Source organism: Vulpes vulpes, chromosome 1 (genome assembly GCF_048418805.1).
Source record: "Vulpes vulpes isolate BD-2025 chromosome 1, VulVul3, whole genome shotgun sequence".
NCBI classification, from domain to species: Eukaryota; Metazoa; Chordata; class Mammalia; order Carnivora; family Canidae; genus Vulpes; species Vulpes vulpes.
Window position 1 is genome coordinate 132,075,303 of NC_132780.1, and position 254,698 is coordinate 132,330,000.

At 53.4% G+C, this 254,698-nt stretch overlaps 1 protein-coding gene and 1 long non-coding RNA gene across 22 annotated transcripts; one reads left to right on the forward strand and one right to left on the reverse strand.

Annotated features, from left to right (window-relative positions):
* Positions 1-66,188: 66,188 nt before the first annotated feature.
* GRM4 (glutamate metabotropic receptor 4) lies at positions 66,189-243,585 on the reverse strand. 21 transcript variants are annotated; one of them, XM_072730282.1, is made up of 14 exons: positions 243,447-243,503; positions 240,978-241,103; positions 240,156-240,239; positions 232,462-232,626; positions 230,376-231,261; positions 187,516-187,732; positions 160,999-161,134; positions 157,972-158,126; positions 155,684-155,824; positions 144,713-144,913; positions 144,365-144,501; positions 140,785-141,720; positions 134,032-134,278; positions 126,960-127,947 (listed from the first exon to the last, which is right to left on the reverse strand). In XM_072730282.1, exons 5-14 carry the CDS (start codon positions 230,892-230,894, stop codon positions 127,898-127,900), a joined length of 2,739 nt encoding a protein of 912 aa, XP_072586383.1. In that variant the 5' UTR covers positions 230,895-231,261; positions 232,462-232,626; positions 240,156-240,239; positions 240,978-241,103; positions 243,447-243,503; the 3' UTR covers positions 126,960-127,897. The 21 variants fall into 21 exon arrangements, with proteins under 21 accessions (XP_072586407.1, XP_072586383.1, XP_072586321.1 ...); XM_072730220.1 differs by having other exon boundaries at positions 230,376-231,269; XM_072730214.1 differs by lacking the exons at positions 240,156-240,239; positions 240,978-241,103 and adding an exon at positions 231,642-231,851 and having other exon boundaries at positions 230,376-231,269; positions 243,447-243,585.
* On the forward strand, positions 110,253-116,312 carry LOC140594721 (uncharacterized). The gene is made up of 2 exons (XR_011995901.1): positions 110,253-110,517; positions 115,533-116,312. It is a non-coding gene; the product is annotated as an uncharacterized lncRNA (long non-coding RNA).
* Positions 243,586-254,698: the final 11,113 nt, after the last annotated feature.

Consider the following 254,698-nt stretch of genomic DNA (forward strand, 5'->3'; position numbering starts at 1 on the left):
CGTGTTCTGGCCTCTCCGGGTTTGTGGCTGATCCTCCATCCAGGCCACTCTTGGGCCAGAGGACAGCTCCACGAAGCATCGCGTGAAGCCCTGCCGCCTCCCCAGGCAGGATCGGCTCTTGTCCAGCTGATCCACCACATGACTTCCCACCTGGTCACTGCTGTCTGCTACCCTGTGCTCAGTTCAAGGCCTGGGCCTGTCTCCCTGGCCAGAGTGGATGCACTCTTTCCAGCCTCTTCTGATGCTCCTGCCCTTGCTGGGGCTCTCTGCTGAGGCTCCTGGACAGACCCCACCTTTTGTGAAGCCCGTCCATGAGGCCCACACTTGGTATCCCACCGCTCCTCTCAGCTCAAGCATCATCTTCCCACGTGCTCTTCCCCGAACCCACCGGCCTCTGTGTGGCTACAGAACACTCTGCTCCCCACCGAGAAATCCTACCACATTCTCTCATTTTTAATTGTTTACAGGTTTGTCCTCTGCAGAAGTCTTAGTACTGGTCACCTCTGTGCTGACATTGTTCATGTCCAAAAAGGGCTTGTCTTGCGGATGTGGGGTGGTGTTGGTGAGTCAGGGCTGGGGCACATGGGTCCAGGTGGGGCAGCCAGTGGGATGAAGAATGGGATGGCTGGCTTTCCTGCTGCCTTGCTGATGAGAGGCCCTTGGGCTCTTGAGCAGTTTTACCCACTAAGAACTTGAGTGTTCAGAGAAAATAAACACCTGGTTCTTGTGGCTTCAACATGTGCCATGTTCCATGTGGTTGGATCAGGTTATCCTGAGGACGTTTCACATGGAGAAGGGACAAGGGGACCACGTGTTACAATGTGCCCAATGGACGCCAGTGTGTGGAGGAAGCCCGGCTCGTTCTACAAGGCCAGGGATGGAGGCCACTAGGAAGCAGAGGGTGATCAGATGCGTCCGGCCTCAGACCTGGCTCTCAATCAGCTGCGTGCAGGTGATGGTGCAGGGCTCTAATGGAGAGGAAATGCAGGCTAGACAGACTCAGATTTCTTTCTGTCCCCTCCCCCCACTTGGGGGCCAGGTGGGGCCTCTGTGGGTGATTCTGACTACATAATTCTTCATGGAATTTACTCAAAACATGATGAATGTGTCCCCAGTGTTCTTAAATCTTAGAATATCTGAGCCAAAGAGGACTCTGGGAAAGTTCTAGAATGGAACCCAGAGGAAACCGAAGCTTGGATGCAACATGTAACTGCTCACCCACTCACAGCAGAGCTGGAACTGGGCCCTGGGCCTTGCCTTTTTCCCACTCCACTAAGACGAGAACATGCATTTCCTGACAAGCAATCTGCCAATATCTTGTCGGGTTGTGTGCATGAATGTTCCAGGATGCCAGAATTAATGTAATGTCTCATTACGTTACTCTTATCACCAAGGAGTGGCTCACAGCATCCCACTCAGGGCCAGCTGATTCCCCCTTGAGTGGAAAGACGATGGTGTTGAGGCAAGGACCATGTGGGCAGGTGGGAAAAAAAGGAGAGAGGAAACATTCCAGGGGACCAAAGACAAGTTAAAGATGAGGAAGTAGCTACCTTTTGCTCCCCCTCCTCCTCCCTACCCATCAGCTAGAATGTTGCCTTTGGTTAAATGCCTGTTTGGGGTATGTGCAAAAATCAAGAACTCTGCCAGGATGATTCCAAAGTCTGCCACATGGAGGCCAGGAGGGAATCCTGGCAGTTAGGAGGGAACTGTTATGGAGCTGCTTTGTGAACCATGAAGTGAGACAAGTGTCCCTTGTCTGGACACCCAAAGGGCCCACTTTGTGAGCCTGCAGCTACTTACTGGCCAGGTGCCAGAGAGAAGACTACCCTCTCAAGGCCATGCTTGGCTAGCTTCACTTCACAGGGCCTTGGGTGGTGGCAACAAGGAATCGTAACTTACATTCAGTCCTTCATCATTTTTTTTTTTTTACAGGTTTTAAAGGACATTCTTATATTATTTTAAGCCTCCTCTTAAGTATGGATAAAGAGCAAGGAGCAAAAAAGCCTTCCCTAGGCAAATGCAGACATGTGTTCCTTCAGTTCTGGAATGGGGTAGAAAGACTCTTAGGTCGATCTGCATCTCAGTACCACATGGTGACTCCTTTCCCCTTGGGGGACCACAGATTTGCTCACTTTCATCCCTCCAAATAGCTGTTTCTCGCTTTCCATCAAGATCTCCATCCCAACTCCAGAGAGGCTCCTCTGTGCCCGGGCTCGCACTCCAACTCACCGTCACTCTCCCCAGCACCCCCATCAGGCCTGCCCCTGGAGCCCTGGCACTTGAGAAGCTTCAGTCAGCTATGCCCTCTGGCCCCCAGAATGAGCAGTGAGCATGTTCAGCAGAAATGCTCCTCGGCTAGCAGAGATCAATACATCGATAGAAACGTCAAGCTGAACATAAACAGAGGGAGGATGAGAGAAGCAGGGGCAGGGGGCTAAGTAGGTTCTGGAAGGAAAAGAGCCAGACAGCCTTGTCTAGGGAACAGTTCCATTCAGTTAAGCACCTCACCTGCATTGTCAATGAAAAGAAAAAGACTCATTTATTCAGGCCCCACTAATTAGGAACCCACCATGACACCCCTCCGGCCTAGACTGAAGCCCATTTGTACCCTAGGTTCAATGAGAAGGGTTTTCAGGAGGGACAACCTGCTGCTGAGCTCAATCCCTGCAGGCAGGCTTTGCAGCTGGGCCTTGCAGGGGCATCCTGCACCATTTCTAGCCAGGTCTTTCTTAGGGATGTCTTAGTGTCTCATGTCCCACACCAGATTGTAAGCTCCATGAGGACAGCAATCGGGACCGGGGGGCCCCCCGAGCCAAGCATGCTGTGCGTCTGTGCCACAAGTACCCAGCAAACACCTGAGGACCTGCCTTGGCTAACTTAGAGCAACTGGGCCAGGCAGCAGTCTGGCACAGTCTGTCCTTTTCCTTGGGAGAGTTTGGAAAAATACACCCAAACCAATGAGAAATGGTTTAGGACAGGGCACCTCTGTGGAGGTGTGACTAAGTGGGTCTGGGTGGGTTCTCCGTCATGAGTCCTTGATCATGTTTTTGAAAAGGAAGTAGGAAGAAGCTAGCAGGCTGGGTTAAACATGGCAGAGCTTAGCCAAAGAGACCACCAGGTTTTTTTTTTTTTTTTAAATCCTTCTGGAGGTCCTTGCAGTGCTCAGATTCCTTGTGTAAATTAAAACTTGATTTCTTTGTACTGTTATGTAGCTCGGGTCAATGTACTCATGGAATGGAAGCCTTATGGGAGACGGGGGGTGTTATGGAGTGAGAGAGAAGAAAGAGGAGCACTTTTGGAAACTAGTAGGGTAGGGCTGGATGCTTAAGAGTGCAGCAGGAGGGGACTGGGGTGGCTGGAGAGCAAGGGCAAGTTATTGCTCAAGACCCTGGCAGTGGCAGCCGTACCCCTGAAAAGTCACTTTTGAGATTCTGCACTCTGGGTGACAAAGAATTGTCCTCTTGAACATCAACAGATTCAAGGGTTCACTGGGCTAAAGGGGACTAGTCATGTAGGAGAATCTGGAGTTCTTGAGGTGGCTCAGAAAAATTATCCCACTGGAGAGAGATTTGGGGCAGCTGCTGTCAAGCCTGGTAGTCAGACGGTCTTCAAGGATTCAGGGATGGGCCTCAGGCCAGCTGCTGGGCCGAGCAGCCTCAAGCAGAGACCCTTGTGGAGGATGCTGGGTGGTGGTGCAGACACCAGTTCTCGAAAGTGAGTGATCAGGACAGTTTGAACTCGAGGTGGATAAGCTGGGTGGAGTCCAGTGCTCTGAGTGGATGGCCCCCGCCTTCCCCTGTGGGATCATGGGAGGATGGATGAGTGAAAAGAAAAGATGCTGGTGGGGAATGGGGTCATTGTAGGGGGATATTCTGGATTAGTGACCCTCAGATTCTCCACCTTGGCCCGATATGGAGTTGCTTTGCTTTCCCTAATTTTAGGCTTGCCTTGGGTGGGGAGGTATATGAGAATGTTTTGGACCCTGGTGTGGTGGGGACATGGTGGCACCAATGGGCCTGGGGATAGGACCAGAAATGGCCTCGAGAGTGATGCCTGATGGCAACCTCTTTGCTCAGCCAGCAATAGTTACAGCCTGTCACAACTCAAGGATCTTGAATATTTATAAAGTCCTGTGGTATCCAGGTTCTCACTGGAGCTTTCCACGGCCACTTCAAGGTAGGAAAGCAGAGGCGACTGAGTTTCAGAGAGGTGACCTGTCTGAGGGTACACGGCGGCTTAGTGGTAGAACCAACACCAGACCCCAGCCCCAGAGTGCTCATCTCTGGCCCTTTGTATTTTTGCCCCCTTCCCCTCTATCAAGCTGGAAGGGGGTCCCCAAGTCACCCCAAGAATATAATCCCTGGAATGTGAGCATGTGCGGTGCTCTCTCGGCTTCCAGGAACCTCCTCATATTCAGCTTTCCAAACCCCCTTGGAAGGATGTGATAGGGACATTCTCACTATTTGCTACCTGCCTTGTCTTTGAACTTTGCAGATTGGGAGTGGGAGGGGGCATAGGACAGGAGGTGTTCCCCACCCAGCAGACCACTAAGAATGATTCACACCTGACAGTTAAGTGGGAAAGGGGCTGCCTTAGTCTCTTGGTGTACCTGACAAGTGCTGGTAGTAAGCCAACTGAGCCCCTCAGAGCAGGGGCAGCCCATGAGCTCCAGAAACCCAGGGACCAGCAGATGACCCCAATCAAGGGAGTGGGATGAAGCCTGGTATATCTGACATTGGGAGATTTGTCAGCTTCCCTCTGGGGCTGCCTCCTTCCACCGTGCAGCTCAAAGGCCCAGTTAAAGTGAGTCCCCTCTGGCCTAGGCCTGGGTTCCAGCCTCTGGGGCCTTCTGTGAGGGAGGAGGCTGGTAGTGGCGTAGAGCCCTCACTTATTCCTGGAATTTCAGAATCTTCTGCTCCCTGCAGCAGAAATGGGTCTGGGTTTGAGAAAGACTTTGATCTTGAAATAGATAGTCCTGCATCCAAGTCTTGGATTTGCCACTGACTAGCTGTGTGACCTTGAGCCAGTCATATCTCTGTAGAAGACCCTCACAGAGTTTCTGTAAGGATCAAATGAGATAATGGGTGGGAAAGTGCTTTACCGTGTATAAGAGGGTCTGTAGTGGAATCGGATTTTTACTGCCAGGGGTTTGAGGGCTCTGGGCCCTGGAAGGGTAGATGCCTTTGGAGGAAAGCATTGGTGCAGTGAGGGCTCTAGGGGGCCCAGAAGACAGCTGCCACTGACTTTCCTACCTTGATGTGGCTCTCCAAAATGCAAAGGGGCTGCCTGGGTGGGTGGGGCACTGCTCAGCATGGTTGAAGAGCCACCAAGCAGAAGGAAATGAAATCTCACTGGCTGCTCAGCTTCCCCAGATCTTTTTACTGTACATCATAAATTATCATCCTGTTTTATTCTCGTTTTATAGCCTCTTCCAGGCCATTTCTGGCATTTACTCTTTGCTCTGGGCCAACTGTGTTAGAAACGGTTTCCTGGTCTTTATCTTTCTCTGTCGACATCTCAAGAGTCCTGGCAACTGACCCAGCAACTGGGGGGCTTCTGTGACCACCTGTTGGGTGACGAAGCATAAAAGCTGGTGGCTGAGGGGGTGACACCAAAGCTGGGATGCCTGGTACCTGCCCTCAAGTAGCTTGATGAGCAGGAAGGAAGTTAACACATATTCCATGGGTGTGCATAGGCTTGTTGAGCCTGCTTCTGGAGAAGAGAGTCTCACGTCTGGGGACCTGGGCTTCTAATTCAGGCAGCTGTCAGGAGGTAATGACAAATGCTTCAGGGTAATTGGCTTTCTCTCCATGTGGGCAGTCCAACCCTTTTTGTATTTAGAAGTGTTAGGAAGACTTCCAAGATCCTTTCCACTGTCAACATCCCAGTTCTACCATCAGGACGTGTTGGGGGTGGGGTTGGGGAGGTGGGGGAGGGTCCCCACAGTGAGTCATGAGGCTTCCATTCTAGTCCCAGTTTTTTTTTTTTATTGGAGTTCAGTTTGCCAACATTTAGCATAACACCCAGTGCTCATCCCACCAAGTGCCCACCCCAGTGCCCGTCACCCAGTCACCCTAACCCCCCCGCCCACCTCCCCTTCCACCACCCCTTATTCTTTTCCCAGAGTTAGGTGTCTCTCATGTTTTGTCACCCTCACTGATATTTTCACTCATTTTCTCTCCTTTCCCCTTTATTCCCTTTCACTATTTTTATATTCCCCAAATGAATGAGACCATATAATGTTTGTCCTTCTCTGATGGACTTTAGTACTAGTTAGAGAGAATGTTTGTCCTTCTCTGATGGACTTTAGTACTAGTTAGTGGCCCTCCGCAAGTCCTTTCCCCTTGCTGGGTGTCCGCTTCCTCATTTGTAAAGTTAAGCCCTGAGCTCCTTCTAGACTGCCATGCTATAACCAGGGATTCAGGAAACATCCCAGGCATTGTTTGCAAAGTGACAGATTCACACGACAAATTAATGTACTGTCAAGTGTCACCCATAACAGTTCTGTTTTTAATGAAATGCTGGCTTTTCAAATGAAGGCGATGGATTAGGGAAGGTTTGAATGATGCTCATGCGCCTTTGATATACATTTTTCCTGAGTTTTTTTGTATCCTGATTAAGGGGCAAGCCAAACAGTGGCCAAGTTGTCTCGAATAGAAGAGGATCTTGCTCAATACAATTCTGTTGTAAATTGTCAATTATTTTCCCTGATCTATTTCTATAGCCTGACCCTGTTTCAGCCCATTTTGTGGATGCAAGATGATAAGAGATAGAGCTGACTATGCTGAGTTTGTGATGAATGGGAGGGCACAGACGGGGCCAATGTAACATACTCATAGTGTGGGGGGGGCGGTGGGGGGGTTGGGGGAGGGAAGAGATAAGTAATGAGAGGGTGACAGGCCATCCACTCAAAAATATTCTGAAGAGTAATGTAGGGCGTGGGGCCAGGGAGAGGCAAGGTTGGTGTCATTCATGCCAGAAAGCATCAGAAATGAAGGCAGGAGGACAAGGTGTAGGGGTTATAGGACTGGGTGAGAGTGGTCCCTCTCTGGGCCTCAGTTTTCTCATCTGTAAAATAAGGGAGTTGTACCAGATAGGCTGCGTACTTGATCTGCCTGTCACCCAGCCCAGTGGAGGCGGAGAGGAAATGAAGGATGGATGCATTGGAACGGGCTTTTCCTGGCTCAGCTGCATCTTGGTAACTCAGAAAGAGACCCCCACAAACGAAATTTTGGTACAATCTGCACCCAGCATTGCTGATAAACTGATAAATGTTGAAACATTGCTGTCTGGGTTTGCTTATAAAAAGTAACTGCCAAAAAAATGTAGTTTCCAGGCTGAGTCACAAGACTAGAGGGAACCCTGCACTTCACATTCTGGGGTACTGGTCAGATGAATGCCAGAGCAATTTTTTGCTGTGCAGTGTTAAGAATGTTCAAATAAATATATAATCCCATTTCAAGTGCAGACCACAAAATCACATCTTGTGTGTGTGTGCGTGTGTGAGCGCGTGTGTGCATGCGACATGTGTGCATGTGTGACATTAGGAAACATTGAGAAGCAATAGCTTTTCGTTTTTGTTTTTGTTTTTTATTCTTTGAAAGACTTCTATGCCAGAGGTTACAATGGCAGAAAGAAGGAGGGCCCGTGGGGGACAAGGACATGTGGGGGAGACATTTTCCAGTTTACCAAGGTAAGCGCACAGGTCCCTCTTTTTTGAAACCTGCAAAGCACTCTACTTTGAGCTTCTTAAATTAGGAAGCATCGTTCTTAATGGACCCCCTGAGGCAAAGCTATTGCTAAAAGAACAATCTGAATCAGTGAAACCAGGCTGGGTGGCTCCAATGTTGGCTGAGTCCAGGGTCAGCACCCAACTCAGGTGTTCAGCTTCGAGACAGCATGCCTTGGCTGAAGCATGGACTGGGAGAGAAATGGGTGCACCTTGGCAAAGCCTTGTCCCGTCAGCCCCAACTCAGAAGGTGAGTTTCCTGTTGCCATGCTAAGCGCCCAGTAGTAAACACCTAGTTAAAACTCTGGGTCTGTTGTTCGGACTTCCTCCCCTTTCAGCAACCTGCCTTGCTTTAGGCCTTCTGGGTTTGGCAGAGAATAATCTATTCTAATCAAAGATGTACAGAAAATGATCCATCTTCCATTTGTATAGCATTTCACCCACTCCGAGTTCATACACATATCTAATTAGATAACGTTAATTCTAAATAGAATGAACTAGCCCACTAAGCCAACAAGCTCCATTTCCTGAGAATTCTGGAAGGAAGCTTCAAGCACTGTGAGATCAGTTCCTTTAGCCTACAGAGGGTCTAAGAGAATCCCATTAGAATTACAGGAAAAAAAAATAAACTGAGATTTGGAAGATTTGAGTTTGCAAATATAACATCTAAGACAAATGGTTTTAAATAAAATTCAACTTAGGGTGCCAGGCCCTGAGCGAAGTACTATAAGGAACAGAAAGTAAGACAGAGCCCCAGCTCCTGAGGGGCAAACAGTCTAGCTGGCGTGGCCAGACAGTATATACACAAATTCATGGGACAAATCAAAGAAAGGAGAGATTAAACTACGCTCCCCCGTGATCCAGGTTCTCACTTGTCCACTTTTCTCCAGGCCCACTTTCTTTCCTTTGTCCCTCCTGGCACTGGCCAGATGTCTGTGCAAATTCTCTGTTCCCGGGTTTTTCTTATTGGGCCATGAGGTCTACCCCCAGGGATATCCCCAGGGACTTTCCGTACTTTAAAGCCCCAGACTACCCCATTTCTGCCGACACCCCTCTAAGCCACTACTTCTTTCTACAGCAAGCCCCAAGGGTTCAATCTTTCTCATTTCTCTGAAAGGGTTCTGGCTCTATTCAAGACTAATGCTTAAGAAGCACAGTCTTCTTGCTCCTCACTTTCTTGCTGTGTTTTAGGGGTTTAACTAAAAGAAAAAAAGAAAGTTGACCAAAATAGAAACATTCAGAAATGACGAGATACAGACTCTTCAAAAGATTCCATGAAGCCTGGCTCCTAGTTTATAGCTTCTGATTTCCTTCTGGAAGCACCACTGGAGTTTGGCTCTCTGCTTTTAATACGAAGGGTGTGCTATTAAAAAAACAAAAACAAAAACAAAGCTGTCCCTGTGCAGATGCTGCTCCTCCAGGAGGTTGGGTAGAGGGCTTCAGAGGGGAATCACAGTCAACTGCAAATGCTTCCGGCGTTCTGAAGTCCTCCCGGTATGACTGAGGTATTGCACATTCTATGGCCTCACCTCTGCACCATCCCAAGCTTGCTTACCCAGTACTGATGCCTGGTTAGCCCTCCCACCAGGCTTCAGTCCCTTTCCGAGAATTACCAAGGTTTTCAAGGACACTCTCATTTGGGATTTAACATAACCGAGCCCAGAGCCCATCTGTAGGTGATCTGAAATTGGTTTTCTGAGAGAAGAATCTGCGAGTATGTGAATATTCCCTTATCAAACCTCAGCCTCCCTCTCCAGCTACCCATGAAGCTTGGTTCACACACACACACACACACACACACACAGCCAGTGAAGGTGAAAGCACAGTACAGCTGGGAGCCCCTTCTAGATGCACTGCTATAACTACCACTTCCACCACCGAGACAAGCTGCACTTCCCTCTAGTCTGAAACTCCTCTTTGCTGTGGGGCAGAGCAGCTCTGGCATCCGCTGTGGATCACCTTAACCTATTTGTCATGGGCCACAGGGCAGAATTCTCCACCTTGTCTTCCTTTATATCCATGGATTCTTCAGTATCTCCCCCCTTCAGACCATCACAACACACATCTGCATTTTTAAGTCCCTCTAAGCTTTTGCTACTTTATAAAGTCCAAGCTCTAATTAAAAACAGATTTCCCTCCCATTTTGGGGGCACAGTGACTTGCAATTTACCATGACTTTCTTTGAGAATAATAGTCAGAGATGCATTGGGTGGGAGGGCCAGGAGGAGGTTACTGCAAAGTAGTTGGATTGGGGTCATCAATGACAATGAGAACAATTATAAACTTTCTATTTTAATGAACTTATATACTAACAAATGGTATAATTCTAGAGCCACCTTTTGTTTGCCTCAAGAAATAGCCAATTCACTTTACATTTTGTAAAAGTTCTTCAGGCATTTAAAAGCAATGATGGGGGACTGATGAGGTGGAAGCATGCAAGGGATTGGTGGCAAACCACTTTCAGTTTATTAATTCTACTTCCTCCAGGTTTCTCTTAGGACCTGTTAGACTGAAAGGAAATGACTTTTCACCCCCTCTCTTTTCAGTCACTGCTTTATCTCCTTACTAGAGTTGGAATCTCAGTGGGGAGGAAAGACGGGAGTGGGGAGGAAGGACCTGATTATCCAGGACTCTGTCTAAAATAGGGAGAGAGATGTAGTCTGCCTGCTCCTTCTGGCAAGAAGGTGCTTTGTGGAAACTGAGGCCTGAATTTTTCTTAAGAAGCTAAAAAAGATCCTTTGATTTGAGGGTGGATGGGGAGGAAGTAGGACTTGACGGCACCCCAAACCTGTGGGCAGGGCCTCAGTCTCACTGGGTAAGATGAGCCCACTCTACCCCCACCTCCGTCCTGCTCTCTCCAGCTCCCTCAAAGTCCTTGGCCTCGGCACTGCCCATTCCTCCTCAAGCCCAAAGACTTGGGAAGGCGATGTCTGCTGCCCCCCGCCCCGCAAACAGACATTCCGGACCCCAGGGACAATGTGGTGGATCAAGCCACCTGAGCATGGGAACCCTCCATCACTTCTATTCAGTTCAATCTGAGACCCTTTAGGAAGAGAGCGCATGGGCTATTCTCCAAAGCGCAGGAAAGGGGCTCCGTCTGACAACCGGACAGGATATTTGAAATCAGGGATGTCTCGGGAAACCCTCTAAGTTGGTCCTCGCCCCCCTCCCCCACGGAGGTTGGAACAGAAAACGGGGCTGTCGAGCGTCTGAGTTCGGAGGGGCGCAGGGCCACACGCGCGGACCGCCAGGAACCCCCGCGCCAGCGCCCCCGCCCCCGCCCGCGGGAGGAGCGCGGGGCGGGGCGGGGCGGGGCGGGGCGGGGCCGGGCCGGGCCGGGCCCTGCCGGCTCCGCCCACCCCGGCGAGCTTCTCCGCCGCTGGCCGTTGGCTGGGCGAGGCCCCGCCCCGAGGCTCCGCCCCCGCGAGCGCAGAGGCTCCCGGAAAACGGCAGTTCCCAACTGCTGCGCGAGTCCTGGCCGCGCGCAGAGCCTCGTGCGCTCTCGGGGCGGGGCGGGGCGGGACACCAGAAGGGTCCGAGGCGGGGTGCGCGGGAGGGAGCGGCGCAGGGGGCGCCGTCCCGGAGGCTGGGAGCTGCGGGAGAGGAGACGCGCTCCTGCGCCTGCAGCCCGCCTGAGCCCGGAGCCTCCGTAGTGGGTCGCTGCGGGTCCCAGACCGGCGGAAGGAGGAGGCTGGGACAAGAGATGGGGCCGCCGCGCATCTGAGTGTAGGGGAGGCATTGCAGGGGCATCAAGTGGGATAGAGGATGTTGGGCTGGAGGCCGCCCCGCCCAGGGGGCAAGATTTGGGCCCCAAATGGAAGGCAAGCAACTGTTCCCCACCCCCGCCCCAGGTCATAATATTGTCTGGGTATCTTAGGATCTGCCAAATCTCCCTTTTCAAGTTGCACTTCCAAGTCTAGATAGCATGGCCTACAACTTGGTTCCTGTGAAGTGAGCTTCACATGAAGTGCCTCTTTGGGGGCCACTGTGGGCCCTTTGAAGAAATTCTGGCCTGGAGGGTCTGGGGGGGCGGGGCGGTGCACAAAGGAGCAGGTGTGATTCGGGGAGTGGGCTGGAGCCTGCTCTTACAGAGGAGCAGAAGTCAGTGACAGCTCACAGCTCGTTGTACATAGGCCCTGGGCTGGGACCTGTGGAAAAGAATTTTTTTTTTTTAAGATTTAGTCATGAAAGACACACACACACACACACACACACACACACACACAGGCAGAGGGAGAAGCAGGCTCCATGCAGAGAGCCCAAGGTGGGACTCGATCCCCGGGTCTCCAGGATCACGCCCCGGGCCGAAGGCGGCACTAAACCACTGCGCCACCCGGGCTGCCCGGGACTTGTGGAAAATTAATGGACTTCATTCAGCAAACAAGACTGGGAACTCCAGGGGTGGGCAGGTGCCAGCCAGGGTTATTAAATGAGGACTAGGGTGTCCTAAAAGGGCTTGGAGGGGATGTAGGTGAGGTGCTCCCGGTTGCCCAGCATTAGCCTTTTGCTATCAGTCCTCAGCTACCTTTGGGAGACATCTCCTGATGGAATCTGTACAGTCGGTGCAGAAGGGATGGAGGAAGAGAAGTTTGGGACCTTAACTGGCTCCCCACTAAGATACTCAGAGAAATATCTTTCTTTCACAGACCTGGAGTCCAGGAAAATCTTTTGACTGATCCAAAGTTCCAAAGGTTCCGGGTATCCAGGCTTTGAATCCATCAGGCATGACTATTCATGCCTTAGTTGTTAAAAACATTATGCGCCTCTGGAAAGGAGCTCTTCCCACGGCAATATTCTCTTCTCCAGCTAGAACCCAGGGGTGATAAACTCTCATGACAGCCTCCCAGGAGGGAGAGAAGGGGGTTTGGCAATGGCCTCGGAGTCGGCTTCCATCCTTGGGTCTTTGGGAGGATCACAAGGCATCAGGTCAGGATTCAGGTTAGCGGTGGTTCAAGACTTGCCCAGGTGGCATAGGTGGATGAAGGCAAGTTCACCGGGGCACAATGCCCTTATATTCATCTGATTTTCCAACCTGAGGCAGGCTCGTAGGCAGGGAGTGCCTCATTCACTCTGGGCCCCTATGGCCTGGGTTTTGAACTGGCACAGAGTTGGCATCAGTGGTGCACATACAGGATCTTGAAGGCCCAAACCATAGGCACATTTAGAAGATCCACATCAGCAGTGGGATGGGGGAGGAGCTGGAGAATCAAGTAAAATCATGTAAAAGTATCTGAAGAAATAGATCAATTTAACTACCGGAGAATGGAACCTGAGCAGGCCCCACTTGCTCACACTCTGTAAGTTGGACGTGCCTTCTGAAAACAGAAAAGCCACTAGGAAGTTCCATTCTCACTGAAACATGAAGGATTTCTGGGTGCACACTGGGTTGTCTAAGGGCCATGGCAGTAAATACTCCCCTACCTCCAAGGTACCTTCCCGCTCCCTAAAAAAAGTATGGAGACTACATATCCTAGCCTGTCTGATCACCCTGGGCTAACTTCCTGAAGGAAAGGGGATCAAGGAAGCACTAGGCCTACCCACCTGCCTGGCCCAAAAAGGTTAGAGTTGAAAGGGAAACATCTTCGAGGTGGGTGGGACTCCGGTCCTGCCAGTGCATCGAGTCAGAGCTGGGAAGGAAGGAAAGGCCCATTACCCTGGCTGGTGATATGAGCTCTGACTTTGAGGAGCGACCACCACCCCATCAGTGCTCTCTGGCGCTCCTCTCTCCCCAGGGCTGGTGGGCCTCGATTGGCCTCCCAGGTCACATCCTCTGGATGCTGTACTGGTCTTGCTTGGTCTTGTTCTCATTGGCTGTGGCAGAATGTTTGGTCCCCAAAGCCCAGGAAGCTGAGTCCCCCTGCCCCCACAAGAACATCTCTGAGAGGACAGGAGTCAGCTAGCTGCTCCAGGACATGGGGACGCCTCTGTGTGTGAGGGCTTGAAAGGCCACGGAGTGTGAAATTCTCAGATGTGCATCATGGCTGCAGGCACTGATGTCACCATAAGTCACACCTAATGACCCTGTGAACACAAGTGCTTTCCAGACCGTCTTCTGAGGCAAACTCCCTTGCCTGCTCTGCAAAGTTTACTGCGGAGACACAAGGACTCAGGAGGCTTTCTGGACTTAGGGTACCCCCAGCCTACAGGGCCCAGGCCTCGCACTGAGGCTCCCTGCTTTGCTCAGACAGAAATCCCCCAAAAGATGAGCTGGAGCTGTCTGGCAAGAAGAGCAGATAAGAACAGCAGGATTGGGCCACAACACCCCCCACCCCCACACTCCAAAGAAAAACCACACACACACACACACACACACACACACACACATACACACACAAACCAGCTTGAGAGCTATCAGAATTCTGGACAGTGGTTCCTGTCAGGATCTGTGTTGGGAGCTGAGAGCAGGAGCTCATCTCACAGGGACGTCTGCAAATGGCAAGTGACCACTGTCAAATATTGAACAAGGCCAATGGGGACGGTCATGTCTGAGGTCCTATTCATGGTTACTTCAGCCAGAGGCAGAGCCCGCAGCCCAGCCTGGTTCCTGCCAAACTTTGCCTAGAGTGAAGCAGGGAAGCTTGGCTTCTCTCCTCTGCTCTGGGACCACCAACCCCCCTTTTGGGAGGCACAGTAAAGCATCGGGTCAAATGGAACCTAGGCATCCGCTACTTGAAATGGTTTACTCCTCTGTGTGGTCCTTGTATGTCCTCTGCTCCCAAGACACCAGTCCCTGCATGGAGCCCTTGCTGGCTGCGTCCTATGGCCAGTACACCCACATCTCCAGTATTGCAAAGTTTCCCTCCCTCCCTGGACATGTCTCTAATATTAATGGTGGGGCCCTCAGATGAGCTTTAGCCACAAATACAAGACAGTGAGGAATCCACCCAAAAAGTCCTGAGAGAGAGATCCCCCTGGGGGTCCAGGCAGAAGCAAAAGCAAACCTTCTCTTGGGCTTCCCCCTCCCCCAGGCCTCCTAAGTAAAAATGGGCAGGAGGAGAGACTCCCACCCTAAGGCGCTAGAACCTGAGGCTACAGAACCATCAGAGAAGTCTGGACCATGGCTCTGGATGGGAGTAAGGTTGGGGACTTGGAAAGATGAGTAGTGGGGCAGAGGCAGTTCACCAGCCATGACTTACCTGCCCTTGGGCCTGTGTCTGCCCTTTAGACCATCTCTCTACGGTGGCAGCCCCCCCGCACGCCCAGGGAGCAGCCGCTGGAGGACCAAACGGGGGGATTATGGTAGCCGTGGGAATCCCCGTGAACTTCAGAAACACCTCAGTTTCTCCCTGTGAAGGGCAGTTCCAGAACCCAGAGTGGCTCTGAGCTGGGGGGCAGGTGTAAGGGAAGACAGAAGAGTCACTCGGGGCAGAGCTTGCTTTCCCCCCTTCACTCTGATGGGGCAGAAAAACAAGACCATAAATTCTCTCAGAGAGCAGGGCCTTTCTTTGCCTGTTGGGAGCCCCTCACCCCAATATTTTAAGTTGCCCCCAGCATTTAGCAGGCCCGCCAAGGAGTTTGCTGTAAACTTCGGAGCCGAGAGGCAAGTCTGCCTTAACTTCCTCTGACTGCCCCAGTGAGAGGAGCCACGGAGCAGGGGGGCACAGATGGGGTTATTGAGTCCTGCAGCCCTTTTTCATTTAGAATTCCGGGATGACTTCTTGGTCCCGGGTATGTTGAATGGCATGACCTGGGAAAATTTGGCTTGATGCCTGGGGGAGGCATGCCCAGATCTCACTGAGTCACCATTCAGTCCAAAGCAAGAACTGATGCTTGTCTTTTCTGGTTGGAGGGAGAGTTGAGGGACGGATAACACTCTTTCTCCAGATCAAATCAAAATCCCAATAGGAGGAGATACCTTGGTCAGGATGGGGGTGGAGAGCAAAAGAGCAATCAGCAGGCTTGGGGCAGGCTAGAAATATTCATGACACAGAGCATAGGCTTCCCGTGGCCGAGAAATCTCCAATTTGGCTTGTAGTAAATATGTAAACCTGTTAAAATACATTGATTAGCAAAGGATCTCCACTCAACACTCTTTAAACACTAACATCTGTTCCCAATAAATAATTCACATAGTAGATATTAATTAGAAGGCACGGGAGGAGGGAATGGCAGCTTTAAAAGGACACTGAGATACCTCTTTGCCAAGAAAGGCAAAAACCCACACCCAGATGTGGAGGAAAAAGCACCGCGAGAGGCCCGCTTCCCTCTTCCTGTTTTGGACCACGCACATCACTCTACCCCTGCCCCCTGAAGGCAGGCAGTGCCACAGCTGCTTCCCACCCCCAGGACAACAGTGCCCCTGGAGACAGCTGTCCAAGCACAGCTGGCTGCTGCCCACAGCCATGAGAGGGGTGGCCCTGGATTCCTAGAGCTACAAGCGGTGGAGGGCAGCCCTCCTGACCCACCCCTCCACACATCCCCTCTGGCACCAGCAGGCAGAGGACTGGTTGCTCAGACATCCACTGAGGATGGGAGAAAGCATCATGTCCTGAAGGCAGCCTGGAGGCTCTGCTGAGGCCTCCTTAATTAAACCCAGGCCGTCAGAGACCCCCATCTCTGATAAGGAGCAGAAGTCAGGGGCCAGTGATCTTAAACCATCCCAGAGGATGCAGCTCCTACCTGGGGTTTTGGTGGGGGGGTGGGGGTGCGGGGCTTCCAAGCCCCTTGCCTCCTTTTCTCAGCAGTTTCCTTGGGAGTTTTGGCTTCTTTAGCAGATCATCATTGCTTTCAACTTTGGGAGGAGGAGGGCTTCTGGGTCCCCACCAAGGGGCCTTGTATTTACACTCCTGGACAGAGTGGGTGGTGGGGCTGACTTCTCTAGGCAGGATAACCCAGTTCATTTCCACGGAGCAGGAGGGAAGCTGGCCCCACCTGGGGCCAGATTCATCCAGTCTTCTCTGAATGAATAGTTTGTGCCAATCATTGAGACCACCTGGGTGGGAATTGAGACGGTGCATGGGGGGAAAGCACTTTATACCCTCTGACATCTACTCTCTATCAAGTATTTGAAGAGTCTGAGGCCTGAAGTTGAGAAGCTGCTAGAGGTGGCCTGGGCCCTACACCTGCCAGCAAGTGCTGCCCTTGTGGGGCTCTTCATTTGCACAGAAGAGGGTTCCCCAATTTGTGTTGGAGAGCCGAGGTCACTGAGTACTGTCTCTGCCAGCACTGTAGCCCACTGAGCCCCTAAGCTAGCATGTACCCTGGGCCGGGAAGCCATCACACCTGGCACAGGGACCAAACAGCAGGTGGGACAGCTCTGGTGGGAGCCACATAGCTGCCCAGGTGAAAGGAGTCCCAAAGTCACCCACATGTCTTTTGCTCCAGGAATGAACTGTGTTTAATTCCTGAAAGCTTTGTTCTTCTAAAGGGCTTGGCTTCATTCATTCTTTGTTCCAGAATCCCCTGGTGTTATTATTGCAATGACCATTTTCCTTCTGATTGGAGGAGGTCTTTGAAATGGAATGCAACTACACTGAGGTGTCTCAGGATGAGAAGGGAAAGAGCTGGGTTGAGAAGGGAGAGAGCCACACTTTCAGAACCAAAATCCAGAAAGAAAGGGAGGTGTCACCCTATGGAGAACCCCTCCCCACTCCACTACAAGTCCAAAAAGTCAGAGACCCGGCCCAGGGCAGGTGCCATGGCAACTCCTGAGGGTGAGGCTCAGTGGTTGGTAATCAGTGTGGACAGGCACCAGGGTGAACTCAAGTGAGGTCACAGTGGGACTGCCTCATGTTTGCAGGGCTGTTGTAGAAAGGGGGTGGCAGCTGGCTGGCCAGTTTCTTGGAGAACTTTTAAGTGTTCACACCATGGGCTGCAGGCTGCAGAGAAGAGGCTAGGATGGCCAGAAAAGTAAGCCAGACCTTAGCATTTCTTGTGTTAACCGAGGGGGTTTGAGGCATCAAGTACAGGATTGGCCAGGTGCTGTGAAAAGAACCACCACCTAACATATTTCAAACTTCAGTGGAGGTGGGGCAGCAGAGGGTAAATCTCCTGAGTGGTGGAAGCAGGGCATCCCTACTAGGGAGACAAATGGGAGTCCCTTTGCCTGGAGGTCAGTGTGGCCTTTCTGGGCAAAGAGTGGGTGGTTCTTGGCTGATAGGCTAAAGGGTGGGGCTCGAGACTCTGTCACCTTTCCTTTCATTTAGGATGGTGCCTGTGGAAGCCTCTGAGTGGTCAGATAGGGCAGCCAATGATCAGACCACTATCTGGAGGGATTTAAGTTAGATGGATGATGGGGCCACTGGCCAAGTTAAGTGGCTTTGTTTTATCCACAAGGATCAGCATTTCTTAGTCTTAACTCAGAGGTGCCCAGATTGCAAAAGCAGAAAATAACAGTGAATGAAAAAATAGAACACCGCGCCCCCTTCCCACCCCACCCCCAAGAGAAAGCATTGGCCGGCACAGATCCCCAGAGTTGCGAAAAGCATGCCTCTGGAAGCCAGAGGTGGTCTTCACAGAAGAGTAGATTGATCGGCCAAAAGCCAACCTCCCATTCTCCCCCCGCCGCCGCCCCCCCCCCCCCCCGCCGCCACCCTTGCTGTGGCTCAGATGCTAACATGCTTTTTCCAATGACTTGTAGGAAGCCTTTGAGTGTCCAGCCAAGGGGAAGGATTATATCAGCAAAGGCAGAGTATAGGGATAGAATAAAGACAATCAGTGAAAGACAGGGTGAAGATTTCTGCTTCCTGCTTCCTGCTTCTCTCCCATAAGTGCATCCTAAATCTGAGGTCCCGTGGTCTGGGAGGGGGCAAAGCAAGGGGAACAAGTGTTTTCTGCTATTTCCTTCTTTTCCTATTTCCTGAGAAATTCAGGCAAGGTCAAGAGCAGGAATCTCACAAAGCACACATCTTATTTACCCCACTGCCTGCCGCTCTGCCCTAAGTCTTCCAAAGCCCCCAGCCATATATCCAACTCTGTCCTCATTCCTTGAGGTCCCTGGAATGTGCCTTACTCCCCTCTGGCCAGGCCTTCTGTTCCAGTGTGGAGAGCTTTTCCCCCGACCTGTTTCATCTGCTCAAAGCCTGCTCATCATTCAGATCGCAGGTCTAATGTCATTCCTTGGGGAGCACCTTCCCAGGCCCCTTGGACCTGGCAGCTGTCCTATGAATCACTCCCTTGTGGCGTTTAGCACAGTTTGAACTCACACATTTATTTGTGTGATTATTTGACTCACGTCCTTCCCCCGTCCCACAAGGCTGACCTTCCTTGCCTGATTCAGCTCACCATTTCCCCCAGCTTCTCTTACAATGCCCCAGCATTTAATAGGTTCTCAATAAATATTTGTAGAATGCATGAATGAAAGGGGGTGATATGAGTTCTCCTTTTCCTCACACTCACCTGTGCAACCCTCATTCATTGGGCAGTTCACTTGAATCACTCGGCTTCCCAGCTCCTTGAGGCATAGGGAAAGAAGAGGTGTGGAGCTGCAGGGGCTGGTTAGAGACCCATGTGAGGCCCACTAGCATAAAGATGAGACAGGAGGCCATTCAAAAAGCAAACACAGGAAACTCAGGAGACAACATTCAAGGGGGATGGCAGGGAGGATGGCCAGTGTAGAGGGGTGGGGGAATAAGTATGAGGAGATGTCTCATAAGAAGAAATCCAACAGCAGAAGCATGGGGTAGAACCGTGCTACAGATGTCCTGAGGGAATGGTTATCAGGCACCAGCCAGGAAACAGGCAGGTGCACCCTCTGGTGTTGTGGGCAGGCAGGGGAGCTGGGACAGCCTCTTTGGAAGACCATTTTTTAACATAAAAAGCATTTTTATCTTTGGCAGTCTCTCCAACAGACATGCTTGAGTAACTCTGTGAGGATATGCATGCAAGGATAGTTGTGGTAACCTCGCCATGTTAAGCAAATTGGAAGCAAACCGAGCTATCGTTAATTGGGGAGTGGCCAATACATCTGCGTGCTGGGATATGATGCAGCCTCACCGAAAATGCGATGGGGATGTGGGCACTGATATGGAAACATATTGATGCATTAATTGAAATAAAGCAAGCAACAGATCGATATGTGTACTACGATTCCATTTAAGTTTTTATGACTATTTGTGTGCATAAAATTTTATATATGTTCATGCATAGAAAAATATCTGCCAAGGATACATACATATTCCACATTTAACACCAATTTCCTCTGGAGAATGGGACTCAGAGTAGGATATTTGGGGAGACCCACCCTATTTGACTTTCCCTGTGGTATGGTGCAGAAATGAACGTGTGTTTCTTCTGTGGAAAAAGATTGTAGGATGTGGCAATGAGGCGGGGATCCTGCCCCCTCAGAGCTCAGATTCATCAGACTGAGGGAAGCAGAGGCCAATCGCACTGGGTAGAGAAGTTTTCTGGTGAACAGCCGTTTTGAAGGATGGTCGCTTAAGGAAGAGGAATGGTGGAGGGAAGGTTTCTATCTGTTGGGAGATGTTGACACACTGGTAGGCTGTGGGGAGGAAAGCCAAGAGTGGAAGTAATTTCACTAATGCTAAGGAGAGAGGGATACTTGGCTGGAGAGCCAGCCTGGCGTGTGCAGAACGGTCAGTGGGATCCAAAGTCCGAGTGGAGGAATTATCCTTAAAGTGTGGGGAGCATGTTTGGGGGAGGGTATGGGAAGATAACAGGGGGTGAGAGGGCCAGGAAAGGAGTTCAGGTCGATGACCTGGTTTTGGCCTATGAACTGAGAGTGGATAAGTCACCGAAGGGAGTGGGCTAGGGATGGAGATGGCTGAAGGACATCTGTCGGTAACGGGGAAACTCTGGGAAAGGGAAAAAGGGGCTATTAGTAAACTGACTGCTCGTTGGCGGCAGAGGAGGGCCAGCTGAACTTAGCCATACCTTTGTAATAGAACAAGTTGGAAGTTCTGCATTTCTCTGTTAGCAGGGCTCAAGTGTAAGACTAGAGAAAAAGGTCATATTGTTCCAAGGCTGGGGACAGGCAGGGCCAGCCCAGCATAAAGGGAGATGTAAAGAAGCAACATGAGGTAGAGGAACATGATGTGGAACTAGGGACCCGCAAGCTGGGTCAAGCGCCACAGAAGCATTTTGAGAGAAGGGGCTTGAGGAGAGCCAGGTGGGAGCCTCTTAGGTGATGTCCAGGTTCAAGGTTTGGCTGTGGGGATGGTCGTCATGGGTTGCAGAGGTGGACAAGGTTGTCTCCACGTGGGAGCTGTTAAAACCGTCTAGGTGGCAGCAGCATTGAGGCAAAGATGAAACCTGGGAGCCTGAGGCCAGAGCTCTCAATTCATTCATTCGACAAATATTTATTGAGCACCTACTATGTGCCAGGCACTCTTCCCAGCCCTGGCAGGGAGGGTGGATCCCCTGGGCTGCTGATAGATGAAGATGGGAAGAAGAGGCTCACATGGCGCGGGGCTGTGGGGGCTCCAAGAGGAGAAAGCATCACTAAGGAAGGGGCTAGAATAGAATGGTCAGAAAGATGAGGCAGGAAGTCAGGAGGGCGCTGCTGGCCTGGGATGGATAGGAAGAGAAGCTGCTTCTCTAGAAGAGCCGGGAGAGGAGCCATCCGGGAAAGGCAGGCTTCAGATGGGCTGCAGGCAGGAAGCTAGCACATTTTACAGCTTCCTCCTGGAAGCCTGCCCTGCTTTCCTTGCACCTCACACCCTGGGTCTCAGAATGGCACAGGGCTGGTGGCAGAGGAGAGAGGCAAGTACTCAGGCACCACGAAGCTCCACCCAGGGACTGTGACACCCTTTTTTGTGACTTCAGCTCTGGATTCCGGCCCTCAGCCACTGTGCAATGGTGGAGAGAAACAAGAAGGGTGGGTGAGGCATGGTAAGGCCAGATGCAGTGGTAGGAGAGACAAGGGTGAAAATGGAGGAGGAGCCAGATGATCCTCCCACACAGAGGTGGTAGGAATGGCCTGGAGGAAGGCGGTAAAGCACAGAGCCAAATGGGACCAAAAGGAAGAGAGGGTGTTATGGGATGACCACCAGGCACATGTGGTTCTACTGTGTTCTCGGGAGCCAGCAAACGTCCTTCAGTGGCTTTTTTCTGTCCTTCAGGCCACCTTGAAGTCAGGAGAAGGAGAGGGCTGGGGGGCAGTGGTGAGGGCCAGGAGCGCAGGAAAAGGCCTGGAGAGAGGGGGACGGGGATGCCCCAAAGGCCTGGGTTGGCTCCCATCCTCAGGGAGGACGCCCTTCCTTCTATCTGCACCCTTCTACCTTCTACCTGGCCTTCTGCCATTACACCACCTTCCAGATGGAGCCCCACTTCCTAGGGTTGCCTGCTTTTATTCTGTCCCATTCTCTACACTACAGACCTTGTCATTTGACTTGAGCATCCTGGTCTTTATTCCCCCCTCTTGGGAAATGGGGCCTGCCCATTGGCAGGGCATGGACAATCGAGTTGGGCTCTCTCAGATTCCAGATAAAGCTGTGAGGTACGGTGATTTAGGGCTTTCGGCTTCCCCTAAAGGCCAAGGAGGCTTTGTGGAGGAGGAGGGCCATTCTGAGCCTGGAAGGGTCTGTCTGGAAGAGATGGAGGCAGAAACCATTAGAGGGAGGGAGGGAGGGAGGAAAGGGGAGGGGAGGGGGAAAAAGGGGAGGAGGAGAGCTGAATTCCTGAGGTCTTTTTCCTCCTTTTGCCATTGAAATCTGAAGTCTCACCCACAGGGGGTCAGATTGCTCTTTGGGCTCCTGGGCCCCATGTCAGCAACTGCTACTTCTAGAGAAAGAAAACAAAAAAGCATTTTGGGGAAGGGACAGCAGGAATTGTGGTGGGGAATCCACCCTTGCAATCCGCAGGGGCCACCTGAGAGTAGCAGCAGATAATTCTAGGGAAGAATAATAGGAGAGGTTGGAAAAAAAAACCAACAACAACTTGAAACTGCTTAAAAGAGGGGCCGAGGCAGAAGTGTGGCAAACAAAGTGCCACAAACAGAGCCCCCTCTGGGGTTGATGGGGTGGGAGGGGAAGAGGGCACACACTCACTTCCACCCACAGTGAAGCCCTATTCCTAGGGGTGGGGGAGGACGGGGCATGTAAGGCAGGCTCCTTCCCACAGAGGCTCCCAGGAGCATACCAGGGTCCCTTTGCCCTCTCACTTCCCAGAATGGCCTGCCAGCTAGTGCCAACATTTCCTCTGCTTCTGCCCTGGGGTCCCTACCTCGCCACCCCCCACCCCACCCCCATCTCTGTGGAGACCGTCAGGCTGATGACTGCTTGGAAACCACTCTGGTCCTTATAGACCAAACTTCCGCCCCCCCCCCCCCCTCCGCCTTTCTTTCACCATACACAGGAAGAGCTCACAGATGCCAATGCATGCAACTGCCACAGTGGCAGGGAATGTTAAGAGATGTCACCCTGGGCCCCCTGTCCAGAGCAGAGGTGCTTCAGGCTGACTTGTGGCAAGGAGCAGAACATGGGCCCCCTGGGACCTGGGGGCTGGGACCACTTTAGGGCTCCCAGAGCGCTCCCCCCATAACTTTGTGGGGCTCCCTCATGCTCTCCATGTGTTAAACTCTACTTTAAATGTATTTTCAGCTTAACAAACTCTCCTGAGAGCACCACGAAGCTACCTGCTTTGTTAAATGGGTCCTTACAGCTCCAAGGCAGGTCCTGCTCCGCGTAAGGCATGGTCTCATGAACTGATTCATGATCTCTGCCGACAAAATCCTTATGCACAGACCCTAAGGATTTGTAGACAGCCCTCTTCTTTATAGAACCCCTGGAGCTTCCTGGCTCCCTCCTTGGGACTAGAAGAAGCCTCGTATTGTCTTGCTTGAGGTAGAGTGAACAGGACTTCGAGTGGGTCCCAGGTGTGGAAGCCCCTTGTGTTAGGGTCAGATGAGCTTCTGTGCTTTCTGCTGGTGGTCTCACCCTTCCACTGGCTTCACATGAGCCTCGTCCTTATTGCAAGGCGGTCTTGGAAGCCACGCTTCCCCCACAGGCACTGTCATGGTCTCCCCTGAAGTTCAAGTCTGCCATTCTTCCTCCCCCCCCCAACGGAGGCTTCTGCACTCCTCCACGCTGTGGCCCAGATTCTCTTTAGAGTGCCCTGTTTCCCCAGGAAATAAACTGTCCCAGCGATCGATCCCAGCTCAGCTCCTCAGACCACCCTGGCGCTGACGGTTCTCAATTCAGAAACCTATATGTTCAGTTCTGCTTTTGAGCTTTGCTTTTGGTGATCCGTTTCTCTTCTCTATACACATGTTTGATGATACATCCTGTGTCTCAGATTTCTTCGTCCTTAAAATCCAGTCCCTAGGGGCACGCCTGTTTCATCTTTAACCAACTGCCTGCCTCCACCAGCTTTCTAACTTGGGTAGCACTTTCCAAAGAACCAAATCCTAGAGGCAGGATCCTGCCTTCCTCCCCATCCTTCCACGCTGGTGAAGGGTTTGGTTGGTAACTGTTCCAGGCAATACAAAAGGAGGACCTACAAGGTGGGGGGGGGGGGGCGAGGCTCTGGTGATGTCAATGCCTGCCCCCTCCCAGTTTTACTCCCACTCACATTCTTCTCTAGCGCACGCTCCAACCCTCCAACCCCCTAACCCCTGCTGAGGCCCCTCTGTTCTACTCTGGACTGCTAGAGGCTCCCTGAATGGACTGCAGCGATGTCTCCCAGGGGGAGCCGAGAGCAGGAGAATGAGGCTGGAGAGAAGACTGGCGATGTCCCTGGCGGCAGGCCACAGCTCCAGCAGGCTGCCCTCTGCACACAGCTGCCCTCTCTGGGTCTCCTAATGGTGTGATTCCCCTGCTCTAGGGTCCTCTACGTCTTACTGAGGCATGTTCTAAATCCTGTCATTGTAGAGAGTTGGATCACTGAGCTTTACTTAAGCTACCCGAGGTGGCGGGGCCTTCGTCCCTGCTGGCTCCCTGGCTGAGACAGCCCTTCTCTCCAGTGGTTTCTCAGCTTCTGTTTCCTTTCGGCGAGCACGCATCCGGCTCTCCACCAGGCATTCTGATGCACCTCTTGGGTGGGAAGCCCCCACCCCACACGATTAGGCACCATGGATGTTCAAGAGGGACAGACTGTTTGCTCCGCACCTCACATGCCAAGATTTTGCTGGGCTTCACGTGGTGTGGTTTGTGCTGCAAAAACACTTGATGGTTTGTTTTCCAATCTGAACGTGCTTTTATTTGAAAGGTATCTTTCTGAGGCTTCTGGGACCTTCAGATGGAATGACTGGGTAGGAAGCCTGAACTCTGGGTGGGTAGTGGGGAGGGTGGGACCAGGAATGATGGGGGGAAAGTGTGGAGGGGTCCCCATAGTTGGTGTTGCTGAGAGGAGGAGGCTGAAAACAGAGATTGTCCCAGATCTCTGGGTCAAGTTGACACTTCAGGGGGAGTTGCAGGAAGAGACCCAGGCAAGGAGGACTCTGAAGGGGTGGGGAGGTGGAGAGAAAGAGATTAGGAAAAATTGCTGTCCCAGAACTCAAGAGAAGCGTTTCAACAGAGAGAGCTCCGCCTGTTACCTATGTCAAACGTGGCCTAGAGGTTCCATTTTGAAGGTGCCAGCTGTATCCTGTGGACTTAGTAAGGCTGGTAGTGAGCTTGGCTCCTGTGGTGGAGTGGAGGGGCTATGTGTCCCCCACAGAGGAGGAAGGGACTGCCCTCTTAGCAGCTTGAAGGGGCAATGCCCTCTGAGTGGGGGAGGGAGAAGACTGAGGGCCAAGTCCTGGTGGGTTGGGGAGGGGCTCGGACCCGGAGGAGGGTGTCTGGATCTGAGAGACCCTGGGAGCCAGGCCAGAGCTGCTGGTGATCACACCGGAAGTTGAAAGCCTGCCAAGTGGGAGACGGTCAGGGTTCAAGGCCTCCAAGGAGGCTGAGGCAAACGGGCAAGAGCCCATGGGGCTGAGTATTGGTGAGACAGGGTCTAAGCAGTGTCTAAGCAGAAGGAAGAAAGTGAATCCTGGATGCTGAGACCCCCCCCGCCCACACACACACACAATGGGACTCCGGGACCTGGAGTTCTCCATGAGATTGAAAAATAGGAACATGTTTTAAGATGAATCCTTGTTTATCTTTGTAATCAGAAAAAAAAAAAAAAAGAGAGAAGTCAATTTAAAAAGCCATGTTGCAAAAAAAAAAAAAAAAAGCCATGTTGCCTGAATGCCCATTAACTGTATAATGGATAAATAAATTGTGGTGTATTTCTGCAGGGGAATACATTACAATTCCACGCGATAGCATAGATACACCCCAAAAACATATAACTGTTGAGCAAAAGAGGTCAGACATAAAAGACAGGTGCTATTTGCAATCCTTTCTGTAAAGTTCGACAAACAGCAAAAGTAAGCTGTGATGTTAGGTTTCAGGATAGTGATCACTCTTGGGGAAAGAGGTCCCTAGGAAGGGGTACCAGTCGCTCCCTGGGGGCTGCTACTGTTCTACCCGCCAATCTCGATGCCAGCTCCACGGGTCCATTCAGTTAGTGAAATGCGTTGCCTGTACATTGATGACCTGGGCATTTTTCTGTGTGTTTATTCTACTTCAATAAGAAGTTCACTTTAAAGAGAGACTACCTAACGTGAAGTATTTCCCTTGGGCTCCAAGGCCTGGCTGCTTCTAAGATGGTCTCCTGTAGAAGCTGGACATCTTCCTGGCCAGCTGAAACAAAAGTTATTAAAGTAGCAGTGATTCTTCCTCTCCAGTGCTCTGGGTGAAGAGCCCACCCTGTTCGTCTTCTCCCCCTGCCCTCGTCAGTTATGGTGAGAGACATTCCAGACGTCCAAACACATCATAAATACTAAAGGCCATTTCCCCTCTGGAATCCTCCCTGCCTTGCGTCCCGTGTCTCCTGCAGCAAGACCTACAACCATCGTATCATGGTTCCTTTGCCTGAAATTGAGGAGCTGTGAGGGCTGTGGTGGGGGGCCTCTCCCCCTGCTGGCATGTGCCAGCTTCCCCCAACAGGCTGGACAGGGTCCAGCTGCCCTGGATTCACCTGAGATGGGAGGGGGGAAGAGGGGATGCCTTTTTCTAATTTGTCCCAAAGGTGCCCAAGAGATCCTCAGTATCCCTGCTAGAAGTTGTTGGGCCAACACTGTCGAGGTCTTACAATGGCAGGGCCAGAAAGGAGGGAGTGTGAGGGTTGAACCGCGGCATTACACCAACAGTAGTGGTGGAGTATAGAATCTTTTATTCAGAGCACTCAAACGGGCGTTATCTGTGGCCAGGGCTTTGTTTGCCCAAGTCCTGGCAAGAAAGGTCGGAGCATCTCTCCCGGCCACAGTTGCTCTGGCTCCCTGGGAGCTGGCTGGGTGGCCATGGGACAGTGGGCACGGCAGGCTTTCTTAAACCTCTGTGTGTTGTGCGCAGACAAGGAGGACGCCTGGCCTTCATTTGTAAGACATGTGTCTGGGGTTCCCCATGTCCTGCTGTCATTCTATCGCTGATGGAATCCTCCTGCAACCTGATGGATGGTTCTCTAGTTCTCACTTTTGATGTGTGCTGGGGTCGGGGGTACATGAAGAGGCCAGGGCTGCCCTTCCCAGCGCCCTCCCCCAGGGGGCCTTCTGCTCGAGGCAGCTTTGTAGTAGGCATTCAGTGGCATCTGGTCACAGCCCAAGACATTTTGCTCTGCGAGACACCTTTTTTTTTCTTCTCCTGTTTTCAAGCATTCTCCAAGGCTTTCTATGGGGGTTTTTGCGCTTTAGACAGTTTCTTTGATGTTTTTTTTCCCCTTATTGATGGCCACATTTCATCCTAGGTCCTTTCCCGGAAATTGAGTACCTGTGGGGGCACAGCTAGGGCCGGCCCTCTGCCACCAGAGCGTGAAATATCACACGGGCATTAAGAGCCTCGCTGCCACCCTGAGGACGCCTCCCACTCCGGCTCTGTCCATTTGGAGAATGAACCCAGCCCTTTTCCTATCTTTATGGATGAGAAAACTCTGTATTTGAGGAAGCAGCCATTTATCTTCACTAAGAGCCTCACCTCCACGCCTCGTCCTGATGAGGCAGTCAGCAGCTGGAGCCAGGAGAAGGGAGTTTCATTCGGAGGAGTGAAATGACAACTGACTGATGGGAATCACATATGGAACTCATCATCCAGAAAAGTGGTGCAACTGGAAAAGATGAAAGTTCTAGAAAGCTTTGGGGACATCTCAGGGCAATTAGCAAAATGAGGTTTAGCTATGAAACCCAGTGCGATACAGCAACGTGACGACCGTTTGCTTATCTATGTACAGTGGAGTCGAGTGAGCAGCACCTGCCACCTTCTTCCTCCCTGTAGAATTTCTCGTCAGTCAGAGCCGCTGCCATCCATCCAGCTGCTTTCCACCAATTAATTCTCTTTCACTGGCTCCTGCACCAGCCACCCCATCTGATTCCTCACTTGTGATACGCATGTAGATACAGTTACACGTTTGTCTTTGCTTTTCCGCCACTCCCTGGGCCCACCAGTGGTCGGATTCTGTGGGTAAATGTCCTTACTATTTTCTTCCAACCCCTGAGCATTTCTTCGTGCCTACTGACTGGCCCTGGGTAGGTATCAACTGGAATCCCAGTAGAGTCTGATGCCAGTTGTCCTTTTTCTTAGTTGGGAAACCACCCTGACTCCATTTGAACCCCACTCCCAGCAACTTAGAGCCCTCCATCCAGCCCACACTTTTCGTCTTAGAGGCCCTGCCTGACTTGTTTCCTGCATTGGAACAAAACCCTCAGAGGAGAATTAGCGGAAGATGAATCCAGCAGACAGAGTGGGAGTGCTGGCACGAAATGGTGAACCAGCCTGCAATAGGCCGGGCCACACAGGGTGGCGGCAAGGAATCGCTATGTGCGGACTGACCTGGAGATCAGAGGTTCCAGAATCCAGGACAAGTTAAGCCATACATGGAGTATGAGGCCCGGGGAGATGAAGAGGATAAGGCAGAGAGGGTGGGTGAAGAAGACCCCCAAGGTATAAGGAGAAAGGGAGAGGTGTGAGGATTCATGCTGGGGCAGGATGCTCTGTGGAAATGGAGTGGCTGGGAGGACAGGCATTCTGGGCCTTGGGAGCAGGGAAGGGAGGAGGGGAAATAAATGATGGCCACCCTTTTGGACCACATCTAAGCAAATGATTGGCAATGTGATGGGAACCTCTCTTCTGCAGCCAGACTTGCGCTGCTTGGTGGGCTGCCTCACGCCTCCTTTGAAGGGCTTGTCTCTGGCAGTGGCCGCAGTGCCTGCCCCCTACCCCCAAACCCCTCAGACCCTCCACCTGTACCAACAACAGAGCCTGCTGTCAGTCCACTTTCAGCCAGGCTGAAAGGGCCTTTTTCCTGGGCATGGAGGTGGCTGCATCCTGCCTGTCTCCCCCTCCTGCATGCCCCCAAATCTAAAGTACTGAAGCACCCCACCCCTCACCCCAAGGCCTTTCCCTCTTTGCTTCCTCATCCCCAGCAAACTCTCCAGAACTACCCAGCCCTCAGCCAATGTGTCCTCTGGGACCCACCAAAGAAAGACAAGACCAGCCGCTCAGGCCTCCCCGCTGGGCCCCACATGCCTTCATGGAAACAACAGGGAAGCAGCAGGAAGCAGGCCTCCAAGGGCTTCTCCTCCTTCCTATTCTGGGGATTCATTCTGTAGTGTCACTAAAGAGTATCTGACTTTTTGGAGGAGGGCTGGAGGGGAGCGTATCTAAATACCTTCAGCTTCCCACCCCCTCCTCGCTTCTAGCACTCTCAGCCTGCTTTCCAAGGCCTGCCGGGGGCCCTTTCCCTCCACTCTAGACAACCACCATCGCCCCAGGCCTCTGATAACAGAGAGATTTTATTGTCTGCATCCCATATTTTATTTAGCATTTTATGATACTCCATGTATGGCTTAACTTGCTTTTAATCTCTAAGACTAAAGCAAGGTCTAGCTAGATAATATTGAAGACAGGCCTGACCCTGCACTTTTTGTAAAGCTTCCCCCACCCACCACCACTCCCTGGGAATAAATGAGGAGCTTCAGGGAAGCTGGGTGGCCCCGAGTAATGGTGGCTGATGGTCTAGTATGAAAAGGTATTGAGTACACCTGGGCACTGGCCATAGACAGCAATGACATTGGCTCTGACAACTGATGACATTTCAGTGGGGGTGGAAGAGAGGAGTTCAAGGACAATGAAGAATTAAACCTGGTGCTGGGGACATGCTCAGGAGCAAAGGAATGTAGGAAAAGCTCAGGTGGGTGCAGTAGAAGGGAGGTCATGGGGGTAAGGAGAGGGAGCAGGAAAGATCTGCTCAGGAAGGATGTGGACTCAGATGCTGGGCTGAGGGGACAGACCTTAGGAGCCAGCCCTTTGTCTAGTGGACAGGCTGGGCCCTGGGACCAAAGGGCTCCATAATCAGTCATGGCCCAGGCAGGGCAGCTCAGAGGGAGGGCAGTGGAGGGGACCTGCAGGGTTTGGGGCACAGGGGAGGGAAGGTAGGAGTTCCTTCCCAGGGCAGAGCTGGGGTCCCCAGCCAGGGTCCAGGATGGCTGCAGCAGAGCACAGCCCAGGTGGGCCACGAATGCAGGCCAACCTGAACTGAACAGTGGAAACGATAAACCACGCTTCAGATGTCCTTGCATTTTTGGGAGGGCCCAACAGAGTGGGGAGTGGGAGAGAGGGACTCTGATATGGTTTCATTCTTGGCTGTGGTTGCCCTTTCTCTTCAGTAACAGCTGGTTAGAAGTGAGGGGGCAGGGGAGGCTCCTGGTGGGGTGCCGGGAAAAGGGTTTACATCCCAGACAAGCACAGTAGACGCTAGGCAGAGGGACCCCCAGGGGAGGCCTGGACAGCCAGTGGCTTTTCTCCAGGGAGCAGATCTTGCTTTCCTCCATCCCCTGACTGGTTCCTGGAATTGAAACCTCCTGACTTCTCCTGAAACACTTTCTATTCTTCTGTGCATAGCTGGCTCATCTTCCCCCCTCTAGCTCAGCTAATGTCCTCTCAGAAAAGCCTTCTCTGATACCTCTCAGCTCCAGTGCCCACCCCACCCCTAAGACTGTCCTGTCACCCTGTTGGTCCTGGTTTTCTTGACATTATCTGGATTGATCTTGTCCATCTCTGTTTCCTTGTTGGTTCCTCCCTAGAGGGTAAATTCCATGAAGGTGGGGTTCTGGTCATTCTTGGCTGCAGCTATACCTTCAGCTTCTAGAATGGGGCCTGCCACAGATGGGCACTCAATGAGTATTTGTTGAATGGATGAATGGGTGGATGACAACACATTGACGAACACCAGGTCTCTGGGGTGGGAGTCCTATCAAATCTCCTTGATGCTCATCCCGTGGAGGCAGGGAAACACCCCACACCCCCAGATGCAGGAGTTCTAGATGGACACTGTAAACTGGGCTTCTTCTCAGCTTTAACATAGGCAGTTCCAGTCCTGTTCTCCTTCCTAGCTAATTGCACTGTCACCACTGCCTCTGAGACCCCAGGGTGGACAATGCAAGGAGAAGCAACAGAAGGCACCTTGAGATTTCCCCTTGCTCTGCAGGTTCTGACCACCTCAGAGTTCAGGGACTATCAGACAGTGGGATAGGGAAGCTCAGAGAGAAACTTCGAACTTCACTGAAGGTGGGTTCTAGAATAGGTTGATGATGCCTTTTTCTCTCTTCTCATGGGCTCCTTCCCTCTTTGGTATACTTGTGAGGGAATTCAAATCTTTTATTTTTAAGAGAGAAAATATCTGGGTTTGGAAAGAGGAACCCCAAACTGATACCAGTTTGGGTTGGGTATATTTGGGGCTGGACAAAACTATTCAAAGAGCAAGAATCAGGGGGAATATTGCCCTTAACCCCATCCATGTCCTCTTGGCCTGTTTGGCTTTGGCCAGGTCCCTCACCCCTATGGAAAGTCTGGAAGCATCCTATAGCCTCCCCGAAGAGTGTTCAAGCCTGAGCCTTGGAGACCCTCTAGGGCTCAGTGTCTGGGCCAAGGAGCCGTCGAGTGAGGCATGGCCTTGAACTCTCCACACTTGCCCATTGGGGACCAATCTGATGAGCCTCTGCAGCCTCCCCATGCTGCCGATCCCACAGAGCAAGGTGTCCCATTGGCATTTCCTCTGCAGGGACCCACCATCTCACACATCTGCTCCCCCCCCATGTCACCCTCACCTCCCAACCCTGCTCACTTCCCACTCCTTATCCCAATCCTCTGTAGCAGGGCTCTTGCTGTGAAAGCCCTGTCCTGCTCCCTGGTCTTGGGTCCGTCCCTGTGGGTCCCTCCGTTGCTTGAGCCGCAGGGTCTCAGGGCAGTATCCTCTTTCCTTCACAGCTGCAACCACCTGCCCTACCTTTGCAGGCTCTTCTTCCTGGTCTCAGCAGTGGCCTTGGAGCGGTGCTCCAGCTGCCTGGCCAGTCACCGAGTCCTGTCCATTTTATATGCTTCTCTTCCAGGAATGGTGAGGTTAACAGCTTAAATAAAGATGTCCAAGAAATCTCAGAAATGACACGAAGCATTTGTCCCTAACCAAACAGAAGTGCTGGTGGCTGGCGGAGCGGGTGCTCATCCTCTGGTTGGTTCTTTGTGGTCCCCACTTCACTTTCATACCTCTTTGGATTTTCTTGAGTCTCCCAAAGGTCAGCTGTGACCCGGCTTGTTATGGATATTGTATGTGCATTCACAGGCTGTAGGAAGTCAGGGGCAATGATGGGAGGCCAGAAACAGCCAGCTGGAGCAGCACAGGAAGATCCCATTGAAAGCAGGGCCACCATCCCAGATGGTGTAAGCTGAGACAGGCTGAGATCGATGGGGACCATGACAGATCCCTGCACCAGTCGCTAGGCCTTCCTGGCAGCACCTGGACTCCCGCTGGTCAGAGAAGACCAAGCAAAGGGTCTTATGCCATACTCGTACCGAAAGAAGGAATTTCTAGGCAGGACACCCACACTAAAGAACTTCAAAGAAAGTAGTCCTCTTTGGGACTGACCCTGCCTGATAGTCTGGTTCATAAGCCAAGGTAATGGAATCCAAGTTGGGACAACTTGTTGCAAAGGTTTTTGGGAATGTCACTTTTGTAAAGGATCAGGTATTAGAGTTTCTGGGGTTTGATCTCACTGCTGTTCTGATTTCAGGGGAAACACAGATTTAGGAGGTTAGAATAAATAAAGTTAAGGGGACAAAGGGCTAAGGGTTAGCCCCAAATAGCCACCAAAGCAGAAACCTGTGTGTAGCACTGGGGATCCTGCCAGTAGGGAAGGTGCAGGAGTGGCTGTGGAAGCTCTGAGGTGCCCTTACTAGCAGGAAGGGGCAGGTGAGAGAGTGGGAGGGAGGATTGCTTCCTAAGGGTCTGGGTGGGGACCAGGAAGTGCTTTAGTGCTTAAGCACGGTCCCTGGTTGAAGGGCTTGGAAGTGCAGAGGGGCTGGTGGCAGGGCCCTGTGTCAGTACTATCCTTGGGGCCAGGCCTCTCTGGCTGGTGGCCTGGCCTTGAACTTGGTCTGGATAGCCAGAGACTCTTCCTCTACGGGGGACTTGCATTCTACCAGCCTCAACTTTTCCGGAAGAGAATATATACAAGAACAGGGATGGGGGTGGTTTGGAGATGGGGATGGAGCTTTGGGCTCGTGATGGACTAGGGTGACACCAAGTCCCATGATGGACTGGCCAGTTTCCATGCCCCAAAAAACCATCCAGGAGCAAGGGAGCCAGGAATAAAGCCCAGATAGAGAAGCGGCCAGCATTACAGTGAAAGCTGGCATATGGGAGCATTCCAATAGGTTCTAGGAAGAACAAAAGAGGCTGTGGAAATAACCACCAGTGTCTGGTTCTATAGCAATACATTAGCTACAATACTGGGAGTTAGCAAACTAGGGTTTAGTTCTGAAAGAAGAGTGTCTAACTCTCCAGTCCCCTTCAGTAGTATGTTGAGGGCCAGGCTGAGTGAGTGAGCCAGACTATGGAATTTTTACTTACGTGAGGTTCAGCTAGAAAAGGAAGGGGCAAAGCCAACCCTGCCTACCCAGGAGATTCTGGGAAGGAGAAGAGAGAAGAGAAAGCCCTCTCTGGGGTTCGGCCCCAGAGCATCTGAAGGAGAGCATTCTTAGCTGAGTACTGCCAAAACAAAGGGCGAGTGTCCCACGGACCTGGCCCTGGGCAGACTGAGGGGTCACAGAGTCTGAGCTTTCTTGAGCTGTCCTGGTTCCCGTGTGCTTTAGGAAAGACCCAGAAGAGGCTGGCTATTCAGTCAGAGGTGCCTGGTATAGTGGCACCTCTAGTGCTGACACCATACCAGACCACATGGAGGCTGCAGCCGGTGCAGAGGGCCAGCAGGAGCACTGCTCAGACCACAGAAGGAGCCACAACGCTGCTCCTGGGGTGGGGTAGGGTTGGGGGAGAGGGGTGGGCAGAGAGCCTCACCCTGAAAACCGGAGCAGGCCACACACGGGGCCTCGGAGAGACTCTCCATTATTGAATGGGACTGAACTTTAAACCAGATTGAACATATGGGCAGGGTTTTTTGTTTTTGTTTTTGTTTTTTGTATTTTATTTTTTTGTTTTTCTTAAGCTATAGACCAAATAAAGAGATTTCATTTTCTCTGCCTAGTTGTCATGTTGGTTAAATGTCACAGCTGCGGGGAGGTGGGGGTGGGGTGGGGTGACTGGGTGATGGGCACTGAGGGGGGCACTTGGCGGGATGAGCATTGGGTGTTATGCTATATGTTGGCAAGTTGAACACCAATAAAAATATAAATTTAAAAAAATGTCACAGCTGCCCCATCAGCCCATTTTTGTCAGGGGATGTGGCCCTCCTGCCTTCAAGAGGGCTCCTTGGCTGTCAGCATCCTCTGGTCTTTCCCAAGGTGTTTACTGGGTCATTAGTGTGGAGAGCCAGAGAACAAAGTGCTCATACTGACTGATCCCATGTGTGGCCTTGGGCTAAACATCCTGTGTCCCACAGATCATTCTGTGTCCAGAGTCTGTGCTTGGATCCCAGAGACGTGGGCCTGGCTGCTTTACCTGATGATCCGTGGAGGCTGGGTCAGGGGAGTGCCTCCTGAGTGTCCCCTAATAGACCCTTCAGGAAGAGGGGACAGGCCTGCAGGGCCAGGGGTTTCTGGCAGCCACAATTAAGGTAGATGGGGGAGCCAGAGAGGCCAGAGTTAGAGACCAGGCTGTATGTTAGCCCTTCCTCCAGGGGCAAGGAGGACTAAGACCTCAGCTCAGATGGAGGATTAAAACATAGTATCATAAAAGCTTGTAAGCCTGGGAACATCCTCACTGGGTTCATGGGCCAGGAATATGCCTGGAGCAGGGTCTCTTGACCATGGGTGATGGTATGGTGGCAGGGAAAGGAGGTGCCTTCAGTCCCCAGTGGGCAGCCAGGACAACTGAGGAGGGCGGGAAGAGTCTCCCCAGGTCTTGGCCAGTGGCCCAGGCATAGCAACCACATAGCACCCACTATGCTATGAGAGGAAATGTGGAAGTTGTCCAGCTGGGGCTGGGGCCCAGGCCATCAGGACCTTGTCCATCTTTTTGCCATCCCCAGCATGTCCCCTCCACCCTCGTGCTCACAAGATGCTAGAGCTCCTCCGGATACCATGCCTAGAGGGAACGGACAGAGGCCTGATGGGGCAGATGGGGCCCTTTTGGGCCTATCACCTTCACTTACATCTCATCAGCCGGAACCACCTCACGCATCATCCCTAGGTGCAGTCACTGATGATGGCCACGGAGGAGGAAGGACCTTGGGGTGCACACCAGCACCCCAGTCAACTGTGTTCTGGCATAGCTACCTCCCTATCTCCTCCTCCATCCTGCCAAGGTCCCTCACATTGAGGGCAGAGTCCTGGCTTCACCAGCCTTCCTGCTGGCCCCTAAAGAGTAGATTAGGATTTTATGGCAATTCGGCAGAAAACAAGAATGGATATGGCCTCTGCACCACAGAATGGGCAGTGGTGCAAGAAGTGTAGGTTGGAGACAGCACAACAGGTTGGAAGGCATACAGAAGAAGTGTGACTCCCGGTCTAGAGGGAACAACGGGCACAGAGAGCGTCCAGGAGGTAGAGTTGTCCTGGCTAAAGCCTAAAGGATGGAAAGGAGCAAGCCAGGGGAAGGAAGGCGAGAGGGTGGCAAGATGACACAGCTAAGGAACAGGGAGGAATTCCGCTGGAGGGCCAGGAAGAACTGCGGCAGGAGAAGCAGCAGGCCCAGGCCAGAGCACATGGGGCCACATCGAGAGGAGTGAGCAGAGATGGCACCCAGTGCAGGCTGGAGAGAGGTCTTAGCTCACGCAGCCAGCAGCACAGGCCAGGCTGGGGGGTGGGGGCCAGTTAGGAGACCATGGCAGTTAGGCAGGCAGGGCCAATGCTCAGGGAGGGACAGAGGTATGGAGAAAGAGTGTGGAGACAGACCATACAAGGCTTACAGACTGACAAAGGGGTAGACGTGGCTGTTTGGAGAGAGAGTGGGAAACCAGGTGTGTGGAGGTGGCCTTCAGTGAGGGAGGGGACACAAGGGAGGGGCCACTGTAGACAGAAGGGACCATGTCCGGTTGGAGAGGCTGGGTTCAAGCACATGGGGGAGGAGATGGAAGATGTGGGTATCTAGTCTAGGTGCTCAGCAGAGTTCTGGCCTGGGATCCAGTTATACTACCTGCCGGGGGCCAACACCAGGGATGAAACTTTCCTGCTACTGGCAACCAGGGAAACAAAGGCAAGGGATGTACAAATGGGTCTTTGCTTTCCTTTGGGCCACCATCCAACATAGGCAGCTGGCCTTGGGTGGGCGCCTGGGAGAGTTCCCAGGGATCTCCCTCCCCTGCTCCCACTCATCCCACCCCATCCCATGCCATCTCATTGCATCCCCTAGACCCCAGCCTCCCTCCTGTCTCCTGGCACCCCAAGGGCTCCAGCTCCCCTGTAGGGAGACTCATATTGCAAGGTTTTGAGGGTAGCAGGGGGGCATACCTTTGGGCTTTCTGGACTGTTCCCAAGGGATGCCAAAGGGGCGCAGCCCTGCCTCCATCAGAGCGGACTTTGGTGCACACCACACTTTCCCATGCGGGGACCTATCACAGACGCCTTCCCCTCTAGGATGAGAATGGGGTTGTTTCCCTTGTTAGGAGTTCAGTGATCCCCATCATGAATCCAGAGACTTCTCATCATGGGCTCCTGGAGAGGTGGTGGAGGCAGTGACCTAGGCTTTTGTCACCAGATGTGCTGCTGTGAGGCTGCTTGGGAAGTTCCATCTTCCAGAAAATGAGGAGCCTTTGAGCTTATGGGAGACTGAGTAGGGCTTCTGGCATCCAGCCCTAGTGTCCCAGCTGCCAAGTGGGGAGAAAGGTGTGGTTAGCCAGCTCAGACGTAAGGTATGGCTGAGCGCTGCTTCTGGCTCAGTAGCACCTCATGGCCTGTCCTGAGACACTCTGCTGGCCTGGCCTGAGAGCATGTGAGCTACTGGGCATCCGTAGTAAATCCCCTCATCTCTTGAACCAACCCAAGGGGCTTTGGTGAAGAACCTCATACAAGAACGCGAGTGGGGGGAGGAAGAACCCCAGCTGGCCCCACAGAGAACGGGCTTGAGATGAGCCAGGCAGAGACAGAGGTAGGAAAGGATCCCAGGATGGAAAACGGGGTGCTGGGCCAAAGCTGGAAGACTTGGGGGGCCCCAGGAGGGGAGGAGCTGATTTAAGTTCCCCATTTGTAGAATTGGGATGAGAACAGTCATTCATTCATTCATTCATTGAACAAATATTTTCAGGCCACAATCACATGGCCAAGGCCTCAGGAATCCATCTATGAACAAGACAGACAAGTACCCCACCTTTCTGGAGCTAATGTTCCAGCTGAAAGGGTGGGAGGAACAAAAAAAAATGCCAAACAAATGAAGTCTGAGGGCTGTGGGGGTGGGGCAGGAAACAAACCCAAGGGTGGTACAACCCCACTGACCCGGCCTGGGAGCCACATGGGGAGCAGTCTCTTGGTGCCACGGGGTCCTCGAGAGGCTGGGTGAGATGACAGGCCTCGGCAGAGCACCTGCACTGAAGGCCTTAGGTGTTATGATGGCAAAGACAAGAAGGATGCTTAGCATTTCTTTAGTGCCTACTATATGCCCTCTCTTCCCTGGTTGGCAGCAACAGCCCCTTTCCACCCCCGCCCACCAAGTTCCCTGCCACCCCGAGTGAGACAGCTTGGTAGGCTCAGGGGAGAGCCTCTGAACATGCTCTTTGCCCAGAGGAATATCCTGCCTGTGCTAGAGCCAGGAATGGAGGCACAGCCCTGGGGGCCTCCCCCCTTCTGACAGCCTAGCCTCCCCCTTCTGACCACCTTCTGAGCCCTGAGTAGTGGGAGAAGGTAAAGTTTCATTTGCCAAGGAGGTAGGATGGCGGCGGGGGGAGGTCAGCGGGAGCCGGAGGGAGCCTGGGTGAAGCGATGCTGGAAGACAGAAGGGTGAGCACAGCCAGGAGAATTGAGGCTGAGTGGGGGGTAGGGCAGGGGGAGATAAGGCATAGCCCTTGGGGAGACGGTCCCAGGTTCTGCAGGGCTGTATGATACCCTACTTTCTGGGGTTACCCTCCATGGCACTTCCCCTTGGATTTCACAGCAAGGTCCCTTAGCCCCTGAGCTGGACATACCAGCAGGTGACTCGGCAGTGAATGAATAGCAGCCTCTTGCGTGGCTCACGGCCTCCCCAAATACCTAACCTCGCTGAGCCTTGGTAACCTCCCCAGGTAAAATGGGGCAGCATGTCTCTCATAGGATCTCTGGGAGGAAAAAAAAAACATGATAAAGCATTTCTGATTCTGAAAAGGATGTCTGACCCACAGCAAGTGCTTGGGGAAAAACTGAGCACTCACGGTAGGATTCAGGGGACCTGTGACATGGATGTGCTCTCCAGCCCAGCGCCGTGCCCAGCCCCAGCTTCTGGCCCCACCAAACCACCAACCTCTCTCCAAATGGCCCCTGGCCCCTTTGTGACCCCTGCTTTTTGTTCAGGTTCGTGTGTTGTGACACCCCTCTGATCCTTTCCAGAGGGCTGTGGGGTGTGGCAGCTGGCAGCTCCGGTCCATCCAGGATCAGGGATCCCCCCACCCTCACAGACCTGACCGTGCTGACTGTCCCCATGTGACGGAGGACTGTCCCTCCACATCCAGCCCTGCCTTTCTGATAGAGCCCTGCCTGTGACAGGAAATGAGGTGGTTGCATGACCTCACGGCCCTCCTTGGCAGCCCGGTGTGGCCCTGTGAACAGACACGCCAACAATCGCCACATGTGGGTTTTGGGAAGCCCCTCAAGGGGACTTGCCTGCTGCCCCTGTCTGGAAGGCATACAAGCAACGACTGCCACCACCGACCATGAGACAGAGGCCATGTTGTGAGGATGGAAGAGGAACGGCTAACCCTGGCGCCCCTGAGAACCAGCCCTGAATTGCCTCTGCTAAAGTGAGGGAGAGACGTCTGTCCTATTTGACACCCCTGTTTCGTGCAGGCAAGCCTGATCCCCATAGACAAAACTGTAGCTCCTCCCACCTTTTCTCCCTGCCTTGCCCTTTCTCTCCATGGGAGCTGATGAAGCATCTACTGCGGGGAGAGCAGAGGAGGAATAGGGAAGCAGCTAGAGGTGATTTAGGAAGGGTAGGATTCCAAGAAACAAGGCAATGGAGGTAGCGCCAGAAGAGGAGGACAGAGCCTGGGGAGGATTCGTCACCGCAGGGGTGGTGAGACAAACCTTCCAGAAGAGCAGGGGAAGGCAACAGGAACTTCCTACCCATCCATGCCTACCCCAGTTCTCCCCTGGGGGGCCCGGTGCACTGCCTCACCTCCCCACTGGCCCATGAAGACCCAGTGCCCCTTCCTGATGAGGCAGTAGGTAGGGGGGGTGGGGGTGCCAGTTGGGTGAGAGGGTGTTTAGTGAGGGCCTGGGGCTGGCAATAGAGAAGAAGGGTATCCCCAGACCTACACATTCCTCCCAAATCAAGACAATAGGTGTAGAGTTGACCACGGAGATCCCACCTCATGCCTGAGCCCCCCATGCTCTCTGTGTGGCTTGCTTCTCAGCCCCAGAGCGGGCTTCCTCTGGGTCCCTGCTGAGCTCCGTTCAGTAAACATATAGGGGTCCTACCGTGTACACTACATGTACATGGGGCCAAGCGCTGAGGACATCCCCTCGCAGAGGTCCCTGCCCCGCAGCCTCCAGCACACGCTGCCCTGACAGGCTGGCCCAGAATGGAAGTGTGCCGCTACCGATTAACAGCCGGTTCTCTGAGGAAATCACGTCCTGTTCTGTAGCCTTTGTAGACTTCTGTGGCCTGACTCCTCCAGCCTGGCAACTTCTGAGCTCTCAGCGTGAAGCACCAAAGGGATCAGCCCTCAGGAGTGGAGCTCACATGCCACAGCCAGGGGCTTCTCCTCCATCCCCTACTCCTGTGTCTGGGCCCCTGAGCCTCCCCACCGGCCTGTACCTTGTCTGGGGGCGGGGCAGGGGGGGCCTCTGGTAAGGAGACAGCCCCTGGAGCACCCTCTTGAGGTGCTCAACCTTCCTTGACATCTGCCCCTGCCCTCCCTCCCCGCCCCCACCAGGCCTTTTCTTTCTCTTTCCTGGCTTTGCCTCACCTCCAAGCTCTCCTCCTCCTCCTCAGAAGGGACTATTCCCCAGCATTTGGAGACCGGGTCTCCCCCAGCGCCCCCACCAAGCCCGCTCCCTAACCCAGGCTTGCCCTGCCCCCACACAGTGCTCACGCAGCTGTCTCCCTCCCGGCCTCATCCCCTCAGTCTGAGGCCCCGCTGCCAACCCCCTGCCTGTCCCAGAGAGGCCTCCATAGACACTTGCTGCGCCCGGAAGCCTGCGGTTCTATCAGCTCTCCAGTGGCTGCCACAAACTGCTGTCTTGGAGAAAGGGTGGCTCATCCCCCTCAGCCTCCCCGCCTGCACCCCCATCCCAGCCCCAAGCCTCCTGGCATCATCTGCTCCACCTCCAGGCAGCTCGGAGTCAGGCCCCCATCTGCCCTGGCAGCCTGGGGCACTGGGGCTTTAGGACCCCAGGGTAGGACAGAGATCCGGGCCCCCAGCCCCCAAGCCCCTGCAGGGGAGCTGCTTAATGACCTTGTGAGCAGTAATTACACCCCAGGACCCGCTCTTAATAACCACGTATTCTCCCTGTCAATGTGCCTTAATTGAAAATGAGTAGGCGATACAAGTTGCTGTGAAGTTGGCTGCCAAGCCCTTAACGTGATATTAATTGTAGTAATTAGTAGTCACTTTGTGTTGGAGTCATCTATAAATAGGGGGTCTATTAGTTTAGCAAAAGAGCGTGATTTAAAATGCAAATAAAAGCCCAATTAGACAGATAAATCATTCGTCTTTCCCAGCAAATTATCATCTTGGGGGAAGATGGGGGCAGCAGCCACTTTGAGGATGCATTGGTCAGTTCCCGGGCTCTGGATTGTTACACCATGTGAGTGGCCCACTTGGGACACTGTTCTTTAAACAAGTCTGTTCAGGGTCCCTCAGGAGGCTGTCACTCCAGGGGCTTTGACCAGGCTCTTTGTAGGCTTGACTCTTGGCCAGGCTCCCGAGTAGCTCCTCCTCCATCTGCTTGATTGGTTTCCTTTGGGGACACTGGAGCACTTTTTAAAGGCACAGTAGCAGAGCGTGCCTCTAGGTCCTGGGGGAATGGGCTGGGGTGTGGAGGAGTCCCATCTTTAAATGTAGCTCTTCACCTTCCTGAGGGAACCCACAGATGCCATATATTGTTCTGTGACCCTAAAGAGTTAAAAAAACAAATAGACCCACAACACTGTTCCTGGGGTAGACAACTTACTCTCCATTTCCTGCTCCCTTCTACAAAACCTATGGAGGTTATTGGAGTGGCGCATGTGCACGCGCGTGCACACACACACACACACACACACAGTATTTCTCACAGGCTTTGGGGGAACATTGGAGGTAGAAATGACTGGATGAAGAAGAGGCCAGTTAGGGACGTGTTAAGGCCAGAGGGACGTTTGATCATCTAGTTCAGCCTTCTCAAAACCTTCTCCCAGGCCTGTGTTTCCAATCTCACAACTAGGGAGGTGGTGAGATGTGTCTGGGCACGTGGATCCTTCCCTCTTGGTCAGTGCAGTTGCCAGAAACCTGATGCTCAGAGCCCAGATCAGAGCTCTTCCCACCCCCACATCTGCCTCCCACCATCCCCTCCGAGAGTCCATCACTCCCTTTTGGACAATCAAGCCTGACTTTTTCACCGTATCTGCATTTTAATGAGTCAAAGCTGTGAGATGAGGCAGCCAGGCCCAAGCCCAGGTAAGAACAGTCCATTCCAAGAGGACTTTCCCATCATTGTCCAAGAAATCAGGGGAGTGAAGGCAGTTTGAGAGTGTTATCCTTTATTTGATCTATCATCCTTTCTTTTATGACACAGTGCTTGCAACAGGTGGTAGTACTTGTGATTTTTAATGTCCTATTTGACAAAATAAATTGTTGGCAAGCCTATGTGGATCCCAAGAAATGTTTTAGAAAATGTTTCCAGGTATAAAATCCAAATGTCTGGTCTCCACAGTTGAGACTTGAGGCCAGATGAGTCAGCTGTTTTGGGGGCGGGGAGAGAGTGAAGGAAGGGGAATGTGTGTGTGTGTGTGTGTGTGTGTGTGTGTGTGTGTATGCGGGGTGGGGGGGATGAAATAAGGATGTGTATCAGCAAAGATATCCCTCTCTCTGAAATAGCATAAGAAGACTGCTATATCCTAGATAAGGAACTGGAAGGAGAGCCAGGCACTGTCCATCCCATCTCCCTGTATGACAGATGAGGAAATCAAGCCCCAGGGAAGGAGTGACTGGGCCAAGCCACACGGTGAGTCAGTGGTTCAGACCCTGGCTAGTACACACCTTCCCTGCCTGCCCCTTGTCCTTGTGTTGGCCCCAAAAGCAAGCTTGAGAGTTGATGTCATAGGATACACGGGCTCTGCCTTGGTTGGCTGTTGACACTCTAGTTCTGCATGGGGACTGCTTGTTGACTCCTAGAAAATAGAAAACAGCCCTGCTGACAGTCAGACCAAGAAGTTCTGCGAGGAATAAAGACCATGCTCAGAAGAGCACACAGATAAGGCCACTCCACCCCAGCCACTCTGAGGGTGCTTCTCCACCAGTGACAGCTCTGACCCTACTTTAATCCTCCCACCTCTTAGATATAAACAGAGATCCCCATCACTGAGTTGCCCCCACTTCTTGGTGGCACCCAATCCCAGCCTGCCTGTGCTTTGCCAATCTCTCCTCAAATCAGCACCAACCTCAACCCTTTAAGAGGACTTACTCTCAGAATCTTCCTTCTGAGATCCTCTGGAGATCCTGTAGGGTTTGTTCTCCTTTACCTGCAGCAAGCCAACTAAACTTAACTTTTTTGATTACAGGTGTGTTCCTGGTGGCATTTGGTGGTTGGGCTCTGAACATCCAACAGATAATGTCAACAGGCAGTGTTTCAGGCAATGTGGTGGTGACAAAAAGCAACAATTCACAACAGTGTATGGTGGGGACGCCTGGGTGGCTCAGTGGTTGAGCGTCTGCCTTTGGCCCAGGGCGTGATCCTGGAGTCCCGGGATCGAGTCCCGCATCGGGCTCCCTGCATGGAGCCTGCTTCTCCCTCTGCCTATGTCTCTGCCTCTCTCTCTCTCTCTCTGTGTCTCTCATGAATAAAGTCTAAAAAAAAAAACAAAAAACAAAAAACAAAACAGTGTGTGGTGATAGACTTACCGGTAACTAGACTTACCGTGGAGATCATTTTATAATATATAACAATATTGAATCACTATGACTTACACCTAAAGCTAGGAGGATATTGTATGCCAGTTATTCTTCAATTAAAAAAAATTCAGGATGCCTGGGTGGCTCAGTGGTTGGCCGTCTACCTTTGGCTCAGGTCCTGATCTCAGGGTCTTGGGATGGAGCCCCACATTGAGCTCCCTGCTCAGCAAGGAGTCTGCTCCCTCTCCCTCTGCTGCTCCCCCTGTTGTGCTGTCCCTCAATCTCAAATAAAATCTTTAAAAAAAAGAACAAAAATTATAAAATTCTTGAAAGAAAACATAGGGATAAATCTTTATACCCTCAGATTTGGCAATGCATTCTTAGATATGACACCAAAAGCATAAGCAACAAAAGGAAAAAGTAAATTGGACTTCTTGAAAATGAAAAACTTGTGTGTTTCAGAGAACACTATCAAGGAAGCAAAAAGACAACCTAAAGAATAGAAAATATTTGCAAATCGGATATCTGATAAGCGACTTGTCCCTAGAATAAAGAACCCTTACCACTCAATAGTAAAAAGACAACCTGATTTTTAAATGGGCAAAAGATCTGAATAGATATTTCCCTGAGGGAGATATACAAATGGTCAATAGGCACAGGAGAAGATACTTGACAGCCTTAGTCATACGGGAATGGAAATAAAAACCATGAGATGGGGGCGCCTGGGTGGCACAGTTGGTTAAGCACCTGACTTTTGGTTGGTCAGGTTGTAATATCAGGTCATGATTTCACAGTCATGAGATGGAGACTCATGTCAGGCTCTGCGCTCAGCTCAGAGTCTGCTTGAGTTTCTCTCTCTCCCTCTGCCCCTCCCTGCCTTGGTGTGCCACACACATGTGCATGTGCTCTCTCAAATAAATCTTAAAAAACAAAACAAAACAAAACTGTGAGACAGCACTTGACAGTAGGACACCCATGATCGAAGAATCAGATAAAAACTTTGGGGAGGGCATGGGGATAACTGACCCCTCAAACTCTTCTGGTGGCCATGTAAAATGGTACAGCCACATTGAAAGTAGTCTGGCATAAAAAGTTAAACATAGAGTTGCCGTATGACCTAGCTGTTCTACTCCTAGCTGTTCTACTCCTAAGAGAAATGAAAACCTATATCCACACAAAAATGTGTACATAAATATTTATAGCTGCATTATTCATAATGGCCAAAGGTGGAAACAACCCAACTGTCTTAACTGATGAATGAACGGATAAGCAAAATGTGATATAGCCATACAATGGAATATTATTCAGCCATAAAAAGGAATATACTGTTACAACATGGATGAACCTTGAAAATGTTATGCTAATAAGCAAAGGAATTCAACCCCTAAAGACTGCATATTATGTCCAGAATTGGCAAATCTGTAAAGACAAAGAAGATTAGTGGTTGCTTAGGTAGAGGGATGGTGGGGTGGAGAGGGTGAGTGATAGCTAATGGGTATGGTTCTTTTCGAAGTGATGAAAATGTTCTAAAATTGACTCTACAGTCGGGATGCCTGGGTGGCTCAGTGGTTGAGTGTCTGCCTTTGGCTCAGGGCGTGATCCCGCAGTCCCAGGATCAAGTCCCTCCTTGGGCTCCCTGCGAGGGGCTTGCTTCTCCCTCTATGTCTCTGCCTCTCTGTGTCTCTCATGAATCTTAATGTCTTTTTAGTGTCATATCTAAAATCTTAATGTCATATCTTAATGTCATATCTAAGAAATAAAATCTTAAAAATAATAATATTGATTGACTCCACAGTCAATGGAGTCAATGATAATTGTCTTTTTTTTTTTTTAAGATTTTATTTATTTACTAATGAGAAACACGGAGAGAGAGAGGCAGAGACACAGGCAGAGGGAGAAGCAGGCTCCACGCAGGGAGCCCGACGTGGGACGTGGGACTCAATCCCGGGTCTCCAGGACCACGCCGTGGGCTGCAGGCTGTGCTAAACCGTTGAGCTACCCAGGCTGCCTGAGTCAATGATGATTGTACTTATCCGTGAATATATTAATTATACTACTGAATTGTATACTTTAACTGGGTGAACATATGGTATGTAAATTATAGCTGCTTAAGAGAAAATAGACCCAGGCCCTTCCCCATGGAGGCTCCATTCTAGAGGAGAAAGTCGGCATGAAACTAATCACCTCACAAAGGTATAATTTCTCCCAACACAAGGGCTGTCATGGCAAAGCAAGGGACTATGAGACAGGGCGAGGACCACTGCATTTAGCAGGGAACAGGTATCCGGGAAAGCTACTCTGGGAAAGTAACTCTTTTTTTTTTTTTTAAGATTTATTTATTTATTCATGAGAGACACAGAGAGAGAGGCAGGGACATAGGCAGAGGGAGAAGCAGGCTCCTCACAGGGAGCCCGATGTAGGACTCGATCCTGAATCCCAGGATCATGACCTGAGCTGAAGGCAGGCGCCCAACCACTGGGCCACCCAGGTGTCCCAGAAAGTAACTCTTTAAAATATCTTTTTTATTTAATAGCTTTAATGAGTTACATTTTATATATCCAAAATTCATTCATTTGAAAGGGACAGTTCAATATTTAGTAAATTATGTTGTGCATCCATCACCATAATCCAGTTTTAGATCATTTTCATCACCCAATAAGATTCTTTAAATGCATATACAGTTAATCCAATCCCTGGCAACCACTAATCTACTCTCTGTTTCTGTAGATTTGCCTTCCATGGAAATTTCATATAAGTGGAATCATACAGTATGTGATGTCCCTCGTCTGGCTTCTTTCAACTAAGCATGTCTTGAAGATCCACGTTCACAAAACTTTTTACTACTGAACGGTACTGGACTGTATGAGTAGATCACATTTTGTTCCTCCATTCACCAGGTGATGGACAAGTAATTTGCTTCCAATTTTTGGCTTTTATGAACAAAGCTGCTCCGAACATTTCACAGCAAGCCTTGTGTGGATGGATGTCTTCGTGTCTCTAGGGTAGATTCCTAGGAGTGGAATTGCTGGGTCCTGTGGTAAATTTCACTTTTTAAAAAACTGCCACACTGTTTTCCAATGCCTCACCACCTTATATTCTGTGGGAAAGTGACATTTAAGCTGAGACCTAGCAGATGACAAGGAGCCAGCCATGCAGTGAGTAGAGGAGCGTCCTGGCATGGCAGACGGGACTGGTGTCCCCTGTGAAGGCCCTGGGGCCTGAGAAAGAGAAAGCCCATCTGGAGAGAGGAGCTGGATCCCTTGGGGGCATTGGGGAAGATTTTGTATACTGACTCACCTGCAAAAGTACAGAAAGGAGTCTGTCGGAGAGAACGAGGTAAGAGCAGGCTGACTGAGGAGGGACAAATCCTGAGGTGGCTGCAGTGATCCTGGCAAGGTGACAAGAGCCCAGTGGAGGCAGAGGGAGGAGAGGTTAGGAGGGTGGAGGGGCCGCCTGGTAACTGGACTGGGAGGGGTGTGATGGAGTCCAGCATGTCTCCAGGCATCTGACTGGCTGAACACACAGCAGAAGACCAAAGACTGGAGACAGCAGGCTTGGAGTGGGAACAAGGGGGAGTGAGCTTTACTGGACACTTGGGTGTGAGGGGCCTGTGGAGAGCACCAACTGGCCTCCTAGCAGATTTCCAGAAGAGAGGATCCTGCTTCTGGGAGACGTGGACTCGGGTGTCCTCGGGAGTGCTCCCTCAGATGCCTTGGCACCAACATGCCTGCTGCCACAGACCAAGAAGGGGCTGCTTTCCTTCCTCATCCATCTTGTTCCAAGCATGGGAAAAAGTTTTCCCTGATTCCCCACCTCTCTGGAGGGTCCCAGGTGTGGCTTTCAACAAGTCCCTGAAGATTTGGGGAATAATTCTATCGCATGATCACAGCAAAGGATCTCTTCCGAGGCCAGCTCCCCACGGTACTCCCGGCCTTGCCCTCTGCTTCCCTCCCAAGTGGCCACAGGCCTCTCACCCCCACCTCTCCAAACCTGGGGTCTGGGACAAAGTGATTCTGGTACCCAGAAAACAAGGATTCCCCTTACCACAGAGTCTGCTAGTGTCCCCAATATCCACTCTCCTCTATGAGCTTTTTTTTTTTTTTTTTTAAGATTTTATTTGAGATAGAAAGAGCCAGGGAGAGGGAAAGAGACAAGCAGACCCCCTGGTGAGAGGAAGCCCAGATGATGCAGGGCTGGGTCCCAGGATCCCGGATCGTGACCTGAGCTGAAGGCAGACACTTAACCGACTGAGCCAACCGTTCCTCCTCCCTGAGCTCCTGATTGAGCTAGGCACATTGCCATCCAGCATAGCCTTACTTCCTGTTGCATATGGTCATGTGATTAAGCCTGGCTAATGAGGTATAAGGAAAAGTGTCATTTTCAAGCAGGGAGGAGACGTGGCCTTCATCATTCTTCTCGACAGCTGGAATACAGATGTGTTATCTGGGGCTCCAGCAGTGACCTTGGATCATGAGGTGGGGTGACCCTGGGAATGGAAGCCTCACGCAATGGAACAAACAGTCTGGCATACCCTGCATGGCTTAACTCCAGGTGGCGGCACCCTTTACGTTGTGTTCTATGGCAAATAGATTACAGAATATAATGTGAAGGGCGTCCCTGGAGTTTGGAGCTTGGGCCCTTGACACCGGAGCACCACATCAGCCTCAACCGCTAAAGGATTCTGCACCCAATTTCAACATGGGGTGTGTGTTTTCCCCAACATTGCCAAGCAATTCTCCAACACCAGCGGGGTGGCCTACCCAGCTTAATTCTGGAATTGCCTACCTGGAGAGATCATCAGATTCCACAGGTGAGGGGCTCAGTCCCACAAAAGTTCTCCCACTTCAGATGCCAATCACAAATCCAGGCTATTACCTGTTCTTCCAACCAATTAAATCAGAGGTTCACATGACCCCCTCCGTGGGTTTTATTAAGTTGCTTCGGCAGCTCGTGAAACTCGGAGAAACATTTACTTACTAGATCACCAGTTTACTCTAAAAGGATACAATTCAGGAACTGGCAGATGGAAGAGATACATATGTCGAAGTATGGGAAGGGGGCTTCAAGCTGCCATACCCTCCAAGTGCGCCGTTCTCCCAGAAGCTCCGCATAGCCAGCAATCTAGAAGCTCTCTGGACCCCATCCTTTTGGTTTGTTTTTTTTTTTTTTTTTTTTTTTAAGATTTATTTATTTATTCATTCAGAGAGAGAGAGAGAGGCAGGCAGAGACACAGGCAGAGGGAGAAGCAGGCCCCATGCAGGGAGCCTGATGCGGGACTCGATCCTGGGTCTCCAGAATCACGCCCTGGGCTGCAGGCGGCGCTAAACCGCTGCGCCACTGGGGCTGCCCCCTTTTGGAGTTTTTATACAGAGGCTTCATGACCTAGCTGGGGTTGATTAAATCCTTGGCCATTTGGTGATTGAAGTCCAGCTCCCTCCTCCCCAGGGCTCGGGGCGGGGCGCTGGGTGGGGGTGGTGGGACAGAAAGTTCAACCCTTCCATCACATGGTAGGTTCTCCAGGCAACCAGCGCCCAAGCTGGGGGGATCCAAAAGTCACCTCAATTACCTAACAAAAGACACCGTTTGGAGCTTCACGCCAGGAACAGTGGACAAAGACAATATATATTTCTTATTCTAAATTACAACTAGCTACCTCCGGACATCATGTAAGAGAGAAACATACTTCCGTCATGACCACCTGCCATTTGAGAATTTTCTGTTATCTGCAGTTGGATCTACTCCTAATCCCATGTCTTCCTTTCCTCTGCCCAGATCCACTGTGCCTAGGACAAGTGACTGTCGGCTCCCCTCGGAGGAGAGCTCGCCCTACCCTAACAGTGGCCCTACAACATGACCCACAGAAATGCCACAGCCAGGATTCCTCAAAGTCCAGGCTATTCTACCTTAGGTCTCATCCAAATTCATCTTGGGTTTGATTATCGATTGCCAATTATTCCAAACAGTAGCTTCCTACACGATTTCTGTCTCATGGGTTTTCTGGGCTCACCAGGCATTTCTAGCTTAGGGTCCCACATGAGTTTACAATCAGGGAATGGTTAGGGCAAGAGTCATCTGTAGGCTCGACTAGGCTGGAGGTTCAAGATGACCTCCTTGCCCCGCTGGCAGGTGGCGCGGGCTGGGAGCTCAGCGAGGGCTGTGGGTTCCTCATGGCGTGGAGGCTGGATTCCAAGGAGTGTCCTGGCACTGAGGCTTCCAATGCCCCAGCCTTCTAAGCCATGCAGAGTCACTTCTGCCACCAACCGAGGTTCAAGAATAGGGGACTAGACAGGATGTGAATACCAGGAGGTGGTGCACTAGAGTCCACTCTATCACACAGCTAAGGGTCTGGAGCTTGGAGAGACACCAGACCAGACACAAGATTTCGGCATCAGCAGAATTTGCATGCTAATTCAAAGCCCAGGAATGGATGGGTGCTGTGTGCACTTGAGTGTGCCTGTGGCCTGTGTGGGTGGGTGTGTTGTGTGTTGTGTGTATATATGTGGGGGCGGTTAATGTAGCATGTGCTGTGTGGTAGGTGTAGTGAGGAGATGGTGTATGTGCCTGCACATGGTTGGGAGTTGGAGGCTGGCAGAGAAAAGATGGAAGTCAGGGGAGGGGTGTGTCCTTAAATTAGAGTCTTTATGGACTGGATTCCCTTTTCTGTTGCCTCCCACTCTCCTCCTTCAAAGCTCCTGCCTCCTTCGGACCCACCCCGGCCACTGCCAGGCAGGGAAGAAGTTTCCAGAGATCACTTTGAGGGAGGAGCCTGGTCCAGGGCCCCTGGGGCAGCACATCTGGTCCCATCGTGCCCACACTCCCACCCCACCCCCACCCCCTGAGTACAGCAGGTACAGGTGAAGGCCCTGTGGTGAGGTGGGCAGGACTTACTGATGTCCCTACCTTGCCAGCAGCTCCCAGAGGGCACCGTTATCATACCTCTGCCCCATGCCAGGAGGCCTCCAGGGAGGTATGGGGTGCCACCCACCTGCCCAGGCCCTAAGTCTGATACATGAAGGTAACGGAACCGAAATCAGGAGTCCTGGACTCCACCCCTACCATGTGACTGCAGGTAGGTCATTTGCATCTTTTGAGCCAAATAAAAAAGACTGAATTAAGATCCCTTTAGATTCCATCCGGAGTCCCAGGACTGAACACAGCCCCACACAGCCTCTCCAGGCTCTCCCATTCATGCTCTCCCACTTTCACAGGTGAAACCTGGAAGGGCCGGGAGAGGCAGGAAAACACCCAGGCTCCAGAGGTCATCTCAGGCAGCCCCCTGCTGGGTTCCAGGTGTCATCTCTGCCTGAGCCAGAGGCCCTCATCTGTCAGGCAGGGCCCAGTGGCTGCAGAGGAGGGAGCAGAGGGGGAGTTAATCTTCCCTGGAATATTAATGGCCCCGTCAGGAGTGCTGGGGACGAGCTGAGCAGCAATCTGCCTTTATTAACGAGGCGGGCGCCAGCTGGAGGGCAGGCGCCCCAGGAGACACAGGAGGGGAAGAGTGGAGGCGGCTGGGAGGAGCCAGCATCCTAGCCCGTGGGGTAGCAGGTAGGGGGGGGGGGGTTTTGCCCCTCCCACCTCAGCCATACCACCACCACCACCACCACCACCACCACCACCACCACCACCAACCACCACCGATGAGGTTCCCTAACCTCATCCCTCAGTTTTCCTGCCCCTCCCTCCAGAAAGCTTCCCTGCTCTGTGGGGACTCCCAGGAAGCCCCCATTGGGCTATGCGTGCCACCCACACCTGCTGCCCTCCCAGTAATTGTCTGACACGGTGGCTCTCAGCACTGCTGCACAGTACCATCACCCAGAGAGTCCCCTGGAGAGTTTTTAGCGATCCTAATGTCCTTCTGACACAAGGGGTCGGGAGAGGGCCTTGTCACCAATATCAATATGTCCTTGCCACCTCTCCCCAGTACCCAGCTGCTGCCATCAAGAATGCTAACCATGTGTGGGGCTCACCGAGGCCAGGCACGGTTCTCTGTGCTTTATACACTCATTGGACCCTCATGACAACCCCAAGACCCAACTGCGATGCTCTAGTTAATAGAGAAACTGAGGCACAGAGGGGTTCACATAGACGCAGGCAGTGGGGCTCCAGAGCTGAGCTCTTTGCCACTCTCATAGGTGCCTACGCCAGGCACCCGGTGAGGAGAGAGGCTCAAGCTGTGAGTCTCTTGGGACAAGACAAGGCCATGTGCAGCCAGCCCATCAGCGACCAGGTCCTTGTCTGAGACCAGATGCCACAGACTCAGGGCAGAGGCCAGAGAAGTCACCAGGAGACGGCAAGGGGTGCAAAAGAAATCCCAGGCAAGCCTTGATCAAAGGCCCAGGCAGTGACCAAGTTACCAGTTACCTCTTCCAGTGCCCACATTACTGATGGGGAAACTGAGGCTAGGAGTGGTGAGGAGCCAGGCCAACCTCTCAGGCCTAGGCACGTTGGGCTGGAGCTGCATGTGAGAATGTGCAGAGTGCTGCGGTAGGAGGTATTCCTTCCCGAATCATCCAGTGTGTGTGCTCACAGGTGTGTGAGAATGTATGCACCTGCACGGGTGTGTGTGCAGGGTACACATGCCTCTGTGTGTGTGTGTGTGTGTGTGCAGGGGTGTGCGCACAGGTCTGCAGGCATGAGGGATGCGCGCATGCCCTGAGCCCATCTGGGGGCCTGGCCCACACACCATCCCAGGTCCCCAAGGGCATCAGGGTACACTGGCCATTGGCTCCCCAGGAAAGCCATCCCTGAGAGGAGGGGTCATTTAGCCCGCCGGCACTTCGCTTCGTTATTTAAGCCACCACCGGGACAGGGTTAGGAAGCTGAGATTAACCACTGGCCCTGTGACTAGAAGCAATACATATTTCCCTCTCTTTTGCCTTTTTTGTTCACCAAATTGAATCAATTTATTAAAGTTGCTCACAATCAACTTGTTCTGAATCCCCCAACAGTAAAGAAGAGAAATGAGGCGTTGGGCCCCAGGGCCAAATTTCACTCATTGAAGTGAACTCCGGCTGGCCCTAGGGGGCGCAGCCAGCCTGTCACATGCCATTCCCACCCCACCCACTGAGCAGCCCCATCTCCCAAGCTGGAGGCCACTTTGGCCACCCTGCCCCCAAGATGGGGCACACCCACACCCAGGTGCTCGGCTCTCCGGCCTCAGACATCTCAAATTGAAACCAAATCCTGACCCCACCTGCCTCTGCGGAGCACGTCACACCCCTTGTAGCTCAGTGAGCCGTGCTTTCTGGGGCAGAACCCCACAGGATGTGGGAGCACAGAGTGCAATAGATGCCTCACCCCCAACATGCTGCCACAGTGCTTCAGATGCCACCATCAGAGTTATTGATCATCAGGGTAATAATACTGGCTGACATTTGTTGAGAGGTTTCCACCTACCAGGTGCTATGAACTCACCTAATGGTTTGGGCATTACAGTTATCCCCATTTCACCGATGGAGACATTGAGGCTGGGGCAGTTAAGTGACCTGCCCAAGGTTTCACCAGCAGCAAGTGGTTGCGGCCCACATAGTGAATGAGCCATCCAAAAGCTATCATCAAACTCACTTTCTCCATTTCAGAGTCTGCCTCATGGGAACCCAGCCCATGACATGAGAGCTGGAAAGATCTGAGACGTGTGGGCCGGAGAGGCCCCATCATCCATGAACAGAGATGAGGAGCAAGAACTTGGAACAGTGAGAGGCAGATGTGAGACCACACAGCCCATGGAGGAGTAAGATGAAGTCCGCGCCTGTGCTGATTCCTGACATTGCCCAACCCCTGAGGAAGCCCTCGGGTTCTGTGAGACACCCCCGGTTCCGCATAATACACCCTCCCTTTGTTGAGCTAGCTTGAGTGGATTTCTATTTCTTGCCATCAGAGTATCCCGGAATAAGACATGCTGTTATTCCGTGTTTCATGAATAAGAAACCCAAGTCCAGAGCAAAGGGGCCTTCCCTGAGGTCACAGCTGGTTAGTGAAAGAGCTGGCTCTTCACCATTTATTTATGTAATGAATAGCTATTGAGGTCCTACTGTGTGCCATGAATTTTGTCGATTTGAGGGTTATAACTTGTTGGGGTTTTTTAAAGATTTTATTTATTTATTTGAGAGAGAGAGGGAGCAAGAGCTGGGGAGGGGGGAGAAAGTAGAGGGGGACACACACACACACACACACACCGCTGAACTGGAAGCCTCACTAGGAGTTCCATCCCAGGACCCTGGGATCAGGACTTAATCCAAAGGCAGACGCTTAACCAACTGAGCCACCCAGGCACCTCTCCGGTTATAACTTGTAAGCAAGGCAAACATAATCCCCTTTATTGTTGACTCACAATCCCGTGAGAGAAAAAGACAAGTAAAGAAACAATGACAATGCAGGAAGACAAATGCTATGGAACCACTTAGGGGGTCACTTACCCTGGGTGTGGAACCTCACAGAAACTTCCTGAGGGTAGTGACATTTATGCCTAGGCCTGCAGGAGAGCGGAGCCCTATAGGAAGATGGGATAGAATGCCAAAAGGCTCAGAACTGAAAGGGAGCTTTGGAATCAGTCTGGTTTTATCTGCTCAGCATCTTCTGGGTGGTCAGGGGAGGTGGAGGCACAGCTTCCCTGGCTCTGCGTCGCTTCTGGGAGATGCCCAATCACATCTCTGTGTCCCTCACCATAGGGCTAGGTCCATGAGCCAGTCTAGTCCAATCAGCACCTCTCTCAAGAATCTGCATCTCTAATGGAGACACAAGGTTGGAAGGTGGTATGAGCTGAGGTACCTCGTGGCGGTACGCCAGAGAGACTACCTATGCTCCTCAGACCCCCAGAGCTGCCCCAGCTTCCATCCATCCCAAGACCCGTGGTCTAGCTTTTCCTTCTGCTCTGTGACCTGCTTTGCTGCCTTTTCAATAAATCACCTGCTCTTGTTTCTCATTTTCAGAGTCAACTTTTGATGCTTGCGACCAAATAATCCTGATTCAGAAATTAGTACCAGGAGTGAGATTCATGAAAACCCCTGGAGGATGTATGAGCTACTTAGAATTGGTTTTCATAACTCACCAAGGCCCAAATCAGGAAGCCTCGGGTTCAAATTATTGGACAGAAAAGAGGTTAACCCAGGGGACACAGTGGTGAACAGCTAATCATGTTCTACCCTCCAGTCACCCGGGACCATGTACCAACTGAACGTGAGAGAACTGGCAGCTGCCATGGCCAGTGCATAAAGGATGAGGAACGCTGGACTCATACGCTTGGTGCTTGTCCCTAACACTGGATAATTCAAAGCAAGAAAATGACAGGTTCAAATCAAAACATTTGCCCCAAGGCACAGAATAAAATTTAGGGCCATTAAGATGACTGTGCTGAAGGAATCTTTTATTGCGGATAGCCATGGAGTTGAAATTGCAGAAGACTAGCTTACGAACTGATTCTGAAGTCACTGAGTGACAGTTGAATTCCCAACCTTACCAGTCCCCCTCTGCAGGAGGGCGGGCATCGGTCAGGAAGCACTCGCATCCTATTGGAATGGTGATATCTGGGAGGATTATGAGGACTTGGAGGACCCTAAGCCCCCAGGTGGCTCACTGTCCAACCTGTGACTTCCCTCGTGATGTCCTTCAGTTTCTCCCAGAATACTGGGGATCTGGGCTCCCTGTGGTCCAGATGAAACAAAGCAGAATCAGGGGGCTGGAAAAGTTATATCCAAAATGATCTGCAGGAAGTCACTAGTTTGTGTTTCTAAGGTATGAGGGATACATGTGGGAATGAACTTTGAGGGTGCCTCCATCAAGCGGGGCAGGATGGAAGCGTGGATTTGACTACATTTATGGAGATGGGTGTAGTCACCAGAAATTCCGCATTCACGACGCTCGGGCAATTGGCACAAGTTCTGACATTTTGCAGAAGTCAGTAGTGCAAACCTGGGCCAAACGGTGATCCTCATGAATTGGGTAAAAAGATCTGAAAAATCCCCGGCATAATTAGAGGGATGGAGGCAAAACAAGACAAGAATGCTGACTAGATCTATCAATCCCCATCACTGCCGGGATGCTCCCTTCCTGCTTCCCAGGAGGATACTGCCAGTGAGAGGGGATCATAACCTTTCTTTTTTAATCAAAATCAGTAACATATTTCAGACAAAAGGTATAAAGAATAATGTAACAAACATCCATAAACCTCTTTATCCAACCTAACACATGAAACATGTGAATTTGAGTCCTCCAGGAAAGTAGACATGAGGATGGGACCTGGAAACATCTGTGAAGGAGAATGGGGAGGGCAACGGAGGGGTGGGCAGGGCCGGCAGGGCCAGCAGGTCACAGCACAGCTGGACGCCTGGGAAGGGCAGAGCAGAGGGAGGGAGGCTCGCTGGGAAGAATCCCAGATAGCAGTGCAGTTCTGATATAGTTCATCAAGGCCAGTGGGAGGTCCTGGAGCCAAAGTCACTCGCAAGAGGCACGAGCCCTGCATGTGGCACAGGACAGGGTATCCCTGCCAGGCATAGTTGGGCTGGGTACAGCCTGGTGATGTGCGACCTTAACACAAATCCAGTGGAGGACTCAGCGCAGTAACAAGGGCCACGGGTCATTATGAACCATGCAGTAGGCCATGTGCGGCGTTTTCATGGCCACACATGAAACGTGGCAGATACCAATCAAACTCCTTATCAACTGTTAACCTTCCAAGTCTAAAATGGGCTCAGCTACCTCCTCTCTGTAGTTGAGGAATTCTGGCAGAGGGGCTGCTTTTGCAAGGGGGTTTCTAATCTTAGAGTGGGTGGAAGGAAGGAGTTCTGGTGGCCCAGTCCAGTCAAATCATGGGAAGGTAGTAGGCATGGTCATCCCGAAGAGGCAGAGGGCTTCTGGGAGGCAGAGGTACTTGCTCGAGGGTCCCTTGGGAAGGGATGAGCAAGGAGACCACTGGGGCCTTCCTCACCTCTGGGTTTGCCAAGTAATGGGCTCCCTTGAGGGTAGGATTCCCAATCCAGGAGTGGGCCAGACCCAGGACCTCTCAAATGTAGGGGTGGGCAGTGCCTCTGAGCAAGGACCTTATGACAGCACACAGAGAACATGATGAATCTTGCATCCAGCTTCCCCCCACAGGAAATTACTGCCCTTTACCTGCACTGCTGGGCACAGAATGAGGGGCAGTAAGATGAACATCTGGCTAAGTCTCACCTCTGGGGACAGGAATACCACATGGTCTGGAGATCAGAGCTGCCCTTTCGGAGTTCAGGGGGCACTGTGTTCCCTGCTGAATTCACCCTATGCTAGGTCATTGGGGCCTCAACCCCCTTCACGGGTTATGTCTCCAGTTCCCGAGAGGAAATAAAGGTCCTGTGGGTGACAGTAAACCCACACCAGTGTCCTGCACAGAAGGCTGGGATCTCATAGGAAGAGGGCCCAGGAGGAAGCCACTGCACTCCCATTACCTACAGACACAGAGAACCCAAGCAACACCACGACCCTGAGGAGACAGCAGAGCTGAGTGCCACCCTCAAACACTGGAAAGACAGAGCTGTGATGATCCTGATCACACCCTCACTAGAGTGAGGCCACCCACCACCAGCCAGTGCGGAAACAGCTAGATCACGGCAAACCGCAACGGCTCACTGTAGTTATTCAGGTGGTGACTCCATTTGCAGCTGCTGGTTCCAGATGTGGTCTCCTTGGTAGAGCAAATTAATGTGGCTCCAGCACTTGGTATTCAGCTGCTGATTTGGAAAATGGAACACACTCTGTCTCGGAAACAGAGACACCCCCCCCCCCCCAAGAGCAGTCTGCTTGCCCCTGAGCGGGGCAGTAGGAGAATGTCACTGGCCTGCCCCAGGGATGCTGGCCTTCCAGCTCCTCCCTGGATGCCCCCCCCCTTCCGCGGGGCACCCCCTGCCCAAGGCCTTGTACTCTGAATGGAGAGCAACACACTGACGGCATCCAACACGAAGGAAGTCACAGGTGCCCTAGACCTCTCGGTAAGATGCATGTGACAGAGACGGGGACATAATTCAGGGCGCACCACCACAGTGAGGATCCTGCAGGTCCATGGTCTGGGATATGCTGGAATATGCTGGAATACTCTCTTCAAAGTGAAGGAGAATTTGCTGCAACTTGAACCCCGCTACCTCTGAAAAGGAGACACAATGCTTGGTGGACTTCTTTGGATCTTGGAAGCAGCCCTGAGGCCAAATCTGCTGACACAACTTGTAAGCAGGCTGGAAAGCATCCAGCTTTGAGTGGGGTCCCGAGCAAGTGGAGCAAGTGGGGTCTCGAGCAGCTTTGAGTGGGGTTCCGAGCAAGTGGGGTCCTCTGCAGGTGGCCTGGGCTGTGGCACAAGCCTCTGACCTTGGAGCTTGCCCAGCAGCGCTCAGAGTGTCCGGGGCAGGGCACAGTGCCTCGTGGAGCTTGTGGCAGGCAAAACTTCCCCAGTGGAGTCCGTAGAGCTTCTGAATAAGAAACTCTTCTCCTTTGAGGAAATGGGTTCTTGCCTCGGGCTCCAGAGAGATGAGAATACCTAACCCCAAGTCACTAAGCAGTTGACAGCCTGAACTCTCCATCTTGAAGCAGATAGCATTAATGCCTCCAGCCCTATGTGGGGTGTGCCCAGCAGAGCTCCATCTCCAGTAACCCCATGAGTAACCCTGTGTCAGGGCCTCTCCTTTTTGTCCCACATGGGAGTGACCCTCTATGCTCTCTTAAAAAGTAGGACTCACACAATTTTTAAAAATACAAAGTACTTAGCTGCTTCAGGTGAGGCTGGATCCAGCAGCCCAGTGATATCACTAAAGACCTTATTTCTGCCATGCCTCTTCTGCCTCCTGTGGTATTGACCTCATGCTAACATTACCCTCTCGGGACCCCACAGAATGGCTGTCAGCATTCTGCACACTCCCTTCAAGTCTGCTGGCAGAGAGCACAGCCCTGCTGGCCACTCTTAGGAAAGCAGAGAGTCTCCTTTCCTGGAATCCCCCAGCATCCTTGTGTCTCCTTGGCTTAAATTGGGTCATGTATCCCTTGTAGACCAATTGCTGTGGCTGGGGAGCTTCACTGATTTGCTGCAGACACCTAGGTCCACCCCCACTGCACCACCCACCCAGGGGGAGGTGGTCTGAGAGGAGCCAATCCTATCCAAGCAGCATGACCAAGGGTAGAGGGGGTGGTCCTCTAAAGGAAGTAAGAGGCCCTTATTGCCATCAAGTGGGGGGAATGGATGCTGGGCCTCAACATGGGGGTGGGGTGAAGAGAGGAATCGGGTTTGCCCCGCCCCACATGATTATAGAATCACAGCCCGGTGTTTTGGCTGGAATCTTAGAAGCTCAGACTCCAGCCATGTTCATGAGGGGGGACCCGTGTTCATGTGTCCTCAGCTAGCCGCTTGGAGGGGATGGAGCTGTGGTTCCCCCCCACCCCCTGGGGGGGGAGGGCGGAAGGGAAAACCCACGTGCTTCGGTCCTACCTCTGTTTCTCCTGAATTCCCAGATGGACCCCCTCCACTACCCCGAGGGCTGGCTTCTTCTCTCAAATCCCCCGTCTGGTGGGTGCCTGGGGGGCATAGGAGCCACCTACCAATAAGGTGGGGTCTCTGGGAGCCGAGTCCTGGGAAGATATAGCCCTTTGCCTCGGGTTCTACACTTGGAGACTGTGCCCTACTGGCTCTTAAACAAGGTACACAGCTTTTCAGACAACTCCTCCCTTTTGTCGTGATAAAAGCATTTCACCCCCAAACCCAATAATCAAATCAACTCTAAGAAAATGATAGTTCAAAAAAAAAAAAAGTGATAGTTCTGCATGCTGTTTTCAGACAAAGACACTGTCACCATCTGTTTAGTCATCCCTGCAGTCCCGAGGCAGAGGTCATCCTATGGAATAATACATCAGTCACCGGCCATGTCTACACGGACCGGACCGGTTCGTTTTGTGAGCGTGCACTGAGCAGAGCAGAGGCAGGAGGTGCCTTCCTCCGCTTCTCTGGCTGCTGCCCGCGCTGCCCTGTCCACCTGTTTGCAGGTGCTCTGGGGCAAGCCTTGACTTTGGCCTGAAGTTCACTTCCTCTAACTACTTTTCAGTGCAAGATAACCACGAGCCCCAAAAGGCACTGCCTGGAGGTGCTGCCTTCCTTCCCTCCCAGCGGGAAAGAGAAGCCTTGTCCCAGTACATTTTAGTTACAGACCAGTGTTTAATTTCAGGTCGCTGTTTATTCCTTCCATAAACATGTTTCCCCATGTACAATCGCTGTGTTTTTCTGTCTGTGAGAAATTGAGTGTCTTGGTATGGGATGGAACACAGTGTAATTTTTTCATTAAAATTAATGAAAACATTTTTTCATCTTTATGGCTTTGCAGCCGGGGGCAAGGCTTTTAGAAATTAATTAAAGTCACTGAGTGAGAGATAGGTGTGTTTGCCCTGGAGCTTTGCCTCCTCCCTGCACCTCTCTCCTGACCAAAAAGAAAAACCTCCACTGATGCTTACGAGGCCTCTTGGAGAGGCAGGGGCTGTCCCCAGTGGGGCCCCCAGGCCCCACATTTTCTCCTCCTGTCACGAGAGTGTTGGTCGTCCCCCACCTTCGTCCCCCCCTCACCCCTCCACCGTCACCCCCGACCCCGCACTCCCCGGCCTCGGGAGTAGGGAGGTAGGTGTGGGCCAACAAGGTTCAGCCAAATCTAGCCAGCACTGGGCAGAGTGGGATGTTCTGGACAGTTCCACCTTTCAGGGGATCCTTCCATCTCCCTCCGCCAGAGGCTCTATCCACGGCCTCTCCTGTCTCCCAGGCACTGGGAACCAGGCTCTTCCCAGAGTTTCCCCATCTCCCCTATCAGGGCCATTCCTGTCCAGCCCCAGCACCCCACCTGGACATTAGAGACCAAAGAGTCTGTCCCGAGCACACCTGTGCTCAGAACGAGGCGCTGGCAGGTACCAGGAATGGGTGGGAAGAGGGCAGACCTAGGTTGGGAGAGAGAACAAGCGGGTGCTAGCTCGGGAGCAGGTGGCAGCAGGAAGTGGAGGAAGCCAGAGCACAAGGGTAGGCCTTCCTGGGCGGGGGTGCTGGGCTGGGAGGGGCTGGGGGGTGCCCAGAGTGGCCAAGGAGACAGAGGGCTACAGGGGAGGCAGGCGCGGATGTACTGAATTTGGGATGTGTAGCAGGTGGGGTGGGTATGGGGCTGTTTAAGCAGGCTCGTCAGGGAAGCTATGGGGAGCGTGCAGCTCTGGAGCCCCGAGGGGGGGTCCAGGCAGAGGTAGAGTGGATCTGGGGCTCAGCAGTGAATCGGATGGAGGATGGAGCCAGCTGCCCAGGCTCACTGGAGAGGCCAGGCCCATTCTAAATATTCTAATATATTCCTTTCCTTAGCTTATTCCTTTAGGGTTTAAATACATCTCCACCTCCAGAGCTCTTTCTATTTAAATCCAAAGACCCATGGAGAGGTGACATCCTAAACCTTTGTAGTAATCAAGCTGTAAGTCATAGAAACTGTATTCATTTTGTTTAAAAGATTTTATTTATTTATTCATGAGAGACACAGAAATAGAGAGGCAGAGACACAGACAGAGGGAGAAGCAGGCTCCCTGCCGGGAGCCCGATGCAGAACTGGATTCCAGGACTCTGGGATCACGACCTGAGCCGAAGGCAGACGCTAAACCACCGAACCACCCAGGCATGTCCCAAAAACTTTTAGCTCAAGCAAAATAAAAAGGGAGGAGGTGGATTTATTTCCTTAAACCAATATAAAGTCTGGAATTTCAGGTAGAGCTGGATCCAGATGCTCAAGCAATGTCATCAGGATTGTCTTGACTCCTGTGAGCTGGCTTCACTCGTGGGCAGGCAGGGAAGGCTGGCAGCCCAGCTTTTCCTTCTACTAGAGAGAAAACCCCCACGGGAAGGGAACATGTCTTCAAAGTCCTGGTATCGATGGGTTTGGTGAGGCTGGGGTCATGTGGCCGCCTGAGCCAGGAGTGGGGTCCATTCAATCCACACAGACTAAAAAGAGGAGGGAGATCCCCGAGTAAAAGGTAGAAATTGGCAGCTGGAGCTGAGGCTGGAAGCAAGGCCCTTACCCTAGCACATAAGTTCTCAGAGGGCAGGAACTTTGTGTCTGTGTCTTCCTGGCCTAGAACACATTTGTTGGATGAATGAATGAATGAATCAATCAATCAATCAATCAGTCAGTCAGTCAATCAATCAACCAAGCTAAGCTATCAGACAAGGTCTGGAAACCTGGTCTGGAAACCTGGGAAAAAAACAGATTTTCCTTGAGGCCAGCCTCTGTGGGGCACTTAGTGTGAAAAATAAAGAAGGCAGAGATGTGACCTGTTGGGGGGTTGAGGAGCCACTGAAGATAAGCTTAGCTTTGAGGTCAGCCAGGTCGTGAGAGGAGAAGGTGGGATGTGGGGCCTCTGTGGGCAAGGTAGGAGGGGGGGTGACTAGCCCAGGGCCTTCAGGCCCAGGATCAGAGTCCCACTGAGTCCTCTATGTTCCCTGCAGTGACATGTGGACTCCTTCTCTAACTCACCAAGAGGCTCCTTAAGCTCCTTTGCACCCCCCAGCACCTGCCAGGTGCCAAGTACTTTGGAAATACTGACCACTCAAAAGAAAGACAGGTGGTGGCCCTGTCCTCACCAGAAGTTGCCCCCCTGGAGCTGAACACAGAGATATGGAGAGAGAGCCCACAAAGCCTGGAGGCTTCCCTCTGGCCGGTTGGCTCTTGGGCCCAGCAGGCCTTCCCAGCTCAGGCTGTCCCATCCCCACTCCCCGCTGCCCTGGACCAGGGGATGCCATGGCAGACAGACTAGCACTGCCTCCCTCTCAGGTTATGTCCACAGAGAGGCTAGACAAGGACACACTCCCAGCCTGTGTCCCCCTGAGGACTCAGCCAGGAACAGTGGAAAGAGAGAATGCACTGAATGCAGGAGCTGACCCCTGGGGAAAAATCTGCTACTGATGCCCCAATATCTCTTTACCCCGTCTTCGAGTTGGCCGTATGGAGTGTCAGGATGTTTTCCTTGCAGCTAGGAGTGGTCATCTGACTAAGTTCTGGCCAATGGGACATATGTGGAGCTTCCAGGAATTTTGCTTAAAGACAGTTGGCATATACACACTTTGCCTCTTCTTCTTCATCCCTTCTTTTCCGATGATGGAATGAAGATGAGATGGCTAGAGCTGTGGCAACTATGTTGGGTCATGAGGTGACCCTAGAGCGGAGATCATAGATAGCAAAACAATAAGAAAGAGCTCAGGTCTCCAAGGACTGTAGAGCAGAACTGCCATGTCATCCCTAGACTTTTACATGAGAGAGAAATGCACATTTATATTATATAATTTATTGATATTCTGTCCCTATTACTCCCTGTCAAACCTAATCCTATTGAATTCATGCTTCAGTCCTATGACTCTCCTAGTGGGCCCAGTATGAAAGCCTGGGGGGCAGTGGGTGCTGGGGCTACACTGAAGCTCCAGGAACTGAGGTCATTCCTCAAAGACACAGCTTCCCCCACCTCACCATCCCCTAACTACTGATTCTCACCTCCTCCCACATATACATGCCCACATCAGGATCCCATAGCCAGAGCAGACCTCAGGGAGCACCTTGTGCCACCTCACCCCCTTGGCAAATAGGTACTGTGCACGACTCCATGTAGGTCTTGGGGGTAGATAGCCAACATGGCATGGCTCCTCTGGAAGTTCTGTATCGTGGGGTGATGGCAGGCACGGAGTGCCAAGATGGGGCCGATGCACGGTTTCTAAAGAGAGGTTTCTAAAGAGAGGGCTGTCTAACTATGGACAGCCCTGAAGTCCAGTCACGTGTTTATCAGAGGTTCCCAGGACACATGAGCCCTAGATGTGCAGAGCTGCCCCCCACCATTGGCCAGCCCACCCTGCTCTCAGGGGGAGGGGCACATCGGAGGAATACAGCTCACTTCGTCCTTTGTCCTTACTCCCAGTTGCCTGCCCGACCTGGCCCAGGGACAGGTACACAGTGCTGCCCCTGCCTTGCTGGGCCACAGCAGGTTACCTGAGGAGCTGGAGCCAGGAAGGCCCAGAGGAAAACCACTGGGCCTCATGGAAGCCGTGCCATTTGGGAGAAGGGCCTGTCCAGGCCCCTAGGCCCAAGGGTCAGGGTTGGCTCCTGCTCTGATCAGGTACCAGAGTATCAGGCATGAGCTGTAGAACTGTCCCTGTCAGCTCTTCCATGGTGCCAGATCCTGGCCAGGGACATGGGGATAAGTAAAGCCCTGTCCCTGTCCTCAGGAGCTCACAGCCCAGAGGAGAAACTGGACCTGTAGACAACTGCAGATGGAGGCACTTCCTAGTACAAGAATGGTCACATCGACTGTTAGGCCTCTGCTTGTTGCCGGCCCTGCATCAGCTCAGTGAGTCTCTCAGCATCTCACGGAGGCCCCATCCCCAGGGAGACCCCACAGGGCTGGCCCATATAGGCTGCAGGCAGCACCTTCTCAAGTCCTGGCAACTTGGGACCGTGTTTTCTATGTGCACACTGTAGTGGCATCATCAACAAGACACACGTGTCCCCTGGGTAAAGGTGCAGAACAGTACCTCTCTGACCTGGCTTCTTCCACATGCAGATACTCTCATGTCCCTCACTGAAGCAGCTCCTTCACTATCTGGCACGACGGCTGAGCAAGGGCAGGCCCTGTCCTGTTTCCACTGTGGTCCCTACTGCCCCCTTGCCTCCCTCCCCCATGAAAAGAAACTAAACAGAGCCTCAAGGGGTGTATGGGAGGCGTTTGGGCAGAGGGGAGCAGCACAGAGCAGTTGATCTGTAAGCAAGGCCCCAGGGTGCTGAGGGTCCTGTGCCTGGAGCACAGGGTATGTTAGAGGAGGCCGCAGGAGGAGCCGGGCCCTGGGGGGGCGGGGTGGCAGGCAGAGAGCAGACCCTGCTCAGATATCGCCAGGGCTTAAATGTGAGCCCAAGACCCTGGTAATGCGGAGCCACTGCATACTATTCAGAACAGTGTGCGTGGGCCTCACACTGGCCCAGAGCCTCCCACTGCGGCCCCTCCCACCCAGGCAGCACCCCCTGCTCCAGCCCCCACCTGTTACAAAGCTGTCCTTGCTGCACTAGCCCAGTGGTAGAGACCTGGTAACCACAGGAGTGTGGGTGTAACAGAGCTTCCCCTAAGGACAAAGATAGGAGCTCCAGAGGCTCTAGCAGGTGGAGCGGGGCACACATGTGCACTTGTGTATGCGCCTGCAGGAGGGTGTGAGGCCATATGAACTATCGGCCCTTGTGCCCCAAGAACAGATTCCCTGGCCCTCTGGCCTCCCACAGCACCCCACAGCGACCTCTGTCCTTGTCCTAACGTTACTTTTTGGTCTGATCTCATCTGGTCTGCAATTTCCACCAGGGCAATGACAGATAACTATGGTATCTCAGGGAGTGTAGCACCTGGCATATAGTAGGTGCTCAAGAAATGCCCAGTGACTGAATGCATGTGCTCTGGGACAGCACAGGAGGTGTCTGTGGGTCTGTGTACACCTGTGGGGGGGGCACGTGGGTGTGCACGCGGGTGTGCAGTGCCCAATGTGGCCAGGTCTGCATCTCACCTCACCCACAGAACTTTCTGGCAGGGCCAGGAGGAGGGGCTGGTTTTCTTTCCCACTCCATTTGTGTGACAGGTGTTGGCAGTTTATCTAACTGTGATAATGAAGAGGATGGGGGGCTGCTAATTCCTTCTCACTTTATTGAATCCACCAATCCTTCACAGCCTCAGGGCCCTGAGAGGGGGTGATTAAAAGACACTTCAGTGCACTGCTTATTGCCAATTAACAGACTTCAATATAAACAATTAATAAAGCCACCGTGGGAGGCGAGAGGAAGGGATTCAATGCCCCAGCCTGGGCAAGCTCCACCTGTTCCCGAATACCCCCTCTCCCCGCAGGCTCCACCACTCAGAGGGCTCTGCCCTGGGAGTAGGTGGTTAGGGGTAAACACCTGGGAAGGGTAGGGGGATGCCGGGACGGGTGCTGCTGGCAGGGCTTCCCCAGTCTCAAAACTGGAGGGGGGGAGGCTGCAAGTTCACCCCAGTGATACCAATAGACCCCAGTCCCAGAAAGGACAGGGGCTCACCCAAAATTCCAGCGACCCCTCAGTGCTCTTTAAACCACACCCTTCTTCCCCTGCCTGCCCTTGGCAGGTGGTGGCCCACCCTGATGGGTCTCCTTTCCTATCCAAGGCCAGTTATTGAACCTCTGAGGAGAAGTGAGTTGACTGCCCCTGCTTATCAGGCTGGCACCGCCATGGTCCCACCATGGCCTCTGGTAGCCACTCTCTAGTATAAAATGGGCCCCACCTAGCTCTATTTTTTTTAAGATTGTATTTATTTATTTGAAGGAGAGAAGGAAGGGAGGGGTAGAAGGAGAAGCAAGACTCCCCAGGGAACCTGATGTGGGGCTCCATCCCAGAACCCCAGGATCATGACCTGAGCCGTAGGCAGACACCTAATCCACTGAGCCACCTGGGCGTCCTGCACACTTAGCCTCTTCAGGACAACTTTCAGGGGTTGCTTTGTGAGCTTCTGCTCTGTGCCCCTTAGTGGTAGATGCCACCCAAACCCATCTCATGAAATCCTCAAACAGACCTTAGCTGGAGGTATGGATTACATGGGAAAACACATGCCTCCAAGGGTGAGGGAGCTTGGTTACGTGACCCAAGCACTCTGTCAGCCAGCAGGTGGGGGGCAGGGGCAGGGGACTGGACGTGACCCCAGGTTCAGGCTCCACAGGCCACAGGCTCTAGGCCAGGGGTCTGCAGACTTGCTCTGTAGAGGGCCAGATATAAATATTTCAGGTTCACAGACCACATACCGTCTGTCACAGCCACCCAGCTCTGCAGACGTGGTACAAAAGCTGCCATAAACAGTATGTAAACAAAGGAACATGGCTGTGTGCCAACAAAACTTTATTTATGGACAGTGAAATTTTAATTCCATGTAATTTTCACACCACAATATATTATCTTTATTTTGATTCTTTTTCACATATTTAAATATGTAAAAACCATTCTTAGCTCACAGACCGTCCAAAAACAGGTGGTGAGCCAGACTGGGCCTACAGGCCATAGTTGGCCAACCCCTGATCTAGGCTTTAGGAACCTTCCAGATTCCCTGAGTATCCCAAAGGGCATGTTCCTGGGATATGATCCCTCCTGGGGCAGGGAGTTTGAAGTCCCACGATATGGTCTTATTGGAGGAGAGCTGGGAGGGCAAAAAATGAGGTGCCAGACCCTGTTTCACCAGAGAACCAAATGGTCACAAGCATGGCCACAATGAGGGACAGAAACGGGCTGATAGGCAGGATGTGATGCAGAGGCAGACAGAGGAAGGGGTGTAAGTGTAGAGAGACAGACAAGGAGTGGTACCACCGGTTCTTCCGCCATCCAGCTGACTTCAGGGCAAGGCATGGACAATCCACAATGGTGGCCAAGCTTCAGCACTGACGTTCTGGGACTTCAAGATAAACGAGAGAGAACAGACTCAGAAGGGGCTGAGAAGGTGGCTTTCTCTCCTCATCGTTCAGCTCTTTCATTCCATCAACAAGCATGTTCTGAGCATTACTAAGAGTGCCTTGTTTTTCAGTTTGGGACAAAGACTTGCAGCTGTCTTTGGAAATGACCCTGGCGGGTGTGTGTGTGTGTGTGTGTGTGTGAGGACGTTTCTGAGCTGCCTGGGAAATAAGAGTAAATAGAGGACATCCGTGTCAACAAAGCAGATAAGTAATCTCTTGAAGAAATCCCTGGGTGTTGGCAAAGCAAGTAATTTGGCAAAGCAAGTAATTTAACAAAGCCAGTACTAGGTAGAGGAAGCAGGAAGGTGTCCTCAAAGACTTCTGTAAAAGGCAATACTGATTGATGGGAGAGGGAGAACATTAGCTTTGGAACAGTGAAGTGAGTTTGCAATCTGGCCCCTGGTGGGGGCTCCCCCCTTGTCCCTGCCTCCTGCCTCAGCTTCCGCAGGAGGCTTTGAGGGGCGCGGGACAGGAGCTCCAATACCGCATCTTTGCAGCTGGGTGAAACAACCCAAGCCTCGGCTGTCCTGCCAGCCCTCCGGGTGGGGTCAGGGAGTAAGACCCAAGTGCCTCTCCTCTCACTCTGATCTGCAATCCTCAGAACTGCCAGCTCTGCCTGAAAAGTGTGCCCCCAAATCCAACCACTCCTCCCACCCTATGGGTGCCACACAGGACTGGAGGCTGGAGGAATGCAATAGGTTGCATGCAGCCAGAGCGCCCCTGTGAGAGCATTGGTCAGACTGCCTGCCTCCATGGTCTCACAGCCCTGTCATTCCTAGGGTGAATCCACATTTTTAGCATTTCCTAGGGTGAATCCACATTTTTAGCATGGCTCAAAATACCACAACCTCATGTCCGCTGCTCTCTACATACTCAGGCACCCCCAACCTCACTGGCCTCCTCCCTGTTCCCTCTGATCCCTCTTCCCCCAGATGCCCCCAGGCACCCCCCTCACTTCCAGCAGGGGTCCCCTGGCTACCTCCCTGACCTCTTCCTCACTGATTTTCCCTGCTTTTCACCCCCTGGCTAGTCTCCCTTTGCCCCCAGCAACTCGAGAGGGCCTCAGGTCTAGGGATTAACATGGCTCCCTGAGGATTCAGGGGGTCAGTGAAGGTGAATGGGAAAAAAAATCACATCTTTATTTTACTCATTTTGGGCTGAAATTTAACACTTGCTTCCATTGTGTCTGTTAGCAACAGACCATAGCAGTTGTCATGAAACCCTGTGGCTCTGTCACACATAGAAAGCACAGATAATTTCAAATCGTATTATAATTGCAGAACCAGTTTTGAAATACCATTTATGCTCAACCCTACTTCAAAGTGATGGTAGTTTTATTAGGCCCACTGCTCAATTGTATTATTTAGTGCATTAATAAAGAAGCTCATGTATTACTCCATCCCAATTTCTTAATATTTTGATAACTGCATTTTATATAATCAGTGTCCTCTGAATCCTATAACTTTTATTGTGTGGATGTATAAATGTTATTCCGAAAAGACGAAAAGACGTCCTTAGGCTTCTTCAGATGCCAGAGAGTCCACAGCATAGTGACAGTGAAGGGCCACCGTTCTAGAAGGTAAACTCTGTGCAGAGAGGGCCCAAAGCAAAGCAAGATATATGGATGGAAGGAAGGAAGGAAGTGAGGAGGAAGAAGGGAGGGAAGGAGGAAGGGTGGGAGGGAAGGAGGGAGTGAATACAGCACGAAAGTATAGCTTAGGGGCAGGAGCAGGGCCTGAGTCAAAGTGCCCTGGGTGAGCCCTGCTCACTAGCATGCTCAGCGCAGAGACTTGGTTTGTCATGAACCGGCCAGAGCCTCGATTTCTTCATCTGTAAGATGCACAGTCATACCTGCTTCATAGGGTCATTGTGGAGATAAAATAGTGTGCTTGGTACATGGCCTGGCACATGGTAAATGCTCAGTAAATTATAACATGGGCAGTTAGTTTAGTCAATGTTGTGGCTTCCCTAGTTCTAGGCTTTTGCCTGAGGGTCTGGCTCCTCAGCCAGGAAGGCAAAGGCATTCCACAGAGCTCTCCCCTCCACCCTGCAGATGTCCGAGAGCGGGCCAGGGCTGGGCCATGGGCAGGGTGTCCATTGAGGGTGGGCTGGGGGTCGTGCCTACACGGGTACTCTTGTCTGGGGGAGTGGGGTGGAATTCTAATCATGCTCCAAGGGGAAATCCTCCAAGACCCCAACTGGTGAGTCTGGAGGCAATTATGAGAGCAGCCAAGCCAGGAAGGCATCTGGGGCAAACCAGTAGGATAGGGGCTCCTGAGCTCCCTCCTCGCTGCCCTGCAGCCTGAGTTTCCATTTTACACTACAACGGTATCCTCTGAGAGGACAAAATCCTTGCCCTTCCTGCTCAGGGAGGCCTGGATTGGTCTCTCAGCTCCCTTGCCTGAGGCCCGAGGACCGAGGCCCTGCTTCCTGACCTTCTGCCCATTATAACACACAGGAAACGATAACCATGGGCAGAGTCCACTGTGGCGGACAGAGGTTACATTAGGACCCCACAAAGGGGGGCTGTGTGTATTCAGGGCTCTGCAGCAATGACAGATAATCTGCATTTATTGAGCTCCAACGTGGAGCCACATGTTTGACTCTGGACTTGTTAATCCTCACACATCTAGGAATAGGCGCAGCTGTCCCATGCAGAGAGGAGGAAGCCAGCGCCAGGAGTGAAGGCTGGTGTTCGTGATGTGGAAGTCTGTGCTCCCTCCCGAAGCACGAAGCACGCCTGGCAGAGAAGGGGAGGTGAGGACAGAGAGGAGGGCGTGAAGAGGAAAGAGAGTGCTGTCTTGAAGAAACTTGAAGTCTGGAGAGTCGGGCACACCGGAGGGGAGGCGGACTGGGGTGCTGATTCGGGAGACAGAGCTCTAGCCAGGAAAAGCAAGCTGGCAGCCACTCCGGAGCAACCCAGGAAGCCTCAGCTGGGCCGAGGAAGAAGGTAACTGCCAGCACATGCACATCTGCACTCTGGAGAGCCCAAGAGGCACTCAGCAAAGCCGGAGTGAGGAGGAGGCTCCTAGGGACACTGGGGAGATGCAGAGTCATGAACCCCACTACTCACCATCCTTGCTCCGCCAGGGATCTCAGCCCATCCTGACTCACACCATCCTCCCCTGAGTCCAGAGTTAAGACCCAGGGATAATCGGATGCATTAGAGTAGGCGTGAGGGTAGACAGGTAGGTGTAAGTTTCTGAGGGTTGGTTCCCTGATGTTGGGTAGCTGGAGAGCACAAGGCAAGAGGGTGCCTTGTCACTTTTGGTGGCTGGATGTGCGTGTGTATGTGTGCACAAGTGTGTGGTTCTGTGCATGTCTTCGTGCACGGGCCCCTTCCTGTGTTTGCATGTACATGTGCATGTGCTATGCGCATGTGTGTATGGGCATGAGCAAGTATTGAGTGTGGACAGTTGTGCAAATGTGCATGTACACGCGGTGGCAGGAGGGGTGTGGGCGCGTGTGCTGTGTCAATGCACGCGTATGCACGCATGTGTGCCCGTGCTAAAGAGCTCCACAGAGAGTACTCACAGAATGGCGAGAGGATCCCCGCTTTCCCATCATCCCCCACTGAAGCTGGCTGAGGAGGCTGAGCGGGGAAGGGAGGCCTGGGAAGCCATCTCCCAAAGGTGCCGCCATCAGCAGGGGAGGGAGGGAGGGAGGAAGCAGCACCTTATTTAAATGCAAATGACTGAAATACAACTTTCTGTATTAACATGCAAATTGCACTTCAGTCTCACACCTCCCAGTGCCAAAGCCACAGAACACTTTCAGGAATCAAAGCTGCAGGACCCCCAATCACCTGGGTTGGTGAGAGGCCCCACTTGCTGGATCTAGGAAGAAACAGGGGACAGAAGATGGGCCCTGGGTGGTCTTGAGATGCTGAGCCAGATGTTCATCCTGCCTCCAGGACTTCACGGGGAGGCCAGAAGTGGGGGGCCGGAGGTCTCGATTGCTGCCCCCATAGTAGACCAGGCTGGAGCTTGCTGTGGGTCGTCCACTGGCTCTCTGCCTGGCTGGGGCAACATGCTTTGTGGTTTCCTAATAAGCCGGGCTCCCGGTGATCCTGGAGCCCTCCTTTGGGAGATGGTAAGAATCGTTTGTCTACTTGCCAACCTGGTTCAACAGATCATGTCTTGGATGGTTGAATCCGGCTGCGGGGAACAGAGCGTCGCGGCCCACCCAGAGCCGCCTCCAGCCCTGAGCTCAGGCCCCAAGGCGGGCTTGACTCTCTCTTTGGCTCTGGAGCAGGCTGCCGGCACAGCTGCCCGGGTCACCAGGGGGGCTGCGATAGGGCCTGCTCCCCGAGCTGGGTCACCTGGCACCAGATCCTCTGGGAAGAAGGGCATCTTCCTCTTAACACGCAGACGCACTGGACTTACACCCTCTCCTAATCCAATCCTCCCACAGAGGGCGCCTTTTCCTAATTTGCACACAGTCGCGGTACAGGTGTGGGTTGGGGGGTGCCCTGAGACCTCGGCCTTCTCTCCAGCCCTTCTACACCTGCCTCTCAGGTCTTCCCTTCCCTCCCTGCTCCTTGGTTTCCCACCACCCCCATGTCTCTGCTCGGTTCCCTGCACCCCCTGCTTGCTCTGTGTCTTCCAGACATTATCCACCACCTCTCTGTACCCTCTCCCCGTGGGTCTCTTTTGTTTGTCTCCTGCCCTCCCTCATCGCCCCCCCCAGCCCGCCCGCCCCCCCAATCAGCATGACCTGGAGTCCTTACCTGCTGGGGCCTGGGCAGGTGCAGGCAGCCGAGGGAGGGCGGGCCAGGCCCTGGCTGGCTCAGGGCCCTCCTGGCACGTGCAGGGAGCCCAGGGCGTGGGGGAGGGTCCCGGCTGCTTCCATCTGCCAAGCTCCGCATTTAGGCAGTGGCAGCCGGGGCGCTGCGGGGGAAGCAGAAGACATCTTGGAGCTGCAGGGGGAGAGGGCTGCATTTCATCCACATAAATAGGCCTGTCTGTCTCCCTGGGGGCGGGTGACTTTCTGGGACACTTCTGATGTCCTGGGCTTCCCAGGAGAGCTCCACCCGTGGAGCAGGGGGCCTGTGATGAAACCCTCCACCCCCACCCCCCACCCCCACCCCACCCCAGGCCACGTGCCTCGGGGCCAATGCCTTGGGCAGTCCTGGCCTCTTTCAAGCATCCCCTTGGTTGCCAGAGACCCAGCACCACAGGCCCCGTGGGTCACAGCTGGGTCACGGCGTGAGCCCCTCTTCCTTGATGTCACCCCCAAATCACTCCCCCCTGATCTCACCAAGCCCAGGGTTCAGGAAGGCTACTCTTGGGGGACTTTGAGGACACTGCCGCCTCATGGAGATCCCCACCTCTCTGTGAGCTGGGGCCAGGCACAAGAAATGACAAAAGATTTTGGCGAGAGACACAGATGGCTCCTGGCTCTTGCCATGCTGGCCTCACCCTCCTCGGCATGGCTCTGCCTGGACCTGGCTCTGTCCACTCGGGGGGCGGGGGGAAGACCCTCATGCACATGCACACCACACTACGCCACCCCCCTTTTGCTGTCTACTATTTCTTTTTTTTTTTTCTGTCTACTATTTCTGAGTGTCAGTGCGGACTTTGTCAGACCCTGCTACCCTGTCAACACGGCAGAGGAAGGAGACCGCCTGGGAGCTCCCAGAGAACAGGGACTGCTCCTCCCATCAGGCTCGTGGAGGTTCCCTGCCTCTGTCCTGAGAGTGGAGTTGCCTTCATAGAAGGTGGTCCTGCTGGCCCGCTGATGGTGTCCCTTGGGATTCTGTCTCAAGAGCCTGATGTGTCCTTGAGAGTCCGGGGCTGGAGGGGGAGGGGCGTGGAGGGGACAGGACGCCTGGGTGGCTCAGTGGTTGAGTGTCTGCCTTCAGCTCAGGGAGTGATCCTGGGGTCCTGGGATAGAGTTCACATCGGGCTCCCAGCAGAGAGCCTGCTTCTCCCTCTGCCTGTGTCTCTGCCTCTCTCTCTTTCTCTCTTGGTGTCTCTCGTGAATAAATAAATAAAATCTGAAAGAAAGAAAAAGAAAGAGAAAGAAAGAAGAAGAAAGAAAGAAAGAAAGAAAGAAAGAAAGAAAGAAAGAAAGAAAGAAAGAAAGAAAGAAAGAAGAGAAAGGCTCTGGGGGGCCCTTGAGGGCTCTGGGGGCTGGTGGTGTTCACCCAGACCCTGAGACCTCAGGCCTAGAATGTTCTTAGGAGGGTTTTGCTTAGGAGAGAGGCACTGGGAGGCCAGAGCCTGTTCCCCACCCCCACTTCCAGCCACTGGCGTCAGTTGGGTGTGAAGGGAAGACCAGCCAGGCAGTGACCAGGGGCCCTCCCTCACCCTGGGGAAATAGGTTCAAACGTCCACAGAGGAGGAGGCGGGAAGTCTTGGGACAAGCTGACAAGAGGCTGAGGATCCCTCTGTGCCCGGTGGGTGTGGAACAGTGTGGATCATGTAGGACAGAGAGCTTGGGCTCTGGAGCCACTGGACTTTGCACTCACTAGCTCTGTGATGATGGAAAAGGCACTTAACCCCTCTGAGCCTCTCTTCCTCTGAGGGGACTCATAAGAGGACCTGCATCATGGGGATGACATCATACAGCAAGGACTGTCCCTAGGCAGAAGCCCCCGGGGCTCCTCTTTGGATGATTCTTGGGCTGGAAGAGGCCCCGCCGGCCTCGTAGGGTGCTCCTGCTAAGCAGCGAGAAGGTGCTTTGCTATGGGCTGACCATATGCCCCAGGCCCTTTCCACTCTGCACCTGCCCACTCCGTGTCAAGCCAGGGACCTCTGAGCACTATTGACAGGGCAGCGCCATCCTCCTACTTGGCCGCCCTGCGGCAGCCCGGCCAGCCAGGACTAGAAGCCCCTGGTGGGGCAACTGCGGGCTTGCTCAGCACCTCTCCCAGAGGCCCCTAGAGGGCTGGAGCCCTGACGGCCCACGGCACCACCTGCCAGCCTCCCAGCCTCCCAGCCTCTCCTGGGATCCCCTCTCAACTAAACTTGAGCGTAATTGGATTTGAATTCTTATCTCAGGGCCTGCCTCTGGGGGACCCCAAACTAAGAGTTTCACATGGTTGTGAGCCAGCTCTCCCTACAACCAAGTGACTCAGAGGTTGGAACTGGGACAGAGGGCTCCTCCTTCAGGGGCTCTGAGGGGCCCAGGCGAGGGCTTTAAGGAGATGCTTTGTGACCAGGCTCTGCAGACTTCTGCTGCCTTTGGTGCTGTGTCAAGAGCCATCTTCTCTCATGTTCTCGCTTCACATGTCAACATTCTTTTATCAGCCCTTGTAAAGGAGGCTGACAGCAGCATGCGGTAGCAGCGAAGTCATGCTCAGTTCTTGAGGAGGTAGAGTCAGAAAACTGGAGGATTACTAACATACACTAGGTGTGATGTCTTATTTACTCTCATGACAACCCTGGAAGCAAGGCTGCCACATACAGTTGGGCAGGTTGTTCACTGCACAAGAGCATCTGGCCAAGAGGACAGCAGATGCTCTTCCTATCAAGCAGCATACCTGGCCTATATCTGTGACCCTTCGGGTGGTGAGGGGAAGAAGAGGAAAGCTTTTCATAATTTGGAAACTGAGGCACAGAGCCCTTAAGTAATTTGCCCAAGATTCTCAGCATGTAAGAGGTCTAGTTAACTAAAGCTCTAATTCCAGGAATTCTGACTTCAGAGCCTCCACTCCTTACTATACTACTTCACACAGCCTTGGCAGGCTGAGCCAGTAAGGACAGCTGGAAAGTTGCGGGGAGGGGTTTGACTCTTGGGGGCCAAGTCAGTCCTGAGACATGGGGACTCCAAAGAACCAAGGAAAGACAGTCCTCTCCCCTCAGCTGACCAGGGCTCTGGGGGCCGAGCCTGAGCTCCCTGCCACGACGGATGAGGCCATAGCGAAAAGCAAGGAGACTGGACTTCTGTGGCTTTGTGATCCTGAGCAAGTCACCTCACCTCACACAGCCTCAATTTTCGCCTGTAAAATGGAGTCTAGATGTTCCATCCTGCCTGTCTTGCTGGCTAGGATTAAGCCAGATGTTTGAAGGATTTCAAAGGGAAGGAGGTATTCTCCAGGCCTAAAATCACACCGAGAATTGCCTAAGTTAAAGCTCAATACATATTTGCCATCTGCTTAATACAACCATTTTTCCCGGGTCTGTCTGTGGGGACCCCCCCAAATCCCTGCACTCACTGCCTGAGAGCCCGTCTTTCCACGGCCTGCCTTCTCCGACAGTAGCAGAGCCTGAATGCCAGGGTGCTCCTGGCTAATGACTCAGCCTCCGTAACGAGTCCAAACATCTGGCTGACAAAGGGCACGGCTGGCTCCCAAAGTGACTGCTTCTGCACAAATATGTTCTTAATATTCAATTAGTATTTATCCACCACGAACAACAATTATGCCACTGACTCTCAATGAAGTGCCTGGTTAATTAATTAACGGCGTCTTGAACGTGCTGGCAGTATTTCTCTGTGAGTGCAACAGTTAATAGCGCAGTGACGCCAGGAGGACCCGGGGGCTGGCGGGGGCGCCCTGGATTCCCCGGGCCCCGGATGTGAATCTGGAGTTGAGCATGTGTCACACAAGCCATCTTCTGGTGTTAACACACACACACACACACACACACACACACACACTGGGATGTGCTGCAAGCCACTTAAGCCCTTCCCACCCAGCCTGTCTCTTCAGTAGCAGGTGGGCCAGGGGGTCACCAAGGCTCCCTGGAGTCCTGAACGCATGGGTTCCATCTGTGCTGCTCAGATCTGCGTTGATCCTCGTATCTCCATCTCCACACACAAGGACCACCTCAGTCCACCCGGCCCCACCTGGGGGAGGGGAGGCACTGCTAACCACACCCCCTGCACCTCTTTCCTCTCCACCCATCCCCTGCCCCTGCTCCCTCCATGCGTGTTCCCCAGAGCTATGTCCCCCTTCTGCTTCTGTTTCTGTCCTCTGGTTTCTCCCAGCCTCCTGGTCCAGCCCCTCCGCTAGCAGTCTCCAGGTCCCTAATGCCTCCTCTCTGCCCCCACCTTCCTCAGAGTCTACTGAGGGCACAGAGTGTGCAGACCGAGCTGCCTGAATTCATCCTGGCACTCCACTTACTAGCTGTGTGACCCCAAGGCCCCGTGCCTCAGTTTCCCTACTTCCAGAAAGCAGATACTCACATGGGAATGAACATAGCTTCCACTGCATTAGTCGGGGGTGGGACTAAACTGCCATAATCAACCCAAAATGTAATGGGTGAAACTCCACAGCTGCTCCAGGATGCGGGATGTGTTCTTAAACTAACAGCTCTTGTGTTGGCCTTGGGACCCCCACCTGCTCCGTCATGCAGAGGAGCCGCTCTCCTGGGCTAGTTCTGCGGTGAGTGTGGGTGTCATTCCCACCAGCTCTTCCAAAGACGGGGTCAGCACCTGAAGGCCTGAGATAGGGGAGCCAGCAGGGGGGCTTCGGGAGTGCTCTAGGCAAGAGATGGCTAACAGCTTGAACCAGGGCTGTGGCTCAGGCTGCAGATTTGACAATAGATTTGGAAGACAATTCTGAAGAGTCCACTTGGCTCACTGATCTCCTGGTGGTAGATGAGGCGATTAAAAATGACCCTAAATATCCTAGTCTGCATGGCTGGGAGAAGACGGAGCAAGCCAGTGGTCAAGATAGGGAAGAAGGAAGGAAGAGCAGGAATAGGGAGGAAGGTAAAGATTTTGAGTTGGCCCACTGGCTTGAGGACCTGGGGGGCATTCAGATGGAGGTGTCACCAGTAGGCGGGTGCAGACTGGAGTCTGGAGTGTAGGGGGGAAGACTGGGAGGTGCTGGCCCAGAGGTGGGGATTCCAGCCTTGGGGCGGGGAGTAGGAGATGGATGGGAGGCTGTAGGCTGAGGGAAGAAGGAGGTCCCAGGGTAAACTGACAAACCCTGACATTTAAGGGGCAGACGGTGGGAAAGCAACTCAAGGAGAGGTCTGAGAAGACAGGAAGGGAATGGGCCAAAGATGTCACCTCACAGTGATGGCAGCAGGGTCATGGAAAGCCACCAGCAGTGTTAGACTGGGTCAGATGGTGTTAGACGCCTCTAGGAAGTCAAGGAAGTCACAGGCACCAGGACAAACCTTCCCATCCTATTAAGAGGCTACTTGTAGCCAGCAGCCTCCTGCATACAAGGCTGAAATGAAATGTTACCATTATCTCAGTTTCCTCAAGGGTTTACTTACAAATTTGGCTCCTCAGTGGGCTTCTTGAGAAAATTGTCAATATAAGATAGAAAGCAGAAGCTACATTGTGAGGGACTGAGGAGCGGGTGGGAGTCCTGGATTGGAGAGAAAGCTGCTCTTTCCTCAAGTGTGCAGGGTATCGGGAAGGGGAGAGAGTAGGAACAGGAGGCAGGGCCAAAAGCCAGGCACCACTTTCTCTTGGTGGGGAGGAGGATGAGAGCAGAACTGGAGACCAGGAGGAGGGGGAGATTGAGGAGGTGCTCCCTCCCCTCCACTCCTACCTTCACCCAGACTGGGAACAACCACGCTGGCCAGTCTCCCTCTCCCAGTGCACCCTGGAGGCAAATCAGAGTGAGCTCAAGCCCACCACACCACACCTCTCCCTGACTCCGAATCACTCACTGGCTCTCCATGGCCCAAAACAAGGTCCCTGACTCCTTGCACTCCCACTCAGAGCCCACCCCAATCTCCCCACTGCCTATCTTCCCAACCATTTGCCCTGCTCCTTCTAACTGAAAAGCACGCTGCTGCAGCCAAACCACTCTGGCTTGATTTCCTCCAGATAGGCCAGTCCCTCATGCCTGTGAAGAAGCTATTTTTGACTCCTGAACACTTGTTTGAGTTCCCCTGATAGTTTCAGGAATGTGGGGAAGCAAAAAGGTTTGACCCTTTGAGAAGCCGAACAGTTACACCCACCCAACAGCTATGGGGCACCCACCTTCTGCTGAGGGGGCTCAGGGAAGGAACCCTCTTCCCCTGAAGCCAAAGCCAATCACAGCTAGCCCATTGCTTCCCTTCGATTTAAAGGTGAGCATGTGACCCAGTTTAGGCCAATAAGTCATGAAGAGAAGTTTGTGGAGGGATTCTGGGAAAGCTTTGGCTCCCTGATGAAAAGAAAGCCCTGTGCTAGAAGAGGAACTCTGCTTTTCTGCTTTTGGATAGAGAGTTGTGAGCATGTGATGTGGCAGCCACTTTGTGACCATGAGGGGAAACATAGCTGACACACAGAGAGTAGCTGAATGGAACAATGAGCAGAAATGAGGGCCAAGATAATGTGCTGAGCCACTGTACTACCCTGGATCGATATGCTCAACCTCCTGATATCTTGTTAAGCAAGCTACTTTGGCCTCCTTTGTCAAATTCAGAAGAAAGAGAAGGAGAAGACCCATCTCATAGGGTTGCTATGCAGAGAAAAGCAAACCCTTAGCTATACATGACTGCAAATACACCTGGAAATATCGGTGTTAAATAAATAAAAATAGTAAAATAATGAGCCCCTTTGAATTGGCTTTTCTGACACTTGGATGGTGAAGAATGAGCTCCTTCAACAGAAGGCAGGGGCTAAAAAGCTGACACAGAGGAACCTATATGGGGTGGAGGGTAAATGTGCAGACTTGGAAGGATCTGGAGCCTCAGAGCCTCTGGCTTATCTAGGGGGATGGCTGGCATCTGCGTGGTCTGGTGGGGGGCACACCCCCTCATCTCTAGCAGTGCCATCACCCCACATACACAATCTTGGCTCGAAGGGCCAAATGTAAGTCCGTTACAGAGGGAATAGAGTGTGAACAGGGAGCAGAGCAGGATGTCCTGTCGCCGAGGAGCACCTGGAGGTGAGGCTCTGTGCACCACAACTCCCCTTGGGGACCATCTAAGGGCCAGTTCCCTAACTAGACATGCCCTCCCCAATCGTGCTGTGAAGATCCACACCTATCCCCTGGTAAAACTGTAGCGTTGGTGGTTGAAGTGTTGAGCACTTCAGTGTCTTGATACCAGCTGTCTGAAGGCCAGGTGGCATCCCTGACTCTCCTAGACTTTGAGTCTCCTGCCCTGATTCTGTGAGCCAAAGCTTACCCTTCCCAGGCTGGCTTTGCAGCCCTGTGACCTGGGCAGCCTCCCAGGCCCCACACACGGCCTAATGTCCTGCTGTTGCTGCCTTGAAATTACTGATTTTCCAATAAGGGACCCCATCAGGTCCTATAAATAATGGAGCCAGCCCTGCCCTTCATCCAAGCTGCCTGCACTGGGGTCTCTGTTCTTGCCGCCACGGACCCAAGTGCACAGACGTCCCTCCCCTGGTTCCAGCAGGTGCTGCCCTCAGTCGTGGCCACCTGAACACCTCCCCTCCCCCGCCCTGGCACAGCCTCGCAAGCACCCCTCCCCACCATCACCTCCTGGGTTCAGATTCAACGTCCTGGCCTGGAGCACTGGCTGTTATCGTCCCTAACCAGTCTCCTGGCTTCAGGCCTCTCCCTCCTCTGCACAGCAGCCACCAAGATCTTTCTAAATTACAAATCGGATCATGTCCCTCACCTGCTTATAGCATCTCAGGGGCTCCCAGCAGCTTAAGCTATAAATTCCAAGCCCCTGTGGCCTAAGGCACAAAGCATTTCCTGGTCCAGCCCCTGACTATGTATCGAGAAATCATCCCAAGCCATGCGCTCCCGGCTCCCGCAAGCCTCCCTCCACCCGTACTCGCAGCATCTCTTTTGATGCCCAGAAGGGGCCCTTCATGCCCTGTGTCTCTGCACACGCTGTTTCTGCTGCTGAGTGCTCTGTCTCCAGTTCTTCATCCAGCTAACTCCTGACACCTTCAGAACTCAAGTGCCACCTCCTCCAGAAAGCCTCCCCCTGTGCCCACAGCCCGGAGGGCCTCTCCGCATGGTGGCCTTAATGGTCCACTTGTCTCCTCCCCGTGTCCTTGGCATCCAGCACAAAGCCTCTGGGTGCAGCGGTGAGGGGGGGCAGCGCGAGGGAGGGCTAACCCCCGGGGCGCCAAAAGCCACTCCTCCTCTCTGGACCTCAGTCCTCCTGTTCCTTCCTTCAGCAACATGCCCTGAGCACCCTCTGTGCCAGGCGCTGAACAGGCACCTGCCCTGCAGCCGACATCCAACCAGACCCAAACCCCAGCCTCAGGGAGGGAGACAGGCAGGAGGGGTGACAAGCATGAATGATGCACAGTGAATGAACACCCATGACAACATCCCCTGGAAGCATGCAGAGAAGACAGTCCATGGTAGGTCAGAGAGGGATGGGGGTGCTGCCCCACAGCGGTGCCCAGGAGGGCCTCTCTAGCAAGGGGACTCTCCTGAAGGAAGTGAGGGGTGTAGAGGGTAGAGGGGTTCCAAATAGAAGGCCAGGGAGGGCAAAGGGTGAGTCCCAGCAGTGTGGCCAGGGCAGCACGAGTGAGGGGAAGGATGGAAGATGGATGAGGTCAAGGAGGAACATGGGGGTGGGTCAGGGGTCGATAGGCTGTAGCGGAAACCCCGCCCAAGCCCCCCCCCCACTTTGCCCTGAAGCCCACCCCCCACTCCCATCCACCTACTCTGGCTTCTCTCTCTCTCCTTCAATGAACAGCTTCATCCTTCCAGGCCTCCTGCCCCTTGCCCCTTGGCTTTTCCATCACCCCCAGACCCCCTCAACACAGCGTCTCCTTCCTTCCCCCTGGGGCAACCCCCAGTGATCCCCTCACTTCCCTGCCTGTTGACTGACCCCCTCCATCCCTGTAATGATGGTTTGAGCACCCTGCTCCATCGCCCACCGGCCCTCCTGGGATTCTAGCCGCAGCCAGCTCCACACTGAAGCATCCCACTGGAGCCCATCCACTCTCTGGGCCAGGGGGCAGGGGTGGGTCTCCGGCAGCCGGCAGACATAGCGCCCGAAGGGGTGGAGGTCAATACCCCAGAGGCAACCTTGTTCATGGGAGATGGGGGTAGAGGGATAATGTCCCTGCGAGGGACAGTACTGAGATACATTCTACGTGTTCCTCTGGGGTTCCCGAAGGAGCTACCTCCCATTGCCCACAGCTGGTGACCAGCTCAATAATCCTGTCCCACCTTAGCTCTCACTCCTTCCACTCCCTCATTCTTATTTATTTCCTGGGATCGCCTCACAGACAAACCAGTCTCCAAGCTAAACTTGGAGTTTAACTTGTACCAAGTCTTGTCTCGGGCTCTGCTTTCACGGAACACAAATGAAGCCAGTTTTTGTGGTTACATAATGGAGAAGGGGTCCTTCCTCCCGGCCAAGGGCACACGTGCCACCAGCCACCCGTGCAGTATAATTTCTCCCCTTTTCTGGAGACTCTCCACAATCCAGCTACCAGTCGCTCCCCTACGTTCACTTATTCTCTCTCTCCCATCATTTATGTTTAAACACAGCCGAGTTTCCTGTCCAAAGGAAAAATGAAACATTCTTCAACCCCATTTCCTTCTGGCTTCTAAGAACTCATCTTGCTCCACCTCTCAGGTGGGTTTGGCACCACTGCTCACTCCCTACACCTTGAGACACACTCTCTGCTGGCTTCCCTCCTTCAGATACCTCTTCTCAGCCTCCTCTGCCAGGTCCTGCTCCTAGAGGAGAGGTCCTGGTCCTCCTATCCTCACACTGTGCTCTCTGTCTGGGGGACCCCGCAGACATTTGCACCTGTGTGTGTCCAGCCCAGCTGCTCTCTCAGGCACACACCCAGAGATAGCCAAGCACCTGCCTTTTGCCCCCACTATCATGTCTCAAAGGTACAAAAAATCAGTACATCCCATACTGCCCACTGTATCTCAACCCACTCCTTCTAGGTTCCCCATCTTAGCGAGGGTGCTAATCTCCATCCAATGATGCACAGATCACATGCTGCCCTGGAGCCATCATGACTCCATTCTATCTCTCAATCAGGTCCCATTCATTACCACATCCTCTGGATTTCACCTCCTAAATCTTTATGGATCAGTCTACTTGCACGTGTTTCATCACTACCACCCTTCATCCTGGGCACCTTCACTAAAAATAACATCCTAACCAAGGTTACCAGATAAAATGCAGGATGCCCAATAAAATTTGAATTTCATATTTTTTAAAAAATATTTTTAAAGTATAAATATATCCCAATATTGCATGGGACATACTTAAAATGAACAATTTTTCATTGCTTATTTGAAATTCAAATGTATTTTTAAATGTTCTTTTTTAGTTAACATTCTATGAAATTCTCATAGTATTTCAAGGATCATCTTGTATTTTTATTTGCTAAATCTGGCAATCCTAATCTTCACTGATCTCCCTGCAACCCTACACTGTGGCCAGATGACCTTGTTCAAACAAAATTTGCTGAGTAGTCAAAATGTTAAGTATATGTATGTAATTGCTAGATCCACCACTTTAAAAAAAATATATATGTGGTATGTCTGGGTGGCTCCGTGGTTGAGGTCTGCCTTTGGCTTGGGTCATTATCCTGGGGTCCTGGGATCAAGTCCCACAGTGGACTCCTTACAGGGAGCCTGCTTCTCCCTCTGCCTACATTTCTGCCTGTCTCTCTGTGTCTCTCATGAGTAAATAAAGTCTAAAAATATATACGTAATGTACAACATAGTGACTATAGTTAATAATACTGGATTTTATATTTGAAGGTTACTAGAGAGTACATTTTAAAAATTCTCATCTCAAGAAAAAATTCGTGGGGATCCCTGGGTGGCTCAGAGGTTTAGTGCCTGCCTTCAGCCCAGCATGTGATCCTGGAGTCCAGGGATCGAGTCCCACGTCAGGCTCCCTGAATGGAGCCTGCTTCTCCCTCTTCCTGTGTCTCTGCCTCTCTCTCTTTCTCTCTCTGTCTCTCATGAATAAATAAATAAAATCTTTAAAAAAAAAAAACAAGAAAAAATTCGTGAGTATGCATAGTGACTATGCATGGTGACGGATGTTAACTAGATTTATTGTGGTGATCACTTCCCAATATATACAAATATTGAATCAATATGTTGTACACCTGATACTAATATTACATATAAATCATATTTCCATTTTTAAAAATAATAATTAAAATAAAATTTTCTTTTTGAGAAAAAATCTAAGTACAGAAAATTCTGTTAAAGAAGAAAATGTTATTAATGGCAACAACTTAAATTAGTTATTATTATATTGAGTGGGGGATCCCTGGGTGGCTCAGCAGTTTAGCCCCTGCCTTCAGCCCAGGGTGTGATCCTGGAGTCCCAGGATCGAGTCCCATATGAGGCTCCCTGAATGGAGCCTACTTCTCCCTCTGTCTATGCCTCTGCCTCTCTCTCTCTGTGTCTCTCATGAATAAATAAATAAAATCAATATAATGTATATTATATTGAGTGCCCATTGTGTGCCAGAAATGCCTGGAAAATGAAATGTTCTGTTTAACCAAATAGTCTGATTAGTCAAATTATCATATATAATATATATCTCTTGACATCACTATTTGCAAGGATATAACAATATAAGCAGCAGTAAGATTGAATTCAGCACTTTGAGACCATATGATGTTTCAGAGTTACCACCATAAAATATTTTAGGAGCACAAAAACATTAACATAGAATCTGGAAAGTACATATGACTGAATGCCAAGGACACAAGAGTCAGGTCCTGATCTCATTCTTACCTTGTTGTTGGATTTGAGCAAATCATTTTACTTCTCTCTGTTGCAGTTTCCTCCTCTATGAAATGAGGGGCTACACTAAATGAGCTCTAAAAGCTCTTCTGGCTCTGATTCAATCACCTTATAGTGTGATAGATTGAAGAAGTGCTGCCTCATGGTGTTTCTGTTGAGAAAATGCTGAATATACTAGTTTCTACTATAGTTCTATAAAAATGAAAAACCTGTAACTTCGTATCTTTGAGGGAAAAAGATTTATCATCATTGGACCTGAGAAAATACAGTCAATTTATTTTGATTCTGGAAGAATGGAAATGGATTAAGAGATTTTTATAGGGCCCAAGAAATCCAAGTATAGAGCAGATATTAGATGTCATTAATTCCAAGGGCATAGGTCCCTAAAAAAAAATCTTCAGGATCTACTGAAGCCAACATCTATGAGATGGGATGCCAGAGTCTGAAGAAGAAGTTTTAAGCAGAGCACCTTCTTCCTAGTTCAGAGAAATTCAGGTGGATCCAGTTCCTTGAAGGCATGCACATAGTAAAATATTACAATGTGTTTTCAGGTGGTAACTTCTGTTTCTCTCAAAAGTCTAAAAAAATGAGAATCTTGACAGATTATGTATTAGATTTAGTTTGAATTGTCTCAAGGAGTTGTGAAAACTTGAGAAAATAATTTAGAATCTACTCAGTCTTCCGAAGGTAAAAGGGAAAAAAAAGTATACCAGGAGATAACAGTAAAAAAATAAACATAACAAATCCTCAATAAATAAAATAGAATACAGAACAATAGTCAAATGATCCACTGAAAGCATAAAAGGGGAAATAGAGGAACTAATAACATAGGGAACAAATGGAAAGCAAATTATAAAATGGAAGTTCTAGGGGTACCTAGGGGTGGTGCAGTTGGTTGAATGGCTGACTCTTGGTTTCAACTCAGGTTGTGATCTCAGGGTCATTGGACCAAGCTCCTTGTTGGGTTCTGCACTCAGCAAGTAGTCTGCTTAAGATTTTCTCTCCCTCTCCCTTTGCCCCTCCCCATTGTGCTCACTCTCTCTCTCTTCTCTCTAAAATAAATAAATAAATAAATAAATCTTCTTTTAAAAAGGAAGTTCTAATCCAATTATATCAATAATTACATTAAATGCATACGATCTAAATATATCAATTAAAAATCAGAGATTATCAGAATGAATAAAAAACTAGCAAGAGTCAACAATATGTTGTCTCTAAAAAACCCACTTTATAATAGATAGTTAATAGTAAAAGGGTGGAAAAAGATATACCTTGTAAACAGTAAGCAAAAGAAAACTACAGTGGTTATTTTAATAACAGGCAAGATGGATTTCAGAGTAAGGAAAATTATCAGCAATAAAGAGAGGCATTTTATACTGATAAAATGGTCAATTCACCAAGAAGACATAACACTCCTAAATGTGTATGCACCTAACAACAAAGCTTTAAAATACACGAAGCAGGGAGATCCCTGGGTGGCTCAGTGGTTTAGCACCTGCCTTTGGCCCAGAGCGTGATCCTGGAGTCCCGGGATCAAGTCCCACATTGGGCTCCCTGAGTGGAGCCTGCTTCTCCCTCTGTCTATGTCTCTGCCTCTCTCTCTGTGTGTCTCTCATGAATAAATAAATAAAATCTTTAAAAAAAAAATACATGAAGCAAAAACTAACAGAATGGAACAAAAAAAATAGAAAAATTTGGGTGGAGATTTCAACAATTCTCACAGCATTTGATAGAAAAAGTATACAGATTAATAAGGATGTAGAACTGAACAACACCATCAACAAACTGGATCTAATTAACATTTTTAGGACCCAACCATCAACAGCTAAATATGCATTCTTTTCAAGTGCACATAGAACATTCACCAGTATAGACCATACCCTGGGTCACAAAACAAATGTTAACAAATTTTAAAAGTTGAAGTTATACAAAGTATATTTATTCTCCAGCCATAATGAAATTAAATTAAAGTCAATAACAAAAAGACAACTGGTAAATTTCCAAACACTGGAAATAAAACAACACACTTATAAATAATCTACAAGTCAAAAAGAATGTCTCAAGAACATTCTAACTGAACAAAAATTAAATTACAAGTCAAAATTTGTGACATGTGGCTAAAGCAGGGCATAGAGGGAAAGTCATAGCTTTAAAACTGTTTACATTAGAAGGGTCTCAAAACATCAATCCAGTTCCATCTTGAGAAACTACAAGACTGGGGGTGAGGGCAGCAGAGGGGAAAATATACCCAAAGCAAGCAGAAGGAAGGAATTAAGAACAGAAAGCCATGAAACTAAAAATAGAAAAAGCAATGGAAAAAATCAGTAAAACAAAAAGTTGATTATTTGAAAACATCAATAGAATTAAAAAATAACTAGCCAAACTGACAAAGAACAAAGGAGAGGGCACAAATTATCAATATCAGTAATGAAAGATAAATGTCACTACAGACTCTGACATTAGAAGGATAATGAAAAAAAAAAAAAAGAAGGATAATGAGATAATACTATTACCAACTCTATACACATTATTACATTCAACAGGGCAGATGAAATGACTGACTCCTCAAAAGACACAACTAACAAAACTCACTCAAGAAGAAACAGATCAGAGGAAGAAGAGAAGGAAGAGGGGGAGGAAAAAGGAGAAGAAGGAACAGATTATCCAGAGTATCTATTTTAAAAATTGAATTTGTAATTTAAAATCTTCCAAAAAAAAGTAAGTCTCCCAGCCCAGATAGCTCCATTAGCAAATTTAACCAAGCATTTAAAGAAGACATACCTATCTCTTCCAGAATATAGAACAGGGAACACTTCCCAACCTATTTCATGAAGCCAGCATTACCTTTACTATAGATAGTAAAGGAAAAGGAAACTACAGACCAATATCCCTCATGAACGCAGATTTTTAGAAATCCTCAGAAAAATATTTGCAAATAGAATCAGCAATAAATCAATTGAATAATGTACCATAACAAAGTGAGGTATCCCAGGAATGCAAGGCTGGTTCAGTATTTGAAAAATCAATGAATATAGTCCACCATATTAATAGACTAAAGAAGAAAAATCATATGATCATATTAATTGAAACAGAAAAAAAAAATCATTTGACCAACTTCATCAATCTATAGTAAAAAGCTCTTGGCAAATTAGGAATAAAAAGAGGGATCCCTGGGTGGCGTAGTGGTTTGGCGCCTGCCTTTGGCCCAGGGCGTGATCCTGGAGACCCGGGATCGAATCCCACTTCGGGCTCCTGGTGCATAGAGCCTGTTTCTCCCTCTGCCTGTGTCTCTGCCTCTCTCTCTCTCTCTCTCTCTGTGACTATCATAAATAAATTAAAAAAAAATAGGAATAGAAAGGAATTTTCTTAATCTGATAAGGGACATCTACAAAAAACTTATAATTAACATCATACCTAATAATGAAGAACAGAATGCTTTTTTTCAAAATCAAGAGCAAGGCAAGGGTGTCTACTCCCATCACTCTTATTCAACATCATGCTGGAAGTCCTAGCCCATGCAGTGAAGCAAGCAAAAAGAGATAAGAGGTTGGAAAGGAGGAAATAAAATGGTCCTCACTTCCCTCCTTAACAGGATTGTCTTTATAGAAAATATGGAATCTATCCCAAAACTCCTAGAACTAACAAATGAGTTGAGCAAGTTTGCAGAATATAAGATCAATTCACAAAAATCAATTATTTTTCCATATACTAGTAATGAACACTTGGAGACCAAAATTTTAGAAAAAAGTTATCATTTATAATAGTTCCCTAAAATGAAATACTCACGTGTTAATATAGCAAAACATAAGCAGCATCTGTAGGCTGAAAACTACAAACGCAGATGAAAGAAAGCAAAGAAGACCTAAATAAATGGAGTGACATACCATGTTCATGAATTAGAAGACTCAAGGCAGTTTAATGTCAATTCTCTCCTATCATAATCCTGGAAATTTTTTGGCAGATACATGCAAGCTGATTCTAAAATTCATATGGAAAGACAATGAAACTAGAATAGCCAAAACAATTTTGATAAAAGAAAAAGTCAGATGAATCACATCACCCAATTTTAAGACCTAATAAAGCTGCAATAATAAAGGTAAGGTGGTAAGCAAAGGATAAACAACAAGGGAAATGGAACAGAACAGAAAGTGCAGAAGTAGACCCACATAAATGCAGCCAATTGATTTTTGCAAATGTACAAAGGCAATTCAAGGAGAAAGGGTAGCCTTTTTTTTTTAAGATTTTATTTATTTATTCATGAGAGACAGAGAGAGAGAGGCAGAGACATAGGCAGAGGGAGAAGCAGGGCCCCCACAAGGAGCCCGATGCAGGACTTGATCCCAGACCCCAGGATCATGCCCTGAGCCAAAGGCAGACGCTCAACCACTGAGCCACCCAGGCTTCGGTGGGTCTGCAGCCCCAGCCGAAGCCCACAGAGTTACCATCCAGTCTATTAAATAATTCTGTCGGGGAAGAAGCCGGCTTACGAGGGGCTGTGCTGACGGGCCTCTAAAATGTAATTGCTGTACTAAAGGGGATCAGAAAGTGGGGAGGTGAGCCCAGGGCAAGCCCAGGGCGAGCCCAGGTGAAAGGACAGCGGGGTCTCGGATGGTGACTGACAGGCTGGCATCGCACACTCCCGAACAGACGGACCACGGCTGCCGGTGGGGTGCCGGACCTGAGCTCCCTCACCTCCCATGGCCTGGCCGAGCTCTGGCTCCCTTGCAGCCTGCCATTCCGCTCCTCCTTCCCACCCCACATGCTCCTCCAGGCCAGTCACACCAGTCTAGACACCTTTCCAGAAGGTGCTCTGCTCTTCCTAGTCTATGCTCAACTTTAACCAAGGGGCTGTTCTCCCTTCACCAAGCAAACTCCCCCCACCTCTCAAAAGCCCTCCCAGATCCCCCCAGGCAGAGCCAGTGGTCCTTCTTTTGAGGAGTGGGACCCCTGAGGGAAAGATGGGGCTCCACTATGGTTCTGAAAAATGCAAAACTGCCATGTCTGCTGCATCTGCTGGATAATGATGTGACTGGATATTATTTTGGTGTCTTAAAAGCTCTTTTTTCTGATGATCTGCCTCCTTGCGTTTCTCCTTCCACCTTTCTCTCAGCTAAGTAGCCAGCTCTGGGCCTCACTCCCCTAGAAAGTAGGGTCTAATGAGGGCCAGAAACAGGGCCCCTTCGTTGTGCCCCCTTGTCTCGGTGTCTTCCTCTCACATCATTTAGAGCCAGAACCTCCTGCCTTCTGGCTGGCTTTCCCCCCTAAGCAAGATTTAGCTCTTGCCACCCTCCAGAACTCCTGATGCCCCTCCATACCAAGGCTTCCCTGTCTACGCAGCCACTCTCTTCCCTCCTCTCTCCTGCTGCAAACCCCTCTCTCCATTTCCCCCATTGAAAGGTCCAAGTTTCTGTGCTGAAAAATGAAGTCCCCCATTTCTCAGGACATCATCTCTGAAAAGCAAGCACAGCTCCAAAGCTCTGAGCTCCTTGATGATACACACATCTGTCGAGTACCTACTGTGCGCCAGGCACAGTGCTGGGAGCAAGAGATGCAGCAGCGAATCAGGCAGACGGGGTCCCCCTGCCCTGTGGAGCAGTTGACATTCTAGTGTGGAGAAACAAAATGCTCAATGAAACAAGAAAGTAGGGATGCCTGGGTGGCTCAGTGGTTGAGTGTCTGCCTTTGGCTCAGGTCATGATCCCAGGGACCTGGGATTGAGTCCCATATTGGGCTTGCTGTGGGAGCTTGCTATTCCCTCTGCCTGTCTCTGCCTCTCTCATGAATAAGCAAAGAATTTTTTTAAAAGGGAAAAAAAAGAAACAGGTAAGTAAACAAGACAATTGTAGAAAACATGACATGTGCTATGAAGAAAAGAGAACCCAAGTGATGAAACGGGTGGTGATGGGGCAGGGGAGGCTACATTGGATGTGGTGGTTAGGGGAAGCTATCTGGAGAGGTGACACCTGAGCTGAGACCCAGACTGGGAAGCAGCCCACTGCGTAAAGCTTTGCAGGAAAGAACTACCAAGGAAAGGACAGCGAGTGAAAAGGTCCTGAGGTGGGAGCATGGCTAGAGGGGGTTGGAGAGGCAGACCAAAGACTGGAGTTGCTGAAAGGTAGGGAGAGAAGGAGTGAGTGATTAGAGGTGAGCTTGATATTTTGATTCCTAAACCTTCATTGAATCAAGGCCATATCCCGGGGGTGTTTGGAGAGGGGGACCTTGAGTCTTATTGGTCAGGCCAGATGGGCTCTTCCTTCTCTTCCAGAATTCCCTTCTGGGGCCTACCAGGCTTTAAGGCTATTTATGGGATCACATAGATGCCTATTGGCTTCATTTCTATGTTGTGTATCTATCTGTCCTACTTATTCTCTGACCTTGACACACAAAGTGTCAAGGGTGGAGACCGGCTCCCATCTACCCACCCCTCTTTTCCCAAAGCAAGTCATCACCATCTTTGTGTAATCTTCTCCTGCCCGTGGCCTCTTCTCCCACATTCTTTCTGCTCAACCACGGACCCTGCTTTGAAGCCTGCATACAACCTTCTCTGAAGGGCCAGAGCTTCCCCTTTTATCACCACTGACTCTCCTCCAGACACCACCACCACCCCCACCACCCCCACCACCCCCACCCCCGTCCCAGGGAAGAACCAGCCAGAATGCTCCAGCTGCCCTAGTTTTATCCCTGCAGCTGCAGCGAACACATCGAGCTCTTCCTCAGCCTCTGGCCAGGCTCACTGAGCCTGTGGCCTGCGTATCAGAAGAGGCAGGGGCTGTAAATCCGAATCCCAACTCCCTCACCTCACCTCACTGGGAAAGGGCCTGGGGGTGGCAGCCTAGGTCACTTTGCTATGGTGACATTCCAGCATTTTCAACAGCAGAGCTCTTTTCTGGAATGAAATCAAGGTAGAAGTATGATGGGAAAAACAGATCAAAGTATTTTGCTGGTATAAGTGCACTTGATATGCTCACACGTTTGCCATATTCTTATTGTAATAAGAGAGAACAATTATAACAAGATCAGATAAGATGAGAACAAGTTTGTTTTGTTGAATATAAAATAAAAGTAAGGGCTTATGGATGATGGTTTCTGTCCTTGCTTCCAACTTGTTTCACATTTAGTGTTGTACGCAATTTATTCACGCAGAGAAGTAATTGCAAGTTAAAAGAGGCTTTTCTGTTTCTTCTATCATCCCTTCCTGCAATAATCTTCAATTAAACACAGGTGCAGGGGAATCTGTAGCCCCACTCAAAGCAAACTTTCTGGTGATTTCTTTTTTTTTTTAATAAAGATTTTTATTTATTTATTCATTCATTCATGAGAGACAGAGACATAGGCAGAGGGAGAAGCAGACTCCATGCATGAATCTCAATGTGGGACTCGATCCTGGGTCTCCAGGATCAGGCCCTGGGCTGAAGGTGGCACTAAACCGCTGAGCCACCCGGGCTGCCCCCCTTTCTGGTGATTTCAAATGGGCTAAAAGTCATGTAATCTAATTGCCAGCTTCTATCTGTTTTTAAATACTGGTTTACCATAAAATGGTATCAGAAATGAACTTGAGTCAAACATTTCTAGACTCTTCAGTGCCTCCAGAGTACCCAAGGCTCCATGTGCACATGCTTTGGAAGCTGTAGCTTCACAGCCACATCTCACTCAGCAATCCCTCCACCTGGGGCTCTGGACCCTGCCCCCAAAATCCAGCTGATTCTGTTTCCCAAAGTCTAACACAGAAGGCTTTGAAGCAGGGGGCCCCAGTAGAGCCCATCTTCTGCAGGAATTCCTCCAGAGTCCCCCAAACAGCTACTCTTCCAGTCTCTGCCTGAATACCTGAAGTGATGGAGAGCTCGCCTCCTTCTGAAGCTGCCTGGCCTGGTCCATGATGGGGCTGCTCTACTTGTTAAACATTGCTTCCTCTCTGAGCCTGTTTCCTTATCTACAGGATGGACATAATATTTATCAAGCCGGGCTGCTGTGAAGACCAAATAAGATGACACAGAGCTGACATACCAAATGTGCAACAATGCTTGTGTCCTTCTCTCCTCCCAGAGTACCCCCATTTTAGAGGGACAGACAGTCTTAAGCCTGCAGGGATAAGTGGGCAGGGGTGGGGTGGGGTGGGGAGTGTGCATCCCCCTGGGAGGTCCCTAAAGGAGGACTGCCTGGAGAGTCTGCCCACAAAGAAGACTGTAGCAAAGGAGACTGTGCACCCCCACCACCACCACCACCACCACCCCCACCCCCGTGAGCTTCGCCAACTCCACCCCGTCCCTGCCCCCTGCCCCCTCCGCCCACCGACCTCAGAGTCTCATCTGTCTTCCCTCCTGTCACCAGAGCTGGAGGCTTGTCAGGGAGGCAAGGGGATTAAATCCCAGGGCCAGCCTCGCCCCCACCAAGAAGCTGGCCCTACATTACCCACCTGCCCAGCTGTCTGCGGCCATCGATCGGCCCTGGCCTAAGTGACCTCTGATTGATGGGCAGCATGTTATTTACTAGATTCTGTCCCAAGCCAGCTGGGAAGAGGGGAGAGGGACCTAGTCAGAGCCCCTGTGTTCCTGAGGCAGAAAGAATCCTGGGGTGGGAGGGTATAGAGAGCAGGTGGCTGGGAGTACTCCCCTGGGAGTGAGGGGTCTTGGCCCAGCACAGCAGCATGATCTTGGCTGAGGTCTCTGGCCTTCCCTGTCTCTGGGCCTCAGTGTCCTCTATAAAAGGATCAGGTGCTGCTGGCAAGGTTCACAAACTTAGCAGCCCTCAGGGCAGCAGGTAATGACAAAGTAAAGAAGCGAGTTGGGGCTGCCAAGCTGCCAAAGGGGGCACCTTGCTCCCCCCATCTTGCCTGTCTCCCCCCACTGTCCCTGACCTAACTATAGCTGGGGAAGCTTCTTTGCCCTCCGCAGGTAAGCTGGCCCACCCCTTCTCTCCTCCTTCCTGCCATGGGCCTTCTTTCCAAGCCAGCCCCTGTACCTGCAGCAGGAAACCGCAAGAAAGTTCACCTTCTTGGAGAGATTTATATTTGAGAAGGGCTTTGACAGAGTGGAGGAACTGGGGTCATGGGGACAGGATTGCTGAGGGTCACCCCCCCTGCCCCCACAGCTCCTCCCCAGCCTCTTTGGAAGGTGAGCCTGGTGAGGACCACATGATCGCATTCTAGGGCAGTTAATCACTTGTGATGGAGGCTGCCTTGACCTATGGCTTATGCTGTTATCTGCTCAGGATCTTGACCAAAATGCAGGAGACAGGGCAGTTCTCAGTGCAGGATGGGCAGAGGAAGTACGAGGAGAGGCCACGATGGGCCCCATGGACTCAAAACCAGAGGACAGCACATTCTATGAGTAATGGGTGAGCAGAAAACCTCCCGGGGGCACAAGGGGAGTGGACCCAGCACAGGCAGGGGGCCCCAGCCAGGACTGGAGACACTCGATGAGTAGGCTCTGGCCCCAGGCCACATATATCCTTCAACAAACCTTTGATTAAGGTAACTTGAGTTTCTCTTTTCTTTGAAGCCAAAATACCTGAACTAGGACTTGAGCGGGAAGGTCATTCCCAGCCCTGAGCACAGTGTAGGCAAAGATACAAAGGCAAGACAGTTAAAAGAGGTGTTCCCAGCATAAGGATGGTGGGTGGTCCACCCAAGCTAGAAGAGAGTGAGGTACGGGGGCCACACGTATATCCATGTGTGCACAAATGTGCACCTGTCCCTACAAGGCTCAGAGATGCAGAAGATCAGAATGTCAAATGGGGTCAGAGGCCAGAAGAGTGGGCTGGGGCCAGATAACGGGACGGGTGGGGGGAGGTGGGGGAGGCATCAGAGCATCAGGAAGTACTGTGAGCACGTGGATGTGTGTCCTAGACAGAGCTGGCCCGGTGGAGAGAGGCTGGACACAGCTATGGCATGGGGAGCTGGGGGGTGGGGGCAGTGGGAGAGTCAGGATGAGAGCTGGCCATGCTGGGAGGACATTGCCAGAAGCCTGGCATTGGATTCCTATTTCCAACTTGGACAACCAAGGCAACTATAGGGCTATTGACCCAGGAAGAGAGCTCATCTTGGGTGGTTGGATTTGGGACCTGTGTTTTTAAGGCAAAACCAGACCAGGCAACTGGAGTTACTGATCAAGAGCCCAGGAGAGAAGTCAGTGGTTTAAAGATTTTATTTTTTATTTATTCATGATAGACATAGAGAGAGAGAGAGAGAGAGGCAGAGACACAGGCAGAGGGAGAAGCAGGCTCCATGCAGGGAGCCCGACGCGGAACTCGATCCCAGGACTCCAGGATCGCACCCTGGGCCAAAGGCAGGCACCAAACAGTTGAGCCACCCAGGGATCCCCGAAGTCAGTGGTTTAAAACAATTTCAGAGGCATTGGCACGCAGGGGTCCATGGGAGAGGAGAAGAGTTCTCCAAGAATAGACATTTGTGCCCATTAGGGCTCGTTACCCAATCACCGTCCAGTCTGAACCTAATTCCAATGTTTAGGATATTCTGCACACCAAGCATTCTGTGACATCAGCTGGGTGTCCTACGTATGAGTCATCGCAATTGGGGCACTGTCTTCCTGGAAGCTCTCTGAACCCACATCCTTTTGGGGTTTTGTGGAGGCTTCATTACAGGGATAGGATTGATGAAATCATGAGCCATTTATTTGGCCATTGGCTCAATCTCCCGGCTCCCCACCCTGGAGGTCTGGGGGTGGGACTGGAAATTCTAACCTTCTAATCCCAGGGTTGGTGCTCCTGGCAACCAGCCTAACGGGTTTAGGTGTGGTCTCCAAATTGCCTCATTAACATAACAAAAGTCACTGTTGCCTTCCAAAGGGAAACTCCAGAGTTTTAGGAGCCCTGTGCCAGTAATGGGAAGAACACCAGTAAAACAAACCTTCCCAATCAACCTCCCTTGCAGCTGGTGCTGGCCACATAACATCTGCAGGCAGCTGGGTCAGCCCTCCAGACTTCTTGTTATGTGAGAAAAAACGAAAGGTGGCCGGCAGTCCAATCTTCCTTGCTTGCTGCTGCAGCTGCACACATTCCCGACAGATTCAGGGATGCAGGGAGGCCCCTGGGACATTAGGCAGGGGTGGGGGAGTGGGGGGGGGGTGGAAAGTTAGCAAAAGCCCTGGAGCTGTGGGGAGGCCAGCAGAGTGGATGGGTGCGGACCCCAGCTTGGAGGCCTGGCAGTGGGCGGGGTGTGGACAGGGTGTGGGCTTGCTGAATGGCCCAATCCTGGTCAGGGTATCCAGGAGCCCCTCTGCCTGGGGTCAGAGGGAGGGAACCACGCGGAGACGGGAGGGGGAGGTGGGAGGGTGGGGGGGTGTTCAGCTGCATCTGACCATGCAGTGTGCATGTGCACACAGCACCCTAGGAGGGAGGAGTCCCTAAAGGCTTGAGTGTGGTCTGGGGAAAACAGCTCAAATTGCTGGTCAGTTGCTTTGGTCTCGGTTAACCTCCCACGTGGTTTTCTGGGGCTCTTCTTGCTGTTTTGGAGATTCCTCAGGTCTGCAAGCCTTCTTGCTCCACTATAGATCCCAACAGTTAAAACCAGACATAGGTGGGACTCCTTAACTCATGCTCTAGCCCATTGTGTGTATGTCTGATGGTGCTTTCTTGAAGTGTTGATAAAGATGGTTTGTAATGCCTGGAACTTCCCAACAGCCAGATCAGGGAAGGCCAACAGAAAGCCTAGAAGAGCACATCCCACACGTCCCCTCCCCTGCCCAGGATCACATACTGAACACACACCAATCACACACCCTCTGCCTGCTGCTCTCTTGCACATACTCCCCTGAACCTCTCCTTTTAAACTCTAGGCATCCACCTGGGAGGTAGAGGGGTCAGTTGTTAATGCTTGGGCCTGCTACCACCCCCTGCTGTCAACACCCAAAATAAATTTCTCCCTTTCTCCCTTCCAAAGCCCCTTCTCTTGAGTTACTGGCTTCATTTACAACAAGTGAGTTTATCCAAGTTTGTTTGGCAATGGGGTTGGCAAACCCAGCCAGGAGCTTGCTTTCGATTTTTCCAGACCCCTCTGGATTCCCCAGGCCAGAGCAGTTGTCTGCAGCAGCACACAGGGGCTTACCTGTTTCTTTCCTGAGTCAGCGGCTATTATATATGGATTGGGAACATTCGTATCAGCCTCTGTTCTAGCAACCTGGACAGACTCCTGTCAGCCACAGGTAGTTGATTTTTAGGGTCACCTCCTTCTGGAAGCCCTCCTGGCTTGCCCTTCTACCTTACAGCAGTCAGTCCATCTGCCTCCCACATTAGCCCTCACCCTACTGGGTATAACTCTGCTTCTTCCCACCCCACATGTACTGGACCACTAGTTCTCAGACCTTTTGTCGTCAGGGCCCCTTTACACTCTTAAAAATTATTTAAGGCCCCCAAAGAGCTTTTGTTTATGTAGGTTTATCAATATTTTACTACATTTGAAATTAAAACTGAGAAAATTATAAATATTCATTTATTAACTCATTTCAAGATAAAAATGATAAACTCAGTACATGTTAATATAAGTAATACATTTTTGTGAAAGATGACTATTTGGGGGAAAGAGAGAACAAAATTGTTCACATTTTCGCAAATCTCTTTAAATGTCTGGCTTAATAGGGGTGCCTATTAACAGTGGTTCAGTCCATTAAGCGCCTGCCTTTGGCTTGGGTCATGATCGCAGGGTCCTGGGATGGAGCTCTGCATGGGGCTTTCTGCTCAGCAGGGAGCCTCTTCTCCCTCTGCCTTTGCCACTCCCCCTGCTAGTGCTCACTCACTCTCCTCAGATAAATAAATAAAATCTTTTTAAAAAAATAAAAATAAATGGCTAAATAGAAGACAGCTAGATCCTTGTATGTGCTTCTACATTCCATCTCCTGCCACATGCCGTTTTGGTTGAAGTAGATAAAGAAAGTCTGGTCTCACCCAGATAAGAAGCTGAGAAAGGGAGAATTCTAGTAGCTTCTTCCATTACTATGGATGGACATTCTTCTTTGATATTACACCAAACCTCAACATATTGTAGATTCTGGGTTTGGGGCATGTGTGTTGGGGGGTGCGGGGTGTGTGTGTGTTTAATTTAGTAGAATCCATGTCTAACATGGAACTTGAACTCATGACCTTAAGATCAAGAATTGCATGCTCTGGGAGCCTGGGTGGTTCAGTGTTGAGCATCTTTCTGCCTTTGGCTCAGGTCATGATCCCGGGGTCCTGGGATCGGGTCCCTCATCAGGCTCACCTCACTATGGGGACCTGCTTCTCCCTCTGCCTATGTCTCTGCCTCTCTCTCTGTGTCTCATGAATGAATAAATAAAATCTTAAAAAAAAAAAAAAAAGAGTTGCACACTCTACTGACTGAGCCAGCCAGGTGCCCCCACATGTTGTAGATTCTTTAGGGTGAGTTGAAGTCTGGAATCTGAAACCTTACCAACAAACTTTTCATACTCTGTTACATTAAAATCCATTGGTCTGTCTCATACTTTGAGTGGATCTTTTACTCATATAAGATTTTGTAACACCACGTATTGGTCATTCAGAAATAAGGTCTTTAGGTATTAGGAAGGTGTCCAGCTCCCGGTTGCAGACAAAAGTGGTCCAAAATTCAAACTTTTGCTTGAAAGCTCTGATTTTATCATTGGCAATAAATACTAACAGTTGTTTTCCTTGGGGCGGTATGCTCACTTCATTCATTTTCAAGAAAATGTATGTCAAAATCCAAGAAAAATGATGAGTTTTCCATAGTTGGGGTGTTTTGTTTTGTTTTGTTTTGGTCCCAAGTAAAAATGGTGCTTTGTGAGAAATGGCTGCTCTAGCTTACAACTCAAACCATCACAGAAGTGCGATTCTTTGAAACGATGTCTGTGCTTCAGGATGCTGTGGAAATGCTTTATATGTATTTCCCACATTATTACCAGAAAATGAAAAGGATGTGTACTCAAGAATAGAGTTTTAATAAAGCTAATGATTTTTATTGGCAAATCAAGGACTCTTCGTGAAACTGGTGATGGAGTTCAGGGCAGGCCACCCCCAAATATGCCGTTTTGACATATCGATTGTTTTGAATTACAGTTACTTGGGAAACAGCCTCACTGATCTCCACAATTCCCTCTGGCTTGCCAGCGCCGAGGTGGCTGGGCCGTCACCAAGGCTGCCCAGACCCGGCATGTATGCCAACGGCCTCCGGGAGGTACATCGTCCGCTGACAGAATCAGTTAACACACAGCCGCCTCTCCACTGTTTGCTGAGGCCCCTGGAGGCCCCCTGCTCATTTTCTCCCCCTCCCAGAATCCCAGAAAAGTAAATACCTACCCAGAGATGCTTCAGTGGGTAAACAAGCTAGAGTTTGCTCTCCAAATTGCACCTGACCCCACCTCCAAAGGCTACCCTGAGGGCTGACAGGTTTCTCTGTAATTCATTGCCCTGGTTTCTGTGTCACCCACTGCCTCCCCGCCCCCACCTGTGTGGCCTGCTGTCGGGGCAGGAGCAGGGCGGGGGTGCTCTGGGGTGGTGGGAAAGGCCTCCCTGAGGGGCCGGTTGCTGCACAAGCTCCTCAGGGCACTCAAGTCTGAATGGGGACATTCACAAACTCAAAAGGAGTGGGCAGGCCTGAGGGAGAGTGCAGGGGACAGATGTGACCTGCAGCCATCCACGACCAGGGACTCTCTGACAAAGAGTGCTTCACCCAGGAGCCAACCCCCAAGGTCCTGGCCCCCTGGATCTCTGCTGGTTCTCTCATGGTGTGCACCAGGGGTCATCTTCCCGAGGCTGCCCACATCCCTCTGCCCTGCTCTAAAATGCTCTTCACTCCGTCCCCAACTTTTTGTCATCCTGGCTTCTTCAGATCTCTGTCCCTTGCCATGCTCATGTCCACATCACTCCCTGCTCTTCCCTCCTCATCCCCACCCCACTCTAAGGAGCCCCCGTGGCTCCCCCTTTCCCCACCCCTGGGTCCCTCTGTGTCAGTCAACAGAAGCGCTGATTACTCGGGTCAGCATGGCAGCACTGAGTAAAGTCCTGGAGGGCCTGGCCCGAGGGGTCCCTGCCCTGGAGAGCCTCAGAGCCACACAAGAGGTCACACATAACATGTCTCTGTGCCCCATACACACTTTACAGGTTCAGAACCCATGTGGGTGAGGCTAAGTTTTGCCCATGGTGATGCTCCTTGGCAAGTGGCTGAGCTGGATGGACTCTAGGCCTGTCCCCTGACTTTGGAAAGGATATAACCACAGAGATACAGAACACCTTGGCCTGGAATCCAACCCTTGAAAGTGTCTGTTAACATCTCTGAGGCTCAGTTTCTTCATCTGTAAAAGGGAAATAAACAATCCCTGCCTCAGGAGATGTTAAGGACATCTGTCACCTACTAGGCATTGAGAAAGCACTAGCTCTAGGGGTGCCTGGGTGGCTCAGTTGGTTAACATCCAACTCTTGATGTTGGTTCAGGTCATGATCTCAGGCTCTTGAGATCAAGCCCCATGTCAGGCTCCAGGCTGGGTGTACAGTCTGCTTAAAATTCTCTCTCTCTCTCTCTGCACCCCTCACCCCCCTATCCACGCGCAGGGATGCACACTCTTTCTCTCAAAAAAAGCAGTAGCTGTAATTAGTACTACTACTGAGTTATTATTGCTGTCAGGCTAGCAATAGTCCCAAACCCAAGAGTGACTTTTAAGGAATAGTTGTGTCAGATAAACAGCCCCTGAGATGGCCACCTGCTATGACTCGGTTGCAGGAGTGGGCGGGGGTGTGGAACGGTGACAGCCGGGATCAGACGCCGAAGGCCGAGAGGGCAGCAGGCACAGAATCCAACAGCTGCGAGTGACGATGGCCTAAGAAGATTAAAATTTGGTGTGTGAACATCTCCTGGACCTCAGCAAGAGGGCAGGAGTCTGGCTGATAACCTGCTGCAGTGCCGGATAAGGAGAGCTCGCCTCCAAATCCCCAGGCCCGAAGAGGAGGGCCCTGGAGGCTGAGAGGCTGTCTGGGGATAGAAATGGTGACTCGGAGCCAGCCCACGAGCACAGGCTGGGAGCTGGTCCAGCCCCAAGATGTGGTGCTGGGAGGTCCCCTACATTGGGAAGGCTTTGCTGCAGGCTGGAGGGGCCCCTGCCCAGCGTATAGGCAGGTGTCAGAGGGTTCACCACAGCATGGGCCAGAGCGGTACCTACATCTCCTGAAAGGCACAATGTCCTGTGGTTACCACAAATGTGAGGCTCAATGGCCAGGCTTTGTGTTCAGAAACGGCGCTAACACAGAATGTTGGGAGGATGGGAGCTGGCTCACAGATCTGTGATGTTGGCTGGCTCCAGTTTTTACGTGCAGAGAAATACATTTCTATCTTGTTTTAAGCCCCTGGTAGTTCGGGTCTCTGCTGTGTGACACCAATCCGCAGTTGTCACTAATAGAACCAGCTGCAGCGCCACCATGGCTCTGTTGGGACGGGAAGGGCAGAGGACAGTCTCTACAGCAGAGTCTCTTTTTATTTGTTTTCTGTTTACTCTTATGTTACAATTTGCTTTTTTGGATGGGTAATATGTGCACATAATACCACATTTAAAAAGCACAAAAGTTTGTCATTAAGAATAGATTTGGGTGTAAAAGAGACTGTCGGTTGGTAGTGGCTGAAACCAGGTGGATGTTTCTCTCTCACCTGTAAGTCTGGAGCAAGCAATCCAGAGCATTTCTGCTTCCTGAAGAGCAAAAGGATCCAGGCTCCTTCCAGCCTACTGATCCTCCACCCCTGGGTGGGTCCCCTTCTCTGTGGTCCAACATGGTGGTCATGAGAGCGGTGTCCCATGCAACAGGAAAGAGGCCAGAGCGAGCCAAGGACACACTAGCTGTCTTTTAAGGATGATTTTTACAAGCAGCTGCATGATGCCTCTACTTACACTCCATAGATAAGAACTTAATCACATAACCACACCAAGCTGCTGGAAAGACCAGGCAATGTAGTCTTCTCCGGGCAGCCATGTGTGCAAGCGGAGAATGGATGCTGGTGAACATCAGTCATACAAAGAGGTGCAGTGAAGAGTCTCTGGCAGAGATTCTCTGGGAAGGGACACCAGGGAACTTTCTGGGGTGATGTCATGTTCTGTATCTTGATGGAAGTTGGATTACACAGGTGTATACATTCTTCAGAGCTCTAGAAATGCTTCACTCAAGATTTGTGCATTTTGTTTTATATAAATATCTCCAAACATTAAAAAAACAACAACTTGTAAACAAATACTGAACTCTAGTTAATGATGCACACCCGGCAGTGCTTAGGGGTGGAGTATACTGGTTCTTGCAACTACTTTGAAATGTACCAAAAAAATAAGATGGCTGGAGACATGTGGGATAAAGTAAATCTAGCAGAATGTTAATTGTAGAACACAGGTGGTAGATAGATGGGCGTTCTCTATTTGATTCTTTCAATCTTGCTGTATGCTTGAAAATTATGATAAAATATTGGGGGGAAAAGTCCCCCTTACACCCCTCTATCCTCAAGCCACCAAATCTTCCTACCACCTTCTCTTGGATCCCACTGGCAACAGCCTAGACAGGTGCTAATGTACCATCTACACAGCAGTCTGTCTTATCCAATTCCAGCCTGGTGTGTGGGCTGTTTGTTCCTGGGTGAAGAGAAACCCCTCCCGGGAGCTACTGACCACTGAGCTGGCCCAGGCAATCCAAAAAGGTGGCCCCCCTAGAGACTCCCCCTCATCCCCTCAAATCCCTGTGGCTTTCTGGCTGCCCTCCAGCCTCTGTCCCACCCCCGACCTGTTCCCAGGAGTCCTATCAGCTCTGGTCCTCTCCCTCTCTCAGCCCCCTCTCGGGTTATCACCACCTCCCTCTTCAAGAGCCTTCCTGCCACCACAAGGCCTTGTAAAATCTAGGTAATTCCTTCCCAGTACCACCAATAACCCCTCCTGCACCCTCCCCGCCCCCAACTTCCCCAACAAAAGAGGATGAATCCTCTTTTGCTTCCTGGGTCTCTTGGTCCAGATCTCTCCTTCAGCCTCTTGGCCCCTGGGGTTCCCTGCCCTGCTTTCTAGCTGGTCATCCCAGGGACCCACTGCACAGAGGAGAGCCTCTGCTTGGGGCTCTGGAAGGGTTCCTCAGTGATGAGGGAACAGAGGACTAGCTGAGGACAAAACACAGCCCGGGGCAGCACATTGACAAGTTCTTGAAACAGGCAGAGGGACCTTCCTCTACGGACTCAGCTGCCCCGATGTTCATACTTAGCTAAGGACTAAAGGCAATCTCAGCCCGACCCCCAGGATCCTGTAAGCCTACTTTAACATATAAAAATTCCTTTAGAAATTTCCTTTATCTCTAAACCCCATCTCTATACATGTTGGCAACCATCTCCCAAGCACATGGCCCACTCATACACATCTGAAGGGTCTCATGACTCAGGATTTATTAGACTAATAAGTGACCTTTTCCCAACAACAGCTGGCCCCCTCAAGGTCTTGGAAACCTTGCTTCCAAAATCCCTTAGGCACTTATCCTATCCCTAACCACCTCCCAACTCCCAGGACTATAATCAGTCACCTCTCATGGGCTCGGGGCAGCAGCTCTTCCTGCCCATTTCTGTCCCCCTGCTTTAATAAAACCACCATTTTGCACCAAAGACGTCTCAAGAATTCTTTCTTGGTCGTCGGCTCCAGACCTCACCTATATTGCAAAACTTCATCACTCAGGGAGGTGCCATTCAGGTGAGATCTTGAAAGAAGACCAGGCTGAGTGGATGGCACCAGTAAAGGCTGGAAGTGCAGGGAAGGGCAGGTTCAATCAGAGAACAGAGATGAGGCCAGCCCTGCCATGGTGATGCCTATAGGCCGAGGAGGGAGAAACAGAGGGACCCAAGGCCCCAGAGTGTGAGGCCAGGGCCTTGAGGCCATGCAAAGGAATGGGAGCTTGCTCAGGCAGGGAGGGCAGTTATGGGGTGGCATCTACCTCCTCAGAAGCTGAAGAGGACAGAGCCACCCCAGGGCCCCAGAGCCCCAGGCCTTCAGGGAGTGGTGGGACGTGGGGATAGGGGGGCGCAGAGGAAAAGGCACTTTGACTTCTGAAGGAAGGGCTTTGCCGAATTCCCCTCCATGGGGGGCGTGGCAACCTCAGGCTGCCTCCCTGTGAGGCTGGAAAGACCTGTTCTTCATGACTTTCCTAACAAGACCCTCAAGCCCTGGGCCTGGAGACCCAACCAGGTATTGATCCTCCCCCAGGGTTTGAAGAAAAGCCTCACTCCAGCTTGGGGTGGCTGAGGGCACTGCTGCGAAATCCCAGCCCCCTACCTCCCTTTCCCTCCTCCTCCCACCCCACCAGCTCCCCCTACCCTTACCCAGCTCCCAGCTCCAGCCTCTGCTCTTCACCCCGGAACCCCTCCCCCAGGAAGCCCTACCTGACCCTCCCCACACACACCACCACCGGGGAGTGGGAGTGGGAGCCCTTTCTCCATGTGCTGTTCTGTGTGAGCTTTGCTCCACCTCCACACCCACCTCTGTGTGTTGCAGCTCCTAGTTTAAGACAGGGCCCTGGGATCCCTGGGGGGCTCAGCGGGTTAGCATCTGCCTTCTGCCCAGGGCGTGATCCTGGAGTCCCAGGATCGAATCCCTGCAGGGAGCCTGCTTCTCCCTCTGCCTGTGTCTCTGCCTCTCTCTCTGCCTCTCTCTCTCTCTCTCTCTCTCTCTCTCTCTCCTGTGTGTGTGTCTCTCATGAATAAATAAATAAAATCTTAAAAAAAAAAAAAGGCAGGGCCCCATTAGCTGTTAGCAAGTTGGTGTGTGTGTGGCAGGTGTGGGGGGAGCGGTTTTTCCAGCTTCTGGGTGGCCATCTTTCCTACTGTGCCCTAAATTCACTGGTAGCTATTCAGCCATCAATTCAGGTTTGCACCCTGCTGGTAAAATGGTCTATCTCTATGCTTCCTTTAAAAGAGGACACAGCTGGGGTGCCTGGGTGGCTCAGTCGGTTAAGTGCCTGCCTTAGGCTCAGGTCATGATCCTGGGTCCTGGGGTGGAGAGTCCACATTGGGCTCCCTGGTCGGTGGGGAGTCTGCTTCCCCATCTCCCTCTGCTCCTCCCCCTGCTTGTGCTCTCTCTCTCTCTCTCAAATAAATAAAATCTTTTAAAAAATAAAATAAAAGAGGACACAGCTGTCACAAGTAGGATGTAAAGATATGGATGGGACAAGTGGTTGGAGTTCAGTTTCTCGGTGCTAGATTGGAGTGGGGGGCAAATCCTGGAACTCACAACCTACAGATATGACTGATCTAGAGAGACGATGGCGGCGTGTTACTACTCCACGTTTCCTTATAAGGAGAGGGGGAGAAACACAGCGGCATATTATGAGCAAGAGATAAGATAGTGGCAAGACTCAGGGAAGTTAGGGCTCAGCACCAAGGTTATGGGCGTGTTTGTTACTACAGCATGACTGCACCTATCCTGACAATTGTGGGATCAGATAGGAGAGCAGCCTCTGTCTCCCCTTTATACAAAGAGAGGTGGTCACAGAGACACAGGGCAGCGTCTTCAGCCTCACAGCACTCCCCAATCAATCATTCAATGAGTATTTACTGAGCATATACTGTGTCAGGCATGTTCTAGGCACTGAGAATGCTAAGTAACAAACAAGAGTTGAAAGTCCCTGCCCTCATGGAACTTACAGTCCAATAGGGAAGACATGGACAATTAAAAAAAAAAAAAAAAACAGATACATATCATGTTTTTATAGCACTCATGAAGGAAGAAAAAGCAACACCAGAAGATGGAGGCCTGGGGAGTGTGTGCTATTTTAGATGGAATAGTCAGGGGTGCCTTTCTGAGGAGACAACATGTGAGCAGAGGCTAGAAGGAAGTGGAAGAGTGTACTGCATGGTTATCTGGGGAAAGATGGGTCCAGGCAGCCATGATAGCAGGTACAAAGGTCCTGAGGTCTGCTTAGCACTTGGTATGCATCCTGGAAGCTGAAGCTGGGACCAAGACCTAGCTCATTCGCTCTCACGCTCAGTCTCCAGCAGCTAGGAAGGACAATATTGGACCAGGTTCAAGAGAAGCAAGTCAGGCAGGCTGCCCTGAGACCTCCTTCCTTTGAATCCCCCAAACCCCAGCTCTGGATGCCCCCTGCCAGCCCTGGCTGCCCTCCCTACGTAACAGGTAGCCACATAAGCTGCTTCATGCCAGGAATCCAGAGCATGCCTTATTTGCAAATGCCATAACGTCTGACTACCTATCATGACTCTCCCCAACCTGGATGCGATGAGCCGGGAACCAGACAGGGGCAAGTCCTATCCTTGCCCACCCTTACTTAGGCAGCCTCTTTAGTGTACAGGTGTGGGAGGAAGGAGGAAACCTTGTTGGTATATGTCCCACCCCCAACCCCTGAGAGCAACTAGCAAATGAGGGCCCTGCAGAGAGCTTGGAGCTTGTGGCTATAGGCCCAGTGGAAGGTTACAAGGTTATCTGGAATGCCCCAGGTGCTTCTAAATGATGCTACTTTGAGGCCAGTGAAGCTGTATTCCAAGCAGGCCATCAGGGCTGAGCCATGAGGTCATAGGGCCAGGCTGCCTGGGCTTGAGTCCCACCTTTGTCCCTCACTAGCTGTCCACCTTGGGTGGGTTAATTACCCTATAGGTACCTCTCCCCTATAAACTGGGGATGGTAACAACAGGGTTAGTGCAGAGCTAAATGAGATAATACGTAGCCCATGACAAGTGCTATGAAAATGTTTTTTAAATAAAAAGGAAAGTGCTTAGTAAAGTGTATTTTAAAATCAGTCTCTTCCATGTAATTGTATTTAAAATGTTGAGTAAGAAAAGAGTTTGCCCCCTTTAAGAATAATCTGGGGAGAAACTGCTTCTGTCAGCACAAAGTCAGTGATTAGGAACCAAAGCAAGAGTTGCCAGTGGTTTAATTAGTTCTTCTCAGCATTAAAGCCAAACCCTCAGGTCTGCACAGGTGGGTCTGCTGGAGTGGTGGCAGCTTGGGGAGAGCCAGCACTCCCCGGTTTGAGGGCACCTGCTGGCAGTGACCTGCCACCTGAGCCTCAGCCAGCAGGCAGAACTGAGCTGTTAGAGCCCAGGGCCTGTGGTCCAGAAGCTCAGCTATAGGCATCTGACCCTCAACAGCCAAGGAGGCCAAATGTGAGGGGGACTGTAGGTGTCCGGGCTTGGAAGCTGGGTGATAGAATAAAATATAAGTGTATCAAGAGAATGGAAAGTCTAGTGATAACAAGAGGAGTATGTCAACAAGCCACCAGGGCCTGGCCTGCATTATCTGTTCAAACTTTCTGGACAGATGTCATCTTTCTTTTTCCAGCTCTTTGATTACAAAGGCACTTTCAGTTTGCGCTTAATAGGAAAAAAAGCATGACTGGAGGGAGGTGGGCCTGAGCCTGGTCCTTTCTAGTTCTATGCCCACACTGGTGGCATCAGTCTTCCCTTGAGGCCAAAACAAGCACCAATATTATTTACTCAGCATCTACTGAGTGCCCTGCAATGTATATTTTTCACTCTTCACAACTGCTGCTCCACAGTCAGGCACACTCCCATTGCCATCTCACAGATAGAAAGACGCTGTAAATGGCTGCTCTGCAATATTGCCCACAGAGCAGGTTTTCCTCAAGAGTGGTGTTCAGAGGGGATCCCTGGGTGGCTCAGCAGTTTAGCGTCTGCCTTCGGCCCAGGGCGTGATCCTGGGGTCCCGGGATCGAGTCCCACATCGGGCTCCCTGCATGGAGCCTGCTTCTTCCTCTGCCTGTTTCTCTGCCCCCCAACCCCCTTTCTCTGTGTCTCTTATGAATAAATAAATAAAATCTTTTTAGAAAAAAAAAAAGAGTGGTGTTAGTGATCAGGACGGTAGCCAGGGTCCCGGCTGCCCATTTCTCTCCTTAGATCTCTCCACATATCCCTTTCCTTCTCTCAGGGCCTCATCCCTGGGTGTCCCTCGGAGGCACTGCAGCCAGGCACTGAACTTCCTTTGAGCAACAGCAGTCACAGGGATGGAAGCTAATTCCCACCAAGTGCCAGGATGCAGTGGAATTTAAGAGAAGTCAGGATGCTAGAAGAAATTAAGGAAGATATTCATAAATGGAGAGATACACCATGTTCCTGGACTGGAAGTCTCCATATGGGTACTGTCAATTCTTCCCAAAATGATTTGTAGATTCAGCACAAGCCGAGTCAAAGGCCCAGGAGGTTTCTATGGAAATCGACAAGCCTATTGTAAAATGTATATGAAAATGCAAAAGACCTAAGATAACCAAGAGAATCATGAAGAAGAGCAAAGATGAACAGCTTACACAACCCGGTTTTAAAGTTTTCTATAAAGCTATGGCTATTAAGACACTGTGATATTCGTTTAAGGGTAGACAAATAGACTAATATAATAGAGAGAATCCCAAAATAGATCCACTGATTTATAACAAGGGCACTGAGACATGACCCCAAAGTATGCCACTTTGGCATGAAGATTTTGGCATGAATCCAAAATTCATATATATATATATATATATATATATATATATATATATATATATGATTTTTTTTATTTATTTGAGAGAGAATGAACAAGAAAGAGAGCATGAGCAAGGGGAGAGGCAGAGGGAGAAACAGACTCCCCACTGAGCAGGGAGCCTGATATAGGACTCTGGGATTATGACCTGAGCCAAAGGCAGCCACCTAACCAACTGAGCCACCCAGGCATCCCTGGCATGTAGATTATATTGAATTGAAGGCAATTAAGACACAGCAGACTCAAGAAAAACTTTTACTTCTCCCTTAACTACTGGAAAGGATTTGATAGGGAGCGTGAGTCACAGAGCTATTACCAGAGATAACTTTTATCTGAAGGACCTACCTCTATGTCAGGGTAAACATCTAATCACCAAATATCTGCTTTCCTTATTACCCTGTGAATTAACCTTCTCCCCTTCAAAGCCCCGGGTTCCTAAACCATTCCTAAGCACAGGACAGAATCTTAACCTCAACTGCCCAACTTGCCCTTGGGTCTCATATTTTTATAGGCCTCCCACATGTACACATTTTTTAAAGATTTTATTTGTGTATTTATTTATTTGAGAGAGAGAGAGTGAAAGCATGAGTGGGGGTGGGAGGGGCAGAAGGAGAAGGAGAAGCAGACTCCCCACTGAGCAGGGAGCCAGATGTGGGGCTCAAACCCAGGACCCCAGGATCATGACCTGAGCTGAAGACAGGTGGTTAATTGACTAAGCCACCCAGACCTCCCAATTTGTTTTTCTCTTATTAATCTGTCTTACATCAATTTAATTACTAGACCAGCCAAAGAACTTACAAGGATAGAAGGAAAATTTTTCCTCCTCAATTACAATTCAGTGGAGAAAGGATTGTTTTCAATAAGTGGTGCTGGACCAGTTGGCTTATTTGGATCATATAGGGGGATAAAGGCTTGACTCCTACCTCATACTATAAACAATAATTAATCTGAAATGGATCAGAGATCTAAATGTGAATGGCGAAACAATAAAGCTTCTAGGTAAAAATATGAGAATATTTGCATGACCTTGGGATAGGCAAACATTTCTTACACATAACACAAAAAACAATGGGGTTCATTGAAATTTGAAACATCTGTTCATCAAAAGACAACCATTAGGGGGCCCCTGGGTGGCTCAGTTGGTTAAGCAATGAACTCTTGGTTTCAGCTCAGGTCATAATCTCATGGGTCAGACTCTGCATGCAGTGGGGAGTCTTCTTGAGATTTTCTCCTTCTGCCCCACTTGCTCCCTCTCACCTCTCTCTTTCTCTCTAAAATAAATAAATAAATCTCTCCACTTTACTGGTAGAAAAACTGAGACCCAGAGAAGGCAACTAGCTTACTCAAGAGTGAAGCCAGGACTCAAAGCCAGGACCTCAACTTCATCAGGACCTCAACTTCATCAATTAAATATCTATTTCACTCAGGCCAGCAACTCCCCAGTCCTCTACTGGAAACCGCTGAGAGCTTGAGACCCTTCTGCCCATCTCAACATCTTTGTCCCTCCAAATAGCCTCGTCCCATGATAGGCACCAGAGGGAAGAAAAGGGCTAGAGAGGGGGCAACTGGGGACAGAGGGGGGACTCACCTAGTTTTTGATGAGAGGGGCTGGGTGTATATGTGCCTGCTTGTGTGTGTGTTGGGGCTGATCTTCCTGTTGAGGCAAGGCCTGAAGGGCTCGCTTGCTGAGTGGAAAGCCTGGGGGTGCTCTGGCCAGCCTGGGGAGATCCTGAGACCTGAAAACCCTCCTAAAGCCTTCAAAGGCATTTTTTTTCCAAAAGGGAAACTGGGCTGTTGCCACGTCAGGCTGAGCCACACAAAATCAATGGTGCTTGCTAATGAGGAGCCACTGTCTGTACGAGTGTTGATCTGAGCACCCCAGATCCCTCCAGTTCCATATGTGTTTTGTCCAAAACCCAGGCCAGCCCCATTATCCTGCTTCCCAGTCCCACTCGTCCACTAAGGGTCCCTCTGGAGATCAGAGCAGAGGCAAGAGACGTCAGAGGCAGCAAGAGGGCTTGTAGGTGGAAATGAGGGAACACAGGAGCTGAGGGCTGGGGAGGCCAGAGGCCAGCGAGTGGCCATGGACTGGTAACAAGAGGTGACCTCCGTGCCCATACAGGTGTTCTAATCCCCAAAGACTAAACACAGAAGGAAATCATGAGAGACTTTCTTGCAGGAGGCTGGGTGGTGCGGGGCTGGGGCTGTTCTCAGAGGAGGGACAGGGCTGGGATCAGGGCCTTCCTCTCACATAAAAACATGGCCTAAGGTTTGAAGAACAAAAGCTGACACTTCTTGAAGACTCAGTGTGCCACCCCTCTTCTAAGACTTCCTATATCTAGATCAGTGAATCCCTACAGCAGCGCTATGAGATCAATACAATTATTCTCTTCCTTTCCCAGATGAGCTAACACTGGCACAGAGATGCTAACTAGCATTCCCAAGACCACACAGCAGTAAGTGGGGAAGACAGGAGTCAGACCCACGCAGCCAGGCTGGCCTGTTCTCCAATATCCACCGTGGTAGGATGTAGGGGTCCCTCTCTCAACACTGAGCAGCCCATGCCCATGCATATTAAAGTGCACACCACTGCCACTGTCGGGCAGGCATCCAGCCACAGTGTGCAGCACACAGAGCTCCTGCCATTACACAGATCCCAGTCTAGGGGGCTCCCCAATGCTGCTGTGGGGGGTCTCCCATCCGCATGTAAATATATGCCTAGGGTGTCTCACCAGAGCAGCTCAGGGTTGAAAATATATTTATCTGCTGTCACAAGCACGATTCCTTCTCATCCTCAGCCTCACCCCAATCTTGCAGGAGGAAATGAATGAGGACCAGAAGGGGAAGAGATCTGCCTAAAGTCTGGAAGCCAGAGGGGCAAGCAGAAATGTGAACCCCACACACAATGGATGCGGTCTCGCAGAGGCAAGGCTGTCGGCTTCCTCGGGCTAGGCAGTGATCACAGCTGGCTGAACAGGTGGTGGTGGGTTGAAAGCAAGTTTTGGGGTGCGGTTCAATCGGTGAACCAGCCGCCTCTCTCAGACACCCCCCCCCCCAAGGAAGAGCCTGCGTGGTGGGTGCAGGTGAGCTAGCCCAGGCGGGTGCGGGCGAAGGCCAGACAGCGGGGGTGGGGCTGGGGCGCTGGAAGGCTGTGGGGGAGCAGAGGTGCAGCTGGAGCCGAGCTGGGTGCGGCGGCTTCTGCGGTCTCCATGGCGATGCGGGGGCGGGGTGAGGGGAGAAGGAGGGAGGAGGGAGGCCTCTGCGCATTGATCTTGCTCCAGTCAGATTCAATCCCGAGTGAAAATGGATTTTTTAATGCGTCTATTAGCTGCTTTGAAAACGCAAATTGAGTTCAGGAGAGACGGAGGCCGCCAGCAGAAAACAATTTGGCGTCTGAGGCCCTCAGTGACAGGAACACCCCAGCATGGGTACCCGCAAGGCTGAGCTCAGCCTCGATGGGGGGGAGGTGATACACTGGGGCTTTTCCTCCTCTCCAGTCTCCAGGATTTAGTGGGAGCTGTGACTACCCAGCGCTTCTACAGAATTACCAAATTGTGGCCCTGGAGGAAAGCCAGTTCCAGGGAAGAGCACGACCCAGGAAGGCTTCCTGGATGAGGCAGGATTCTAAGAGGCCTTTGAAGACACACACTCCACCCATCCTGGGGTCAGGTAAAAAAATAATGCCCAGCAACCTTTGGCCCAGCACTCTACAACTTATAAAACGCTCCCTCACTTGCTCTTAGCATAGTCGTCTTAAGGACTGCAGAGGGCGGGTGTGCAAACTCATTTTGAAGTAAGGAAATCTGGGTTGGGGAAGAATGTTGTTGCCAAGATCACTCAGGTAGAGCCAAAATTAGACTTCCCCATCGCTGTTTTGTGAGCCTGGCCTCTCTGCGTGCCAAAGGAGCTGCAGGAGCTGGTGTGGGGCAACAGGCATGGAGAGCAGGGGTCCTGATTGGCGGCGCTGCTGGCTGGCAGCAGGGCTGGCATCTCAATCCCCTTTCTAGAGAGGTTTAGGAGGGGGCTGGAGGAAGCAGGATGTCGTGGGGAGAGATGGAGGTGCCGGTCAGATACACAATTACTTCTCTCCATTGTCATTTGCTGTGTAGGGAGACTTCTTTGCATATGCAAATGAGTTCATCCTCCTACAATTACACAGTAATCGGAAGCAAATTACCTTCTTGCTGTTTACTTTTAGCGTCCTTAATTAATCTGGTTATTAGACGATTAATGAAGCTTGTTTGGTGAGAAATTCATAGCAAGAAGAGAGAGTGTGTGTGTGTGTGTGTGTGAAGGGGTGGGTGACACTGCATTTATCCAGAAATAGAGGCGGTCCCTGGGCTTCCCCTCAACCTTCTGAGCCTCTCTACTGACCTCTCTCCTTTCCTGCACACACCCTGGGCCCACCTCTCCCCAGTCCTGCCATGCTCATGTTTCCTTCACCATACCTATGTGGATTGGAGAGATGACCCCAGGATCCTCCAGAGTCCCTTGAGGGCATGGGTCCCAAATAGGCCTGGAGGCAAGGCAGTGAATTCCCAGAGCCACTCCAGATCCCCTTAACTCACACTCCTTGTATTCACTGCCACCCCTGGGCTGTGCCCAGGCAGTGTTCCCAAGGTGGCCCTCTCTCCTCTCAAGGTACAAGCAACCTCCTGCAGCCTGTGAGCCAGGTTCTGCCCAGGTATTACTTAGTGTGCCCCAAACACCCACATACTAGGCTGTGCAACCACCAGGCCCTGGCTAAGGGGATACTAGGATTATATTTCTTTTTTTTTTTTTAAGATTTTATTTATTTATTCATGAGAGACACAGAGAGAGGGGCAGGGGCAGAGGGAGAAGCAGGCTCCATGCAGGGAGCCTGACGTGGGACTCCATCCCAGGACTCCAGGATCAGGCCCTGGACTGAAGGCAGAAGCTTAACCGCTGAGCCACCCAGGCTGCCCCTATTTCTTTTAATATTTGAACCATAAGGCCCTACCCACTCATGCTGGCAGCAGTTGGGCATTCCTCCCAAGGTATCCTTCCCTTGGTAGTCTTTGGGCATCCCAAGGCCAAGTGTTCATGTCCCATAATTCTATCCTGGACCCTTTGTGATCTGACTGTTCCTATCTGGCTACTTTTAAGGTCTTCTCTTCCCTTTGGAGTTCTGCACTTTTTTTTTTTTTTTTAAGATTTTTATTTATTTTTTCATGAGAGACAGAGAGAGAGAGAGAGAGAGAGAGATACAGAGAGGCAGAGACACAGGCAGAGGGAGAAGCAGGCTCCATGCAGGGATCCCGAGGTGGGACTCAATCCCGGGTCTCCAGGATCATGCCCCGGACCAAAGGTGGCACTAAACCACTGAGCCACCAGGGCTGGCCTAGTTCTGCACTTTCACATGATGTTTCTAGGTCTGGGTTTCTCCTTTTCGATCTGCTTGAATTCATGCTTCATTCCCAGCTTTTGTCTTTTTTTTTCTTTCATTTTTGGAAAATTCCTAATCAATATATTGTTAAATATCACCTCCCCAGTTCTCCCAATTGTTGCTGCAAGAATGCCTAGATGACATTTGTTAAATTTCCCATTCTATATCCCATGTCTTTTTCCCACTTGTTCATATTGTTCTTTGTGTGCCCCATAATAGCTAACAATTTCTTTATGTCTATTTTCCAGTTCACTAACTATATCTTCAACAGTATCTAATCTGTTGTTTAACCTGTCCATTGAATTTTAACTTTCAACATTATCACTTTCATTTCTGAGTCTTTGTTCATTTTCATGTTTGCCTGATTTTCCTGGAGGCATCTTTATTTCTCTAAACATTTTAAACAATTTTTAAAAATATTTTTTAAAATATTTTTTTAATATTCACCCTAATCACCCCAGTCACCCCAATATCTTAAGCCTTGAAGGCTAATTCTATCATTTGTTGTTTTCCACTGACTCACGTATGATTATTTCCTCATGTGCTTTGTAATTCTGTATTGTAAGGTCAAGTTTGGTTGAGTACTATCCATGGGAATCCTGTACAGCAGGAGTCAAGGGTATGTCCTTCTCAGGAGAATTTGCTTTTGCTTCTGCCAAATGCCCCAGGTACTACCAGCATCCTTCGGCTTAAATTCATCATTTGGAGTTTCCTAGAACACATGGGTAATGCAAATGCTTACCCTAAACCTTTGTGTGGGTAGGCATGTAGTTACAAATGGAAAAGCTTTTTTTAATTCCTGAAGCATGTGCTGAAATAGACAATTATCATTTCTCTTTGCCACTGGATGGATATTTTCCCTCTCTATCCTTTCACCCAAAGTGCAGCCTTTAGAAGCCCTGGCTTTTGGCAGAGGTCTCAATTACAACTTCCCACCATGAGTGCCCACAGACTGTTTCTTTCTTCCTCTAGACCTTTATTTCTGGACCTGGAAAACTTTGTTCCACAGGAGACATATCTGGTTGTCTCAGCTGGAGGAGGGAGTTGCTATTGGTATCTCCTGGGTAGAGGCCAAGATTTCTGCCAAACATTCTACAATGCACAGGACAGGCCTCACCCCAACAAAAAACAATCCAGCCCAAAATATCAATGGTGTTACTACTGAGAAACTCTGATATAGGTCATGGAGATGTATGTGCAAATAACCTGAGGTCTCCTTGCAGCTTTGGAGCTCCCTAACACCCAGGCTTCCAGCATCCTCTTTATGTTTGACATTCTAAAGGTTTTCCTTTCATTCATTCATTTGAAAGAATAGTTGTCGTTTTAGGGAGCACTTCTGGGTGTTCTGTAAACTACTTGTCACTCCTGCCTCATTCCATCTATCCACCTCTCTAACATTTGCTGCTCTGGCTCACCTCTCATTGTCTGGTAACCACCTTCTCTATTTCTCCCCCTCTCCCTGTACCTGTGTGCACCTGGAAGCCCCAAGAATGTTACTGAAGGCTTGGGAGACCATCAAGAGAGTCCTGAGAGGGTGTGACATGCCCACCAGCCCCAGTGACTCTTGGGGCTCAAGCCCCTAAATCCTACCCTCATGGCCCCTGCCTGATTCCATAATGCTGAGGCCTGATCCCCCAGACTTCCAGGTCTCTTCACCCCCCCTTACCCACAGAGAGTGCCCTTTCTTCCTCCCAGGCCAAGGCCCAAGCAGTTCCCATAGCAGGAATATTCATCTTGTCCTTGGAGTCTGTATTGGTCTTGTCCACTCTGGTGCCTGGTGCCTGGTGCCTGGCCCACAAAAGGCACTCAGTATGGACCTGTCAAATGGATGAATGAATGAATGAATGAGTGAGTGAATGAATGAATGAATGAATGGGGCCTAGTTTCTGGCCCAGGCAAGGTAGTCATAGTAACTGAGCATAGATTTCCCCTAGTCTGGATTATTCAATTTCTACATGACACTGTTGGGAAAGCCACAGTTTAGCTGAGTTCCCCAAACACACATTTAGGGAAAATGGTTCTCTAATGCTTTAGGGCACAACCAGGCTAGAAATGCTCCCAATTTACACAACTTAGCACACTTAACCTGATAAACTGCCACATCTGCACTCCAATTTGTGGTGACTTTATAGTTTCCTTCGAGAACAAATAGAGGTGGGCTCTGGCTTGTTTGTAACCACAGGGCCCAGCCTGGGATGAGGAGAAAGTAAATGAAGCCAGTTCCAAAGCCATTAGTTCACCACCTCCAAAAACCCAAACTGCACACAATGGCCTCTTCCTGGATGAAACAAAACAAGGTCTCTGTTGCCCTAGCAGTCCTTGGAATTCCAAGGTCATTCACGCCATTCATTCATTCAACAAATGAATAGAACATCTTCCGTGTGGGGGGTACTCTTTCTGGCATTCAAAGTTTCATAGAAAACAGTGTAGAGTCCCTGCCCACTCAGTGCTTTTGTCCGCCTCCCTGCCCCCAAGGGGAGAGACACAATCAGTGTACTGTGTGATGCCAGAGAGTGATGGTGTCTGTGAGGGAAAATGAAGTGGGGTGTCGAGGAGCGATGGGTGTGCTGTTGAGGGGCAATCTGGAAACACTTCTCTGTGAAGACAACTTAGTTGAGGGGAGCTCACCAGCATTAGGGAGAAGGTTCCATGGTGAAAGAGCAGTACTTAAAGCTGGATACTGAGACATCCTGAGCTAGCCAACAGGATTTGCTGACACACCGGATGAAGGGTAGGGATTAGGGGTCAAGGTTGAAGCCAAGGCTTCTTCTGACCACGAGGATGGTGGGGTCTTCTATTGAGAGGGCAGAGGAGGAAGGGGCAGGTTGACAGATGCTCAAAAGTCTGGATCTGCACACGCCGAGGTGGAGGTACTTGGTAATGGGGTTCAAGACATACTACCCCAAAATATGGCATATTGAATATTTTAAATTGAATCCCTTTGAGAAAACCGCTTTCTTCCCTGAAAGAGATCATAAAACTCTCATGTGAGAGGCACTTTCCCACCTGGAGGAAAGGAGCTTCCTTATCCCTGAAGACAAAGCAATGACAAGAAGAATCTTGTTACGTTCCCACAGTTTGCTATACTTCCCTCGCACTTTCTAACCCATCACATTTCTATAGGACTGCCCACTCTTCATCAAACCTAGCATAAAAATACTCCGGTCTGTCTCTCTGGGTCTTCATTTTTTATGAAGCCTCCTGTATCATGTAAGACTTACAGTAAATAAACGTGTATGCTTTTCTCCTGTTAATATGTCTTTGTTTTTATTTTCAGGCCCAGCCAGAGATCCTAAGAGGGCAGAGGGAAACTCTTCCCTTCTCTACACTGGCAGAGCTGAGGAGTGCCACAGGGGGCTACATGGGTCAAGCTCAGGTGCAAGAACAGGGATAAAGATGTGCATCTGGGAGTCAAAGCCGCAGGACTGGGGGATTGGACATTGGAGAAGCAAAGGAGGATGTGGTGGCCTGAGAGCACTGAAACATTTCAGAAGTCATTAAATGTACACATCAGGCCCATCCTGCTTCAAGCTTTCCAGAGGCCTTCTGGCTGCAATCTACCAAGTCCTGGGCCTCTCTGTCCTCACTTCCTTCATCACTGCCCCCAAATCACTCTGCACCAGACTCAGCCTCCTTGCCAGACCCCTTCCCACCCCAGTGCCTTTGCACACGTTGTTCCTTTTGCCTAAAAATTTCTTCCCCTGCACTCGTTCCCTGACTTCCTTTTTCTTGGAGTCTCCTCTCAAAGGCAGCCTCCTCAGAGAGGACTTCCCTGACTCTCCATGCTAATATAGACAGACAGACAGACACACACACACGCACACACACACGCACACACATGCACCATTATTCTCTTTCATAGGACCCTGTTCTTTGCTTTCAGAGTACTTATTACAAACTGTAATTATTTCTATATGAGTGTGATGATTTGAACAATGTCTGCTCCTCTTCCTCTTCTTGATCATAAACTCCATGAGACAAGGAACATTACCTGTCTTTCACCATTGTGTACAGTGAAATACACATTGAATGATAAATGGCTAAGGAGCAAAAACAAGCCCTGGTTGATCATTGCACTACATTCTCAATATCATACCAGACCTCTTACATAACTGACTGTGGCAGACGTCATCACTGCTAACCAACTCATCTAGTCCTCTTCTCCTTCTGGGCACACAGGATTACAAATCCTCATCTCCTTGGAGTTACATGGGGTTATGGAACCTGCTCTGGCCAATGCAATATGAGCAGAAAGGAATGTGTCACTTTCAGGTGGAAGCATTTAAGAGCTGTTATGCAAGTTCTGCATGTGCTCTTCTCCTGCCAAGAAACCCTTGTGTGGAGATGATAAGGGAGCCTCCATCATCTGTGGTCCCTGAGTAACTATGACAGGAGCACGGTCCTCTCCCCCCTTCCTGCAAGCAAGGTACAAAATCTTTGTGGTTTTAAGCCCCTGAGAATTTGGAGCCATTTGTTACACAGCATAACCTAGCCCACCTGACTAATACAGTGAGCTCACTGAATTCTCCTGACAGCCCTGTGATGTGCTTCCCACACCCACTTCTCAGAATCACTCAACCACCACATATTGAGTCCCCACTAAAAGCGGACATTGGCCACACAAAAAGAAATAAGGCATGGCCAGCCCCTGAGAAGCTTGTGGTCTTGGTTACAGAAATGGTCAAGAAAACTCAAGAAAGAGGAATGGAATGGAGGCACAGTAGGACTTGTCCCAGAGGAAGAAATACTAAGGTAGAATCTTGACCTGATGGTGCCCTTGTCCAAGCGAGTACAGGTGGAGGTGGTAGAAGGAATGGCATCCCTGGTACAGGGACCAACATAGGCAAAGGTGAAGACAAAGGTAAAAAAGTTAAACCAGCATGATGGAGAATCAGTGGAATATAGGTGCCTTAGTTCAAGGACATGCCAAGCTGCTGTTAGAGAGACTGCAAAATATAATGGCTTGAAGACAGAAGCTGAGTTCTTCCACACAAACAGTCCAGAGCTGGGTGCTCCTAGGCTTAAACTTGGCTCCAATCTCTGAGTTCAAGGCAGCTGCTCCAGCTCCTGCCATCACATCTATATCCCAGCCAGAGGGAAGGGGAAAGCATTAAGTGGGGTGCATACCCACTCCTCATAGAGATATAACCAAGAAACACAAGTTACCACTCTTCCCTTCTAGCAACTCCACCGCCCAGTTATCCAAGCCAACGTCAGCCCCACTTTTTCCCCTAAGCTACCCTCTGCAACCAACCAAGTCTCTCCTCCCCAGATCCTCACTTTTCTCCAGGTCCTCACCTCTCCAGAGGTGCAAAGCAGTGGCTGCCTCACAGGTCTCCCAGTCTCCAGGCCAGGCCCTTCCAAACCATCATCCATATAATGTCCATCCCACTTTGTAGTTCTGGCCAAATCACTCCCTGCAGGCCACTTGGCAGATCCTCCGAGGCCCTCCTCCCCTCACCCTTGCCCACCTCTCCAGATTCACTTCTCTCCTCTGGACTGCTCATCTCCATCTTCCTGATGCCCCTACTTGGCTCCTCCTCCCAAATATCATGTTATTTATCACCTCTGTCTCTTTGCTCATCCCTGAAATAATCTTTCCTGCTTCCAGCTTACAGACCTCTCATCCTCCTGGGACTGGCTCAGGTGCTACTCCTTTAGGAAATAGACTCAAAGATCCTGAGCTTTGGATGCATGGACCTACTTTCCCCCTTAGTTCATAATTATTTCTTCAAGCTAGTTGCTCCCCATCTCTGGTAACTAGCAGCGAACCTGGGCGCATGGCAGCGCTCAGGAAACAACTGAAGGGAGAAATGGATGGTGGGCAGAAGCCAGTGCAGATTGGAGGCTAAGAGCAAGCCCTGAAGCTGCACCATCTAGGTTCAAATCCCAGCTCCACCATCTCCTGGCTGTGTGCACCTGAGCAAGTTATTTTAACCTCTCTTAGCCTCAGTGCCTCCACCTGTAGAGTGACACCAAAACCAGTACTCCCTTTATACAGTCTTTGCAAAGATGAAACAATGGGCGTTGTACTTAGAGTAGTGCCTGGCACTGAGTTAGCCCTTCTTGTTATTATTAGGCCAACATCACTGAGGAACCTCTGATAAAAATGAATATGGAATAGCATGAGCATATCTGCATCTTAGAAAGATAGGAGGACACTTCCACTTCCAACCAAAATGAAGTAGCAGGGACCAGATTTACTTTACTGTCTGAAATAGCAACATAATGCATGAACTACATGGAACCCTGGTTCTTAAATATTGGATATTAAACAACAAATGACAGTGGTCCTTGAGACATGAGAACAACTGAGGTGAGCTCTGCAATTGTCCCCCATATGCCCAGAGATAGTTTCCAGACGCTGGCATGAGGAGAGGGGACCCAGGCAGACCCTGGAGTCTCCTGTGTTTGGGCAGACAGAGAGGCCAAGGTGGGTAGAGTTCACAGGTCAGAGGCCAGGGAGGAGACAGTTACGCAGAGAGAATCCCAAAGAGTCCTCCTTCAAGAGTTCAGCTGAATAGCAATCATGTTCCAGCAGGAAGCACTGCAGCTGTTTAGAGGGAACGATCACTAGGATTATAAATGCCCCACCAGCCAGAGCAGGAAGCTTAGAGGTTTTGCTTCATAGTGGGACAAAACGAGCCCTGACTAAATGCTGTTCTGGCCCTCCCTAACAAAGCTGGAAAGCAAGACCTGAAAGGACTGAATCATTTCCAAGTAACTTAACCATACTCTGTACAAAGCTCAAGCATATTTATATGTATACAAAAATAACCCGCACCCTATGAGATAAAATTCACAATATCTGACATCCAATATGGAGTGCCTGGGTGACTCAGTCGATTAAGCAGCCGACTCTTGATTTTGGCTCAGGCCATCATCTCAGAGTCCTGGGATTGAGCTCTGCATTTGGTAGGAAATCTGCTTAAGGATTCTCTCTTCCTCTCCCTCTGCCCCTCCCCATGCTCATTCTTTCTCTCTCTCTCTCAAATAAATAAATAAATCTTAAAAAAAAAATTATCTGTTACACAAAGAAGGATGAATATGCAGTCCATAATGAGAAGATCAACCAATCAATTGAAAACAACCCAGAAATGCCATGACATTGGTAGACAAGGATATTCAGTATTGTAACTGTATTCCACATGCTCAAGAAGCCAGAGGAAAACAAACACTTAACTGGAAGACATGGAAGATATGAAAAAAAAAAAAACCCACTCAAACCTCTGGAGATGAAAACTACGTACTGAGATGAAAAGTGCACTGAAAACAATTAACAGCAGCTGGACACCCCAAGAAAAAAAGGTTAGTGAACTTGAAGACATAGTAATAAAAATATAGAAAATGAAACACAAGGAGAAAAAAGACCCAAAATGAAAGAATAGAGCATCACTGCATTATTGGACAACTTTGAGGCCTACTGTATGCGTATAGAAGTCCCTGAAGGAGAGACGATAGATGGGAGGACACAAACAGTATTAAAGAAATAATGGCCAAAATCTCCCCAAATATGAAAGCCGCAAAGCCATAGATCCCAGAAGCTCCAGGAAACCCAAACACAAGAAACATGAAGAGATGCCACACCGAGGCACATCATAATCAAATTGCTTAAAACCAGTGATAAAGAAGAAACCTTAAAAGCAGCCAGAGGAAAGAGACATTGTATACAAAAGGACAAAGGTCAGGATGACGGCAGTTCTCCCGGAAGCACCGCCGCCAGAAGGCTGGAGCCCCGGGGGGCGCGCGGGCGGAGGGCTCGAAGTCCAGGGCGGCAGGGCCCGCGGAGCTCAGCACCCACCGGGGTGCAAGGGGTGCAGGCAGGCGCGGGGTTACCGGCCCGGGAGGCTGCGGATCCCCAAGCCGGGAACGTGGGGCAGGGACACACCTAGGAGAGGCTACGGCTTGGGCTTGCACCCGGATGGTTCTGGGTATCCAGCACGGTGCGCAGGCGGTGTGGTGGCTGGGCCGGGGGAGAAATTCGGCGGCTGCCAGATGATACATTAGTCAGAGCAGGAAAAGCCAGAACTTAGAAACAAACCCTGAAATCTCAGCATCTTAACAAAAAAGCTTATTTTCTATTCATGCGAAGTTCACAAGGGGCTGGCAGAGGATACGCTCCGACCACTGATTCAGAGACCCCGGCGCCCTCCACCTCAGAGCCGCCGTCTGAACCCACGAGGACGCGCGGCCACCGGCGAGAGGCCGGTCCGGGACCCCTGCGCCTGCACCCTCGCCTGCACCCCAGCCCGGAAGTGACGGGCGTGGTCGCGCCTCGCGGCTAGCTCATTGGCCAGAACTGTCACGTGGTCTCAGCCCGCCCGCAAGGGACGCTGGGAAATATGGGGGACGAAGGTGGAGTGTTGGGCAAGCGCTGAGGCTGCGCGGTCAGATGCGAGAGACCCCGGACTTTTGAGGAGAGGGGAAGAATGCGTGGAGGTGGCCTGGAGCCCCGGAGGGAGCCCCGGCGTTTGAGGACTGAGAGCGAGCGGGGTCCTGGAGGGTAAGGCAGCCACGGCTCCGCGCAGGCGCCAGGCCCCTCCTGACCTGCTGTGTGTCCACGTGGAGGCCGGAGAGCGTCTTGCGTGGATACTGATAACTGCGTTCCACGGGGTCGGGCGGCCCAGTGGCTGAGTCACGGTGACCCGGCGGAGACCAGAGCCAGGGTCTTCCCTCCCAGCTCCGCTCCCTGCTTTCCCAAGGGCCCCCGCAGAAGGGACAGTGTTTACCAGGGAGAGGTCTGCCACCCCCCCGCCCCCAGAACCGTGCCTCCCTGATTTCCCGGGTTGACCAGGACGGTGGTGAGGAGGGTCTTTCCCGGGTCTCCCAGATCCTGACGAACTTCTTGACCCCTGGGCCTCGGTTTCCTCCACTGCTGCTGTTTGATCTGCAGGCCCGGACACCACACTGTGGCAGAGTGCAGGGCTGGCAGGCTCCCCCGACTTGTCCTGCTCCCTGAGAACCCCCACCACTCTCCACCCTCTTCCCCTGCCCCACCATCTTAACAGAGCCTCCTCTGGTCAGAGACTACCCAGACTGGGAATGCCAAAGGCCCTGATTTGCATACACAAGCTCCTCCCCCACCTCTTGGTGTGTGCATAGTCGCCATAGCAACATGCCCCCAAGACTCTTTTTTGCAGTCACCTCCCCTTACTGTACTGCTGGAATGCTGGCTCCCTACCCAGGCTCCCAGGGCTCAGAGCTCAATCCCTCATTTTACGGATAAAGAAACTGAGGCCCAGAGAGGGAAAGCAAGTTGCCCGAGATTGCACTGTGAGTTAGCAGCAGAGCCTTATGCAGATTCCAGGTCTCCCCATTCCAACTCTAGGATGCCTGTCACCCTGAGCGGGTGGTGGGGGTCCCCTCCCCACCCAGTCACCAGTATGATATATTCAGGCTCACCTCAGGCCTCTGGAAAAGACCTTGGGCAGCTACAATGAAGAAATGATCACTGGACTTTGGGCAGAGACTCAGAGATAGAGCCAAGCACTGGGGATTGTGGAGGTGGGGGCGCAGCTAAGTAGGTCCCTCTGGGTCTCCAGCCCCTCTCTCCACCCCCTAACTCCTTCATTCCACAAATATTATATGCCTGTTATGTGTCAGGTACTGCGCTAGGCCCTGGGGTTCAACTGTGATCACGCTGACCAAAACTCCCTGCCCTGGTGGGCTGACACTCCTGGGGGAGGTTGGAGATGATGAACAAAGTACGTGAACATAATACAATGTTGGGTTAATGTGGGCTCAGAAAGTGGTGAAGGGATCACTTGCTGCTTGAGTTAAGGTAACCTGCATGTTCTTTCACAGCTTACCTGTCCCTTATTCTATGCCTCAGGGCAGCCGGTGTCCTGACACTTGACTCCAAGATGATTGCCAACCAACTGATGTGTTTTGGGCAAACACACCTTGGCCCATGAGTCTGAGACTTTACCAATAGAATTTTCAGTGGCATAGGGGGCAGTTGGGAAGATGTTTGGGGTGAGTGGGCTCCCCGATGTGGGCAACTGCCTTTCCTGTTCCTAGCATGGCCTGTAGATTCACAGTCAGATTTCAGAGGCCCCCAAAAGATTGCTTGCCTGCCACCACTCACCAACATCAAAATACTGACTTTAGCAGAGTTCCTGGTGTGGAAAAACAGCCCTTCACCTCATAGTGAGAAAGAACAGCAAGTCACAAGTGCCCCTGAGAGCAGATTCCAGATACCAGGCTCTGTTAGCAGACCCTTTCCTGGGAGGGAGTTTTATCTCACTTTCTGCAGAAATTTTCAAACATGTAACAGGAGAGTAGTACAAAGCACTCCCAGGTGCCTATGTGCAGCTCAGGAAACATCAACTCCTGGCCACTCTGGTTTTAGCCTGATCCCCTTCCTGCCCACTGGAATGCTCTGAAGCAAACTGGGGCTGCTATTATAAGGAAAGGAGGGGGAGATCAGGAAGGCCCTCCCAACCAAACTGGAAGAGGAGGACCCCAGAAGTGCAATCCAGGCAAGCCAACAAGGAGGCAGTCTTGGTGGGATGCCTGGGTGGCTCAGTGGTTGAGCGTCTGCCTTTGGCTCAGGGCGTGATCCTGGAGTCCCGGGATCGAGTCCCACATCAGGTTCCCTGCATGGAGCCTGCTTCTCCCTCTGCCTATGTCTGTCTCTCATGAATAAATAAATTAAATATTAAAAAAAAAAAAAAGGTGGCAGTCTTGGGCAGGGAGTACCAGGGTGGACCTTGAAGCTGAGGAAACCCAGGGGTAGCTGCATCCAGAACAGGGGCTCCTGGTTCTGCCAATGGGGTAAAGGAGCCTGGCTGCGAGCACCAAGCCCCATTTCCTGCCCCAGTTTCACCTCTTTGTTTTCTTTCCCTCTTCTTCCCCCTCCCTCGCCCCCCCCCCCGCAATAAAAACATAATTATGGGCTTTAAAAAAAAAAAAAGGCAAATTATGGTGACATGCTTTAATTATCTGCCGAGCAATGGTGGGCTGAATTACACAGGCAGGGCCTTGGAGGTTACCTAAAAATAAAGCAAGAAGCCTCATTAAATGCTAATTGCCACTTTTGCCAACTGAAGTGAGATTTGGGCACCATGTGCCATTCAGTGCCAGGCTGTCTGCAGCAAGGTCCAAGGCCTGGGAAGCTCAGAGTGCCAGGGCCAAGCCTGGCTGGGCACCCAGAGCAGTGCAGGGCAGGTACTAGGGGCAGAAAGAAGTTCTCGATGCCAGGGAGAGTGCCCCAATCTCCCCAGGATGTTGAGTGGGGAGATGGAAATCCAGGCTGGGAGGAGGAAGCCTCAGGCCTCAGAGCATCCAAGAGAAAGGGCCCATGGCCGGTCCTCTGCCTAGAGAGGAGCCACAGAGCCTCCTGGAAGTTGAGCATCTTCCTGTGGGCTCCTGACGACTGCTCCTCGGACCTGGAGGCCGAGATGGTGTGGGGGCACCTGGCATGGTGCTAACAGGCCACTTTCTGGTCCCCTTTGTCTCTGCCTCTGGGGCTTGAGAAAGCAGGATAGAAAAGCAGGTTTTGAGACATTGGAACCCCCCCCCATGAGCTGGAAGAGACCCAAGCTGGTATATCACCCCTCAAGTTAATACCCCAGGGAACTAGGAGTTCCATGAAGGTGTGTCCTGTGTGCCCCACTGACTCGGTAGCTTGGTGGCCTCCTGCCCGGGGCTGGTAGCAGCCCAGTCTTGGCTTTGGGCCCCATAAACTCTTTAGTGGGCATTGTTCCCTCTTGGCTGCAGAAACCCCAAAGTCTGGTACCACATCTGTTCCATTCAGTACTGTGTACCTGGGGCCTGGCCTGCAGTAGGTACTTAATACCTGTTGAATGGATGGCTAAACATGAGGTCTGACACGGTGGCCAATTTGTCTAGTTTTTCCAGGACTTTCCTGATTTTAGCACTGAAGGTCTGGCATCCCAGGAACTCTGCTACCCATCCCCAAACCCTAGTCCTTTGATGACCCTAGGCCTGAATGCCACCTCCTCCCACCCCCCAAACACACTTCCACCATACACGTTGGCCTTCTTACACTCAGTTTGAAGTAGTGGTCCTCAACCTTGGGCTTGCATCACAGGGACCTGGAAGGCCTATAAGATAGAGTGCAGACAGCGCCCCCAAAGCTTCCAATTCAGCAGGTCTGGGGCAGGGCCCATAATTTGCTTTTCTAACAAGTTCCCAGAGATGCTGATTCTGATTTAAAGAAAGAGTTCTGGTGTTAGAACAGCTTGAAAGTCACTGATTTACCTGGCCTGCTGCATGGCCCACACCTAGGGAGCTTGTAAAAGGTGTTGTCCCCAGCCCACCCCCAAAGGAGACTGCAGCCCTGGGTAGCCACCACAACTACCTCTGGGTCTCTCCCGGGGAGCCTGAGGAGACCGGATCATCCCTCATACAGAACAAAGGTCTCTGGGGGGCACCAGCCCTCTCTCCAAGGAGCCTGGAGCCCTGCAACCCCACCTCCCCACCCCCAGCTATCTCACTGAAGTATAAAATTCTGAAGGCCCTACTCATCTGTCTACCTCTCCTAGGTGTCCCGCATGAGCCCGGGGGATTAATAGCAGGGCATAGGAAGTAAAGGGGAGCAGCCATGGGTCTTCCCCACCCATGCATCAGAATAGGTCCCACCCAGGCCTCCCAGTGGGATCCCAGCCCTGGCTTCACTGGCCAGGCCTTCTGGGTGATGGGTGGCACCCACCCTCCCACACTGCTATAGCAGGTCTGACTCCCAGAAGTCCTGGGGAGACTGGTCCCTCCCCTCTCCCTACCTCAGACCCATGGAGCCTGCACACCTCTCTCTACCCCCCTGACATAGCCACTTAGGGTTCACACCCCACCCTCGGCTCCCCGCTTAACCCACCCTATTCCCATAATTATGTTACTTTGGGATAGTCAGCATTTCTGGGTGGTGGGAATATGCTGGGGGCCGTTGTCTCTCCCATCAGACTGGAAGCTCCGTGAGGGAGAGGCTGTGTTTCTCCCCTTAGGGCAGTCCTTGAAGGTGGGGCTGTGTCTGCTCCATCTGACTGGCACCCCCTTGAGGGCAGGGCCTGTGTGCTTCCTTCCCTCTCTTCCTACCCCTTTCTTATAGTCCCAGGCAGGCTGGATGAGGCCAAGGCTCAGGAATGCCTCTCCCAGCTCTAGGTGCTGAGGGGAGCAGAGGAAGCAGCACCCTCCCTGGAAAGAGGGTGATTCTCCCTGCCGGAGCCTAGAATAGGGGCTCCACGGATGTGGGGAGGGCCCCTAGGAAAGTCCTGGGCTGAGCAGCAAACCCTGCGCCTAGCTTTGGGCCTCAGCAGGGCAATCACCTTGAGGGGAAACAGACCAGAGGGGGGACAAGGTGCCCAGGCTGAGGATGCCACACTCCCCTTCTCCATCAGAGCCACCCCCCAGGGCGCACACGTGCTGCCCTGGGAGCTCCTGGCAAACACCCCTGGTCTGACAACCTAGTTTTGCCTGACTGGGCTGGAGCACCGGCTACAATATATTCTGGGGTGTAGTCTTAGGAACCGTCCTGCGAAAGCAAGACCAACAGTGAGAAACAGGCTCTTCCCCCCTCCTTCCCTTACAAATACTGACTGAGCGGAACGCAGCTGCTCTACACACACACACAGTCTCACAGACCCTCCAGGGGAACAGATTTCCTGAGCAGAGGTGCGTGCGACACCCATCCTCCCCCAGGAGTACGATGGGCTCAGCCAGGGGCACTACCAGAGGCACAATCCAGTGCACCAGCCTCACCTCTACACACTCCCCCACACCCAGTCCCAGCCTGGCTCCCACCCGGGGCGGGGGGGGGGGGGGGGGGTGTTCCCCCCCAACACACACACACCCGCACTTCAGTCAGCTGGCCTAGGAGGTGGGCAGGGTTGAGGGGCTGGGGGTGGGGGCGCCAGGAAGGGGCGGGCCAGGAAGCCTGGGCTTCAGCTGCTGCCTGTGGCCTCATTGTGTCACCGGCTCTGTAATTTACCCCTGGCAGGGCCCAGCCCCTCCACTGCTTCCCCTTCCCCACCTCCCAACCTGCCAAGGACGCCAGCTGCTGTGAATGCGCACTGGCACACTTGCCGCCGGCCAGTGACAGCCATCCTCACGATGTGGGTGCAGTGTGGACAAGCCCCCCTCCGTTGGGCCTAAACAGACATTCACGCTACACAGACAAGCACACCTATGGAGGTGCCAGGAGCAGACATGCAGCCAAAATAGACACCCACACCTGTGTCACACCCCTGGCTCACATGGACACACGCCACACTCCAGGCTTCAGGACAGACACACATTGTCTCAGCACCTGTAACCTGGGGACAGGACAGGCAGCAGGGGAGGGCTGTGGGTGCTGGGAGCCCTGGAAGCCAATTCCTCAAGAGGAGAGGCTCAGGTTAGAGGCTGGGGGTCCAAGTCCCGTTGTGAAGAGTGAGAGTCAGGGGAGAGGCAGGGCAGAAATGGTACCTTCCTCAAGGGCTGCAGGGCAGGGGACAGGAATAGAACACCCCCTTACTTAGGGAACCACCAGGGGCAGATTTCTGGAATCTGTTGCAAAGCCCTGGTCCCTCCCTGCCCGGGGCCTCTCCATGCTCCCACTCCCTGCCAGCCCCAGAGGCAGCCTCTACCATCCCAAAGCCCTAGGTCTCCATCACCCACTTTCTCCTTGCCTCCAATTCCAGGCTCTCCTGCTGAAGGTTGAGACAGGGGTCCCCCTGCAGCACCCCCAGTGGATGTGGAGCCAGGGTGCAAAACCATGTGTTTATTTTTATTAGAAATGTTCTTGGTATAAAAACAATCATGCGCTACACATTGTCATCAATAACCATCACCAGACACCCAGGCACTGAACTCCATGTCATCAGCAGGAGGGGCAGGCGGGCAGGCGGGCAGGACTCACGGCAGACAGGCGAGGGCAGGCGGGCAGGCTGCGGGCCACAGGGACATACACAAAGGCCACCGGGAGGACGCGGCACTTCGCAACACACTCGAGATTTTTGTTTTGGCTTTTTTGTGTTTTTAAATTTTTTTCCTTTTTTTTCTCTTTCGCCACAAGTAAGAGTTGGTGAATTGGAAGACAGTGGCAGGGGAGAGAGCAAAGGCTGGATGTAATGAAGGCGAGGAGGGGGCCGAGGACAGGAAAGAAAAATGCACGAGAGACCCAGGTAGAGCACAAGAGAAAAAACTGGAGAGGCCTGGAGACGGAGGATGCACAAGGGAGACGGGGCAGAGGCAGAAAGGAAAGAAGATAGGGAAAAGCAGAGCACACAAACAGGTGGAGACACAGAGAGGAAAGGCAGTGATAAAGACAGGGATGGAGACAGACTGGGACGGTCACCAGTGGAACAGGCAGAGACAAAGGGAGGGTGAGAAAACCAGCACTGGGGCCCACTCAGTCGGAGCCCCTGTGATCTGGGGCTGGGCGGGGCCGTGGTCCAAGATGCAGGCTCTTGGGGTGGCCTGAAGCTGCCCTGGCCCCTTGTCCTCCTCCTGTCACCTGACCAGCTTGCCCAGGCTGCCCAGCAGTGACCGCTGGGGGCTCTGCTGTCCTCAGCACCAAGCCACGTCCGTGGGCGCTCACGGGCAGGCAAGACATCAGCTGGGCCCCTGGGAGTGGCCCTGGCCCGACGTGTCAGCCACAAGGGTCGCGGGTCCTCCTCCTCTTGTTCGGCTCTGGCGGCCTAGCTAGATTGCATGGTTGGTGTAGGTGACGTAGGTCTGTTTGGTGGCCAGTGCTGGAAGGAGAGAGACCAGGGGTACCCAGGTATCAGGGGCTGGCTTCTTCAAACACCCCCTTCCACACGGGCACTGCCCTGCCCATGGCATCAAGTCCAGATCCCAAAAGCAAGCAGTTCACAGCCCCTCAAACTGCATGGTGGCCCCCCACCCATCCCATTGCTTCCCCCTGCTGCCCTCCTCCCACCCTGGGTCCCCACCCCCAGCACCAAGTTCCCCCATCCCTGGACTCACCCAGTCTCTGAACATCCTTCCCACCTCCACACCTTTGCTGGGGCTTTAGTTGAAACATCCCCCCTTTGAGGATTCCCTCTCAACCCCGCTGCAATGGTTGGGTCCCCCAAAACCCAACCCCCAGTGAAGCCCCAGCCACCTCCCAACTCCACCACACTCGAGGAGAATCATTTTTATTTGATATATATAGCCTTAAGGTATTATCAACAGAAGTTTTTCAGGTCAACAGCACACATTCTGGAAGAGCACATGCGAAGAACAGACATGATACGTGGCCTGGCAGCCTAGGGGAAGGGAGTGGCCAGCTGGGACAGAGGGAATGAATGATGGAACCAGAGTGGCGGGCCTTGCGAGGCTAGACACCAACTAGCTGACCAGCCGGGCCCTCTGACTAACTCAGCCTCCACCCCTCACTCAGGAAAGCGGAAGGCCTCCAGGTTCCATCAGGCCTCAGTGTGGCCACCCTTCCCATTTCTGAGTGCCCCTGTCTCCCCCCAGCCTTGAGTCTCCCCTCTCTGCAGCCATCGGCTCTGGCCCTCACTCAGCCACCACTGGGACCAGGGCTGCATGTCTGGGTACCCCTTGTTTCCCGGCCCCTGCCCCCTGGGGCCCTCCTCCTCCCACCCCCACAACTGGGTGACAATGTCAACTCTTCTGGGAAGCACGAGTCTCCTCTACCTCCATATGGCTGGGGCTCAGGCCTCACAGCAGCTTACTGACAAGGCCAGGTAAGTGCCACCCTCCTGTGACAAATGAGGCACTGAGAGGCCAGAGGGGTGAGGACCCTGGCCAGGTCCTTGGTTTTGTCCTGTCCACACCCAGAGTTTCCCTGCATGGCCCAGGACAGCTCAGTGGAGAGTGATGTGGGTCAGGATTGCTGCCTGGGGTGGAAGCTGGGAGCTGAGTGCCGGTGTGCAGAGGAGGCTGGGTGGGAGACACAGTCCTGGCGCAAAACTGCCCTGACACTCCATCAAGGGCCTGTCTGCTCAGAAAAGGAGTGCATCCACCAGGCTTGGCCAGGGACACCAAGGGGAACGGTAGGGCAGGCTCCGGTCCCCTTTACCCCATTTTTGCTGGACGCAGGACAGCAGTTAAGGCTGCATTTCCCACACTCCCCACTTGATGACATTCCTGCTAATGGCATGTGAGTGAAAGGGCTGTGTGCAACTAGCATGTCATTTGATAAAAACAACCTGTTTCTCCTATACTTCCTCTCTTCTGCCTTCTGTGAGCAGAACAGACACAGCGTGACCAGCCTCAGCACAACCCCCTGGGAGCTGATGGAGCAAGATGAAGAAACCCGGTTCCTGATCCTGCTCACCCACTGCACCAGTGTAGCTGGAAGCCCACCAACATAGGCAGGGTGCTGGGCCCAACTCCCAGAGTGCCCATCATGTGTGGCCAGAAGCAAACTTGTCAGGGTGGGGTGAGCAGAGGGGTACAACGTAGGGCCAATGGGGCAGCATAGGGGTGGCATGGAGTCCAGGTGCACTAAAGGAAGAACTTTCTCCTGCGTGGAGAGGGTGGCCCTGTGTGGTGGCTCAGTTCCCTACTTGAAATATTCAAGCAGAACATGAACAATCACTTGGCTGGGCAGCAGCCAGGAAGTTGCGAGTCTGCGGTGCCACCCGGATAGGTACAATGGGAGGAGACAGGCGCCGCGACTTCAGAAGAGGGTAAGAGCCCAGCACCTCACAGTGTGCCAAGACGTGCCCCCTTCGTTTCTAATATGACCCATGTGCCTCCAGGGTGCCAGCTGACCGGGAGGGAAGAAGGACCATGGACAGGGCCGTTTTTGAGAGGGGAGCACCCAGAAGGGGACTGGGCTGGCACACTTGGGCACAGGAGCCAGGCCACGAGGGTAGAGGTGCTGAAAGGGAGGCGGGAGAGTGCACAGATCAGCACTCTGGGGACAGAAGCCTCTAGCTCCCTCCGTGACCTCTGGCAGCTCCTGCCCTGCCAGGCCTCAGTTTCCCCACCCATGACATGAGAGCACCCTTTTTGCCCAGAGTTCTTTCCCCAAGGGGCTCCCCACAGCCCCACATCTCCACCCTGCTCTCTCCAGCACGGTCAGAAAAAGAGCCGGCTCTGTGAATCACGAGCTGCAGGCCAGGCCGGTGAGAATCAGTTCCCCAGGGCTCCATCACCCCCTGGGTGAACTGATAAAATGGAGTTTCCAAACCTGTAAAGCCGTCAGCAGCTGTGGCTCAGAGGTGAAGGAACGCTGCAGCAGAAGCAGCAAAACCTCCACCAGCTGCAGGGCAACGGGCACCCGAGGGCAGGGGCTTCGAGGCAGGCAGGAGGAGGAGACAAAGTGGTGAGGAGGTGTGGGACACTTGGGCCCTGCTGTCCCTCTAAGACCAGAGCTGTCTCCAACAGAAAATCCAGTCCTTGGGTTCCAGAACCTGGAAGCGCATTCGGCCCTCAGCTACAAGCCAGGGGCCCCAGAGTCCTTCAGCGGAGCTTCGGTCTCACCATCTGGAAAATGGGAGCAGTGAGTCTGCCCAGGCCCCCCGGGAGCTAACTGTGAGCCTCCAAAGGAAGCACTCTGGCCGGGAGTCAGGAGACTTCGGGTCCAGGCCTGCCTTCCCCAGTATAGGGGATCTCAGCACCTGCCAGGTGGCCCTTGCAATGAATTGAACCTCTCACAGCCTTGATTCCCTCATCTGTAAAATGGGGTCATAAACCTGGCTGGCTCTCAGCCACAGGGTGGACGGAGTTACTCTTCAAAGCTTGTGAAGTGGTGGGCAGAGGGGCAGGGCTGAAGTCACAGCAATGAGGACAGGGTGGGGAGAGCAACACTTCAGGGGCTTCCCCAGCCTGGAGGCTGTACGAGCCAAGAGCCCCGACCCACCCCTTGCCGGTGACAGGCCCCTGCTGGTCTGCAGTCCCTGCCGCCTCAGATAACAATTAGCCGGGTGGCAGCAAGCACAAGCGGACAGCCCCCATTTGTTGCCCTGTGTCTTTGTGCCCCCATCAGCCCACAATCGGGCCCGTGAATTATTTATTCTGTTGTTTGTTTAAAGATACATGGCCTGCCGGTGACAAGAGTGAAAAATGTCCCTGCTCCACAGGAGTGACATCTCCCCACTCTTCCTGCTTAAACCCCCCCAGTCTGGCATCCCCAGAATTAATCACCTGGCTCCCACCCAGCACCTCCACAGCCCCTGTTGTCGCCAAGCTAAGGGACGGGGGATGAATGAACCTGGCCTCTGGTTCCCACTGCAGGGTGGAAGGAGCAAACAGCTCTCATCCTTCCCTTGCAGGAAGTAGGGCCTGGAAGACTGCATCTCCCTTCGCTGTGCCTCCACTGCCCTCCTTGTCTGGTTAGGGGCGGGTGGAGTGGGAAGGGGCGTAATCCTACCCTGTACCCATGTGTCCATGAGGTGCCATCAGAGCTGCCAGGGAAGGACCTGCCCTCTGGTTTCCCCTGGCCAGTGACAGCACCATAAGTGTCACCCTTTGGGGTTAGGGCATTATGTCCAGTGAGACTCCCCACCATAGCCCCCAGAAGGCTAATGCCCCACTCTGATGGGCCCTGGAGCAGAGCTCATTTGACAGACCCACTGCCGCACCAGCAGAGTAAGGCATGACGGATGAATCCAGGAAGGATAAAGCTCCGTGGGAAAGAGGAAAACAGCAGTCAGGAGTGTGGGGTGGGGAGCAGTGAGGGATCCCTGCTTAGGACAGAAGGGTCTGCTTAGGGGCTGCATTTGGGGTCTCTGCAGATCTAGACACAAAAGGCCAGAAGAGGGGAGTCCTGGGAGGACCATGCCCCTTCCCATCTCAGAGTGCAAGGCCCAGGGGGCACCTGAAGGGAGTCCCAGGGCTGTAGGTTCCCAAGAAGCTGGTGGTCCGGGAGGAGGAGCAGGATTGAAGAGAACCAGAGGTCCTCTGGTAGAAGATGGGACAGGGAAAAACACCTTGTCATCAGGATGTCAAAGAAGGGGGCATGTCAAAGCCATGTATCCTACTCCACACAGAGCATGGGACCCCAGAGATAGGGAGGCCATGTGAAGTCAGGGTCAAAGGAAAGACAGTGTGCGGCCAGCCAGCCAACCACCGCCTTGCTGTGTGACCTCAGGAATGTCACTCATCCTCTCTGGGCCTCTGCCAGGGATCAAACCTCTAGCCCTACCCTGACCTCACAGGACAGCTGTGAAGATCACTCAACAAGGAGAGGCTTTGGGAGTGAAAAATTGTGTGTGGATGTAGGAAGGGACTTTCCTTCTTTCCACAGATGGCAGTCTCTCAACACGTGGGGGCCGTGCTAAGAAAGGAAGAGAAGATGCTTCCCTGGAGCCACAAGGCGGGGGAGCCCATGAGAGGTGCTGCCTCAGCCAACACACACCAGGGAGGCCTGTTCTCCTGACCTCCTGGCAGGTGACAGTGGGCCTCCTCTCTGGAGCCTGTGTTCCAGACCCTCCTGTAGTCTAGCCCATGTCCTCCTGCTGCCATCAACAATGTCCATTTCTGGCCTTCTCCCCAGGACAAGACGGAAGAAGCTGAGTGCTAACTCCCAGGTCCCGCTGATGGAAAGTCTGGGGCGAGGGGGTCTTCTCCTCCCTCCCCACCAATAAGAGCCCCCAGGACTTTCAGAGAGCCAAGGAGGCAGGAGAAGCTGCCACTCAAACTATCTGGACACTTGGAGGATGTCCAGGGAGGGAGCCATGGTCTCAGTGGGGCGGGGATGACCACAGCCACCCCTCCATCTCTCCCCCCACCAGAGCAGCTGGAAGTGAGGCCCATGGAGGTCCACCCTACAGGCAGGAGATCCCATGGCTCACCCCAGGGCAGAGGACTCCAACTCTTTGGAGGCGGTAGGGATACCACTGTGGCAGTCAAGTCCAGCCCCGCCACCTGCTGGCTGTACAACCCAGGTGAGTCCCTAACTTTGCTGAGCCTCCCTTTCCTCATCTGTGTTACACAGAGGATAAAAAATAACCTGCCTTCCAAGGTCGCTGTGAAGATGAACACTGGTACGTGGTAGTGTGGGACACAGTCAGGGTTCAAGAGACAGTCGCCATTATTACTGGTGCCCCCGAGGTCTGATCTGTCCTTCACACACCCTGCCCCTCTCTTTCTATCTCTTCTCCTCACACAGGAGAGGCTTCAGGGGGACCAGAGACGCTGGCAAAGATGGTAGTCTTGCTCCCTCCCATGCACATCCCTGCCCAGGCCTGGACCTTAGTTAGGCCTGCCCCTCAGATGCCGAGGACCCCCTCAAAGCATGACCCTCTACTACGGAGGTCTCCTTGGACAATCCCTTCAAACACCCTGCCACCTGAGAACTGAGGTGCCTGAAAGCCCTCCATCCAACCTACTCCTTCCCAGACCCATCCTGGGGACTGGCCTCCTGAGTCCCCATCTCTCAGGGCCCTGGTCAGGGGTGGCCAGGCTGGCACCGGGCCTCCATGCCCAGGAAGCAGAGACCCTCCAGACAACCCCTTTTCCCAGAGGGACTGAAAAGGCACAGGCCCAGATGTGGGTACCAGGGCAGAGAAATCCCAGAGTCCCCTTTTACCCTTCATGAACCAGTTTCCCTTCATGGCCTTGCCCTTGGCGGGCAGAGGTCCCTGGAGGGGTGCAGGGAGGGCTACGTGGGGTGGGACCCTGAGGTTCTCTCCGGGTTACCACGATGGGCAGGGCAGAGGGGCACTAACTTGGTACCTCAAGGTTCTCCTGTAACTCCCACTCACCTGTGGCCTTAGGGCTCTCCCGAGACCCCAGAGGACTAGGCTCAGGAAGGGCATGGCCACGTTCAGGTTGGAGGGGGAGGCTGGCCTTCTCCCAGAAGGAGGCGGGCCTGGGTGAGCCCTGAGGGGAAGGGGGCAGGGCCGGGCGCTCACCTGGCGTCTCGAGGTTCTCGCAGAGCTCAGACTTGGCCTCACCATTGGGCCGGAAGCTGCCCTTCTGCGTGAACTTGTTGGACATGGTGGCGGCGGTGACAACAGCTTTGAGGCTGCGCTTGCGCTTGGGCACATTCTGCTCCGGGTGGAAGAGGATGATGTAGACCTTGGGCATGTAGAGCATCCCCAGGGACACCGAGGCGCTCAGACTCACCGAGACCGTCAGCGTCGTGGTCTGGATGTACAGCTGGAGGCGGGCGGGGGTTGGTGTCAGAGAGGGCTCGGTCTAGGCCTCACCGCCCCCAGAGACAGGCACAGGGGGATGGACCCAGGAGCCCCGCGCTGGGTCCCACAGACTTGGGCAGAAGGGAGTCTGAAGGGAGTCATGGTGGAGCTGGGACTTCAGACCAGAATCTCTGGATTCAAAGCCTGGCCCCACCACTTCCAGCTGTGTGATCCTAGATGAGTCCCACCCTGTGCCTTCGTTTCCTCACCTGTCACCTGGGTGTGATGTTATAGTACTTACCTCATGACAGGACTTGGTAAATGGCGACCGTATGTACAAGGGCCGGCACATGGTAGGTGCCTGGGAATGCCGCTCACTGCTACATGCAGATACTGGGGGTAGCGCCCCTGGAAGGGCCCTCGGGGGATCACAGGGCCAGGAGTGAGATGAGCGTCTGCTGGTGCCCTGGAGTAACTCCCAGTGGCCGTGCCACAGCCCCTCCACCAGGTCCCCATTCAGTGACTGCGCCTCCCACCGCCACCCTGTGCAGAGCCGGCCACTGGCACAGGAGCCACAGCGCCCAACCAGATATGGCGATGGCAGTAGTCAAAGCTCATTTCACGCTCGCGAGCCAGCACTAACGGTGACAGATGTTTAGCAAAATGAAAGTCCATTAATCTGGGTGTCGGATAATCCATTCTTCAATAGTGGGGCCTTCCAGGCAGGGCCTGACAATTCCCACTGCCCCCCCCCCCGCCCCTCCCCGCCTCCTCCCTCCTTCCTAGTTCTCCAAGGCCTCTGCTGTCCCTTCAGCACTCCTCCCCACCAGCCTGTGGGAGGTCAGAGGTGGCCAGGCTGTGGCCCCCAGGTCCGGGCATGGAGAGGGCAGGAAATGCTCAGCTTCCTAAATCTGCTGTTTCTAGGCCTAGGCCCCCTCCCGTGGGGCCTGGCTGAGGTGCCACCTCCTATAGGACACTCTCCCCGACCCGCAGCTCTATCCAACCCTCTATGACCCCCATTCTCATATTCCACCCATCTCCTGCCCTTCTCCAGAAATGCTTCATGACCTGGATCTGAAGGCTATCATTCTGGCTACCCTTTGGGAGAGAGGCTGGAGAAGTTCTAGGGTCTGAAAGGAGGGAGGGGTGTGATCCTGAGCAAGTCTCAAGCCCTCTCTAGCCCTCAGTTTTCTCATCAATACAATGGGATGATAGCTGCTACCTCTCCCAACCCACAAGGTCACCCAAACCCAGACTGTGAAGCTCTGTGAACTTGCACAGCACCGTGGGGAAGGAGGCTGGGACTGTGGAGAGGCTATTTCATTTGTCACCATTCAGAAAATGTCATGGGCCCAGGGAAATGACAGCCTGGTCCCCAGGCCGGAGGAGTAGGCAGGGGGACAGTTTCCACACCACTGGGGAAAATAATGAAGGTCTGGGCTAATCAAGATGAGGCTTGTTTTCTGGATCTTCACCACTGGATGGGGAGCTCCCTGGGTGAGGGTGTATGTCTCCCTCATTAGATTGGGGGTTCCCTAAGGGCAAGGGCAATCTCTCCTGTTACACATGGGGGTTCTTGGGTACAGGAGTTGCATTTCCAAGTCAGATATCCAGTTTAGGCTCTCTGTCCCCACCTTGTTGATTGGGGGATGGGGCGTGCAGTTGGGCCCATATGGAGTTGATAGAACCAGGGATAGAGGCCCCCTCTCTGGACAGAGTGAGCCCTGCAGTGGACACAGCCCTGTGCTGGGCACCAGATTCTACTCTGCCCTGACCCACTGCGGGACGTTAGGCCCCTCCACTAACACAGGCAGAGTCAGCACCATGGGTACACACACTTGGTTTCATGCCCTGCTGCCACCGTCTTGAATCCTGAATCAATCATTTTTGAACAAGGGGCCTTTACTTGCTTTTTGCACAGTGCCCTGAGAACTATGGAGCCAGCCCTGAGCATGGAAAAGAGGACAATCTTTGGTGTTCTTTTTTGCTTTTTCAGCCTAGGACCCTTTCTGCAAATAAAATAAAAGATGGGGTGTCAACAGATCAAACCCAAGCAAAGCTGCCCCCATCTTCTGGGGGGCAGAAGCCCTTCCAGCATGAGCCTCGGGGGCTCTTCTAGCCATCACACATGCATATACATGGATGTGGGGGTCTCTCCTTGCTCTGAGCACTGGAAGTCCCACCACACCACCGGCTCAGGCATTAGAGCCCCTGTGTGAATGTGCATGTTGTCACCAGGAGGTAGTAGCGTGCCAATTCTATCAAAGAAGCAGTGGTCCTCTAGAGCCACTAGAACCCGGCAGGTACCTCCTCCCCCCTAGGAATGGGGCCCAGGCACACGCAGCTCTGCAAGGCAGGTGGGGTGAGAGGCGACCTCCAGGATGTGATTTCATCTTGTTTCCCAACCACCCATCTTCCAGACAGAGGTGTCTGAACTCCTGCTCCCATCTCTGATCAGGCCAGGCCTGCCTGCTACACTGTCCTCTGCAAGAAATCCTGTCTTAGCCTCACCAGTGAGTGCTCCTCAAAGTGAAAAAGGTTGTCAGAGCTAGGTCTGATGGGTGTGGATAGAGGTCACCGTAGGTGGGGCAAAGGGCAGAGTCCGAGGGGCCCTGTTGGGGGCACAGAGGAGTCCTGACGGCTCCATGCTTCTGTCCAGGTGGACCCGAGTGGCTACTAAGATCCCCAGAATCTCCACAAACCGGATGAATGAACTTCCCCACAAGCTGGTCAGCCTGTGGCCAGGTCCCGCTCAAGTCCAGCTGAGCCATAACCCCACGCGGTAGAGAAAGGACGCTCCAGACGGCTCAGAGTAATGCCTCGCGGCAGCAGCGATAACCCCTGAAAATCCGGACTAAGGCAGGGAAATCCATCCTCCTGCTCACCAGAGCGGGCTTCACTCTGCGCCACCATCTGCACGCTTGGGGAAACGGGTGCAGCTGAGCCCCTGCAAGTGCATGTGCGCACACACCTGGGCATACCCACATGCCCACAAACACACACACCCGTCTACGCATGCATCTCTGCATTCACACACACACCTGAACTCACAGCTATACACTCATACCTAACTCAGAATCATACTTGGGCATGTGCGTGCACACACACACACAACACATTCTCCTTCACACACACTCACGTGCCTACACACAGATACATTCACCCACATCTCCACACATTACTGAATATGCATGTACAAGCGCATACACACATCTGCAGACACCGCTGGGCACACACAACTCATCTGCACACCCACACCAGCAGCCATGAACCTCTCAGCATACACACCTGCCCATCCCCACTCAATGTGCACACATGCGCCCACCTGCACACAGATCCACATACCACCCAGCCATGTGCACCCCTGAACATGCACAAAAAGGCACACACACCTCTCTGTAAGCCTACCACAACTCCACACAGCAACCGCACCCACTCTATCTATACACACACACACACACACACACACACACACACACACACACACACACACACACCAGCCAGGCCTACAGCTTCCAATGCTCACAGCATTTTATAGTGCTACAGAACATGCACAGATACACCCCTAGGGCTGCCTTTGCCTCCTCACTCAGAAGCCCGGGAGGCAGGTCCATGTCCTCCCACCCCAATGGGGGGCAGAGCAGGGCCTTATGGCCACACATTGCTGTGAGGCTGGCCTGCTGTGTGACCCCAGGCAAGTAAGCCTCTGCCCCTTTCTGAGCTTCAGAGGAGATCATTTCAGAGGCTCCCTTTCAGAATCAATACTGAGCGGAGCCTCCTAAAAAGGGAGAAGGCCTGGGCGCCAGGAGAGATCTGGGGGCTGGGAGGGAGGGAGGGCCCAGCAGCTGGAGTAGGCGGGTGTGACACCCTGGCGGGGGGCGGGGGCCCAGGGCAGCGGGATGCTGGCGGGTAGCCCGAGGAAACTACCAGAAGCAGTATAAAGGGCTGCTACCAAGCCATGGGCCTTCCAGCCAGGTACCTTTCCGCCCTGAGGAACCAAGGGAAGGGGCGTCCTGTCATTGCTGAGGCTCATTTCTCAAGCTGGAGTAGGGATGGCTTCTCTGGTGGGCTCTATGGGCCCCCCCACCCCCACACTGCAGGCCAAGGGGCTTCTGCCTGCATCTGTCCTCACCAGGGCGGGCCCCCCACAGGCCCTGGGTGCAGGAGCCCTGGCTCATAGTGTGAGCTGGGCCTGATGGCTGCTTTGGCTCAGGGCACTCACTGCCAACCCCAACGTCCACTTCTCTGAAGCCCTCAGCCCACAGGCCTCCCTGCACCAGGCCAAGAGTTTCAGAACAGAGAGCACAGGGATCCCTGGGTGGCGCAGCGGTTTGGCGCCTGCCTTTGGCCCAGGGCGCGATCCTGGAGACCCGGGATCGAATCCCACGTCGGGCTCCCGGTGCATGGAGCCTGCTTCTCCCTCTGCCTATGTCTCTGCCTCTCTCTCTCTCTCACTGTGTGCCTATCATAAATAAATAAAATTAAAAAAAAAAATTAAAAAAAAAAAAGAACAGAGAGCACAGCTCCTGCTTCTAGTTGCTGCGGGAGAAGAGGCAGCACCTCCAAAGGAAGCCCCAGGGCAGGAAGGTGTCCCAGGGCTGCAGGGACAGTGTGCACTAGGCTTGGGGTGGGGGGCTCCTGAGGTAGGCCAGCAGGGTCAAGTTCAGCCATGCCCCTACCGGCGGAGTGATCTCAAACAAGTCATTTGGCCTCTCCGTGCCTGTGTCCTCGCCTAAATGGGGACAGTGATCCCTACCCTACCCTGCTACAGCGGAGCCTGCTGGCCAGTAGGTAGCGCATCAGGCACAGGACAAGCACCCCACCCATCGTGGCTTTGGCAGCAGCCTCACTGAAAGCCATGCATCCCCGGTAGTTCACACCTGGGCGGGCTCTGCTTCAGATGCTGTCCATGGGCTGAAGACCCCCCAGCAACATATCCAGCCCGGGCTGCTTGCCCTCGGCCCCCAAACAGGCTCCTCTAGTGTCTTCCCCGCCTTAGGACGCAGACATTCCTTCCTTCCGATCCTCACACCAAAAACCATGGAATCATCCTTGATCCTCTGTACTTCTTACCCCACATGCAATCCATCCAGAATCCAGCCAGCCCACCTGCAGACACATCCAGGGGCCCCCACTTCTCATCACCCCTGCCGCCAGCAGCCCCTTGGTGGGGTCCCTACAGGCACCACCACATTGGCCATCCAGCTCCCAGCTCGCCTTCCTCAGGGCCCCACCCCGCAGCCAGAGGGATCCTTCTAGACCTGCGCTATGTCACATTCCTCACTGTTCAGAACCCCGTGGTGGCTCCCTTCTCACCGACAGTAGGAGCCAGGATCCTTCCCACAGCCTCTGTGTCTTCCAGCATCTGCCCTGTCATCCTTCTGACCCTGTCTCTGTCACCCTCTGGGTTCCTCAGCCCCGGGCCTCCCTGCATTGGGCAAACTGTTTTCATGCCCATCATGCCATGTGACTGTTACAACACCTTAAGGATTGCTAGAGAAGAATCATGGCCCTAATACACTAATGAGGAAACTGAGGCAGAGAGGCCAGCTGGCTTGCTCAGGATCATGTGGAGCTCAGACCAGGCGCTGGGGTCCTTTGTCCCCACAATTCTCCCCTGTTTCTAGCCTCTGGCTTCAGTGACTCCCAGTCCTTCAAGATAAAACCACACGGGAGCACCCGGGGCACCACTCAGGGGCTGAGTGTCTGCCTTCGGCTCAGCGGGTGATCCCAGGTCCTGGGATTGAGTCCCACATGAGGCTCCCCTGCACGGAGCCTGCTTCTCCCTCTGCCTGTGTCTCTGCCTCTCTCTATGTGTCTCTCATGAATAAATGAATTTAAAAATCTTTAAAAAAAGAAAAAAATAGGTAAGACACCCCCCCACACCCCAGAAGCCAGGCAGTGCTGGGGCTGGGATATGGGCAGAGTGCACAGGGCCCCAGGGTGCATCCAGGCCCATGGGATGGCCTGACAGAGCCAGCAGGAGGCAGCCCCTCTGCAGCTCCGGGCCGGTGGAAGGAAGGAGCCTCGGCTGACACCCCAGGCTCCCAGGCTTCAGAGGCTTGGGGGCGAGGAGAGAAGGAGACAGTGTCGGATCCATCCCCCACCAGGGACCCATGGGGATCCTGTGAGGACAGAGAGAGGGGCAGACAGAAGATGAGGAAGAGAGGAGTGGATGGCAAGGCAGATGGGGCTGGGTAGGGAGAGAGGTAAGGGAGAGTCTAGAAGAGAGGGAAGGCTGACAGAGGAGAGAGGAAGACGATGGGAGGCAGAGGCAGGGAGGGAAAGAGAGAGGAGGACAGAAGGAGAGGGGGAAGGGAGGAGGAAGGAAAGAGATGAGATGGTGGGGAGAGTAAGCCGGAAAAGAGGAGGGGCGACTCAGAGATTGGAGAACAGACTGGAGGCAGAGGAGGCAGTGAGGTGTGGGAGAAGGCATCTCCAGAGCAGGTGTGAGGCCAGGGAGCCCCGGAGGCTGCCCCCAGCTCAGGGCCCTCACTCACCCACCCCCACCCTGGCCCCATCACTCACCTTGTCTGCCGACTGCGAGGTGCCAAAGAAGATGGGGATGAAGGCGAGCCAGACGATGCAGGTGGTGTACATGGTGAAGCCAATGGGCTTGGCCTCGTTGAAGGTCTCGGGCACACCGCGCGTCTTAATGGCGTACACGGTGCACGTGACCATGAGCAGCATGCTGTAGCCCAGCAGGCAGATGAGCGACAGGTCTGAGATGTCGCACTTGAGCACACCCCTGGCAAAGCGGGGGTCGAGCGTCCGCTGGTCCTGGAAGTCTACCACCGAGTGGGAGGGGTCCACCACAAACCACACACAGATGCCGAGCAGCTGCAGGGAGATGAGGCTGAAGGTGATGGCCAGCTGTGAGGCAGGGCTGATGAAGCGTGGAGCACTGACCGACCGCTTGCCCTGCTCGAAGATTCGGTAGATGCGGTTGGTCTTGGTGAGCAGGGCCGCATAGCTGATGCTCATGCCCAGCCCCAGGAAGATCCGGCGCAGAGAGCAGGTCCCCAGGTCAGGCTCAGCGATCATGAGGAAGGTGGTGGCGTAGCACAGGAAGATGCCGGCCAGCAGCACGTAGCTCAGCTCACGGCCTGAGGCCTTGACGATGGGTGTGTCATTGTAGCGCACGAAGGTGACCACCACGAAAAGTGTGGCAGCGATGCCCACCACCGCCAGGAAGAGGGGCAGCACAGCCCAGGGCGAGTCCCACTCAAGCTTGATGATGGGGATGGGCCGGCAGCCCGTGCGGTTCTCCGTGGGCCGCATGTCATACGGACAGGTCTTACAGGTGTAGCGATCCACCTGATACTGGTACCCCGTGCAGGGCTCACAGTGCCAGCAGCAGGGCATGCCTTTCACTGTCTTCTTCCGCTCACCCGGCTGGCAGGGCAGGCTGCAGATGGAGCGGGGCAGCTGCTGCCCACTCCCTGGCCAGTGCATCCGCTCTATCTGGCAACGACAGCACAGGGGAGCTAGCCTTAGGATATGCCGTCCAGTGCCTTGGGCTACCCTCCTGGCTGGCACCCTGGGGCCCCACGCCTCCATCACCCGGTTAGGTGGTTAAAATCCAGCTGTCCTGCCCAACCATGAGCTGCTGCATCCAACAGCTGGATTTAAATAAGCCCACTCACATGACTCAGACACAGCATCTGGACCAAACCCGAAACCCTCAAGGACCATATGGAGACACCAAGCCCAGAGAGCAGCAGTGACAACCCAGAGTCACATGGGGAAGCAGAGGGGACTCAGGAGCTCTGACCCCAGATCAGCATCTGCATCACCCAGGGGCTTGAGGGAAATGCCACATTTTGACCGACCCCAGACCTGTTTCAGGATCTGAGTTATAAGTAGGCCCTGCAGGTGACTTTGGTGCATGCTGGAGATGCGCTGCCCCACAACTCAGACCATGGGGTCTCCTCTGGGCAGCCCAGGAATCTGAGCTCAGCAGGGAGCAATGGACAGAAGTTTATGCCGAGGACACATAATCTGTGCCCAGGGGTTAGGGTTTCTTTATATTATGCTCTAAATTAGTGCTAGTCACCGTTACATGTCTCCAAAGACACAGTCGCTGTGAGCAAAGGAGCCACAGGCATGTTGGCACACCCTACTGAATTCAATGTTAGAGAAGCCTGGAAAGTAAGAAAAGTTCAGGGAAGTAGCTTATCCTGTGGCTCTGGGCACGACAAGGCCATGTGGTCCCCTAGAAGCCAAAGAGCACAGCAACAACCAGGGCCACCATCCCGTAGGAACAGTGAGGCTGGACAACCCCCATGCACGGGAGCTATGAGACCACAAGGGACACAGCGGGATGGTAGCTGTTCTGGAAAACTCTGGCTCCTGGGAGAAGAGCCGCAAATGCAGGCAGACCCTGCGATCACAGATGTGTTGCTAGCTGGCTGCAAGCCCTGCAGCAAACATCTCAACCCTTCCAAGCTTTTGTGTTCTCACCTGACCAAAGGGCAGCAGATATGAGGCCACTTTGCCCTTTGCTGTTTATTGTACCACTGCTATTGTGGCTTTCACTGGCAAGTCAAAGCAGAAACGCTGAATATTTCCCCAGAATGGCTCTGTGCGTGTTCCCTGCCGCGTGTCTGGCGCCCAGCACAGGGCTGGCACACAGAGGGCCCAGGGAATCTCTGCGGAATCTATGATAGAGGTAGTGAGTCCCAAGCACCAGCCACGAGAGGCCACCTTGCTCTCAGACCCTGGAGGAAGATAGCAGCAGGCGGGGCGAAGTCTCCTCCTCAGCGCCCCCTATCCCAGCCTGGCCCACTCAGTGGACCCCAAACTGAGCCCTCAGGAGAAAGTGGGGAGGGTATGAGGGCTGAAGCCCACTTCTCCCTAACCCTCCCCACTCTCACTGCCCCAATCCATGCTGGCAGAGGTGCCTCGTATCATCAGGGAGGAGTCCGCTGTGCACCCCACACCGAGGCCCTGCTTTCACTTACCACATCTGTAGAATGAGACCAGAATAGTACCTGCCTCGCAGGGCTGCCGTCCACACATTAAGGTCACATGCTTACAAGGGTCACTGTACACAGCAGATACTCAGTAAGGATTAACTGCCGATGCTGCTAGTCAACTGAATCACAGGCCCCCACCACTCCTCCCACTGCACCCAAAAGAGACACGCCTCCACCTGGGGTATCGCCTCACTTGGCAAAGTGAGTCTCCGTTCAACAGCCCAGAGAGCATCACGACAAGAACAGGTTCGGCCCCTGCCCTACTACTTGGCCTTCAGAACATCCCTCAGGCTGGGCTTGCAGAGATAGTTCCTTTGACTTAGAAGATCATTGGAGCTAAATGGGATCATGGGCAGAAAGGGCTTTGAGGAGTTCAAGGGGTTCGCCGCTGGAACAGATTCTTACAAGAGGGGAGAGCAGGGACACAATGCAACTCTCCCAGGATCTGGCTCTAGGGTAGCTGTGGCCAGACATGGGCCTGGGCCTCCTGAGTCTTCTGGTCCATCCCTCTGACTGTCACACTGTGCCCACCCCAAGCTTGGCTCGCCCTGCCACCAAGGCAGGGGCCAAGTCCACTGGCATTTCCTCGGGGAATGAACCACAGGTCCTCGCTCTCCAAACACCTGGCTCTGTTCACCGCTGGGTACACTGAAGGTCAGAGAGGGAGAACCACCTTGTCCCTGGGACGATCACGGGCTGGGAAGATGTCGCTAAGAGGACCCAGGAGAAGACCCCCCACACCCACCCAGCTGCCCCAAAACCCAGAAAAATCATGACCTTCTGGGTGCACTTTGACAGCTTTAAGAAACGCTCTCGAACAATACTGTGCCCTTTGCCTTAGGCCACTGTCCTCCTTCACCCCATGGCAGCCCCTCCCCACCCCTACTCACCTAGCTTCCCGACCCCTGCTGAGCCGCCATGGCCCTGTTCCTCCATTTCAGGCAGGAGTGGTGCGCAGGGCCCTCAGAAGCCAGAGGACGGCACGGAAGGAAGCCCCAACCTGGCAGCAGTGCACCTGGGCTCAGGGCTGACCCAGACTGATCGGGGGCTGCCTCCCAGGGGCTGGGTGGCACGAGTGACTCTCTCCATCCCTCCAGGGGCCCCTCCCTGCCCTCCTGCTGGGCACTTACTCTGAGGTGCAGGTGGTCAGTCCAGGAGCCGATGACCTTATACTCAGCAGAGCCATTGCGCAACTGGTACTGGTAGATGTCATAGCGCCCAGGGGCATCTCCGTTCTCGTTGAAGGTCACAGGGTTCCCTGCGATGCCTGGAGGGACCGGTGAGGGTCACACACTCAGTATATTGGCTGAGCTTTTACTGAGAAGCAGGGAGTACCACGAGGTCAGTGCAGAGACCCCTCGGGGGAGGCTCCTGCATGGAACATGCCCTGGAAACATCTGAGGAGACCGCCCCCACACACTCCTACCCTACGGAGCCCCAGGACCCCTTCCCCTGGCTGCAAGGCCCGGGATGCTCACCTGAGAAGTTGACACTGCGGATGTACTTGAGCAGTTGGGTGCCATCCACGGGGTCCATGCGGGGGCAGAGACCCACGCGGCCGGGACACAGGTCACGGTGCATGGCGTGCAGCGCATGGCCCATGGCATACACAGCATCGATCACAAACTGCACCTTCCCCTCCTGCTCATATGCTGAGTCCTGCCCAATGCGTTCTCGGTCTGCAATGAAACGCACAAGGCGGGGGCAACCATGAGGCTCACCGTCCTCACAGACCATGAGACAAGAGAGGTGACACAGCCTGTGTCTGCACACCTGGGCCTCCTGGCTCCTAGCCCAGGGCTCGCTCTGCCACACAGGAGATGGTCTTATGGAGGCACACGAGGGCACAATTCCAAAAGGTGAAGGGGAGGGTCCACTACCCTCGCCATGGTACTGCCAGACCCTAGCCTCTGAGGCCCCAGAACAGCCAGGGCAGGTCCCCATGTCACAATCGCCTTCAGAAGGCAATCGGCCAGGGGGTTTCCCTGTGGCTGTGGCCTCCCTGCTATCCCCCAGCCTAGCCTAGACTAATCTGGGAGCAGCTGGCCCCCGCACAGTCTGGGAAATCGCCAGGACAAAAGCTATGTCTTGCAGTGGTACCCGATGGCAGCCCACTGATGGGCAGCCGCTCCAGCCATGGGACATATGGGGAAATTAAGGCCCAGAGAGGGTGAGAGCCTGGCTGCAGATCCCTCAGGGTTCAGGACCCAGGACACCTGGTGCCCTCAGTGGCTTCCAGTCACCCTGGACACCAGAAGTCACCAGCATCCCCACCCACTCCATCTCCATTAGCCAGGCTGAGTGAGTTTTGCCAAGTGGGGAACCACTCCCACCTCTACCCTCACCTCGCTGCAAATGGCCGTAGCTCCCCAGGGCAGCATGGTCTTGGGGCTCTGGTCTCCTACCCTTACTCCCTGGGCCCAAGCTCCTTGTCTGCCTAAAGCTTCAGTGTCCTCTCAGTAAAAAGGGGATCATAATCCTGCTCCACAGAGGCTTACATGAGAAGAGGTACAGAAAACACTTGGCACTGAGGTGACTAATCCATGTTATTGTGCGAAGTGGTCAGAGTGGGGGGTTTCTGAGGTCCCTGAGCCAGAGCAGGCCAGGAAGGCTTTCTGGAGGAGGAGGCGCTACCTGAGCCTGAGCCAGGGTAGCAATCATAAGGAAGAATAAGGGTTGCTAACTTCTAGCGAGTACCTGCCCTATGCTCAGCATCATTCTCAGCTCTTTATGCATATTAACTCACTGAAGTCTCACCAGGGTGCTAGGAGGTGAGCAGTTATCCCCACACCAGAGAGGAAACTGAGGCACAGAAAAGCCCAGTGACATTCCAGAACCACGAAATGCCGATTCTGAACCCAGGCACGCTGGCTCCCAGCCTGGGCACCACTCTATGCCTGAGGGATTCTAAGAGCGGGATTGGGCGGCGGACAGGAAAGCAGGGAGGTTGAGAGGAGGAGGGGACAGGAGGTGGCTGCAAAGTGGAGGGAGGCAGAGGATGGCCAGAATGCCAGAGAAGCCTGGCTTCACTCCCGAGGCCACAGACCCTGCCCACATCACAACCTGGAACCTCCTCCCTGGAGACCAGGACAGAGAAGCCCCGCCACAACAACCACCGCCTCTGTGCCAGAGGGCCAGTGCCACAACTTGCAGAGGTGATTCCCCAGCGGGCAGTAGGATAAGTGGCTGCACCCCAGCCTAGCCCCATGGGCCACAGTCTGAGCCTCTCATGTCTACTGTGTGGGGGCCAGGCCGGGCTGGGTCAGCCCCAGGCCCTGCTCCCCTGGGAACTCCAAAGGTCACTCTGTCCCTCCCTCTCCCTTGGATACCTCGGAAGCAAACACCGGGTAAAGGGAAACACACTGCTGTCCCCAGGCTCTCTCTACCATCTAATCCTCTCACCCCGGAAGGACAGATGCCACCCCACCCAGATGTGGGATGGCTGGGCTATGCATCGGTCACCCCTCAACTGGCCAGGTCAGGTGGCCAGGACCCCACCCCATTCTCAGCTTTGCTCAGGGTTGAGATTCAACACTTGCTGAATGGACAGCAGAAATCATGGGATCACAGTGCTAGGAACAACAGGACAAAGGCAGGTCATCTGTTCCAATTCTGCTATTTTACAGATGAGAAAACTGCCTGCCCGGGGCTCCTGCAGAGCTGGGGACACGTTTCGTATCCCTGCCTCAGCCACCAAGACTGACCAAGGGCAGAACCTGACCCCAGTCACCCCAACCTCGGGGGTCAGAGATCAACAAGAGTCACCAGTACTCAGATTGCACAGCTGGGGGGCAGATGCCCACTTAGCTCGAGGCGGGGGGGCACCGTTCAGTCCAGACAGGGCCCCAGCTCCTCCAGGGTGGCCTTGGGGCTGGAAGCAGGCCAGGCTTCGGAGCTGCCTCACTGGCTCTCTCCTGGTCACCAAAGGCCCTCGCTACCTGCTGTCACTGTCCTCTGTATGCAGGAGCCTGGACTTGAGTCCAGACTGTCTGGGCTGGAACCCCAGCTCTACCACCCATTCCAGCTGTGTGTGACCTTGGACCTGTCACTCCATCTCTCGGACTTCAGTCCTCTCAACTGCAAAATGAGGACAGTGATGGTACTGATCCCAGAGGGTCAGGATTAATAGGTTAGTATGTACGAGACCTGAAAAGAGGCGTGGTGCTTCCCAAATGCTACAGAGGTTGGTTAAATCTTTGCACCTGAGGGCACAGAGAGGCTTGAGTCCTGCCCTGCCTCAGAGCTCCTGGGCCAGCAGAGCCTTGCTAACAGGCAGCATTATTTCTAGGCCAAGGAGCAAACAGGAATGAACATGAAAGGCAAATACTCCAGCTTTCCAGGCTGCCCTTGTGTCTGAGCTCCTGATGACAAGGTTCTGAGAACCAGAAGAGAAGCACAGGGATGATCCTGTCCCCAAAGGGAGGGCAGTTGGCGGGGGAGGGTCCTAGAGCAGGGTTGCCTGGAAAGCTCCAGCCCTGGACCCTAAGGGGACCTGCTCCACTGAGCCTGAAGAATGGAAGACATAAAATCCCACTCAACAACCCACATTCCCATCACACCTTCATTTCATCTGGGTGAGAGACTAAATTATTAACCAGGACAGAGGGAAGGCTGTGGCCACTAAAGCAAGCTGGCAGCTCTCTCCCGAAGCCAAGGACACATGGGGCTAAGGGGATCTGGCTGCACCTCCCGAGCTAAACTGCCCTCACCTCTCCTCTCTCCTCCTCCAAGGGTCCCTCCTCAGGGGACCAGCTGAAGCATCCATTCCTGGGCCACTTGGGTCCAGGACAAGTGCCCTCGCTGGGGTCACGAGCCACCTGCAGATTGAGGACCACCCTCAATGGGAGAAGCCAGCTCTGGCTGGGGAAGCTCCCACTAAAGAGGCTCTGGGCTCCTGTGGAGCTGTCAGTGCCCCCTCAGCGCAGCCCCTCTAGAATCTCTACCCCAGAGCTGTCACAGTGCCAGCCACAGACTCCTAGAGACTTCTCGACACACCCGCACATCCTTGACTTTTGTCTCACATCCAGCCCCAATGACAGATGAGAAAATGTGCAGCAAGGCGACTTGCAAAGGACCTTTATTTTCAAGGGTACCCCAGGCCTCAAGCATGTCCTCTACACACAGGCACCCCTCAAACCCCAAGGGCCCTTCCCCTGCACCCCTTGGGAAGGCAAAAATGAGAGGGCCTAAGTGGCTCACATGGTGGGGGGCAGGGAGCAGGAATCATAAATACAAGTTAAAAAGGACAAGATGCTCCATCCTGAATGTCTGAAGCTGTGCCAGTAACCAGCACGGCTCTCCACGTTCCTCCTGATTCCTCAAATAACCTTTCGGCGTAGCTGCTGCTCACCGAGAACCTTCACATGCCTGGCATTTTCTGTTCTGGGAGGCTCTGGGAGGTAGGCAGGCTAAACTGACCCCTCTCACAGAGGAGGTAACTGAGGTGTGCGAGTGGCCGAGTGATGTACCAGAATCTTACGGAATCCTGGCACCTGGCGTGTGCTCAATACGTCCCCGGGGATTGGCCTGGCTGGGAAGTGGCTGAGCTGGGATTTGAACCCGGATCTCTCTAGTTCCATAAGAGTTTTCCACCACCTGTACCGTCCCTCTCCTACTTCTTCCACCCAGCCTCTAACCTGCCTCCTTCCCCTTTTCTGGGGTCCAGGCTCAACCAGGAGTTAAGGATCCCTGTCTGTGGGGTTAAAGCAGGTGGTGGCCGTGGAGAAAAGTGGGGATCAGAAAAATCCCCTCATGGGTGGGCAAGACCTTCAGAAGGTCCAGGTGGCTCTGGAAGGAAGCATGACACACACCCCCGAGAGCCACTATAGGAGATAAATCCCAGACACACGGTGGCAATGACAGCAGCAACAGTTTGAAGATGTCCTAATTGTGTCCCGGGGTGCAGTGAGCCAGGGATGCGTTTGGCTCTGCCACAGGTGACAGCCAGCGGGGGAAACTATTGGGAGAGGATTTTCTTCGTCAAAACCCTGCAGCTATAGTTACTACGGTGACTGCAGCCTTTGTATGCAGGTTGTAAATTGTAATTGAAATGAGTTTTCAAGGTTGAAATAATCAGAGTGCCCCCTTGTCTCTCTCCCATCACCCCGCCACAACTCACCCCGCCCAACTCACCCTGCCCAACCGCAACCCTCCTGAGTTCTACGCTCCCTACGCACGCACGCACACAGTTCTTGAAGCGGCTCCCTCACAGAAAGGAATACGAAATCCATTACGTACGCACGCACGTATATTCACATCCACCCATCCAGGGTGGCTGCATGCAAACCTGCAGGCATTGATACACATGTCTAAACACACACCCGTGTTCAAACACAGATAATCACAAGTATATGTATAAACACAGGTAACACATACATCGCTACACAACTAGCATGGCACTCATCCAAACACAGGGTCACCCAGAGTCACCCACTGTTGGGCTGAGATGCCCACAAGTGTTTTCTTTGGGAAGTGATACCTGGAAGCACCAGTAGGGGTAGGAACCTGGGATGGGGAAGGGCGGCCACTGATGCCAGGTGTGCGGCCCCATCCCTCTGGGGCCCTCCAGGAGACCATGCAGAGGACGCCTCAGGGCTGCCCATCTGAGGAGACAACCACTCCCGCTCCCACCAATCTTAGGCCAAGGCCTGCTTCCAAGGGCACTAACTCCACTGGCAAAGACGGGGCTGGTGAGCACTGCAGGGACCAGGGAGTGGCAGCGTGTCTATATTCACAGGTAGAGGCCCACATGTGCAATCCAGCATAGGTGCACGTACACAACACACACATCTGCACACAGAAGTTTGCATTTACATACAATATACAAACGTACACACCAGCTTTCATCCCTTGGGCAACTTCTGGGGAGTAGGATAAGAGGGTCCCAGGGTCCCCCCAGGAACAGCAGCCTAGCAAATAGCTGGGCCTGTCTCCCAGCCTGCCATGGACCAGCTAGTGATATGACCTAGGTCAAGCAAAATGTACATTCCTCAGATGTAAATGCGGGGTAATAATACTGGCCTGCAGGGCCCCTCGGAGGATTAGGGAGATACAGGTACAACACACAGCATCATACCTTCTATACAGAAGCACTTTATAAACTTGTTTCCTCTCCTCCCAGGCACTCCTCCACGGGATAAGATCCCACATCCCGGGCCTCCCTGCTCCATCCTGCGTGGTGCATACAGGCCCTCCTACCCTCAGGATGACATGAGCACAGGGTACCCACCCCATGCAGACAGGGGCCCAGCTGAGGTCCGCCCGCCGAGATCTAGATTTGAGGACAAAGCTGCCACACTGTCCTTCCTGGCCATTCCCCTTCTTTCCCGACTCACCTGTGGTTGATCCATCCTCCCCAATACCTCCCTGAAACACCCAAGTCCTGGCAAGCGATAAATGCCATATAACTATTAGCTGTTATTATCATTGGTGGTGGTGGTGTGGATGCTGGCACAGGCTGGGCGACAGGAATCCCCCACACATCCTCAGCGGCCATGCACCCACCCTCCCTCTCAGAGCTCCCAGCCCCTGTGAACAGAAGGCAGTAAATTTCTCCTATTTCCTCATAAACCGGGCCTTCCTCCGCTCAGCCATCACCTGGCTGGCAGTGCTGTCAAAAAGATGGATGCCACATCTGCCTTGTTTACAGCTTTAATTCCAAAACCCTCTCTGCATGCTCCCAGGGAGGGGGCCAGGAGACAGAGAGGGAGGCAGGTGCTGCCCCTCCCTGGGCCTTGACAGCTGCAAGCCTCCCCCTCAGTGACTCCTCCCTGGCTCAGGTATGGGGGAAGTCCCTGGGCAATCTGCAGGTGCTTCCCACAGATCACCTCCATCCCTTCTTCGGGAAAAGGTGAGCAAGATGGCTCTGCAGGGATGGGGCTCTGTGGGGATGGGCGTGGGTAATAGGATTCCCATTTTACAAATGAGGAGACTGAGGCCTCAAGAGGTATAAGGCCCTGCCGAGGTCACACAGCTAGGAGGCAGCAACAGGGGGATTCACACCCAACTCTGCAGGACCCTCACAGCAGAATGTGTGTACCCTCTCCCTCTTACCACTTTGAGACACACCGGCCCAATCTCCAGCTGCCAGCATCTGCTGCTCTTTGGAGACTTTCTGTGGTGACAGCAGCTCTCTGCCCAGCCATCCGGCAGGCAGGCTGGAGGCGCTGAGGAATTAGCGCCCTCCAGGAGCAGCCTGTGGGAGCAACAGGCAGAGGCCAACTGTGCAATCTGCTGGCCTCAAGGGGACCAGAGTGGGCCAGTACAAGGCCACCAGTGCAGATGGGCAGGCCTCCTGGAAGAAGTGAGTGGGAAGCCAGGCTGGGAAATAGAGCAGGGGTAGGTGGAGAACACAGAGCACACCTGGGCTGGCTGGAGGCAAGAGGGGGTGCCTGGGAGAGCAGGAGGGCAGGAAATCGGAGATTGGGCAGGGCACCAGCCCCAGATAAACTGGGATAAAGCCAGTTCTGCCAATTCTGGTGCCGTGACGTTCTCAAATGGCCTCTGCAGCCTCTTCTGCAAAATGGGTGCTGTACCTGCAACAGCCTCTACCAACTGCCCTCCCTCATCCTGGATCCTACAACTGACACGCAACACCAGTACCAACAGATCTGGCAATCCCATCACTCCCACTCCCTACCCACATCAACAACCATTTTACCAGCACCGATCATGCACATCATCTTTCAGCCAGCCTCCTCCTACCTTTCATCTCCAATCCTCACGGCAGCCCACTGAGATGGGCAGTGACTCCCATCTTCTCTGAGACGCAGAGAGGTTAAATGACTTGTCCAAGGTCACACAGCAGGGAGGACATGGAGTCAGATCCAGACCTGGGGCTGTATCCTTCTCCTGCCCCCCACCAGGTGCCCAGTGCAGAGCCAGCACCGCCCCCCCCCGTGGGTGTCACCCTGGCCCTCCTGCCTAAGACACTCTCCCAAGGGAGCAGCTCAGCTCAAACCTGGACGGGGCCACGGGATGCTTGAGCCGCCTCCCCCTCACCTGGGGTGGGTCTCAGGTCCCGCACACATTCCCAGTGGCAGCCCTGCTCCTCCGGGTACCCTGAGGTGGACCCGATACCCTGAGGTGGACCCGCTCACCGCACCTGACGTGGGGCCACACAGGGACTCTTAGCAGCCTCTGCTGCCAGAAGAGCAAGATGCAGCAGGAAGGATCGGGGTCAGCTATGAGGTGACGTCCTCTGCTCCTCCTCCCCACCCTGTGTTCATTCCAGCCTCTGCTCCTTCGTTCACACCTTCCCCCTGCCCAGGGTGCGTGCCATCACTGCCTCTCCCTCTGAGCCAGGGGCTCCCACACTTTGCTGCACAGGAGAACCACCTAGGCCACTTTTAAAAAAATCCCAATGCCCAGGTTGTACTCAGTACCAATACACTTAGAACGTCTGGGGGTCAGGCATCAGTAGCTTTAAACAATCTCCAGGTGACTCACTGTGAACAAGGCTTGGGGACGACAGCTCCCACTATGGTCTTCAGCGCTGAACACACACAAAATCACCCAAGGAGCTTTCTTGAAGTCCACAGCCCAGACCCCACCCCTGAGATTCTGACTGAACGGGTCTGGCGGTGGAGTGTTGGCATAGTTTTAACAGCCACCTGGTGATTCTAATGCACAGCCAGGCCTGAGAGCCACCATTTTACAGTTCACGAAATACCTCCATCCATGCTTTCTCATTTCCAACCCAAGACATTCTCTGGGCTGGCTCACCATCAATCCCATTCCTCCAATAAGAAAGCAAAGGCCTGAAGAGGTTAAAGAGCTTGCCTCAGGCTCCCAGCGAAGCTCTACACTCCTGAACTGTGCTCCAGCCCTCCCTCCTCCACCTGCTCTGACAGCCCAAACACCTCCCTCAGGGCTGCAGAGAGATGCCCCTGTCCCCAGTTCACCAGCCAGGCCGAAGACATTTGCGAATCCAGACCCCAGGACTGGGAGTCTAGGTAAATAGAGTCTACAGGAGCTGACCAAGGTCCTCTCCTCTCCTGCCCCTCCCAAACCAAGGGGTGACTCCAGAAAGCCCTTTGCCCTTGGCAGGCTGGACACTGGAGGCCCTGTTACCCATCCTGCCCCCATTTCCAGTCTCACCATTCCCCATCCTCCAGCCAAGTCTGGAGATTTATAATCAGGGTGAACATACAATTTTCCATCCCCATTTAGGCACTTTTAAGAATAAAAGGGATGTGGGACTTCTGGGTGGCTCAGCAGTTGAGTGTCTGCCTTTGGCCCAGGGCATGATCCCAGACTCCTGGGATCAAGTCCCACATCAGGCTCCCTGCATGGAGCCTGCTTCTCTCTCTGCCTCTGTCTCTGCCTCTCTCTTTCTCTCTCTGTGTCTCTCATGAATAAATAAGTGAATCTTAAAAATAAAAGAAGAAGAAGAAGAAGAAGACGACGACGATGACGAGGAGGAGGAGGAGGGGGGGGGATGTTTTTAGGGGCACCTGGGTAGCACAGTTGGTTAGGCATCCAACTCTTGGTTTGGGCTCAGGTCATGATCTCAGGGTCATGAGCTCGAACCCTGCATCAGGCTCCGTGTTCAGCTTAGAATCTGCTTGAGATTCTCTCTCTCTCTCCCTCTGCCACTCCAGCTCATACTCTAAAACAAATAAATCTTAAAAAATAATAAAAGAGATGTTTTCCAAAACTATGTAAGATGCATAGTCACCCTACCCATGAAAGCTCAGTCTCCTGTGCTGTCATTTTTGCATTTCTTAAATCTTCAATTACTGCCTGACAAAGGCATTTGCTGTACAGCCTTTGGCAAGTTGCTTGGCCTCTCTGACTCTCCAGACCCTCCTCTATAACATGGGGATCAAAAAAGCCCTTAGAGCTGTTATAAAAGTGAAAAAAGTGAAATGAGGTAATGTGTATAAAGTGTCTGGAACACAGAAGATACACAACAGTGAGTGATATTTATGGTTATTAGCTTGCCTAGGAACATAAGCCCCCACATCAGACAAACACACACACCCTTCTCCCATAGACATACTGACTCATGTACATGCACAGTCGCACACACCACCATGTACACCCACACATGAGCTTGCCTGCTGGGCCCCTGGGGAATACCCATGATCCTAACTAGCCAATATTCCTGACTCCCAGAGGACCCAGGCCACCAGAGGGCAGCACCCTCCCCACCTGCCTGCCAACCTCCTCAAGTTTCTTCCTCCCTGGCCCTGGGCCATGGCTCTGGATGAGTTCTGTGACTGGGGAACCGAAGATCCCGCAAGCCAGGCCAATGGCCCCTTGCTCACCTGGCCCTCTGCCCAAGACACATCAATCTGTCCAGGAGGATATGAGAGGGAGATCACCATCCCCTCTCATGACCACTCATGTTGAAGGAACCCAGAGCTCCCTCAATGTCACTAAGGGAAGGTCCTGCTGCAGGCTACCCAGATGAAGAATATACAGGGACCCACATCTGAATGTATCCAAATGTGGATATACCATGATGACTACTCTAGGGGACTTAGGGCCTAGACCTGGGTCCAAATGCTGCTCAACCACCTTCCATCCATGGGAACTCAGATCCTTTTACTTTCTTACACCTACAAATTGTTTTCCAATCTGTAGAATGGACACACTGTCCCATTCTCAGGTGACCCATTCCTCACCCTTTTCAGGACTCTACTCAAATGCTACCTTTATAGGAAAGCCATCTCTTTGTTCTAGTTGTTTCTAGTGTACATTTCCTTTCTGATATATTGTACAGTTCACTATTTATCTCGTTTAAATGTTTTCCTATTAGGATAAACATTCAAGAGATTTTTGACTCATTCATTCAGCGCCATATCCACAGTGCTTAGAACAGGGACGAGTACACCCTAGGAGTCAAATTGGTGTTTGTTGAATGACCAAGGGAACCGCAAGGGATTAGAGATGGTTTCTGCAAAATGCTCTGATGGGTGAATGTCTGGACTCCCACACGGGGCAGCTGGGGTCAATTTCGTGGGCTCATCCCCCAAGGTGGCCACAGGCAGGAGGAACCTCTTGCCGAGACCCAGGAGCCTCCTCCTGCCACACCCCACCCCACCCCACCCCCCAGCAGCATCCCTGATGGCTGAGAGCCAGCCAGGCGGCTTCTACTGTTCTAAGCCCTCCCACCCCAAGCCTCGGAGCCAAAGGGACTCTCCTAGCCCCGCCCCTCAGGCCCCGCCCCGCCCCCGCAGTCGGCCCGCCCCCAGCCCGCTCCTAGCCTCGCCCCTCAGGCCCCGCCCCACCCCGCAGTCGGCCCACCCCCAGGCCCCTCGTAGCCCCGCCCCTTCAGGCCCCACCCCGCCCCCAGGCCCCTCGTAGCCCCGCCCCCTCAGGCCGCACCCGCCCCCGGGCCCCTCCTGGCCCCGCCCCTCTGGCCCCGCCCCACCCCGCAGTCGGCCCGCCCCCAGGCCCCGGCCCGCCCCCTACCCCTCCTGACCCCGCCCGCGCGTGCTCACTGGTGCACTTCTTGACGTGGCTGCCCTTCTTGAGCGCGTGGCGGCTCAGCTTGCAGTGGAAATTGTCCTCCCAGAACTCGGCAAACCAGATGTTGCGCCGGTTGTTGTCCAGCGTGCGGCTGGAGAAGTAGCGGTCGAAGCCTGGCGGGGAACCAGGGCATCAGGGCCTCGCGCCCCCTTCCCTACCTGCCCCCAGCCCTTCCAGCTCCCGCATCCCCCAAGGGTTAGAGATGTCCAGGCAGAGGGAGGGAGGAAGGGAATAGCAAGCCTCTGATCCAGGGCTCAGCTGGCAAAAACAAAATGTGGAGCATTTCATTTCATTCAAAATGAAAAGAGCTGTATTAAGTCCCAGGGGTAGCATGTGTAATCTTACAACTGCTGCCTTTATGGAAGAGAGGTGCACGGGGAGGATGCTTCACGCTTGGCCTTTTAACCACCAAAATGCTAATATCCGTGCTCTTTGAGAAGGAGCCACCTGGGGGTCCTGAGATTAGAGCAGAGAGGCTGTTGGGGGCTGACCAAAGCTGGGGGCACCTGAGCTCTCTGGTTCTGAAGAGGAGGCCAGACAAGAGAGGGAAAGGGGTGACCCAGGTCACATAGCAAGACCAGGGCCAGGATCTTCCGCCTCTGCGTCCAGAACTTCCCCATTTCTGACAGAGGCGGCTTCCTCCTCCAGATGTTCCAAAGGGGACTCCCACCTCTGCTCTAAGTGCAGAAAACCCCACCCCAGGGTGGGCAGGCTGGCCAGTGAAGAGTGCCTACTCTCTCCCCACAGTGCTCCTTCTGCATTGATGACTGTTGCCAGCAACATGCAGAGTTGACTGAACTGCTTGGGGTGGGCCCAAACACCTGAGAGTTCAGTAGGGTCCATGCCATGCAGTGAGTGTCCTGCCTGGGGCAGCGTTCAGGTGGAGACTCTGTGGCTGTCGGAGCTGTAGGAGAATGCTGACATTGATAAGGGATTAGGGTTAGAGCAGGGTTTCCCAAGCCGTGGCACCATTGACAGTCTGGGCCCTATCATTCCTTGTTGTGGGGGGCTGTCCTGTGCATTGTGGGATGTCGAGCAGCACCCCTGGCCTCTACCCACTAGATGCCAGTAGCATCACTCCCGAGTTGTGACAACCAAAAATGTCTCCAGACTGCCAGATGTCCCTTGGGGGGTCAAATCGCTCCTCTCCCCTATGAGAACCAATGCTCAAAGTCTTCTCTAGTATCATAGGGAGAAGGGACTTGCCAGATAAGTTCTGGGTTCCAATCCCAGCTATGCCACTTAATAACCATCATATGTCACTTCATCTCTCTGAGCCTTAATATATTCACTTACTAAATGTGTATAAAAGTGTCCTGTGGGGTCGCTGGAAAGAGTAAATGAGATGTCTCTCAACAGCCATAGTCACTACTGTTTTGTGTTTACCATGGCTCGAGGCTGAGAGGGATGATGTGGAAACTTCTGTGGCCTGTGTCCCCTCTAGCTCAGGGTAAAGAACACGCTGCCCTGTGACCTTGAGCAAATGCCTCCCGTGCTCAGGCCTCCATCTCTTGGAAAGCTCAGTAGAGACGGATGTCTGCAGGCCTTCCCAGCAATATCAATGCTGGCTTCTATTTACCGAAGCAAGAGCAGGGGAGAAGGCCCTGGGAGCCTGCCTCCCCCGTGATGAGAACAGTGAGGTCCCTGCCAGACTGGGCCACTAATGGGAACGTCACGCCTCACTCACAGAGAGGTTCCAGTTAGAGCAGGTTGTTCCTACCCAGGGTGATTGTGGGTTCTGCCCCGAGAGGAAGGGATGCCGGACAGGACAGGCCCAAGCCCGACAGCACCCAGGGCCTGGATCTGGCAGGCCCTGCAGGGAGAACCTGCCTCCACCCCCACCCCAGCACAGCATCTTCCTCTTGTCTCCTGCTCCCAGGCCCTTTTGACAGAGGGCTGGCCCCAGGCAGGGAGAGGGCCTTGGCTCTCTGTCTCAGATGGGAGAAGGGATAGAGGTACATGGGGATGAAGGGAAGTCCCTGATAAATAACCTTCCTGTATGTGCCACACATCTCCACACCCAAAAATATCTGAGAAGGAGGAAGAAAGCTTCTGAATCTAGATTTGAATTATGCTGGGTTGAGTGTAGCCAGAAAGGCCACCCAGCCTAGACAGTCAGCACAAAGCAGGTGTGGACCAAGGAAGAGGAAGGACAGGATGTGGGAAAATGAGGAATGGAGCAAGGGGACAGTAAGAAGGGACAGCTGGGGAGGATGGTGGCAGCAGTCAAGAGCGGTGGGCGTGCCCTGCCCAGTCCTACCTCGCACAGACATCCTCTTGGGGAGGATAGTGACTGCACCCTCAGCCACCTCCTCCAGGTGCAGCACCGGTGTGCTCTTAGAGCCCCAGCTGTCCGAGCCCATCCAGAAGAAGTGGCCTGTCTGGTTGGCCTTCCGTGCCGCCTCTAGCACACGCCTGTGGGAACACACACCAGCCCAGCCCAGCCGTGTCTGCCCATGCCACGACCCCACCCCAGCCACACCTGCTCAGGGGCCGTTGGATGACCCTCCCCACCCCAGGCACACACACATCCCCCTCATAGCCCATGCCTGTTCCACCAGGCCCATGCTTCCACCTACATCTGGCCCACACCCTCCTCTGGCCCAGGGTGCTCCCCCAGACCCACTTCTGCCCCTAAGGCCACATCTGTCCTACAAAGACAAACCCATTTCCCTAGGTCCGTGCACGCCCCATATCTGACTTGCGCCCCCGGCACCACATCTGCCCAGTCTGTGTCCTCTCAGGCTCATGCCACCCTGGTCCTAATCCCACAGCCACATCTCTTGGTTCATTTTCACATCTATATGCCTGCACATGCGTACATACACACGCGCGTGTGCAAACATACACACACTCCTCTACATGGTTACCTGCACCTGCTGCTCCCCTGCCAGCAGAGCCCTCTCCAGCCCACCCTCTTCTGTGCCAAAAGCCTGGGCCTCCAAAGAGCTGCTTCCCAGACCCTCCTGGGTAGATGAAAGGGTGAGAGGCAACCAGGTGCTCACCTCACCCCGTCCACAGTCCTACTGTGACAGTGGTTGTAATCAAATCAAATCGGGGACCCTAGAGCCCAGCACAGGGCGGTACCCACAAGAGGCACTCTGGAGGAGAAAACCAGCGAGAACTCCCCCAACCCAGCTCTGGGGAATGCCTCCTCAGAGGAGGGGAGGCAGAGGGGGGCAGGGAGGCCGGAACTGCAGGAGGCAAGCACCAAGCTCAGAAGCTCACGGTGAGGGAGAGGCTGTGATACTAGGAACTGGGACATGGCCCCCAGGGCTTGGGAGGGGCTGCGGATCTTGGGAGCCTGTGCAGGTGGCAGCCACTAGGGCCGGGACAGCCCAGGGCTGCGGGAGAAACTCGCTAACAGGCCCCAGAGCCCACGCCTTCCCTCCTCCAGCAGCTCTCCAAGTCCCCAAACCCCAAACCTGTTGCAGCCACCCTCCCCAGGGGACATTAATGCGGGGGTGAGGGGGAACTGTTCCCAGAAGCCATGCCCACAGCCTATTAGTACCCACTAGCATCAGGCCAGCCAGAGATGACCAGAGCTCCCAGGCCTTCCTCCCTGCAAAGTCACCTGGGTTTATTTTTACTTCTGTTTGCTTCTGAAAATGCATGTGGATTTCCCGAAATGCCTCTGCCCCCCTCCCTCCCTGCGGCATTCCCTCTGGAGTCAGCCCCTCTCCTAGGTACCTCCCCTCTGGGAGGCATGGCCCAGCGCCCTCATCTTCCCTTCCCAGCACATGGGTCCATCTGAGCTAAGCAGGAGGCCGGGAGCAGGGTGCACTTCTGGGTGGGGTATGGGTTCTGAGTCCTGGGCTTTGGGGTGGGGGTAAAGATAGGAGTGCAGGGACCAGTAACTGAAGGAGAAGGACTTCTGAAGGGAACCTCCTCCTCCAGGAGCTGGTGACCTGTGGATAACAGGAATGTCCCGATGGCAGAATTTAGGGGGCCTGTAGGCCTTGAGGGGGTCAGGAGCAGTCCCAGGCTCCACAGCCTCTAACTCCTCCCTCCCAGCCTTGGGCTGCCTGAGACGCTGCCCTTAGAGCTGCCCTTAGAGCTGGTCTCTTTGGCGTTTGTGGCCTTAATGATCTTCCAGAACTTCCCCCTCCATCCCTGCAGGGACCTGGCAATGTCTCCTGGGGGAAATCTGTCCAGGATGGAGTCTTCACCAAGTGGGGAAAGGGCTGGAAAGAATAGGACCCAGATGGACACTGGTTAGCAACAGGGAGGGAAGCACAGGGGGGCAAGGGCAGACAGGCGGCCCTGGTGGAGCAGGAGGGCAGGGGAGGCTGAGGACACAGCAGGCTATAACACGTCAGGCCAGCCAACTGAGGGGGGAGGCCTGGGGAGGATCACATCTACTGACTCATCCTCCCCCGCAAATGTGGGGGCCTGCCTCCCCCATTGGACTCTAGCAGGGGCTGTGTCTCCCCTGAGCCTGGGGCTTCCTGAGCTCAGAGCTTGCATCTTTCCCCTTGGCCAGGACAATCACAGAGGCCTGGCACATCTTGGCCCTGACATCAGTCTGAGAGGTAGTAGCAGGGAAAAGGCAAGGCAGGAAGAAGGGAAGTAGGTTAAGATGGGTGCTTTGATGTGCACCAGACTCGGGACCAGAAGAGATGGGCTGGCCCAGCACTGCATTACATGGTCCTAGCACCCTAAAGTCCTCAGCAGATGCAGAGACTGAGGCCAGGGAGGGGACGACACCGCCCACAGAGAGTATGCACCAGAGCCAGGACTAAACCCACAGCCCAGGCCTCTTCCCACTACTCCAAGCTTTGCCAAAGAGAGGAGGCAGGGGCTAACAGAGGTGGGGGTGGTGGGGACTCCACACACCCCAGGCACTTGCTTGGAGCCTGACTTTAAGCCCTTTAAGCACATTACTGCATTCAGTTCTCAAATAACACTACCAGGCATGCATCCTTAGTACCTCCCTCCTTTTTATAAAGCAGAAAAGAGGCACAGAGAGGTTGAGAAACTTGCCTCGGGTCACACAGCTAGGAGGAGGGAGAGTAGGATTAGACCTAGTTCTTTGGCTGGAAGTCCAGGGCCTTAGCTCCTTTGTTAAAGTACCTGCTTACCATCCCCAGCTGATAGAATGGATGCGGGGAAATAGGGAGGGGGGATAAGAGTGCCCATTAGCAGTAGCCTGTGCCCCAGCTGTCTCCCACCCCACCCCTCCAGATCCTACAGTGCAGTCAGGCTTGTCTAGGAAGGTCTCCAGCGGGACCCAGGGCTCTCCCCGTGACTGGCTCCCAACCCTCACCCCGCTGCCGCCTGCTCTCACCTGATGTCATCCTCATTGGCAAAGATGATGACCGCCCTGGCGTTTGAGGTCTCCAGGAGGCGACGGATGATCTTGTCAAACTCCCCAGGCTTGGGTTCCCGCGGTATCTTCACTGACTGTGCGATGCACACGCCCCCTGTGGGAAGGGCACCAGTCAGCCTGGGGCAGGGAGCAGCACCAGTCTCTCCCCGCTTCACCCTACACCCTCCAATACATACTCCCTCCAGGACACAGAGGCCAGGGCTGCCCATGGCCCCCCCAGCCAGACTTCTAGCTCACAGGTCCTGATCTGTGCACAGGCACAGGCTGTGCAGTCAGAACTGCCACGGTACAAATTTTGGTTCCACCACTCACCAGCTGGATGGCCCTGGGCATGTCACTTCAGTTCTCTGTGCCTCAGTTCCCCAGCCTGTAAAGCAGGCTGGTAGCGAGAGGCAATACAGCATCATGTTTAGGAGCTAGACTGCCTGGGTTTCAATCTCAGCTCTGCTGCTTACTGCAGTGTGACCTCAGGGTGGTGACTAAACCTCTCTGTGCCTCAAATACATCATCTATAAAGTGATGACACTACTACTTACTTCACAGGGTTGTTACCAAGCTAAGTGAGTTAGTGCACATAAATACAATAATACCTGGCACATAGGGAGTACTGAGTAATGGTGGTTATTTTCGTTGAAACCATCTCATAAGGTTTTTTTGGAGGAGTAAATCTGAAAAGAGAGCAAGTTGCCCACCCTGGGCTATCAGATCACCACACATCCACATCCATGTCATGTGCACCTCCCAGGGCTCTTGTCCCCAGGTCATGTGCTCATCAAAAGGTCCCTTGATGAGACCGCTGTGCATGGCTGCTGACTCATACCTGTGCATCCGAGGCCTATCCCTCCAGGTCTTCCCACCCTTTCCAGGCTCTTCAGCAGGTAGGCTCCCCAGCTCCCCCTCTATGCCCTGACCCTCACAGGGTGCCTTGATGCCTCTCCCCTCATTCCCAGTTCAAGAACTCACAGGAAAGCCATTCTAATGTGTGTGTTTCAGGTGGAGAGACCAGAGGAGCTCTGAATGGGTCAGGGGGTTTGGGAGCCCTCCTGTCTCTCCTCCTTTGGCCCACTGCCTGCCTGGCTGGGTCCTGGAGGAGGGGCCAGGGGCTGGAGCCTGACTATCTCTTGAGCTGTCTGCCTACAAGAAGCCCAACCCCCACGTCTGCAGAAGCATCCAGGAGGCAGAGTCAATACATCCAAGGCCAGATTCACATCCAGGCTGCAAGGCTCACAGAAACCCTGGGAGCACTTCAGACTTCACCCAGCCAGTTCCTAGCCTTAGACACGTCTCCAGTGTTGGCAGGGGACAGACGTCATTCGTGCATTGAAATCCCACCTGACCTCCTGGTACAAAAGCACCTATGGATCACTGTTGCTGTTATCAACAGCATTTGACAGATGAGGACGCTAGACAGGAGGAGAAGCTTGCCCAAAGTCACACAGTCCCCTGCCCCTACTGAGATACAGAGCAGGGAGCCTCCAGGGGCTGAGAACACCAGGGTCCCTGGTGGCAGAGTCAGAGCTCAACTGATGGAAGAGCATGGGGGATTATTCTTAAGGAAGCAGATCTTTTATCTAAGACTGTCAGCCCCTCTGGGTCCTACTCAAGGGTCACAGCCCAGCTCCACCCCAAACAGGATCCCCTGGGGACCCAGCAATGCCTCAAACCATCTACCTTGGCTGGGCACCTGGCTGCTACCCACGCTGGGGCCACTTGACACTTCTGCACAGACTCCATATGCCTCTGTGTGGGGCCCACCCACCAGCCCCACCAGAAGTGCCAACAATACCCAGCTCCACTCCAGAAGGAGCCTCTAGGGGCACCTGGTGGCTCAGTGGGTTAAGCATCTGCCTTCAGCTCAAGTCATGATCCCAGAGTCCTGGGATGGAGTCCTGCATCAGGCTTCCTGCTCAGTGAGGAGTCTGCTTCTCCCTCTCCTGCTCCCCCTGCTTGTGAGCTCGCTCTCTCTCTCTCTCTCTCTCTCTCTCGTAAATAAATAAAAATCTTTAAAAAAAAAAAAAAAAAAAAAAAAGGAGCCTCTACCCTTGGAACAGAGGTGGCAATCAGGGAAGGCTGCCCAAAGGCGGTGACCCTGAGCTGAGTCTGAAGGAGGAGGCATAAGCAGCCAGATACGAGGCATTCTGGAGAGGAACAAGGTACACTCACTAGAAGACTAGAAGGGGGGTTGCTCTGTGCCAGGCACCTGCCAGGCCTGGGGCCACACGACACATGCACACTCTCACGTCCCTGTCCCCAGGAAGTAGACCCCACCCTGGTTCTCCACAGCAGGCAAAGCAGCCATGGTGCTCTGCCCTCGCCCCTGACTAGAACCCACCTCCCTTACTTTCTGCCTCTTTCAGGCAGGCCAAGCTCCTCAGGTCTCTCCTAAGGCACCAAAGAAATCCTAAGCACCAGAGAAGACCATGGTCACCAGGAGCTCAAGGGGAAGGAGGGAGGGTCCTTGGGCAGGACTGGTCCCTCCAGACCCAGGTCCCACAGAGAGAGCCAAAAGGAGCCAGTCTGCTGCCCACAGCACTGGCCATGTGCTAATGGCAGCTGGGCAGGCGCTCAGCTCCCAACTAAAGCCTCCATATGGTTCCTTTCCAGTTAGAAAGTGGGCCAATTGTGACATTTCCCTCCCATCTGGAGAGACAGATGGACAAGGGGAGGTGGCTGGACAGCGGGTAAGGGTGAGCCACCTGGCTCCAGGAGGGAGGAGGGGGGCCAGGGGCATAAGGAAATGGGAGTTAACTGTCTTCAAATGGGGAGAAACTCTCAGAAAAGGGGTATTTCTGGGCCACGCCCCCCCCCCAGGAGGATCCACGGGATGGTCCCACCTGACAGCCCAGGGCCTATCTTGCATGTTTCATTTCTCTGGTGAAAGAATTAAATGACCACCACTCCACCAGCTAGAATGAGAGTGAGCCACGAGGTACCTGAGATGGGAGGATGGTCCAAGCAGGATACTCTTACAACCACAAGAGAGGGAGGCAGTTGGTGGCAAGGGGGGGCAGGGGGGGATGTTCTACAAAGCTCAAAAATACCAGTGAACATTTATGAAGCATCTAGTGTGCATTGACTATTACTCTGCAAATTTTACATGGATTCATTCATGTGGGGTGTCATCAGCACATCTCTAATTTCTAGATGAAGAAACTGAGGCACAGAGAAGTTAAAGGGGCTTCCCAAGGTCACATAGATAGTCAGGGGGAGGGGGAGGGTTTAAACACAGGCCATCTGGCTCCCCCATTGTGTCATGGCTCAGGCCATGTGGGGAAGGGGCTGGTGTACAAGGTCAAGGGAACACTGCAGCCTGTAGACATGGGCATGTCTGGGCACACTGCCCGTTCTGGAGTAAGAGCCCACTGGCGCCACTGCCCTGGGGTGAAAAGCCAAGTACCCACAGGGTCTCTTTGCATTGCTGCCCAAATGTCAGCATGGCTGCTCCAGGGACCCCAGGATGGGGATTAAGCAACTGGCTCACCGGGGGCTGTGCCGGTGTGACACAAGCTCCCAGCAGTGAGTGGCACGGCATCTATCTCAGCTGCCCTCCTGGCCCCTTGCTGCAGCCAGAGAGGACCGGAGTAGCCCCAGAGGGACAGCATTTACTGAAGCATCCACTCCAAGCCTGGCACGCAGTGAGGCCTCACACCCCCCAGGGCAGGTGCTAGTAGTCCCATCTTACAGATGAGGGCTGAGGCTCAGAGGTGCTAGGCAGCCTGATGGAGGTCACACAGCCCGGAAATAGGAATGCAATCTGGGTCTGTGTCCAGACCCTCTCTCAGGCAGAGAAAGAAAAGGCCTGGGTCACTGGGTCTCTGTTGAGCTCTGCTTCCCGCAGCCCCTCCCCACCCCTGGAAAGACCCCAATCACATGCCAAACCCGCCAGCCCTCTTGCCTGCTATCCTGTAGCTGTAGCTCCATCACCATCGCCGTGGGGACCATGGCTAACACACCCCTAGGACCCCCTCTTCAACCCTCTCTACCAGGGAGGGAGTTCTCCTCACCCTACTCCTTTCCCCCATGGCCTCCCTCATTGGATAAAATACAAACCCATGAGTCCATACGGACAGTAAACAGAATTAAACCTAAGTAGCAAGAAACAAGCCCACTCCCTATCTCTGCTCAGAGGTTGAAACCTTCTACGTCTCCCAGACTCCAGGCATAGGATCATAAGAAAGCAGGAGCATGGAGGAGTCTGGAGTCCCTCCTAAGCGCCCCCTTGGCCAGCCCCTCACTCTACACCCCAGCCTCCCAGGCCCTGGGTGAGCACCCAGCTGCCAGCTGCAAGCTCTGCTGCCCACCAAGTCAGTGCATCCACTCACAGGGCCACAGGCATGAAGCCATGACCACTTGCCAAGCACATCTGAGCAGTTGGGAGCCCAGGGACCTCACAGACCTCCTGGCCCAGGCTGGACAGGGAGCAAGGAGGATGAGGCCAGAGAGGAGGAGTGCTTTCCCCAGGGGCACACGGCAGTTGGGGGAGAGCCCATCTCCAGATGAGGCTCTCGTCACTGCACCAGGGGGTTTAAAATCCAGGCCAGCCCTCTGTGGCTTCCCGCCTGCTTTGTCACAGAATAAGCAGAGCCGCCCCAACTAAACCCAGTGAATGTTGGGACATCCCCTTACCTCTCTGGGACCCCTCCCACCCCCGTCCTCCCTCAGCTGTGCAGTGAGTGCCCCACATACCCCCAGCTGTGGCAGCCCAGAGCCTGCCCTCTCTCCATGCCTTCCCCTCCCACTGGTCAAAACTGACCCATCCTTGGTCCCCTCAAGGCCCTGCCTCTGCTCCCAGAAAGCTGGGAGAGTGGCCACTGAACACTTCGGAGACTACATAGAGACATTCAGTAAAGTGGGGTGTGCTGATCGCCTATAAGCTGGCACGCCCCTTTCTACATTCCTCCCACAGGAACGCACACATGGGCACAGGAGCCCCACGCAGCCATGCACTGCAGCACCGTTTGCAAAAGCAGACTATTGGAAATGACCTAAATACTTTACAACAGAACGGATAAACTGTGGTGTTTGTACAGTGGAAAGAAAATAGCTCTCACAACAGTACCAGCACAACCGAATCCTGAGAACGGGAAGTTGATCAAAAAGGCAAATTGCAACATGATGTGTCCCGTCTATGAGGAGCTTAAAGATCACATATAATAAGACTTAGTGTATAGGGAGACACACATCCATATGAACAAAAGCTGCAGGAAGGCAGGAGCTTCTGTCTGTTGCACTCATCGCAACCTCCCCAGAGCCTAGAACAGTGCCCAGCACATAGTAGGTGCTCAATAAAAGTATGCTGAATGACTTCCTTCTACCACCTTCAGAGTTGTGGTTACCTCAAGAGAGGAAAGCAAAAGAACAGACTGAGAAGGGCTCCATGGGGTGGGGGTGGGGGGCAGGGGGGATTGGCTTCTAGACAATCCATGTTCCATGTTTTATTTCTTTAAGCAATAATCAGAAGCAAATACGGCAAAATGTAAATGCTTAGTAAATGTGGACCACAGAATCCAAATCGGACAAAACTTTCAGACACAAGGCGCAATGATGGTATGCTCGTCCTCATGTGGTTTGTGCTGCCCATTGGAGGACACAACGGGACAAACCCCAGCCTTTCCTTTCCATTTGTGGAATGGAGCCCCTCAGCCGCTCCCAGCCCAGTGGCATCCACAGGGCACTGGAGGGCGGGGAGTGGGGAGCCTGCCAGAGACCGCCCTTCTCCCACCAGCCTTCTGGCTCCTGAAATCCTATCTGCCCCTGAGGACAGGCTATTAGCCCTCCCCCTGTGCCTCCCCCAGGCTCCAGACACCTGCCCTGACTTGAATGTGACATAGAGACTCCACTAGCAAAACTTGATACTGGCTTCCTGTTGTATTTTGTGGTCTCTGAGCCCCTTCTATTTGCGGTCTGATGACCTTTCCCGGTGTTCTCCAGGTCCAGCCAATGTATCTGTGTCAGTGTCTGCCTCCAACTGCACTCCCCAAGGGTAAGGCCGGGTCCGTGCGTTCGTGTGTTCCTTCATTCATGCATGCTTTCATCCAAGAAGCGCCCTGCTCAGTTCCCAGCACAATCAGATGCTGAGAAATGATAACAAGCGAGATCCCTACCTTGGAGCTCATGGTCTAGTTGGGAAAAGCAAGACCAGGAAAGAGAGCAATCAGCCAGAGGAGAAGTGCAAGGGGACACCCTCTGGGCTGGCAGGAGTAGACAGTGGCAGGGGATAGCCCCTGGGTGCCAGGCCCACCACATGCTTCTCTGTACTTCTCCACGCATCCACCAACACACCCTGCCCACTGCTACTTTCCCTTCATGGAGTCAACAAATGTTTACCGAGCTTGTCAGGTGCCTGGCAAGTTTTAGATGCTAGGGCGCAGCCATGAGGACAGGGCCCCTGCCCTCACACAACCTGCTCACAGTGGCAGAAAACCTCTTGGAGGCGGGGCAGAAGAGGAAACCAGCAGGGTGATGGGGGGCAGGGGTGGGGGCTGCATCCCCTCATTCCACCCCGTTGGGTCCTAGAGGACAAGGAGGGTCAGGCCAGGCTGTGTAGCTTAAGAGGCAGAGGCAAATTTGAGTCTGCTCTGACTTTTCCCTTGGAGCTGCTGCCTTGCCGGAGAGCCAGGAACTGAAAACACTTTAGACTTGTAAATCCCACCCTCAGGTGAGAGCTCACTGCTAAAATGACCTGGTTTCTCTGTCCCCCAGTGCCTGGGATTGTCAGCACCTGGCTCCCTCCATCAGCACGGGTGATCCAGGGAGTTTGAGCACAGGGACACAGAAACCGCCAGGCAAGAAGGGACACCCCGGGGGAGCCAGTCAGCCAGCCTTCCTACCTGGAGGGCTCTCCCTCGTGCTCCAGGGGACTCAGGTTTACACACACTGCACCTGTGCCCAGCTTCCTCGTCCTCCCCACACTTCCCTGCCCCCCACCAGATGGCTCTCCCCATTCCACCAGTCTAAAGAAGCCCTCCCCACCATCCTGCCACCCGCCCCCAGGGAACCTCCAGGTCCCCTGCCTTTGCAGCACCCCACTTGAGGTGGCCTTCCACCAGAGCAGCCTGCTTTCACCCAAGTCCACCCCCCCATGTTGGGGGCAGTCAGGGGACCCAGGCTCTCTCCTTCCTCCCCAGAGGTCTCACCCTCCAGGCTTGGGCATCTGTCTCTCCATCCTATTCTCATTCTCTCACTCACCAGGAGACCTACCCTTGCCAGGCCCTGAGTAAGGAGCTAAGTGGCCAGCACGCAGGCAGCGGGATGGGCCCCATTGGGCAGAGAGGCCAGGACAGGGTGCCGCATCCATGGCTCCCCAGGGGACTCCATGTCCACCCCGTCTTTCCCCAGCTCCCAGGGCCCTAGGGTCACACTCTTCTACCAGGCTGTTCAACTGGCCTGAATAGCACCCTGGGTGCTAGGCTCTAGACTAGGGAGGAGAAATTTCCCTACGGTGGAAGCATGCAGGTGGCCCAGGAAGGCCTGTTCCCTCACAGCACAGGTGAGCAGCTGCAGACCAGCACAGACACGGGCTCCTCTCCTCTTTTTCTTTTCTTGCTTTTTTCTTTTTTTGGTCCTTTTAAATTTAAAAAGGGAGAAAAACAATAAAAAGACAAATCCTGGGAAATCAAGTGGAAAAATCTACATTACAGCAAAATGTGAAGGCAGCAAATTGCAACATAGAAAGAAAGGTGGGGGGAGTTACACAACCCAAGGGGGGTCCCAGGTTCCTATAGGTTCCCAGCAGAGGGGGAGGTGGGAGGAAGGCATGAGGCAGGCTAGGAGTTACCCTGGACCATATGGCACCACACACATACACATACACACATGCACGGGCACACACACACATGCACAAGCACACACACTCAGCCCTGCCTTCCACTCCAAAAGCCAGGTCCTCTTCCCAAATCCGCTTTCAGGAGAGGGACCCACTCAGGGGGTCGGTGACTAATCCAGTGCTACTTTTGTTTTCAGGCAGTAGAGCTGTGGCTGGAGGGTGTTTTGAGGTCAGGAAGATGCCAGGCTCTGAGAGACTGCCCCTGACGCCTGGCTGTTCCAGGGTGAGGAGGGCTGTGGGAGCAAGTGAGAGGTAGGCCTGGACTCTAACCAACCCTGGCTCCTGCTGGGTCTGGGGCTCCCCAGGGGGCTTAAGGCCTCTGGTTGGGGGGAGGGTGGCCATTCAGGACTGGTTCACGGCCACTGTCCCTTTCTGCTCCTGCTCCCAGACCTACTCCCCACTACACTCCACCTGACACAGCTCCCTGCCTACAACCCCCAGTGACTCTGTGCGTGCATGCACGTGAATGTGAGACAGAGATGGAGACAGGGACAGGGATTCGAGGTCCACCCCTCCTCCTCAGGTCTCTAACATCCAGCCTTACCCGGGCCCCTACAAGGATCTGCTATCCAACCACATCTGCTGCCTCCACAGGCCTTCGCAGAGGATGCTCCCTCTGCCAGGCCCCCACCTGGTGCTGCAGGGACCCTCTGCAGCCTTCCCTCCCTGCACCTTGGATATATCCTTAGTGTCTGTAGCTCTGCTCAGAGCCTCAAGGGGCCCAGGCCTCGTGCTGTACCTGCTCAAGAGATAGGCACTGATTCATGCTTGCTGCATGAATGAGCCACTACATAGCTAACTGAGGGGGACGGGAGGGACAGAGGGGCAGGGGTAGCTAGCAGGGAGTAGGGGCAGAGGCTCTGCAGGAATCCAGAGTGGGGACCCGCACCTGCTCAAATCCTTCTGCCTCCTCTGGGAGCTCCCTGACCCCTGCACCTGTGACCTCCCCTTTGAGCTGCTGCCCAGTCATGCTGAGTGCCCAGACATTTGTATGCCAGGCACTGGGCACCCACTTTGGGCCTGGCACCTCGTCCATGCCAGACTCTGGGCTCCAGAGATAATCCATTCACAGCATCTGCCCTTGCAGGATGCACTTGTGAGCTCTGTGCACATGCATGGGCTGGGCATCACACACACCTGGACATCTTCCTCAGTCTTGCCTTGCTTGGAGATTTTACTTCTCCAACTAGATGCAAATTCCTTGCTGTGAGCATTTAGGAAAAACAATAACAAGTGAGGGGGCACCTGGCTGGCTCAGTCAGTGGAACATGCAGTTCTTGATCTTGAAGTTGTGAGTTCAAGTCCCACGTTGGGGATAGAATTTACTTAAAAAAAAAAAACCCAAATAGTGAAGAAAAGTGTAAGAGAACCATACAAACTGGCAGGTCCTCAGAGTCTGAAGATAGCAGGGCCAGTAGAAAAGCATGAAGATGAAGTAGAATATTCACCCTCCCTGCATGACCAGGGTGACTCTACCCCTAGGGAAGAAGTGGGCCAACTGTGAGAGATTTGGCTGGAGCCAAGAAGACTCAGGTATCAAGGGACAATGAAGAGAAGACAGTCCCCCAGTTTCCTGTCCAGGTGCCTCCCTAACATATGCCCCCAAAGGTCTGTGCCAAGCATGAATACTGCACCTGCATTCGGCTCCCCCCCCCCACTCCGCCCCTCCAGCTCAAGAAAGACCATGCTAGCTGCACAGCTTACTGGCTGTGTGGCTTTGAACAAGTCACCTAGCCTCTCTGAGCAAAAGACCTTCCAACTACAAAATGGGAAAGGACTGGGACACCTGGGTGGCTCATTGGTTGAGCATCTGCCTTTGGCCCAGGGGCATGATCCTGGAGTCCCGGGATCTTGTCCCCACATCGGGCTCCCTCCATGGAGCCTGCTTCTCCCTCTGCCTCTATCTCTGCGCCTCTCTCTGTGTCTCTCATGAATAAATAAGTAAACTCTTTTTTAAAATGGGAAAGGACTTAAAGAAACTGCACCTGGTGGAGTTGCAGTGAGGGTCAAAGGCAGTGGCGCCTGTGAAGACCTGGGTCTGCCTCCTGGGGCCAATGCCTTTGGGGACAGGTGAGGACAGTGGGGGTAGGAGCTGCTCACACAGGAGGGCGGGAGCTGGGAAGACAGAGAACTCATTCCCCAGGCCAAATCAGGACCCAGGGCTGCTGAAGTGTGCTCTGGGGGACCAGGGACACCATTATAAACCAGGACCTGGCCCGGGAAACAAATGCTAGGCCAAACATACACGTTTCCCTTCCTGAATAATCTCAGCACCTAGCATCACTCCCAGCCGCACCCCATCACACACATACACACACACGTGCACACGGGCAACACACCCCTTCACAAGTCACATACCCCAACCTCACACCACCTTAGGGCCATGGACCCGCACGAGGCCAAACCCAGCCCCACCCCATCACCAGCACGAACCTGATGACAGCCTGTGCAGAGGACAGGCACATGGCCACACTCAGGCACCGACGCACAGTCCGACTCACACATCCAACAGCCACACAAGCTCACGTGGTCTGCAAGGCCTCACATGACCACTCACCGCACCCGGCCTCCCTCAGTCACTCAGCCACAGAGCTGGGTAGACCAGCACACTCGTGTGTCCACTCCTCCTTGAAGCTGCCATGCCAGCAGGACCACACCTGGGCACCATCATACCTCCCCTGCACTGCTGCCTCCGAGGCGGGCCTGGCTGGGGAGTGCCAGGGGGGTGGGTTAGTGACCTGACGGCGGGGTATGGCACCCTTGTCTTCCAACAACTATTTACCAAGCAGCTTCGGTGGCTTCTCCGTCAAGGCAAACCCTGTCTTCCTGCTGAAATCCTGTCCCTCTGCCTCCGCTCCAGCCCAGCCCTGCCTCTGTGGAGAAGCAGGCTGGCTCTGGGAGTGCAGGGGACACAGATCCAGAGCCCTGGCCTGGTGTGACATAGGAGGCTGAGTATGGGCACAGAAGGGCCCACGTCCCACTTCAACCACCAGGTTGCTTTGTGGTAAAAGCTACTTTGCCCAAGCTTTCCAAACATCCATTTCTGCATCTGTGATGGAATGACATTACCCCCACCCCCAGAAACACGAGGTTGTCGTGAAGATGGACGGGATCCCCCCATGGACATATCTGGCCTCCAGGGCAATACTTAGGGGAGGGGGAGAGGGCAGGTTAGGGGAGACTTGTCAGGGCAGCTGTGGGGCTCAGTGCCTTGGAGCTGAGTGCTGCTATCTCCTCCCCAGGAGGCTGCTGGGCAGTGGCAGCCTTGTTCAGAGCTGCATTATTCATGGTGCTCAGCTCTGAGCAGAGGGAAATTTGCTGAGTGATCGACCTAATATCTTAACACAAACCCATTTAGGCAAAACACCTTTGAAGCAAGAAAGGCAGGAAAAAAAATAGAAAAGAAAGCAAAGAGGTTCGGAGGCAGGCAGTGACAAAAGGCTGGTTCCTATCTACCCGCACCCCTAGCACCCCCCCCCACCACAGGATACCCCTGCCCCGACTCAGCCCCCCAACCTCCACTTTCCCTGACTCTCAGGCATCCTTTGGTTGAAGGAATCCTACCCATTTCTCAGATTTGGCTCAGAGAGGAAGGAGTCTGCCTAAGGTTCACACAGCACGTCAGGGGTCAGCCGGACCCAGGTCTGCTGAGTGCTAGCTCAGAATTCTCTGCTAAGGAGCCCTTCACAGAGCAAGACCCCAGAGCTCCAGTGACACCCCTGCTTCCTCAGCCTCCAGCTCCATACCCTCATACAGCAGGACCTCTTTCTCCAGATCAACTCTGATTTTCCCACCCTCAGCCTCTGCTGGTCCCTCTGCCAGAAATACCCTTCCTGCTCCTCTACCCACCCAATACCCTGGAGGGGCTCATTTTCTCCTCCACTTCCCCCTGGAAACATGCCAGCTCTCTGGCCCAGCTGGAGCTCACCATGCCCACGTGGGCTCTCCCCACACCCTCTCCACTGGCACACGCCATCCTCCTGCTTGTGCCGTGGCCCATCTGGTAACTCTCCTGCTTCAGGGTGCCAGGGCTCCCAGCTCGGCCACCTCTAGGCTGGGTGACTTTGGACAAGTTACTTACCTCTCTGAGCCGTATTTCCCTGTACTACAGTGTGAAGAATAGGTTAATACACATAAGGTGCTCTGAACACAGCCAGGCACACACGCACTCAGTAAGTGTTTGCTCTTGTAATATTGTCGGGTTTCTCCCATCACCCCATAAGCCCCTTTCAGGGGAGACCATGTCTTTCTCCTCCCTAACTCCCCAGTTTCCAGCAGAGTGCCAGGCACACAGGAAGGACTCATCAACATTGGCTGAACTGAGCCTCATTTCCAGCAGCATCCTCCACCTGGCCTCTCCACACCAGACTCGAGAGGAGGAGTCAGTGATGGGCTGGTTGCGGGTGTGTGGGGCAGGGGTGTGAAGATGACCTCTGGCTCGCTCCACCCCCACAGCAGGAACGTATGCTCGGATGGGCAGAGAGAAGCCAGGGCGAGGGGCCGGCTGCCTGGCCTGCGGTTTGGCCAGGGAGGAACAGGCAGCTGCAGGCCGGGATAAAATATTTAGGAGCCCACATCCCCAGGAAGTGGAAACTGACAAGCAAAATGAAATGTTGAGATGTAATTACCCGGGCAGGCCAAGCATGTCTCCCCGCCGGCAGCGGGCTCAGCACCGCCCCAACTGCCACAAGCAGGCACTGGGTAATGAAGTCCTCCTGGACCCTCTCCCATGCCAGCCCTTGCCCCCTCCTCTTCCGGCCAGGCCAGCAGGAGGGGCAGCAGAACAGCAGGACATGCAGCAAACAGGGCGGGCGGGGAGGGCATGGTCCAGCCCTGGCATAGATCCACCCAAGCAATCCCTTCACCTCCACTGGGCCTCAGCTTCCTCAGCCAGAAAATGGGGCTGCTGAGCCATGCCCAGGAGGGAGGACCAGACGGCGAATGTGCGCGTGCTTCATTAACTGGCATGGGCAGAGGACAATGAAAGGACAGCAGTGAGGACAGCAGTGAGGACAGCAGCAGACACCAGCCTGACCCAGCATGCCACGAGAGGCATTCTTGAGGTGCTGGGCTGCCCAGGACTCAGCTTAGCAGAAGCTGGTAGAAAAAGGTCTGGGGCTGAGGCCCAGATGTGGGTGGGCCAGTCTGCTGTGCTCACCTCACCCCCAGAAACCTTCCCCAGGCCCTCCCAACATGGTTAGGCCACATCCAGGAGCAGAGAGACAGGCACCTGGACAGGGGCTCCAGGCCTAGATCCTGCTTTGCTCAGATTCTTATCTCTGCCTTAGTGCCCAATCACCCTGCCCAGACTCCTCCTTCCTCAAGTCAGCACCTGTCCATTCTTGAGGATTCAGGGCATGGCCTACTCCTCCAGGAAGCCTTCATGGGTATCCCCAGGCTCCTTCTCCCTTGGGAGCCTGTAACAATTCCAACATCTCCATCACTGCACTTAGCACAGTGAATGAAAATTATGGGAGATGGCCGCTGTGGGGCCCAGAGCATTCACTGATTCAGCAACCACTTGCTAAGCAGCCCTCCTCCCAGTACCAGGCACTGTCCTCGACACCTTGGCTACAGTTACGAATAGGACAACCAAGAATCCTGCCCTTGTGGAGCTGATAGCCATCTATGGAGTAGACAACAGATGCTGAGGAATGAACGAACTAATTAATTAAGAGTCAGTCTACCATCCAGAAGGTCTTGGCCTCAGCTCTGCTCCTGTCTTTCTACTTTCCTCTTCCTGTCCTCTCCCACCCCATCTTCTGTCTCTTATCTCTCTCTCTCTCTCTCTCTCTCTCACACACACACACACACACACACACACACACACACTACCCCATTATTCCACAGACCCTCATGTTCATACAGTGCTCACATGTTCTCTCACTAATTCCTCCCAATCAGCCCTCAGCTTAGGTGACCATTTTACAGATAAAGAAACCAAATCTCACAAGCCAGAGCCTTATCCTGGCTGCCTCCCTGTTCCCTTTTGCCAGCTTCTCTTCCCACCCCCTCCACCTTTCTAACTCTTTCTCCCACCTTCTGGGGTGACTGGCAAGTTGCCTCCTCTCTCTGAGCCCATTTCCCTCTCTGTAAAATGAGGCAGGCAAGGCAGGCTCTGGGAGATGGTAAATGGGACCCATGCTTCTTTCCCCCATTCTCCACTCAGCAGCCCAAGCTGTGTCCCTCTCCATCTTCATTCTCATCCCTCCCTCCCCTCTCCTCTTGCTTGTCACCTTGTCCTGCTTCCTCCTCCCATCCCAAGGCCTCCCTTGGGTCCCAAGATGTCTGTAAAATGGTCATTAGCTTTCCTTCCGGCTCATTAAAAATGCGAATTTGCATAGAATACCCATATGATCATTCTGTCTACAGCAAAATGGGACATGAATATAAGGCACCATGCAAGTCAGGGAGAAAAGGGAGGACAGTCACAATGGGAAGGGCAGGAAGAGGCCAAATGCTCACCACTAGAGTCTCAGGCCTCAGAGTCAGCCCCCCTCAGGCCCTTCAGCCCTTTCTTGCCCTTTCTGATGGCTAATTCACCTGTTTTTTCATTCTTAACAGTAACCAGCAAAGTAGGGACTGCAATTATCCCCATTTTACAGATGATGAAACTGATAGCCAAAGAGGAACAGTGGCCTGTCCAAAGACACCTACAGCAGGTCTGTGGCATTCCTGGGGGGCAGCACTCTCTGCCATGGACTAGACTCCCCCAACCCACGTAGGCCTGCTGCTCTCACCAGAATGCTGCCCCTCCTCCCTCTCAGAAGGAAGAGGTCATGAAGAGCCACACCAGTCATGCAGTTCTTCTACCCAGAACAGCCCCTGCTCCTCTGGGACAGGCCCACCTTTTTTTAATTCTCCTCCCATCGCCCTCTCCTCAAGGAAGCTTCCCCTCCCCAAAACAACCATTTAGCCAGGTGCAGAAATTTTTGGAGACAAATGTTTCCAAACCTCTTCTCCCAGCTATAGACAGTTGACCCTTGAGCAACACGGGTTTGAGCTGTGCAGGTCCACTTGTAAGTGGATTTTTCTTGGTCCAGTAGAGTACTGTAAACATCTTTTCTCTTTCTTGTGATTTTCTGAGTGATATTTTCTTTTTTCTAGCTTGCTTTATTATAATATCACATACAAAATATGTGTTAACCAACTGTTTATGTTATCAGTAAAGTTTCTGGTCGACAGAAGGCAATTAGTAGTTAAGTTTTGAGAGAGTCAAAACTTATATACAGATTTTCAACAGCACAGGGGCCAGTACCCCTAACCCCTGTGCTGTTCAAGGATCACCTGTAATTACGTTTAGACCTGCCTCATCCCAAAAAGAATTTGCAGCAGTGCCCAAAAAGAAATATACTTGGCTAAAAAGAATTTGATAACAGAATTGAGGAGATAGAACCTCTACTCTATAGATGAGGCTTTGCTCAGCAGCCACAGACTGGCAGAGAACTGGCAGTTTGTTGGGACCAGAGCCAACCAGGGCTTCCCCCAGATGGCCCGCCTTGGGGCAATTGCCACTATCCGTGGTGCTGAACCCAGGTGTGCACGCGTGACCTCCCGTCCACATGCAATTTAGGAGCAAGTCCTTCGGGCTGGAGCTTCAAAATACACCCTAAATCTGTCCCTTATCATCAGCCCCACCCCCAGTCTAAGCCAAATCACTTCTCACTTGGATGATGGCAATGGCCTCCTCACTTGCATTCCTGCCTCAGTGCCTCCCTCCACCCAGTCTGTTCCCCACACAAAGCCAGAAAGATTCTATTAATCTCAAGTATGTTAACATCCCGCCTCTTCTCACAAACCTCCAATAGTTCCCATCTCATTCAGAACAAAATCTAAAGTTCTCCCAGTGGCCTACAAGGCCCCATGTGACCTGTCCCTCTTCTTCTACTTCCCTCTACCTCACTCACTCTGCTGCTTCCTCTTGGCTATTCCCCAAATGCCAGGAAGCTTCCCACCTCAGGCCCTTTGCACTTGCTGGTTCCTCTGCCTGGGGCACTCTTCCCAGAGATCACAAGCCTCACTCTCTCACTGCATTTGGGGCTCTTCTCAAATGTCCATCTCTGCAGAAAGGCATTCCCTGACCACCTTATATGAGATAATCTCCCCTATCTGGCCCTCTCTGTCACTTACACTGATTTATTCTTCTCCATAGAATGTCATCAGCTTCTATCTAAAATTGTATTACACAGTGATGCATTTACTTGTTTGTTATAAGCTCCTTGGGCCCTCTCCCCAAATGGGAGCTCACCAGGCCAAGGATCTTTGTCTGTTTGGTCCACTGCCATAGGCCCAGTGTCCTGGTTGAATGCCTGGCACACAATAGGTGCTCAATAAATATTTATCCAGCAAATGAATGAATTACCACCCAAAGGCAAAAGATGAAGGGACTGAGAGGAAGAGAAATCCCCCACTCCTCCTCACCAGCTACATCCCATGGAGCTGGCTCTGTGTAATTTAGAGGCCTAGACTCCATCTTTCTGAGTCCCTAAGAACCCTAGGAACGAACACGAGGGGAGCTAGCATTGAAGAAGTGACTAGCAAGAGATGTGTTCCTCCCTATCTTTGGGGACCGTTAGACAGGGCCTCTCATAGGCTCATACACAGCCATCATAATGGTGACACCTGACCCACCTCCCACCACCACCCTCCCACACACACACTCTCCATCAGAGGAACCCGTCTACCCTCTCCTCCTACTCTGGCTCTGAGCAGAACCTCTGGCCTTTCTTGGGGACAGTCCCTGTAGGTCCCTCCCTCTGGCTGACCCACCAGCATTTCCCTGAAGAAGGCCAGGTAAAAGGCAGGCTCAACTGCCTCAAAGAAGGCTCTACCTTCCTTCCCTCGAGCTCCAGAGTCACACAGACCTAAGTGTCAACCCCAGTTCTGCCACTGCCAAAGTAGTGAGGGCCCAGGCAAGCCTGTGGGTAACCTGAGCCATACTCGCCTCTACTAAAAAAAAAAAAAAAAAAAAAGGGACAAGTCTCAGAGTGGCTGTGTAGGGGCTCACATTGGGGCCAGAGCCTAGCAGCTTCCGTGAGGACAGTTAATGAGATATCCCCAAGAACTATGTATATTAAAACAAAAGGAGATTCAGGGGCTTTCCCCAGGCCAGGCCAGGCCAGCAGAGGAGCCAATGCAGGAGTCAGAGCCTGTTGGGGCTCAAAGACCCTGGGAAGGGGCTGGTGGACATAGAATAACAAGGCAAAAATGGCTATGAGCATCCCTCTGTGTGTCCATGTGTGTGACCCCATTGAAGAAGGCACCCAGCACCTTCCTGGTCTTACTGATAAAAAACTGGAAGCTCAGGAAGGGAAAGGGACTAGCTTAAGGTCACACAAGGTAGAGGATGAGGCTGAGAGTCCCCCCTGCCCAGGACACTCAGCAGCCCCATAGAGGCCTGAAGCAGGAAGTCTCAGGGTGGAGAAGAAAGAAAACGGTGAGCTCACAGGGTCTTTCTAGAGCTGCAGGGAAAAAGCAGTCTGGAGCTTGCTTCAGCTGCATCTCCAAGGAGCTCAGAGTGAGGTGGACCCCGCCTCAGATGGGAAACAGGACTGGGGACCCCACCTCAGATGGGAAAACAGGATGAAATCCAATAGTCAGCCACCAGGTGAAGAGGGTTTGTGTAAGTCAAGTCCCAAACCCGAGCAGGGAAAGGTCACTGGTCTTCACTGCTTGCTTTTTAACAAAAGGGAAGAGGTCAGAAGGGATCAGGTTGCCATGCACAGGGCTCCTCTGTGGGCTCAGGTCCAGACCCAAGAACCAGACACACTGGTAGCTGAAGGCCAAGCCTATGGTATCCAGATTTTCATGCGATGAGGATGGATAGAAAAGCTAAGAGAGGTGAGTGAGGCATGCAGAGATGCATGCTGGGGGAACTCGCAGATCCCCTAACCTATCACCTTCACATTGGCCATCAAGCTGACACTCCAAGAGGGAAAGTGACTGGTTACACAGCTACCCAGACACAGAGGCAGAACCAGACTGGGCCCCAGTGCCCCTAGTCTGATTCGTCATGGTGACAATGGATGCACCTTTGGTAGCCTGGTGTTTCACTTAGGGACCAGACTGTGCTAAATGCCTTACACCAATTCATTCACTAAATGCTCACAGCAACCTAATGGGAGTACTATCCATATCCCCCTTTCATGAAGTAGAAACAAGCCCAAAGACCATAAGGGACTGCTCAAGGTGGTGCAGAGTCTGGCGGCAGAGCCAGCATCTGGGCTCTTAACCACTCCACTCTACTACAGCATCCAGAGGACAGGGTTCAGAAGGTCAAAGCCACAAAGGGGCTGCAATCCACAAAGGGAAATTTTTTTAAACCCCAAAGAAATCTTCAAACGTGTTCCACAAAGGAGGCTGGTGAAAAAAAAAAAACGTTGCTTCCTGTCCAAGAGGGCAGAGATGCAAATTCAGAGCAACAAGGGCTTGGTGTCTAATATTTTCTTCCTCCTGTAACTCCCATCAAGCTTAGAGGCAAACCCAGAATGGAGCACATCCCTGCTATGATAGGCCAGGGTGAACACATCAAAGACGAATGGAGAGAGAAGGAAAAGTGACCCAATGCCACCCACACCAGGGGACTCACAAAATCAAGAGGTGACAGCACCTTGCCAAAGGCCAGAGTGGCAGAGAAATCAGAGTGAACAGGCAAAGTCCCCAAGGCAGGCCAGGCAAGCTCGGGGTTATCTTCACAGCAATACGAAGATTGACCTGGCAATCACCGAGCAGTCACATTGATGCCAGCACCTTGCCAATCTCCAAGCACTGGCCAGGAGACTCAGCTGGCTCGTGGTAGGCCTCATGGGTTGGCAGGGGGTACCCATGCCAGGTCCACTTAATTTCCATCTATAGTAGAGTGACAGGCAGCAGACCAAGGCAGGGGAAGTCATGATGGGTCTCAAGTTCAATGAGGACTGACTACTAAGCTAGAATGGTGGGTACTGGCTGCAAGGTGGGGCCCACTTCCCTTCCGCATCCTTGGAAAATACATGGCTAGCAGGCAGGGCATACCGGGCCCCAGCTGCTGGGTCCCTGTACTGTGATTCCCGGAAGCAGCTGGGGGGAGAGTCCAGAGGTCTCCCCCTGAGAAGATGCTACAAGCTCATATATACCAAGCTAAAGCCAGCAGCAGGACCCCTCCCTGCTTCCAGCTCCCCAGCCCTTTGGCTAATGTCAACCACATTTCATCTGATTACATGCTCCAGGCTCTGTCCCTGTACAATTGGCCCATATCATCCCTGAACCAAAAGACCAAACTCTGAAGTGCTACCATTTGATACCCATTTCTCTGGGTCTTCAGGGATGTCTTCTTTTCCAGCAGTCCTCTGAGAGCCTTTGCTTATAGAGAAAAATGCCTGGGGCCCAGGGCCATGGACTGTGAGGACACAGCCTGTAGGGGGCAGAGTTAGACACTGGAGATGAACTGATTACAGATGAGGGAAGGAGGGCCCAGAAGGACAGTGATGGGCCCAAGGACACAGGGCTGGTCATCTGCTGGCCCACATGTCCATTCCATAAACATCTATTAACTCCTGCTGTGTGCAAGGGAGGGCAAGGAGCACAGAGCCAAGGAGCCCTTCCTTTCCCAGCCTCAAGAGGCCTAGAGTCAAATGGAAGAGGCCCAGGGAAAGTTCAGTAAGCACTGGGGTGGGTGTGCTTGAGGCTTCCCAGGTGGTGAGCCCTGGGGACCATCATCTTCCCTCCTGTTGAGCATCTCTGCCTCCCAGGCAGGAAAGCAGATGACAGAAGCCCTCAGGGAGGCAGGGCCTTGGCCTGAGCCTTAAGGGCAGAGAGGACCCCCCAGGGCCCTGCGCAAATGAGACACAGAAGGTGGAGACGGTGTGTGCTAATACCATCCCTTGGGTAAGCACACATGACCCCAACTGCCAAAATTTTTTTTAAATAGGATTGGCTTGAAAAAAACTCTGTTCAGCTCCATGTCACACTACTCCCCGTCCCATGGCCATAAGGACCAGGCCAAGCCCCTCAGCGGGGTCCCACTTGCCTGACTCACTCCTACCTCCAGCCTCTTACTCATGCTGTTTCCCCAGCTGGCATGCCCTTCCCCTCCTCTTCACTTGTCTAAGCTATGTCATTGGGCCGGATCCCCTGCAGCCCTGGAGTATATCCCTTACTTTACCAGATGCATGGTAAACTCTACTGAGCCCCTACTGCATGCAGGGCAGGGCATGAGGTCAGGTGGTACACTGCTCCCCTCACCCTACCCAGAGCCAGCAGGGCCCCTGGGACCTCTCCTCGCCTCACACAGGAGCTGCATACCTGGAGGGTGTGAAGCCTAGGCCAGCTGGGAAACTCAAGCAGGTCTGGAAAGCTCAGTGTCCTCCCCTTGCTGCCCTCCAGGAAGAAAAAAAAAAAAAAAAAACACCCCCAAGCCAGGCATTGTAGCAAGAAATGAGAGGAAGCAGGGCCCCTCATGGCAGCCTGATGCAGCTGGCTGCAGAGCAGCCCCGAGCTCTCATATCCCTGTTTCTGCCTCCGGGAAAGGATTCTGTCCTCGGGGAGTCAGGAGAGGGTCACTGGCCAGGGAGCTTAGTGGGAAAGGAGCTGGGGTCTCAGGGCCCCCGGACCTAAGCCCAGGTGCCTCTGCTCTGTCGACCTCAGTCTGCCCTTCTGCAGGTTGGGAGAACAACCTCAGGCCCCCTGGGAGAAGAGCTAAAGAAGGAAGCAGCTGGGGGTGGAGTCTGTGATCGATCAGTCACTCATTCCCCAGATATTTACTAGGCAGCTGCTATATGCTGGGGACTTGCTGGGGATGCAGCGGAGAGCAAAACGGGCAAAAAAAAAAAAATCTCTGCCCTCGCAGACCATAAACAAATATAAATTGATTTGTCAAGTGCTATAAGAAAAACAGAGCCAGGAACGGAATGGAGAGCAATGGCCCAGGGGAGGGGCTATAATACTGTGGTCAGAAAGGCCTCTCTGAGGAGGGGACAGCTGGGAAGACACCTGAATGTGGTGAGGATGTGGGCATACGGACATTCACAGAAAGACAGCTCCAGGCAGAGGGGCCACCAGCGCAAGGCTCCTGAGGTGAGCTACTACCCAGTGTCAGAGGAGCAGGGAGGAGGCTGGTGTGGCTGCAGCAGAGATGGGAGGGAGGAGAAAAGGCCAGGGGCAACGGGAAGGGAAGCAGGCATTCGGTCCACTCTCAGAGGCTCTCTGGATCCTGGAGGCACCTCTCTGCTTTCCCAGATACATAAACAGAGCTAGCACCCTCCCACCCCAGTGGCACAAACCTTTCCGGCTGGCCAACCTCTTCCCCATCCCCTTGGAGCCTCCAGGAGGCGAGTGTTCCCTTTACAGCCAGAGAAGCTGAGTCCAGAGATGTCACATACACAACAGGACGAGGAGGCGCCCCAGCCTTGAGCCTGGGCTGCCGCCCCGCCAGTCACTGCCCAAGCTGCTGCGCTGCTGACAGGGACCATCTAAATGCAAGCCTGACGCTCAGCAGTGGGAGCTGGAGCTGGAGGTCAGACCAGTAACAGCTTGACTCACCAGTGTCTCCGGAATATCAATAGGGGACACAGGGACACAGTGGGGAGATGAGGCTTTGGAACTCCTCACTGTGCAAGGGACAGGGTGTCCTCCAAGAAGCTGGCCTGATCCATCCACCCCTGCCCTCTCCTGCTGCACCGAGTGGCCACCTTGTTCCCACCTTAGAAGCCCGTGCCTGGAGGCACCCAGGAGGCTGGAATCGCTCCCCAGAAAAGACCAGAACCAAACTCCCCAGGTAATCCCATGGAGACACCCTTGTCAGGAGCTGACCTGTGTCCTTCCTGCCACATGCACTAGAGGTGGGGGGACCATCAGCTGGATTCAAATTCCACTCGTGCTATTCTTCCAGCTGTGTGACCTCAAGGAACTTACAACTTCTCTGATCCTCAGTTTTGCCATCCGTGTAATGGGGTTGTCTTGAGGGCTAAATGAATTAATATGTAAGTACACAAAAGGAGATCTGGTCCACAGAAGGGCTCCATCAATATTACCTACTACTACCATCCACTCTCCCGTCACCCACATAGGAGGCGCTAGGATGCTACTCCTGTTTGACCTTAAGCAGACCTTAACTGACCTTAACTTCTCTGAGCCTCCATTTTCCTCATTCGTGAAATGGAGCCCTACAGGAAATAAACCGAGGCTCACATAGGGCCCCATGGGCAAAGAAAGGTTGTGGGGGTATAAGAATTTATACCCCAGGCCCCTCCCCTGAGAGGGCCCAGGATGGTGGAGGGAAGCACCCAGGGCAGGGCCATGTCTCATGGGTACCACCCCCTCATGCCTGGGTGACTCAGTCCCATTATCTCCAGAGCCCAGGCGGAGCCTGCTCTGCATGCCTAATCCCAACATCGGTTTCACTCCTGCCTCTCTGCCTTCCCCTCAGCACAGGCTCCCCCTGGCAAGGAGGAGGGAGTCCCGGTGTCCAAAGACGACAGGGAAGAGCACCAGACAACGCACGTGAGCACGCACACAGGCCCACCAGTCACATGTCCAGAAAATCACAAATGTGCACCCCCACCACCACGTGTGTCCTGCCCTCATGGCTTCTGGAGCTCACCTGGCTGCTCTGTGGCTGCCAGACCAGCTGTCCCATAAGTACCAGTGGGCCTGGGCTCCTATGGCTTTGTCCCTAGCCTTGTCCCTGAACATGAACTACAGCTTCAGTTAGCGCCCAGCATGGTCCCCTCGGGCGTTCCAGCTCACCCGGGGCCTCCCCAGGAGTTGCCGGGCAATGGGGAGGCCGGTAGCCACCAGACCCCCCAATAATAACCCTCTGATATGTGTTCCTGGGCTCCCACATCTGTGGGCCAGAAGCATGTTCCACTCTGGTAGCAACCAAATTTATCCTCATTTCACAGGTGAGAAACCCAAAACTGAGCAGCTGAGTGACTTTCCCGGGTTCTCACAGCCAATAGGTGGACAAGCCAGAGCCCAAATCTGCCTGCCAGAAGCTGCCCGCTAGCCACACGCTGCTGCCTCTGCTACGCGGGCCGCGGGGAGACAGGCAGCATAGTGTTGAAAGGCCTGGGTGGGGGATCCCTGGGTGGCTTAGCGGTTGAGCGCTTTCCTTTGGCCCAGGGCATGATCCTAGAGTCCTGGGATTAAGTCCCGTATCCGGCTCCCTGCATGGAGCCTGCTTCTCCCTCTGCCTGTGTCTCTGCCTCTCTCTCTCTCTCTCTCTCTCTCTCTCTCTCTCTCTCTCTCTGTCTCTCTGTGTGTGTGTGTCTCATGAATAAATAAATAAAATCTTTAAAAAAAAAAAGAAAAGAAAGAAAGGCCTGGGTGTGACAGCCACACTCCAAGGCCTGCTCCAACACCTCGCTGTGTGAGCCTGGGCAAGCCCCTCTGAGCCTCAGTTCCCCCATCTGTAAAATGGGAACAAAAAGAACAGCCCCCACAGGGTTGTCACCAGGATCCATGATGGTGCAGGGAGGGTGCCTGGCACAGGGCAGGGCTCAGTCAAGGGCCACAGGAAGGTCTGGGGGCTGAGCCACAAGACTGAATGATCAAAGTGGGGGCTGGGAAATGCAGGACCAGGGCTTCCTTTAAGCCCCAAGCCAAGGGCCCAATCCGTGCTGGGTGTAATGCAAGAGCTCCCCACACAGAGGACAGAGCTGGGTTTCAGTTCCTGGTCCTCCATATCCTGGTTACATGGTTGGGGAAATGACCTACTCTCTCTGGCCTTAGTTTCTTCTTTTATAAAATGGACACAACTGCGCTCCCCTGCAAGACCCCAAGCCCACACAACAGGCATCCAGGACTTGTTGGCCAAGCTCTCCCCTCAGCTCTGATGTTTGTCCTCGGCCTAGCAAGTGCGCCCTCCCCTCTACTCTGCTCCCTGGCACTCCTCTGAGCAACTCACAGATGATTTATACTTCAGAGAGTGAATCAATACAATATACGGCCAAAGACATCTTTAATCTTTCACAGGGATTAGGCTACAAGGTACAGTGGCCTCTTTCTACAGGCCGCTCAATTCTGATTTCAATTTGGCCAGCTGGAGCGCAGCTTTCTCTCTCCTTTTTCTTTTCACCACCTAAAGACGTTCCTCCAAATCAAGTTTCATTTTAGCAGGTGGGGTGGGGAGACCTAGCTGCCCATACCCGAGGGGAAGCCTAGCCAGGGCCCTGGGACTGCGGGGGGACAGAAGGAGCTTTTAAGGACATGGAAGTTCAGGCCGGGTGGGAGGCCAGGCCCTCGGTGATGGGAGAGCACACAGAGGGCAGGGGTGTGGTGAGGGACACCTGTACCAGGCCAGGAGTACCCCTGAGCTGCATTGAGCTGCAGGCGCTGGCAGCACAGCTAGTTTTCTTATTTTTCTAGAATTCTTGGTTTTTAAACTTTTTTTAACAAGATATTTTTTGTGTGTGATTTTATTTATTTAATAGAGAGAGAGAGACAGAGATAGTGACAGAGAGCATTTAGCAAGGAGGAGAGGGAGAAGCAGCTCCCCGCTGGGCAGGTAGCCAGATGCGGGCTCGATCCCAGGACCCTGGGACAAAGGCAGACGCCCAACTGTTCCAGCCACCCAGGTGCCCCTTTTTAAAAATCTTGAGTAGGCTTTATATTTTCTAGCCACCAAATGAGATACTTGTGGAAAATTCAAACAGTAGTCTAAGTTTCAGCCAAAACACAAATACCTAGAGCTCATCCCAATCCCATGCTTCTCCCACTCTTAACACACCAGCAAGTGTCCCTCCAGGCTCTGTGTGTGTGTGTGTGTGTGTGTGTGTGTGACTGTCATCCCCCCATCCGTGGGAAAGGGGGGCAGAAGATGGAGCGATGAATACAAAAGCAGTTCTGACGTCTCATCCTGGAGCCAGATAGCCTGGGTTCAAATCCCTTCTCCAACTCATACGTGGATGGCCTGATGCCGGTTTTCTTTCTCTCTATGCCTCACTTGCCTCACTTCCTCCCCTGTAAAATGGGGATATCCACTACACAGGGTAGGGAGGATTCCCCAGGACCACAGGTGTGAAACAGGTGTTCAGCAGGGGCCAGGCATGTAGGGAGAGCTATGTAAGTGCTGGGAGTGGCTCCCAGGGCCCTATGGCTGGGTCTGAACACAACTGAAAACTAAAGCTCTAGACCTTCCATCCGTCCCTCTAGCACCTTTGTTCCCAAAGCCTGTAGAGGTTACACCATAAACAGGGAGGTGGTGGGCTTGTTTGGGAAAGGATTCCAGCCAACGGGCAGAGCAGGGGATGGGGCTAGCCCAGAGAGAGGCACCCACCTCCGAGCAAAGCAGCAAGGGACCTATAGGCAGCCAGAGGGAGGGGGCTGTGGCACCAGGGTCTGACACTACTGGGGCAGGGGGGGGCAGGGAGCCGCAGCCCGCCTGCTTTAGGTGGGAGTGGGACCCCTCCAGCCCGTGCTGCCCTCTGCCTGGCCAGCTGCCGGAGCGGGGAGTGGCCTGGAGCCGCGGCCATCGGTCAGCGCTGCCCCACTTCCGTCCTCTCCACCAGGTTGCAGGCACCCGAGCTGCTCTGGCTGTACAATTAAAGGGGCTTATCTGAGATTTATAGCAGGATTATGTCCGCAGGGTGTTACCAACACCAGCCTCTGGATACTCTGTGGTCCTTAGGAAAAGCAATTAGAGTCCTGAGGTTATTCGGGTATAAATATACAGATGCCATCCTCCAAGGTCGAGGGCGCCACAATGAGCTATTTAGAGATAGAGCCTTGGGAGAGGCCAGGGGCCCCTCTGCGAGGAGCTGCCAGGAGGGGAAGAGCCTGTCTGCCTCCCCCGCACACCCCACCCGTGTGCAATGAACCATCCCGCTTGGCAAGGCTCACCCAGACCCGGGAGGAGCCCCCAACCTGGGGCCTGACCACAGCGGCTGGATGCACACCACCACCACCACCACCACCACCACCACCATGGTCCCAGGCAGCCTGCCCTCCTCAGCACCATCAGAACTGAGCCTTGCAGTGCTGGGGGCTTCAGGCTTGCCTAGGTATTAACCCTTGTTATACCAGTCTCTTACTGCTTGCTGGTATCTAAAAGGGTTACCCCTGGAGCTTCTGAGGACAAGTAAGGGAATGGGGGGAGTTTAATGGGGGAAAGCTGGCTTGTGGTAAGGGTAGGGGGAGGCCTCCAGGAGAGCACATCACTTTCCCAGGTCCTCACATTCCCCCCAAGGGCACCAACTTCCCTGAAGACACCAGGAACCAACACAGCCCTGCTGGCCCTGCCTCTCACTCCCACCACACAGCACAATCCTTCCAAGAACCTGCTGGTGGAGCCCCTGTCTCCCGGGTCCCTGAGACACCCCCCCCCCCCCCCCCCGCCCCAGACAAAGCCACCTCCATCCCCACCCCTTCCCCTTCTCCATCTGCCTGAAAACAGCAGCTGTTCCACTGGATCCCATGCCAGGAAAATTGACACTCCCTCTGTCTGCCTGGCCACGCTGGCAAAAGTCATTCACATCCCCTCCTACCCCTGGGGGGTTACCCAGCCAGTTGAGGAGGCCACGGACTGCTCCCCAGGGCTCAGGGGGCTGAGGTCCCTGAGGGGAATGGCCCAGGGCGGGCAGGGCCCATGGCAGGACCCAGAGAGCGGCTCTTGGGCAGTGCCTGGCCACCAGGCCCTGACACCCGCCCCCCCTCTGGGCCCAAGCACGACTCACCATCCTCCCGGGACTTCTGGATGAAGGCCTCCACACCACTCTCACCATAGCTGCCTTCCGAGGCCAGCGTGGACACGTAGTTCCACTTGAGGGCACGGACGATGTCCACCATGGCCTGGGCCTGGTACGTGTCCGACGGGACCACACGGGAGAAGAAGTCGTAGCGGCTGTTGTCACTCAGGTCGGGGGCTGTGGAGGCGTAGCTGATCTGGGGGATCTGGGGGCGAGACGGGCCGCTGATGGGGCGGCTGGCACCCCCACCACGCCAGCCAACACCACACCACCACTCCACACCGACCTCCTTCCCATCCCCAGAGCCACAGGAGGTTGGGGGGAGACCCCTGATGCGGACTGGATGGGTCCTAGCCCACTTGACAGAGGAGGAAACTGAGGCCCAGAGAGTGTGAGCACCTGGTTGGGTGGCTGTCCCTTGGCTCCAGACCAGGGTCCCAATGCCTCCCACCTCCTCCTGGTCCCCCGCAGTCCTCCCCATGTCCTCCGCATTCCCGACAGGAATCAGACTGGCATCAGGGTGAGAAGTAACTGGTGCACCAGCATCAAACCCTCCTCTTCCAGAAAAGTGTTCCAACCAGCCTCACTGGGTCCCGTGAGGTCCTCACCACACACGCACATATGCATATGTGCACACACAGACACACACACACACACACCAGAATCATAGAGGATTACACGTGTAAACACACACCAGAGCCTCTGGGTGCCTCCATTTACACAAAGAACTGGAAGATCCCAGGAGCAGATGTCCCCAAATGGACACCACAGCGCAGCCCAAGGATGGGGTGGGGCTGAGGGTGTCAAGATAGATCCCTAGAGGTCATTTGGCCCATGACCTTCCCCCAGGCAGCCCCTCCTGTCACCACCCAGCGGACCCTGTCCCCACAGCTCCTTCGTGCTGCCCAGCTCAGGGGAGACAGAACCCAGGTCCCTGCTCTCCCACAGCCCTGCCCACCCCGTGGATGGACTCGCAGGAAGACAGAGTGTGTGGGGACCCCGGGAGGTCCCTCCCTCTGCAGCCTGCAACACAGGCCCCAGACAGGCCTCCGTGGCAGACTCCAGCCCCCTGCCTCCCGCCCCAGCTCTCCCAGCCACAGAGCACCTTTCTGCCCCCGCAGACCTCACCGAGGCCCTCTCGACACAAAGGTGAGCTGCAGAGCCCTTAAACCCTTAAGCTGACCCTCTTCCTGTGGTTGATATCCAACCATTCCCGAAGGACAAACACCTCTCAGCCAGTCTGTGGCACCCTCAGTTGAGGGTGGGAAATGTTGCAGGGGGCGAGAGGATTTGGGGTGCACCCTGGACAAGTGGCTGCCCGCCTGGCCTATGCCTATGATGTCCCTACCCCCAGGGACAGCAGGGTCCGCCTTCCACTAAGGACACCCATTGGGACAAGGACACGGCTCAGCCCCCCATGAAGCCCCCTAGATGGGTTCCAGTGAGCCCCTCATTGAACTCACTCACAAGAAAGGTAAGGATGGGGTAGGAAGGACTGGTTTTCCAGATCTGGGGAGCCAACTAAATGTAACCCCAGGCCGTCTCACGTAGTTGTTGTGGTCCTTCTAGGATGCCATGAAACCATTGTGACGCTGTTTGTAATAGCAAACCTTTGGAAATAATCCGGTAAAAGAAGCCAGGGCCCCACAAGAAGTACTAATCGGCCGTGAAAAAGAACCCGGCAGCTTTCCATGCTTTCCATGCGCTGCTCTGGATAGCTCTCCAAGACCCGCAGCAGGAACCGAGCACCCAGACACAGCTCTGTGTGTGAGCGGCACCCTGCTTGTCATGTGCGGGGGGGGAGCGGCACAGATTCTCACTCTCTGACACAACAGGGAACCAGGTGGCTGGGGGGCAGGGTTGATGGGAGACCTTTCCCCTGATACCCTTTGTATATTTTGCATGTAGAATCATGCAAACATACCACTTGCTTGGAAAACAAATCACGCTAAAATCTTCCCTCTCCTACCTGTGTCGACAGCCTCCAGAAACTAGCCAGTCCTCTCTGCCTTGGAGAGCACTGAGCATGAACACAGCACCCTCTAGAAGTGGCCTCTGGTTGGAGAGTTGATGGTTAATTTTAGGAGTGTCGTTACTTTTAGGGTTGTAGGGGTTGGTTGGTGTTTAAGGGGCTACTATTCAGAGCAACGTCTCAGCCTTGGCATTGTTAACATTTTGGGGGTGTAATTCTTTGTTGGGAGGCTGTTCTGGGCACTGAAGGATGTTTAGCAGCATCCCCATCCCCTACCCACTAGATGCCAGTGGCATACCCCTCCCCAAATTGTGGCAACCAAAAATGTCTCTAGACATTGCCAAGGGTCCCCCAGGGTGCAGAACCAGTGCAGAACCCCTCCCCCAAGTGGGGACCTACTGTTTTAGAGACCTGTACAGAAACATTGAGGGATGTGATGATACGATGAGGTCGCGGGTTTGCTTCAAAAGAACCACAGTGGGAGCACATGGAAGAAAGAATAATAGCCAAGAGCAGACAACTCAGTCCCACGTACACGGGGGCTCACCATGCCATTTGCTTCGTATGTGTCTGAAGTATCCATATTTAACAAATTTTTTTAATGTTCTATTTATTTATCTTTACAAAGAGCACAAGAACTTGCACAAACAAGGGGAGGGACAGAGGGAGAGGGAGAAGCAGGCTCCCACCCAGCAGGGAGCCCGAGGCGGGGCTCGACCCCAGGACCCTGGGATCATGACCTGAACTGAAGGCAGACCCTTAACCAACTAAGCCATCCAGCTGCCCCTGTACTTAACAAGTTTTTAAGAATAAGACAAAATAAAACAGACGGCACTCCAGGGTCATCCCTCTGAACAGGAGAGCCCCGAATTTGGAGCCGGAGCAGGTGGTGGAGATCGTGAGGCCAGGGCCTGCCCTACCAGCCTGCCTTCCCAGCAGGTCCCTGAGAGAAGATGGATGTTTGTCAGCTTCCCTCTGCGCCTGGCCCTCAGCAAGGAGCGCTATTCACACACCCAGGAACCCACTCTCTTCCTAATTAGAAAAAGCTGGTCTCCTACTTCTGATGTTTTCTCCCAACCTGGCGCTGAAGTCAAAAGGGACTGCGTACAGCAGAGGGGTGGGAAGCCCAGGGAGGTCTCGGGGCCTCTCACACAGGGGCCTTCTCACTCTTCATCCCTCACTCCTCCCTCCAAGCCACCTCCCACCACTGCAGTGCAGGACTCAGCATGGGCTGGGACGGCAGATGGACAGATGGATGTCCGGACATCAGGACCCAGGCCCTCCCCGCACTGCAGGCCTCCATTCCCACAAAGTGGGGAGCCCCAAGCATGGGGTTCAAGCAGGGCAAGTCTGTCAGCCTGCAGGGGTGCCCCGGCCTCAGATTTCAGGAGCCCAGGAGGGGCCCCTGCTCTGCTGCCAACAATTCCTGAGACCCGGGAACAGGGACCCAGCCCCTGCTGGTTGAGAGGGAGGAGCGAGCCTCCAGAGCAGAGTCAGGGAAACAAGCCAGCAGCCCTGCCTCCTCTCCCCCCCACCCCCCTCACAGGCTCCTCCCCAGCTCCAGGCCCTCCCAAGCTTCCTAGCACGCTGGTTTTGAGTAGAGCTTTGGGAGCTCAACGGCTCAGGTTCAAACCCCAGCTCAGCCCCCCACCAGCCGGGAAGCCTCCAGCAAGTTACTTCACCCCTCCAGACCTCAGTTTTCTCAGCTGCAAAATGGGAATAATTATAATCCCCGCCTGGTATGGTTGTAAGGGTCACATGAGGGAATTTCCATGAACTGCTGGCCAGCAGTAAGCACTCGAAAGGTTAGCTCTGAGGCAAGCTACAGTCCCTCCTGCTACACCCCCCTCAGCCTCTGGTCCCTGTGCCAGCTCTCTCCCAGCTACAGCTGTGCTCCTAGGGGTGAGGCACCTCCTCCTGGAATGCTGATGAACTGGCCGGCCCTCCAAGGGCCTCCCTCCTGGGCCCATCCAGGCCTGCAGTGGGTGGGGAGGGGCAGGGGCCCCCCTGGAATGCCCTGGACAGGGTGCCTGGGACAGCCTGGCCTCACAGGGCTCTGAGGTCTCCTCAGCTGTGTCTTCGCAGCCCCGCTGGAGCAGGAGGGGCGCCTGATTAACATTCTTCTCAGAGAAGTCTTCTCCTCTGACAACAGCAGCATGGCAGAGGAGGGGGCAGCCACAGCCATGCCAGTGCCAGCACAAGTGTCAGCTGGAACCCAGATTCCAACGGTGCCTAACCAACCACAGCTGGCCCACTCGCAGTCCACCTGCCTGGCTTCCTCTGCCTACAGAGCCCGTATCACCTCTTCCAGGCAGCCCTCCCTGCGTTCCAGAGAGCCTGCTCAGACCTCCCACAGCACCAAGTGGAGGTCCTCTAGGGGCACCAGGCCTGTCCCCCTGGTGTGAGGCCGCCTAGACTACTTGCCAACTCAGCAGGCATTCTAAGGTGCCCTCGACATGCTGGCAAGGCCACTTGTGGAGATTCAGAGAAAAGTGGACTATTCCCAACACCCACTGCATCCCCCGAAAGGGGCAGGTGGGCCACCCCAGAATGACACAGTGTGTCTGGAGCTGGCACCCAGCAGAACTTCCCACCCAAGGATGAGTGACTGAGGGGAGAGATGGAGGAAGTGAAGAAATCCCCCTTTCTCTCCACCCCCCTCCACGTGCTCACGTTTGTGCTCACGCAGTCTCTCTCTCTCTCTCTCTCTCTCTCTCTCTCTCTCTCTCAGGTTTCTGGAGTGACAAGGAGGTCCATGCCACGTGGGGAAAGACAAAAGCTGCTTCCGGGCTTGAGCAACAATGAAGATGAATGCCAAGTGCATCAGATGGGGGCGGGGGGCAGGGCGTGTGCGCACACGCGCATGTGCATACACGTGCTGGAGCGTGTGCCCTAAACACATGAGCGCAGGGCACGTTCATTCATTTATTCCTCCTACCAATAGTCGCTGAGTATGGACAGCCTGCCAGGCATAGTTCTGAGTGCTGGCGACAGACGGGTGGACACTCTGACCTCGTGCAGCTCCCAATCTACACGGAGGCAGGCCATGGAGGGGTGATCCCAAGCTGTCATATGGGATGAAGGATCCAGAAGAGAAAGGAAGGAAGAGCAGAGCAGGGGACGTTAGAGGGGTTGGGGGAAGTCTCTCTGACCAGGCAACATCTGAGTCAAGACCTTAAGGAGGTGAAGGAAGGAGCCATGTGGGTATTTGAAGGAGGGCATTTCAGGCAGAGGGAACAGCCTATGTGTGCATGCGTAAGTACGTTACATGCATGTGTGTCCAGGCACACACACATGTGTTTAGAGCCTGAATTTATTTTCAGGCTGTCCCAGGCCTGGCCAGCATCAAGAAACCTCTGAGAGTGGCTGCTCCCTGTCCCATACCATCCAGAGGAGTTTGGCCACCTGCCCAGCACCTCAGAGCCTCCCAGAGCATGGTCCCCTGGAAGCTGATACTTCATTCAAGTCTGTATAGAGCACTCAGGGATGAAATTCTACCCTGACCTCCACGAAGCCTGCAGCACCCCGAGCCAAGAAGCTGGGTGTCCATGACCATCACATGGACACCTCAGGGCCACCCCACAGTAACACCAACCCTCTTCCTGTGAGCTTTAGTGTTTAAAAGCACCTCCCCTTCTGCCTCTTCCCTAATGCTTTGCACAGCACATAAGCTTCCAGCACACCCTGGAGCCATCCTCCCTGGACTGTGCAGTGACCCAGCCTTGTCATCCAGCTTTGTGACCTTAGGCAAACGAGCAACCTCTCTGGGCCTCAATTTCCTCCCCTATAAAGAAGCCACAGTAACAACAGAGAGGACTGCACTAGCCTGGTACATGCAAAGTGCTCAAAACACACAGGCCCTCAGCAAATGCCAGCTATTTGCATGAGAGGAGGAGGTGAGGCTAGGACCATTGTGCCCATTTTGCAGATGAGAAAACAGAGGCTCAAAGAGATGAAAGTATCCTCTGAGTATCACAGCCAGAAACAAGGCACAGACGGAGCTCTTCTGCCTCCCTGCTCACCATCCCCAAATCCCCAGCCTAGGGCCCTGCCCAGCCCCTTCCAGCTGACTCTGTTCCTTCCACTCCACCCTGAGACCAGGCTGGGCAGCCACAGATGAAAGCTGGACCGTGCCCCCACCTGTGGCCACCAGCCCCAGCCAGGGCCCTCGTAGACCTCGGGACCCCACCTGGCCGGCTGCAGCCCCTCTCACCTGAGCAGCAGGGAGGCCCTGCATTGGGCTGGGCAGACCCTAGGCCGGCTGCCTGCTCCTTGCCCTTCTGATCCTGGCTGCTCAAGGCCTCAACTGCCCGGCCCTCAGCATCAGCCATTTCCCCGCCGGATGAAAGGCAGCCAGGCTTTTAGGTACATGAAAGCAGCACAGGCAGGGACGTGTAGTTCAGAGAACTGGTCAGAGGAAAGAAGGCCTGGCCTGCACTGGGTCAGGGCTGAGAGACACCATCCCCCACCTCAGCACCCCCCACCCGCCTGAGCCACACACAGTCTCCCAAGGGGCATCCGCTGCAGACGCACAGCACCCAGAGGAGCAAGAGGTGTTGCCAGCCACCTCTCCTCCCTCTACGGGGCCTCAGGAGGAAGTGTGTCTCCCTCCGAGCTGGGCACACGGTAGGCACTTCACACGCTCTAGTGGGGCACCAAGCACCTCCTCTTAGCCGGGTGTTGAGGACCAGCCTGGTGGGGGGGCAGTAAAAGTGGTCCTCAGAGGGACATGCTGCCTCCAGGCTAACACGCCAGGTTTGGGGCAATGAGGGATTCACTGGGGGCCTCGCAGAGGAGCTATGTGAGAGAAAAGGTGGACAGTATGGGACAAGGGCTTGGACGGGCCGAGGAGGTGCACAGAGGGGAACACAAGGTCAAGGGGGTTCAAAGCAGCTAGGCAGGGCCGTCACAGTGAGAGACCAGAGGTATGGGTGAGGGGTTCAGGAAGACATAAGAGGAGCGGGGGCGGGGGGGGGGGGACCAGCACATGGAGGGGGTATGGATGGCCCCCCCGGCCTCAGCCCTGAGGTGGCCTACTTCTAACAAGGACCCCAGAGTATAAGAGCAAAAGAGTGACCCTATAGCTTAGGGCCCCCCTCAAAAAAAAACAGAGGAGCAGACTTCCAAGGCCTGGGAAGTAGGCAGGGGCAGGACAGGGCACCCTGGGCATGAGACTGAGGTGGCATCTGGGTCGTCTTTGGAAGGATTAGGATAGACCCAGGTAGGCCTGTCCCATAAGCCAAAGGCCTTCCCCTGTACTCAGTAGGTCACTTGGGGGCTGCTGGCCACTTCCCCTCAGAACCTCTGGGAATTTGGGTCAAGCTGGCCTGCACCACTCACTTCAGGATGGCCTCATCAATCAGACCTCATTACCCTGCTCTGCAGACACAGACCCGCAACCAACTCCCAGCCCCAGGTGTCCAGCCACTCGGGGGCCTGGCCATGCACCCCACCGGGCCCTGAGCCAGCCTGTGCCTCAGTGCTGCCAGTCACTCAGCCCCTGCTGGGGGCTGCGCCCACAGTCTCCAGTCTCGGTGTCCATCTCTGCTCTCCGGGGCACTCGGCCTCCCTGGCCCTGCCACCCCCCAGGCCTGGAGACTGGGTGGCCCTGGCCCTACTCTACCTTTACACAGACCCCCTTCCTCTCACACCGTGCCCCATAGTGTCTCCTCACTGCCACTAAGCAGTGGACATCAGACTCTCCCAGACGACGAATGCTATCTTAAAAGACAATCAACTTTGCCCATGGGACCCCTGTGTTTCCTCTGCCACAGCTGCTCTCGGGGCCACCAGCCTTCCCCTCCCACACTCTCCAGGCCTACCCGCACTCCTCAGAAACTGTTCATTCGTTCATTCATTCACCCACCCAATAAAGGTTTACCCAGCACTCACTGTGTGTCTCGCCCACTCTTCGGCACAGGGGTGAGCACCCAGAGACATCCCTGCTTTCATGGAACAGACATTCTAGCGAGAGGGATAACCAGTAACAGACGAACACACACACAGTTAACGTTGTCCTCAGAGCTGCTGGAGGCATCTCCAGCTCTCGGCCTTCCCGCCGCATGGTAAAATTCGACTCCCTGACCCTTATGGTTGGCTGGGGTCGTGGGCCACGTTCTGGCTAATGAGGCGCAAGTAGAAAATGCCATTCCTTCGGAGCCAGAGCATTTCACTGCAGTTGTGAGACCCTACAGGGTCCACGTTCCCTCTGCTACCAAGACCAGCCTGGGTCCCTGGGGAGACGGGGCGGAGCACTCAGCCAACCCACACAGAGCTAGTAAGCAGCTAGTTCATGCATTTTAAGCCACAGAGCCTGAAGGGTGGTTTGTTCTTTCAGCACAGCCTCACTGATGCTGACAACAGTGGCAGGAGCAGGTGCTCTGGCTTCGGGACAGCCAGGCACGAGTCTTCTTTATCACCACCTCACGAGCCTGGGCATGTCAAGTTCCCATTCGGTACATGCTGGCTTGGGCTGAACTGAATTACATTCACATTCACACACACACACACACACACACTCGCAATCATCATCACCATGAAAACTAGCACTTAGGAGCACCTGGGGGGATCAGTCAGTTTAGCATCTGCCTTCAGCTCAGGTCATGAACTGGGGTCCTGGGATCGAGCCTCAGATCGGGATCCCTGCTCAGCGGGGAGCCTGCTTCTCCCTCTCCCTCTGCCCCTCACCTCGCTCATGCTCTCTCTCAAATAAATAAATAAAATCTTAAAAAAAAAAAGAAAAGAAAAGAAACTAGCTTTTATTGAGACTTTACTATGTGCCAGGACCTGTCCTCAGTGGTTACAAATGCCTTCACATCTTTGATCTTTTGAAAAGCATATGAAGTAGACCCTTTTATTGTTCCCATTTCCCCAAAACTGAGGTACAAAGGGATTAAAAACTTCTCTAAGGTCACACAGTTAGCAAGTGGCTGAGGCAGGATATGGACCCAGAGGGACAAGTTCCAGAGCCCAGTCCACTGTCATGTGAAACCCCAGCCTCCCCCTTGTACCAGTTGGCCCAGACATACGTGTGCGTGCACACACGTGCACACAGAGTCTGAGGGCGTGGCTGACAGCCTCCAGGGACCCGGAGGGCTGCCCACACCCTCTGCGGGGCAGGGTCCTCAGGGCAGCAGCCGAGGAAGCCACCCCTGCTCGCCCTCCATGCCAGTCCCTACCTCTCCTCCTGGCTGTCACACTCTCGGCTGAAGTGGCCCATCTGTCTCCAGCATAAAGGATCAAGCAGAGGTGAGGCTGGGGCCCCAGAGGGTTGTATAAATTGCTCTGCTTTGAGCAACAGCTAATTTCTAAACACAATTATTAATTTCATGCTTATCATATGCAAACCTCTGTCTCCCAGACGAGATGAAATTGATTTAATTAGAAATTCCATCATCAAGCCTTTCGGATCCAAGCTTTTAATTAGGATCACCATCCCACCCAAGGCTGCCAGAAAGTGTGCCCTGGCCCCTGCTTCTCTTCCTGAGGCCCCAGGCACAGCCAGGATGTGTGGGCCACTCCACTGTCAGCAGGGCCCCACCGGCCAGGTCAGCACCCATGACCTATGTCCCACCCCAAATGGGGGACATGGCTCCACAGTCACCAGCAGCCTCTTTCCAAATGGCATCATAATGGGGGAAACAGCTTGGAGAGAACTCGTATCATCTTGCAGCAAGAAGGACTGGGATGGGGGATCCCTGGGTGGCGCAGCGGTTTGGCGCCTGCCTTTGGCCCGGGGCGCGATCCTGGAGACCCGGGATCGAATCCCACATCAGGCTCCCAGTGCATGGAGCCTGCTTCTCCCTCTGCCTGTGTCTCTGCCCCTCTCTCTTTCTCTCTCTGTAACTATCATAAATAAATAAATTAAAAAAAAAAAAAAAGAAGGACTGGGGTGTGTAAGGTGAGCAGGAGACAGGAGATGAACAGACCTCCACTCTTCATGCAAAATTCACATACGGCCTCCCTTTGGAGCACCTGCCAGGTGCTAATAAAATGCCTTTAACAGCTTAGCTCAGGGCAGTCAGTCAAAATTATCAACAGCACTTGGCGTTTTATCAAAGCATTTCCAGCACATGACCTCTGACCTCATCCCACCTTGGCCTAGCTTGTGTTCTCAGGGCCCCAGTCACACACATCTCCTTGCTGAACCCTGAACATACTGGGCACGCTCTGCCTCAGGGCCTCTGTGCTGGCTGTTCCTCTGCCTCAGTGCTCTTCTCCCAGGCACAAATGTGGCTCGCTCCTTCCTTCACATCCTTCCCTTGGAGAGACTGCTCACATGTCACCTTCCTGGGAAAGCCTTTCCCAACCTCCCCACTTAGTACCCATGCTGCTTCCAGACCCTGCACCCTGCTGTCACTGCCCTTGCTTGGATTTTCCCCCATAATAACGACCACTTTCCAGCACGCTGAACCTTTACTTACTTTTCACTTAACATCCACCTCCTCCGGCCACATGAGCTCCACAGATCTGGGGACCTTCCTTTGATTCCCCACGGGGTGCCTGGCACAGCACTTGGCACAGGGCAGGTGCCCCATACTCAAAGGGGCCCCTTCATTCCTGCCACGTAAGTGGCCCGAGGACAAGCTCACGATCTCACAGACGCCTTAGACAGGTGAGGAGACCCAACCTCACAGCCCTGGGGCCTTGCCCAGGTCACAGAGCCGGCCAGGGGCTGAGTTCCAATTCTCCCGTGCTCCGATGCTTGACCTGGACAAGCAGGCCACTCTGCACACACAGATGCTACTCTAAGGTCTCCATTCTCCCTCCCCAGGGCTCAGCAGGGGCGTCCCTCACTTCCTGGGGCCTGCCATGCCCAATTCCCACACCCCCCTCAGCCCCCTGATTTCCCAGCAACACCCTAGAAGGCAATCATTGTGGGGCCATCCCACACCCACCACTGTCTCCCCCTCCCTGGAGCCCACCCGGACTCTTATCAGGACAGCAAGCGGACACTTGGATTAATTTCCAGAATGGTTCTGAATTATGCTTTCCAGGAGAGAACCCGACAGATGCAGGCAACAGGCCTTTGAACAAATATTTCCCCAGAAAGTGCTTTATTCAGTCCCTTGTCTCACCCCTTTAAACATATGTTTTCTTAGGAGCCCAGGAAAAAGAGGGCTCAATAAGGCAAGGAGGCTGGAGAAGAAGAGGGCATGGGGGTAGGGTGGTGGGAGGCCTGGGAGGGGAGCTGACAAAGAAGCTGTTCAGATGCAGGGGTGGAGGACCTGCGTAGATAAGAGCACAGGCAGGGAAGCAGGCGGTGCGAGGGCAAGAGCAAACAAGATCCTCAAATCAGCACTTGTCCTATTTCATAAGCAAAATGTAGATCAATAAATTACACTCACTTTTACAGGTTTTACATGCTGACTCCATAACCTTGTCAAGAGTGATACTTACGGGGGGAGACTAGGAGGCGGAGGAGCCCAGAGACCTAGACAGGAAGGGCCAGGGACCTGGTGGAGCCCCTGGGGCCACAGGACCTGCACCCCTTTTTCCAAGAAGGGGTCAAATCCCAAGTTCGCAGAGGCAAGGAAACAGGCTGCCACACCCTCAGCCCACTGCCTCGCTTGGTAACCGTGGGCAAGTCACCACCCCTGTGAGCCTCTATCTTCTCATCTGTCAAATAGCCCCAGCAGTGAGAGCCTGGGCTCTGTAAGCCTTACTGTGAGGCTCCTATGGAAGGAGGGACGTTAAGTCTTAGAAAGACAGCAGCAGACTAAGACGCTAGAATCATGGTACCTCTTGCACACACGCATGCTGGGTACAGTCAGCCTATACAGACTCTCCTTTTGTTGATTCTCACCACAGCCCCGAGACAGGGAGCCGTAGCCACATTTATATGAGGCTCAGAGGGCTGAGGGGCATGCCCAGGATCACCCAGACCCATCTGATGGCAAAGCTGGGGTTTCTCTGTGCCACAGCACTGCCCAGAAGCCAGGGAGCTGGGCAGCACTGGGCCACACCCACGTGTCCAAGGGGGCTCCTCAGACAAGCCCAGGGTGGCCGCAGCTGGCACCTGTAATGGGCTCAGCAGGGACTGGGCATGGAGGGTGGCAGGCAGCAGGCAAGAGGCTGCTCAGTGTTGGTGGTGGTCATAACAGGCCTGGTAGCTGTGCCTTCATGAGCACCTACTCCACGCAGAGCAGGTCATGGAGATTATCTCATTTAATCCTCACACAATAACCCCATGAAGCGAATGCTATTTATTACCTTCGCTGTTCAGAAGAGTAAACAGAGGCCCAGGAAAACACAGAAATAAAACTAGAGCACATGGCAAATCAGGACCTGAACCCAGGGTCTGACTCCAGCCCCTGAGAGCTCACAAGTGGCTACACCGGGCAGGCCCGCCACGTTCATTGCCAGGTCCTGCCCTTTATCCACACCATCCCCACACGGGGGCGGGGGGCGGCAGCCGGGATGGGGAGTCCAGGGTCATGCTCCAGGTCTCTCCCCAGCACATCCTGTGAGCACAATGCTTTGCATCTCTGAGCCTCAGTTTCCACATCTGTTCAAGGGGACGGTTAACGACCCCTACCCACTGGACTTATAAGGTTGGGACAGAGGGAGGGGCCTCCACAACATAAGAGTGACATCTGCCCACAGCCACCAGCCCTGGGAGGTGGAGGCGAGGCCAGGACAGCGTCAGCCACTGCGGCGTGCCTGAGGCTCCAGGAATTAGCCCTGCGCCCCACCACCCCACTCCTGCACACTGAGCACCAGCCGTGGGGCACAGCCCGGCTAAGGGAAAATTACCCACGGCGTCTGCCCCAGTGTTCTCCCAAGTTAATGCGCTGTGCCGTGGGTAATATACGGCTCTGTATTAATATAATATGATACAATGGGATGTATTAACATTATTGAATACATGAGCCGATAAAAGTCACATCACCGTCACTCCGTGTAATTTATATCACAGCCTGGGCCAGAGCCAGGCTGGCGGGGCCGGGGAGGCCCCACTGAAGCTCTGGGGCTCCTGCTGGGGGAAGGGCCTGAGCCCTGGGTGGGGGAGTGGAGCCAAGACCAGAGAGAAAGGGATGTGCCACCAAGCAGGCAAGGCCAGGTGATCCCCGGGCCAGGGTGCCAGGCTATGGTCTGGGGACTCTTGACCTGAGCCCTCTGGCCAGTCCTCAAGCACTTGACCCCACAGCAACATCTGACCCGGCAGTCCCTCCACTTGGCTGCCTGGATCCTTGCTCCCCTGGGGCCCTCCTTCCTCTAAGACAGCACCTCCTCAGCCTCCTTCGCTGGTCCTGAAGGCCAGCAACCCCAGGACTCAGTCCTCCATTTCCTCCCTCTCCACTCATTCCCAGGCCACCTATAGCCTGATGACCCACCCCCAAACTCCAGGCTCCCACCCACTGCTTGCTCCTCTTGGCTGTCTACTGGAACCCCCAGATCCCCCCAAAGGCCTTCCTAGCCAGGATCAGACACATCCTTGATTCCTCTCTCTCTCATGACCCAAACCTGATTTATCAGGAAATACTTTTGGCTCTATGAGGAAAATAAATCCAAAATCCAACCACAGCTCAACCATGCTGCCACTACCGCCCTGGGCCATGGCTCCAGCATCTCTGGCCTGGACTGACCCAGCAGCCCCCTTCCCTGGTCCCCCACGTCCCATACTTACCACCCATCTCATCACCCATTCCTTGGCTAGCACCCATTTAAAATTCAAGTTAGGGGGCACCTGGGTGGCTCAGTCGGTTGAACATCTTTCTTTGGCTCAGGTTATGATCCCGGGGTCCTGGGATCAAGCCCTGCATCAGGCTCCTCTGCTCAGTGGGGACCTCCTTCTCCCTCTCCCTCTGTCTGCCACTCTGCTGGCTTGTGCTCTCTTGCTCTCTCTCTCTCAAATAAATAAATACATAAAATCTTTAAAAACAAAACAAAACTCAAGTTAGATCATGTCCCTCCTCTCTTCAAGAGTCTCCCATCTTGGGCAGCCCGGGTGGCTTAGCGGTTTAGCGCCACCTTCGGCCCAGGATGTGATCCTGGAGGCCTGGGATATAATCCCACATCAGGCTCCCTGCATGAAGCCTACTTCTCCCTCTGCCTGTGTCTCTGCCTCTCTCTGTGTGTCTCTCATGAATAAATAAATAAAATCTTTTAAAAAAAAAAAAAAAAGAGTCTCCCATCTTAGCCAGAGTTTACCAGGCCCAAGGAAATCTGCCCCCTTAGCCTCCTGACCTCACCACCCACCCCTCTCTACCTCACTTGCTCTGCTCCAGCCACTCGGGCTTCATGCTGTTCTTCCCAACACACCAGGCAGGAGCTTGCCTCAGAACCTTGGCACTGGCTATGCACTCATCACTGCCTGTTGATACTATACATTCCATTCATGTGCCCTCTTGACCATCTGTCTCCCCAGCACTGCCTCCAGTGGGGCCCAGGGTGAGCAGGCTGCTGAGCACCCAGCCTGCAGGTGGTGCTACCACCCTCCTAGGGCTTCTCTGATCCCTGGCTGCCCTCACTGCTGTCCTCAGGCACCAGCAGCCCCTTACTCTGAACCATCATCTTCAGCACCATCAAGAAGGGGACCCACATGTGACATACTCCAGGTGGTGTCCCACCCTAGGGGTCCTTCTTGGGGGACATTTGTTGTGGAAGTCCCATCTCAGCCTACAAAATGAAGGCTTCTGGTCCCTGGCAAAGGTAGAGGTTGTATGGGCTTCCCACCACATCATGCACTCATTCAAAATATGTTTACCAAGCACTCACTAGTGTCCAGCACTGTGATAAGCACCAGGGATGCCAAAGTGGGAAAAAGCAGACAAATATGTGTTCTCATGGAGCTAAGTCTAGTGGAAGAAATGGTCCATAACCAGATATGCACACCAACACATACATAATCACAACCTCTGAGATATGCTGGGAGGAAGAGGCAAGGTGCCTGTGAGAGCCTGGAATCAGGGCCTGGATCTGGTCAGGGGAGCCAAGGAGGCTTCCTGAGGAGAGGTAGGAATCTGACATCCAAAGGATGGACAGGAAATACCCAGGTGAAGAGGGAAGGAAAGAGCATTCTGTGCAAAGGCCCTGTGGCCAAGAGCCCATGGCAGTTTCAAGGAAAAGCAAGACCACAAAGAAAATGGGAGAATAGAGCATGAGATGCCCTGTAGAGAAAACAGATGTGGGGACAAGATGGGGACCAAGAACAGCAGTGGGAAGGCCACCACACTGGTCCAGGTGCGAGGTGAGAGCAGCTGGGCCAGGGGGTATCCGTGGAGACAGAAGTATGCCCTCCCCACACGCTCTCCAGCTCCCAAGTATCTCCCTCCTTGTGACACTTAGTGAGCTCTTCACTAAACTCCAAGTTCACCAAAAACCAGAGGAAGGGCCTGGAGCTAAAGACTGGCAAACGGGGTCTCCAGGTGCCTGCCTCTCCTCAGACCCAAGCCCATTCCTCCAAGATAAGCAGGCTCCCCAGGGGTTCTCCAGCTGCCCCAGTGACACAGGCAGGGTGAGGAGGCGGCCAGGGCGTAGACACAAAGCAGGAAAGGGCCACCCTTTGCCTCTCACTTCCACTGCCGTCACCCCCTACCTACAGCTCTGTGAGCTTGCCACGATGGAAAGAACCTGAATTCATCAGCCACCAACTCACTGCATGGCCTCAAGCTAGATGCTCCTCCATCTGTGCTCCAGGTTTCTCATCTAAGAATCATAACAACTACAGTAATAACTTACACGTATTGAGCACTTACTATATGCCAGACTCTGTTCTCAGGGTTAATTTCTTTACTCCTCCCTAGAATTCTGTCACAGAGATACTAGCATTCAGCCCACTTCACAGGTGAGGGAACTGAGGTACAGAGAAGTTAAATTACTTGCCCAAAGACATGCATCTGGTAGGTGGCCAAGCAGGGACTTGCGCTCTTGCAGCCAGGCTGTCCTGCCTCCCCACCGAGATAAGGACCGGATGGAATCCCCTCTAGGACCCTCCAAACTCTGCTGTGGCTGCCTCCTGGGATCTCAGCCCAGAGATCCAGCCTCCAGCCCGGCGACTCCAGAAGGCTGGCAGCTTGGATTTGGGGTGGATCTCACCCCAGACCCTTCTACTTCTCTCTACCTTCTGCAAAAACCTCCAGATGCTGCATTCTATTCAGCAAGCACGTTCCACTGGCCCACAGTGTGCCAGATATTAGGACATGGTGGGGACCAGCACGGTCCCTGCCCAGTACCATGGACCTGCTCTGTGCCACGTCCCAACAGTCCCCAGGGGCATGGGCCCTGGCCACCACTGAGCAAACCTGCTCTTTAACACACCTGCCTGGCTCCTCTCCTTGTTCTCACTTCTCCTCTATCACTGGTACATCCTGAGGTCACCTCGAGGGGACTGACCCCAGATAGTACTTTCTACCATTCCCTCACTTAATTTACTCCTAACAAAACCCTTCAAGGGAGACATTATTATCTGCATTTTTAGGCAAAACTTAGAGTCTGGGAGAGAAGTCGTTCTCCCTCTGTCACTCAGCTACTGATTGAAACCCAGGCCCACCAATGCCAGAGACAGAGCCCACGGCAGGAACCACCAGCACGTCTGGGTCCTGTCCAGATAATAAAGGGACAGGCTAGAGATGCCCACAGGCTCTCCCTGTCCCAGCCCAATGTGTTCAGTTTCCAGAAACTGGTAATCCGAGCTGACACGGCTCTCTGAAAGGGAAGCCCTGAGTGGATCTTGGCCCCTTCCACCCTGTCTCACTCACTCAGGACCCTGCCTCAGGATCTCTGGGGTGAACAAAGCTCTGCCCATTAACCCAGGGCTCAGCAGGTCCCACTGGGGGTCGCCTCGGGTAGCAGAGCCTGGAGAAAGGTCCTGCCACCGTCGTAGCTGGGAACCCCAGGGCCTCCCTCAGTGCCACCAGGCAGCAGGGTAAATTCAGAGGAGCACGAAGCTCACCTCAAGTTCCCAAGCATCTCCCAACTCCTGCCCCACAGGCCAGAATCCCCATCACTGGGATCAAAGTGGCCCTGCCAGGGACCTGTGCTTATCGTCTCCTAGAGGGAGCCCATCCTAACTCCCAGGCTTGCCAGGCTTTTCGGGACTCTGAATTGAAATCTACCTCTTTGTCACTTTCATGTGCTTCTATGTAGTTCTCTGGAGCAGCAAACACCCAGCCTGTGCCCCCAGCTGGAAGGCCCCCCAGGGCTCCTTGACTCTACTATATTTACACCCCTACTTGCAGCCCTGCTTGGGCTTCTGGCCTGTTCTTTGTCTGGTGGTCTAGGTCTGCACATGTACCCACATGGACACGCAGGGGCACAGTGGAGCAAACCCGGGCAGGACCACCACTCTCTGCCCCAACATTCCCCCCCCCAGCCCCCAGGCTCCCCCTTGGAAGGAAAGCCCAAGCCCTGTGTGAGCCCTGCTGCCTTGCTGACCTCAGCTCTTACAAACTGCCCCACTTTACTCCTCAAACAGCCCCTGAGCATCGAGCACTGTCTAGCCTCACAGCCTCTGCACCTGCCATGCCCTCTGCCTAGCTGGCTTTTCCCCCCACACAGCCACAGAGCATACTCTTTCACTCTATCCTCGTCTCTGATCAAATGTCACCCTCTGGGATGCCTGGGTGGCTCAGTGGTTGAGCATCTGCCTTTGACTCAGAGTCCTGGGATCAAGTTCTGCATTAGGCTCCCGACAGGGAATCTGCTTCTCCCTCTGCCTGTGTCTCTGCCTCTCTCTCTCTCTCTCTCTCTCTCTCTGCATCTCTCATAAATAAATAAAATCTTAAAAAAAAAAGTCACCCTCTCAAAGATGCTGTCACTCATCTAAAGCAGCCCCACCTCACACCCTGTTCCCTTACCCATGGCCCTTCTCACCCCAACTATATATAACATGTCTCTCTTCGAGTAAGTGTCTAGCTGTCTTTTGGCTGTGCCTCACAGGATTGGCAGCCCCAACAGCCTGAGAGCCACAGGGGCCAAGGCCCCCAGGCACTGGAGATCACGACTGCACCCCTCCCCTGGCCCTGGCTGCAGGCCCCGTCCTTCACTGGACTCATTCCTCCAACTTCCATCTGGAGATAAGGAAGACAGCAGGAAGGCCCTCCAGGGCAGGCTGGGGGTGTGGAGAGTCAGGAGCCCACAGGAAATGGCCCCTCTCCAAGGGGACCCTGTGACCACAGGAGCCAAGTGGAGACAGGCTTCTCCACGGTCACCCTTGGGGCTGCCGTGGCCAGGTGGACAGCTCCAGACAGTCCAATCGCACGGTCCATAGTACCTGCTGATGGTGGCAGGGGCCAGGAAGGAGGAAACACACATACAGATGGACATACACCCTATAACTCAGCCCTGCCAGGCCCAGCAGACTCAAAGTCAGTCCACCCAAATCGAAGGACCTGCACACACACGTGTGCCACAGGAATATCCCAGAAAGGCTCACTCACTCATGTGAGTGTGCACATAGACACACACACATACACACCCCACTCTGATACAGTCTGGTGGAATCATGATTCACAGCACATTTGGGGAGCACAAAAGAATGTTCATCCCCCACCCTGGAAAAGTCACTGCCCTGCCCAACTGCCCATCAAGCAGCTGGAATTCTTAACTGCCCACATGTGAGCAGGAAAAGTGCTGACCTGCTATCACCCATTAACACCCAGCAGGTGGCAGTTTTTCTGCAGGGCTGGAGGGAGCCAGTGGGAGATCCAGGCTGTCAGCCTCAGAGCCCAAGGTAGGCGAGAGTTGATGGGCCGGGAAAGGGTCAGACCAGGCAGTGGGGGGGAACTGAGGAACTGGGCACCAGCGTGGGGCAGCACAGAAGTTGTGTACCCACCTACTATGCTCACCTGCCCATCGTGCTCCCACAGATACCAGGGGTGGGGGCTGGGGTTGGCAGGCCTACCTCCTGCCCCAGGCCCCAACCTGCCCAGGTCATTGGCATTGCCAGGAGTAGGCTGTGCTGGCAAGCACCCTGTGCTCCTCTTTCTGGTTGTCCAGATCGCCCATGAGGCTGTGAGGACATGAAAACCCCAACAAGAAACAGAGGGACCTTGCGTAGAGATCCTACGGTGAGGAGGCCCCTCCCTCAACCCAGGTTGCACCTAAATACCCGTATTGGGAAAGCGGTGGGGGGGGGGGGGGCAGAATCACTCCCTGTAAGCCAAGTAAGCCAAGGCCTGCTTCAGCCTAGGGAGGAGAGGGCAGTGTCTGTAATTTGTTTTAATAATCCTGCTGAACAGGGAGAAAATTAACAAACGAGAAACCAGCTGGAAATTAATCAAACTTCTCCCTGTCCATCCCCCCACCTTCCATCTTAATGAAGGTTATTTATCCAACGAGCAATAAAACATGGAATTAAATTAAACAGGCCTTTTCTTTTGGTCCTCTCCCCCGCCCCAGGGAGGCGGTGTCTCCTGCTTACAGCTCTATAAGCCGGGCCACGGGGAGGAGCACGGGGAGGAGCACGGCGGAGCCATGATTCCCAGATGCCTATCACAGGGGTTTCCCCGAGAAGGAGCCCCTCAATTAGCACGCTCCCAGTTTAGGTCTCCCTGCCAGCTCTCTGCCAAAAATATGAACGGCAGTTAACTCAACCACCCTTCAGAGATGGGACAGAGGGAGGTTCCTATAGTTAGATGGGGGACTCACCAGCTTCCCTGTGGGGGGGAGAAGGGCCTGGATGTGGATGGTGGGGGGATATCCCTCCAAATGAGGAAACTCTGATGCCCACGATTCCGGCTGGAAACACCATCCTGGCCCCAACCTCTTGGTAGGAAGGGGCTGGAGGGAGTGCAGGGCACAGAGGATGCTGAGGAGGGACCTCCCTTGAGGACAGGACTCAGTCTCCCCAGCTCAGGGCACAAGCATCACAGGTCACTGCACCTGCCCTCGGGCCGAGACTGCGCCCTGTACCCTCAATTTCCTCTGGCAGTTTCTTGGGCAGCTGAGTCCCCGAATTTCTCCTCACAGCCTTTGAATCCACTTATGCTTCTGTCAGGCCATGTCTTGGAGTCACAGGTTCCTAAATAACTACTCTCAGGGTCCCTCCTCAACCACCCTCTTTGGTCTTCCCTCTGGCTTTGAAAAATTATAATAATTGCCTTCCATTTACAGCTTTCACATACATTCTCCCTTTGAAACCTCACATCAGCCAGGTGAGGGTTTGTCACTGAGGCCCACTTAACAGGGGAGAAACCCTGAGGCTCAGAGAGGACCATGGGCAAGGTGCATGTCGCTGTGGCTGGGGGTCCTAGCCCTGGTGGGCTGGGGCTTGGGGACCAGGGGTGTGGGGCAGGCAGCAGGGCAGGGGTCTTCAGAATTGCCAGGTCCCTGGGAAGCCTCTTCAGGCACTTTCGGTGGAGGACAACTGGGAGGTCGATTGCTGGCCTGGAAGGAGGGGAGGCGAGGGAAGAGGGGAGGCAAGAATGGAAGAGAGAGGGATGGACGGAAGATGGAGGGTGACTGCAAATAAACTGCTCTAAACTGGCCGGCCCTGACAATGCTGCAAATCCAGTCTACACGGGGCAGCCAGAGAGCACCCTGGAAACCATGCAAAAGATCCCATCATTCTCTGCTTAAAACCCTCCAAAAGCTGCCCAGAACAACTGGAGGGAACAGTCCAACTCTGTCCCAGGACCCAGGAGTCCCCGCTGGTCCCAGGACCCAGGACTCCCCAGGAGTCCCCGCTGGACCCAGGAGTCCCCGCTGCGCCACCCCTTCCCCGCCTCTCTGAACAGCATGCTTATTGTTCCTCAGATGAGCCATGAGTATTTCTGCTTCCAAGCCTTTGCACCGCCTGTGCCCTTAACCCAAACACCTTCCAGCCACTGGCCCCCTTCCTTACTTGCCTGCATCTATATTCAAACACCCTCTCCCCGACCACCTTGTGTAAAATAGCCTTCTCCCTCCTCATCTGTCTCAAAACCCCTGACCTGTACGCTGTTCGTCCACAGTGCCTGTCACCATTCGAACTATTGCTCACCTCATTTACTATCTTCTCCCCCTCTAGAGGGTCAGCTCCATGTGGGCAAGGAGTCTATGTGTGTGCTTCTTCACTGATGTATTCCTAACCTAGCCCAACATCTGACTATTTGGCGAATGAATGACGGAATGAATGCTCAAGGCCATTATTTGGGCCATCATCACCTCTCGTCTGAATTGTTCCACTGGATCGCAATCACTCTCTCAAGACTCAGGCCTCAGCCTACAACCAATCTTCCACTCTACACTCAAAGGAATATTTCTAACCCCCAAATCCAACCAGGGCACTGTTCTACAGGATCAAGTCCACACTCTTGGCCTAAGCCCCCAACCCACCCCAGCATCCCCCTCCACTTATCCACCACCCAACCTTCTCCCCCCAAGGCCACAAGCCTTACTGATCCAACCAGACATATCTGAAGTTTCAGCCCTTTCCACTTAGAGCACTCTCATGGCTCCCTCTCTGCCTACAGGATACTGACCACCTCCTCTAGGCAGCCACCCTATGCATGCCCTGTCAGAAGTGACTTCTCCCTCCTCTGAAACCCCATAGACCCTCACTTGCACCTCCACCACAGCCGTCCCATACCCCAACTTAAGCTATGACAAATCACACATATGCCACACCTCCCATTCCAGGAAGGACACAGATTTATTCACTCTGGCAATCTCTGCCATCCCTACCACCTGCTCCAGTAGCTTGCACAAACTCGGAGCTCCATAAATATTTGCTGAATCAAACTGAACCAGTTCAAACACAGTCCAGGGAGAGTGCCCATTAAGAGGGGTCTTTCCTCCAGTTTGCTGGCATTTCAGGCTGGTCTGAGGACAAACGGACTTTTAAGTACCTCTTAATTGCAGCACATGGGAGCAGCTGGCCCCACATTCCACTAACCTCTCCTTGGGGGATGCCTGGGAGGAAATCAATTCCCCAGGGTTGAGAGGTGGCCAGGGCCCTGTTAAAACGGCAATGCATGGAATGAGCACTGGGTGTTACACTATATGTTGGGAAATCGAACTCCAATAAAAAATATACAAAAAAAAAAAAACAAAACAAAAAAACGGCAATGCCCTGCCTCCAGTCCAGCCCATAATAGCAGCTCCTGGCCCACCCGGCAGCCTGCATATATGAGCACAAGCATGGCCACCCCCATGGGTGAGGACAGCAGGCACAACACAGCCACTGCTGAATTATTTATTCCTTACATTGTTAGCACAGTAGAGAGAGCAACCGTGTCTCCAGGCTTCAATTAAAATATCAAGGCACTCGCACCGTCTGCCGGGCCACATGCCCAGCTCCCACCAAAACTGGCAGGATGGGACCGCCTGGGAAGCCAGAAGCTCCCCAAGGCCAACCCTGCTGCCCTGCTTTGCCTGCCCTCAGCCAAGTCCTGTGTCTGGACCACAGACAGGGCCCCCTCCTCTAGGGGTCTGCAGTGAACTTTAACCCAGAGGCTGCCCCTGAGGCCCCTGGCAAAACCGTCAGGGCTCTAAAAGACCACTTAGTACATCAGTGACCTAAAGGAGACCCTCTGGCTTCCCAAGGCGGCCCTGGGACAAGCCTGGCTGGGTTTGAACCTTACTCCAATTCTCTATCAGCTCCCAGCACCCCCCGAAACACTTCACGGCCTGTGGCTGGGAGGCAGGAGTTCAAGGCTCACCCCAGCTCTTCTCCAGCCTCCACGATGAACTCTGGCCACATCACACCACCTCCCTGGGCTCTGCTTTCCTTTTTTTTTTTTTTTTTTGGCTCTGCTTTCCTCACTCAGAAAATGCAAATGACGATGCCCAGGCTGTGACCCCATGGGAGCGTCACAATCACTGGAGAGGGGCTTGGGAAAAGTAAAATGAGGTATAAATGTTGGCCTTGCTAGGAGAGGGCTTTCATTTCAGAAGAGTGGGTTCTACAGCCTTGCCACCCGTACCCCAACCTGAAAACCCCTGATTCTGAGGCCCAGACTCAGGAGGAAAAAAGGGCTGGCAAAGCCAGGAGCTGGCTGGGTCACAAGCTAACTAGGTCACCCACAAGATTCACTTCAACAACCCCCGGACTAGAATATGAGGCCGAGTGAAATCAAAGTGGGCGAGCTGAAAAAGAACAAGAAATTGCAAACACATGCCGCCAAGAACAGTGGAATGAGCACAGGTTTCGGGGACAGGCGGTGCTGCAGGCCTCCGCTACGCCCTGGACAAGCCCGCTTCCTCACCTGTAGAATTTCCCAGCTGGTCACTTACATTAGATAACCGTTATGAAGCTCTGACTCAGTGCCAGGCACATAAATTCAACCATGGGTGTTATTAAGCACCTACTATGTTCTGGGCCAGGAGGTAGAGCAGTGAGGAAGAGAGGCAGAACCGTGACTCGCAGAGCTTGACATCCGAACCATCACTGTTATCCGTCAAGATGATGACAGAGGTAGCATTTGAGATGGGCCTTGGAGCACAGGAGAAATTTCCACGGCAAAAAAAAAAAAAAAGTGGCAAGAAGGTATAATCCTTTCGGAGAAATGCTTGGCAGTACCTTTTTGTTTTTTGAGATCTTATTTATTTGACAGAGAGTGAGAGAGCACAACAGGGGGAGCGGCCGGCAAAAGGTAAGGGAAAAGCAGACTCTGCTGAGCAGGGAGCCTGCTGCAGGGCTCGATCCCAGGACCCCAGGATCATGACCTGAACTAAAGGCAGAGGCTTAACAGACTGAGACACCCACCCTGTGGCACTTTTTAAGCTAATCATTCATTTAGCTGATGAGCCAGCAATTGTGTGTGTGCGCATGTTTGTGTGTGTGTTCATATACATATATACGTACATGTATGTATATGAAATGAGTGCTCATGTCCACTAAAAGACATGTCTACAAATACTCAGAGTACCTTTATTCATAATAGCCAATCACTGGATTCACCCCAGATGTCCAGCAGAAGCAAAATGGGTAAACAAGTTATGAACCAGGCAAACAACCACACAATGGAATAGTATGGAGCCATGAAAAAGAAAAATACCAATTATTCTTTCATCTAACTACATGGATGAACCTCCCAGACAATGTGGGTGAAAGCAGCCAGATACAAAAGACTTACTGTTTGTGTGATTCTGTTTATAAGAAGCTCAAAGCCAGATGCAAGTAATCTATACTGTTAGAAGTCGGGCTCGATTAGCCTTGGGGAAGGAAGGATATGGACTAGGAGAGGCTCAAGGGAACACTCTAGGGTACTGGAAATGTTCTCCATCTTAATGTTCATACAGGTACATGCATTTTTGAAAGCGCATCAAGTAGTACACCTGAAATTTGTGTACTTTACTATATATAAGTTATACTTCAATTTTTTGTAATGTAGAAGAAAGAAGAGGTGGACAGAGCATTCTTCAGGGACTGAGGGAATACTAGAAGCAGAAGCCAGCAGATTGGACTTCAGGAGGCATAAGGAGTGGCACAGGGGACCTGGAGCAGGAGTGACAGTGGCCAGAGGGAAGGACCAGGGTGAAGGTCGGCCGGATGGGCTGCTGAGGCAAAGCCACCCTGGGAGCCCAGGGGCTTCCACTTCCTTCTCTGGGCACCCCCTGCCACACATCCCACCTGTGCACAGCAAGTGGTACAGGTGAGGTCATTTCCCCTCCCTGCCAGCCTGCCTCCCCCCACCCCTCCCTCAGCCACCACCCTGAATCGGAATCCCTGAGTTTAATTTCTGGGGCTTTTGGGGGGCTTTCATCCTGAGCAGAAATAAAGTGATAGCCACAATCTCTCACCCCCATGCCTGTAGTTCAGCCAAGCAGGTTTCTCCAGGCCCCCGTGTCCCACGCCCACAGCATCACTGAGGACACCTGGCTCTGCCTCCTACGCTCCACCTGCCATGTCCACCTTCCCATCTGCCCTCTCAGGGAGCTCACCTGAGCACCTGTCTCTCCCAGGATAACTGGTCCAATTAGGTAGGACCCTCCCACCTTCTGCTTCTTACCACCCAGCACCCAAGCCTTCGCTATCACATCACCCCTTGGAGAGAGAGAAAGCACTGGAAATGCACGGCTGAGGGAGCAGCCAAGAAACCTCACACCCCACCCAGCCACCAGTGAGACATAGCACATAAAAGGGCCCCCTGATGGGGGATTACGGAGCCATTACACACCATGTTTCAAAGACTATTTAAGGATAGTGGAAAATGCTCCCAACTGTAGTCTGGTGGGCAAAAGCTGGCTACAGAACCACAGAGATGTTATTGTCTCAACCTCGTAAATTATATATAAGAGAGGCTAGAAGGAAATACACAAATGTTTCAAGTTTGTCACTCTGGATGGTGGAATGAGTGGGCAATTTTCATTCGCTTCTTTATGCTCTTCTGCTTTCTTCCAAATCTGCAATGAGCACATTGGCTTTTAGAGGCACCAACAGGAAGGAGTCAGGCCATCAGGCCATACTCACACATAAGGACCCTGGGGGCTGACGGTCCAACGCTCCACAGGGCAGAGGAAGACCTACACGATGCCAGACTGCAAACCACCTTCAGCACCACCCACGGACTCCCACACTAAGACAGGTGGCCTCAAAGGACCTGCGTGTCACATCCAGCTATGTGGAGGGGACGGGGACAGGTCTGGGGATCTGGGACTGGATTTTTTTTTTTTTAAGATTTTATTTATTCATGAGAGACACAGAGAGAAAGGCAGAGACACAGGCAGAGGGAGAAGCAGGCTCCACGCAGGTAGCCTGACATGGGACTTGATCCCATGTCTTCAGGATCACCCCCTGGGCTGAAGGCGGCACTAAACCGCTGAGCCCCCCGGCTGCCCCTAGGACCGAGGTTTAAAGCCCATCTCTGATTCTGACTAGCCAGGTGGTCTCCACACATTAACTTCTACGGGCCTCAGTTTCTTCCTGGAAAGTAGGGCATCTGTTCTGATCACTCTGTAGTACCATCGGCCTGTGGAATAACCAAGAAGGGACCGTGAAAGGTTGTAAACTGTCACTGGTTGTAAGAGACCCCGGTGTCCCCATTCTTGTTTTTCTGTTTTTCACCAGGCCCTAAGGCCCTACCACGGTTTCTTTTTTTTTTAAGATTTTATTTATTTATTTTGTTTATTTATTTAAGAGAGAGAGCATGAGCAAAGGCAGAGGGAGAAGCAGACTCCCTGCAGAACAGGGAGCCCAATGCAGGGCTTGATCCCAGGACCTTGGGATCATACCTGAGCCGAAGGCACACTCAACCGCTGAGCCACGCAGGTGCCCCCCTCCCATGGTTTCCAAGAAATGCTCAGAAGCTGCCTACAGCAGGTGCCTGAAAGTTCCCCAAATCATGGACCGTACCCCTATGCTGAATCCCAAGCTGTACAGAAAACATACGTATTTTTAATTAAACTGGAAACCCAACAAAAGCTAAGGAAAAAGCCACTTCCTCCTTCAACACTGCCAAAGACCACTGTGCATACTAGAACAAAACCCACTCACTTCATCTCTACGAAATAGGGAAAAGTTCAGTGTCGAAGCATTCTTACTGCCTAAGTTCTAGCCAAATCTGTGCCGGATTTCCTTTTGGAAAAGAGGTTGAGTGGTTTGGTGTTTTTATTTTTTTCACATTGACATCTTTCTGTTAAAAATATTTTTCAGCTCATCTCTCTAGATTCTATGGGGACTCCCCAGAAGAAATAGGTGACATAGTCCCTGACCTCAGGGTCCCTCTCTTGGTGGGGATGCTAGAGGGAATGAAAGCTTTAGGGGCCAGCACAGACCCAGGTAAGGACTGGTGTGGGAAGGGTCCCAGGGGAGGAGGTTTGTAGCTGGATATGAAGAGCAGGGAAGAATAAAGAGGGTTTTCAGTAGGGGAAGCTACGTCTCATTCAAAGAGAGTTCGTTTGGTGAATTATGTAGAATTAATATAATAAATATGTACAATGGCTGCGGGTGACAGCATCTCCCTGAATACTTTGGAGGGGGGAGAAAGAAGGCAGCAGAGCCCTTGATTCTTCAGAGGAAGTATTACATGGAAAATCCACATGGAAAACAAGAACAGCTTCAAGCCCCCCAAAAGAAGAATTCTGAGGCCCCTCCAGGAAGAAGTAAGAAAGCTCCTGCCTCACTACCCTCAGAAAGTATTCAGTAAAACTGGGTCTTGATGCATCGCACAGATGGGGAAATGGAGAGGCAGACAGTCTAAGTGATCTTGTCAAGGGCCCAAGGCTGGTTAGACAGAAGGGGGGCCCCTCCAGCAGACAGCAGTGTCTAAACCAAGGTGCAGACGGAGGATGAGCATAATGTGCGGGCCTGGGGCAGAAGCACTCCTTGGGGAGCCAGGGAGGCAAAGGACCAGCCAAACTCCAGCCCTGAGCCGCTGCGGGACCCAAGGAGTCACCACCCCTCCAAGCCGCACCCCTTGGAGCCGCGTCTGTCACAGGGATACACAAGGCAGCTGCAGCGTCGAAAGACAGCAGAGTGTGGGCACTGAGGGTGTTACTAGGGGTAATCACACCTGAATGATGGGGGATGGAGGGAATGGGAGGACAGATGGCCAGCCGAGCCAGGCCAGCAATGGTCACCCCCCCTGCTAGTTCTCAGCACCTTCCCGGACCTGCAGAGAGGCCTAGGGCTGCCTCCACCCCACCCTACACAGACTCACAGTGAAGAGGGCCCACTCACTCCTCTGAGCCTCTCCTTAGCTAAGGACTGAGGTCCCTGCTCCCCATGATCTGCTACACAAGGCTGCAGAGGCCAGGTCAGCAGCACCAGCCACGGGGCCTCCTCCCAGCCTCACCCAGCTGGCAGCAGAGGTGGAGACCAGGCCCCAGGGAGTCCAGGCCCCACCCAGGGCTGGCAGGAGGCCATGAGATTACAAATACACTGGCCCTCTGACCCGGCACTCCGGCACTCCGTAGGAATTCACCCCACAGAGATGTGCAAAGCAGTCAATGACAAAGGCAGCCATCATGACTCTGTTCACAAACGCACAGGGTGGGGAACCACCTAGCGTCCATCACCAGGAGACCAGAAGCAGGGAGTACTGGTGGCCATGCAAAGGACAAGGTCCTTACTCTCTGATCAGTCCCCAAGGTCACCCCTGCTGAAGTCATGTGAAGACAGTGGAGGAGAACACAGGTGTACACACCTTGCCCTGATACACTAGGTGAATGGTGTCCCCAGCGTGTGCCATACGGCAGCCCCAAGTCCAGACTCATGCCCTCTTTGAAAGGAAGCAGTGGCTGCCTCCATGGTGGGGCTGGGGTATGTCCCTCAGTACCTTTGAATACCCATGGGAAAGTATTTCACACTTAAAAATACTACTACAGGCCTAGGGGGTCTGGGGCCCCTGGATAAAGGGCACGTTCAGGAGAGAGAAGCATCTCCATGGGAGATCCTCTCAGGCACCTCCACCTACAATCCCTCTCTCTGCCTACCCCCCACCCCTCCACTCATCCTGTCCTCTCCCCCTACCTCCCAAACTGCTTGAGAGAGAAGCCAGGACTCAAGGCCAGGGGGGCCAGCACAGAAGTTTGGGGCTCCCCGGCCTGATGCTAGAGGGGAGAGGACGGGGTCCTGGTCCAGGCTGACAGGCCAGGGCCGAAGCCAGGCCCAGGTGAGCCTAGGGGAAGACAAGCAGGGGAGGGGGCTACTCTCCCTCGGTTGGGTTTGTTGCACTTTCCTAATTGATTTTATGTCTGTGTCCCCGGGATACTTAGGACCATCTTAGAAACCACTTAAGCAATTTAAAATAATCAAAGTACTTAGAAGGCACTTAACATTTCCTCACACTTCAGGCTTCCCATAAACACCCTTCCAGCTGCAACCTGAGGCCTCAGTCAGGAGCAACCACAGCCAGGAGGTAGGTGCCTATGTCAGGCCCCTACCTCCTGCCATGTCACCCCAAGCCACAGCAGTACCCAAAGCAAGACAGCTGACCCCCACACAAGCACCAGGCTCTCTCTCTCACCACCAGGCCTTCGGACTCCTGGGTCCCTCCGCCAGCAATGCCCTCCCCTGCTGCCCAGCACAGACCTCCACCTACCTAATTGTATCCTGGCTATTGAGCTAGTTGTCCTCCTACAGGAAGCCTTCCCTGACACCTCCCACCAGGCTGAATAAGGGCACTTCATCTACCCCAATTAAAGTCACACCTGGGTGGCTCAGTGGTTGAGTGTCTGCCTTGGGCTCAGGGTGTGATCCTGGGGTCCTGGGATCAAATCCCACACTGGGCTCCCTCCAGGGACCCTACTTCTCCCTCTGCCTGTGTCTCTACCTCTCTCTTTGTGTGTCTCTCATGAATAAATAAATAAAAAATTTTTAAAACACTCATCATTTTTAAAACACCCAATGGCCCAGCAGTTTAGCACCACCTTCAGCCCAGGGTGTGATCCTGGAGACTGGGGATTGAGTCCCATGTCAGGCTCCCTGCATGGAGCCTGCTTCTCCTTCTGCATGTGTCTCTGCCTCTCTCTCTCTCTCTCTCTCTCTCTCTCTGTGTGTCTCTCATGAATAAATAAATACAATCTTTCAAAAAAAATGTTTCTTTAAAAAAAAAAACTCATCTTACTGTCATGAAATTACTGACCATATGACTCTGCAGTCAGGTGTCTTCACCTCAACCCCAAGTTTCAGAAGCATGGGACATGGTCTGCATAAAGCAGAGATCTGTCACGTTTGTTGTGTAAAACAATGAATCAAGCCTGACATCACAGATGGAGTCAAGGAGATACAACCTTCCGCTGGACAACACTAGAGCCTGAGTCCTCAGTTATCCGCATCCCCATTTTATAGAGGAGGACATCCAGGCTCAGAGAGATCCAGCAACACTCCCAAAGTTGCACAGCAAGTGAGCAACAGACCCAGAGGAAGCACCTCCAAATGCAAGTCCACAAGGCACCCAGGAGCTTGATGAAACAAGACTTCACACCCTGAGAGTCCTCTTAGCAAGGCTGCGTAGGCCCAGGCACCTGGTGAAAACGTGTGTTCTAACCAGCACCAGAAGGTTCTAATGTGGAGGCAGGTTTGGAAACCAGCATTCCTGCATAAAACGTAGAGAGCAACCTGCCAGCCTCTGGGAAAGTTCAGGAGGCTTATTCCCCACGAGTCTGCAATTCCACTCCTGGGTGCGACCCACAAGAAACTGTCCCAAGAACACAAAGACACAGTGGCCAGCATTGTCGTGCAGCACCCTTGGTAAAAAAAACTAGGAAGATCATCAGGAACCTTGCTAGGTGTCCACAGTCAATGAACAAGTAAATGAACAGGGTGCTGTTCCAGCGGGGGGAGATGTGGCCAAGGAAAGGAACAGGAAAAGTTGAAGAGCAACGTGATACCCAGATCCCAATTTTAGCAAGCTTAAAACACGCAAAACAAAACTATTTTTAAGTGCACAGTAACTGAAAGAATTACAAACAATCCCTACAGGACAGGGCAGTGGCTGCCTCTGAGGAGGAAGCGGAGGAGGGGCAAGGATGCACACACGGAGCCTCTGATGACATCTGCAACGTTTTCGTTCTTAAAATGAAAACAAATGTTGATATTATTAGGGCAAAACATCAATATTTGACCAAGCCAGGTGGTGGGTACAGAGCAGTTTATTAGGCTCTCTAATTCTCCATATGCTTGGAATTTGGGGGTAATAAAATTCATGATGCCTTGTGAGAGAGAGAGAGAGAACCCCTTTCCTGCCAGGCCCGTGTGGATGATGCCACTCACCTTTGATAAAAGGCTCCTTTGTGAATGCTGTGTGCTCCCCCACTTCCCCCATCTCCCCTCAGAACAGACCTGATCCTGGAAGCCATGTCCCTCACACACCTGGGGGCAGGGCCCCCAAATGTCCTAACCCTCAAGATCTCCCCTGAGGGGAGGAGTGTCCTTTGCCCACATTCCTTCCTAAGGATCTAGCTTTGCTTTCTATCTGCCGCTGTGGTGCAGGGGCGGGGATGGGGAGAGGGGGAGACATGGGACTGGATTCCCTGACAGCTCTCAGGCCCCAATTCCAAGGGAGGGAGGCAGCTGCACTGAACACAGACACCCACTGCCCTGACCGAGGTTAATGCTGCTGGGCCTCCCCTGAAACCACAGACCACAGGGGATGAAGAATGAGCTAAGTGCTGTCTCTCTACTCCGCAGCCCTAGCCAGAGACACCAGAGGACCATCAGGGCCCTTGGCCGCTCCTGCCCAGCATGGGGGTGCTGCTCGGTGGGCTCCCTCCCTCCCTCCAGCATATTTCAGCCTTAACAATTTTAAATTCCTCCTAGGCCCCTGGGGATGGCTAGAGAACAGGCTGCCAGGCCTGCTTCTTCCTTCCTGCACCTGCACTTCACACCTCCTGTGTCATCCCGGGGCCCCTCTCAGTGGACCCCAGGAAAAACTAAAGCCTGGGTGGGGAGGACTCAGGCCTGAGAGGGGATAAAATAGGGGGACAGAGGGAAGAATCCAGCCTTCCTCTCATGCATGAACAAACTTCACAACAGTTACTGCTTCTTGAGGGCCTACCACACGCTAGGCACCAGGCCAGTCACTTTACCTTGTCCCATTCATGCTCACAACCGTCCTATCCATTTTACAGATCCAGAAACAGGCTCAAAGACGTTCTGTGACCTTCCCTGCCTGAGGTCACACAGCCAGGAGTGGCAGAGCCAGGATTTGCCCTGTCTGAAACAGCTTCACATCCCTGCAACTGACCAAGTGTCCCCACCACCCTGGGATGCCTGCAGAGCCAGCCCACGGTCATCCCACCGGCAAGGGGGGGGACGACGACGACAGGAAAGGGGGCGGACGACGACGACAGGAAAGGGGGCCTCGACGGGTTTGGTGCCCACCAGGAGGCGCTCAGTACTGAGATACGGATGGCCATCATCAAGGCGGGCAGGTGGCCAGAGTGGCTGGGAGGCTGGGGCACACCTGTCCAGCCTCAGGTGAGCTGCTGGCCACTCCTACCTCTTGGCCTTAACTGTGGATGAGGCCACCACATGATCCAGAGAGAGGCCCAGGCAGAGCCAGAGAAGGTGGAAGGAAAGGGAGATATGTGGGTAGAACGTGAGGGAAGCAGAGAAAGCCACAGGGTCCCACAGAATGAGGCAGGGACTGGAGACTAAGGGTGGCCCTGCTTCCCTCCCCCCATCACAGCTCCGGGGTACCGCTCTCCATGGCAGCCCCAAGGCAGAAGGCTGGGGCCCACATCTCATCCCCTCACCCAGGCCAGGCCCCTGAGGAAGTGGCAAGCATAAAGGTCAACTGGAATATAAAGCAGAATGTGCCTTATTTTCATTTCCAATATGTCTGGGTCATAAAAATGCTAGTTTAATAAATTGGGAGGAAACCAAAAAGCACACAGCTCATTCAGGGCTGGGCAGGGGAGATACCATGAGCTTAACAGGTCTGACAATGTGGGCCCCACCCCTCCACAGGGCCCACTCCCTCACCAGGTTCCACACCTGGTCCCAAGGCTGACAGACTCCCTGGCACTGACAGGGCCTGGCACTGGGGTGGAGGGGAAGGGGCCTAAAGGCGGAGTGTCCAGCCCGATTCTACCCTCAATAAGTCCCTGGGCCTCAGGGAGCCCTACAAGAGCCATGCAAAGGACCTCACGTACCAGGATCACTGCAGCCCACGAAGGCTCAGGGAAGTCTTGAATTTTGAGTCAGGGTTTGAAGGAGTCTGACTCTGCCCATCAGACATCAAGAGGGGCACTCGAGGGGCACCTAGATGCCTCAGTGGTTGAGCATCTGCCTTTGGCTCAGGGCATGACCCCAGGGTCCTGGGATCAAGTCCCTCATCGGGCTCCCTTCAGGGAGCCTGCTTCTCCCTCTGCCTGTGTCTCTGCCAATCTCGGTGTCTCTTATGAATAAATAAATAAAATCTTTAAAAAAAAGAAAAAAAAGGAGGGGCACTTGAGGAGGAGCACTTGACCAGGGAAACCCCTGAGGTAGGTTTGGAAAGCAGAGCCCAAGTTCAGAGAACATGCAGGGTTGAGGCAGGCTGGACTCCACTGGAGAGACGACCAGAAAGGCCACGGGGGCCATGGCAATCCCATGGTGACCTGACCCCTAGGAGGTAAAACTCAATGCTCCTTCTGCAGGAGAGGCCACAGGGGAGAGGAGTGGGGTCAGCCCACCTGATCCAATGCCCTCCTTCCACCCAAGGTCACACAGTGAGTTGGCAGCAGAGCCAGACCCAGAACGCAGATTCCTGAGCTATGGGAAGCCTCAGTGGTAAGAGGACCCACAGCTCTCCCCTGAGTGGGGAGCCATTGATCACCTCAGCATCCCCAGACCTCATAGTGAGGTTCAGGAAAGCCCCAGGACCATCCCACCGGGGACATTCAGGTACACTCACCAGTCATCCCTCTGCCAAAAGCCACCAACCTCAGCTTGCATGGCTCAGACCACATCCCCTCTCCTGAACCCCCCTTGGATGCTCTGTCAGCGGGAGATGAGGACCAACATTATGGAGCCCAGCTGTGCACCCACCCCACTGCCAGCTCCTCGCTACATTATTCCACTTCCTTGGCCTGAAAGGTACATCTGAGTCTGCCCATTTCACAGATGAGATGAGCAAGGTCCAGAGAGGTGGAGTGACCTGGGGCCAAGCTCTGGGCTACCTACCATGTGGTTACCTGCAAGGCCAGGGAGTGCTCTGGGCTTCGCTACAACCAGGCATTCAGCCGCCATCCACAGTCTACATGCTAGATGCTACCCTAGCACTCTCCATGCATTTGTGCAGTCTTCACAGCACCCTATTGAGGTGGGTTTCTGGCATTTCACGGACAAGGAAACTGAGGCACAGAGAGGTGCCCCCCAGGTAGTAAATGGCAGAGCAGGGGTTTGAAACCAGGCCCTGGAGCCAATACCTTAACTACTACATGCTACTGCCTCTGGGGGCTCCCTGTCTGGCTGGCCCTGCCTGGCTCCTGTCTCCAGCTCTCCTTCCTCAGATTGGGGGTGGTGGAAAGGGACAGCGGGGGGGGGGGGGGGGGGGGGGGGGGGGGGGACATGGGTAGGAGGAGGCCAGCAGGATAGGATCCTCCCTCAGGCTCCACCCCCATCACCTGTGTGGCTCCAGGAGAATTGTGCAGGGACCACTTGCCTATTGTACAGGTGACAAAATTGAGGTCCTGGGAGGCCCAGTGATTGTCCAAGGTCATCAGACTCCTGCCGGCCCCCCTTCCACAACACCCTGTGCAGCAATAAGGAGCAGGATGTAGGTTTTGGAATCCCTGTAGTCCCCCTCTCCCTGCCCCCAGGGCTGTCTCAGTACTTCCTCTTGGGTTCCCAGGTCAATAACCAGGAAAAGCCGTGCCCCAGGGCCTTTGTACTTGCTATTCCCTCTACCTAAACACTCTACCTCCAGATATCCATAGGGCAACCCCCCTTACTCTACCAAGCCTATGCACAAATGTCCCCTTTTCAGTAAAGCCACCCCCAACCATCCCATTGAAATTGGCCCCCCACTCCCTCACCTCTCTAGTTACTTCCCTGCTTTGTTCTCCATTAAGCATTTATATGCTTTACCTGTCCACTGCCTGCCTTCCCCCTCAAACATGGAAGCCCAGCAAGGCAAGGCCTTCCTCCGTTTTGTCTCCTGCCTTATAAGGTTCCTTAAAGCAGTAGTCCTCCACCTAGGGTGCACGTGGGTTTCACCGGGGAACCTGAGTTCCCATCTCAGACCAATTAATCTGAATTCCTGGGGTGGGGCTCAGGTACTAGGATTTTTTCAAATTCCCCAGGTGATTTCAGCGTGCAGCCAGATGGAGACTGCTGCTGGCAGGGCTGGGCACAGGAGATGCTCAGTATGGAGTCAGTGAACGAAAGAGTGAGTGAATGAATGAATGAGTGAGTAAATGAGTCAGTGGAGAATTAATTGATCATTATAGGTGGACAACCCGAGGTCCAGCCAGGAGAGAGACCCAGATGCTGGCAGTAGTGAACTTGAGCCTCCCAGGCTCTGTCCCATCTCAACCTCAAAGTCACACCCCTTGCCCACCCGGGGGCCGTCAGCTCCTACCTGGACTCCAGGAGCCCACCAGACTTCCCTCAAGGGCATTTCTGGGAAGTCCCTCCAGAGGCCCCACTCCCTCCTTCTACTTTCTCAATAACAGACCTGTTTGCCAGTCCAGTCGCCAGGGCTGAATCCCGGCTTCCACTCCCAAACCTCCTGCATTCCGAGCGGCTCTGCAGGCACAGGGGGCACCTGGGAAGCAGCAGGCTTGCCAGGGCTGCAGGGTGGGTGGGGTGCCCCCTGGGGAAGCCAGGTGGAAGGGGAATGCCGGGCCCACTCAGAGCACCTGGTCTGGTGGCCAACCCAGCCCCCTCGCAGGTGTCCAAACACAGGTCAGGCCTCCACGTCTCATCAGCCTCCTGGAGGCTGAGGAATCAAATGGCTCTAGTAAATCCCCTGGTGGTTGTGATGAGCAGCCAGGCTTGAGAACCACTGAAGCCACAAAACCTCTACCCCGGCAGCCCTACCCACCCATCCTCCCGCTACCCCTGGATCCCCAGCATCTGACTGTATTGCGGGGGCTACCCCTCCACCATGGACAACATCCAGCTGGTTTGGACAGAGCTCAGAGGGCATGGAGAGAACTAGCAAAGAAGTAGTCAGGGGGGCTCTGAGCCCGGACCTGCAGCTGCTTCCTGGGGCCACGTGTCCCCCCCCCCTAGGCGCAGGCTTCAGCCTGACCCTTATGTCTTGAGGCCCCCCCTTCCCGGACTCTCACCACAGATGGACAGCCGATGATTGTGGGAAAGAGGGGCACAGTCAAACAAGGCCTACGTGCTACCCCTGATAGTCACCCTCAGCAAGACCCCCTTCCCACACCTCCTCCACACATTCCCCACCCCTCATGTGGCCTAGCACTTCACAAACACTAACCTCTGGCAAAACTATTCTGGTGACACCAGTGTCCCCTGAGCACCTCCTCAGGGCTTTGCACACATTATCACCTCTGCCAGGCAAATACCATCATGCCCGTGAGCAAACAGACTCAGAAAGGCCACACAGAGTATCAGGCCAGGTCTCAAATCCAAGTCTATCTGATGGCCAAGAGATAGGAGAGCAGAGTGGCGAGCTGGGTAGCTTCTGGGCCAAACAGCCTGCATTTGTATTCCAGCTCCACCACACATGCTGTGTGACCTTGGGCAAATTGCTCAACTTCTCTGTGCCTCAGTTCTCAATTTGTACAAAGGGAATAACAATTACACACCAGGCCTTGCTGTGAAGATTAAGAAAAACCCTGGCACAGGATGTGTGTTTTGTTGTAAATGTGGGATTTTCCACCTCAGACACCTCTCCTGGAGGGTCCCTCACTCACCCTCAAATATTTATTGAGGAAGCTTTGTTAGAACAAATCTCTAACAACAGCCTCAAATGGTACAGGGTTAGATATGCACTAACAGGGAACAGAGATTCAGGTGAAAGGAATTCCGTAAGTCAGGGAGGAACCGGAGGTGTTTTGGGGTTGGAGATATATCCAGGTGGTCCTGGGATGATCAAAGTGGTGGGCACTGGTGGGCACTGCTTTAACCCAATGGTAAGATGGGCCTGGCTACAATCATGCCCACAGCCAAGAGCTGATACAGGACTCTGTAGACCATGGCGACCCTACTGATAGCACAGAGTCTGGGGGGACATGGGGACAGCAGATGCCTCACTCTCCATGAGTTCATTCAGCCAAGATTCCTGAGAGCCTATGGGCCTGGCATCAACTGGGGGTCCTGCAGGTGCTGTTGAGAGGCTGGCGGGGTCAGCTGATGTCCTCTGACTCATCTCACTTCCCAGGTGGGAGCTCAAGTGTAGCCCTACACCCGGCTGCCTCAGTTGGTAGAACGTGTGACTCTCGATCTCAGGGTTGTGAGTTCCAGCCCCATGTTGAGATTACTTAAAAGTAGAGATTACTTAAAAAAAAAAAAAAAAAAAAAGAGTAGCCCTAGATTATACATAAATGTGGGCCTGGTATATACCCACAAAACTTTATTTATGGGCACCAAAATTTGAATCCCACATGCGTTTCCTGTGTCGTGACATATTATTCTTTTGATTTTTTTCCTTCAACCACTTAAAAGGCCAAGACTATTCTTAGCTCATGGGTCATACAAAAACAGGTAGCAGGCCAGATTTGGCTCTTGGGCTATAATCTGCTAACCCCTGGTCTACAGGGGAAAGGCAACAGCCAAAAGGAAAACAAGGAAATGTGCACATGAGTACAAACCACGATGAGTACCATTAAAGGGAAAGACGGGGAAACAAGACCGAATAATTGAGGGGTAGGGGGGCTTCTCTGAAGGGAGTCCATTTAAGCTTCAGGTTGAAGGAGAAGTACCTAGCCCCACAGAGTGAAGGGAGAACATTCCATATAGAGGGAACAGCAAATGCAAAGGCCCTATGGTGGGGAAAACAGTGTCATCAAGGACCATAAGGAAAACTTATGAGTGTAAGGAGTGCACCCAGGAGAGACAAAAGATGTGGTCAGAGTGCCTGGTAGCACAGAGCCTCTCAGACAGGCAGGAGTTTGGAAATTTGCATTTTAATCTAAAAGCAATGACAGGTTTAATAGGAGTGAGATCTGGCTTTTAGAAAGCTCACTATGGCCACTGAGCAAAGGTTTGGCTGTGGAGAGGCCCATTTGGAAGGAGAGAGAAGAGAAAGTTTCTGCAGTGGTCTGGGGAGAGGCCCCAGGGGTGGGAAGGGTGAGGGGTGTCATGTCTAGGGCACATTCTAAGAGGAAAGCCTGTAGGGTTTGCTGACAGTAGAAAAAGGATGGTCAAAACTGTCACCAGATTTTTTCGGCCTGGTGCTGGAAGGATGAAGCTGTCTTCAAGGGAGTGGGCAAGCTGTGGGAGGGTGGATAGACTTTCTTGAAAGTTCCTCCTCGTTGTGCAGTAAAAACACTTTGAAGACACAAAGCCACATCCTCAACAGAATATCTTGTGTTATCTAAACCATAAAGTTTCCCCCAGAGTCCTGGGTCAGGCACTGAGGAGCAGAACAAGCCAAGCACCAGGCAGGCAGCTTTCTCCAGAAGTAAGCCACAAACCTTTACAGCACTTACAACCCCATGTGGGTCCAGAGTATCACACAGCCAGGAGGGCTGGTGGGGGGGTTGCACAGAAGGCCTAATGTGGCTCACCAGCGCCCCTGGCCCTGCCTTTCTTAGGAAGCTGGGGCACCTGCCCATCTCCACCCTCTCCCCAGCTCACCAGTGTCCCCTCTGCCCCCTCTTCTCCCAGCCCCCCTCTGCCCTCCCTCCATTGTACCCCACTCCTTCCTCCCATGCTCCATTGTCTGACAGTGAGACCTAGCTTGTTATCTTAAAGTTAGGTTGGCTGCCTGGTCTGCAGGAAGACGAGAGGCCCAGCAGATGGTGGGGCCTCTCTAGGATCAGCCTCAAAGGTCACCGTCTGTCACTGCCCACCCGCTCCAGCCTCTTCCACATCAATGGAGTCTCTCATGCTGATTTCAGGCCCCACAAGCTGTGCAGTGACATTTCCTGCGGGCTGACTGTGTGCCAGGCACCGTGCTAGGCCTTCTCTGGACATTAACTCTTAATTATCCCACCTGGCCTATGAGGATATGTTCTCATAGGATAGGCCTATGTTCTCATCCCCATTTTACAAATGAGGAATCAGAGGGGCACCTGGGTGGCTCAGTGGTTGAGTATCTGCCTTCAGTTCAGGGCGTGATCCTGGGGTCCCAGGATCAAGTCCCACATCGGGCTCCCCACAGGGAGCCTGCTTCTCCCTCTGCCTATGTCTCTGCCTCTCTGTGTCTCTCATGAATAAATAAATAAATAAATAAATAAATAAATAAATAAATAAAATTGTTTAAAAAAAATGAGGAAGCAGAGGCACAAACAGGCAAAATAATTAGCCATGGTGACACAGACTCTCTGGCTCCAGCATCCAAATTCTTCAACACAACACCAGGCTGGATAACCCCACACACACCACCCTCTTCAAGCCTCAGCTTTTCTGTCTGCTGCAAATGAATGAGGGACTCAATGGAACGATTTCTGGATCCTTCTAGCCTTTACAAGTCTGGAATTTAAAAACTGCTTTCTTCCAAGGCACCTGATATATTCTTTCTCCCCCCAACAGTGGCTGCTCTCAGGAAAAGATCTTCTTGGCTCATTCACACTATGGTATAAATGACCTACATGGTGAATGGAGGTGAGGGGACTCTGGTGGAAAGATTCAAACCCAGGCCTAACTGGCTCCAGAACCTGGGCTGTCCCAACATAGCATTGCGCCAGCCACATCCTTGGGCTTTAGGAGCTCTTCCAAAAGGTACTCTTTACACCCATCAATATTCCCTGTTCCCAAAGAGAGAACCAAAATGAGGATGAAGGAAGAAGATGGGAACAGGAAGTAAGGGATATAAGCTATAAGTCAGACCCACGACTTCTGAGAGTCAGGGCTTCTGGTCCCCATGAAAGCCTGGGTCCCACTTCCAACCCAGTTTATTTGGACAGGCATTCTGGAAGGAGTCAGGCCTGGGAGCTGAGGACCTAACTTCTGGCCCTGCCTAGCTCACTTAATCAGGACTTAGATTCCACATCTGTACAATGGGGAGTTGGCCCCTTCCAGCTCTACTAGTTTTGAGTTTTGCTCATACCCTGACCCCAAAGGCACCCCATTAGCTTTCTCCAGGTAGGAAATCACCTCTAGTGCCCCCAAGCCCAGAGCTCCTCTCTGAGCTGTGCACAAGAAACTCACCTCTTAGAAGAAGGGGAGCTATAATCACAGCCTCTGGTAGAAGTTCCCAGCAGGCCCCACTTATTGGCCTTGGCAGAGCAGGGCTGGGGCTGCAGTGATGCCCTTTGAAACAGGCACCTGACACTGCAGCTCTCCTGGCCTGGGCGCCCCTCCCTCATGCTCTCCAGGCAGTGGCCTCTGCTCCTGACCGCCCCCAACAAAGTTCAACCTTTTTGCCTCTGTAAAAGGCTTTTAAGTTTCTCACCCAGCCTCTCATTTCTATCAGTTTAATTATTGAGGAGACCTCTTGTCGCCAGGCTGGAACATTAACACTGTTAAAAGGAACCCAAGGAATGCAGACCACAGATGACTGCCTCCCTCTGGCTCTCTCCCCATCTCCCCCGCCCTGAATCTCCTTTCCAACATGTCCCCCCTGCCCCCATTCCTTCTCTCCTCCCCAGGCCCCCACCTCCCAATTCCATCTCACTTTCTGTGCAGCAGGGAGGCTCCTGACCCCCTGCCCCAACCCATTCATCTCTCGGCAATCTGAGAAGGCACAGATAAAACTGAGGCCTCGGCCATGTTCATAGGTAACCAGAGGGGCAGAAAAAAAGGAGTACCTGTGAGCCCCTAGGCTGGTGAGGCCTAGCTCCAGGCACCCTCACCCTACCAGAGACCTTGTGCCAACTAGAGAGAGATTAGCATGGAAGTCACAGTGCACTCCCAGTGGAGTCATTGATGCCTCACTCCAAAATATCCATGTTTCCAAGAACTCACAGATACCATTCTTGTACCCTTTACCCTGTGTCAAGTGACACCTCTCCACTCCTTTAGCCTCTCCATCTCTCCATAAAGTGGGCACTGGCTCATCTCTGGGAGATGGCAGGGAGGCACTCACTGAGGTCATGGACACAAGGGTCCCATCACCTTTGGCTCAGGATGTGATCCCAGAGTCTCGGGATCCAGTCTCACATCGGGCTCCCTGCATGGAGCTTGCTTCTCCCTCTATGTCTCTGCCTCTCTCTCTCTCTCTCTCTCTCTGTGTGTCTCTCATGAATAAATATATAAAATCTTTAAAGAAAAAAAAAAAAAACAAGGGTCCCATCAGACTGTCTTCTAAAACACCCACAGTCCCCAAAAGTTTTTTTTTTTTTTTTAAGATTGTATTTATTCATGAGAAACAGAGAGAGAGAGGCAGAGACACGGGCAGAGGGAGAAGCAGGCTCCATGCGGGGAGCCTGATGTGGGACTCGATCCTGGGACTCCAGGATCACACCCCGATCCGAAGGCAGATGCTCAACTACTTGAGCCACCCAGGTGCCCCCAAAAGTGTTTAATAAAAAGCTCCAATAAGGAAACTGCAACAGCCCCATGTATATAGTCTGGGCCTCTTCTCCAAGGCCGAGGACCTAGGCCCCACCCAGACAGATTGACAAGGAGTCTGGGGCTTGTCCTTTCTGCTGATGGCCCCAGGGGGCCTTCCCTCTCAGGCCTGGGGCAGGCAGGCTGAAGCAATGACTCAGCTAACCTAAGCCATTGCCAGGACCTGGCCTGGGCAGCTGAGCCCTGCTTTCTCCTCCCCTCTGGGTCTCCACTCCTCAGTGCAGGTGGGAGAAGTGGACCAGGCTACCCATTCCCAAACCATCTGTAAGGAATGATCTCTGGCAGCACAGCCCCCTGGGGGCTGTTTGGATTGTCTACTGCAAGGGCAAAGTTTCCTTCAAGTTTTCTGTTCATCTTAATCTGGCATTCTTCATAATTCATCCATTTGCTTAAAAATTAAGATAGTGTTTCCATTTGGATTATAAGTAAAACCAACACCCCAGGAAGAAGGTCCATAGGTAAGGAGCACAAGGCACATGACCCCACAAAGTTGTAACCCCCACCCCATGCTGTAACAGGACAACTCTAGCTTCATTTCTTTCCCACTCCCACCCCATGCCCAACTTAGTGGACTTTTACACCATTCACCTCCACTTCAACCCAGGCCCCTAAAAATGCTCCCAAAGTACTGATGCACTGTGGGACTGGACAAATGGGCTCTCGAAAAGGTCTAGGTGAGAGAGTCCCAGCCTCACCACTTCCCACTCTACATGGGCCCAAACAGCCTCTCTCAGCCCACTGGGTCTAACTTTGGAGACTGAGGAGGGAAGGGGCCACCTCCAGAGGCTGGGAACCTGACACCAGGATGAAGGAGGGACCCAGTGGCTTCCTCTGTGCTTTCCTTCCTCCTCCTCCTACATATTTTCCCTCTCTCCCTCCCCCCCTACCCCCCACCCCTTACACAACACACACACACACACACACACACACACAAGCACACAAGCACACACAAACACACAGCAAAGAAGGCAGGCTCCAAAGAAGAGCGGCTCATAATTATTGGTAAAATGCTTGTAATGTTTTTCTCTCTACCCGGTAGCTTTCAGTTGTTTTAGCAGCTTAGCGAAGCACTTGGCTCCAATTGAATTGCAAATCAGCAGCTCTTGCCCCAGGAAGAGAGGAAGGGAGGTAGCAAGGAGGGGGCAGGGAAGGATTCCAGACGAAAGGGAGAAAGGTGTGCAAGGAAGAAGGGCAGGAGAAAGAAATGAGCAAATGAGCAAGGGAAGCTTGGTTCTGGGCCCAGAGCAACAGCTACAGAGACCGCCTGCTCCTTCCAGGCCCTTTCCCTGTCCTCATCCACCTTCTGCAGGTGCTGTAGCCCACTGCCCCATCCAAAATATCAAGACACATTTTATAACCATAATCTTGGGGTGAAGTGTGAGGGCCACACTGGGTTTTCTCAACTACTACAAGAAAAGCATATCTTTCTAGGGAATTACAATTTATTTGAAAACAACGTCAAAAACAAAAGTCTTGCTTTATCTCTTTGGCAATCTCCAACATTCATATTTCCATTCTATTTCTTTGACTCTGTTTCTCTTTCTGACTACATGTATTTCTACATATCCATCTGTCTGTCTTTTTACACATCTGTCCACCTATCTCCTTCCTTCTGTTTCACCAGCACTTCATTCTCCCCTCGGTTCAGAATTCCCCACAGAGGAGCGGAGTTGATCAGGGAACTCTGGGCGGCCGTGCTGTTTCAGCACCATGGTCAGCGCCCCGGAGCCGCTCCCTCCCTGACACCTACACTCCTCCGATCCTCAGCTCTCACCACAGGACTGCCCCCAAATTCTCAGATACTGTTGTGATGGTGGGGGATGGTACAGTCCTCAGAGTCCAGGAGGGAAGAGGAGAAAGAAACTAGCCAGGACTGGCACCCTGGGTTGTTGGCGCAAGACCACGTCTGGGGCCAACCGGCCAGACACTAACCTTGAAGAGGCGAAGGATGTTGGCCACCATGATGGAGACAGAGCTCCCTGAAGCACCGATGACACCGACCACACGTTCTGGTTTGGTGATGATGGGGGGGCCGCCACTGCCACAGCGGACCTCTGTGCCATCCTTCTCGATGAGCGCCTGCACAAAGGTCAGGGACTGCTCGAGGGCATGGGTGTCCCTCGAGCAGGTGTCCAGAATGCGGGCGCCCAGCGTGATGTTGGGCAGCAGGTCCGGGTCATTGTTGATGCGATCCAGGGCAAAGAGCATGGCCTCCAGCCGATGGATGCCCTTCTCCTTCTTAAGTTCTCCGCAGGCCTTGCCCTCTGAACCTCGACCGTGCACTGGGAACAGGCCGCCCAGTGTGATGTCCCCATCTATGCGGATGGAATTCATGTGGGGGTGGCCCTTGGGCTTCCCCAGGGAGGAAGGCACCCAGGGGCCATAAAGGCTAAGGAGCAGGCAAAGAGGCAGCCGGGCCCACCACCAGCCCCAGCCTGTCTTCCCAGGCATCTCGGAAATCCCTAGAGACCCATGAAGGGCAGGCCCTACTCCTAGCCTTGGCAGGCCCCTGGCCCCACAGCCTGGGTGAGCATGGGCAGGGCAGCCCCCACAAGTCTCTCCAGGGCCGCTTCAGCAGCAGGGTGGCTGAGGGCAGCCAATGGGGTCACCCATGCTGTGCTCCTCGCCACTCAGGCAGTGCTCAGTTGCTGACATGGGCCATTCCCACAGGCAGCAGGGAGTGGCCAGGGAGCAGCAAAGCTCTAGTCTTGGTCCTCACGTTCTGCGGGCCTGTTCTTGACGGATGAATGTGAAAAGAGAGTGCTCCTAGCTTGACGTATCTTGGCATCAAGGAGAAAACAGCTTCAATGCTCTCCTCCTACCAACCTTAGAAGGGAGGGAGAGGGAGAGGGAGGGGGAGGGAGAGGGAGGGGGAGAGAGAGAGAGAGAGAGAGAGAGAGAGAGAATCAAACAGAAGCCCAAAGAAGACATTAGCTATTCTGATCTCTCATGAGGAGCCTGAGAGAAGGAGATGCTGGAGGTTATCGCCACAGGCTCCACAAATCTGAACTTGGTTTTCTCCCAGCTGCTGCTCGACTTTGGTTCAAGTGGGAGAGCCTGAGGCAGAAATTAGGTCATGTTTGAAGATTTCTTAGGCCTAGACCCACTGCCATCAGAAACCAGGGGATCAGAGTGCACACTCCCCAGGAACAGCCTGGAACTGACTTGAGAGGAAGAAGGGTCTTCCTCAACACTCACCCACATGAAGGAACAGCAAGAAATCAGGTCCACAGGATCCAACCCCATTTTAGAGATGAGGGAACTGAGGCCCAGAGCAGAAGAGCATTTTGTCCAAGTCACACAGGCAGTGAGAAGCACAACACCACGCGGACCCCAGCTTCCCAGCTCTGGAGCCAAAGACACTTAGGTTCCTTGGGGACTGAGGAATAAGGAAGCCAGCAAGGCCCCCTGCAGAAGAAACCAGGCTGGGAGCTGCTCACTCTGAAGACCAAGGAGAAGCTGGGGCTGTCCCAGTTCAGAATCCTCATCCCAAATCCAATCGGGCAATGCAAATTTCACATTTCTACCTCAGCCACACCCCAGGCAGACGGTAACCCCAGGGGCTCCAAGCTCAAGGAGGTAGGCCTCCTTTTCATTTGCTTGGCCTCCCTCCCCCACCATCTTTCTCATGGTCTTTATCTCTCAATTTCTCCACTGCTCTTTCTCTCTCCCCCACTTCCTCCCTCTGAGAGAGGGGGCTCAGGTTATGGCCTGAACTACTGCACATTATTATGATCATTGTCATTATTATTGTTGTTGTGATTAAATATTTATCTGCAAGGGTAGAGGAGAGAACACCAGCTCTTCCTCATTCTCACTGCTAATTTGGGCTAATTTCCCCTGGGGTTCCTTCCCTTGCCCCAGCCTCCCACTAGCTCAAAACCAGCAACCTCCCTCCCCTCAACTTAGAAGGCCACAGGGAGAAGCACTGGAAGCTGAGTCAGGGATTGGTTGGGGGGCTGACACCCAGGCTCCCATTCCAATGGGTTTGTCAAATGAAGAACAGCAAGCCACTCACCCATTCTGTGCCTCAGTTTCCCTAGCCATTTAGAAGAAGGGCTTGTGTTTGGATTAGGAGGTTTTCCTAGAGATGCAGTCCCTGCATCCAGGCCAAGCAAGCCTCTCAGAGCCACCTGTCCCCTGCTTGGACTTCCCCCACACAGAGGCCCCAACTGCTCCAGTTCTGGGAAAAGGAGAGGAAGAGAGTACAGCCTCAATTCCTGAGCTTCCCTGCCTAGCGCCTTCTGAACCCTCACCTCACACATCTGACCCCTCATCAAAATGTTCCCCCACCCTTTAGCTCCTTAGAGGCCAAGAACACAGCTATTAATTCTCCTTCAGCCCATGCCACAGGGGAACCAGAAGCCCCGAGGAATCCCATAACCCTCCCAAAGTCACAAAGCAAGTCAAGATGGGGCAAGACTAAAGCCAGCACCAGTCACACTGAGAGGTCCGAGGTAGCCTGCAGGAAAGCTTCCTAATCCCACAGCCACTCCTGAAGCCAGGAGCCAGTGACCTAGTGCTGGGGCGGGGCGGGGGGGGGGGGGGGGGTGTCAGTACCTGGGGGAAGGCTGAAGAGTAAGAGCTGCTAAAACACCGGAGGGGAACTACACCTCAATGGAACTGTCATCCCCACTTCCTCCTCCCTGTGAGTGAGTTTAGCAGATGGCTTTCTGGGTGGCCACGGGGAGTGAGGGGCTATGGGGTAGTTGCCACTGATGCCAGCACCAGGCAAAGGCAATTCAGACAGGAACATCGGCGGTCCCCGCCCCTGCCATCCCCTAGAGAGATCTCCTTCCCAGATCTCCAGAACGCAAGGGGATGGATGAGGATGCGGTCTGGGGGAAGACTGCCCCTGCAGGGCACTTTCAGCTGTCACAGCCATGGGAAGGAGTCCCCTCCCGGCCGGTGTCCCATGGGTGGGACAGCCCACACAATGAAACACTGTCTTGTCCAAACGCCATGGTGCCCCTGGAGCGATGACAACACTGCTGTGTGCCGGGCACCACACTAAGTGCTGCGCGTACATGTTCTCTGGTGGCGCTCACACCCCGGAGCGGGCTGCCTGTCCAAGCACCCGGCTCAGAGGAGGAAGGTGAGCTCCACCCCAGGCCCCCCGAGCCAGCGCTCTGCTGGCCCGCCCTCTCCTATCGTCCTGCAGGCCGGGCCTGGGCGGCCTGGCTTAAAAATGGAGGGAGTCTTGGCCTCAGATGGGCCTTGTGAGGAGGCCGCAGTGGGGCCGATGCTGGCGGAAGGCCGGGGCTCCTCACAGTCGGCCCAGCTCAGGCTCCAGATTCCTCATGAAGGCCCAACACGGGCTTCTCCTGGGAGCCCACGCACCCTAGGCGGAGCAATGTGCACACACCATGCAGACACAACACACACTGTACACACACAGCACACAGACACGAACGTACCACACCACACACACACCCCATACACACAGCACAGATATAAACGTACCACACACACCACACATATAACACGTATAACACATCGACAAACATGCTACACACCACATATACCACAGACACAGACAACATACCACATACACACCATACACACGCTATACACACACAAAACATACAGCACACAGATACAAACATAGCACACACTATACAACACATACCACATACACACATCACACATGCATATACCACACACCCACACACCATACACACATTATACACACATGCCATATACACACACACCACACACATATATATCACATAGACACAAACATACTACACACCACATATGCCACACAGATACAAACATACCACACAGAATACACACATACCACACATGCATACACCACACACACACACCATACAGATACACCCATACCACACACATATAACATATATCACGTAGACACAAACATATCACACAGCATGCACATACCACATATACCATATGCACACACATCACACACATATATACCACACAAACATCATACATACACACTTGTACATACATATATCACACACAAACACATTACACACGACAGACACCACACACACATACACCACAGACACAAACATACCACACACCAGACACACACACACACACAATGGGGAGAAGCAGAGGCCACATGGTGGAAGGAGGCCTCAGTGAGGAGAAAAGCAAATTCTTGCAGCATTAGAATCAAGAGCCCAAGGCCCCAGGCCCTGCCCCCTAACCGCTCACAGGCTTCCCTCCACCCCACAGGCTTCCCTCCACCCCGATGGCCCTGCCCCCACCCACAGCAGTCCCGCTCCATCCCTGGTCTTCCCCATCCCTGGTCTGCTGGGTCTGCCTTTTCTGAACATCTCCAAAGAGCTGGGCAAACCACCACCTCTTTTAGCCTCCCCTCCTTCTTTTGATCCTGTAACAGGAACAAGGGAAAAGTAAAAATACTCTGAGTAAAAGGCGCCACCAGGAGCAGAGGCTGGGGGTGGGGCAGCAGGGGGAGCCAAGGCCATCCTTCCATACCCTTCCATACCCCACCGGGCAGCCTCCACCTTAGCAAAGAGGGGCCAGGTGGGGGAGGTTGAGTCCTCAGGCCACCCCTTCAATTCTAAAACAGCCAGGGAAGCTCACACTTCAGACGTTTGGGGGCTGGAGGTGGGGGGTAGGGGGTGGGGAGTGAGGGGCCTCTTATTCTACCCTTCCCTCTCCTTCCCCACCTCTCTCCTCAACCTGTCTATTCCCTTCCCTTCCACCCCCTGTCAGATCTTTGGCTCCAGATAGGCAGGGAGGGACAAGGAGCAAAGGAAAGAGCACATGGTCATCTCCACACACAACAGCATCTTTCAGAACATCCTCCAGAGAGGGGATGTAAGGAGAGCCAAGGAGGGAGGATGCAGTCTGCCCTCCTCCCCCTCCAGCCCAGGCACCCTACAATCTGAGGGCCTCTCTGATATCTGCAGGCCTGCAGGGAGAAACTCCCCAACCTGCCTTAGTGATCCTTCCAAGTCCCATGCTTCCTCACATCTAACCTAAATCCTTCCCTCCACAACCAGGGCCTGAGCTAGGAAGAACCACAAACCACTGAACGGAACGACAAGCGGCTCCAAAGAGAGCTACTGCGACGTTTACTAAACTCACTCAGCTTTTTATTCTCCCAAAGCTAGGGAAAGAGAATTCTCCCCAAACACCAATGTAAGGAACAGAGTCAGAGGGAATGACCCTGCACTTGGCACCCAGAGCTGCTCAAGCAGGCTTTCAGCCCCTGCAAGGCCACTCAAGCTCTGGGCTCTTCCCCCTGCCCTGCCCCAGCACCCCCTCTCAACCTCTGCCTTCTGCGAGCCAGGCCTCCTCCCTCCCCTCAGCTTTTCCACATTTCCTCAACTTCAGTCCTCTCCATTCACCTCTGTCTCTGTGGCCTGGCCCAGCCCAGGTGCTCAGCAAAGCTGGGCGTGGTGTCTGTTTTGAATCTCTGAGCTGTTTAGACACCTCATCGCCCACATCTCACACTTCCATGGGAGGGGCTCTGCTCCCCAGCAGGAAACATGAGGGAGAACTGGGGCCCTTCTCCTCCTTCCCACACTACCCCAAGCCCACAGGTGCCCACACAGACCTGAGACGCTGGACTGCAGGCCACCTCTGAGGCCCCCTCCCTCCTGCCCCCCTGGAGGCCCCGCACTGGTCCAGCAGAGGTGCGCTATGCTGGACAGTCTCCTCCCAAATGAACAGAGCCTAGACCCAAGGAACAAGCAAGAAGACGCTGCACCCCACAGCAACGAGGCTCATAGTTTGATCCCCACCTTTGTGATCCCTGGTCCATGGGGAAAGGGGCTGGCTAATTAGCTTCCTCAACTTCAACAGCCCAACCCTCTCCCCACAGGGACCACAGCTTGAGGAGACCGTGTCATACTCCTCTTGGTATCTCTGCATCCCAGCCTGGCACATTGCCTGGCATCCCCCACCAGAGCTTGTGGAAGGGAATGAATGATATGATGTGAGTGAAGAATTCTGGGCTCTTCCCACCCTCTCTCCCAGGTCATCAGTGTCAATATTAATAGAAACAGCAGCCCTGCTCCCAGACACTCCCCAGGGCCGTGCCAGGCCATGTTTGAAGAGCAAGGAGGAGGGCACAGTGGGGGTCCAGGCTCCTCCGTGGATCTCATTCTTTTCCCATCCCCAAGAAGCTCCAGCCCATCAGCCTGTATCAGGAACCCTCCCAAGTACAGAAATCCCAGATCTTGCTTCATAGGCCATCCTCTCCCTGTTTCACCAAAAGAGCCTGATTCCAAAGTGACTGGTTCGCTGGGCATGTGGTGGGCACTGCAGAAACGTGGAAGGAGAGAAGAAATGATAGAGGATAGGAGGGATGAGAAAGTAATTCCTCAGCTCAATGCCCATAGAACTAGAGAAAACTTCAAATCCGCCATTGTGGTTCCTCCAATCTAGGATTCCCTCCAGCCTCCTCCCTGTGACTTTCACCCTTCAGGTAGCAACTGAGACCCTTCCTCCTCCAGGAAGCCTGCCCTGATGATCCTAGCTCTATTTCCTCCTTCTTGCACATTCACATCTCCCTCTCTCTTTCTCTCTCTCTCTCTCTCTCTCTCTCTCTCTCTCTGTGTGTGTGTGTGTGTTATTTGGCAATGATGAGCCTGGAAGATTTTAAGGGCCTGTGTGGACCACACTCATCTCTGCATCTCCTGTGCCTAGCCCAAGGCTCAGAAACTCTCAATAAGCAACAACACACAGGCAGGTCTTTGCCCAGAGCCAGCAGGCAGCCAAGGTGATGCCCAGGGACAGGGTCTGAAGCAGCATTCTGCGTGTGCAGAGTAGAACTCTGACCTGGCACCAAATCCTTACACGTCCCTGGTGTGGTCAGGCATAGAATACATCCTTTCTGCCATAGCCATTCAGTTATTGACCGTGTCGATCGAATATGTGCTGGCTCTGCTCTGGGCACTGGAAATGTGTTAGGAGTAACAGACACAGACAGCAGCACCCACCTCTTGGGGCCAACCTGGGGGGTGGCCCAGGAGATGCAATAAACATACTTACATAAAGATATGTGGCGCTTCAGGGAGTCCAGAGGTTATGAAGAAACTAAGGCAGGTAAGGAGAGAGGTCAAGACCCTGGGGTCTGTTCAGAAAAAGATAGTCAAGGCAGGCTTCTCTGAGGAGGTGGCATAGGAGAAAGCAACTAAAAACAGTAGAGGTGTGAGCCACAAAAGTGTCCCAGGTAGAGAGAAGCAAGGGCAAAGTCCCTGAGCTCATGTTTAGCATTGATTGTTCAAGGACCAGCAAGGAAGCCGGAGTACCCGGAGGGCAGTAGGAACGGGAGGGGGGAGAGGAGGTCAGAGAGGGCATGGAGTACAAGATCAGACAAGACCTGTGCTGATGGAGAAATGGGGGCCCACTGGAGGGCTCTGAGCGCAGTGACAGGCAAGGATTCATGGCAAGAGAAACCTGAGACTCAAAGAGATGCCACCTGCTAAGGCCACAGCAGCTCTGGTCAGCTGAAGGCGAAGCAAGCCCATCTCATCAGCCCAGGAAGGCCCCGACACTGACCTTCCCCCTCGCCCGGAGAGGGAGCACAAATCTCCTCCATTTGCCAGCCCCCACTTCCATGTAGACTTCCAGGCCTCTCCTTCCTACCCTAAGTTGTCCTGCCTCCACCTACCACCACTGCCAACCCGCCCCCCTCCCAGTCTTCTGGCACAATCCAAGTGGGCATGCATCTTTGTTTGCAGCTGGTGCTACTGTGAGCTTCCCGACTAATACTGTTTCTTCCTCTCTCCCCCTTCTTCCTGTCCAAACACCTCCTTAACTCAGAGCTCCCCCTACTCCAGCACTGCCCCAGAGGGAGAGGGACCACGGGCTCCACAAGTCAAAGCTCAGACTCTACCATCTTACACAGCCATAAGCACAACCAGTTGTGGGTGACCCTCCCATCCCCAGGCCACACAGGAGCCAGGCACAGGGAAGGGGCAGTGCTACCTGTGAAGTAAATGGCTCACCAGAAAATTAAGATCAAGTCCCCAATCTTTATTCCTAAAGATCAAAAATCACCCAGTGATTTTAGAAACAATAAAGGTGTAAGCCACAGCAATGACAGTATTTTCACTAGAAGTCACAGCCCCAACCAGAAAACAGGTCCAGGGGCCAGTTTCTGTCACCCTGAAGAGCAGAGAGGTGGGAAGGCTGAGGATAGGGGACAGGGCAGGACCCAACCTCCTGGTCCTGATTCAGGTGGTCCAGCCTGGGACTAGCAGCCAGCTGGCTCTCCTGGGACCCCCCTGCATTACAGCCAATGGGCAGCCAGTGCTTTCTCCAGAATGGGGAGGCTTAACCAGATACTACTGCTAGCTAGTCAGCATGGCTCAGCCTGAAATGGCATGGGCTGTCATTATGGGCTGGCATTTCCCAATTACCACAGATAATATCTCCTTTAATTGAATGGGGTCCAGATAATGTCATTATGCACTGCATTCCCCAATTTATTTAATATACATGTGTACACATATATTTATGCCTCACTGCTGCCAACGACATTGCTAAAGGTGAGGTTGATAATAAAACATTTCGACGGGAGTCATCAGCTTTAATTTAAGGGGTGATTTTTACTATCCTTGTGGTGCTCATTTTTCCAAGGAGCCAAGAGAAACAACGGACAGGCTGGAAGAGGCTGGCTCAGGCCTGCGGGCTAGGAAGTGGGGTGGGCAGGGCTGTGGGGTAAGCTTGTCTTTTCCAAGCAAGTTCTGCTGCTACTCCTCCTTCTTAGGAGTGAGTTCAGGCAGGGAAAGGGTGGGGGGGACAGGGGGGAGCAGAGGCAGAAGCCCCCACCCACCCACCCAGCTTGACTGCAGGACTGGCAGGGAGGAGGAAGCTTGTCTGGAATGCAGAGCTACCTGGCTGGGGTAGCACTGAGAAGCAGCAGGGTGACACTGGGAGAAAGGCAGGGCAAGAAGACAAGGGAGGCCAGAGCCAGTCCACAGCCAGGAAAGAAGCAGAGTTCCCAGGAGCCAGGAAAAGACAGTCTGCACTCTGCAAGGGTCAAAGGCAGTGAAATCTCTAAATTAATTTTTGATAGTCCCCTGCTAACTGGGGCAGAGTTGACATGAAAACAAGCCCTCCTTGCTCTTTCCAGGAGTCAGCACCAGGCTAGGTGGGAGCAACCGAAAGCCAGTGTCCTTGGCCCCAGGCCAGCTACCCACCAAGGCAAGCCCCTGGGTCTCCTGCCTCGGGTCAGCCCAGCTAGCTGGCCACTCCTCTGCCAGCCCCAGCAAGCAGGACCAGAGCCCAGATGCCAGCTTCCCCCCACGCCTTCTCTGGGTAGCAAAGGCAGCTTCCACTCTGCAGAAGTGAGATAACCTCCCAGCCAGCAGCTAGCGGGCCCAGCTGCCCAGGCTGCCAGTGGGGCCTGCCCACTGCAAAGTTAGGTTCTCAGCCGGCCAAGCAGAGGAGGACAACAGGGTGGGCAGATGTCTTGGGGTGGGTGGTAATTAGGGGCTGCGAGCTCCAGACTTGTCTAGGGGAGAGGATGTGTCTGTTGGCTGTAATTATAAAGCTCAGAAACCCGTGGGTCCTGATCCCATCTTTTCCTGCCAGCTATTCCCCTGCAGCAGGGTGGGTTGAGGTGTGGCCCAGCATCCTGGAAGCTGGGCCAGGGGACCCCCCATAGAGCTTTTCTGCTCCCTCCCCTTCCTGGTAGCAGGTAGCATGCTAGCTGCTCACTTACTGGCTGGCTTGCTCACTGATGCTCTCACCTACCTCGGGCTGCCTGTCTGCCACTGTGCCAGGCGCTCCTCTTGGGGACGTCACGCCTCCAACAGAATGAAGACGCCCAGACGCAGGCTGGGGGAGGAGGGATGAGGGAGGAAGACAGGTGCGGCCTACACTAGGCCACTAAGGCCAAGAAAACAGCTCAACTCCTGACGTGCTCCCACCCACCCCCTTACCCCTCTGCCAGCTCAGGACTCCTTCTCTGTGCTCTGCAGCCTGCCCTACCACCATCCCATACATCTCTCGTTTACCACCAGTAGAGCATCCTTTTGGGTTGAGCATTGCCATCTCCTCTCTGGGCCTCTCGCAAATGCAAACATCCCAGGGAAAGGTAGCCCTTGCACTGACTGCTGCCTGGCGGGGGGAGGCGGGTAATAACTTTTTGGTATTTTTGTCTCTGAGAGGTTGAAGGCATTGACAGGTGAGGGAAAGTTTATGGCTAACAGACAGAGGTTGGAGGAAGGGGAAGACAGTGGTCATCCAATACCTAAGTGGGCAGGCATGCTCATCCAAGGCTAAGCAGAGTCTCAAGGGTACCAACCCCAAAGGCCCCCAACCCCATGTCAGGGACAGGACTCTGAGTAAGGGCCAAAGAGGCCCTCCAGTGGTCCTCTGTGGGGCCCAGGGAAAGGGACAGAGCTCTGAGCACCCCCTCCACTGCAGACAGGTCCTCTTCAGGGGCCCTCACCACTAGCTCCCAGAGCCTGCCCAGGAGAGGGGACCACACCCAAGAGCCCCCAGACACACCTGTGGGAACTCTCTCTGCCACCTCAGGAAAGGTCACCCCGAAAGGCTCCCTAGGGTCCTCACCTCTTGACTGAAGTGCTCCCACCACCCAGGCACTGGCTTCTGAAGAGTTCAACCAGCAGACGCAGAACCCCAAGCCCACATCCCATGTGGATCTGAGGGGAAAGTGGGGCAGACCCAGCGCGCACCCTGGGGGAGTAGGGAGATGGAATTTAGAACATTCTTTATTTCCACCATGAGCTGGCCCCAGGGACCTGAGGCTGAGTAGCAGGCTGTGGGAAGGGGGTGTCCAGTGTGGAGACTCTCAGAGCACTGGCCCCGCCGCCTACCGAGGCCCCACAGTGGCCCAGAATGGAGGATGATGATGGGAACACACACACACACACCCTCCCCCATCACCGAGAGCTTTCCGACAGACGACAGAGGGTCAGACAGACTAACCACGGCTCCCACTGACACGTGGATTCGGGCACCCCACTAGGCAAGCCCAGTCGGCCGCAAAGCGGCTCTCCCGCACCCAGGGGCAGGCACGGTGCCGAGAGAGGGTAAGGAAGCGCGGAGCCTCCTCCAAAACGGACTTAACTCTAGGAGGGGGTGTCACTCGTGGCCTGGGGGCAGGGGGCGCTCGTACGCTGGGCCTCAGGACTCCCCGCCGCCGCCACTGCCGCCCCATTTCTGCACAAACAGCTTCAGACCGCCCCGGTGCGGGGGCGCCTCTCTCAGGCCGGGCCTCCACCTCGCAGCCCCGCCCCCGCGCGGGGAGGGGGCGCCGCCAGTTCCCGGGCGCCGGGGAAGCCCGACCCCGGAGGGGACCCCCCAGCACACACATGCGCGCGCACGCACGGCCCGGCCACCCGCCCCGCGGCCCCAGAGCCTCGGGCTCACCAGGGTCCGGGAGAGGGTCGGTGCAGAGTATCGCAGGAGCCCCTGACCCTGAAGTCCCGGGGCCGCGGGGAGCCCCCGGGCCCTGGGGCGCAGTCCCAGCCCGCAGCGGCCGCGAGCCAGCGGGTGCCGGGCTCGGCCAGTGGCGAAGGTGCCGCTGGGGCGACCAGGGCAGCGGGACGCGCTGCAAGGGAAGGGAGCCGAGGCGCGCGAGGCTGGCGCTGCCCGCCCTGCCGCCGGGGACCGCGGGGAAGGGGTGCAGAGGACGCCCCGCGCCCCCGCCGGCCCTGCCCCTCCGCAGAGGGGCGCGCTAATGCCCCCGCCCCCACCTGAGAGCTGCCACGACCCCCATTTGGCAGAACCCGACATAAGCCCCACTACACAGAGACACTTTCCCCCAGGCCCGGAAAATAAATAAATAAATAAATAAATAAATAAATAAATAAATAAATAAGCCGCTGCCCCGTTCCCTCCCTCGCGGGCGTTCGGAGAGCCTGCCCTAGCCCCGAAGGGGGACCCTCCAGCCTGGGTCCCGCGCCCTCCAGCCCCGAGGGCTCCGGTCCGCCGGCCCCCCTCCGGGCAGCCCGAGCGCCGGCGCTCTCAGAGGCCACCTCCCCGAAGCCCGAGGTCCCCGCCGCAGCCCACGCCCCAGAGGCCGGAGGGCACGGCCCCTCCGCCGGTTCCCCGCGGGCCACAACTCACCGCGCGCCGCCGAGGTCTGAGCCGCGGCGAGGGGTCGGTTGCGCTCCCGCCTGCCCCGGGGGCGCAGAGAGGCGGCGGCGGCGGCGGCGGCGGCGGCTCGCGCTGCCCAGAGCCCGGGCCGCGGCGGACAGCGCTGACGCTGCGGACCGAGCCGGGCGCCGAGCCGCCGGGAGTCCCGGACGCAGCGGGGATGCGCCGGCGGCCGCCCGGCCGGAGCCGCCTCCAAGCGCGCGGCGTTCCGCTGCCGCTCCGGCAAGAGCAAGGGAGCGGCGGCCAGCCCTGCTCCGGCCCCGCGGAGCCCGGCGTCCAAGCCGAAGGGAGCGGGCGAGGCGGCTCCGGGCAGCAGGGTCCGGCCGGGGCTCCGGGCGGGCGGGAGTGCAGCGGGAGCCGACCTGCGGGCGCAGCCGGCCGAGATGCGGGCGCCCGGCGGCGCCGCGGCAGCGGCAGCGGCGGCCGCGGCGGCAGCAGCAAGACAAAATGAGAGCGAGCGAGAGAGCGCGCTGGAGAGCGAGCGAGAGACGCGGAGAGCGCGGAAGACGCGGAGACGGGAGGCTGCGGGAGGGGGGGGGCGCCCGGAGCACGAGGGGGCGAGGGGACCGCAGCCGCTCAGCCCCGCGCCCGCCGCCGCCGCCCTCGAGGAGGCGCGAGCCGGGCCCGGCAAGTTTGCGCTGCGAGTGCGGACCGAGCGCGCGGCGCCTCCGCCGGCCTTTTAAAGAGAGAGCACCTGGGCGCCCACCGCGACCCCGCACCCGCACCCCCACCGCCGCAAGGCCGGGCGGCACGCGCCCCTCCGCCTCGCCACACCCGCCCCGCCCCAGCGGCGCCCTCCCCTGGAAGCCCCCTTCCTTGCCCCGCCCCCGCGGGTCAGCCCAGCGACCCGAGGACGCGTGGGGGGACCCTCCTGACTCCAACGGTCGAGGGTCAGGGAACACAGCCTCCGACACACACCCGGAGAAGTACAGCAAAGCACAGCGATGCAAAGGGGTTGCGCTCCTCCCCACCCCTGTGCGTCACGAGAACTCCCACCCGCAGGGCCTCTTCTCACACATCCGCATGCACGTGGCGTGTGCCCCCATGTGGCATGTTCATTTGCACGCCCCACCGCTCCTGGTTGGAGCATACCACGGGGGGGTGGGGGGTGGGGAAACTGAGGCCCAGTGAGGCAATTCCACCTGTCCTTAGTCTCAGCCTGTTGGGGGGAGGCTTTCCTCTGAGGCCCCCCTCCTCCCCAGAACCCCACTAGGCCAGGGGAACCTCCAAGCCCTGGTCCACAGTCAGCAGGTCTCCCATCAACCTTGGTTTGCAAAGTGTAACAGGTGGCCTGGCCACCAGGCCAACACAAGCCAGGGAAAGAATCCCTGTTGGGGAGAAGCTGGAGCCCCAGCTCTCTTCCTTCCCTGGGGAGTGCTGTGAAAAATCCCAGGAGAGGGCGGTCCTTAGAGCCAGGCAGAGGAAGAAGAGAGGGAGGGAGCCATGCAGCCCTCTTAGGATTGCAAGAGCATCTCGTCCCAGACTGCAGAAGTGGCTTCAATTAGAGCTGTGACGTGTGACTGTCCTTGTCCTGGGGAGGGTGCTCAGCACAGTGCCAGGGAGCTGGGGGGAGAATGGCTGGCAATGGCCTCCCTCCCCCTCGCCCCTCAGTCCTCCTGGCTGATCTGCAGGGTGCCACCGTGGGCTTAAATGTGCCTCTGCCCATGGGGTGGGGGGCCTCAGCCCCCCCTTACAGCCCCTCCCCTAATTTCCATAGATAGCACCCTTATAGGTCAAGGGCATGTCTGGGGAGTCTGGGGACAGCAGGAATGACCCTCCCCCCTACTCATCTGATCTTTCTCCCTCCATGCCTCATATCCACCACCCCTACCCCTTCCCAGAGACCCACTCGGGCACCCCCACCTGGTCCAGAATTCCAGACTATGCCAGGCTGGGACCACAACTGGTTTACCATGGTTCATCCGGTGCTTGGCACTATGCCTGGCCCATAGTGTGAACTTAATGAATGTTTGGTGAAAGAATAAATGTTGGCAAAGCATGAACTCTCTTTGCTGACACATTAATGGCCCCAAATACATGTCTCGTTTATCCAGTCAGACCAAAGTCTCTGATGGAAGGACCTAGAGCATGAATTCATTCATACCTTTTGAAATGCAATCAACACTGGAGGAGATCCTATTCCATTCCCAGTCCTGGGAATCCACGAATGACTGAACACTATCCTGCCCTTGAGGAGCGCACCCCATGGCCATGCACACCTCAGCCTGGAGCATTTTACAGAGATGTAAGCTAAGGCCACGAAAGCTCCTGCCATCCAGTGGCTCTACGCAGCCTCATGTGCACAGTTCTGGGCTTGCAGAGCTCCTGTCACTCCTGAAGAGGCCTGCTCCCTGGGAACAGCCTGCCTGGGTCCCCCTGCTCAGGGTCCCTCAGTTTCCCTATCCGGTATGTAGAACAAGGACCACGATGCTGACCTCAGAGCAGCTGCTGGTGGGCAAGAAGCCACCCGTTCAGGGAATGCTGGGAGGCTCCAATTCAACTTGCCTTGGGCTTGGCAAGTGACTCGTCCTATCTTGAGGCTGCATCTAACTAAAGGGAGGGCGGGTCCTTCATCTAATTCATGGAAAGTTACCCTAAGAGCTGGCAGTACCTGGGTGCTACTGGCCAGGCCATCGTGAGAAAGGAATGAGATAATGTGTGCAAAGCGCCCAGTCCTGTGTTCAGGCGTCAGCAAGTGGGAGCCACATTTTTAACACGGTATCGTCCTCAATATCCTTGTATTGAATTGATAAATCAGTTCATTAATCAATAAAGCTGAAAATACACGGGCCATGGTTTATGGAGAAGGCAAACTAACACAGCCTTTCTTGCCATCCCCTGCCCTGGGTGTTGCCTTCACTCTGACCATAATTATCTCGCCCCCGCCCCCCACCAGCTGTGTCGCAGAAGGCTGGGCAGGCTCTATTTTTCAGGGGTTAAAAAAAGAAACGCTGTTGGCTGGCAGATAGCTGAGAGTGTGCACTTGTCCAGTTTGAAGATGCCCAGCCTGAAGCCTCGTTCTGGGCAGCCGTCCCGGGCCACTCTGGGGCCTCCCTCCCCTCCACCCCGCCCAGAGCACTCAGCCCCCCACTCTCACCAGTGAGCCCCAGCTTGGTCTAGCTGGGCCATCCTCCTTCTCCTACCTGCTGGCTTTGGCTGACCTGACTTGTCATGGAGACAGACAGACATACACACATAGAGACACATTCAGATATACAGGCACACACATATATATACAAACAGCCACACACCCACGGAGACCCTCAGACCCAGACCCACATGGAAACACACATATATAGACAGGCACACACCCTCAGAGACCCTCAGACACACACACACAGGTACACACACATACATACAGATATTCAAATAGGCACACACCTGCGGAGACCCTCAGACACACACACACACACACACACACACACACGGATACACACATACACCTCAAGGAACTTCAGTTGGTGTCCCTAACCTGGGCATGATGTGGAAACAAGGGAGATACAGCGCCACCTCTATAGGGGAAGAATGATCAGAAGTGACCTCAAGGGGTCAGGGAACAAGGGTCCTGGTGCCCAGGGCCAGGTGGGACACAAAGGCCTGAATTCCCAGATGCCCCGTTCAGCAAGCTGTACCCTGACTGTTAGGGGCTGAGGTGGGGGGAGAGGGCCCAGGACTGGAATCAAGAGGCTAGGTCCTCGGTGTAAGACTGTGTGACCTGGGGGAGGTTGCCCAGCCTCTCTGAGCATTGGTTTCCTTACCAGTGAGATGAGGGGCCGGGCTGGTGTTTCTCTAAGCATGCTGGGATTCAGGGTTGCGTCTCACTCGGAAATCTTTTAAAAAGGCTGACCTGCTTGACATGAGGGGGGGCGGGGGGGACGGTATTGGGGGAGTGAGCACGCTGGTTGTTCTAATCCACCAATCCCATGCGCACAGGCTTCCCCAGAGAAAAGGAGACACCATCTCAGCATTGGGGGTAGGGGCTTGGTGGGGAGGAGAAAAAGAGACAGGTAGTCCTAGAGAAAATAATAATACTCCTGTGCTTCATGTCGTTGTGACCTGGAAATTCTTCCCGAAGTCTGACCTAACTCCCTTATGCTGCAGCAGAGACTTCCTTTGGGCTCTGATTCTGACCTCCCTGTTATGGGGAAACAACTTCCCTGCCCCTTCCCACCCACTGTGTTGGCAACTGGCATCCAAGTTACTCCTCTGACTTCCTCATTTCAAAGGATGCCAAATAGGAAAGGGTGATTGATTGCCTTTGAAAATCGTGAAGTTTAGAATTTGTTGAAATAAATCAGAGTGAACTTGAAAGTGGCCAGGGCCAGAGGAGAGCCTGGCAGGCCTAGAACACCTAATAAGTGGTTCCTTGGCCAGTTGACCTGACCACCGTCTCAACCTCCACGTCTGATGGGCTTCAATTTTGGTTTCCCCTAAACCAGGTCATTAGATGAAAATGCCTCTGATGGAGGAGTTCCTTTAAACAATAACTGTCCCCCAGCAGGACATTTCCAGGGTGAAGAGCTAACTGCTAGGGAAGGCAGTGGTTCCAGGCTCTCTGAGAGGGGCCTAAATTACTCTGCTGGCACTTGGCTGAGAGCAGGTGTCAGAGGCGGGACCCTGGGGTTAAGAATCCTGAGGCCAATCAGTCCTCTTCTGCCTCCTGGGGTCACACCAGCTCCTCTCCTTTGCCCCATGGAGATACTGAGTCTCAGGGGCATGGGCATGGGGACTCTGAAATTCCCCCAGCCAGGACAAGGTGTGAGCGACCCCCTCCTGACACTGCCGAGGGTTAGCAGAAGAGGGACCTGAGGATCTACTCTTCCCTTAGGCCAGTGTGGGTCCAACCTCCAGGACATTCCACTTCAATGAGCTCCGGGACTTTCTCAGGCTAAAGCTATGATCCCCTTTTCACAATTCCAAAGTCCAGAATGCTCTGAAAGCCACAAGTTGGTCCATAAGTATTCCACAAACTCCTCTGGCTGCAAAAGCTGATGTGAGAGCGAGTCATTGCCACATCTGGCTCCCTTGGTGGGAGATAACTCTGCTTCACTGCAGGCATAGGAGCCAGCATATTCCTTTGGGGAATACTGCTCCAAGGCCTCCTGGGGTATTGTACAATAGATAATATTTGTGCCATATTTTCTTCTAAATTCCAAAAAAATCTAACTGAGGTTTCTGACAAGGGTCTGCTTCCCTGGAATGATCCAATTGGGACCAAGGACTCTCCAGGTTACACAGCATGGTCACACCTAGGCCCTCCCACCTGCCACCTGCCTTGCGAAGGGAGAGAGGGGACCCAACAGAATAGAGAGCAAAAAAGAGCAAATTCTGAATACAGCTCTGCTAAACCCAAGTGCATGGGACCAGAGGCAAAAGCCAGACGAGATATGCAAGGATTCAGGGGACATTCAGCAGCATCTTGCTGGAGAGAGGTTAACAGAGGCTGCAGGAGCACCCCACAAGAACAGGGGTACAGGTAAGATGCTGGGGGATCCTCCCTGCCTGTGTGGTGATGAAGCCAGCTGGGAAGGAGAGGAAGTTCATCTGGTGGGTGGGCAGGGGAAGCATGGTGGGTGGGGCGGATAGAGGGAGAGAAATGGTCTAAGGTCAATTTTAGCTACTTCCCTCTGCCCCTCAGCTCTGAGGCCTGAAAGATGATGCTTCCCCTTCCCTTCCTCAGCCTCACTTTCCCCCACCTTTAGGGCAAAAGAGGGAGGAGAGAGGAGAAAGGTAAAGGAGGGGAAGCATTCGTGCTGTCTCAAGCTCAAGGGTGGCCAGGAAGGGAGGTCAGGGACTAGTGTCACTTAGACTCTGACAGAGGAGCTGAGAGACTCTGGCCCCATGCACAGGGCAGCGGGGCACATGGCCCAACTGGGCTTTGGATCCTCCACAGCTGAGCCAGTGCAGAGCATGCAGTAGGTGCATGTTCGCTTGTTAAACAGATGAAGGGCTGACCCCCCCCCCCACCCGAGTCCCTAAGCATCCTCCTTCTCCTCCCTAGTTTCCACTTTCACCTCCTCCTCCTCTCTCCAGCAACCCTCCCTCTCTCTTTTTTTCTTAAGACTCAGGATTTTCCAGCCTTTTTGCCACACTGCAATTTAAAACTACTTATCATCCCTCTCTCTCCACATGTCCGGGGGCTGTCAGCTGCAAGCCAAATGTCATTAGGATGGATGTCACAGGCCGGGATGTCAAAATACAATTAACATTTAAAAACCCCTCCCGCCTGCCAGGCCTTGTGGCCAGCCTGCTCCTTGGGCTGAGTGGCAGGGCTCTGGGTGCCAGGGGGAGCAGCCAGGTGACAGGCACAGGAGGGGACACAGTCCAGCTGGCCATGGTGGGAGGGGGACAGGCCCAAGCTGGAAAAGGCATGTGTTCTCTCGGCTGCACCCCACCCACAGGGCCTTTTTCCAGGTCTGCCCCCCAACACATCTCTCCAGTCTCAATCACACACTCCATGGGCAGCCCAGGGGCAGACAGACCCCAGCACCGCTGCTCTAATCCAGTCCCATGCCACTCCCCTACTTGGAGCTTCAGTGTCCCTCCTGCCAAATGTGGATTGTGATGCTGCTGGGGCTCTGTGAGGCACTGCAATTAGAGCCTCAGGTTGTCCTCCAAATGGGCCCCAGGCCCTTGGGAAGAGGCACAGGCCACACAGCCTGGCCGACCGATTGACAGCTGGGCTAGAAATTGCCAGCAAGCCCCTTTGTCAATCCCTGCTACCCCCCCCCCCCAACACACGCCAGCCTTGGTCCTCCTTAGGAACCTCCCAGACAGTGCTAGAAGGGAGCCCCAGCATTTGCTCCCTCTGAAGGGGGACCCAGACAGCTAACAGGAGAGAAAGCTGGAAATGACCCCCAAGACCTCCCACTATCAGAGCCTCGGATGCATCTCTCTGCATTCGTGCTGTCTCCAAGGTTCTTGTCCTCACTGCTGAGGTCTCTAACTCAGCCCTCGAGCCAGCGCCAGGGAGGTGGAGCTGACCCGGAAAGCGGCCACTGTCCCATGGGGGGGCAGTCATAGTCAGATCACAGGGCTGGGGTCACAACCCCACGGCCTCTCCTCACCCCACACCCTCAGTTATCCTGGAAATCTGAGCCACATGCAGGATCCCATTCCTTGCTAAGGCAGCCACATTCCTGCAAACACCCTTTGCCCTCCTCCTTCGCCCATTTTCTCTTGCCTCTTGCACCTGCCTCACAAAGACCAACCCATCACACAGGACTCCCCCCCTCCAAGAGGACAAAGCAGTGCTGGGAATGAAAAGCCCACACCCATCAGCTCCTCCCTTCGTGGGCTGCATTTTAATGGCATTTGATTGGATTGGATGCGCTTTTAATTCCCTCCTGGGACATCAGAAGGAGGGTAGAAAGAATCTTTAATTCATCAAACTGAAATATTAATAGAACTCCAACCAGCTGGAGTGGGGTGTGAGACCCCCCACAACTGAAGACTCAAGGATTGCGCAAGAGCAAGGTGAGAGATGGCTAGGTGGGAAGGAGGGGCCTCTCAGCTGGGCTGGGCACAGGAATGGGTAGAGGACCCAGGGCTCCCAGCCCTCCCAACCCTCCCACCCCATGCACGAAGTCCCACCCACACATCCCCTCACCTGGGCCTCCCCTAGCTCTCACCACCTCAGGGGCCTTTACCACCCCTTTGGGCCTGTACACCTGAGCAACTGAGGCGCAGAAAGGGGGAGCCACCAGGCCAGTGCTTCACGTCAGCTTCACCACAGAATTCAGCCTGACCTCTGGACCCAAGGCCTCCCTGGCCCCAGTCCCTGGGGGTCACAGGAGGAGTGGGCACCCCCGAGGCATTGGCTTGGTCCCACCAAGCGTTTCCCACCTGCTGGCAGAGCCTAACTCACCTCTCCAGGGGCAAAGGCTTTTCCCACACACTGCAGAGGTGGGGGCTGACGGCAGACCCTCTCCCAAGAGTAGGGGGAGCTTCAGAGGCGCAAAAGTAGAAGCAGGGGCATGAAAGACACCCTCTGTTTCTGGAAGGCGGGCATCAGGGTGTAAGCTGACACTGGCTGACCTTGGGGCGGCTCTGATTAAGGAACTCTGTGGTTAAAGGCCAGGCTCTTCTTCCGCCTGAGCCTAATACACCTGCTCTCAGCCCCAGCCATGACACTCACTGTGTCACTGTGGGGCCACAGGAGGTCACTTGACCTCTCCAGCCTCAGTCTCCTCACTAATAAAGAGGGGCTGACACAGCTCCCTTTGCAAGGTTGCTCCGATGACCGGCCCCAGAGATAGTAGAGCTGCTGGCACCAGGCCACCCGCTGCTCCTCCCTCCCCTGCAGCCTCCAGCCCAAGTGGGACCCTGGGCCCTCCTTCTCCGTCTCACCTACATGGTGGATCACCTTCTCTTCTCCACCCGAGACACCAACAACCCCCCCCCCCCTAGCCGCCCACCTCCAAGCCCCAGCTTAACCACTACCCCTGTGGAGAATTCCCGAGCTTTCAGTCCAGTGGTCTACATCCCCCATGGGGAAGGATCACCTCTTGCCCCTCTACTTCCTGTGCCCGGTGGGTGTACAGCCTGTGAGCACCAGGGTCCTGAATAGACAGGTGCATGGACACACAGACAAACGGTTAGATGGACAGGTGGTCCTGACCTCCACCACCAACCCCTGTCCCAAAGTTCAGAATTCAGGAAGCCAGTGGGAAACTGACAGAACGAAAACCAGGAGCGCAGGGCTGGTGGCCCCGCTCCTCTGCCGGCTCCTGCAGGAAGGGGTACGCCCCAGCCTCCTCGGGCAGGGCCCGTTCAGCCCCCTTCCACCCCAGAATTTCAGGGAGACCACATCTCAGGGCGCTCCAGATCGGGAAGGGGCGCGAAGAGCCTCCCCTCCGGAGAGCGGCCCCGCGGGCCTTTCCTCCCCTCTCCCAGGCCCGGCCGGGAGCCCCAGTCGCCGCGAAGGTGCCCCAGTGCGGACAGCAGCGCCTCCCGGTGGCCGAGCGCCCTCACTGCAGCGCTGGCCCGGCCCCCGGCGGGTCTGCCCGGACCTGGGCTGGACCGAGGCCCCCGCTGCGCGGCGCGGAGCGCTCGGCGCCTCCTCCCTCCGACGCCCGGTGCGACGCCCGGATTGAGAGGCCTGTTTTTCACCTGAACAGATTCCCGGACAAGGCAGCGGGGGCGGCGAGGGGTCTATTTCAAGGCTGCTTCCCAGCTGGGCCGCCGCCCCCTCGGATTCGTGCGCAGCCCAGCTCACCTGCTCTGACGGCAGGGAGGGAGGGGGCCTCTTCGGATGCCCCGCCAAGTCCAGGGGCAGCTGGCGACCCGGGGCAGGAGGCGGTAGGTGAGGGGATGTCCTGGATTCCTAGGTGGGCAGAGGCAGTGTAAAGGGGGGGGCGGAGTGCGATGGGGAGGCATGAAAGGGGAGCGAGGGGGGCGTCAGCCCCAGGAGGTTGCATACTCCAGCCTCCCAAACCAGCCTCACCTCTCTCTCTGCCCAAAGTCAACATTTGCTGCACTCCCACTATGTGCCAGGCCCGTGGTTGGCAGCCTTACTGACCACTGGAGTCACCTGGGAGCTTTTAAAACTCTCAATGTGAGGGATCCCTGGGTGGCGCAGCGGTTTAGCGCCTGTCTTTGGCTGAGGGCGCGATCCTGGAGACCCGGGATCGAATCCCACGTCGGGCTCCCGGTGCATGGAGCCTGCTTCTCTTTCTCTCTCTCTCTCTCTCTCTCTCTCTCTCTCTCTCTCTCTCTCACTGTGGGCCTATCATAAAAAAATAAAAAAAACTCTCAATGTGGGCAGCCCCGGTCGCTGTGTGCCTATCATAAATAAATAAAAACAAATTTAAAAAAATAAAAAATAAAATAAAACTCTCAATGTCCAGGCACATCCCAGACCAATTAAATCAGCCCCTGTGTGGTCATCTCAGGTGATGCACAGTCCAAACATGTCTACGGCCTCAGTGTCAGGCATCACCGATAGCATTGACAAGCTCTGTCGGGGGTAGCGGGTTATCTTCACCACGGTCCTGAAAGGCACTTGGAGTGGTCCTCATCCCCGCAGAGCTTAACAGAGAGCTGGTATGGAACCCCCTGTGTCATGCCTGTGCCAATAACCATGTCCTCCCAGGGGCCCCGAGGACTGCATTCTGAGGGGACAGACTGGAGATCAGGGCAGGTGAGCACTCTTGGAAAAGAGCCCTTTCCAAATTTGGAAGTGTAAACAGCAAAGGGCCCAAGGGTGGAGAGGTGCATGTGTTTCACCCATGAGGGCCCATGGAGCTCCAGGGCTCTGAGCCACAGCTCTGCTTGTTAGACAAAGGGAGTGGTTCCAGGGGCACTGGATGAATCCTCAAAATAGATGCCAAGTCTACTCAACAGCGTGGGTGAAACCCACTGTCATAATATTGAGCAGAAAGAAGCCAGACCCAAGTATACATACTGTGTGATTCCATTCATGCTAAGTATAAAAACAGAATAAATAACCTATGGTGAGAGAAGTCAGAGTACTGGTAATCTTTGAGGGGGTAGTGATCGAAAGGGGCATGAGGGGACTTCTAGGTTCTCTCCTTCGTCTGGATGTTAATGGCACGGGTGTGTTCACTCTGTGAAAGTGTTTTACTTCAGTAAAAGTTTAAAAAAATACACAGAATTATGAAGCTGCCCGGTTCCCAGAAATGCCCCCTGGGCCTCAGGATCACTTAAAATCAGGGCTCCAGAGCTCCTCCACCTCTCTCCCCAGCTCCCATCTGCCTCTCCCTGCAACCCAGCTCCATCCAGGGTGGCCGGAAACTTGGTGTCAAAGCTAGGATTCTTTGGTTGCCAGCAATAGGACAACTCTGGCCAACTTTAACAAAAATAAAATAATGGGGACTGACTTGATAACTCATGTGTAACTTGCCAGTGGTCACTGCCAGTTCTGTAAAAGTACCCAGGCTGGGTTTCAGGCCGCCTTAGGATAACAACAGCAGCCTAAATCCAGATCCCTGCACATATCCCCCCAAAGCCATGCAGAAGAACAAGGAGAGTGATAAAGGCACCCAGGCCCCCTATCCTCAGTGTTACCAGGAATCAGAGTGCTGCGAACTTCAGTCTATAGCTAAGTACAGAAAGAAAGCAGCAGAGCAAGCCCTGGACCCCACCGAGTAGAGAAGGTCAAGTGGAGACTCCGTGCAAAAGAAAAAGAAGGCAGCAAGAGCCTGGATGGGGACGCAAATAAAATGATCCTGAGAGAGAGTGAGCCCTGCCCTGGTGGGAAAATACTGCGAAGAGGTCTGATGCCCAGTAGATCAGAGCGCTGGCTGCTGCCAGAATTGAAAGCAAGGTGTTTTGGGGGCACCCGGCTGGCTCAGTCGGAGGAGCATGAGACTCTTGATCTCAGGGTCATGAGTTTGAGCCCCACGTTGGGTATAGAGATTACTTAAAAATAAAATCTTTTTTAAAAAAGAAAGAAAGGAAGGAAGGTGTTTTTTTGAATGTGTGCAGCTGGAGTAGCTGTCTTAAAAAGGCACCAGTTCTGGGTGACAGGGACGACTGGGGAGGGTGGTGGCTCTGGGAGGCTTGCTGGTGAACAGAGGGAAAGACATAAACTGGCGGTGAAGTAAGGGATTAAGTTTACAGAAACGAGAAGATCCAGTAAATTAAACGCATCAGTCTCCCCACCCCCAAAAAGGTGTCATTGGTTTGCCCAAAATGTCACTTCACTCTTGCAACAGAAGACAGTGCTCCTGAACTAAGAAACAAAGTAAGTCACCCAAACTTCTCACCTGGTCTGCCAATGCCTAGTATTGCTGGTCAAAAAACAGAAGTGGGACGCCTGGGTGGCTCAGCCATTGAGCATTTGCCTTTGATCAGGGTGTGATCCTGGAGTCCCGGGATCAGGTCTCACATCGGGCTCCTGCAGGGATCCTGCTTCTCCCTCTGCCTGTGTCTCTGCCTCTCTGTGTGTATGTGTCTCTCATGAATAAATAAATAAATAAATAAAATATTTAAAAAACAACAAACAAAACAAAACAAACAAAATAAACAGAAGCTACCTCTGGAAGAACAGAGAAAAGAAGACATCTATACAAATCCACTCTGTAAAAAAAAAAAAAAAAATGAGAATCAAAACATTTCAGCTGAAACTTCTACTTATAAAATAGATAAGTCACGGAGATGAAAAGTACAGCAGAGGGAATACAGCCAGTGCTACAGGAGTAATGTTG

Coding starts and splice junctions, on each gene's coding strand:
- GRM4 (XM_072730181.1), bottom strand. CDS start 230,894: ATGCCTGGGAAGACAGGCTGGGGCTGGTGGTGGGCCCGGCTGCCTCTT. Junction 144,914..155,683: donor CCACGTCAAGAAGTGCACCA/GTGAGCACGCGC, acceptor GTTTCATTGCAG/ACCGAGAACGCATTGGGCAG. Junction 141,721..144,364: donor CTGACCACCTGCACCTCAGA/GTAAGTGCCCAG, acceptor TGTCGTTGCCAG/ATAGAGCGGATGCACTGGCC.